Source organism: Aquarana catesbeiana, linkage group LG11 (assembly GCF_042186555.1).
Source record: "Aquarana catesbeiana isolate 2022-GZ linkage group LG11, ASM4218655v1, whole genome shotgun sequence".
Taxonomy (NCBI): Eukaryota; Metazoa; Chordata; class Amphibia; order Anura; family Ranidae; genus Aquarana; species Aquarana catesbeiana.
The window spans coordinates 116,330,849-116,568,042 of NC_133334.1; the positions used below are offsets into that span (position 1 = coordinate 116,330,849).

Genomic DNA, 237,194 nt, shown 5'->3' on the forward strand with positions numbered 1-237,194 from the left:
AAATAGATAGGGTACATTGCACCCTAATGTCAGCACCCCCTAACACAGAAAGGCCAAGAGATATTATTTGCAAGTTACATAAATATTCTACAAAAGTGGCCATTATGAAGGCGGCGCATAGTAAATCTACTATGGATTTTGAGGGGGGTCAGATTTCCCTGCAAATATGGTGAAATTCCTCTCCAAGACACTGGGGATGTTGGAAAAGTTTAGAGAAGGTTTTCTGGTATTGGGAGGGGGGGATTTTTATTTAGTTTTAGATCCTAGGTTGGACACATTTTCAGGTAAAACTTCAATCTCCTTTAGGGCTTTAAAAAACATCAAACAACACCTACGTTCGCTGCATTTGTAGAAAGTTGGAGGGTATTACATACTATGAAGATTACAGTTACTTTTCAAAAGTACATAATTCATACTCTCATCTGTGGATTGATCAATTTTATTTGAGTAATGTTTGCTCGGCTTCTATTGAATCTATTTCTTTTTCAGATCACTCCCCTAAAATAATGACGATTAGCCTATTGCAGCGGGACATAGAGAGCAGATATGGCGAATGAAGGAAGCCCTGTTAGATGATAAGGAGATTTTATTGGCCTCACTACAGTCATCAAAAACATATTTTGAGGAAAATGATACTGGAGATGTGTCTAGTCAGGTAGTATGGGAAGCCCACAAGGCGGTGATTAGACCCAAACAATTGCACATGGCTCCCGTATTAAAAAAGAGAAACAGAGATTGAAGATCTATTAGATAGAATTCATAAACTTGAAGTCAGACATAAGATACACTTCGATCTCGTAGATGCCCAAGAATTGGAGACCCTGCGAATTATGGAGACCCTGCGAATTATGGAGACCCTGCGAATTAAGCTGTCACAGTGTCTAGATCAAAAGACCAAAGATAGGTATAGATATTTTGCCCATTGTTTTTATGAGCAGGGAAATAAGTGTGGTCAGTTGTTGGTAAGACAACTAAAAAAACAACAAAAATCCTGCCACATCCATTCTCTGTTGGTAAATAAAAAACAAGTAGTACATACTCAATTAACCACAGCCCCGGAAGATTTGGCTGCTGAATAACCCGGCCATTTTTAGCGATTCGGCACTGCGTCGCTTTAACTGACAATTGCGCGGCCGTGCAAAGTTGCAACCAAACAAAATTTATGTCCGTTTTTTCCCACAAATAGAGCTTTCTTTTGGTGGTATTTGATCGCCTCAGCGGTTTTTATTTTTTACGCTATAAACAAAAATGGAGCAACAACTTTGAAAAAAACGCAATATTTTATACTTTTTGCTATAATAAATATCCCCATTTCTTTTTAAAAAAAGCTATTTTTTTCTCAGTTTAGGCCAATATGTAGTCTTCTACATATTTTTGGTAAAAAAAATCGCAATAAGCGTTTATTGATTGGTTTACGCAAAAGTTATAGCATCTACAAAATAGGGGATAGATTTATAGCATTATTATTATTATTTTTATTTTTTTACTAGTAATGGCGATGAGCTGCGATTTTTATCGGGACTGCGACATTATAGCGGACACATCCGACACTTTTGACAAATTTTTAGGACCATTGGCACTTATACAGCGTTCAGTGCTATAAAAATGCACTGATTACTGTAAAAATGTCACTGGCAGGGAAGGGGTTAACACTAGGGGGCGATCAAGGAGTTAACTGTGTTCCCTTAGTGTGTTTCTAACTGTAGGGGAGGGGACTGATCTAGAGGAAGTGATGGATCATGGTTCCTAGCTAATAGGAACTCACAAACTGTCACGCCTCTCCTCACAGATCAGAGATTTATGTGTTTACACACACACTTCCCTGTTCTGCCTCTCGTGCCCGCGATCGCTCATGGCCGGCGGTCATTGCGACCGTCGGCCATGAGCATCGGCACCCCTGCTGTGCAGCGGGCGCACACCTGCCATCCCGACCCTGTGAGCTGACGTATAGCTACAAGGGCTCGCGGGATCATGCCGGCCTGCCGCAGTAAAATGACGACGCTGGTCGGCAAGGGGTTAATAGCGGCTGAATTCCACCGTATTTTTACATGTTTATATAGTTTCCTCTCCTCCTTTGAATGCTGCAGGCGGAGAATAGGTAGAGGTGATACGGGCCTATCTTAAGGAGGTTGCAACGCCAGCGTTGCCATCTGAACGGAACTGAATGGAACGTCCAACTGCTACTGAGGTATTGGGTAAAGTAATAGCTACATTATCATTAGGTAAGAGCCCTGGGTCGGATGGCTTCACGAATGTATATTTTAAAAAATTCCTTTCAACTTTGATACATCCTCTTTGCAATTATCTTAACTCTATTACTGCTTCAAACCTTCTGCCTCGGAAGCTGTACAGGCCCATGTTGTGGTCCTTCCGAAATCTGGGAAGGATCCACAACATTGTGCCAACTATGGGCCCATATCCCTTCTTAATTCAGATACTAAAATCTTTTCCAAAATATTGGCCCTTAGATTACAGGAGCATGTGGTGAAATTAATTAATCTGGACCAGACTGGCTTCATGAAGAATTGAGAAGCTAGAGATAACACAATCCAAGCTCTTCAAATTCTTCACTGGGCTCAAAATGGACCTGGACAAACTCCACAAGCGGTAATATCAATGGACTATTTTGGCATATGCAATGCGACTAGACAGGGGTGTCCCCTATCCCTATTGCTGTTTGCCTTGGTGCTGGAGCCCTTTCTTTGTATGGTCGGGGGAAGGGAGGAGATCTCGGACATTTGTATTGGGGCAGTGGAACATAAGGTGTCAGCTTACGCAGATGATTTATTATTTTATCTCTCCAACCCTCGGGTGTTATTAGCCGATTCGATGTCCGAGTTTGATAGGTATGGGCTTATGTCTGACTTCAAGATAAATTTTGAGAAATCTGTGCTCTTGCCAATTCATGTGCCCCCGCATGTGGCAACATCCCTGCAATGTTCCTTTCCCTTTATTTGGCGTCTAGACTATTTATTGTATCTGGGAGTTTATATTACCCCAGATCCAAGACTTTTATACGACCTTAACTATAGTCCTTTGCTGACAGGAATAATGCAGGAATTGCAGGGATGGAAGGGATATAAAATGACATGGTTTGGGAGGGTGAATGCTCTTAAAATGATAATACTACCTAGGTTAATATATATCCTAAATACAATACCGATTGCAATCCCACAAAGCTTTTTTAAACGCATGCGCAGAGCCTTTCAGATTTTTGTATGGAATGACAAACATCTCAGAATGGCTTATGATATACTGCGCAGACCTAAGTGGGAGGGAGGGGTCGGGGTTCCTGATATCGCTCTATACTATAAGGCCATGTCCCTAGTATGTATCCTAAATTGGTGTCATGAAGCAACAAATAAAATATAGGTCTCTTTGGAGAAAACAATGGCAGGTAGGAGAGTGTCAAGGGGTCTTTCAGAATGGACATCTCCCTTAACGTTGACATCCTTGTCGATATGGGATAGAATGAATATAATGGGCAAACTGGCCCCGCAGACATCTCCTTTGGCCCCAGTGGGAGGATATCCTTGGTTCTCCCCAGGGGAAGAACTTAGAACACTGGGAGTATGGGGTACAGATGGGAACATGACATGTGCAAAGTTCGCCCCAAGGGGTAAATTGTCCCCCCTTCTGGAGCAGACATCATACCTTTAGCTTCATGGAGACATGGTCAGATGACAGATTTATTTGATAAATTGAAACCTAGAGTAAAATCTTTAAACTCGTTAACTGCGTTCGAAGTGTTATGTGTTCATATCTCAGAATTTGGATGCCTATTAGCTCAAATCTATAGACTGGTCATTAGTGGGCAATACACCTCAACTCCATATTTTATTAGAGAATGGGAGAGAGAGCTGGGGTGCAATTTCACTTCTTTACAAGTTAAGAGATTGATTAAAGGGACCCACTCCTCCTCTATAAGTTCCCAAATACAGGAGATGTCATATAAATTCTTAACCAGATGGTATCGGACTCCCGCATGCCTAGCACAGATATACTCAACAAGAGATGATCGATGCTGGAGAGGTTGTGGACAACGGGCACGTATATCCATATATGGTGGACGTGCCCCAAGATTAAACCATTTTGGGAATCAGTTGCACAATGGATTAAACAACTGACAATTAGACCCATAGAAGTTACTCCTTTACATCTTCTGTTTCATGGGATGCCGTGTTTTAAAAAGTTCTATACAAAAAGCATTACACCTTATCTGTTGAATGTAGCAAAATCATTAATACCAAGGCTATGGAAGCAGGAGAGAGGCCCCACCTTGATGGAATGGAAAAAGGAGGTTAATGCAATAATGGAGGCGGAACGATGGGTATTTACAGTTAAGGATCAAAAGGATATATATTAAAGATATATGGGCAGGTCGGATGTATTACTCAAGAGAAATATCAGCTGACTAGGGTTACTAGTGACCCCCTTATTTTGGTTAAAGTACATATGGCAGTAGATTTTCCCCTTAGATGCACCTGTTATTAGTTATTAGCTAATGGTTAATTTATTTTAGTATGAGAAACCCCACATAAGAAAGGTGTCACAGTACTACTTACAGTGAGCCCACAGGCAAGCAGGTGACACGGGATCCCCCAGGGCATGGAGTCTAAGGGCCAGCCGGTATTCTGCCAGGGACCCCCTCACAAGGGTTTGGGCTTAGCTGTGTGCTGACCCCAGGTCACGCCCCCCGGGTTTACCCTACTCGCTAGGGAAGTATCAGGAGACACTGTCAGACAAGGATGGGTGGATGAAGCAAAAGGAGAGTCGGATAGCGAGCCAAGGTCTGGGCGGGCTGCAGACAACGTAATCACAACAAGCCGAGTCGGTACACAAGGGATCAGTTCACGGGAGGTCAGGTTTAAGGCAGGTTACACGAAGGGAGCTCGGAAAGAAATGTTGCTCAAGCAACCAGTAGCTGGTTTGAAAGGGATTTAAATAGGGAAGCACATGAGGAGCTGGACAGGAAGTAGCAGGAAGGAATCATATATTAGGCAACAGGTGTGGCCAGCGACACCCATAGCTGCAGAGTGCACAGAGCAGAACACAAGCTAGTGGAACAACAGGTGCCAGCCGGCCTACAGCAGTAAAGGTGAGACACAGATCTGCTCTGCAGCTGATCTGTGACAGTACCCCCTTCTTACGAGGTCCCCCTACATGACTGGGGGCTGGCTTGGAGGGAAATTTTCGATGGAATCTGGTCATCAAACGTGGGGCTGAGACATCGGTGGCAGGAACCCAAGACCTCTCCTCCAGACCATAGCCCTTCCAATCAATGAGATAGCGTAGCCTCCCCCAGGAGTACTTGGAGTCCAATATTTCTTTAATCTCATACTGATCCGAGGTATCAGCTACAGGAGCGTGGTGAGAAGAAGGGCGAGAGAAGCGATTGAGGACCAGTGGCCTGAGCAGGGAGACATGGAAGGAGTTGGGTATCCTGAGATGAGAGGGCAGACGGAGCTTGAGCAATTGGATTGATCTGACGGAGAATGGGAAATGGACCAATGAAGCAAGGGGCAAATTTCATTGAGGGCACCCACAGTCGGATGTGCTTGGTAGAGAGCCAAACTCCATCACCAGGCGGGAACTTAGGAGCCAGACGGCGATGACTATCTGCTGTCGTTTTATGCCTGGAAGCAGCTAGATGAAGAGACTTCTTTTCAGATTGAGTTGAAGGACCTTTGGGTCTCAGCTGCTGCTGGTACAAGAGGAGAAATGGGAACAGGAAAGGGAATAGATGGATGCTGCCCGTAAACAGTGAAGAAGGGAGATTTTCCAGAACTGGCATTGGAGTGATGGTTTAAGGCAAACTCTGCCCAGGGCAAAAAGTCCACCCAGTCATCTTGGTGGGCTGAGATGAAGACACGGAGAAAACATTCTACATTTTGATTGACACGTTCCATTTGCCCATTGGACTGGTGATGAAAGGCAGATGAAAAATTCAATTTAATCCCAAAGGAGCTGGCCAAGGCTCTCCAAAACCGAGCAGTAAATTAAACTCCTCTGTCAGAGACGATATGAGAAGGCATCCCGTGAAGACGAAAAATCTCCTTAATGAAAGTTGTGGCAAGACTGGGAGCAGAAGGTAGATCTGGGAGAGGAATCAAGTGACACATTTTGGAGAACCGATCCACCACTATCCAGATGACTGTAGAATCTGTTGAGGGAGGCAGATCTGAGATAAAAATCCATGTAAATACAACACCAAGGTATATAGGGCACTGGTAAGGGCAACAGCAACCCAGCAGGGGCAGACGTGGAAGATTTGGATAGTACACAAACCGTACAAGCTTGAACGTATTCCTTGACATTATTACGAACAGAAGGCCACCAATAATGACGCTGAAGGAGATCACAAGTACGAGGTATGCCAGGATGTCCAGAGAACTTGGAGTCATATGCCCAAGCAAGGAGTTTGGGACAAAGTGCGGGAACTTCAAAAGTTTTACCTGGAGGAGGCTGCCTTAACTGGAGCTGAGTAGTGGCTAGAATATGATGCGGAGGGATGATGGGACCAGGATCTAAGTGATTCTCAGAATCATTGACATCAAACGACCTGGACAAGGCATCAGCTCGAAGGTTTTTGGCACCTGGACGAAAAGTAATGTTAAAATTGAAGCGGGCGTAAAAGAGGGGCAAGCAAGCTTGACGTGGGTTCAAGCGTTCCGCGGATTGTAAATACTACAGATTTTTATGATCAGTATAGATGGTAATACAATGGGGAGAACCCTCTAGAAGATGTCGCCATTCTTGAAGAGCTAGTTTAATAGCGAGTAGCTCACGGTCCCCAATGGTGTAGTTCTTCTCCGCATCAGAAAACTTCTTGGAAAAGAATCTGCAAGGCTGAGACTTGCCCTTCTGAGCTTGGAGCAGGACGGCACTGAATCCTACTGAAGAGGCATCTACCTCCAAAGAAAAGGGTCTAGTAACGTCCGGATGTAGGAGAATTGGGGCGGAGGGGAAGGTTGCCTTGAGTTTGAGGAAAGCATCAATGGCTTCAGGCGACCAGAGCCGAGCATTGACACCCTTGCGGGTGAGAGATGTAATAGGGGCCACCAAGGTGGAGTAGTTATGAATGAATTGACGATAGTAATTGGTGAAGCCCAAAAAGCGTTGGGTGGCTTTAAGACCAGAGGGCTGGGGCCACTCGGAGATGGCCCGAAGTTTGGCTGGGTCCATGAGGAGACCCTGAGATGAGATTATGTATCCCAGAAATGGAACTTGTGTTTGTTCAAATAGACATTTCTCCAATTTTGCATATAGACAATTGTCCCGTAGATGCTGTAGCACAGCTTTCACATGAAGACGATGGGTAAGTAAGTATGGTGAGAAAATAAGAATATCATCCAGATATACAATAACACAGACATACAGAAGGTCGCTGAAGATCACCATACTCGCTAGGGAAGTACCAGGAGACACTGTCAGACAAGGATGGATGGATGAAGCAAAAGGAGAGCCGGATAGAGAGCCAAGGTCAGGGCGGGCTGCAGACAACGTAATCACAACAAGCCGAGTGGGTACACAAGGGATCAGTTCACGAGAGGTCAGGTTTAAGGCAGGTTACACGAAGGGAGCTCCGAAAGAAATGTTGCTCAAGCAACCAGTAGCTGGTTTGAAAGGGATTTAAATAGGGAAGCACTCTGCATAGCTGCAGAGTGCACAGAGCAGAACACAAGCTAGTGGAACAACAGGTGCCAGCCGGCCTACAGCAGTAAAGGTGAGACACAGATCAGCTCCACAGCTGATCTGTGACAAAAGGTTTCTTTCCAACCAGTTGATGGAACAGATATGAGAGGGGAGGGAGAGTGAAGGGGCAGTTGGTGGGAGGGAGGAGATGAGAGAGGGAGGGGAGGAGGAAAAGGGGAAGGGGGATGGGATGGATGAGGGAAAAAAAAAATATATATATATATATATTTTTTTTAAAGGGGCTGTTAAAGGTAAGGAATGTGCACTAAATATAGATCACTTGAGAGTATAATTTTTTAATTTATATTGTAAATGTTTTTGAAGGCTTATATTATGTTGGTATGAATGGATTATAGTGAATTTTCACTGCACATTTGAGGAATTGTAGATGAACAGTGTTCATCCCTAATTATAACACGTCTTTTTTTTTTTTTTTTTTTTGCACATATGAGGAATTGTAGATGAATAGGGTTCATCACCAATTAAAACACAAGGGTTTGTTTTATTTTTTTTATGCACATATGAAGAATTGTAGATGAACAGGGTTCATCCCTAATTAAAACACAAGGGTTTTTTTCTCTTTTCTCTCCTTTTCACACCCTCTTTCATTGAAGAGAGGCATAATTTAATGCTAGGGGGGTTTCTGTGGGGTTTTTTTTTGTATTTATTTTATTTTTGTGTGTGTAGCGCTGACAACTTTTGTTTTTAGCCATATGTGTGTTATACAGGACATAAGTTGTTATAGTGCCATCTTGTGGACAATTGAAAAGGTACAACACTTTTATGTTTCATGCTTAAGAGAAGTGACATGGAAGTGATTGATTGTTCACTTCTGAACATTAACTATGACCTACCCACAATGCTCCTGGACAAGAGAAGAACTGAACTGCATTGTGGGAGGATATAAAAGGGCTGGGAGCAGCCATCTTAGGTCTCTTGTTCCTGGGACGCGTGGGCTGCCTGCAGAGCTCTGTGGGTGTGTGTGTCCCACAGGGTTGCAGCCTACTTTGTGAGGGAGCGGAGCAGCAGCAGGGATCCTGTCATCGTATCACAGTGTGCTGGAGGAGCAGAAGTGATTGTTCCGGAGACCCGTGGAGGAGGTGACCGAGGACTCCTGGTCGTTACTGAATGGAGCAGTGTGACGGCGTGGCGGTGGTTCCGTACGGACTGAGAACTGTTGAAACAGAGGCATCCATCTGCCCGGATCCTGTGTGGTGAGAGGGTTAACACCCAGAAGTTTGTTTAAATACTACATACACTTAGAACTGTTACAGAGTATCGCTGGGAATGATAGTCCCAGGGAACAAGTTAATTTGGAGAACATTACATCTGCATAGACTTCAGTATTCAAGAATTGATATTAGATGTTTATCTCCTTCATATAAGAACACTTAACCAGTCTTCTGGATTATAACTGCTTTAGTGTATTTTTGTGGATTACAATTACAAATTCATAAGTTAGCGAAAACTGAAGACGTCAAGACTATCTCTTTTACTGCAGAGCCCTGCACTTAGTTACAAAGGATAGTGACTTTACAGTTTAGAGCAGGGGGGGCTCCCTGGTATAAATATAGATATATACATATACTTAAGTATATTTGTGTATGTTACTCAGACTGTTATAACTGTTTACTATACTGTAGCACTACATTGGTGTGATAGTGTAGTCATTGTAATAACCTTTTATATAAATATACTATTTACTCAAAGAAAGAAGTTATTTTTGGTTATTACTGAAGTTTGTGTGCAGTGTTGTTATTTCTCCTGCAGGTGGAGCTACAGACACCCAGGTAGAGGTAAATATAAACATAAGTGTATATTGTGGGTTAAAGTCAATACTCATATCATTACAAGACTACAGTTGTGTCAAGGGGATTGAACAATTTAAGAGGGGTAAAGAGACAAGAGGACAGGCCCGCTTTAAAGCGGTTGTATACCTTTTTTTTTTTTTTACTTTTACCTACAGGTAAGCCTATATTAAGGCTTTCCTGTAGGTAAAGAAAATATCTCCTAAACCTGTACGGTATAGGAGATATTCCCTTCGCAATGAGCCGCTGACTGCAGCGGCGCATGCGCACAGGGGATTCTCGGCTGACAGCCCTGCAAACTCCGGAGCTTGGCGGACAGAAGTCTCCCGCGCGCATGCGCGGGAGTGACGACATTGCGGCTCCGGCCACTCACAGCGCCGGAGCCGCGATACCCGGAAGACGCGCAGAGGGGAAATGTCAGCTCCCTCAGCGTGGACCGGGTGAGATGCCGGCGCCTCGTTCTAAGGCCCCTTTCACACTGGAGCGGTTTTCAGGCGGTATTGCGCTAAAAATACCGCCTGAAAACCGCCCCTAAACAGCCTCCGCTGTTTGTTCAGTGTGAAAGCCCGAGGGCTTTCACACTGAAGCGGTGCGCAGGCAGGGCGGTGAAAAAAGTCCTGCAAACCGCTTTTTTGGAGCGGTGAAGGAGCGGTGTATTCACCGCTCCTTCACCGCTCCTGCCCATTGAAATCAATGGGACAGCGCGGCTATACCGCGGCAATACCGCAGCTATAGCCGCGCTGTACGAGGGATTTTAACCCTTTTTCGGCTGCCAGCGGGGGTTAAAACCGCCCCGCTAGCGGCCGAATACCGCTGCAAGAACGACGGTACAGCAGCGCTAAAAATAGCCCTGTTGTACCGCCGACACCCCCACCGCCCCAGTGTGAAAGGGGCCTAAGGTAAGTATCTCATAATGAGCTAGTATGCGGTGCATACTAGCTCATTATGCCTTTTCCCTTGCAGGTGTAGAAAAAAAAAAAAAAACAGCGGGTATACAACCGCTTTAAACCAGCAGCTCCACCGAGCGTAATTGCTACATGTGAATTGTATATAAATATGAGTAGAAAAAAAACGAGGTATTTATAAACATTAAAATTTGTACAATGTAGAAGTAAAAAAGGAATAAACATTGATATATGTTAATGTTCTCCCAATTGGAGATGTTTTAGTACTTTGATTCAAGAAAGATATTTAAAACAAAAAGACACTAGTATCTTCACAGGATAAAGTCTATAAGAAACAAAAGATAGGGGAGACCTGCTGAACAATAGAGATGGAGATACCGTATGTACAGTATACACACCACAAACAATAAGCACACAAGGAATAATAGGGTAACCCTCTATGTAGACAATAGAAACAATAGTGTTGAGATACTGTGTGTTCAGTAAGCCCACCCAATTCTTTTTAAAAAAAAAACATACAAAAAAACTATACAAAAAATTGAGCTTATCAAATTATTGGTAGGATTTCTCCTAAAAAAAAACTATTTCAAGGTAAAATAAAGTATGCTAAATGCACCTTATTTACACTCTATAATTAATTGTTCTCAGATATTCGCTTCAGTAACCAGACTTCCACAGTTTGGTACTTTAACTTGAGTTGGAAAATTCCAACTTGCTTGGAAATTCCCACAAAAAAACACAAAAAAAAAAAAAACAACCGCCAAAAAAAAGACAATTAAAACTTAATTCCGTTTCAATGTCCTAAACAAATATTATTCCTTTGGTGGACATGCAATTTAAATTATAAACAAAAACCTGTTGAACCTGTTTCAACCCAAACACAAAAGAAAACAAGCACATCAAGTTTTTGTGTCTTAAAAATTAAAAATAAAGCATAAAAACGAAACCAAGAAAAGAGAAAAAAAAACAAATATAAAAGAAAATTGCTAATTATTTCCACAAAACAAGAAGGACCACACTCTTTCAGTGTCTTTCCAATAAAACCTACTCACCATAAAGCAGACTCAATCAATGATTACAGAGAAACCATGCTCAAGAGGCCATCACCAGGCCCATCCTGAAAGCGATTGATGCCAGCAAGGCAGCGGTGAAGGTGAGCATTGATCACTTAACCACTTAGTGCACACTAATCCAGCATGATCTGGATAAGATAAGAGGCAGACTCACAGTAGCTGAGGACAGGATTTCAGAGGTAGAAGATGCTTCCCATTCCCAGGGCACCCAATTATCTGAGTTACAAGACATGGTGAAAATGCTGCAAAATAGAGCTGATGACGCAGAAGACAGGCAGAGAAGGAACAATGTGAGAGCGGTGGGACTGCCACATTTGCTGAACAGTTCTTCAAACAGCTACTGGAATTGGGGGAGCTCCCTCCAACTTATGTGGATGAACAGACACACAGGGTCCCCACAGGCAGACGTCCCCCTGGTGAGTTCCCCTGTACATTCCTAGTCAGATTCCTGAATTACAGGGACAGCGACATGTTTTAAGCAGCATCCAGGAAACACCAGGATCTGAAGTTTGAGAATACCCGGGTGATGTTATTCCCTGATTTCTCTGCAGAAACCCAGAAAAAGAGGCGCTCTTTCAACGATATCCAGAAAAGAATACGTGATAAGAATATCCAATACAGCACATGTTATATCCTAGCAGGTTGCATGTCCAGCACAATGGAGCGGTGAAGTTTTTTGATAACCCACTGGACGCTTGCGAGTCACTGGACAGAAATCCCTGATGATTACCCAGGACCGGATAAGAATATGCCATTTCATTTTATTGCACTTGTTGTGCCTTGACATGGTCCTCTATTTTTCTATATATTTTTAATTTTTTTCCCCTGAAGAGGATGTATTCCTGATCTCTCAGGTTTCATTTCCCCATTACTGAGCCTGACATGTAATGTGTATCAAAGTCGCTAGATGGCACCAGTTATTTATCCAGTCACTTGTCTTTTTCTTTACCATTCAACTGTTGCACTATACTGCTCTTTGCTGTTTTTCTTCTATTAAGTGGAACTTTCTGGAAGTCACAGGAACATTCAATTGATCTGTCGGACATTTGAACCTTTGGTTGAACTTTTGTTGTGGAAATTTTGTGAAGATGTATTTAATATGTATTGTCATAAGCGTCTCCCAGTGTTAGTGCTCCCACAGCCCACTCTAAAGTGCTGACTGGGGCAGACTGATGCTGGTTGAGATCCGTTTGGTAGTGAAAAGCTCCTTGGGGATGTAGAGAAGTGTTTGTGGAGTGGGGACATGTCCGCCAGCTAAGGGCCCCTGTGCGATGCACAGAACGATCGTCTGGTGGGGGTGTGTTTGCTCTGCAAATACATTATCAGTTTAACGAGTGTGCGCTCGTGTCGCCCCTGTATGCCTGATCAACATATTTGTGGCCCATGAGCGTACACCTGCGGATAATCTCTCGTCCACAAAGATAGTAGAATAGTCCGGGTATGCCTTGTTCTCTGAACAAGGCATAATAAGGATTCACAAACAAACAATAAGAATGGGATTTTTTGAATCGTTGTGGTCGGGGGAAGTGTTCATAGTCTCGGGCTTCCTGTGATCAGAGACAGGGGGCTGGAGATTGTACATGCTGCCCCCGCCCATACACGCCCATAAGACTCCCCTAGTCATTGTTGTATTTCCTGTGTTGACATTCACATCCTGTGTTACATCCTTATTTGGTAATTTCCTGTGTTGACATCACATCCTGTTTGTGGCATCCTGTTTGTGTGTGAATAAAAAGCCGAGAGTCGCTCTGCCCAGCAGAGCAGATGAAGGAATGATGGAGCTGAGATGGTGATTATGGCTGTTTACTGGGGAACAGGGGAGACATGGGTTTTTTGGGGATGCATTATACCATTATGGTAAAGGGGTGCGTGTAGGCGCAGGTGAGATTGGTTATGTATAGCCAATCTCTCCATGACGCTTTCAAGTATTTTCTTTTTTTGTTCATGTTTGGGGCTAAAGCTACATACTGGACACTGTTTTTTTGTTCCCTTTTTAAAATTTTTTTAGTTCTGGTACAGTTTTTGTTTTTGTGCTGTTCCATACTCACTTCCCAGCTCTCAAAGTTATGATGACACCCTCTATGAGCGGTGGCGCCCATTTGCTTCCACGCACCATATAGCTTTATCTTTGCTTGGGCATTTGGGCTCCAGCTCTGTAATATTTAAGATATGTGGTTATGGCTAACCCAATTAAAATAGTATCTTGGAATGTGCAGGGTTTAAATAGCAAATTCAAATGGGCCACGATGTTCCAGTATCTTAAGCAAGCTAGGCCACACGTCGTCCTTCTACAGGAGACACACCTGGATGGCAACATAATACTTGCGCTGCGTAGGCCTTGGATACAAAGGGCATTTCACGCCACTTTCTCCACATTTGCTAGGGGAGTATCTATTCTCATCAGCAAAGCTGTTCCCTGTACTCCCCTTAGGGAGTGGGTCGAGGGGCTGGAAATTTTCTCCTGTTGGCTGCAAAATGATCAGGTGTCTTCTCACCTTCTAGATTTGATTACCGCGTACCAGATAGCTAATCTTGAGTCGGCAGATCCTCCGATTGTATGGGATGCTTTCAAGCAGTAGGCGTCTGCTCTTCCTACATTTTAATAACTTGGCGCACACAGAGGCTAGTCATAGAGCTAATTCTCTCTTTTCAGAAGGAGAAAAAAGGTAAATTGTTAGCCATGCTGGTAGCTGACTGTAACCAAAATGCGAATATCCCTGCCATCAAATGTAGAAATGGGGAGCTGGCTAGTGACCCTTCTGCTATTACGGCTGAATTTCAGGATTTTTTTTTCAGCTCTCTACGCACCCATCCCAACATATGATCAGCCGGCCCTGCATGCATTATTGGAGGATCTTGTCCAACTCTTGTCCGGTGGCTTTGGAGGCCAAGATTACAACCAAAGAGGTGATTTCTGCTATTTTTGATTTCCCACCCCATAAAGCTTACAGACCAAATGGCACCCAGACTTACTGCGCTGTTAGATTACTGCTTGCAACAGCAAAGACCACCTGAATCGATGCTTGACGCATATATGATTCTACTGTTAAAACCAGGGAAGGACCCCCTTGGTGGATATCGATCAGACGGGTTTTATGCCTGGCAAGTCTACGGACACTAACTTGCAATGACTATTTACACATCTACAACTTCCTAATTTTGATTCCCCTACAAGAATCATAGTGCCTATTGATATTGAAAAGGCTTTTGATTCAATAGACTGGCACTACATGATCAATGTCCTAGAGAAAATGGGTTTTGGCCTGATCTTTACTAAATGGATCTCACTCCTTTATAGTAATCCTAGGATGGCGATTCCAATAGGCATCAATACTTCCCCCTTCTTTTCAGTAGGTAGGGGCACCAGGCAGGGTTGGCCCTTATCACCCTTCCTGTTTGATCTCATGATGGAACCATTGGCAGTTGCTTTAAGAGCATCAGGAGAGGCTAAGGCAATTAGAGTGGGAACCATTGATGAAGGTCTGGCACTATATGCAAATGACTTGTTGCTATTCCTACGAGACCCAAGAGAGTCGTTGGAGGCTTGAGAGTTAATTGTCATCCATCTTGCCTCTTGACGCAGGTGCCAAGGAGATTGCAGACCCAGACTTACCACTGCGGTGGGTCTCCCAGATCACATACTTGGGTGTCAAGGTCACGTGGATGTAGCTAATTACATGCCCCTTAACCTAACACCCATTTTGACCTTCTTTAAACAGAAAGTCCAGGCATGGCAAAAACTCCCCTTATCACTAATAGGGAGAATTAACCTATTAAAGATGAAAATTCTCCCTGTTATTTTATATTTTTTAAGGAATGCTCCCATATGGATCCCTAAATCCTTCTTCAAAAAGTTAGATGGCATGACCAGCTCGTTTTTATGGTCCCCTAAACCACCCAGGATAGGGCTAAGGGTCCTCCAAGAGCCATGGGGTCAGGGAGGTTTAGCATTGCCTGACTGGAAAAAGTACTATATAGCTAGCCAATTGGTATTTGCTCACCACTGGCTGGTTTCAGACGATGGAGACTCAGCCACGGTTCTAGAGGCAGCTCACCTGGCAGTATACGAATCCCTAGGATTGGCCATTCATAGAGGCACTAAGCTGGTTCTTCCCCTTACGACGTCTATGAAAGCCACCATCAAAGCTTGGGAGGAGGTGGTTAGGCTGGCATGCCCCAGTTATCAGGGCTTTTCACCCTCAACCCCTTTGTGGATGAATACCAAATTACCACACTTTTATTCCTTTGATGATCCCATGGAATTGGTGACTAGGGGAATCAAATTTCTCAAATTGATTGATTGCTCAAAGACATCACAAGAGGTGGGGAATTATTAACTTTTGACCAGCTCAAACACAGACATGACCTTCCCAACTCGCAATATTTTAGGACAAGAGCATTGAGTCCTTTCCTTCTGACTTGGAAAACCTGCTTTTGACTGAGGAACTTCCAAAAACCTTATCTGTCACTTACAAAGAATTGTTTAAAAAAAGGCCGAAGGCAGTGCTCAAATGTAGGGAACGGTGGGAGGCCGAAGTCTCTGACATTCAGGGGGAAGACTGGGATGACATGTGGGATCATCCTTTTCAACACCTCGTTGTGGCAAGGGATAGATTGATCCACTTTAAATTTTTACATAAAATTTATTACACACCTGCTCAGCTGGCAAATATATATCAATCTGATCCGGCAGGTCATATTTTCTGGAGTTGTCCTCAGATCCAGGAATTTTGGACTGCGGTTACCTCCTGCATATCAGAGGTTCTAATGGTCCCCGTCCCTGTGACGATCAGAGTGTGTCTCCTGGTAGGGATGAGCCGAACACCCCCCGGTTCGGTTCGCACCAGAACCTGCAAACGGACCGAAAGTTTGCGCGAACTTTAGAACCCCATTAAAGTCTATGGGACTCGAACGTTCAAAATCAAAAGTGCTAATTTTAAAGGCTAATATGCAAGTTATTGTCCTAAAAAGGGTTTGGGGACCCGGGTCCTGCCCCAGGGGACATGTATCAATGCAAAAAAAAAGTTTTAAAAACGGCCGTATTTTTGGGACCAGTGATTCTAATGATGCTTAAAGTGAAAAAAAAAGTGAAATATTCCTTTAAATATCGTACCTGGGGGGTGTCTATAGTATGCCTGTAAAGTGGCGCGTGTTTTCCATGCTTAGAACAATCCCTGCACAAAATGACATTTTTAAAGGAATAAAAGTCATTTAAAACTGCTTGTGGCTTTAATGTAATGTCGGGTCCCGGCAATATGGATGAAAATCAGTGAGACAAACGGCATGGGTACCCCCCACCCCCCAGTCCATTGCCAGGCCCTTTGGGTCTTGTATGGATATTAAGGGGAACCCAGCACTCAAATTAAAAAAAGGAAAGGTGTGGGGCCCCCAGGCCCTATATACTCTGAACAGCAGTATACAGGTGGTGCAAGCAAGACAGAGACTGTAGGTTTGTTGTTAAGTAGAATCTGTTTGTAATTTTGAACTGGTACATTTTTAAAGTGTAGCTCCAGCCAAAAAATCTGTTTTTAAGCTTTTTGGAAAATGTAGGGAAGGGTTATCACCCCTGTAACATTTGTTTTGCTGTCTGTGCACCTCTTCAGAAGATTTCACCTCACTTTCTGTCTCAATGAAAAATGTTTTTTGTAAATTTGGGGTTTTTAGTGAAACAAGGATTAGTGATAAAGCATCAGTGAAGAGGAGATACGTTTTTTCCCATATTAACTCTTACAGGAGAGAATTTCCTTTCCTAGGGGTAGATTTCATCTCACTTCCTGTTGTCTCCTTCTGTTTGCAAATAGGAGTTGTTTGTAAGTTTGATGTTTGAAAGTAGGGGCCTGCCCTATATACTCTGCAGAAATTGGGGCCTTAGGTGTTGGTGTTGCCACAACACTGTAAGCCCTCACAGTTACTCTTGGTGGGCGCAGGAACGGGCCCTGCTGTGAAATATTAGATCAAGAATTGTAATTACATGCCATTGTTGAACAGTGGTAGAAAAATTGGGCCTTTGGTGGTGGTGGTGGTGCTGGTGCCACAACACTGTAAGTCCTCACAGTTACTCTTGGTGGGCGCTGGAACAGGCCCTGCTGTGAAATATTATATCAAGAATTGTAATTGCATGCACCTGTTGAACAGGGGCAAAAAAATTGGGCCTTTGGTGGTGGTGGTGTTGCCACAACACTGTAAGCCCTCACAGTTACTCTTGGTGGGCGCAGGAATGGGCCCTGCTGTGAAATATTAGATCACAAATTGTAATTACATGTCCCTGTTGAACAGGGGCAGAAAAATTGGGCCTTAGGCACTGGTGCCATAACACTGCAACCCCTCACAGATGCTATAGTTGGAGTGCAGGAATGAGCCCTGCTGCAAAGTATTGCATCAAAAATTGTAATTATACGCCCCTGTTAAACAGGGGCTGAAAATTTGGGCCTTGGGCACTGGTGCTGGTGCCACAACACTGCAACCCCTCACAGGTACTCTAGTTGGAGCGCAGGAATGAGCCCTACTGCAAAGTATTGCATCAAAAATTATAATTACATGCCCCTGATAACAGGGGCAGAAAAATTGGGCCTTGGCCACTGGTGGCGGTGCCCAGAACCAAAAATGTTCTTACAACCTATCAGCATGAAAATTGAGGAGGAATAGGATTGTGACTCAGTCTTGAAGGGATCTCACACTAAAAAATCAATCAGTTAGATCAGCATCAGGTGCTTGGTAGCTGGTGATCAAGGTCAGCCAATCGACCGATTCGATGGGCAGCCACACCCTGTGATATAGCACAGCCTGTTACAAAGCCTCCAACAGCACTGAATGTGCGTTCCGAAAGAACGCTGGATGCAGGACAGGCCAGTAGCTCAATTGCATACTGTGCAAGCTCTGGCCAGTGATCCATCCTCAAGACCCAGTAACCCAGAGGATTTTCGGTGGGAAAGGTGTCCAAGTCTGATTTTGCCCCTAGGTAATCCTGCACCATGTGAATCAGACGCTGGTGATGGTTGCTGGAACCGATCAGACCTTGGGGCTGCGGACTAAAAAATTGTCTGAACGCATCGGTCAGATGGCCACCTTCTCCACCGCTCCTTCTGTGACTGACCGAAGCCTCAGCAACAAGTTGTCCAGGAGGACCAGGAAATTGTAACCTCCCAGGCTCTGGAAACGCGTTGCACAAACCTTTCTTCAAGGCCTCCCGAAGATGTTTAATCCTCTGCTCCCTCTGCGACGGCAAGATAAGGTCCGCAACCTTACCCTTGTAACGTGGATCAAGGAGGGTTGCCAGCCAGTAATCATCCCTCCCCTTGATACCACGAATACGAGGATCCTTCCACAGGCTTTGCAGGATCAGGGAGGCCATGCAGCATAGGTTTGCTGAGGCATTCGATCCAGAGTCCTCTGGGTCACTAAGGACGACATGATCCGCAGCCACGTACAAGTCCATTGGTTTCTTCGGACTGTAAATGATCCCTTGAAGACTGCTGCTGATGCTGAGTGCCAGGCTCCACCTCCATGCTGACACAATCCTCCTCCTCCTCATCCTCTTCCTGTGTGATCGGCGGGCACGCAGGAACACTGTCTGGATAAAGGGGGCCTTGAGAGGTAAGGAAGTCCTCCTCTTCCTCCCTCTGTTCTGCCTCAAGTGCCCTGTCCATTATTCCATGCAGCGTGTGCTCCAACAGGTGGACAAGAGGGACAGTGTCACTGATGCATGCACTGTCACTACTCACCATCCTTGTGGCCTCCTCAAATGGTGACAGGACAGTGCATGCATCCCTAATCATAGCCCACTGGCGTGGGGAAAGAAAACCAAGGTCCCCTGACCCTGTCCTGGTGCCATAGTCGCATAGGTACTCATTGATGGCCCTCTGCTGCGTGTGCAGCCGCTGCAGCATGGCCAATCTTGAGTTCCACCTGCTGGGCATGTCACAGATTAGGCGGTTCTTGGACAGGTTAAATTCCTTTTGGAGGTCAGCCAGCCAAGCACTGGCATTATATGACCTGCGAAAATGCACGCAGACTTTCCTGGCCTGCCTCAGGACATCCTATAAGCCCGGGTACCTGCCCAAGAACCGCTGCACCACCAAGTTAAGGACGTGAGCCAAACAGGGCACATGGGTCAGTTGTCCCTCTCGGAGGGTGGAGAGGAGGTTGGTGCCATTGTCGCAAACCACCATACCTGCCTTAAGCTGGCATGGCGTCAACCACCTCTGAACCTGCCCCTGCAGAGCTGACAGAATCTCTGCCCCAGTGTGGCTCCTGTCCCCCAAGCACATCAGCTCAAGCACCGCATGGAATCTTTTTGCCTGCGTGCTTGCATAGCCCCTTGAACGCCTATGGAGCACCGCTGGTTTCGAGGACAAATCAGCACAGGAAAAGGCCATGGAGGGAGAAGAAGAGGAGGGGGTGGAGGAGAGAGGTGTGGCAGAATCACCACTAGTAGAATTTTGGAGGCGTGGTGGCAGAACAACCTCCAACACTACTGCACCCTGTCCTGCATCCTTCCCAGCTGCCAGAAGTGTCACCCAATGCGCGGTGAAAGATAGGTAACGTCCCTGCCCATGCCTGCTGGACCATGAGTCAGCGGTAATATGCACCTTACTGCTGACCGCCCTGTCCAGCGAGGCCAAGACATTGCCTTCCACATGCCGGTAGAGAGCCAGAATGGCCTTCCGTGAGAAAAAGTGGCATTTGGGAACCTGCCACTGAGGAACCGCACATTCCACAAACCCACGGAAGGGGGCAAAGTCTACCAACTGAAAAGACAGCAGTTGAAGTGCTAACAATTAAGCCACGCTAGCATTCAACCGCTGAGCATGTGGATGGCTGGGAGCGAACTTCTTTCGGCAGTGCAGCAGCTGGGGCTTGGAAATTTGCCTGGTACAATCTGACGTCGGTGTACCGATGGCAGATTGCCCCCAAGTACTTGGCTGTGACACACCTAATTCTACACCTTCATTCCTCTCAGTGCAGGTTTCAGAAAGGACTGAAGGTATAGTGGGGTTGGAGATCCCAGCTGATGAGAAGCAAGGAGAGGTCCGCTTTGTTCTTTGGTGTAGGTCTTTTAGGTACGCTTGCCAACGAACTGCATGGCAGGTCGACATATGTCTGGTCAAGCATGTGGTGCCCAAGCGGGTAATGTTTTGGCCACGTGAGATACGCTTAAGATATATGTTGCAAATAGCAGCGGTGGGATCTGATGCACTCGTCTCAAAAAAGGCCCACACCAAAGAACATTCGGAATAACGCGCAGAGATAGCAGCGCCCTGCACATGCGGAGCTCTGTGGTGTGATGCAGTCAGTGTGCTGCCCTTAAGCTGGCCCCTGGAGGCCATCCTGCCTCGTTGGAGATGTGCCTCCTCCTCTCTCCTATCAGGCACTCACGTGGAGTCAGTGACCTCATCATCCCCTCCCTCCTCATCACTGGAGCAAAGCTGGCAGTATGCTGCAGCTGGGGGAACATGACTGCCAGATTCCTGTCCTTCTTGGGCACCCCCTCTCTCTGGGCTCACGTTACTGCCTTCCTCTAGCTGGGTACCATCATCGGAGTCTACAAAATGCTGGGCATCCTCCTGGAGCATGTACCCAACACTGTGGTCAAACAGTTTGGGGGACTCCTCAGGAGGACATGGTGGGGCTAGGGAAGGAGTAACTGATGCCATTGAGCCGATGGAAGAGGCCGCGTTGGCAGCTGCTTTGCCAGACAAATTACCCTGAGCCTGGGTGAGAGAGGATGAGGAGGATGAGAACGGCTTGGTCATCCACTCTACCAAGTCTTCCGCATGTTGCGGCTCAACACGGCCAGCTGCCGAAAAAAAGAACAAGCGTGCCCAACGGCCATGTGCTGATGAGGATGCACCGTCTCCACGACCAGCACTGTTGCCTCTAGGCACAGAGCCTGCTTGCCCTTTTTTATTGACTTGTGACTGTCTGCCTCTCCTTGTTGGCCTTCCAGACATACTGATGGCCTGCAGTGAGATGTAGCTGCACAAAGCTGGGATGTATATATATACTGATACTGCAGCTAGCAGAATTAACTGCCTGCCTGTGGTACTAATAGGATCAGAAGAACACCACCAATTTTCTTCAGGTAGCTTTAGGTGCACACTGTGCAGAGGATATAGTACATTAACTGTAAATACTGTAGCTGCCTGCCTGTGGTATTAATAGGAGCAGAACAACAGCAATTGTCTTCAGGTAACTTTAGGTGCACACTGTGCAGAGGACGCACTACACTAACTTGTAAATACTGCAGCTGCCTGCAGTACTAATAGGATCAGAAGAACACCACCAATTTTCTTCAGGTAGCTTTAGGTGCACACTGCGCAGAGGAAGCCCTACACTAACTTGTAAATACTACAGCTGCCTGAGGTACTATTAGGATCAGAAGAACACCACCAATTTTCTTCAGGTAGCTTTAGGTGTACACTGTGCAGAGGACGCACTACACTAACTTGTAAATACTATAGCTGCCTGCGGTACTAAAAGAAACAGAGGACGCACTACACTAACTTGTAAATACTACAGCTGCCTGCGGTACTAATAGGATCAGAAGAACACCACCAATTTTCTTCAGGTAGCTTTAGGTGCACACTGTGCAGAGGACGCACTACACTAACTTTAAATACTGTAAGTAATAGGACTAATAGGCTCAGAAGAACACCAGCAATTTTCTTCAGGTAGCTGTAAATACTGTAAAAACACCTGCCTGCCTGTCAGTAGGAAGAGAATAATAGGAACGGATCTAGCTAAACTGAATACAGTGTGTGTATATATATATATATATATATATATATATATATATATATATATATATATATATATATATATATATATACACACAATACCTAGGATGCATATATATACACAATACACTGTAAGTGCAGCTAACTGACTCGCCTGCCTACTCTATCTAACTTAAATCAAATGACACTTTCTTTCTCTCTCTCTCTCTATCTCTCTCTCAACGCCGGAACACACTACACAGGGCTGACGTGCAGGCAGCCTTATATAGTGTGGGGCGTGTACTAAACCCCCTGAGCCATAATTGGCCAAAGCCACCCTGGCTTTGGCCAATTATGGCTCTCTGTACAGACGGCGCTGTGATTGGCCAAGCATGCGGGTCATAGTGCATGCTTGGCCAATCATCAGCCAGCAATGCACTGCGCTGCCGCAGTGAATTATGGGCCGTGGCGCGCCACTTGAATTTGGCATGAACGGCCCATATCGTTCGCAATTCGACGAACGGTCGAACATGCGATGTTCGAGTCGAACATGGGTTCAACTCGAACTCGAAGCTCATTCCTACTCCTGGGCTTGGTGGAGGAGGTAATTCCATTTCGGGCTCATAGAAGCCTACTTAATATCCTTTTGTCCTATGGGAGGAAGGCCATTTTGCTACACTGGAGGAAGCCGGAGGCCCCTAACGTGCAATTCTGGAAAGGGCTAGTTAACTCAATGATGCCATATTATAAAGCGACATACTTGTCTAGAGGATGTGGGAAGAAATTTGAGAAGGTGTGGCAGGCATGGTATAACTCAGATCTAACAGTGGGTTAGAAACGTATGAGGCGATTGACAGCTATGACGAATGCGTCACGTCAACATCTGGGTAGGAGTTAAGAGATACTTGTGGTCAAGAGAATACTGGGGTTGAATATGCTTCAAGGAGTTTTCGTCCCTAATTGAAATTGAATCACCTACTGGAGATAAATGGGCGCTACACCAAAAATCCTTGAGGTATTACACTGCGTTGCAGGTGCACTTTATCCGGAGATACATGTGTAGAAGTGAAGAGTGAGAGAACTGAGTATTGGGTTGTTGGGGGGAGGAAGGTTGTTACCTGAATGTTTGAAAGGTTGTACTTGAATATGTTGGCCACGTTGGCCATGTTGGCCGTATGACTGGCTCAGTGTTGTGCCGAGTCCTTTCTCTAATGTATGTCTCTATTAAAACTTAATAAAAAGAAATTTACAAAAAAAAAATGGTACTTCCAATGTACTTTTTCAACTATAATTACGGGATATTAAAATAAAAAATAAAAAATGTGGTGTAGTCTCTCTCCTTAGAGTTATTCTGATACCCACCCAAAAAAAAAAAAACAAACATTCACCTATATTTTTCCCTAGATAAACTCGCTGTGACCTCCAAACTACCAGAAAAACGGACTCAGTTTAAAATCCAGCCCAATAACCTAAATCTGCATTACACAAATCTTGGTATTATATTAAATACTTTCAGTCCTGGTCCCTTTGTTGCACGCTAATTATGTTACCCCTTTACTATATTTGAGATTTAATATCTCTCAGATATGTTATGGGTTAAATGAGAGGTCTTTGACCATGAGTGAAAGCTTTAACACAATAACAAAAATGTATTGGTATATAGTAAAGAAGCCTAGACTAATACACACAATCTATCTATTTGTACAGGGAAAGGGTAAAAATCATGGATTACATGAAGGAATACAGAGTCTATTCCTTAAAATATTAATCTACAAACAGTAGGACATAAAAGTCATGAGACAAACATATTTAGTTACAAGGTCAAGGCTGACATTTCCTATAGTTACCAGGCTATGACCCACAAAGGTTCCATTCGGGTGACCGCTCTACCAAAGAGTGTGTGTTTCCCTCCCATCTAGTCTGTGTATATATTATTACAGGCTGATGCCTCATTGGTTGGCATGGCGTGGCTCTGATTGGCGGGCCTCTCTAATCCTGGGTAAGGACTGGCTACATCTCCAATCCCTATACTTTGCATAAGTCAGCCCCCTTTAATGCAAATACTTGTCCCTGACTATTTTGAGCAGGAAACTTAACCTTGTAAGTAGATCACATTTTCAGGGAAATGAAGTATTCATGGCAGACTGGCCACGACCCTTAATTGCATAGTTAAACATGGGATCCTTTGAAGTGAATATGTGTAGAACAAAGAGGTTTGGGTTCCATTGTTTAGATACACAGGCCTAGGCACCGACTTATCTGTCTAACAGAGATTTGGGACGCTATGTTACATAGATACAAAGCTAACTGAAATATATTCATAATTACAATATTTTACAGCTATTAACCACTTCAGCTGGGAAGATTTTACCCCCTTCCCAACCAGAGCACTTTTTCCAATTTGGCACTGTGTCTCTTTAATTGACAATTGCGTGGTCATGCAACGCTGCACCCAAACAAAATTTGAGTCCTTTTTTTCCCACAAATAGAGCTTTATTTTGGTGGTATTTGATCACCTCTGTGGTTCTTATTTTTTGCACTATAAACAAAAAAAGAGTGCCAATTTTGAAAAAAACAATATTTTTTACTTTTTGCTATAATGAATATCCCCCAATTTAAAAAAAAAAAAAACACATTTCTTCATCAATTTAGGCCAATATGTATTCTTCTATTTATATTTTTGGTAAAAAAATCACAATAAGCATATATTGATTGGTTTGCGCAAATGTATAGCGTCTACAAACTATGGGGAAGATTTATGGCATTTTTATTTATTTTTATTTTTTTACTAGTAATGGCGGTGATCTGCGATTTTTAGCAGTATTGCGATGGACAGATCGGAGACTTTTGACACATTTTTGGAACCATTGACATTTATAGAGTGATCGGTGCTATAAATATGCACTGATTACTGTATAAATGTCACTGTCAGGGATGGAGTTAACACTAGGGGGCAATCAAGGGGTTAACTGTGTGTTCCCTCACTGTGTTCTAACTGTGTGGGGATGGGACTAACTAGGAGAGGACAGATCGCTGTCCCTACTTTGTAGGAACACACAATCTGTCCTCTCTCCTCTGACAGCACAGGGATTTGTGTGTTTACACACACAAATCCCTGAGCTGGCCCTCGTGCGCATAAACGCGCGTGGCCGGCGGCAATCACGCCAGCCACGTGCATCGGGTCCCCCACTGTGCAACAGGCACGCACTCGTGCCTCCGGCGGTGCTCGTGCACCCTCTGGTGGCTCTCCTGGGCAAAGCTGTATATATACGGGATTTCACCCAGGTGAGCCATTCTGCCGGTTGGGAACTGTTTAATGGAGATTTCACATAAACTCATAAGGCAACACTCCCCAAAAAACAAGCTTAATGTCCCTAGTTTGCTTTGTGGAACACCGAAATGCATGAAACTTCTAGGATAGGTTTGGAAAGTTAAAAACATAGGCTGTGCAAAGTTTCAGGGCAATTGACTGAGGTTTAGGCACTTTATTACACGTTAAGCTACATTAAGCCATTTTCCCATTAAATGTTTTAGTATATCCCCTGGTTTATGCTTTCCCTTTGATCCCTCTCCTTCCACATTTGTTGCACAGGATTTGGAGAGAAGGGGTTCCAGTCATTCTGGTGGCACCAGCCTGGCTCAGAAGGCCCTGGTTTCTGGAGATTGTGAGACTGACGTTGGCCCGATCTACTGTCTCAAGGTCCTATATTCCACCCCAATTTACAGTCTCTAAATTTGACAATATGGCTATGGAAGCCAGGGTGTTGAAGGACCATGGAATCTCAAGACCAGTGGTGTCTACCCTAGTGAATGCTAGAAAAGCTGTCACTAGGAAGATCTATCATAAGGTCTGGAAGACTTATATTGCTTGGTGTGAAGCCAAAAAATGTCATCCTCAGAAATACGTGATTGGGAGAATTCTCACTTTTCTACCGTCAGCTGTAGCAATCAGATTGGCTTTGAGTACAATCAGAGGTCAGTATTCTTCCAAAGGCCTTTAGCCTCCCATTCGCTGGTCCGAACCTTTAACCACTTCAATACCAGGCACTTATACACCTTCCTGCCCAAGCCAATTTTCAGCTTTCAGCGCTGTCGCAATTTGAATGACAATTGCGCGGTCATGCTACACTGTACCCAAAGAAATTTTTTATCATTTTGTTCCCACAAATAGAGCTTTCTTTTGGTGGTATTTGATCACTTTTGCCATTTTTATTTTTTGCGCAACAAATAAAAAGAGACCGAAAATTTTGAAAAAAAAAAGTTTTTCTTTGTTTCTCTTAAATTTTTTTGTAAATAAGTACGTTTTCTTCTTCAATGGTCGGCACTGATATGGCTGCACTGACGGGCACTGATAAGGCGGCACCGATGGGCACTGATGAGGTGGCACCAATGAGATGGCACTGATGAGGTGGCACTGATGGGCACTGATGATGGGCTCTGATAGGTGGCACTGATGGGCACTGATAGGTGGCACTAGTATGCGGCACTGATAGGCACTCATAGGCGGCGCTGATGGGTACTTATGGGTGGTACTGATAGGTGGCATGAATGGGCACTGATGGTCACTGATAGGTGGGCACTGATGGGCACGGATGGGCACTGATAGGTGACACTGAGGGACACTGATGGGTGGCACTGATTACACTGGTGGGTGGCATTGCTGGGCATCACTTATTTTTTATTTCTGTAATGGTGCCAGTCAGTGCCCATTTGTGGGCACTTATTGGCATGTACAGTATAGGGCATGTTTTATATGTGGATGGCCTAGAGGTATATACCTGGCCATCCACATGCTGGGGGCTTCCCTGGTGGGCCTGGCGGCTTCTCTGGTGGTCCAGTGTGGGCATCTGAGGGGGGCTGCGCTGATAAACAATCGGAGCCCCCCTGTCAGGAGAGCCGCCGATTGACTCTCCTCTACTCGCATCTGTCAGACGCGAGTGACGAAAAGCCGATCAACGGCTTTTCCTGTTTGCATTGTGATCAGCCGTGATTGGACATGGCTGATTGCGTGGTAAAAAGCCTCCGTCGGAGGCTCTTTACCAAGATCGGTGTAGCGGTGTGTCAGACTGACACACCGCACCACTGATTGCCGCGATGCTCGCCCCCCACGGGCGCGCGGCGGCTGTTATCCTACAGGGCGTCATGTGATGCCCAGTCAGGATAACTGAACCACCGCCCGGCTGTCATTCTGCTATAGGCCGGGCGGGAAGTGGTTAAGCAGGGGCAACTCATTTGCTTCCCCCCATTAGGTCACCTATGTGTCCTTGGGACTTGAACTTGGTGCTGTCTGTGTTACAGAAACTTCCATTTGAGCCTATCAAGGAAATTCCATTAGACTTTCTGTCACGCAAGCTAGCCTTCCTGATGGCCATCACCTCGGCTAGAAGGGTTTCGGAGTTGTCGGCCCTTTTGTGCAGGGAACCATACTTGATCCTTCACCACAACAGGGTTGTGTTACAACCTGTTCCATCTTTTTTGCCAAAAGTGGTGTCAGCCTTTCATTTAAATCAGGACATTATTTTGACTTCTTTTTTCTCTCTTAGCTCTGCGGAGATCCGAGGATCAGACTCCTTTTTTGTTTTACTAAAAGGACCCAAGAAGGGGCATGCAGCTTCCAAGGCTTCCATTGCCAATTGCAGAGGCGGCTCTAGACTTTGTGAGGCCTTAGGCAAAACTTAGACATGAGGCCCCAATCACACCACAAAGATGCAGGAGATGGTCAGAGACTGTGCGGACAATGATACAGGAGATGGTCAGAGAATGTGCGGACAATGATACAGGAGACGGTCAGAGACTGTGCAGACAATGATACATGAGACGGTTAGAGACTGTGCAGACAATGATACAGGAGACGGTCAGAGACTGTACGGACAATGATACAGGAGACGGTCAGAGACTGTGCGGACAATGATACAGGAGACAGTCAGAGACTGTGCAGACAATGATACAGGGGATGATCAGAGACTGTGCGGACAATGATACAGGAGATGGTCAGAGACTATGTGCGGACAATGGTACAGGAGACGGTCAGAGACTGTGCGGACAATGATACAGGAAACGGTCAAAGACTGTGCGGACAATGATACAGGAGATGATCAGAGACTGTGTGCGGACAATGATACAGGAGATGGTCAGAGACTGTGCAGACAATGATACAGGAGATGATCAGAGACTATGTGCGGACAGGAGAAACAGGAGATCATTTTATTATGGTAATGACAAGCAAACTCTTACCTGGCTAACACGGTATCAAACTCTGGAGCCACAGACAGGGTGCTGACAGACAATCACGCCACAAAGATGCAGGAGACGGTCAGAGACTGTGTGGACAATGATACAGGAGACAATCAGAGACTGTGCGGACAATTATACTGGAGATGGTCAGAGACTATGTGCGGACAATGGTACAGGAGATGGTCAGAGACTGTGCAGACAATGATACAGGAGATGATCAGAGACTGTTTGCGGACAATGATACAGGAGATGGTCAGAGACTGCATGTGGACAATGATACAGGAGATCATTTTATTATGGTAATGACAAGCAAACTCTTACCTGGCTAACACGGTTTTAAACTTTGGAGCCACAGACAGGGTGCTGACAGACCATCACGCCACAAAGATGGAGGATACGGTCAGAGACTGTGCAGACAATGATACAGGAGACGGTCAGAGACTATGCAGACAATGATACAGGAGACGGTCAAAGACTATGTGCGGACAATGATACAGGAAATAGTCAAAGACTGTGCGGACAATGATACAGGAGACGGCCAGAGACTATGTGCAGACAATGATACAGGAGACGGTCAGAGACTGTGCAGACAATGATACAAGAGACGGTCAGAGACTTTGCAGACAATGATACAGGAGACGGTCAGAGACTGTGCGGATGACGATACAGGAGACAGTCAGAGACTGTGCGGACAATGATACAGGAGACGATCAGAGACTGTGCAGACAGTGATACAGGAGACGGTCAGAGTCTGTGCGGATAATGATACAGGAGACAGTCAGAGACTGTGCGGACAATGATACAGGAGACGATCAGAGACTGTGCAGACAATGATACAGGAGATGGTCAGCGACTGTGCGGACAATGATACAGGAGACGGTCAGAGGCTGTGCGGACAATGATACAGAAGACGGTCAGAGACTGTACGGACAATGATACAGGAGACAATCAGAGACTGTGCGGACAATGATACAGGAGACAGTCAGAGACTGTGCGGACAATGATACAGAAGACGGTCAGAAACTGTGCGGACAATGATACAGGAGACGATCAGAGACTGTGCGGAGAATGATACAGGAAACGGTCAAAGACTGTGCGGACAATGATACAGGAGATGATCAGAGACTGTGTGCGGACAATGATACAGGAGATGGTCAGAGACTGTGCAGACAATGATACAGGAGTTGATCAGAGACTATGTGCGGACAGGAGAAACAGGAGATCATTTTATTATGGTAATGACAAGCAAACTCTTACCTGGCTAACATGGTATCAAACTCTGGAGCCACAGACAGGGTGCTGACAGACAATCACGCCACAAAGATGCAGGAGACGGTCAGAGACTGTGTGGACAATGATACAGGAGACAATCAGAGACTGTGCGGACAATTATACTGGAGATGCTCAGAGACTATGTGCAGACAATGGTACAGGAGATGGTCAGAGACTGTGCAGACAATGATACAGGAGATGATCAGAGACTGTTTGCGGACAATGATACAGGAGATGGTCAGAGACTGCATGTGGACAATGATACAGGAGATCATTTTATTATGGTAATGACAAGCAAACTCTTACCTGGCTAACACGGTTTTAAACTTTGGAGCCACAGACAGGGTGCTGACAGACAATCACGCCACAATGATGGAAGATACGGTCAGAGACTGTGCAGACAATGATACAGGAGACGGTCAGAGATTGTGCAGACAATGATACAGGAGACGGTCATAGACTATGCAGACAATGATACAGGAGACGGTCAAAGACTATGTGCGACAATGATACAGGAGATAGTCAAAGACTGTGCGGACAATGATACAGGAGACGGCCAGAGACTATGTGCAGACAATGATACAGGAGACGGTCAGAGACTGTGCAGACAATGATACAAGAGACGGTCAGAGACTATACAGACAATGATACAGGAGACGGTCAGAGACTGTGCAGATGACGATACAGGAGACAGTCAGAGACTGTGCGGACAATGATACAGGAGATGGTCAGAGTCTGTGTGGATAATGATACAGGAGACAGTCAGAGACTGTGCGGACAATGATACAGGAGACGATCAGAGACTGTGCAGACAATGATACAGGAGACGGTCAGCGACTGTGCGGACAATGATACAGGAGACGGTCAGAGGCTGTGCGGACAATGATACAGAAGACGGTCAGAGACTGTACGGACAATGATACAGGAGACAATCAGAGACTGTGCGGACAATGATACAGGAGACAGTCAGAGACTGTGCGGACAATGATACAGAAGACGGTCAGAAACTGTGCGGACAATGATACAGGAGACGATCAGAGACTGTGCGGACAAGGATACAGGAGATGGCCAGAGACTGTGTGTGGACAATGATACAGGAGATGGTGAGAAACTGTGTGCGGACAATGATAAAGGAGATGGTCAGAGACTGCATGTGGACAATGATACAGGAGATGGTCAGAGACTGCATGTGGACAATGATACAGGAGATCGTTTTATTATGGTAATGACAAGCAAACTCTTACCTGGCTAACACGGTATCAAACTTTGGAGCCACAGACAGGGTGCTGACAGACAATCACGCCACAAAGATGCAGGAGACGGTCAGAGACTGTGCGGACGGTGATACAGGAGACGGTCAGAGACTGTGCAGGCAATGATTCAGGAGACGGACAGAGACTGTGCAGACAATGATACAGGAGAAGGTCAGAGACTGTGCAGACAATGATACAGGAGACAGTCAGAGACTGTGCAGACAATGATACAGGAGATGATCAGAGATTGTGCAGACAATGATACAGGAGATGGACAGAGACTGTGCAGACAATGATACGGGAGACGGTCAGAGACTGTGCAATGATACAGGAGATTGTCAGAGACTGTGCAGACAATGATATAGGAGACGGTCAGAGACTGTGCAGACAATGATACAGGAGAGACTGTGCAGACAATGATACGGGAGATGGTCAGAGACTGTGCGGACAATGATACAGAAGACGGTCAGAGACTGTGCAGACAATGATACAGGAGTCGGTCAGAGACTGTGCAGACAATGATACAGGAGATGGTCAGAGACTGTGCAGACAATGATACAGGTGACGGTCAGAGACTGTGCAGACAATGATACAGGTGATGGTCAGAGACTGTGCAGACAATGATACCTTGCTTACCTGGCTAACACGGTATCAAACTCTGGAGCCACAGACAGGGTGCTGACAGACAATCATGCCACAAAGATGCAGGAGACGGTCAGAGACTGTGTGGACAATGATACAGGAGACAATCAGAGACTGTGCGGACAATTATACTGGAGATGGTCAGAGACTATGTGCGGACAATGGTACAGGAGATGGTCAGAGACTGTGCAGACAATGATACAGGAGATGATCAGAGACTGTTTGCGGACAATGATACAGGAGATGGTCAGAGACTGCATGTGGACAATGATAGAGGAGATCATTTTATTATGGTAATGACAAGCAAACTCTTACCTGGCTAACACGGTTTTAAACTTTGGAGCCACAGACAGGGTGCTGACAGACAATCACGCCACAAAGATGGAGGATACGGTCAGAGACTGTGCAGACAATGATACAGGAGACGGTCAGAGATTGTGCAGACAATGATACAGGAGACGGTCAGAGACTATGCAGACAATGATACAGGAGACGGTCAAAGACTATGTGCGGACAATGATACAGGAGATAGTCAAAGACTGTGCAGACAATGATACAGGAGACGGCCAGAGACTATGTGCAGACAATGATACAGGAGACGGTCAGAGACTGTGCAGACAATGATACAAGAGATGGTCAGAGACTATACAGACAATGATACAGGAGACGGTCAGAGACTGTGCGGATGACGATACAGGAGACAGTCAGAGACTGTGCGGACAATGATACAGGAGACGGTCAGAGTCTGTGTGGATAATGATACAGGAGACAGTCAGAGACTGTGCGGACAATGATACAGGAGACGATCAGAGACTGTGCAGACAATGATACAGGAGACGGTCGGAGACTGTGCGGACAATGATACAGGAGACGGTCAGAGGCTGTGCGGACAATGATACAGAAGACGGTCAGAGACTGTACGGACAATGATACAGGAGACAATCAGAGACTGTGCGGACAATGATACAGGAGACAGTCAGAGACTGTGCGGACAATGATACAGAAGACGGTCAGAAACTGTGCGGACAATGATACAGGAGACGATCAGAGACTGTGCGGACAATGATACAGGAGATGGCCAGAGACTGTGTGTGGACAATGATACAGGAGATGGTGAGAAACTGTGTGCGGACAATGATAAAGGAGATGGTCAGAGAGTGCATGTGGACAATGATACAGGAGATGGTCAGAGACTGCATGTGGACAATGATACAGGAGATCGTTTTATTATGGTAATGACAAGCAAACTCTTACCTGGCTAACACGGTATCAAACTTTGGAGCCACAGACAGGGTGCTGACAGACAATCACGCCACAAAGATGCAGGAGACGGTCAGAGACTGTGCGGACGGTGATACAGGAGACGGTCAGAGACTGTGCAGGCAATGATTCAGGAGACGGACAGAGACTGTGCAGACAATGATACAGGAGAAGGTCAGAGACTGTGCAGACAATGATACAGGAGACGGTCAGAGACTGTGCAGACAATGATACAGGAGATGATCAGAGATTGTGCAGACAATGATACAGGAGACGGACAGAGACTGTGCAGACAATGATACGGGAGACGGTCAGAGACTGTGCAATGATACAGGAGATTGTCAGAGACTGTGCAGACAATGATATAGGAGATGGTCAGAGACTGTGCAGACAATGATACAGGAGAGACTGTGCAGACAATGATACAGGAGATGGTCAGAGACTGTGCGGACAATGATAAAGAAGACGGTCAGAGACTGTGCAGACAATGATACAGGAGTCGGTCAGAGACTGTGCAGACAATGATACAGGAGATGGTCAGAGACTGTGCAGACAATGATACAGGTGACGGTCAGAGACTGTGCAGACAATGATACAGGTGACGGTCAGAGACTGTGCAGACAATGATACAGGAGACAGTCAGAGACTGTGCAGACAATGATACAGGAGATGGAAAGAGACTGTGCAGACAATGATACAGGAGACGGTCAGAGACTGTGCAGACAATGATACAGGAGATGGTCAGAGACTGTGCAGACAATGATACAGGAGACGGTCAGAGACTGTGCAGACAAGGATACAGGAGATGGTCAGAGACTGTGCAGACAATGATACAGGAGACGGTCAGAGACTGTGCGGACAATGATACAGGAGAGGATCAGAGACTGTGTGCGGACAATGATACAGAAGACGGTCAGAGACTGTGCGGACAATGATACAGGAGATGGTCAGAGACTGCGCGACCATGATAACAACAGAATGAGCATAATTGATAACTTATTAGTGTAATGCTTCTTCATTATCAGCAGGTTTAGGGAGAAGGTAAATAACACTGCTGTATTACTTAACTGTAATAGAGATGGTGGTGCACCATTTTGGCTGTACTATCTGGCAGAGGAATATGAATCACAAAAATTGCAGCACAGACTTATAAATCTTTTGGTAGATGAAACATTTTACATATGTGTTGTGAATAGCTGTTTGCCTGCCGTTCATTTTGAAAGCTGAACTGCTGCAAGATAAAGAAAAAAAGCCCATTAAAAATAAAATAAGCCCTTCAGTTTGAACGACAGCCAGCCTCATTCAACGGCCTTCCTCGAAGCCCAGACTGGAATGTACATGACCTCAGCCTGCCATTCAACAAGTAAGGAGAAGCGGCACAATGATGATCCCATCCAGTGGTGGCTGGTGCTCAAATTTTTTGGGGAGGCGCAAACAAACTGACAAATTCAGGAAAAGAAACATCAATTGCAGCCTCAGTGTGCCCATCAAACACAGCCACTGTTCCCATTAATTGCAGCCACGGCGCCATCAAATGCAGCCACTGCGCCCATCAAACGCAGCCACTGTGCCCGATCTAATGCAGCCTCACTGTGCCCAATCAAATGCAGCCTCACTGTGCCCAATCAAATGTAGCCTCACTGTGCCCATCAAATTCAGCCTCACTGTGCCCATCAAATACTGCCACTGTGCCCCATCAAATGCAGGCGGCCGTGGTGTCAGTCTGTTTGCAGTGCCAGCCGCCCGCTCACCCCGCCGGCTTGCTTGGGCACACTGACCAATATTTCCTTCCACTCCTGAGGCAAATTAGGTGGCCGCGAGTGCGAGGCCCTTCTGGGGGCGAGGCCTAAGGCGATCGCCTAATTTGCCTAATTAAAGAGCCGTCTCTGGCCAATTGGGTCCGTCAATTGGTCCTTTAGGCCTATGGACTGAAATGTAAAGCTCCTCCCTTTAGGGTGAGAGCTCATTCTACCAGGGGTGTAGGAACCTCCTGTGCTTTTTGCCATCAGGTATCTGTGGCTCAGATTTGTAAGGCTGCCACCTGGTCTTCGGTGCATACGTTCACAAAATTTTATGAAGTGGATGTTCGAGCAGCCGAGGATTCGACTTTCGGCCGCAGTGTACTGCGGGCTGCCATATAAGGTCTGATGGCTATTGTTTGGCAGGGTGTCTCCCTCCCCTCAAGTATATTGCTCTAGGACCTCCCAGTAGATAATAAATATTAGCCTAACTCTGTGTCCCATGTTGTATGAAAAGAAAATCGGATTTTTTCATCATACTTACCTGTAAAATCCTTTTCTATTCAATTTCTAAATTGCTGCATTTGTAAATTTCCAAAGCCAGTATAATACCCCTTTCACACCGAGCCGCTCATAGCGTCGGCGGTAAAACTCATTTTATGGTCGGATTTGCGGAGCATTTCGGCCACTTGTGGGCGCTTTTACCCCCCGCTAGCGGCCGAGAAAGGGTTAAAACCGCCGGCAATACGCCGTAATAGCGGCGTTTTGCCGGCGGTATCCCAGCGTTGCCCCATTGATTTCAATGGGAAACAGCGGTGGAGGAGCGGTAGACACACCGCTCCTTCACCGCTCCAAGGAAGCTGCTGGCAGGACTTTTCCTGACGTCCTGCCAGCGCACCGCTCCAGTGTGAAAGCCCTCAGGCTTTCACACTGGAGACAATGGAGCAGCTGTTTGAGGGCGGATTGCAGGCGCTATTTTTAATGCTATTGTGCCTGCAAAACGCCCTTGGTGTGAAAGGAGTCTAAAGGAATAGTAGTGGTTTAACTAATCATTTTTTTTGTATAATTCTCCTTTAAGCGGGTATGGCAAGGGGTGTGTCCTATGCCTACAGACTTTTGCTAATTGGTGTCCCTCATTCCATTCTCAAAAAGTTAGGGTTATGGCTTACCTATAGCAGTAAATTCTGTATCTGTTGAAATTCTGGACCCCTGTGCCTACTGCACATGCAGCAATTCAGCAATTTACACCCTCAGTGATCCATAACATTGCTGGGGAAGGAGCCGAGCGAGCCACACAAAACATTTAATAATACAAACGTGAAACCGTTGTCACTAAGTACAAAAGTTATTTCTTATAAAAAAGAAGGGGGTAGGAGCTCCCAATAAAGGTCAATATGAAACTCAAGTACAAAAAAGCCTGATTAGCGCTCAACAAACCCCCCAACATTCTACTCATAATACATGAAATATTAAGAATGAAGAAGGGGAGGGAAGAAGGCTGCTGTGGCCATTGAAATATAGTACACAAACTCTTCAAAACACACCATGGTGAAATTAAAAGCCCCCAACTATATCTGCAAGATATGCAAAATTCATAGTATTATAAATACATAGAAATTAAGAAGCAATATAACCTGTACATGCAATATTTTTTTTTTGGCTCGGCTGGGCAAATCGATGTTACCTTACGTCGCATCGCCTTTTGGCCACCAGGGGTGTGTACACGCTACAAGAGGCGCACCGATGCGAGTGCCCGGCGGGTGCGCCGACCGCTGGGCACCCACGATCGCTTGTGACAGAGCGAGAACTGGGATCTGTGTGTGTAAACACACAGATCCTGGTTCTCTCAGGGGAGAGGAGACAGATCGTGTGTTCATACTAAGTATGAACACTGATCTCTTTCTTCCCCTAGTCAGTCCCATCCCCCCTACAGATAGAACACACCTTGGGAACACAGTTAACCCCTTGAGTGCCCCCTAGTGTTAACCCCTTCCCTGCCAGTGACATTTATACAGTAATCAGTGCATTTTTATAGCACCGATCGCTGTATAATTGTCAATGGTCCCAAAAATATGTCAAAAGCGTCCAATTTGTTCGCCGCAATATCACAGTCCCGATAAAAATCGCAGATCGCCAACATTACTAGTGAAAAAAAAAAATAATAACAAAAATGCCATAAATCTATCCCCTATTTTGTAGACGCTATAACTTTTGCGCAAACCAATCAATATAAACTTATTGTGATTTTTTTTTGCAAAAAATATGTAGAAGAATACATATCGGCCTAAACTGAGGAAAAAATTTGTTTTTTTGAAAAAAAAATGTGGGATAATTATTATAGCAAAAAGTAAAAGATATTGTATTTTTTTCAAAATTGTTGCTCTTCTTTTGTTTATATCGCAAAAAATAAAAACCGTAGAGGTGACCAAATACCACCAAAAGAAAGCTCTATTTGTGGGAAAAAAAGTACGTCAATTTTGTTTGGGTATAGCGTCGCACGACCGCGCAATTGTCAGTTAAAACAGAGCAGTGCGGTATTGCAAAAAATGGCCTGATCATTGAGCAGCCAAATCTTCTGGGGCTGAAGTAGTTAAAGAGATATTACTGTTTTTTTTTTAAATTACAAACATGTTATACTTACCTGCTCTGTGCAATAGTTTTTCACAGAGCAGCCCCGATCCTGTTCTTCTTGGCTCCCCCGCCGGCGTTCCTGTCTCCTTCTCCTTGACCAGTGCTCCCAATGGGAAGCCACTTGCTATGGGGGCACTGGGGCAAGCTCAATTCCGAACTCTGCTCTATGCATCCATAAGACACATAGAGCCGTGGCTCAGTCCCACTCTCTCCTCATTGGCTCACTGGCTGTGATTGGTAGCAGTGGGAGCGGGACTATACAGCGTCATTGCATCACTTACGGTTTCGAGCCGTGGAGCGCAGATCGCTGCGGTTTGCTGTTTTTAAACACTGTTTTTGCTTTTAATGATTTTTATTAAATGTGAGTACCCATCAGTATTATTAATACATTTTTGGATATTTGTACGGTATGACACTATGGAGTCTCTTTCCTCTCTACATGTGGGTAACATTTAAGAGGTTATCAGTGAGGAGACCACTTACATCGCAGACAAGGAGGCACTTGGAGAACACGGGACAGGAAGTTTCCCCCCCACTCCACAGGCTGCACAGTGGCTCATACTGTGAAGGTGAAATACCTCCTTGTGGGATGAATAATAGCAGTGAGTGCGTTTCTTATGGGGCACTGTTTTCCACGAAGCACAGAACAATTTGAAGGAGCACATTGTCACTTTATTGGACTTTTTTTATACACCAGGGTTTAAGGACGGTATATGCATATTTCTGAACACAGTTTCACAGCAACAATGTACACCAGTCATATATGTTGGATTTTTTTGCACAGAAATGTCACTTTGAATTGCAGGTTTTGCACATGATTGTGTTTTTTTTATTTTATTTTCGTTTGGACATAACAATATGTATTATATATAAGCGGTTAGGAAGTTTACACAGTAGGATTTTTTTTGTGGATTTTTGTGAATATACAAATATTTATTTTCTGCGCTTTTATTGTCACTTTTTGCACTAAATGCACCCATGACACACACCCCTCAAGTATTTAAAGGTTGTAGGTCACCACTTAATAAGAGCAGCTCCATCCCCTCTTTTTCACATTTCTTCTAGATTTACCTTAGGGTGAATTTATTGATAGAGGCTGCAGGTCCTCATTTTTCATTTTCACCATAAGCGAGGGGTCTAATAATTTTTTCCCGCTGCTGTGTCTTAGTCAATATAAAGAGAGAGACCCGGGACACCCGAAGCTCCCATGCACATTTCTGGGTAGAGAAGGGTGCTCAGGTGAGTATTGAAGGGGGGCGGCAGCACACAGAAGGTTTTTTATCTTCATGTATAGAATGCATGAAGGCAGTGGCAGCCGGCTGCTTCCCCTGCTCGGGGGGCAGCCTCCTGTTCCTCTGCTTTCCACGGGTCATCACAGCGGTGGCCTCCTGTTCCCCTGCTCTCCATGGGTCATCACAACAGCGGCGGCTTCTATTTCCTCCCCCCTCCTCGGCGGCCAATCGGAAAACGGGTTTCACACCCGCTTTTGATTGGCTGGATTGAGGATCAGTGTTTCAACAGCGAATATTCATTTGCTGTTGTAACATCTGGGTGGGCTCATGGTGCAATGCTCTGCGCCACGAGCCCACCCTATTTTGAAGCCTATTGGAGCCTATGGCTCTAATCAGGTGCTTAAAAAAACACCCCTGTCGCTGTAATTTAGGTGCCCGGTCTCCTGAAAGGGGCCGGACACAAGAATAGGGGGTGGCCACGGCAGCTGTGGATATATTCATGCTATATACATATAGGGGGTGGCGAGGATAGAGGGGGCAGCGCCCAGGCGCCCCTAATGGACGGCCGCCACTGCATGAAGGTAAAAAACCTTCAGCCTTTATAACTACTTTAATAAAGTATATATGCTATATTTCAATAGCCACAGCAGCCTCATCCTCCCTTTCTTCATTCTTTATATTCCATGTATTATGAGTAGAATGTTGGGGGGGGTTGTTAAGCTCTAATAAGGCTTTTTTGTAGAGGGGTTACAAAACAATTACCCTATGCCTGTTGGGGAAGGACCTGAGTGTGAACCAAACTTCACAGCTGCTGGGCATCTATACTATGTAACCAGCGGGCACTTCATCTATGCTATGTAACCAGCGGACACTTCATCTATACTATCTAACCAGCAGGCACTTCATCTGTACTATGTAACCAGTGGGCACTTCATCTATACTATTTAACCAGCAGGCACTTCATCTGTACTATGTAACCAGTGGGCACTTCATCTATACTATGTAACCAACAGGCACTTCATCTGTACTATGTAACCAGCGGGCACTTCATCTATACTATGTAACCAGTGGGCACTTAATCTATGCTATGTAACCAGAGGGCACTTCACTACTATGTAACCAGCGTCATTTCATCTACACTATGTAACCAGCGGGCACTTCATCTATACTATGTAACCAGCAAGCAGTTCATCTATACCATGTAACCAGCGGGTACGTTTCATTGACAGCTGTCATCAGGGAGAGGAAGGGATGTTTCATCCTATCCTCTACCCTGCAGCTACTCCCACGCTCAGCCTCTGCTTGTGATGTGGAGGAGATCAAGCGCCTTTCACACCTGAGCGCCGCTAAAACAGCGCCAGCCATTTTTGTCGTGCTTTAGCAGCGTTTTACAGTAGCTACCCTTTTGCGCTGTTTTTCGGGCGCTAGCTGGCTGGATTTTTTAGGTCCCAAAAAAGACCCATTTTGCGGCACTTTTGAAGCGCTGCCCATTAATTTAAATGGGCAGGGGCATTTTGGGAGTGTTATTATTAGTACTCCCAACCCACCCCAAAGATGCTGCTTGTAGGACTTTTTCTAATGTCCCGTGAGCGCACCGCCCCAGTGTGAAAGCACAAACGGCAGTGAATGGGAGGCAGTTTTCTAGTGCTAATACGCCTGAAAACTGCCTCAGTGTGAAAGGGGTCTAATTAAAGTTTTGCCTTTAGTTAAAAAAGTGCATGACTAATAGTGATACCATATAATAACCATAAAAACCGGACAGGGGGCCCTATCTCCTCACCACTCTATCCAAATCTAAAAACAATGGGGTCTAGATATATTGGTGACCTCTAATGATGGTCTTAGAACCATTCACTTATAAAAAGGCTATTACCATGGCAAGGTATGTTTATATGAGGGGGAGAATGTCTGGTTCCTGTTATGTATTGCAGTATGAGGGACATGAGCAGTAATAGAAATGTCTGTGTGTGTTTCAGCTGTTCTCCTGGATGGGGAGGGGGAGAAGGCCCTCATCATACTCTCTGTACGCCTCTGAGAGGGCCAAGGCTTTACTTCATGTACACCTCTGAAAGGCCCTTCATAATACCCCATGTACTTCTCTTAGGGGGCCCTCGTATTACTCTGTGTACTGTTCTGAGAGCCCTAATGTTACTCCATATACTCCACTGAGGGGCCCCTCCTATTACCCTGTGTACTTCACTGAGGGGGCTCTGATATACTCTTCTGAGAGGGCCTACATAATACCTCTGCTGGGTTAGCCCCCCCATATCAAACTTTTTGAAAAATCTTATGCAGTTTGTTAGATCTTTGTTAGATCAGGTTAGATCAACCGTTGTTTGCGTTAGATCTCACACAGAAGAAGCAATATTAACAGTTATTTGCTGAGGGGGCTAACCCATCATCACCCGGTTGGCTCCTTCACCAGAGGCCTCCGAAGTTTCCCTCTGGCTTCTGGCACTGTGCTTCAGGCTTCACTGGGCTTGGACACACCTGTTGATTAATGTCCCACATAATTTCAGCATACCTCGGTATTTCTTCTTCTTTGTGAGATCTAACGCAAACAACGGTTGATCTAACCTGATCTAACAAAGATCTAACAAACTGCATACGATTTTTTCAAAAATTTTGATATGGGGGGGCTAACCCGGCAGAGGTCTACATGATACCCCAAGTACATCTCTGAGGGGGCCCTCATATTATCTTCTGTGCTCCACTGAGGGGGCCCTCATATACTCTTCTGAGAGGGCCTTCATAATACCCCATATACTTTTCTGAGGGGCCTTCATTTTAGTTTATGTACTTCTGTGAGGGAGGGCCCTCTTATTACTCTGTGTACTGTTCTGAGAGAGCCCTCATATTACTTCATGTACCCCTGTCAGAGGGCCCCATATATCCCCATGTACTCCTGTAAGGGGGCCCCATATATCCCCATGTACTCCTGTCAGAGGGCCCCATGTACTCCTGTCAGGGGGTCCCATGTATCCCCATGTACTTCTGTCAGGGAGGCCCCATATATCCTCATGTACTCCTGTCAGGGGGGGCATATACTCCTGTCAAGGGGCCCCATATATCCCCATGTACTCCTGTCAGGGGGCCCCATATATCCCCATGTACCCCTGTCAGGGGGCCCCATATATCCCCATGTACCCCTGCCAGAGGGCCCAATATATCCCAATGTACTCCTGTCAGGGGGTGCCATATATCCCCATGTACTCCTGTCAGGGGGGCCCCATATCTCCCCATGTACCCCTGTCAGAGGGCCCCATATATCCCCATTTACTCCTGTCAGGGGGGGGGGCATATATCCCCATGTACCCCTGTCAGAGGGCCCCATTATATCCCCATGTACCCCTGTCAGGGGGGCCCTATATATTCCCATGTACTCCTGTCAGGGGGAGCATATATCCCCATGTACCCCTGTCAGGGAGGCCCCATATATCCCCATGTACCCCTGCCAGAGGGCCCCATATATCCCAATGTACTCCTGTCAGGGGGCGCCATATATCCCCATGTACTCCTGTCAGGGGGGCCCCATATATCCCCATGTACCCCGTCAGAGGGCCCCATATATCCCCATTTTCTCCTGTCAGGGGGGGCCCATATATCCCCATGTACCCCTGTCAGAGGGCCCCATATATCCCCATGTACCCCTGTCAGAAGGCCCCATATATCCCCATGTACTCCTGTCAGGGGGCCCTATATATCCCCATGTACTCCTGTCAGGGGGGCCCTATATATCCCCATGTACTCCTGTCAGGGGGGCCCTATATATCCCTATGTACTCCTGTCAGGGGGAGCATATATCCCCATGTACCCCTGTCAGGGAGGCCCCATATATCCCCATGTACTCCTGTCAGGGACGCCCCATATATACCCATGTACTCCTGTCAGGGGGTCCCATATATCCCCATGTACTCCTGTCAAGGGGGCCCTATATATCCCCATGTATTCCTGTCAGGGGGCCCCATATATCCCGATGTACTCCTGTCAGGGGGGGCCCCATATAGCCCCATGTACTCCTATCAGGGGGTCCCATATATCCCCATGTACTCCTGTCAGAGGGCCCCATATATCCCCATGTACTCCTGTCAGAGGGCCCCATTTATCCCCATGTACTCCTGTCAGGGGGTCCCATATATCCCCATGTACTCCTGTCGGGGGTCCCATATATCCCTATGTACTCCTGTCAGGGGGGGCCATATAGCCCCATGTACTCCTGTCGGGGGTCCCATATATCCCCATGTACTCCTGTCAGAGGGCCCCATTTATCCCCATGTACTCCTGTCACAGGGCCCCATATATCCCTGTGTACTCCTGTCAGGGGTCCCATATATCCCCGTGTACTCCTGTCAGGGGGTCCCATATATCCCCATGTACTCCTGTCAGAGGGCCCCATATATCCCTATGTACTCCTGTCAGAGGGCCCCATATATCCCCATGTACTCCTGTCAGGGGGGCCCATATATCCCCGTGTACTCCTGTCAGGGGGGCCCATATATCCCCATGTACTCCTGTCAGGGGGTCCCATATATCTCCATGTACTCCTGTCGGGGGGGCATATAACCCCATGTACTCCTGTCAGGAGGCCCCATATATCCCCATGTACTCCTGTCAAGGGGGCCCTATATATCCCCATGTACTCCTGTCAGGGAGGCCCCATATATCCCCATGTACTCCTGTCAGGGGGGCCATATATCCCCATGTACTCCTGTCAAGGAGGCCCTATATATCCCCATGTATTCCTGTCAGGGGGCCCTATATATCCCCAGGTACTCCTGTTAGGGGGGGGCATATATCCCCATGTACTCCTGTCAAGGAGGCCCTATATATCCCCATGTATTCCTGTCAGGGGGCCCTATATATCCCCATGTACTCCTGTCAGGGGGGCCCCATATAGCCCCATGTACTCCTGTCAGAGGGCCCCATATATCCCCATGTACTCCTGTCAGGGGGTCCCATATATCCCCATGTACTCCTGTCAGGGGGGCCATATATCCCCATGTACTCCTGTCAGGGGGTCCCATATAGCCCCATGTACTCCTGTCAGAGGGCCCCATATATCCCCATGTACTCCTGTCAGAGGGACCTATATATCCCCATGTAATCCTGTCAGGGGGTCCCATAGATCCCCGTGTACTCCTGTCAGGGGGGGCCCATATATCCCCGTGTACTCCTGTCAGAGGGCCCCATATATCGCTATGTACTCCTGTCAGAGGGCCCCATATATCCCCATGTACTCCTGTCAGGGGGGCCCCATATAGCCCCATGTACTCCGGTCAGGGGGTCCCATATATCCCCATGTACTCCTGTCAGGGGGTCCCATATATCCTCATGTACTCCTGTCAGGGGGGCCATATATCCCCATGTACTCCTGTCAGGGGGTCAAATATAGCCCCATGTACTCCTGTCAGAGGGCCCCATATATCCCCATGTACTCCTGTCAGAGGGCCCCATATATCCCCATGTACTCCTGTCAGGGGGTCCCATATATCCCCACGTACTCCTGTCACAGAGCCCCATATATCCCTGGGTACTCCTGTCAGGGGTCTTATATATCCCCGTGTACTCCTGTCAGGGGGTCCCATATATCCCCATGTACTCCTGTCAGAGGGCCCCATATATCCCTATGTACTCCTGTCAGAGGGCCCCATATATCCCCATGTACTCCTGTCAGGGGGTCCCATATATCCCCATGTACTCCTGTCAGGGGGAGCCCATATATCCCCATGTACTCCTGTCACAGGGGGCCCATATATCTCCATGTACTCCTGTCAGGGGGTGTACTCCTGTCAGGGGGGCCCATATATCCCCATGTACTCCTGTCAGAGGGCCCCATATATCCCCATGTACTCCTGTCAGGGAGTCCTATATATCCACATGTACTCCTGTCAGAGGGTCCCATATATCCCTATGTACTCCTGTCAGAGGGCCCCATATATCCCCATGTATTCCTGTCAAGGGGAGCCCATATATCCCCATGTACTCCTGTCACGGGGGGTCCATATATCTCAATGTACTCCTGTCAGGTGGTGTACTCCTGTCGGGGGGGCCCATATATCCCCATGTACTCCTGTCAGAGGGCCCCATATATCCCCATGTACTCCTGTCAGAGGGCCCCATATATCCTCATGCACTCCTGTCAGGGGGTCACATATATCCCCGTGTACTCCTGTCAGGGGGGCCCATATATCCCGTGTACTCCTGTCACGGGGCCCCATATATCCCTGTGTACTCCTGTCAGGGGGTCCCATATATCCCCATGTACTCCTGTCAGGGGGTCCCATATATCCCCATGTACTCCTGTCAGGGGGTCCCATATATCCCCGTGTACTCCTGTCAGGGGGGGCCCATATATCCCCGTGTACTCCTGTCAGAGGGCCCCATATATCCCCATGTACTCCTGTCAGAGGCCCCATATATCCCCATGTACTCCTGTCACGGGGGGCCCATATATCTCCATGTACTCCTGTCACGGGGGGCCCATATATCCCCATGTACTCCTGTCACGGGGGGGCCCATATATCTCCATGTACTCCTGTCTGGGGGGGGCCCATATATCCCCATGTACTCCTGTCAGGGGGGCCCATATATCCCCATGTACTCCTGTCAGGGGGTCCCATATATCCCCATGTACTCCTGTCAGGGGGTCCCATATATTCTCATGTACTCCTGTCAGAGGGCCCCATATATCCCCATGTACTCCTGTCAGGGGGGCCCATATATCCCCATGTACTCCTGTCAGGGGGTCCCATATATTCTCATGTACTCCTGTCGGAGGGCCCCATATATCCCCATGTACTCCTGTCAGAGGGCCCCATATACTCCTGTCAGGGGGTCCCATATATTCTTATGTACTCCTGTCAGAGGGCCCCATATATCCCCATGTACTCCTGTCAGAGGGCCCCATATATCCCCATGTACTCCTGTCAGAGGGCCCCATATACTCCTGTCAGGGGGTCCCATATATTCTCATGTACTCCTGTCAGAGGGCCCCATATATCCCCATGTACTCCTGTCAGAGGGCCCCATATATCCCCATGTACTCCTGTCAGAGGGCCCCATATACTCCTGTCAGAGGGCCCCATATATCCCCATGTACTCCTGTCAAGGGGGCCCTATATATCCCCATGTACTCCTGTCAGGGAGGCCCCATATATCCCCATGTACTCCTGTCAGGGGGGCCCCATATAGCCCCATGTACTCCTGTCAGGGGGTCCCATATATCCGTATGTACTCCTGTCAAAGGGCCTCATATATCCCCACATACTCCTGTCAGAGGGCCCCATATAGCCCCATGTACTCCTGTCAGAGGGCCCCATATATCCCAATGTACTCCTGTCAGGGGGGCCCATATATCCCTGTGTACTCCTGTCAGGGGGGCCCCATATATCCCAATGTACTCCTGTCAGGGGGGGCCCATATATCCCTGTGTACTCCTGTCAGGGGGGCCCCATATATCCCTGTGTACTCCTGTCAGGGGGTCCTATATATCCCCATGTACTCCTGTCAGAGGGCCCCATATATCCCCATGTACTCCTGTCAGAGGGCCCCAAATATCCCTATGTATTCCTGTCAGAGGGCCCCATATATCCCCATGTACTCCTGTCAGGGGTCCCATATATCCCCATGTACTCCTGTCAGAGGGCCCCATATATCCCTATGTACTCCTGTCAGAGGGCCCCATATATCCCCATGTACTCCGGTAAGGGGGTCCCATATATCCATATGTACTCCTGTCAGAGGGCCCCATATATCCCCATGTACTCCTGTCAGAGGGCCCCATATATCCCCATGTACTCCTGTCAGGGGGTCCCATATATCCCCATGTACTCCTGTCACAGGGCCCCATATATCCCTGTGTACTCCTGTCAGGGGTCCCATATATCCCCATGTACTCCTGTCAGGGGGTCCCATATATCCCCATGTACTCCTGTCAGAGGGCCCCATATGTCCCTATGTACTCCTGTCAGAGGGCCCCATATATCCCTATGTACTCCTGTCAGAGGGCCCCATATATCCCTATGTACTCCTGTCAGAGGGCCCCATATATCCCCATGTACTCCTGTCAGGGGGAGCTCATATATCCCCATGTACTCCTGTCACGGGGGGGCCCATATATCTCCATGTACTCCTGTCAGGTGGTGTACTCCTGTCGGGGGGGCCCATATATCCCCATGTACTCCTGTCAGGGGGTCCCATATATCCCCGTGTACTCCTGTCAGGGGGGGCCCATATATCCCCATGTACTTGTGTCAGAGGGCCCCATATATCCCCATGTACTCCTGTCAGGGAGTCCTATATATCCACATGTACTCCTGTCAGAGGGTCCCATATATCCCTATGTACTCCTGTCAGAGGGCCCCATATATCCCCATGTATTCCTGTCAAGGGGAGCCCATATATCCCCATGTACTCCTGTCACGGGGGGCCCATATATCTCAATGTACTCCTGTCAGGTGGTGTACTCCTGTCGGGGGGGCCCATATATCCCCATGTACTCCTGTCAGAGGGCCCCATATATCCCCATGTACTCCTGTCAGAGGGCCCCATATATCCTCATGCACTCCTGTCAGGGGGTCACATATATCCCCGTGTACTCCTGTCAGGGGGGCCCATATATCCCCGTGTACTCCTGTCAGGGGGGCCCATATATCCCGTGTACTCCTGTCAGGGGGCCCCATATATCCCTGTGTACTCCTGTCAGGGGGTCCCATATATCCCCATGTACTCCTGTCAGGGGGTCCCATATATCCCCATGTACTCCTGTCAGGGGGTCCCATATATCCCCGTGTACTCCTGTCAGGGGGTCCCATATATCCCCGTGTACTCCTGTCAGGGGGGGCCCATATATCCCCGTGTACTCCTGTCAGAGGGCCCCATATATCCCCATGTACTCCTGTCAGAGGCCCCATATATCCCCATGTACTCCTGTCAGGGTGTCCCATATATCCCCATGTACTCCTGTCACGGGGGGCCCATATATCTCCATGTACTCCTGTCACGGGGGGCCCATATATCCCCATGTACTCCTGTCACGGGGGGCCCATATATCTCCATGTACTCCTGTCTGGGGGGGGGGCCATATATCCCCATGTACTCCTGTCAGGGGGGCCCATATATCCCCATGTACTCCTGTCAGGGGGTCCCATATATCCCCATGTACTCCTGTCAGGGGGTCCCATATATTCTCATGTACTCCTGTCAGAGGGCCCCATATATCCCCATGTACTCCTGTCAGGGGGGCCCATATATCCTCATGTACTCCTGTCAGGGGGTCCCATATATTCTCATGTACTCCTGTCAGAGGGCCCCATATATCCCCATGTACTCCTGTCAGAGGGCCCCATATACTCCTGTCAGGGGGTCCCATATATTCTTATGTACTCCTGTCAGAGGGCCCCATATATCCCCATGTACTCCTGTCAGAGGGCCCCATATACTCCTGTCAGGGGGTCCCATATATTCTCATGTACTCCTGTCAGAGGGCCCCATATATCCCCATGTACTCCTGTCAGAGGGCCCCATATATCCCCATGTACTCCTGTCAGAGGGCCCCATATACTCCTGTCAGAGGGCCCCATATATCCCCATGTACTCCTGTCAAGGGGGCCCTATATATCCCCATGTACTCCTGTCAGGGAGGCCCCATATATCCCCATGTACTCCTGTCAGGGGGGCCCCATATAGCCCCATGTACTCCTGTCAGGGGGTCCCATATATCCGTATGTACTCCTGTCAGAGGGCCTCATATATCCCCACGTACTCCTGTCAGAGGGCCCCATATAGCCCCATGTACTCCTGTCAGAGGGCCCCATATATCCCAATGTACTCCTGTCAGAGGGCCCCATATATCCCAATGTACTCCTGTCAGGGGGGGCCCATATATCCCCGTGTACTCCTGTCAGGGGGGCCCCATATATCCCTGTGTACTCCTGTCAGGGGGTCCCATATATCCCCATGTACTCCTGTCAGAGGGCCCCATATATCCCTATGTACTCCTGTCAGAGGGCCCCATATATCCCCATGTACTCCGGTAAGGGGGTCCCATATATCCATATGTACTCCTGTCAGAGGGCCCCATATATCCCCATGTACTCCTGTCAGAGGGCCCCATATATCCCCATGTACTCCTGTCAGGGGGTCCCATATATCCCCATGTACTAGTGTCACAGGGCCCCATATATCCCTGTGTACTCCTGTCAGGGGTCCCATATATCCCCATGTACTCCTGTCAGGGGGTCCCATATATCCCCATGTACTCCTGTCAGAGGGCCCCATATGTCCCTATGTACTCCTGTCAGAGGGCCCCATATATCCCTATGTACTCCTGTCAGAGGGCCCCATATATCCCTATGTACTCCTGTCAGAGGGCCCCATATATCCCCATGTACTCCTGTCAGGGGGAGCCCATATATCCCCATGTACTCCTGTCACGGGGGGCCCATATATCTCCATGTACTCCTGTCAGGTGGTGTACTCCTGTCGGGGGGGCCCATATATCCCCATGTACTCCTGTCAGAGGGCCCCATATATCCCCATGTACTCCTGTCAGAGGGCCCCATATATCCCCATGTACTCCTGTCAGGGGGTCTCATATATCCCCATGTACTCCTGTCACAGGGCCCCATATATCTCTGTGTACTCCTGTCAGGGGGTCCCATATATCCCCGTGTACTCCTGTCAGGGGGGGCCCATATATCCCCATGTACTCCTGTCAGAGGGCCCCATATATCCCCATGTACTCCTGTCAGGGGGTCTCATATATCCCCATGTACTCCTGTCACAGGGCCCCATATATCTCTGTGTACTCCTGTCAGGGGGTCCCATATATCCCCGTGTACTCCTGTCACGGGGGGCCCATATATCTCCATGTACTCCTGTCACGGGGGGGCCCATATATCCCCATGTACTCCTTTCACGGGGGGCCCATATATCTCCATGTACTCCTGTCGCGGGGGGGGGGGGGGGGGGTCCCATATATCCCCATGTACTCCTGTCAGGGGGTCCCATATATCCCCATGTACTCCTGTCAGGGGGTCCCATATATTCTCATGTACTCCTGTCATTGGGCCCCATATATCCCCATGTACTCCTGTCAGGGGGGCCGATATATCCCCATGTACTCCTGTCAGGGGGTCCCATATATTCTCATGTACTCCTGTCAGAGGGCCCCATATATCCCCATGTACTCCTATCAGAGGGCCCCATATACTCCTGTCAGGGGGTCCCATATATTCTTATGTACTCCTGTCAGAGGGCCCCAATTATCCCCATGTACTCCTGTCAGAGGGCCCCATATATCCCCATGTACTCCTGTCAGAGGGCCCCATATACTCCTGTCAGGGGGTCCCATATATTCTCATGTACTCCTGTCAGAGGGCCCCATATATCCCCATGTACTCCTGTCAGAGGGCCCCATATATCCCCATGTACTCCTGTCAGAGGGCCCCATATACTCCTGTCAGAGGGCCCCATATATCCCCATGTACTCCTGTCAAGGGGGGCCCTATATATCCCCATGTACTCCTGTCAGGGAGGCCCTATATATCCCCATGTACTCCTGTCAGGGGGGCCCCATATAGCCCCATGTACTCCTGTCAGGGGGTCCCATATATCCGTATGTACTTCTGTCAGAGGGCCTCATATATCCCCACGTACTCCTGTCAGAGGGCCCCATATATCCCTATGTACTCCTGTCAGGGGGTCCCATATATCCCCATGTACTCCTGTCAGGGGGGCCATATAGCCCCATGTACTCCTGTCAGGAGGTCCCATATAGCCCCATGTACTCATGTCAGAGGGCCCCATATATCCCCATGTACTCCTGTCAGAGGGCCCCATATATCCCAATGTACTCCTGTCAGGGGGGGCCCATATATCCCCGTGTATTCCTGTCAGGGGGGCCCCATATATCCCTGTGTACTCCTGTCAGGGGGTCCTATATATCCCCATGTACTCCTGTCAGAGGGCCCCATATATCCCCATGTACTCCTGTCAGAGGGCCCCAAATATCCCTATGTATTCCTGTCAGAGGGCCCCATATATCCCCATGTACTCCTGTCAGGGGGTCCCATATATCCCCATGTACTCCTGTCAGAGGGCCCCATATATCCCTATGTACTCCTGTCAGAGGGCCCCATATATCCCCATGTACTCTGGTAAGGGGGTCCCATATATCCATATGTACACCTGTCAGAGGGCCCCATATATCCCCATGTACTCCTGTCAGAGGGCCCCATATATCCCCATGTACTCCTGTCAGGGGGTCCCATATATCCCCATGTACTCCTGTCACAGGGCCCCATATATCCCTGTGTACTCCTGTCAGGGGTCCCATATATCCCCGTGTACTCCTGTCAGGGGGTCCCATATATCCCCATGTACTCCTGTCAGAGGGCCCCATATATCCCTATGTACTCCTGTCAGAGGGCCCCATATATCCCTATGTACTCCTGTCAGAGGGCCCCATATATCCCCATGTACTCCTGTCAGGGGGAGCCCATATATCCCTATGTACTCCTGTCGGGGGGGCCCATATATCCCCATGTACTCCTGTCAGGGGGGCCCCATATATCCCTGTGTACTCCTGTCAGGGGGTCCTATATATCCCCATGTACTCCTGTCAGAGGGCCCCATATATCCCCATGTACTCCTGTCAGAGGGCCCCAAATATCCCTATGTATTCCTGTCAGAGGGCCCCATATATCCCCATGTACTCCTGTCAGGGGGTCCCATATATCCCCATGTACTCCTGTCAGAGGGCCCCATATATCCCTATGTACTCCTGTCAGAGGGCCCCATATATCCCCATGTACTCTGGTAAGGGGGTCCCATATATCCATATGTACTCCTGTCAGAGGGCCCCATATATCCCCATGTACTCCTGTCAGAGGGCCCGATATATCCCTATGTACTCCTGTCAGAGGGCCCCATATATCCCCATGTACTCCTGTCAGGGGGAGCCCATATATCCCTATGTACTCCTGTCGGGGGGGCCCATATATCCCCATGTACTCCTGTCAGGGGGGCCCCATATATCCCCATGTACTCCTGTCAGAGGGCCCCATATATCCCCATGTACTCCTGTCAGGGGGTCTCATATATCCCCATGTACTCCTGTCACAGGGCCCCATATATCTCTGTGTACTCCTGTCAGGGGGTCCCATATATCCCCGTGTACTCCTGTCAGGGGGGGCCCATATATCCCCATGTACTCCTGTCAGAGGGCCCCATATATCCCCATGTACTCCTGTCAGGGGGTCCCATATATTCTCATGTACTCCTGTCAGGGGGGCCCATATATGCCCATGTACTCCTGTCAGAGGGCCCCATATATCCCCATGTACTCCTGTCAGGGGGTCCCATATATTCTCATGTACTCCTGTCAGAGGGCCCCATATATCCCCATGTACTCCTGTCAGAGGGCCCCATATACTCCTGTCAGGGGGTCCCATATATTCTCATGTACTCCTGTCAGAGGGCCCCATATATCCCCATGTACTCCTGTCAGAGGGCCCCATATATCCCCATGTACTCCTGTCAGAGGGCCCCATATACTCCTGTCAGGGGGTCCCATATATTCTCATGTACTCCTGTCAGAGGGCCCCATATATCCCCATGTACTCCTGTCAGAGGGCCCCATATACTCCTGTCAGAGGGCCCCATATATCCCCATGTACTCCTGTCAAGGGGGCCCTATATATCCCCATTTACTCCTGTCAGGGAGGCCCCATATATCCCCATGTACTCCTGTCAGGGGGGCCCCATATAGCCCCATGTACTCCTGTCAGGGGGTCCCATATATCCGTATGTACTCCTGTCAGAGGGCCTCATATATCCCCACGTACTCCTGTCAGAGGGCCCCATATATCCCTATGTACTCCTGTCAGGGGGTCCCATATATCCCCATGTACTCCTGTCAGGGGGGCCATATAGCCCCATGTACTCCTGTCAGGAGGTCCCATATAGCCCCATGTACTCCTGTCAGTGGGCCCCATATATCCCCATGTACTCCTGTCAGAGGGCCCCATATATCCCAATGTACTCCTGTCAGGGGGGGCCCATATATCCCCGTGTACTCCTGTCAGGGGGGCCCCATATATCCCCGTGTACTCCTGTCAGGGGGTCCCATATATCCCCATGTACTCCTGTCAGAGGGCCCCATATATCCCCATGTACTCCTGTCAGAGGGCCCCAAATATCCCTATGTACTCCTGTCAGAGGGCCCCATATATCCCCATGTACTCCTGTCAGGGGGTCCCATATATCCCCATGTACTCCTGTCAGAGGGCCCCATATACCCCTATGTACTCCTGTCAGAGGGCCCCATATATCCCCATGTACTCCGTTAAGGGGGTCCCATATATCCATATGTACTCCTGTCAGAGGGCCCCATATATCCCCATGTACTCCTGTCAGAGGGCCCCATATATCTCCATGTACTCCTGTCAGGGGGTCCCATATATCCCCATGTACTCCTGTCACAGGGCCCCATATATCCCTGTGTACTCCTGTCAGGGGTCCCATATATCCCCGTGTACTCCTGTCAGGGGGTCCCATATATCCCCATGTACTCCTGTCAGAGGGCCCCATATATCCCTATGTATTCCTGTCAGAGGGCCCCATATATCCCTATGTACTCCTGTCAGAGGGCCCCATATATCCCTATGTACTCCTGTCAGAGCGCCCCATATATCCCCATGTACTCCTGTCAGGGGGAGCCCATATATCCCCATGTACTCCTGTCACGGGGGGCCCATATATCCCCATGTACTCCTGTCGGGAGGGCCCATATATCCCCATGTACTCCTGTCAGAGGGCCCCATATATCCCCATGTACTCCTGTCAGAGGGCCCTATATATCCCCATGTACTCCTGTCAGGGGGCCCCATATATCCCCATGTACTCCTGTCAGGGGGTCTCATATATCCCCACGTACTCCTGTCAGAGGGCCCCATATATCCCTATGTACTCCTGTCAGGGGGTCCCATATATCCCCATGTACTCCTGTCAGGGGGGCCATATAGCCCCATGTACTCCTGTCAGGAGGTCCCATATAGCCCCATGTACTCCTGTAAGTGAGCCCCATATATCCCCATGTACTCCTGTCAGAGGGCCCCATATATCCCAATGTACTCCTGTCAGGGGGGGCCCATATATCCCCGTGTACTCCTGTCAGGGGGGGCCCATATATCCCCGTGTACTCCTGTCAGGGGGGCCCCATATATCCCCATGTACTCCTGTCAGGGGGTCCCATATATCCCCATGTACTCTTGTCAGAGGGCCCCATATATCCCCATGTACTCCTGTCAGAGGGCCCCATATATCCCCATGTACTCCTGTCAGAGGGCCCCATATATCCCCATGTACTCCGGTAAGGGGGTCCCATATATCCATATGTACTCCTGTCAGAGGGCCCCATATATCCCCATGTACTCCTGTCAGAGGGCCCCATATATCCCCATGTACTCCTGTCAGGGGGTCCCATATATCCCCATGTACTCCTGTCACAGGGCCCCATATATCCCTGTGTACTCCTGTCAGGGGTCCCATATATCCCCGTGTACTCCTGTCAGGGGTCCCATATATCCCCATGTACTCCTGTCAGAGGGCCCCATATATCCCTATGTACTCCTGTCAGAGGGCCCCATATATCCCTATGTACTCCTGTCAGAGGGCCCCATATATCCCTATGTACTCCTGTCAGAGCGCCCCATATATCCCCATGTACTCCTGTCAGGGGGAGCCCATATATCCCCATGTACTCCTGTCACGGGGGGCCCATATATCTCCATGTACTCCTGTCAGGTGGTGTACTCCTGTCGGGAGGGCCCATATATCCCCATGTACTCCTGTCAGAGGGCCCCATATATCCCCATGTACTCCTGTCAGAGGGCCCCATATACTCATGTCAGAGGGCCCCATATACTCATGTCAGAGGGCCCCATATACTCCTGTCAGAGGGCTCCATATACTCCTGTCAGGGGGTCCCATATATTCTCATGTATTCCTGTCAGAGGGCCCCCTATATCCCCATGTACTCCTGTCAGAGGGCCCCATATATCCCTGTGTACTCCTGTCAGGGGGTCCCATATATTCTCATGTACTCCTGTCAGAGGGCCCCATATATCCCCATGTACTCCTGTTAGAGGGCCCCATATATCCGCATGTACTCCTGTCAGGGGGTCCCATATATTCTCATGTACTCCTGTCAGAGGGCCCCATATACTCCTGTCAGGGGGTCCCATATATTCTCATGTACTCCTGTCAGAGGGCCCCATATATCCCCATGTACTCCTGTCAGAGGGCCCCATATACTCCTATCAGGGGGTCCCATATATTCTCATGTACTCCTGTCAGGGGGTCCCATATATTCTCATGTACTCCTGTCAGAGGGCCCCATATATCCCCGTGTACTCCTGTCAGGGGGTCATATATTTTCCTGTGTACTCCTGTCAGGGGGGGCCCATATATCCCTGTGTACTCCTGTCAGAGGGCCCCATATATCCCCATGTACTCCTGTCAGGGTGTCCCATATATCCCCATGTACTCCTGTCAGGGGGAGCCCATATATCCCCATGTACTCCTGTCACGGGGGCCCCATATATCCCCATGTACTCCTGTCATGGGGGGCCCATATATCTCCATGTACTCCTGTCAGGGGGGCCCATATATCCCCATGTACTCCTGTCAGGGGGTTCCATATATCCCCATGTACTCCTGTCAGGGGGTCCCATATATTCTCATGTACTCCTGTCAGAGGGCCCCATATATCCCTATGTACTCCTGTCAGAGGGCCCCATATATCCCCATGTACTCCTGTCAGGGGGGCCCCATATATCCCCATGTACTCCTGTCAGGGGGTCCCATATATTCTCATGTACTCCTGTCAGAGGGCCCCTTATACTCCTGTCAGAGGGCCCCATATACTCCTGTCAGAGGGCTCCATATACTCCTGTCAGGGGGTCCCATATATTCTCATGTATTCCTGTCAGAGGGCCCCCTATATCCCCATGTACTTCTGTCAGAGGGCCCCATATATCCCTGTGTACTCCTGTCAGGGGGTCCCATATATTCTCATGTACTCCTGTCAGAGGGCCCCATATATCCCCATGTACTCCTGTTAGAGGGCCCCATATATCCCCATGTACTCCTGTCAGGGGGTTCCATATATTCTCATGTACTCCTGTCAGAGGGCCCCATATACTCCTGTCAGGGGGTCCCATATATTCTCATGTACTCCTGTCAGAGGGCCCCATATACTCCTGTCAGAGGGCCCCATATATCCCCATGTACTCCTGTCAAGGGGGCCCTATATATCCCCATTTACTCCTGTCAGGGAGGCCCCATATATCCCCATGTACTCCTGTCAGGGGGGCCTCATATAGCCCCATGTACTCCTGTCAGGGGGTCCCATATATCCGTATGTACTCCTGTCAGAGGGCCTCATATATCCCCACGTACTCCTGTCAGAGGGCCCCATATATCCCTATGTACTCCTGTCAGGGGGTCCCATATATCCCCATGTACTCCTGTCAGGGGGGCCATATAGCCCCATGTACTCCTGTCAGGAGGTCCCATATAGCCCCATGTACTCCTGTCAGTGGGCCCCATATATCCCCATGTACTCCTGTCAGAGGGCCCCATATATCCCAAAGGAACTCCTGTCAGGGGGGGCCCATATATCCCCGTGTACTCCTGTCAGGGGGGCCCCATATATCCCCGTGTACTCCTGTCAGGGGGTCCCATATATCCCCATGTACTCCTGTCAGAGGGCCCCATATATCCCCATGTACTCCTGTCAGAGGGCCCCAAATATCCCTATGTACTCCTGTCAGAGGGCCCCATATATCCCCATGTACTCCTGTCAGGGGGTCCCATATATCCCCATGTACTCCTGTCAGAGGGCCCCATATACCCCTATGTACTCCTGTCAGAGGGCCCCATATATCCCCATGTACTCCGTTAAGGGGGTCCCATATATCCATATGTACTCCTGTCAGAGGGCCCCATATATCCCCATGTACTCCTGTCAGAGGGCCCCATATATCTCCATGTACTCCTGTCAGGGGGTCCCATATATCCCCATGTACTCCTGTCACAGGGCCCCATATATCCCTGTGTACTCCTGTCAGGGGTCCCATATATCCCCGTGTACTCCTGTCAGGGGGTCCCATAGATCCCCATGTACTCCTGTCAGAGGGCCCCATATATCCCTATGTATTCCTGTCAGAGGGCCCCATATATCCCTATGTACTCCTGTCAGAGGGCCCCATATATCCCTATGTACTCCTGTCAGAGCGCCCCATATATCCCCATGTACTCCTGTCAGGGGGAGCCCATATATCCCCATGTACTCCTGTCACGGGGGGCCCATATATCCCCATGTACTCCTGTCGGGAGGGCCCATATATCCCCATGTACTCCTGTCAGAGGGCCCCATATATCCCCATGTACTCCTGTCAGAGGGCCCTATATATCCCCATGTACTCCTGTCAGGGGGCCCCATATATCCCCATGTACTCCTGTCAGGGGGTCTCATATATCCCCACGTACTCCTGTCAGAGGGCCCCATATATCCCTATGTACTCCTGTCAGGGGGTCCCATATATCCCCATGTACTCCTGTCAGGGGGGCCATATAGCCCCATGTACTCCTGTCAGGAGGTCCCATATAGCCCCATGTACTCCTGTAAGTGAGCCCCATATATCCCCATGTACTCCTGTCAGAGGGCCCCATATATCCCAATGTACTCCTGTCAGGGGGGGCCCATATATCCCCGTGTACTCCTGTCAGGGGGGGCCCATATATCCCCGTGTACTCCTGTCAGGGGGGCCCCATATATCCCCATGTACTCCTGTCAGGGGGTCCCATATATCCCCATGTACTCTTGTCAGAGGGCCCCATATATCCCCATGTACTCCTGTCAGAGGGCCCCATATATCCCCATGTACTCCTGTCAGAGGGCCCCATATATCCCCATGTACTCCGGTAAGGGGGTCCCATATATCCATATGTACTCCTGTCAGAGGGCCCCATATATCCCCATGTACTCCTGTCAGAGGGCCCCATATATCCCCATGTACTCCTGTCAGGGGGTCCCATATATCCCCATGTACTCCTGTCACAGGGCCCCATATATCCCTGTGTACTCCTGTCAGGGGTCCCATATATCCCCGTGTACTCCTGTCAGGGGTCCCATATATCCCCATGTACTCCTGTCAGAGGGCCCCATATATCCCTATGTACTCCTGTCAGAGGGCCCCATATATCCCTATGTACTCCTGTCAGAGGGCCCCATATATCCCTATGTACTCCTGTCAGAGCGCCCCATATATCCCCATGTACTCCTGTCAGGGGGAGCCCATATATCCCCATGTACTCCTGTCACGGGGGGCCCATATATCTCCATGTACTCCTGTCAGGTGGTGTACTCCTGTCGGGAGGGCCCATATATCCCCATGTACTCCTGTCAGAGGGCCCCATATATCCCCATGTACTCCTGTCAGAGGGCCCCATATACTCATGTCAGAGGGCCCCATATACTCATGTCAGAGGGCCCCATATACTCCTGTCAGAGGGCTCCATATACTCCTGTCAGGGGGTCCCATATATTCTCATGTATTCCTGTCAGAGGGCCCCCTATATCCACATGTACTCCTGTCAGAGGGCCCCATATATCCCTGTGTACTCCTGTCAGGGGGTCCCATATATTCTCATGTACTCCTGTCAGAGGGCCCCATATATCCCCATGTACTCCTGTTAGAGGGCCCCATATATCCGCATGTACTCCTGTCAGGGGGTCCCATATATTCTCATGTACTCCTGTCAGAGGGCCCCATATACTCCTGTCAGGGGGTCCCATATATTCTCATGTACTCCTGTCAGAGGGCCCCATATATCCCCATGTACTCCTGTCAGAGGGCCCCATATACTCCTATCAGGGGGTCCCATATATTCTCATGTACTCCTGTCAGGGGGTCCCATATATTCTCATGTACTCCTGTCAGAGGGCCCCATATATCCCCGTGTACTCCTGTCAGGGGGTCATATATTTTCCTGTGTACTCCTGTCAGGGGGGGCCCATATATCCCTGTGTACTCCTGTCAGAGGGCCCCATATATCCCCATGTACTCCTGTCAGGGTGTCCCATATATCCCCATGTACTCCTGTCAGGGGGAGCCCATATATCCCCATGTACTCCTGTCACGGGGGCCCCATATATCCCCATGTACTCCTGTCATGGGGGGCCCATATATCTCCATGTACTCCTGTCAGGGGGGCCCATATATCCCCATGTACTCCTGTCAGGGGGTTCCATATATCCCCATGTACTCCTGTCAGGGGGTCCCATATATTCTCATGTACTCCTGTCAGAGGGCCCCATATATCCCTATGTACTCCTGTCAGAGGGCCCCATATATCCCCATGTACTCCTGTCAGGGGGGCCCCATATATCCCCATGTACTCCTGTCAGGGGGTCCCATATATTCTCATGTACTCCTGTCAGAGGGCCCCTTATACTCCTGTCAGAGGGCCCCATATACTCCTGTCAGAGGGCTCCATATACTCCTGTCAGGGGGTCCCATATATTCTCATGTATTCCTGTCAGAGGGCCCCCTATATCCCCATGTACTTCTGTCAGAGGGCCCCATATATCCCTGTGTACTCCTGTCAGGGGGTCCCATATATTCTCATGTACTCCTGTCAGAGGGCCCCATATATCCCCATGTACTCCTGTTAGAGGGCCCCATATATCCCCATGTACTCCTGTCAGGGGGTTCCATATATTCTCATGTACTCCTGTCAGAGGGCCCCATATACTCCTGTCAGGGGGTCCCATATATTCTCATGTACTCCTGTCAGAGGGCCCATATACTCCTGTCAGGGGGTCCCATATATTCTCATGTACTCCTGTCAGAGGGCCCCATATATCCCCGTGTACTCCTGTCAGGGGGTCATATATTTTCCTGTGTACTCCTGTCAGGGGGGGCCCATATATCCCCGTGTACTCCTGTCAGAGGGCCCCATATATCCCCATGTACTCCTGTCAGGGTGTCCCATATATCCCCATGTACTCCTGTCAGGGGGAGCCCATATATATACTCCTGTCAGAGGGCCCCATATATCCCTATGTATTCCTGTCAGAGGGCCCCATATATCCCTATGTACTCCTGTCAGAGGGCCCCATATATCCCTATGTACTCCTGTCAGAGCGCCCCATATATCCCCATGTACTCCTGTCAGGGGGAGCCCATATATCCCCATGTACTCCTGTCACGGGGGGCCCATATATCCCCATGTACTCCTGTCGGGAGGGCCCATATATCCCCATGTACTCCTGTCAGAGGGCCCCATATATCCCTATGTACTCCTGTCAGAGGGCCCCATATATCCCCATGTACTCCTGTCAGGGGGTCTCATATATTTTCCTGTGTACTCCTGTCAGGGGGGGCCCATATATCCCCGTGTACTCCTGTCAGAGGGCCCCATATATCCCCATGTACTCCTGTCACGGGGGGCCCATATATCCCCATGTACTCCTGTCAGGGGGAGCCCATATATCCCCATGTACTCCTGTCACGGGGGCCCCATATATCCCCATGTACTCCTGTCACGGGGGGCCCATATATCTCCATGTACTCCTGACGGGGGGGGGGCCCCGATATCCCTATGTACTCCTGTGAAGGGGTCCCATAAATCCCCATGTACTCCTGTCAGGGGGTCCCATATATTCTCATGTACTCCTGTCAGAGGGCCCCATATATCCCTATGTACTCCTGTCAGAGGGCCCCATATATCCCCATGTACTCCTGTCAGGGGGGGGCCATATATCCCCATGTACTCCTGTCAGGGGGTCCCATATATTCTCATGTACTCCTGTCAGAGGGCCCCATATACTCCTGTCAGAGGGTCCCATATACTCCTGTCAGAGGGCTCCATATACTCCTGTCAGGGGGTCCCATATATTCTCATGTATTCCTGTCAGAGGGCCCCCTATATCCCCATGTACTCCTGTCAGAGGGCCCCATATATCCCTGTGTACTCCTGTCAGGGGGTCCCATATATTCTCATGTACTCCTGTCAGAGGGCCCCATATATCCCCATGTACTCCTGTTAGAGGGCCCCATATATCCCCATGTACTCCTGTCAGGGGGTCCCATATATTCTCATGTACTCCTGTCAGAGGGCCCCATATACTCCTGTCAGGGGGTCCCATATATTCTCATGTACTCCTGTCAGAGGGCCCCATATACTCCTGTCAGGGGGTCCCATATATTCTCATGTACTCCTGTCAGAGGGCCCCATATATCCCCGTGTACTCCTGTCAGGGGGTCCCATATATCCCTGTGTACTCCTGTCAGGGGGGGCCCATATATCCCCGTGTACTCCTGTCAGAGGGCCCCATATATCCCCATGTACTCCTGTCAGGGTGTCCCATATATCCCCATGTACTCCTGTCAGGGGGAGCCCATATATCCCCATGTACTCCTGTCACAGGGGCCCCATATATCCCCATGTACTCCTGTCATGGGGGGCCCATATATCTCCATGTACTCCTGTCGGGGGGGGGGGCCATATATCCCCATGTACTCCTGTCAGGGGGTCCCATATATCCCCATGTACTCCTGTCAGGGGGTCCCATATATTCTCATGCACTCCTGTCAGAGGGCCCCATATATCCCTATGTACTCCTGTCAGAGGGCCCCATATATCCCCATGTACTCCTGTCAGGGGGGCCCCATATATCCCCATGTACTCCTGTCAGAGGGCCCCATATACTCCTGTCAGAGGGCTCCATATACTCCTGTCAGGGGGTCCCATATATTCTCATGTGTTCCTGTCAGAGGGCCCCCTATATCCCCATGTACTCCTGTCAGGGGGTCCCATATATTCTCATGTACTCCTGTCAGAGGGCCCCATATATCCCCATGTACTCCTGTCAGGGGGTCCCATATATTCTCATGTACTCCTGTCAGAGGGCCCCATATACTCCTGTCGGGGGGTCCCATATATTGTCATGTACTCCTGTCAGGGGGTCCCATATATTCTCATGTACTCCTGTCAGGGGGTCCCATATATTCTCATGTACTCCTGTCAGAGGGCCCCATATACTCCTGTCAGGGGGTCCCATATATTCTCATGTACTCCTGTCAGAGGCCCCCATATACTCCTGTCAGGGGGTCCCATATATTCTCATGTACTCCTGTCAGAGGGCCCCATATACTCCTGTCAGGGGGTCCCATATATTCTCATGTACTCCTGTCAGAGGGCCCCATGTACCCGGTGTGATCTCTCCTCAGGCTGGATTTTAGCTCGGAGTCTCTGTTCAGGACGAGGCGTCACCCTACACAACCTTACGCAGAATGACTGACAACTCTTTGTGAGGAATGGAAGCCCCCGTGTGATAGACATCGTGTATTGTATGCGGACAGACATAAAGGGCCGGGGTGGAGAACATAGAAGAGATATGAAGACGATGGTAGGGAGTGAACCGCTCCCACACACAGCCGGGGAGGAGATGGGGGACATAGAAGAGATATGAAGACGATGGTAGGGAGTGAACCGCTCCCACACACAGCCGGGGAGGGGGCGCCCAGCCAGGGAGTGTCTGCTACAGAGACAACCCCAGGCAGGGAGTGACCGGCACAGAGGGAGAGCAGGGAGGAGACTGCAGACAACTAGAGGGGAAGAAGGAAGGCGAGAGAGAGCACAGACATCACAGGTAGGCGCTATGTACCCCGTCCATGGTGATAAGGGGGAGGTTGGGGGAAGTATATGGACGGTGATAGGACGGGGCAGAGCCGGGGAAAGTTCTGTTCATGTGACCGGACCGTTCGAGGTTCTCAATATGTGTGTATGGAGCTATCGTACGTTCACAGCACAGGGAATCATCATTCCCTGTGCTGTGATTCTCACTCCCTGTGCCGTGATCATATGATCGCTCCATACTTACATACCTGGGACCTAGGAATGACCATTTTGTACTACATATAGTATCTATCTCCTCTTGCCCTGCTTTTCCTTCTCTGCCTCTCTTATCTCTATCATTGGTACCCAGGAGTGAGTATTGTGCATTACATACAGATCTGGGAGCACTTCTTATAGAAGGTAGGTATTGTAGTAAGTGTATCACAAGCTACACAGACAAAAAGGAAACACTACTTGCCACAAAGAGTCCAATATTTAGAGACAAGCCCACCACAGCCTTTTACTTTTTTCACCTTGATTTAAATTATTTGTAAACATCATGAAAAAACCCCACCTTTGTCTATAAACATTGGAGGAGAGTTACTAAAACAAATGCACACATAATCTGGACAGAATAACCAATCAGCATTCAGGTTTTAGCCCCCCATTCACATTGGGACGATTTGGCATGCATTCTGACATGTGATTTGACAAATCGCATGCCAAATCGGTGTCTATTGCTGGCAATAGTACCGTCCGAATTGGTGCAGTGCCGCACCGATTCCCAAAAGTAGTTCCAGTACTACTTTTGGCGACTTTGGGGGCGATTTGAATAGACCTCTGTGCATGAACCCGCACAGATGTCTGTCCAATCGCTCCCCGAAGTCGGACTGAATTGCCGGTTTGAAATCGGCTGAACTTGCACGATTTCTAATCCACATTCAGTGGTAACCTGGGCTAAATGTCAAAGCTTGAAGAGGAAGTAAACCCCGATGGGTTTTACTTCCTCTTTTGTTCCCTGCAAAGTTAACAGTGTAATGGTCTATACTAACCCATTATGTGCCACTTACCTGCAAACAAAGCCCGCGATGCCCCCCATCCATCTTCACTGCTCTTCCTTCCTGGGGCCATGGACTCCGTCTCTGTGACTGGCTGGAGTCGCGTGACGTCACTCCCATACATGCGCGCAAGAGCCACCGGTCATGGCATGGGCCCTTTAGAAATGGCATTGTGCCTTTTCTTCAGTACGCATGTGCCGATGACGGTGCAAAAAGTATATGGTAAATATCGCCTAAAGCGTGCAGATTTAGGAGATATTTCCAGTACCTACAGGCAAGCCTTATTATAGGCTTATCTATAGGTAAAAGTGGTGTAACTAGGTTTAATTGTACAAGCAGATGTTAGAAGATGATTGGTTACTATGCACATCTGCACCAGATTCTCCCCCATAATGTTTTTTTTTTTTTTTTGCTAACTCATCATCATGAATGTTCTTAGCAGGTCATGCTGGGTTTTGTAGTTTCATAGTGGTTGAAGAGCTAATAAATATTACCATAGAATGGACAGGTTAGAAAACCCCATCCAAGGTAAGGTGATGCTGTTCTTGTAGCTGTTCTATTCCCTACACGGTAGAGTTGGCCATATATTTAGTGAATTATATCCAGTTCTTGATGTAAAAAACAAAATTTGAGCCATGGGTGGCCCTGTTGGGACTCTTCTGCTCAATATCCTTCAATCTGAAAAGTGTCCAATCAGATAGAGCCACTGGAGCCTGCTGTCAGAGCACAGTAATCAGCAGAGGAGATTCAGCCATCCACAGTTTAGCCTGCAGGGCTGAATGAGAAAAATCTTAGGGCCCTTTCACACTGGAGCGGTTTGCAGGCGCAATTGTGCTAATAGTAGCGCCTGCAAACCGACCCGAAAGTGCCGCTGCCCTCGGGGCTTTCACACTGGAGGAGTGCGCTAGCAGGACGGGAAAAAAAGTCCTGCTAGAAGCATCTTTGGAGCGGTGAAGGAGCGGAGTGTATACCGCTCCTTCACCGCTCCTGCCCATTGAAATCAATGGGACAGCACGGCTATACCGCCGGCAAAGCGCCTCTGCAGAGGCGCTTTGCTGTGGTTTTTAACCCTTTCTCGGCCACTAGCGGGGGGTAAAACCGCCCCGCTAGCGGCCGAATACCGACGGGAAAGCGCCGCTTACAATAGTGGCGCTTTACCCCGGACGCCGCCCCCGCCCCAGTGTGAAAGGGCCCTTAGTGTATGGACAGCTTCAGACTTGGAGAGTCAGAGGAAATAGTCAGGCAAAATGCTCCATGAGACAGTTGGGTCATCAAGTATCCTGAAAATAAAATTATGTTTTTTCCCTGGTTAAAGTGGTTCTAAAGGCAGAAGATTTTTTTTTTTTTTTTTTACCGTAGGCCTCTTTCACATGGAGCGGATCCGTTTGACGGACTCCACTTGCTCAGCAGGGATCGCTCCGCTGGTCCCCATTGAGCAGGCAGATTCCACTCACTGTGCAGAGACAGAGTCTCACTTCTACGGGGAGACCCGATGAAAACGCACCGCCTGTCCATTTTCATCCGATCCGCCAGACGGATGGAAAATAGGACTACCATCCCCTGGATTTGCCGGACAGCATCAGATCAGAATGCAGCAGACATGTCTGCTGACATCTGCCGCTCCAGCAAGCTATGGGGGTACCCGAGCCCAGCCACAGCTCCGTGTGTCCATTCAGACACTGAGCTGTGCCCTGGCCCCACCCCCTCCTCTCTCTCCTCATTGGCTCACTGGCTTTGATTGACAGCAGTGGTATCCAATGGCGCTTTGCCTTCTGTCTCAGCCAATCAGGAGGGAGAGTCCCGGACAACCAAATCTCTTGTGCAACATCGCTGGATAGAGATGGGCTCAGTTAAGTATTAAAGAGGCTGAGGAGGGCTGCTGGATATAACGCGTTAAGATAAAACAACTTTTGCCTTTACAACCACTTTAATGCATTCTATACATTAACTTAAAAAACCTTCTGGGTGCAGCCCCTCCCCCCCCCACCCTGTGACCATTTTCTCCATTACAAAAGTAATTGGAATTCCAAAATGTTGTTTCTCAATCTGAACTGACAGGTGTGTATCAGTTCAGCCCATACAATGCAATGACAGGCTGATGATGGCCCTCGGCTATTTTTGACTGTTCACAAAACCAGTAATAATTACCTGCGATCTTCGCCCACACCGGTCTTAACCAGTCCTTACTCTATCCAAAACTAAAATGTTTTGGATTCACATATACTTTGAGCCTGGCTTATAACATAGTGACCAGCTTTGCTTTTTCTTTTCCAGAAAGTATGGTTGTGAAAAGAGATTTCGGCTCTAAATAAAGAGGACCCCTGTTTCAGAGATTACCCTGTGCTCACATGTAATCATACATAGCCATAGGCAGAATTTAAGTTTCATGTTATGTGGTATTATGTGTAATTTCAATGTGTGTCTGTAAAGGTTCTCATTTATCTAGAGCCTGGTCTAGCTAGTAGTAATTTGCCCCGTTCAACCTGACGTGTTCTGCAATGTTTAAGATGCTTTGTAGCTCATCCAAGCCGCTTATTCAGTTCAAATGAATGTCATAAAGATACCTCAGCCTCCATCCCTGAAAAGGGTGAGTGAATTCGACGCCATGGGGGTTATTTACTAAAACTAAAGAGTGCTAAATCGGGTGCAACTCAGCATAGAAAACAATCAGCTTCCAGGTTTTATTGTCAAAGCTTACCCTGTTCCCGTCTGTGCTATAGCTGAATGACGGCTACAGCGCGGACCTACATTGCCGGGAGGCCGTTAATAGACGTCCTCCCCTTTGCACGCTCCACGTGACGTCCTTGCTGTGATCACCGAGTCAGTGAGACTCAGGTGATTACAGATCGGAGTAAGGGGCTGATCCCGGCCCCTTACCACGTGATCAGCTGTCAGCCAATGACAGCCGATCACGTGATGTGAACAGAAGATCGGTTACCATTTTTTTTTCTCCTCACGCTGACAGCGTGAGGAGAAAAAAAAGCTGACCACTGGCTTCTGTGTAAGGAAGAAGCAAAGATGAGGAAGAGGTGCAGTCGCCTCATCTGTGCCCACCATTGCCGCCTGTCAGTTCCATTTGCCAGTGCTCACACAGTGCATATCAGTGCCCACCAGTGTATATTAGTTCCACCAATCAGTGCCAACTATCAATGCCCACGAGTGCCACCTAACAATGCCCACCATTGGTGCCAATCAATACCTCATCACTGCCACCTACCAGTACCCATCACTGCCACCTATCAGTGCCACCTATTAGTGCCCTTCAGTGCCACCTATCAATGCCCTTCAGTGCCCACCAGTGCTGTGCTACCTGTCAGTGCCACCTGCCAGTGCTCACACAGTGCATATCAGTGCCCACCAGTGTATATTAGTGCCACCGATCAGTGTCAACTATCAATGCCCACGAGTGCCACCTATCAATGCCCACCAGTGGTGCCAATCAATGCCTCATCAGTGCCACCTAGCAGTGCTGCCTATCAGTGTCACCTACCAGTGCCCATCACTGCCACCCATCAGTGCCCATCACTGCCACCTATTAGTGCCCTTCAGTGCCACCTATAAATGACCTTCAGTGCCACCTGTCAGTGCCACCTGCCACTTCTCACACAGTGCATATCAGTGCCCACCAGTGTATATTAGTGCCACCAATCAGTGCCAACTATCAATGCCCATGAGTGCCACCTATCAATGCCCACCAGTGGTGCCAATCAATGCCTCATCAGTACCACCTAGTAGTGCTGCCTATCAGTGTCACCTACCAGTGCCTATAACTGCCCATCACTGCCACCTATCATTGCCAGCTATCAGTGCCACCTATAAATGCCCTTCAGTGCCAGCGCCCACCAGTGCCACCTCTCAGCGCCCACCAGTGCCACCTCTCAGCGCCCACCAGTGCCACCTCTCAGCGCCCACCAGTGCCACCTCTCAGCGCCCACCAGTGCCACCTCTCAGCGCCCACCAGTGCCACCTCTCAGCGCCCACCAGTGATGCCTATTAGTGCCCACCAGTGATGCCTTATTAGTACCCATCAGTGCAGCCTATCGGTGCCCATCAGTGCAGCCTATTAGTGCAGCCTCATCAGCGTACATCAATGAAGGAGAAAAATTACCTGTTTGCAAAATTTTATAACAAAACATTTAACTGTTTTGTACTTTTATTGAAATTTGCTGGTATTTTTTCATTTTTTAACAATAAATAAAAACCCCAGAGGTGATCAAATACCACCAAAAGAAAGCTCTATTTGTGGGGAAAAAATGATAAAAATTTAATTTGGGTACAGTGTAGCATGACCGTGCAATTGTCATTTAAAGTGAAGTGTGACAGTGCTGAAAGCTGAAAATTGGTCTAGGCAGGAGGGGGGTTTAGGTACCCAGTAAGTAAGTGGTTAATTGAACAAGCTGAAGTTAGAAGCTGATTGGCTCTAATTGGATTAAAAAAGGTTGGGCTCAGGGCACAGAGCATTGCACCCTGAGCCCACCCACTTGTGACATTAGCAAATCAACATTCGCTATTGTCTTCCTGCTTCTCCTACTGGCCAATCAGGAAGTGGGTCTTAAGACCGGATTGGCGGGGAGGAGAAGCCGCCAAAATGGGGGAACAAGCGCGGGGGGGGTTGCCGCCTCCCCCAAAAAATAGAGCACCAGCTGCCACTGCTCATTAGACCTGAGGAAGTGGCTTGGATAAGCTACCAGATGTCTTTAAAACCTAACTCCTGTAAAATGAAAACTCTTCCCTTTGCAATGGTGCTGCACCCGCACTGCAAGGGTTAACTGCTTGTTTGGATTTAGGGGATGGAAAAGCACTTTTACTTACACGATCTTCTGCTCCCCCATGCTCAGGCGGTGGACTATTCCTCTTGTCGTTCTTGTGTTCAGTGCAGGGCTAATCATATGATCATAAAGTGTTCAATAAGGATGTAAATTGATTTAATCTTCTTTCTTTTTTTTTACTCTAATTGACAAGTTCAGATCTAGTTCAAAAGTCCTCAGTTGACACTCCCTACCTCCCTAACCTCTACTGTAAGCTAAGCCCTATACCCCCCGTCCCCACCCCCACCCCACCCCCACCCCTGTGCCCACTTGACTCTTTTCAACAGCCACAGCCTCCTACAGACACCTCCATAAAACACCTCGGCATTGCCCAGAAGGTGTACACATACTCCGTAAAACACATTTCATGGTGCTGCCCATACCTGCGTGGTAAATTTCCATAGACTTGAATGTTTCATACTTGTAAAGCCCCCATTCAAGTTTGTTAGAACTATGGGAGATTACTTTGCACGTATGGACAGCACAAATATGATATCTGAATGCAGGATATAAACACTGCGGGAGGCTGCCGCTGTCTTTAAAAGGTTAGCAGTCACTAGGTTCTGGGGTTTTAACTTTGAGTAAATAAGAGTGGGGTGCTGAGGACTTTATAAGGCCTGATTCACACTTGTGCAGGTTGCAGTTTGCATATTGCAGGTGTATTTTGCATTTTTCAATACACATCTTTAAACCATCGAAGTCTATGGAACCAAAAACCAGAAAAAAAAACCCTGGCTCTTTCAGATGTGAACTACATCCATAGGAAACCATGTTAAATGGACTGTAGTGTGTTTTATGCAAAACTGAAAATGCATAGGTGTGAACCAGGCCTAAAAGCTGATTGTGTCCTTTAAACAGCCGATTTGAATTTTGTATTTCTAAGTTCTAACACATGTTTTCCGGAAATTAATTCAGGTCTTTGGGGAAGCCAAGATGACTGAGGAAGTGATTGTTCCCGTATACGCTACAGGGATCTCTGCCCAACTACAGAAACAACGAGACCAAGAGCTGGGTATAGGAAAACACGAAAATGCTGTGAAGTTTCTGGGGCAGGATTTTGAGCGGATTCAGCAAGAGTGCTTAGCAAATGGAACTCTGTTTAAAGATGAAACTTTTCCTCCAAGTGCTTTTTCATTGGGCTTTAAAGAGCTTGGCCCAAATTCCTCCAAGACCTACGGAGTTAAATGGGTCCGGCCCACGGTAAGGGATATTCATTATTTGTGTTATTTGTCTCTGTTTCTGGTTGCAGTCTATCCCTCGTACAGTAAATAGATCTGACATGACTACAGACAGGCAGAGCATTCACAGAGATATCACCATGCTGGAAGAGAGATGTTTTCATTATAATAACATTCCCACATTTGTGATGATTAACAAGTAAAACAGACGCAATGCAACAATACCTCTACAGAATGTTCCTTGATAGTCCAGGGGGGCAAAGATAAATATATATGAAAATATATATGTAGATGGGTCTGTCAGGACTGCCACCGATGGGACCAGAAGCAAGGTCCAAAAAAAGGCTGAGAAGAAACAAGGAAAGGGGCGCCTCTGAATATGTATCAATATATCATTTATTATAAAAAACAGTATCCACTCACATGGAAGACTGCACATCTGCGTTCAAGCATGTCTCTGGATGGGAAGAGAGGAGGGGGACTGCAAACCTCAGCAAGTCCATAAACGGCTGGCAACACATCAAATCCAATGAGGATGGTGTGAGGTGGTGGGGTACAGCGGTTTCTCCTTAACCTCATAAAGGTGACACACAGAGCAGAGATGAGGTGACTGATGCGATCATCTGGCCAGGTGTGGGTTCCGGGAGAAGGGGAAAAAGGATGCCGGGTCCTGTCACAAGCTGTGCCGTGATATACGTTCGTCCCGTCTGGTATCCAAGATGTGGAGATGACACGGCGGTGAGAGGGGAGCCAGAACGAGGCTTGGCAAACACAGCCAAGCGTGGCGTGAGCTGTGATGTCACAAATGTGTGACACGTTTCCGAGTATTCACGCTATGGATGGTAAACATAGCAGCACTCCTTTGTTAAGCATGGGGTGTATGGATCCAAGGCACAATCTTTATAGTCTCAGCAGGGGGAGGGGCCAGATATATATAAGGTTTTAAACTATGTATGTATTTATCTGGCCCCTCCCCCTGCTGAGACTATAAAGATTGTGCCTTGGATCCATACACCCCATGCTTGACAAAGGAGTGCTGCAATGTTTACTCGGAAACGAGTCGCACATTTGTGACGTCACGGCTCCGCGCCACACTTTGCTGTGCTTGCCAAGCCTCGTTCTGGCTCCCCTCTCACGGCCGTGTCATCTCCACATCTTGGATACCAGACGGGACGAACGTATATCACGGCACAGCTTGTGACAGGACCCGGCATCCTTTTTCCCCTTCTCCCGGAACCCACACCTGGCCAGATGATCGCATCAGTCACCTCATCTCTGCTCTGTGTGTCACCTTTATGAGGTTAAGGAGAAACCGCTGTACCCCACCACCTCACACCATCCTCATTGGATTTGATGTGTTGCCAGTCGTTTATGGACTTGCTGAGGCTTGCAGCCCCCCTCCTCTCTTCCCATCCAGAGACATGCTTGAACGCAGATGTGCAGTCTTCCATGTGAGTGGATATTATTTTTTATAATAAATGCTATATTGATACATATTCAGAGGCGCCCCTTTCCTTGTTTCTACACATTTGTGATGCAACACAGAGGAAATTATGAGGCATTGATCTGCATGACTTGGAACAAGAAGTTCCCTATTCCTTTAACACATCGGGACAAGCGAAGTAAATGAATACATGGATACAGGGGTATCGATCAGCCATGAGACTACAAACTGCAGCCCCAACATGTGATAGTTGCCAACATTGTCAAAAAATGTATAGGGACACTTTTTTGTCTGTAGGCGGAGCCTTCTTATAATTAGGGGCGGGTATTCCTTTGTAGGCGTTACGTAGCAGCGGAAGAAAATGCGGCGAAGCACACCGTGGCGAAAAATGAAAAAAACTAACTATTGGACGTGGCTTAAATGGGGCTTGGCTCAAAGGGGGTGTGGTTTGAGTCTGAGATGAAAGAGGCATAGAGGGGGAGAGAGAGGAAGAAATAGGGAGGGAAGGAGAGAGAAGGAAAGCCGGGCGTCACTCCAGCTCTGGCCCTTTTGGACTCTGAGTGAAGTGCCCTATATCAGACTTGGCAATCCACATGATGTTCAGTGTAAATTAAGTAGAAATCCTCCCATGAAACCCTTCACCTCCATCGTGTGATTTGTTACATGACCGCAAGATACACAGCTTAGAGACAGTACGGGAATACCTGTGCACCATGCTGGTTGGGAGGGTGATGGTGGCTACCCTCTATACAGCAATTGAGCCATCTTTAACACGGGGCAAATGGGGCAGCTGCCCTGGGCCCTGTCTTTGCTGTGGGGCCCAAAGCAGCTGCCACTTGAGCCCGTGCTACCCGCAAATTGGGGCCACAATGATGCCACTACAGAGTTCACCGGGGACACGGGAGGCAGCGCTGTAATTCCAAGCCAGCAGAGAATGGGTGGGACTGGGAGCTCCACTTATGCTCTGATCCTGGCCCATGTATCCTCTATGCTCGGGAGGGAACGTCTGTAGTAGGAGAAGAGCTTGGAGTAGGAGCCCCAACCCCGAACTTCTGAAAGTGCATGGTGAACCCGGCTGGCCAGGTATCCCCCCCCCCTCCCCCCATAGACTCCCTGACTGCTATTCTAAACCCTGAGCTGTTGTTCAGCTTTAAAGCTGTGAATTGCTGAAAGGTCTCTGACCGTCTCCTGTAGTATGTGCGCAGTCTCTGGCCGTCTCCTGAAGTTTGTGCGCAGTCTCTGGCCGTCTCCTGTAGTATGTGCGCAGTCTCTGACCGTCTCCTGCAGTATGTGCGCAGTCTCTGGCCGTCTCCTGCAGTATGTGCGCAGTCTCTGGCCGTCTCCTGCAGTATGTGCGCAGTCTCTGGCCGTCTCCTGTAGTATGTGCGCAGTCTCTGGCCGTCTCCTGTAGTATGTGCGCAGTCTCTGGCCGTCTCCTGTAGTATGTGCGCAGTCTCTGGCCGTCTCCTGTAGTATGTGCGCAGTCTCTGGCCGTCTCCTGTAGTATGTGCGCAGTCTCTGACCGTCTCCTGTAGTATGTGCGCAGTCTCTGACCGTCTCCTGCAGTATGTGCGCAGTCTCTGACCGTCTCCTGCAGTATGTGCGCAGTCTCTGGCCGTCTCCTGCAGTATGTGCGCAGTCTCTGGCCGTCTCCTGTAGTATGTGCGCAGTCTCTGGCCGTCTCCTGTAGTATGTGCGCAGTCTCTGGCCGTCTCCTGTAGTATGTGCGCAGTCTCTGGCCGTCTCCTGTAGTATGTGCGCAGTCTCTGGCCGTCTCCTGTAGTATGTGCGCAGTCTCTGGCCGTCTCCTGTAGTATGTGCGCAGTCTCTGGCCGTCTCCTGTAGTATGTGCGCAGTCTCTGACCGTCTCCTGTAGTATGTGCGCAGTCTCTGACCGTCTCCTGCAGTATGTGCGCAGTCTCTGACCGTCTCCTGCAGTATGTGCGCAGTCTCTGACCGTCTCCTGCAGTATGTGCGCAGTCTCTGGCCGTCTCCTGTAGTATGTGCGCAGTCTCTGGCCGTCTCCTGTAGTATGTGCGCAGTCTCTGGCCGTCTCCTGCAGTATGTGCGCAGTCTCTGGCCGTCTCCTGCAGTATGTGCGCAGTCTCTGGCCGTCTCCTGTAGTATGTGCGCAGTCTCTGGCCGTCTCCTGTAGTATGTGCGCAGTCTCTGGCCGTCTCCTGTAGTATGTGCGCAGTCTCTGGCCGTCTCCTGTAGTATGTGCGCAGTCTCTGGCCGTCTCCTGTAGTATGTGCGCAGTCTCTGGCCGTCTCCTGTAGTATGTGCGCAGTCTCTGGCCGTCTCCTGTAGTATGTGCGCAGTCTCTGGCCGTCTCCTGTAGTATGTGCGCAGTCTCTGGCCGTCTCCTGTAGTATGTGCGCAGTCTCTGGCCGTCTCCTGTAGTATGTGCGCAGGGTCCAATCAATATTAAATATGGCCCTGACAGCAATATTATATACTATGGGGCTCTGTAGACCCAAGGCCCCCTGTATTGAGACATGTTTCCCAGATACCTGGTCCTACAGATGCCACTTATCTGTTCCACAAACACATTTATAAGGATAATATAGTTTCCAGTCCAAGCCACTTAGTTGAATGGTGAATATTGAGTGCTGTAGTGGTTTCTGTAGGAAAGCAAATTAAAATGCTGCCTGGGCTTCCTTATCTATAAGCTGCTGCATTTTTGTAGCCTTGCCAGCTCTGTTATTAAGCAAAATATGAAATAATTTTGTAGCATGGATTTTGTTGTTTAGATCAACAATTTGGTAATCTGGAAAGGTAATTTGATGCGTCTTCTTTGCAGGAAAATGTATTTCTGATCTTTTGTTACTCCTAAACCCAAGTCTTTTACAGGACCCTACACTGTTTTAGACACATCTGTAGGCCCAATAATGATGCAGAGAAAAAAACATAAGTAGTAAGGAACAAGTGGCATGAGATACTGTAGTTACCCATATGTATTTTGCCACTAAAAGCTGTTAAATGACACCAGAATTTTTGAATGTTTAAGTTGACGTCTATAAATGTTATTGATAGCCTTTTAAGGGTATGTTTAACCACTTCAGCTCCAGGAGGTTTACCCCTCCTCGTGACCAGGCCATTTTTTGCAATACGGCACCGCGTTACTTTAACTGACAATTGCACAGTCGTGCAACGCTGTACCCAAATAAAATGTTTGTCCTTTTTTTTTCCCCACAAATAACACTTTCCCCAGACCCGAAAGTATCAAATCACGTACTAGGTACGTGATCTGGCATAGAGTGGCCGCTCCTGCTGCAGTATATGTGTGTGAGGCGGTCCACAGGTGATGAAACTGTATCTATAGCAAAAACTTTTTTGTCAGTTTTAGACCTTTTCAGGAAATTTCCTTTCACTTCCTATCTCATGAATGCATCAGGAAGAAATCTACCAATGTGATGGGGACTTTCCTTCTTGGACAGTTGTGCCCAGAACAGGTATCCACATTAGAAGATTTCCCCTTTCATGTTTTTTTGTTCTGGGCCAACTCTAAAATGTTGATTTTTTTTTTTTTCCCCTCACATTTTTTCTCTGTGACAAAAGTAGCAAGTAAAAATTGAGGAGTGAATCTTCCCAATGAGGACACAGACGGCAATAAAAACTTGAAATAAAATCTAACTTTGCCACTGTATCCAAAATTAAAAAAAGGTTGTGCTTAGAGATATGCTTTCTGTTCCAGCTACGTATACCTCACATCAGGTTGTCATTACAGGGAAAGGGTTTTTTTTTGGCTGTACAAAGTAGACTTCCTGTTGAGTAATTCTGCTGAAAGGCAGTAGATACCATCAGGCAATATTACTTTGGAATTTCTGCTCAATTACCTCTTTTAGTCTGTTCCCCGATTTCAAAGAGCGTTTTTTCAGGTTGTGTAAAATTTTATACAGTATGAATAAAAAGCTGGAACAATAACTACTTAAGCATTTTTAATTCAGAGTCCAGCAGAGGCAACTGAGCAAAGAAGCAATATTACAATAAGGTAACATTTCCTGAAAGCTGCTTCCTGCCTTTCTTATGAGTACTGATGATAAAATCCTAACACCTCAACTGGATAATCCATACATTTCAGGAACAAAACTGGACTGGAGGAATTAGGGACGGCAGAGTTTCATAAAACATTGTTTCCTGTAAAGCTAAGAAAAACTGGGCATGTTATTGGGAGATAACACGGGCAGATCTCTCACAAGATGCATTTTGAAAGCCAGTGAGCTGCCTAAGCAACCTGTGACTTCAAGGTGCAACAAATTCAAATTGTATGTATATCTTCACAATATGAGATTCGTTTTGCACAGTCTGTTGCTTGTTTTGTTTCAAGCAGACAGAGTAACAGGTTCATTTTACTATAAGGACCCTAAGCAGTATTTACTTACATTTTGCCTGCTGCCCTGCTTTTCAAATCTACTACTAAACTGCCCAATATATTTTGTTTTGACTTGCCAAACAAGCCTAAACATACTGAACATTTTGAATGCTCTCCCACGTGAACGGCTGCTCAAGAACCAAGTGATCTTTTCAGTTCACATGCTTCACTGTGATCTTTTAGTGCTGCAGTTATATCTCAGGAATTACATTTTTAATCATTACGTTACCCATAGAATCTTCGTACCACCATCTGCAGTGAAAAAACATAAAGTGGTTGTAAAGCCTTACAAATATCCAGTGAAGTAATCAGCTTCAGGTGATACACAGAGATTAAACAAATCCTCCTAAGTTGTACCTGCTTATCTGCTGCACACATTTTTACAGCATCTCTCAGCTCTAAAAAGCAGGGGGTGGGCATCTGAAGTTTCACACTGCAGAGCCCTGATTTGAAAAAAGGGACATACACCCCCCTCCTCACTGTACACGGGAACATGCACAGCTGTGGCTGTCAGTCATAGGCTGTGTGCTGGAGCTCTCCACCCCATAGCTAATTATCTTGTGGAATCATGAAAAGCTGTCAGAAGGGACTCCTGCAGATACCAGATAAAAAAGGCAGCAAAGTGAAATCACACTCAGTGTTTATAGAGACAAGTACACAGTATAGAAGGATGTGCTTTGTTTATATTGCATATCTAAGATTTACAATCACTTTAAAGAATGCATTTAAGATCAGAATCTATTGCAGAATGAGGGCAAAGGATCCTACATTCCGTATCCTTTAAACTTTGTTTCTTCTTTAGATTAGTCCATAAAAATCGAAAAGCTTTTGCTTAAGACCTGTGCCCAAGTCATATCTATGTAGTAATGATTTATACCCAGTGCAAGACTATTTGGGGTCAGCAAGCAATTAGAGCTGTTTGCTAATAGAGTATAATGCTTACACTGATAGGAAATGAGGGTAAACAATGCAGAGAGAATCCATATTGGTTCAGCAGCTATATTCTCCATTAGTTTTTTTAAAGGTGTTGATTTTTAGGAGATTTAAAGGAGAATTTCAGGTTCTGTTTTTTTGTTTTTTCAAAATTATACTTGGCTAGGTGGATGCAGCTTCGGTCCTCCACCAGATCTAAGAATGAGAGACAGCTGATCTCTTGGTTCTGAGAGCTCCGTGAGCAGAGTCCATCACTGGCTCTCTGCCCTGCCCCGCCTCGCTCACTGGAGCGCTGGGCTGTGGACGGGGTAGGAGCGGATGGCTCAGGCTCTCAGAGGCTCACTGAGAGGCTGAGCCAGGTGCTGGTCCAGGGTTGTGGCAGATCCTGACTTTATTGTCGCGTTCTTGCCCCAACCTGGACCGGCTCTGTGACGTCAGCCATCAGCAGGCTTCAGCTCGCTGTCTGCTAAAAATGGGTCACAGGAGTGCAAAATGAAATGCACTCCTGTGATTCATGGGAAAAGTACAGCTAAACAAGCTTTGGCTGTACTTCTCATTTAAAGTAGAGGTTTAGGCTATAACATATCCTACCTTTTTAAAAGCTGCCTCACCTTTCATACAGCACAATTTGCCAAGATTTTTTTCTTTGTTTTTCTTATGTGGTCCTGTGTTCTGTGCAGATGTGAATTCCATAGAACAGTAAAGTCACCCACCAATGTTCACTGCTATATGCATTGCTGGAGGGGGGGAGAGTTCCCTCCCACCAGTCACACATTACACAGAGGGGACAAAGCCTGTGCGACCACACAGAAAAACAATTTAAAGATATTTGAAATGTGATTTATACCATGAATATATGCAGCTTATTGAGGAGGCAGCATTTAAAAGGTGGGTTATGATATAGTCTAAACTTCTTCTTTAGGGCGCCTAAAGTACTGGTGTCGGTTCAGCATCCACTGCCCAATAATCATAACAATAAAGTGAAATTGTATTACAAACACAAATGCTCTGTTCACACTATTCCTTTTCTTAACACCACTCCTCCCTTACCTACCCAGTGAAATCAGAAATGGGTATGACATAATTTAATGTTTTATATTCTAATTATAGAAACAGAATTTGGCTGCTCCAACCAAGGGTATTATATTGTTTCACATTTGCCATTTTGTATTTGGGTAAAGCCTTCATTATCAGCTACATACTGGAACTGAAGGATATCTTCAGTTTAAGAATATAGCTTTCCTTCATTAAAAAAAAAAAAAAATCAGACAAAACTTACCGTACATCACAGGTTGATCGTGAAATGTACTGTAAGTCCTCAGCAATTTCCAGTAGCAGAACATTGACGGTTTAAGGAACTGTAAATCCCAGGTTCTTGATTAGGAAGGTGTATGCTAGGTGTATAATATTATACTCTCAAACAATAAATATATATCTGAAGACCAGACCAAAATAAGGTAAACTGGTTATCAGCATCACTGCTATATTTTGGCCACTTGACACAGTAAGCCCATTTTCCACAAACAATCCAATGTATAGTATAGATGAATAAATTTAATTTGCATTAGTTTGTCGTTTGTCAGCTATACTAATACAATCATGGAACCAGACTTGCTCCACCTGCATTAGACATCTTTATTAGCAAGGGGATACATTTTTAACATTTCTCCCAAAGAGATTTTAAAAAGTTGAGAAACTGCATAGATGACGGGGACATAGACATTGGTAAATGGTTAAGGTTGCATTGAGCCCCAAAGTAGGCTCTTTGACATTTATAGTTTTTATTTCACTCTTCAGCAAAGCACATGGTACAATACAAAAGAAAGTAGTCTGCGAATCAGACGAAACAATCAGTCCTATGGTCCACAACAATAAGAATAATGAAAAATTCAATGCACATCATGAACAGTGTCATCTTATACATCTCATAGAACATTAGAGATCCGACCACATGGAAACCATCAGTGCAAAGCAAGGTCCCTGGAACACATTATTCCTAACCACATAGCACTAGTATGTAAGCGGGGGTCTGACCAATGAAGGCTTCAGCCAAGAGAGCATTTTTTAATCTGGGAATTAGGGATGATGCCCAGAGAAATGAGCAATAAAAAAGGGAAGAGGTAGGTGGGTAAAAAAAAGGGAGGGGGGTGGGGTAGGGGGGACAGGGATTGGTGCCTGCCAAGAAAGCCAAAGGTGCAGAATAGCTGATCGTTACTGGGTTGGAGCCTGCCAAGAAAGCCAAGAAAGCCAAAGGTGCAGAATAGCTGATCGTTACTGGGATGGAGCCTGTATGATCTGAGAAGACAGATACAAAGCATAGTCCCACAAATATTATCAGCTGAAATAGGCGCTTAAGAGGGCTGATTTGCATTATCTCAGTAATAAAGCCAAAAAAAAACAAAGAAATGTGAAATATATTTATCTTCCTTCAAGACTCAACAGAATGTATTGGGGTGATTATAGATGTGAGTTGAACCACAACCGTGATTCCCCATTATGTTAGTCATGACTGCATATATTGTACCCTGAAAACTGTGAAATGATTATTTATACAGACTAACAATGTCAGCTAATCAACTATAGAGATGACTTGCTCAGTAACCATGAATTGCTGTATTATATGTAGGTCTCTTCACCCTGCCACTAGTTTCACTTGTCAAAACAACAAAACAAATTTGTTTGTTTTTAGCCCTTCCCTGCTATCCCCTACTAATACTGTATATCCTCTAGAAGGACAATTTTTTTTCTAATCTTTTTTGCAAAAACAAGTGAAAAATGTATTACTTCTACAAATTGATTCAAACTATTTGGAGTATAAATTAGATTACTTTTGTTGTGAAGAAGGAGCCAAGTGACTCTAAAATAAGATACACTTTGCATAATATAGGGGGGATTTACTAAAACTGGTGCACACAGAATCTGTTGCAGCTGTGCATAGAAACCAATCAGCTTCCAGGTTTCATTGGCAAAGCTTAAGGCTAGGTTCACACACATGCGAATTGGATGTGTTTTCACACATATGTGATATGCTATGGGATCACTTGAGCCGATGCTCTGTTTCTATTCTCTCTGTTCTCTATCCTCATTGGCTCACTGATTTTGACAGCAGTGGGCGCCCACTGCTTTGCCTCAGCCATTTAGGAGGGAGAGTCCAGGGCAGCCGAGGCTCTCATGCAACATTGCTGGATCAAGATGGGGCTCAGGTAAGTATTAGGGGTGCTGGGGAGGCTGCTGCACACTGAAGGTTTTTTTATCTTAATGCATAATAAACCTTCTGCCGTTAGAACCACTTTAATCATTGATATTAAAGAGGAAGTAAAGGCAGGGAAAAGAAAAAAAGACACACCATTATGAATAACTTACCTGAGATGGAAGCCCCCGAAGCGACCCTCGTTCTTCTCCTTCATCGCCGTCATCTATCCCGAAGTGACTTCCAGGTATCGCAGCTCTGGCGCTGTGACTGGCCGGAGCCGCGATAACGTCACTCCAGCGCATGCGTGAGGGAGCCGCCACTAACGGCATGATCGCCGCTAGCAGCGGCATGCTCAGTGCACCTGCGCGCCGGTGTCTACGGCGCATGCGCCCTAGACATCGGGGCCAGTCTTTTGCAAATATCTCCTAAACCGTGTAGGTTTAGGAGATATATGTTGCACCTACAGGTAAGCCTTAATCTAGACTTACCTGTAGGTAAAAGTGGTCCCAGAGGGTTTACAACCACTTTAAGCATGCTTGCAGTTTTATATCCAGCCTGATATGTTTGGCTATCCTCAAAATCCCTTCACCAACATAGGTAGTACATATCCTCCTTAAGGTAATCCTACCCTATTTCAGATTAACCATGTGATTAAAAAATGGATATCAGAGGTTAAGTTCAATTAGAATTGCATATACATATAATTGGGAGATATAGGTGGCTGAATTTATATGCAAATATCAACTTCCCCTCTGCTGAGACACTTTCAGACCCCCCCTACTAGTCACTGATGCCACCTGTCAGATTAAATGCGCCCTCTGTTTTGCCTCTTTAATAGTGTGGTTAGTTTGAATGAATTGGGATTTGTGAAAACTGTTAATGCAATTTGCATGTTAGTTTGGTTCAGTCAAACCACCATGTTCTCGAAGGCTTGTCATACTAAACTCAAGGCTGATGAGAAAAGTTGAACCATTGTTCTAAACATCGGAGCCAGTTGTGGGGTTATTGTTCAAAGCAGAATGCTGAAGCTCATGCCTGTATTGTGCTTTGCTTATTCAGTCTGATTCCTGACCAACAAGGTCAGCATTTATAAAAGAGGCCCCTTATCACACTTTGAAGCTGGCTATAGATGGTCAGAAATCTTCCCAAGAACATTGAGCGGGGCAATATCTGACAACCTTTGTATAGTATATAGAATCGCACAGACCTGCTGCAGTCCTTACCTGATGGAGACAGCAGCCACTTGTTACGTGATTGATCTTTCCCTTGTCTATATAAAAGAATAAAGAATTGGGACCAACTTGCAGTGAGAAATTCAAACAACTTGAAAACCCCATGGGATCAGTTCATTAAAGTTTACTACATGTGATAATGTGGTCACATGACTGATTTGCATAAATGATTGCATGCGGTAAATTAAGTCCAATTCATTAAAAAAAAGATGATTATGGTATTTACCACAAAATGAAAATGTGTCGGTAAATATCGTTTAAAAAGCTCTTAAATCCAATTCACAAACGGACCAGAGAGTAAAAAAGCATGTGATATTTACCACCAGGGTTTTTCTGACAGTATCGCAGGCGGTATTTGTCAAGTCTTTTGCTAAGGAGTGGGCTTGGAAGCCTTCTGCCACGTCCTTAACAACGCATGACTCATCAGCTGTCAGCGGGGTCCCTGCTGACAGCTGAATGTAAAAAAAAAATGCAGACAATTAAAAATGCTGAAAAAAAAAAAAAACAGTGTGGGGTCCCCCCCAATGCATACCAAGCCCTTTGGGCCTGGTATGGATTTTAAGGGGAAACCCACACCAATTTTTTTTTTTTAAAACTGCGTGGGCCCCCCCCAAAAACAAATCCATTCCAGACCCTTATCCAAGCATGCAGGTCAGGAAAAGGGGGGGGGGGGGTGAGCGAGCAGGCCCCCCCTCCTGAACCATACCAGGCCACATGCCCTCGAAATGGCGTGTTTTTTTTTTTTTTTATCAGCTGAGTCATTCATTGTTAAGGACATGGCGACAGTCTTCCAGGCTTGCTCCTCAGAAACCAGCTCAATGCGGTAAATTACCACATTAAATAATGCAGTATTTACCACTTAATCGAACAAGTACCGCATTCTGTATTTAACGCAAAATTCTTAGTGAGTTGAACTTTCACAACTGAATTACTGCATGCGTTATTTTACCGCATTTTATTTTCCATTGTTTAACTTTTAGTGAATTGACCCTCATGTGGTAACAAGCGTGACTGACTGTATAAGGCATTTGTTTTCACCCTTTTCGGGTCCATAGCAGGACTGATATTGCAATCGGTCCTCATAATGGAGAGCATGCCTGCTTTTATGAAGTTTCCTATGACTAGCTTATCTAATGTAGCTCAAACTGTATTTCAGCCACATAAACTCAACAGACTAAATACAATATATGCTAAGATACAGCAAGTGATGATTACAAATATATTTTAGGAGAAAAAACAAATGAGTGGGCTGGCACTAGACCCCTTCAATTCCCCTATTTCCCCCTATAGCTCATTTTATTAAAAGGGTTTTATGTCAAACTGTGGCTGTAAATAATACTGGATTAGAAAAACAAGTACGTATAAAATTTCACCTTTGAACTCTTTAGAACAGGGGTAGTCATTGTATTGAGCACAGTGCGTTTTCAAAGAAATTAAGCATGCCGTTTTTATAACAAAAAATGTCAGCTTCACACTCTCAATCACAAAAAGGATTTTTTTATAAAGTAAATGCTGTAAACTACTTTAGTAGTGAGAAATTAACATCCTGCACTCACGCCTCAGATCAGCCCCAATTCCTGCAACTCCACACCTCAGATCAGCTCCAATTCATGCATCTTCACACCTCAGATCACTGTCCCTCCTGCTCATCTGCCCCACCACTGTACCACCTGCTCATCTGGCCCAAAACGGAACCCCCCTGCTCATCTGGCCCAAAACGGAACCCCCCTGCTCATCTGGCCCAACACTGAACCCCCCCTGCTCATCTGGCCCAACACTGAACCCCCCCTGCTCATCTGGCCCAACACTGAACCCCCCCTGCTCATCTGGCCCAACACTGAATCCCCCCCCTGCTCATCTGGCCCAGAACGGTACCCCCCTGCTCATCTGGCCCAAAACGGAACCCCCCTGCTCATCTGGCCCAAAACGGAACCCCCCTGCTCATCTGGCCCAACACGGAACCCCCCCTGCTCATCTGGCCCAACACGGAACCCCCCCTGCTCATCTGGCCCAACACGGAACCCCCCCTGCTCATCTGGCCCAACACGGAACCCCCCCTGCTCATCTGGCCCAACACGGAACCCCCCCTGCTCATCTGGCCCAACACGGAACCCCCCCTGCTCATCTGGCCCAACACGGAACCCCCCCCTGCTCATCTGGCCCAACACGGAACCCCCCCTGCTCATCTGGCCCAACACGGAACCCCCCCTGCTCATCTGGCCCAACACGGAACCCCCCCTGCTCATCTGGCCCAACACGGAACCCCCCCTGCTCATCTGGCCCAACACGGAACCCCCCCTGCTCATCTGGCCCAACACGGAACCCCCCCTGCTCATCTGGCCCAACACGGAACCCCCCCTGCTCATCTGGCCCAACACGGAACCCCCCCTGCTCATCTGGCCCAACACGGAACCCCCCCTGCTCATCTGGCCCAACACGGAACCCCCCCTGCTCATCTGGCCCAACACGGAACCCCCCCTGCTCATCTGGCCCAACACGGAACCCCCCCTGCTCATCTGGCCCAACACGGAACCCCCCCTGCTCATCTGGCCCAACACGGAACCCCCCCTGCTCATCTGGCCCAACACGGAACCCCCCCTGCTCATCTGGCCCAACACGGAACCCCCCCTGCTCATCTGGCCCAACACTGTACCCCCCTGCTCATCTGCCCCACTGCTTAACCCCCTTCTGATCTCTTCCACCACTGTACCCCCCTGCATATCTGCCCCACCGCTTTACCCTCCTGCTCATCTGTCACACCTCCGAACCCCTCCTGCTCATTTTCCCCACCGCTGTACCCTCCTGCTCATCTGCTCCACCGCAGTACCCTCGTCTCATCTATGATATGTGTGATATGCAGAGTGGTGAAAGGAAGCAGAGATGAGACACATCTACCTGTCCTGGCACACTCATCCTGCTGATCCACCTCTCGCATCCAGCCCATGTGCTTGTATGAGATGTATGTGATATTACATACAAGCATCTGGAATGGATGCGCAATGATGAGCTCGGGTCAGGGGCATTTTCTGAAAGCAGTGGGCCTGTATGCAGGATCATAATTTTGGCCCCTGCAGCTTAAAAAAAGTGCGGCCTCCGCGCCACAGGAAAAGTTGGGTGTGATTTCCATTGAGCTGAATACTGGCTCTGGCTTAAAGGAACACAGAGTGCAGAGGGGTTCAGTAGTAAGTGACGCAAAGATTTAGGAATCATTTCAACAAAGTTCCCAGAAGCTCAACAGTAATTCCACAAACTGTCACCTGATTTGTGTTTTTCTCAATCACAGTGAAATCCCTTCTTTCTGAGATTGGTAGTGGAAACCAAGCGAGTCATCTTTATCCAGATGGTGGGGGGGGGGGCTAGCAAGACTGTGATTGGCTTTAGCAGTGACCAATGACAATCCTCCTCCTCCTGGAAACAGGGACTGCCTCTCCCAGCAGAAGTGCACCCAATCTCTTCCCCACCACTAAAGCTGATGATCGCAGCTACAGCAAAGTTAGAGAACCAAACAACGTTTCCCATCTTTTACAATGTGTGGGGGCACAGTGCCCCCCCCCCCCCCCCTCAGTGCAGGTGCAGTGTGGGGAACTCAGAAATTGGAATGCATTAGTGTCTCACTGACACTTCCCTGCGCTGCTCTGCTGATGGGGAGGGAGTCGAGTGCCGGCAAAAGAGGCTTCACATGCCGCTTGTGGCACCAGTGTCGGGGGTTGCCTACCCCTGCTTTAGAACATACCAAAATGACAGAACAGATGCCAAAGCTTTATTCACAAAATGTTTGACAGTAATACACAATGAGCTGAGATTGTCTATCCGAGCAAGACCGAGCAAGCAGAAGAAAAACAGGATCAGTCACATTCTGCCTTTTTAATAGTGAACCTTTTGAGCCATGTCTATATCTATGAACAGATCTTGTTACAACTATTATAGTGATGGCACATCTATGTAAATATTACAATAGTGCTGCTGTTTGTTTTATTATAGATCAGATTTGTTTCACCTATTGATCATAGTTTGATCAAGGTTGTGGCATTGGAGTTGATTTACTAAAGGCAAATAGACTGTGAGCTTAGCACATGAGGTGAAGCTTCACTTTGCAGAGAATACCCAATAAAATGCAAGGAAATTTTTTTTTTACTAAAGCCGGCCATAGACTGTTCGACTTTTGGCTGGTTCAGCATGTATTGGCAGGTGGCTTGTACCCAAGTTGATCAATCGATCTACTTGGGTACAACCAGCCTGTCAGATTTTTCGGCAATTATTGCCAGTGGCTATGGCTGCTAGCAATAGTGTGTTCTTCTGGCCGGGATGGCTTCCCCTGCCAGGAGAACACAGTGGCTCTGCGGGGGGGGGGGGGGGGGGGGGGGGGGGGGTCCTGTGACCCATAGTTGCAGGAAAGAACATCACTCCATCTATGGAGTGCAACTTCACTTGCAAAGCACACAGTCTATTTGCCTTTAGTAAATCAACCCCATTGTCTGTCGGCGAATTGACCATGCAAGTATATAAACCTTTCTGTAATATAGTGGATTAGACTGTGAAATGCAGAAATTTTATTTCCAAATTTTTATTGTCAGTTCAGCTTCAACTAGAACACATATTACATTGCTGTTGATTTGTACTAGCGGTAAGGCGTTCTTATGAAAATAGAAAACTATGAATTGAAGGTATATCAATTGTTTGAGACTCCCACCCTTGGGATGTTTTGTATTTGGTCATTGCAACTTGTTTTTAATTGTCTTTTTGTATCTTTAAGGTTAGGTTCACACTGGTGCGATGTGGGAACCACAGCGATTCCTGTGTGGGTTCCCGCATCGCATCTGAATGGCAGGCAGTTCACACTGTGCTCTGCGAACCGCTGCAGGTGTCAATATAAAGGTAATGACACCCCCAATTGGTTCGCAGAATGCAGTGCGAACTGTGGCGTCGGATAGAATTGGATCGCATTGGTCTGAACACCCATGCAATCTGATTCCAATGCGGACCAATAAAAGTTCCTGCGCCATTTTGATGCGATTTCAGCCATACAAACTATATGGCTGAATTTACATCGCCCAGACATCCCATGGGTTGTGCACAGGAATGCGGTGCAAATCACATGCAATGTCTGTAATGTAATGATGTCTGTGTGAACCCAGCCTAAATGCATTTAATGCATTTTGGATTTTATATATTGCTTGCTTTTTCTCAGGGTACAGGCAGTCCCCGAGTTATGAACGGGTTAGGGACTGCCGGTTTGTCCTTAAGTCGAAGAACGGCAGAGACGTGGTTTTCCGATGTTCTGTCAAGTAGCCGCGCATGTGCGGACGTCATTTTCCAATGTTCTCCGATGTGCCCGCCATTGAAAAGTGGCTGCGCGTGCGCAGAACGGCAGAGTGTCACGCCGCCTCCCGTTCCTAAGTAGGAGTCGTTTGCAAATCGGATGTTCGTAACTTGGGGACTGCCTGTACTTTGCACCTCAAGCACTTGCTACTCAGGGTAAACCCTCGTTTAAAAATTAAATAAAAATAACAAACATGTCATACTTACCTCCACTGTGCAGTTTGTTTTGCACAGAGTGGCCCCGATCATCCTCTTCTAGGGTCCCCCGGCGGAACTGGTAGCTCCTCCCCGCAACAGGTGTTCACGTTGGAGAAGCGCTCTCCTTGGTGGACACCCATGCGGGTGTGCTCCCGAGTCCTGCTTCTGCATGTATTCACACAGAAAGTGGGACTCGGGGGGGCCCCCCCCCTCCACGTCATTGGATTTGATTGACAGAAGCGGAAGCCAATGGCTGCGCTGCTATCAATCTATCCAATCAAGAGCTGAGACAATGGGCAAAGAGGAAGAGCGCATCTCCGCCGAGGGAACGTAAAATGGGGGGGCTGGACAGTGTCAGAAGTTTTTTCACCTTAATGCATAGGATGCATTAAGGTGAAAAAACACGGAGGTTTACAACCCCTTTAATGATACAAAATAGAGGACCACCCTCCTCAGGCTCTTAAAGTATAATTAAAGGCAACATTTTTTTTTTTTTCAGTTTTGGATAGAGTGGAGAGTGATTAGAACGCCTGTAAAGTTTTATTGCTGTCTGTGCCCCCATTAAGGAGACTCACCCTCTCTATTTGTCCTGTTTACCATTATCATTGAAAGAAAATCCCAAATTTTGGGTTGTGCCCAGAAAAGTAACAGAGAGGAAATCTTCAAATGGGGACACTAGTTCTGATCGCCTGGGGACATGATACAAGAGATGGCTAGAGACTGAGGACATGATACAAGAGATGGTCAGAGACTGAGGACAGGATACAAGAGATGGTCAGAGACTGAGGACAGGATACAAGAGATGGTCAGAGACTGAGGACAGGATACAAGAGATGGTCAGAGACTGTGGACAGGATACAAGAGATGGTCAGAGACTGTGGACAGGATACAAGAGATGGTCAGAGACTGAGGACAGGATACAAGAGATGGTCAGAGACTGAGGACAGGATACAAGAGATGGTCAGAGACTGAGGACAGGATACAAGAGATGGTCAGAGACTGAGGACAGGATACAAGAGATGGTCAGAGACTGAGGACAGGATACAAGAGATGGTCAGAGACTGAGGACAGGATACAAGAGATGGTCAGAGACTGAGGACAGGATACAAGAGATGGTCAGAGACTGAGGACAGGATACAAGAGATGGCTAGAGACTGAGGACAGGATACAAGAGATGGCTAGAGACTGAGGACATGATACAAGAGATGGCTAGAGACTGAGGACATGATACAAGAGATGGCTAGAGACTGAGGACATGATACAAGAGATGGCTAGAGACTGAGGACATGATACAAGAGATGGCTAGAGACTGAGGACATGATACAAGAGATGGCTAGAGACTGAGGACATGATACAAGAGATGGCTAGAGACTGAGGACAGGATACAAGAGATGGCTAGAGACTGAGGACAGGATACAAGAGATGGCTAGAGACTGAGGACAGGATACAAGAGATGGCTAGAGACTGAGGACAGGATACAAGAGATGGTCAGAGGTTTTGGACATGATACAAGAGATGTTCAGAGGCTGCAAGCATGATAGTGTAGGTGTCAAAGGCTGCAGGCATGGTACAGGAGATGGTTAGAGACTGAGGACATCATACTAAAGATAGTCAGACACTGCAGACATGGTACAAGAGATGGCCAGAGACTGTAGACATGGTACAAGAGATCAATGCACGCTCATCAGTGCCCATCAAATGCAGCTTTACAGTGCCCACCATTGCAGCTTCTGTGTGCCCATTACAGCCTATGTGTGCCCACCAATTGCAGCCTCTTTGATCCCACCAATGCAGCCTCTCTGTGCCACCCAATTGCAGCCTCTGTGTCCACCATTACAGCCTCTGTGTGCCAGCCATTGCTGCCTCTGTGTGCCAGCCATTGCTGCCTCTGTGTGCCAGCCATTGCTGCCTCTGTGTGCCAGCCATTGCTGCCTCTGTGTGCCAGCCATTGCTGCCTCTGTGTGCCCACCATTTCAGCCTCTGTGTGCCCGCCATTTCAGCCTCTGTGTGCCAGCCATTGCAGCCTCTGTGTGCCAGCCATTGCAGCCTCTGTGTGCCAGCCATTGCAGCCTCTGTGTGCCCGCCATTGCAGCCTCTGTGTGCCCGCCATTGCAGCCTCTGTGTGCCCGCCATTGCAGCCTCTTTGTGCCCGCCATTGCAGCCTCTTTGTGCCCACCATTGCAACCTCTGTGTGCCCACCATTGCAGCCTCTGTGCCTACCAATTGCAGCCTCACCATTTCCTAGATCACACACAGCAGCCGATGTATGGCATGGAGCTGGGTCTGTGTGTGTAAGGCAGCGCTTTAACAAGGTCCAGCCTCCCTAGACCGGCTTGTGTGATAGGCGGAACACTGATTCAATCAGTGTTCCATCTAGAAGACTATTGCACAAGCCGGTCTAGGGGGGCGGGACCTTGTTACAGCGCCGCCTTACACACACAGACCCAGCTCCATGCCATACAAGAGGAGGAGCCGGAGGACAGAGGGAGGGAGGGGAGCACTGCAGCCGCCGCTCAAAGCATCCCCAGGGGAGCCGGCCTACCGGGAAATTTCCCGGTATCCCGGTAGGCCAGTCCGACCCTGCTGTAGTCTATTAACTTTTGGCACCCAAAGTAGCTAGGTTTGCCTTCTTTATTCAAAATAGACTCCATGATAGGCGGAACACTCAGTTTCCCAGCAGTCATTGTTCAATGTTTCGCCTATCACGGATGTCCTCTCATCCTCGTCTGTGGGATGAGGACGAGAGGACGTCTGTGATAGGCAGAACACTGAACTCTGACTCACTGCTGGGAAACTCAGTGTTCCTCTATCACGGACGAGGAGGAGGAGGAGGCGCGGCTTTTGTACACTGGAATGGCTGCCATCTGACTGCATGACACGCTGATCAGGTAGGCAGACGGCAGTGACTCAAGTATAAGCCGAAGGGGGCACTTTCAGCACAAAAAAATGTGCTGAAAAACTCGGCTTATACTTGAGTATATACGGTAAAATACATTTATGTTTTTGGTTGTAACATAACAAAATGTGGAAAATTTCAAGGGGGTATGAATACTTTTTGAATACACTGTATACAAGCTGAAGCCCGTGTGAAACAGGCCTTAAGGTGTTTTCACAAATTCGGGCCATATGTCATTCCCCTTTTTCCTTCCATTCTTTATAACAAATTTGTGTCTCTTTTCTGTTCTGAATACTTGTAGAATAGAGAAACCTATATTAACACATTTTCAGGTCAACATTTATCTAGAATGTCAAATGTCCAATGAGAAATAGAAAAAAATATATACGGTAATGTCAAAAATAGGAATTCAAAAATAATGTAAGTTTGGAAAATCACTATTCTACTGAATTCTAAGATATAGAATATATTTATGATTTAACATTGCATAAGGCTGTATTTACACCTGAGCATTTCAAAGTCAAATGTTTTACTGCGATTTTTGCCGCGATTTTTACCACGATTTTGTACAGGTCACCAATGTAAAAAGCAGAAAAACGCCTGTAATCTGCCCCAAAGAAGCTCATGTTCTTTTTTGAGCTTAAGGCTTTTTTCAGACGTTTTGCTTCAGGTGACAAAACGCTCAGATGTGAACAGGTGCCATTAAATTAAATGGGATTTTGCTTGTTGGGTGTTATTGGGGCATTTTACGAGCATTTTATGAGCTGAAAACGTTCAGGTGTGAATGCAGCCTAAACCCTTACAATTAAAACAGTCTTATTGTATTACTTTGTTTCCAATATAAAATTACCCAACAGACTATTGTGGAAAAACAGCCACATACTGTATTACAGGTGTTACATGCTTTTGGCCCATCTTGTATAAAGCAGTGTGCGGACTGAGTGAAGAGCCTTCAGGGGGAGAATTTACACAATTGCTGGGCCTGTTGTGACCGGTTTAACATGTCTTGCCCTCCTGTGCCATAAATACTTTGACATTCCATCCAGAGCAACCTTTATGTTCCTCTCTGAGGACAACATAACTTTTTCCCTGGTGGGCAGTTTGTTGTTCTACCCCTTTTTATTGCAGCGTGATGTAGAGAAGTGGAGGATGAGGAGGATTGGGCATATTATTCAGTATATGTAATACTACAGAAGACTGTCAGACTGCCGATTACTATAGGAGTTGGTTAGAGACTGTGGACATGCTGCATGTGTGGTGAATAAGGGAAAGGTTACTGCTAGAGATCATTGTCATTACAGCACATTTACAAATCAGTGTTTCTATTCCCGCAGATGACTGTGGGGGTCTGCACAGCAAGTATCAAAGGGCCATAACTTGGGCACCAATGACCTAGATATTTACAATATCAGGCTATTGTACAGTGACAAAAATCCAAGATAGTCACTGTAATATTGCTATTGTTTGTGTCATTGATCTTTATTCACTTGTGCTATATTTTCAAGGGGACAGTACAATCATCTAAAGTACGTAAACTCCCTTTAAGTTGACACATCAGATCCCATACCCTCTCCAAAGATGCATACTTCCTTCGATTTAACAACTGCATTCTCTGGGGATTGTTTACATCCTATGTTGTAAGTCCGCTGTGTCCTGACTGCACCTGCACAGTAGAGCCCCATAGAAACCAATGGGTACCATCTACTTCTGGCCAGAAGGTGATCCCCATAGACTCCTAAAATGCAGAGGATGTAAATCTGTCTGCCATGCAGATAAGGACTTTGTTCTGACTTTCCTCATACTGGTACTGGCTCAAATACTCAAAAAACACTAAATCCAGACAGATAGCCCTTTCAGAAGGAGGTCTGTAGTTGCACGACAGGTTTACTTTTAAATGTATCCCTTGAGGAAGATTTCCTCAAGCATACACAGGCAACAAAAGGGGTTTTAGTCCTCCCTCACTCTATTCAAAAATAAAAAAATGCTACACATGCAATTTTAGCTCAGATTTGTGAATGCAAAAGTTGGTAATAAGAAAATAACCACCTTGCTGATGATTACTTTTGTTCGCACATTTCTCTAAGTGCCCCACCCGAGTTTTTTTTCCATTTCATGTATTCTTATATGTTTCATACACTGGGAGAAAACATATCATTTTTTTTTTTTTTTTTTTTTTTGGAGAGTTAAACCACCCAATTTTTGTATTCAAATTGGGAGCCCTGTTGTGTGTTTTGATGTTTTGGGATTTATCTTTTTGGCTGATTATAATTCAGTGTTTGTCCCAAGTATGTTTAAATTCATTTACTGTTGGGTAAATTTATTTTTGGGTGAACTGAGAATCTGCCAACTTGGTAATCACACGTTTTCCATGATTCAGTTTTTCCCCCTTAAATGGTTCTTACCACTTTAATGAGGTCCTTATCAATGGCTACATTTTTTTTACTTCATGTTTTATTTATCCACATTTAAATGGAACTCCAGGCATTTTTTTTATCTGCAGTGTAAAAAAAAGTTAAGTTTCATGAGAGGTATGCTACTTTAAAGCGGTTGTAAACTGCGGCTGTTGTAAAAAAACAAAAACAAAAAAACCTGCAAGGCAATAGCATAATGTGCTAGTATGTATTGCAAACTAGCACATTATGAAATGCTCACCTTGGAACGTAGCCCTCCAGCTATGTACTGTCACCACCGAGAGGGCTGACATCTTCCCCGGTCTTTCTTCCGGGTTTACGCTCTCCGGCTATGTGATTGATTGGAGCCGCGATGACGGCACTCCCGCGCATGCGCGCATGAGCCCTTGTTTCCGGCACAAAGCTCTAAAGTTCTGGCAAGGTATGCCGGAAATTCAGAGTGCATGCGCCAGTGACGTAACTGGCTGCACCCATGGTGAATATCTCCTAAACAGTGCACGTTTTGAAGATATTCATTTTATCTACAGGTAAGCCTTATTATAGGCTTACCTGTAGGTAAAAATCACTAATTGGGGGTTTTCTACCGCTTTAACTATCACTGTACTTTCTTTATTTACACTTTTATTGAGGCTTGATATTCCAGCTCTCACTGTTCTTCTGGCCTGCTGCAGCTTTGGGAGCTTCAGAAAGTTGACATCTGCTGCCATTCAACTTGATTTTCGTTAGTGGTATAAAATATTGCAGGATCACTTGTATTTATCAGATACTGTGGCCTTAAAACTGACTGTGGTAGGGCTTCTGTACATGGGTGAATAAAGGCATGCTTTCTGGTGCATTTAGTTAGCATTGAAGATCTGTTTGACACTTCTTGGTTCCTTCATAGATGCCTCGGACATCAAGCCCTTTTCAAGTCACATTTTCATTTTCATTGACCTTTATTAGAAAAAAGCAGCTCTAACCAGAACAAATGTCCATTTACACAAGTCCTGAAGCAGAACTTCACACTTAAATCCGCTATTGCTTTGATTGCTGGATTATCCTCAAAACACATCCTCGCATGTTTAGTGAATCTACTGCTCCACCGTCGCCTGTACTTTTACTAATTCTAGGCCTCTGTCCTATTAATGGACAAACATTGGTAAAAAAAGTAACAATATTTGTCTGTGTTGTGATAAGTCCAAACATGTTATACACAAGATCTAGATATAGCCTGCAGCTCCAATGATGTGCGTAAGCCACATTGTGGTTTTGGGTGGTATCTCAACCGTTTTCTGCATGTAGTATCAGTGTTTTAACACAAGCTAACTTTAACATCTCTGAAGACAACTATTTTTCTTTTAATTTGAAAGCCCAAGGTTTGGTATACAAAAACAGGAACACAAGAGAAATGGGTGCCCATAAGAGTCAAATCAAATAAATATAAATATGTTCCTTTTGCTATCATGTAAAGCAGCCACCACACTTTGGTTCCTTATGTAAATAAAGTCCGAGGAAGAGGAGACTTTCCTGCTACGTTTATACATTTACAAGCAACCGTATGAGCAGAGAAGACAGAGCAGAGGCGTTGGAATATGTAGTACATGCATACTGCCAACTCTGTTTTCGCATCAGAGAGTTGTAAATTAACTAGAACTGTCATTCTATGTAAAGCAGCATCCTAACTACTATTGCATAAGTGTGTTTATAATATATGAGAAGATTCATTTCCCAGAAGGAAGACGCTGCACAGCTAAGGAAGTGATTGCACTTGTGGTGTTCAAGATTTGTGAGTCAGTTGTCCTAATAGATGAAAGCAGTAAAATAATCATTAATATTTTAGCACACATGGGCATGCTCAATCTAAATAAAAACTCTCAAGACTAAAAGAACATATTGTTTCCCTCCTTTCTCCTGACCAATCACACCCTTTCGCTCTCTGTGACAAACCACTCAATCCAGGCACTCTGGTGGATAAACTGTGCCTATGGAGAAGGCAAATTCAACAGGGAACTCTTAATCCGAAAATCTACCTTACCTCCCCCTCTACTTTTCTTTGTCTGTCCCACACTCCCCATACCCCCTTGGCCTCCCTGCATCTCCAATCCTCTCACCCCCACTCTTATTTCCTACTTTCCCTTGACCTATTTAACCTCCAATATTGGCCATCATACAGCACCCTCTTCCTCCCTAAGTCCCTACCCATTCTCACATCCGCACTCTGCACCCATCTTTCATATGGACATCGCCAAGGCACACAAACTACCATGAGCCCTTTCTTCAATCTGTATCATTGTTGAGATACATTTTTATTTATTTTTTTATTACAATCTTTATACTGTGAATTGTGGACACTATTGGAAAGTCTGTCAAATGTCCTTCATTTTTAAAAAATATAAAAATGAAGGAACACTAGTGTCATTTAAATGCTACAAAGAATTTAACAGAATATGTAAAAAGGAAATCAAGGGTGCAAAAATTCAAAATGAACGAGAGATCGCAAAAAATAGTAGGACAAACCCCAAAAAATTCTTCAAATATATTAATAGTAAAAAGGTCAGGTCTGAGCATGTAGGCCCTTTACAAAATAATCTAGAGTGGGTGACTGGGGACAAGGAGAAGGCTAATTTATTAAATACTTTCTTCAGCTCTGTATATACAAAAGAGCATGGGGAAGCTCATGTCCATAAGGGGGGTGGTATTGACACAGCCCCCAATGATCCACAATGGCTCAAAAGGGATATGGTCCAGAAATATTTAGACAGAATAAAGGTGGATAAAGCACCTGGACCTGATGGCATCCACCCACGGATCCTAAAAGAATTGAGCTCTGTAATTTCAAAGCCATTGTATCTAATTTTTAGGGACTCATTAATGACGGGAATAGTACCGCTGGATTGGCGCAGGGCAAACGTGGTGCCTATATTTAAAAAGGGATCAAAGTCTTTACCAAGTAACTATAGACCTGTTAGTTTAACTTCTATAGTCGGGAAGATACTGGAGCGTTTAATAAAAGACCACATAGACGAGTTCTTGCTGGAAAAAAACATTTTAAGCAACAGACAGCATGGGTTCATGAAAGACAGAAGTTGTCAGACAAACCTGATTTCTTTTTATGAAGAGGTAAGTAAAACCTTGGACAGAGGGGTGGCTGTGGACGTGGTTTATTTGGATTTTGCAAAAGCGTTTGATACAGTTCCGCACACACGGCTCATGTGTAAGTTAAAGTCTACAGGCTTGGAAATATCAGTTTGTAAATGGATAGAAAACTGGCTAAAAGACAGAATTCAGAGAGTTGTGGTTAATGATTCTTACTCTGAATGGTCTAAGGTTATCAGTGGTGTACCCCAAGGTTCAGTGCTGGGACCCTTACTCTTTAATATCTTTATAAATGATATTGGATCTGGGATCAAAAGTAACATTTCTGTCTTTGCAGATGACACCAAGCTATGCAGTGGAATAACGTCCTTACAGGATGTCTCCAATTTACAAGATGACCTCAATGCTCTGTCTAATTGGGCGACTATGTGGCAGATGAGGTTTAATGTTGAGAAATGTAAAGTTATGCACTTGGGGGCTAAGAATATGCATGCATCATACATGCTAGGGGAGTACAACTGGGGGAATCTGTAGTGGAGAAGGATCTGGGGGTTTTGGTAGATCATAAGCTCAATAATAGCATGCAATGCCAAGCTGCGGTTTCCAAAGCGAGCAAAGTTCTTTCTTGTATTAAGAGAGGTATGGACTCCAGAGAGAGAGATATCATTTTGCCCCTGTTCAAATCATTAGTAAGACCTCATCTGGAATATGCAGTTCAGTTTTGGACACCAGTTCTCAAAAAGGATATCGGGGAACTGGAGAAAGTGCAGAGAAGGGCAACCAAACTGATAAGAGGCATGGGGGAGCTCAGCTATGAGGAAAGATTAGAGGAACTGAATTTGTTCACTCTTGAGAAGAGGAGAATAAGGGGGGATATGATCAACATGTTTAAATATATAAGGGGTCCATATAGTGAACTTGGTGTTGAGTTATTCACTTTACGGTCAACACAGAGGACAAGGGGGCACTCTTTACGACTGGAGGAAAAGAGATTTCATCTCCAAATACGGAAAGGTTTCTTCACAGTAAGAGCTGTGAAAATGTGGAATAGACTCCCTCCAGAGGTGGTTCTGGCCAGCTCAGTAGATTGCTTTAAGAAAGGCCTGGATACTTTCCTAAATGTACATAATATAACTGGGTACTGACATTTATAGGTAAAGTTGATCCAGGGAAAATCCGATTGCCTCTCTGGGATCAGGAAGGAATTTTTTCCCCTGCTGTAGCAAATTGGAGCATGCTCTGCTGGGGTTTTTTGCCTTCCTCTGGATCAACTGTGGGTATAGTATTGGGTATATTGGATTGTACGTTTTTTTTTTTTTTTTTTTTTTTTTTTTTTTTTTATGGTTGGACTGGATGGACTTGTGTCTTTTTTCAACCTGACTAACTATGTAACTAACTATGTAACTATATTTGCACATACTTATCTTATTAATAAAAAGGTTATGGTGATCCATGTTGAATCCGTAGATCATGTAAATGTCCTATTTATATATTTCATATAGTCGATTACCTGTATAACAGGAAAAAGGTAAACAAAAAGAGAATTGGTAAAGTAAACTTTACTTAGCTTGAAAAAAAGTCCATTCTGTTCAAAGTATATTTCATATATTCATTGACTTCTATAACAGAAAAAACATTAAGCAAAAAAGAGATTTGTTAACATAAAAGTAAGTACTGTAGTTACATAATCAGGTTGAAAAAAAAAATCCATCGTGTTCAAACAAAAGACTAATTACCATATGTTTCCAAAGATAGCTTTACATATAAGGGCCCATTGAGAGCCATACATTGTGGAAAAGCAGGCCTATTTCTTTGCCTGGGATTTAGATGTTTGCATTCAGCCGTCTGGACAAATCAATGATAGTAGGCTATACGCACCTGGACATAGACACTTTCGTACAGAGCCGTTCATCTGTCCCTGTATGCAAATAAACACTTGGATGTGCAGTTACCAGTATATAGTCACAGCCTGTCATTGATTTGTACAGACAGCTGTATGCAGACCGTGACTGCCAGTGCAGAAATACTCTTGTTTTTCATGGTGCATGGCTCTCTGCACCCATGTGGTTGAGACCTTAATGCAGGCAAAGTTCAATGCATGGTATGAATGTTGAACATATGGCATAGCAGGTGATTTCATGTATAGTATTTGCTTTACAGTCTAATTTACATTGCCTGGTAAATCGCAGCTGGAATATGCACATACATGCAATCATATTTTAAGTTATATTCATTTTATTCTCATTCATTTTTTTTTTTTTCATTTTTTTTTTTATTACAGCAACTTATGTCTAATCCGCAGTTCATAGTGGATGGTGCTACAAGGACAGACATCTGCCAAGGGGCTCTTGGTAAGGAGCAAACCAAACAATTTTTTTTTTAATGGTCGGAAATATCAACATTTAGGAATCAGATCTACTGTGTGTATAGCTAAGAGGAAGGCTGCTACAGCCGAAATGCGTTAGCCTGATACAGTTGTGTTTTATATGCAGCCAATAAAGATCAGCATTTCTATGAATGACATCGAGTGACAGGCTTAAGTTTACTACAGGTGTGTAAAGTGCAGATTACTTATTACAAATGATTTATTGTAAAAAATGTATACCACACACACAGAAAGCATTAGTAAGACCCAAAAGCAAAAGATCAATAGATTCACAATTCATGGAATAAATTTAGAGGAAAGTATAGGGAATTTATTTAAACACATATTTTGAGTTTATTAAGGTGGTAATAAACCCACATTTTAAAAAGTGTCTGATAGGGTCTCTTCTGTCATTAAAACTCTGCCTATCAGTCTTTTCTGTCTTTAAAGAGAAGTATGGGGTTCTAAACCTACATACTCATCTGTGCTGAGAGGCTGAGCCTGTTGCTGGTCCAGCCATTTGGGTGTATCCCAACATTAACCTCCCTGGCGGTTTTCCCAAGTGTGGCTCGGGGTTCAATTTCAGCACCATTAGCGGTAACCCCGAGCCACACTCGGGATTACATTGCAGGATCCTGGCGTGGTATACTTACCTTGTCCCCAGGATTCTGCGATGTGCCCCGCTGTGTCTGTGGGTTGTGTCTTCCGCCCGATGCCTCTGTGTGCCATGCTCCGTTCCCTGCGAGCATCGCGACCCACAGGGGTGGAGCCCGGTGGCAAATTAAAAAAAGTGAAAAATCATAATACATACAGTACATTGTAATCTTACAGATTACATTACTGTATGAAATTATTTCACAACCCTTTTGTCCCTAGTGCTTTGTCCAATGCCCTGCATGCAGTTTTATATTATACAGTGGGGACAGAAAGTTTTCAGACCCCCTTAAATTTTTCACTCTTTGTTATATTGCAGCCATTTGCTAAAATCATTTAAGTTCATTTTTTTCCTCATTAATGTACACACAGCATCCCATATTGATAGAAAAACACAGAATTGTTGACATTTTTGCAGATTTATTAAAAAAGAAAAACTGAAATATCACATGGTCCTAGGTATTCAGACCCTTTGCTGTGACACGCATATATTTAACTCAGGTGCTGTCCATTTCTTCTGATCATCCTTGAGATGGTTCTACACCTTCATTTGAGTCCAGCTGTGTTTGATTATACTGATTGGACTTGATTAGGAAAGCCACACACCTGTCTATATAAGACCTTACAGCTCACAGTGCATGTCAGAGCAAATGAGAATCATGAGGTCAAAGGAACTGCCTGAAGAGCTCAGAGACAGAATTGTGGCAAGGCACAGACCTGGCCAAGGTTCCAAAAAAATTTCTGCTGCACTTAAGGTTCCTAAGAGCACAGTGGCCTTCATAATCCTTAAATGGAAGACGTTTGGGACGACCAGAACCCTTCCTAGAGCTGGCCATCTGGCCAAACTGAGCTATCGGGGGAGAAGAGCCTTGGTGAGAGAAGTAAAGAAGAACCCAAAGATCACTGTGGCTGAGCTCCAGAGATGCAGTCGGGAGATGGGAGAAAGTTGTAGAAAGTCAACCTTCACTGCAGCCCTCCACCAGTCGGGGCTTTATGGCAGAGTGGCAAGCTTCTCCTCAGTGCAAGACACATGAAAGCCCGCATGGAGTTTGCTAAAAAACACCTGAAGGACTCCAAGATGGTGAGAAATAAGATTCTCTGGTCTTATGAGACGAAGATTGAACTTTTTGGCCTTAATTCTAAGCGGTATGTGTGGAGAAAACCAGGCACTGCTCATCACCTGTCCAATACAGTCCCAACAGTGAAGCATGGTGATGGCAGCATCATGCTGTGGGGGTGTTTTTCAACTGCAGGGACAGGACGACTAGTTGCAATCTAGGGAAAGATGAATGCGGCCAAGTACAGGGATATCCTGGACGAAAGCCTTCTCCAGAATGCTCATGACCTCAGACTGGGCCGAAGGTTTACCTTTCAACAAGGCAATGACCCTAAGCACATGGCTAAAATAACGAAGGAGTGGCTTCACAACAACTCCGTGACTGTTCTTGAATGGCCCAGCCAGGGCCCTGACTTAAACCCAATTGAGCATCTCTAGAGAGACCTAAAAATGGCTGTCCACCAACGTTTACCATCCAACCTGACAGAACTGGAGAGGATCTGCAAGGAGGAATGGCAGAGGATCCCCAAATCCAGGTGTGAAAAACTTGTTGCATCTCTCCCAAAAAGACTCATGGCTGTATTAGATAAAAAGGGTGCTTCTACTAAATACTGAGCAAAGGGTCTGAATACTTAGGACCATGTGATATTTCATTTTTTCTTTTTTAATAAATCTGCAAAAATGTCAACAATTCAGTGTTTTTCTGTCAATATGGGGTGCTGTGTGTACATTAATGAGGAAAAAAAATTAACTTAAATGATTTTAGCAAATGGCTGCAATATAAAAAAGAGTGAAAAATTTAAGGGGGTCTGAATACTTTCTGTCCCCACTGTATATACTGTTCTTTCTGCCTGGAAACTTGATGTGTCCATAGCAACCAAAAAGTGTCCCTTTACGTCAAAAGTCGTTTTAGACCAGTTAGAAAACAACGAACAGCAGAATTGAGCGATAGTGAATCGTGGAGAAATTAATTTTATTATTATTATATTATTATTTTTTATAATTATTTATTATATTATAATTTATGATTTTGTGTTTCAAACTTCATCATACCCGGGATATCTACTAGACTTTTGGTGGACAGATTTAAGTGTGTTATTGCTTAGAATTACAGGCCTACATAATAAAATGCCAAATTTCTATGCAAAATAATTGTACCGCTTTGAGACGCAAAAATCTGACATAATCATACTGCCAGGCAGGCTACAGTTGGGATCTCTCCAGTGCCTGGACCAGCTAAGTGATGTCAACCAACAGATGACTTTAACCTGCTGTTGGCTAAATCTGGGTCACAGGAGTGCTGAACTAAGTACTGTACTGTGTACTCCGCACAGTTGCACCTACAGTATAGCTACCTGCAGCCAGATGCTTGTGTAGGCTCTTTGAAGTATTTCCAGTTACTGTACTGTGTACCCCGCACAGTTGCACCTACAGTATAGCTACCTGCAGCCAGGTGCTTGTGTAGGCTCTTTGAAGTATTTCCAGTTACTGTACTGTGTACCCTGCACAGTTGCACCTACAGTATAGCTACCTGAAGACAAGTGCAGGTGTTCTCATACTAATAATACTACAGGCAGGCAGTTGATTCTGCTAGCTGCAGTATAATCGGTATATATATATGTATATATATATATAAACATCCCAGTTTTGTGCAGCTCAATGCAGGCCAATAGTATGTATGGAAGGCCAACAAGGAGGGGCAGACAGTCACAAACCAATAAAAGAGGGCAAGCAGGCTCTGTGTCTAGAGGCAACAGTGCTGGTTGTGGACACGGTGCATCCTCATCAGCATGTGGCCGTGGGACACGCTTGGCCTTTTTTTCGGCAGCTGGCTGTGTTGAGCCATAACATGCGGAAGACTTGGTTGAGTGGATGACCAAGCCGTCCTCATCGTCCTCATCCTCTCTCACCCAGACTCAGGGTACTTTGTCTGGCAAAACAGCTGCCAACACGGCCTCTTCCCTCGGCTCAATGGCATCAGTGACTCCTTCCCTAGCCCCTCCATGTCCTCCTGAGGAGTCCCTCGAACTGTTTGACCACAGTGTTGGGTACATGCTCCAGGAGGATGCCCAGCGTTTTGAAGGCTCCAATGATGGTACTCAGCTAGAGGAAGGCAGTAACGTGAGCCCAGACAGAGGGGGTGCCCAAGAAAGACAGCAATCTGGCAGTCATGTTCCCCCTCCTGCAGCATACTGCCAGGTTTGCTCCAGTGATGAGGAGGGAGGGGATAATGAGGTCACTGATTCCACGTGGGTGCCTGATAGGAGAGAGGAGGAGGAGGCACATCACCAACGAGGCAGCACACTGACTGCATCACACCGCAGAGCTCCGCATGTGCAGGGCGCTGCTGTCTCTGCGCGTTATTCCAAAAGTTCTTTGGTGTGGGCCTTTTTTGAGACGAGTACATCATATCCCACCGCTGCTATTTGCAACATATGTCTCAAGCGTATCTCGCGTGGCCAAAACATCTCCCGCTTGGGCACCACATGCTTGACCAGACATATGTTGACCTGCCATGCAGTTCGTTGGCAAGCATACCTAAAAGACCCACACCAAAGAACAAAGAGGACCTCTCCTTGCTCCTCATCAGCTGGGATCTCCAACCCCCACTATACCTTCAGTCCTCTCTGAGACCTGCACTGAGAGGAATGAAGGTGTAGAATTAGGTGTGTCACAGCCAAGTACTTGCGGGCAATCTACTATCGGTACACCGATGTCAGATTGTTCCAGGCAAATTTCTCTGCCCCAGCTGCTGCACCGCAGAAAGAAGTTCGCTCCCAGCCATCCACATGCCCAGCGGTTGAATGCTAGCTTGGCAAAATTGCTAGCACTTCAACTTCTACCTTTTCAGTTGGTAGACTCTGCCCCCTTCCATGAGTTTGTGGAATGTGCGGTTCCTCAGTGGCAGGTTAGCAAATGCCACTTTTTCTCACGGAAGGCGATTCCGGCTCTCTACCGGCATGTGGAAGGCAATGTCTTGGCCTCGCTGGACAGGGCGGTCAGCGGTAAGGTGCATATTACCGCTGACTCATGGTCCAGCAGGCATGGACAGGGACATTACCTAAGTTTCACGGCGCATTGGGTGACTCTGCTGGCAGCTGGGAAGGATGCAGTACAAGGTGCAGTAGTGTTGGAGGTTGTTTCCCGCCACCACGCCTCCAAAATGCCAGTACTGGTGATTCTGACACACTTCTCTTCTCCACCCCCTCCTCTTCTTCCTCCATGGCCTCTATCTGTGCTTTGTCCTCGGAACCAGCGGTGCTCCGTAGGCATTTAAGGGGCTACGCAAGTACGCAGGCCAAAAGATGCCATGCGGTGCTTGAGCTGGTGTGCTTGGGGGACAGGAGCCACACTGGGGCAGAGATTCTGCCAGCTCTGCAGGGGCAGGTTCAGAGGTGGTTGATGCCATACCAACTTAAGGCAGGAATGGTGGTTTGCAACAATGGCACCAACCTCCTCTCCGCCCTCCGACAGGGACAACTGACCCATGTGCCCTGTTTGGTGCACGTCCTTAACTTGGTGGTGCAGCGGTTCTTGGGCAGGTACCCGGGCTTACAGGATGTCCTGAGGCAGGCCAGGAAAATCTGTGTGCATTTTCGCCAGTCATATAATGCCAGTGCTCAGCTGGCAGACCTCCAAAAGGAATTTAACCTGCCCAAGAACCGCCTAATCTGTGACATGCCCACCAGGTGGAACTCAACGTTGGCCATGCTGCAGCGGCTGCACACGCAGCAGAGGGCCATCAATGAGTACCTGTGCGACTATAGCACCAGGACAGGGTCAGGGGAGCTTGTTTTTTTTTCCCCACGCCAGTGGGCCATGATCAGGGATGCATGCACTGTCCTGTCACCATTTGAGGAGGCCACGAGGATGGTGAGCAGTGACAGTGCATGCATCAGTGACACTGTCCCCCTTGTTCACCTGTTGGAGCACACGCTGCGTGGAATAATGGACAGGGCACTTGAGGCAGAACAGAGGCAAGAAGAGGAGGACTTCCTTAGCTCTCAAGGCCCCCTTTATCCAGACAGTGTTCCTGCGTGCCTGCCGATCACACAGGAAGAGGAGGAGGAAGAGGAGGATTGTGTCAGCATGGAGGTGGAGCCCGGCACTCAGCATCAGCAGCAGTCTTTAAGGGATCATTTACAGTCCCAAGAAAGCCATGGACTGGGTGGGTGGGAGGAGGTGGCTGCGGATCATGTCATCCTTAGTGACCCAGAGGACTCCGGACCGAATTCCTCAGCAAACCTACGCTGCATGGCCTCCCTGATCCTGCAAAGCCTGCAGAAGGATCCTCGTATTCGTGGTATCAAGGAGAGGGATCAATACTGGCTGGCAACCCTCCTTGATCCACGTTACAAGGGTAAGGTTGCGGACCTTATCTTGCGGTCACAGAGGGAGCAGAGGATGAAACATCTTCGGGAGGCCTTGCAGAAAGGTCTGTGCAACGCGTTCCCAGAGACTGGGAGGTTACAAACTCCTGTTCCTGGACAACGTGTTGCTGAGGCTTCGGTCAGTCAAAGAAGGAGCGGTGGAGAAGGTAGCCGTCTGACTGATGCGTTCAGACAATTTTTTAGTCCGCAACCCCAAGGTATGATCGGTTCCAGCAACCATCGCCAACGTCTGTTTTACATGGTGCAGGAATACCGAGGGGCAAGATCTGACTTGGACACCTTTCCCACCGAAAATCCTCTGGGTTACTGGGTCTTGAGGATGGATCACTGGCCAGAGCTTGCACAGTATGCAATTGAGCTACTGGCCTGTCCTGCATCCAGCGTTCTTTCGGAATGCACATTGTGCTGCATCTGTCCACCGACTCGGTCAATCGACTGACCTTCATAAAAAGAATCAGTCTTGGATCACCACTAGCTACCAAGCACCTGATGCTGATGTAACCGAATAATTTTTTTTGAAATGTCAGATCCCTTCACGAATGCCTATGCTGATGCTGAGTGACTATCCTGTTATGCTGAGTGGTTATCCTCTTCCTCCTCAATGATCATGCTGATAGCTTGTAAGAACATTTTTGGTTCTGGGCACCGCCACCAGTGGCTAAGGCCCAATTTTTCAGCCCCTGTTTAACAGGGGCGTGTAATTACAATTTTTGATGCAATACTTTGCAGCAGGGCTCGTTCCTGCGCTCCAACTAGAGTATCTGTGAGGGGTTGCAGTGTTGTGGCACAAACACCAGTGCCTAAGGCCCAATTTTTCAGCCCCTGTTCAACAGGTGCATGTAATTACAATTCTTGATCTAATATTTCACAGCAGGGCCCGTTCCAGCGCCCACCAAGAGTAACTGTGAGGACTTACAGTGTTGTGGCACCAGCACTACCACCATCACCAAAGGCCCAATTTTTCTGCCCCTGTTCAACAGGGGCATGTAATTACAATTCTTGATCTAATACTTCACAGCAGGGCCCTGTGAGGGCTTACAGTGTTGTGGCAACACCAACATCCAAGGCCACAATTTCTGCAGAGTATATAGGGCAGGCCCCTACTTTCAAACATCCAACTTACAAACAACTCCTACTTGCAAACGGAAGGAGACAACAGGAAGTGAGATGAAATCTACACCTAGGAAGGGAAATTCTCTCCTGTAAGAGTTAATATGGGAAAAACATTTCTCCTTTACACTGATGCTTTATCACCAATCCTTGTTTCACTAAAAACCCCACATCTAAAAACATTTGTCATTGGGACAGAAAGTGAGGTGAAATCTTCTGAAGAGGAGCACAGACAGCAAAACAAATGTCACAGGGGTGATAACCCTTCCCTATGTTTTCCAAAAAGCTTAAAATAGATTTTTTGGCTGGAGCTAAACACGTTAAAAATGTACCCGTTCAAAATTACAAACAGATTCTACTTAACAACAAACCTACAGTCCCTGTCTTGTTTGCACCGCCTGTGTACTGCTGTTCAGAGTATATAGGGCCTGGTGGCCCCACGCCTTTCCTTTTTTTAATTTGGGTGCGGGGTTCCCCTTAATATCCATACAAGACCCAAAGGGCCTGGTAATGGACTGGGGGGTACCCATGCCATTTGTCTCACTGATTTTCATCCATATTGCCAGGACCCGACATTACATTAAAGCCGCAAGCAGTTTTAAATGACTTTTATTCCTTTAAAAATGTCATTTTGTGCAGGGACTGTTCTAAGCACGGGAAACACGCACCACTTTACAGGCATACTATAGACACCCCCCCCCCCCCCAGATACTTAAAGGAATATTTCACTTTTTTTTTACTTTAAGCATTATTAAAATCACTGCTCCCGAAAAAATGGCCGTTTTTTTTAAACTTTTTTTTGCATTGATACATGTCCCCTGGGGCAGGACCCGGGTCCCCAAACCCTTTTTAGGACAATACCATGCAAATTAGCATTTAAAATGAGCACTTTTGATTTTGAACGTCCGAGTCCCATAGACGTCAATGGGGTTCTAACGTTCGTGCAAATTTTCGGTCCTTCGCAGGTTGTGGTGTGAACCGAACCGGGGGGTGTTCGGCTCATCCCTACCAGGCAAAGATGGAAGTGCCTGGGATCAGCAAGAATGGTGATAGTGCAGTGCTGGAGGGATTCTATTGACAGGCAAGTCTGTATCTGTCATAATGTGCTAAAATGCTGTGCATACTACCACGTTTAGTCATAAACCTGCAGGGGGTCTGGTTAAGGTTTTTTTTTTTAAGGTTTTTTCAAAAGAGTTTAATAACGCTTTTATGCGGTGTTGGCCTAAAAGTAATTTTTTTTTATATGGCTTTTACTTTTTTTTTAAATTGACAATTTTTATCATATCGATACAAAAATATAGGACACAAATAAAGAGAGTAAAAAGAAGAAAGGAAAACCAGCAAATATCAAATATGAGGCATAGCCTATTAACAAAAGAGGCTGTGATACACCTCTGCAAAAGGTGAAAACATAATGCTGAAGTAATAAAAATAGGAGAACCTCAGTCAAACATACTACCCTGTTTCCCCGAAAATAAGACCTAGCGTGATTGTTAGTGATGGCTGCAATATAAGCCCTACCCCCCAAATAAGCCCTACCCTGTTTCCCCGAAAGTAAGCCCTAATCTGAAAATAAGACCTACAAGGACTTTAACTAGGGCTTATTTGGGAGGTAGGGCTTATATTGCAGCCATCACAGACAATCACACTAGGTCTTATTTTCGGGGAAACAGGGTATCAGCATTATCAGTAACTTTTAATTGCATGGCCTGCATATCCAGGGATAGAAGAAAACCACTCGTCCCTCCTGGGCTCTAGACAAGTTTGCATCACAAGGCAGGGGGAAACTCATGCAATCAAGGGGGATCTATCCGTAGATACCAGCACTCCCATATTGCCGTATGTCGAGCCACCCGATCACCCAAATGACCATTATGACTCCATAACTTCCACATCCTTTGTTATAAAGGATTCCATAAAGATCTGATAGTGTTGGGGGATGTCACTTTTTCCAGTGAAGGGCCACTAAACACCTCGTCGCTGTTAGTATATGTGTGGCCAATTTTTTGGCTATCCTAGGGAGTTTAGGAGGGAGGAGACCCAATAGAAAAAGCCTAGGGGAAAAGGGAATATCCACTTCAAACAGTCGATGGAGAAGTCCCTGGACTGAGCGCAAATAAGGCTGAAACATAGGCATGCGCAGGGGGGGTGCCGGGTGTGCCTGGGCACACCCTAATTCCCGGACATACTTGTCTACACCTGAATGAGAGGGGCAGCAAGTGGCATATAGAACAATCGATGCTCTGCATTTTCTGCCCTACAGCCGTTAAATGCCTTCGGGAGAAAGAGGAGGAGAAGCGAGCATTCAGGGGCTGCATGGAGGAAAATGCAGATCATCGGTTGTTCTATATGCTGCCCCGCTGCTCCTCTCATCCAGCCTGGTGCTCTATGTTTCTATCGGCTACTGTACTAGAACTGCTGGCTCCGCCTCCCAGCTCCCCCTGACTCCTTCGTTCTAAGAAACTGCTGCAGGACCGCTCACCCAGCTTCTCTGCGGCTCCGCCCATTGAATTTACAGCAGCAAGCAGATGGGGGCATGGCGTCCGGGGGACTGCAATAGCCAGCTGATCCAGTAGGAAGAGCGGAGGAGGTCTCCACTGTGTGAGGAGACACGTGAAGCCTGGAGGGAGCCGGAGACACAGCAAGCATGGAGTCCACACTGAGAGCAAGTGAGTGCCACCGATCCCATCCATCCCCCCAACCAGCACTGCCACCAATCCCATCCCCCCACCACACTGCTGCCATACCCCCCAGCACTGCCATTCATCCTACACTTCCAAGTGTAGGGAAAATTTTCAGAAAGATGATGAACTTCCAAGGGAGGGATATTGATTGGCAGGGCTTCCGATTTAGCAGCGTTTACTTTATATCCCGATAGGGACCCAAATTCCTCCAAGAGCTAGTTGAGATTGGGAAGGGTCACGCGTGGTCACGTTAGGGTCAGGAGTATGTCATCTGCAAATAATGAAAGGTCCCCTAACCATAATTCCACTAATGTTGGGATCCTGTCTGATCTGGGCCGCCAGGGGTTCGATACACAGGGAAAAAAGCAACGGAGAGACATCCTTGCCTAGTCCCATTCGAGACACCACAAAAGGTTTTTTGAAGCACATGGAGTAACATATAAATCTCTAATCGCCCTGAGGAATGGCCCCCCGGAAGCCCAGATATTTAAGAGTTAAAAATAAAAGGCCAGCTGAGCCTATCAAAGGCCTTCTCTGAGCAGCAGCACTTTGGTATTTTGTCTATTAATGATATCTATTAAATTGATGACTCTCCTGTTGTTATCTCCCGCCTGACATCCTGGGACAAAGCCCACCTGATCTCTATGGATCAAGGAGGGAAGGACTAAATTCAAACAGGGGGAAAGCAGTTTCGTAAAAATTTTCAAATCTGAATTCAACAGAGCTATAGGGCCATAATTGACACACAGTGGGGTTGATTTACTAAAGGCAAATAGACTGTGCACTTTGGACTCTGGAAGAGCAGTTGCTCCAGAGCTTAGTAAATGAGGTGAGGCTTCACTTTGCAAAGAGTACCCAATCACATGCAAGAAATATAAAAAAAATTGTATTTTTGCTTGCACATGATTGGATGATGGAAGTCAGCAGAGCTTCTGCTCATTTACTAAGCTCTGCAGCAACTGCTCTTCCAGAGTGCAACTGCACTTTGCAAAGAGCACAGCCTTTTTGCCTTTAGTAAATCAACCCCAATGTGTGGTCTTTATCAGGCATGGGTATTAGCGTCAAATGAGAGGTCTGCATGTCCCTTGGAGTGTCGTCCCTACACAAAAATCCGTTAAACAAGCGAGTCATATGTGGAAGTAGGCTGGGCAAAAAAGTATTGTAGTATCCATAAGGAAGACCATCAGGTCCTGGAGCCTTGCTATTTGACAGAGTCTCGGAAATCTCCTCTTCCGTTATCGGAGAGTTGAGAGACTGTAGAGCCTTCGCTGGCAGGGTGGTCACTCCACTGCTCGTCAGATAAGCTCGCACACGATGTGTGAAATTTTCTTGAGATTGTAAGTGCGGTATGGTGAGGTTATTATACAGATTTGAGAAGTAGTCGCAGAATAATAGGGCAGTACAGTCAGGGTGGGAATGAAGGGTACCAGTAGGGCCTGAGGGGCCGAAGCATGAGTTTGCTCTCGGAGTTTACTTGCCAGAAGGGTGTAGGCTTTGTTGCCCTTATCATAATAAAGCTGGCACAATTTTTGAAGGGCTTTTTCGACCTTGCCTATGTCTATTTTCTCGAGGACCGCCCATAGGCATATCATTTCTCTTAGGAGACAGATGTAAGTCTAGATTCTAAGTCCCGAAGTCTGTCTGCTGTCTCACTTGCCTGGTGTTCCTCTTCCAGGCAGTCGAGACAGCTATACAGTGTCCACGTATTACCGCCTTGTGTGCTTCCCATAGAGTTCCTGGGAGATCTCTGGGGCACTATTCTCCACAAAGTATAGTTTCAAAGCAAATTCTAACTTCATCCTAGTTGCAACGGCTTTCAGAAGAAAATCATTAAGCTGCTAGTGGCAGCGTTTAACCCTAGAGGTGTCTAGTTTGAGCTTCAAAAGTATCGAGACATGGTTCGACCACAACATAGGAAGAATGTCTACTTTAGCAAGTGCCCGCAGGAAGGGGGCGTTTATAAAAAAAATAGTCTAAACGTGCATGCGTACGAAATGGATGGGAGTAATGGGAATATTGACGCTCTGTCAGGTGAACTACTCGCCATGCATCAAACAGAGCGAACTTGCGAGTGACTCCACAAAACTGTTAAGATTGTCTGGAAAGGCGTGGAGGGGCGTTTTCTTTTTCTGTGAGAGATGTCCTATCCGATGTCGGGGAAAACGGGAGGTTGAATTCCCCTCCCACGACTAAGAAGGAGTGAGTAGTTGTAAATAAGCGGTTGTACGCCTTAGTTACAAAGGACATCTGATTCGCATTCGGAGCATAAATGTTACAAAAAGTTGTCAGATTGTTGCCATTTGCCACTAAGGATCATAAACCGACCCTGGGGATCAGAATAGGAGGATGTGGGTGTGAATGGGGAGCCCTTTTTAATCAAAATAGCTACCCCTGCTTTCTTTTTAGTACTGGAGGCTAAGAACCCTGTAGAGAAGGATCTAGAAGGAAAAGCCAAAGTGCCTGGCTTTTACTTTTTATACAATACCTCTTGAATAAGTTTGTTTTTGGTGATATTTAGAGATTAACCACTAGTGGGACCTCTTAGTGGCTTTACGGGAACCGTTATTAACAACTTTTGAAATAAGCGCTGGCTTACACGGGGGATCAAATGACCAGAACAGACTGAAAATATGTAGGTATACAGATCTTTCTTCCACAGGTTAGTTAGGTTTTTAGGAAGGAGGAGGGAGCAGTTTCAGGATTAGTTGGAAATATCCTGCAATTCTACTTTGCTTGTATCTAGGTTCACGTTAAGAAGTATGACTAAGCCCCGTTCACTCTGGTGCAAATTCTCATGAAATTTGAAAGTTCCAAATCGCAAGTAGCACGAATTTAGAGCCGCACCAGTGTGAACTGGGGCTTATGCCATTTTACACACAGTAATTTTCTGTGTGTTGAAATATATAAAGTAAACTACTAAAAAATGAGCACTTGCATAGCAGAGAGACCAATAAGTAATAGTTTCACTGTTCTTAAAGTAAAACCCCAAAATATGGGGTTACAAAGCAAGCTGAACATAAACATACTGTATGCTCAATATAAGATCATTTAGATTTTTATTGCTAGTTTGCTGATTGTCTGGATTTGGTATATTGCAGCAGAAATGGGATTTGAAGCAGATCAGTAGAACATAACCTGTTATATTATGGCCTGAGATCAAATGTCCAAACAATTCAGTTAAGAATTCACACCAAGATCAGTGCCAGGACCCCTCCACTGCCTGGTTTATTAGGTATAAATTCAAGACCGGAAAATAATTTAAAATAATTAATAAATAAAAGTGAAGTGCGTGAATACAGATGAAAAAAAAAATCCATACTCCCGTAGATGGCTGCAGCACTGATCCCAACTGCAACTGTCCCCCCACTGGCTCTACCCGAAGAACTGAGATACCTCAAATACTGCTGATTACTCAGTTTTCCCCCTCAGCTCTGAGCAGAGAGCGGTGACTGTCAGTCATTGACTCTCTGCTCTGCCCCTCCAGCGCTTACTGCGCTGGGCTGCGGAGGGATTGGGAGCTGTTGGCTCAGGCTCTCAGCGAATCGTTGAGAGGCTGAATCAGCTGCCAGTCCAGGCAACTGGGCGGATCCCAACTGTAAAGTCGGGATCTTTCCAGAGCCTGGACTGACTGAGTGTCACAGGAGTTCAGAACAAAGTGCACTCCTGCCAGAGGAGAAGCATAGTCATACTTGTCTTCTAATAGCACGCTAAAATTACCTACCCCTGTCACTGTGTGCCTGTTTATGTGAACTGACGTTCTGCGAGTCCCCAGGTGTAAATTTGTGAAAATATCATGTGGGCTAAGCCTAGGAGCAATGGGCTGTTTCCGCTTTTATAACATTCTTCCCCCCCTCCCTCTCTCTCTCCCTCTCTCTCTTTTTTTTTTTTTTTATCATGCTGCAGTGGAAAACCATGGATAATGTACTGATTTTATAGGAGTTGCAAAACAATTGCATGAGTACAAAGATCTGTAGTTCTAGGTGGAGGACTGAGAATGTAGGGACTTATGGAGAGTTCCTTGTGTACGGTAGCGTGATTCTGTAGGTGACCTGCTTCTGTTTACACAGAGATTACTGACACATATTCAAAGTTACCATTCAGGTTTGGTGTTCTGCATGAACAATAGTTTAGACTGTAGGGGCTTTACTGGGCGTAGTGTGTGCGGGTGTTGGAAGGCATGCTCTGTGAGGATTTATTTTGGGTGTGTGACACAGGGATTCCCTCAGGCGTCACTCCCTCCTCCTGTCTCACATTTCTCTTTTCTGAGTCACTGCTCTGGAGCTGAGGCGTGTCAGTGTTTCTTGCAGTGTGAGCAGCTTAAATGTGTATGTGGGGTGCATGCATGTACACTAAGCTTAATATGTGCAGAAATTTGGGATAGAGTCTAGGTGATACCCTTTATTGGCTAACTTAAATTGGAGCTAAAAGTCCAAAACATAAAATCGCAACAAACTTACTTTCCTGTTCACTTTCTTGTTTAGAATGTGCAGCTCATGTTACATTCTTGATACGGTGCTTGTGTGCCAGGATAAATGATCTCCTGTGCGTGTGTTATGTTATCCTTTGCCAGCCAATCATAAAGGTTGAAGACCTGGCACCTCAAAGAAGCTGGGCAGAAGATGCCAGCAAGGGAAATTTCAGATTTAGGAGCAATGGTGGGGAGGTGATTATTTGTATCCTGGCAAATTCAGAGTTGTCTGGTCTAATCCATTGCTTTGCCGCCGCACTCCTGGTCACTAGGGATGGGCCGTACACCCCCCTGTTCGGTTCGCATCCAGACCATGCGTACAGGCAAAAAATTTGTTCGAACACGCGAACACCGTTAAAGTCTATGGGACACGAACATGAAAAATCAAAAGTGATAATTTTAAAGGTTAATATGCAAGTTATTGTCATAAAAAGTGTTTGGGGACCTGGGTCCTGCCCCAGGGGACATGTATCAATGCAAAAAAAGTTTTAAAAATGGCCATTTTTTCGGGAGCAGTGATTTTAATAATGCTTAAAGTGAAACAATAAAAGTGAAATATTCCTTTAAATTTCGTACCTGGGGGTTGTCTATAGTATGCCTGTAAAGTAGTGCAAGTTTCCCGTGTTTATAACAGTCTCTGCACAAAATGACATTTCTAAAGGGAAAAAAAGTCATTGAAAACTACTCGCGGCTGTAATGAATTGTCGGGTCTAGCAATACAGATAAAAGTCATTGAAAAATAAAATAATAAAATGCGTGGGGGTCCCTCAAAATTCCATAATGAATGAATGAATGAATGATTTATAAAGCGCTGCAAATGCGAACTGAATCGCCTCAAGGCGCTGGATGCATTCTCTGATGTCAGCTTCTCAGAAAAAGGAAGGTCTTTAGTTTTTTTCTGAAGGCCTGGTAGTTTTCTTCCATGCGGATGTTGGTAGGAAGAGTGTTCCATAGTCGAGGTCCTTGGACTGCGAATCTTCGTTCTCCCTTTGCTTTGTAGCGGTATTTGGGAATGGTAAGGAGGTTTTGGTTAGCTGATCGAAGACTGCGATTCGGTGTGTAGTGTTTTATTTTCTCGCGGAGATATGGTGGGGCGTTTCCTTGTACGCATTTGTGGGTGAGGCAGAGGGTCTTGAATGTGATCCGTTTCTTCACGGTTAGCCAGTGTAGGCTCTTTAGGGAGGGGGAGATGGATTCCCAGGGTTTTTTTCCTGTTAACAGTCTTGCCGCCGTGTTTTGGATGAGTTGTAAGCGCGCAAGCTGATATTGGGGTAGTCCTACGTAGAGCGAATTTGCGTAGTCGAGTCGGGAATTGATGATTGTTCCCACAACTGCCGCTTTGTCCTCTTCTGGGATGAAGGGGATGAGTCTACGTAGTTGGCGGAGGAGATGGTGGGATCCGCTCACCACTGATCCTATTTGTGCATCCATTGTCATTCCTGAGTTAAAAATGACTCCGAGACTCTTGGCTTTGGTGCTTGGGGAGATGGTCTGTCCAAGGATGGTGGGAGGTGTCCATGTAGTCTTTATTTTGGAATTTTTGTTAGCTTGTAGGAGAAGAAGTTCTGTTTTTGATCCGTTGAGTTTGAGGGAGCTAGTGGTCATCCAGTCGTCTATTAAGGAGAGGCATTTCTGTAATTGCTGATGAAGGTCTTTTTGTCCGTTGATACGAAGGTAGAGTTGGGTGTCGTCAGCGTATGAATGGAAGCAAAGATCGGTTTTCCTGATGATATTGAGAAGTGGGCGGATGTATATGTTGAATAGTACTGGTGACAAGGGTGATCCTTGAGGGACTCCGCAGGAGACTGCCCGGGTTTCCGAGGTGAATGTTCCTAGTTTCACTGTCTGGGAGCGATTCTCTAGGAAGGATGTAAACCATTTTAGAGCAGAACCTGTAGCTCCTGCTACTTCAGCGAGGCGGACAAGTAAAGTATTGTGGTTCACTGTGTCGAATGCTGCGCTGAGGTCTAACAGTACCAGGAGACTCTGTTCTCCGTCATCTGCTGCTTCAAGAGCGTCGTCCCATATTTTGAGAAGTGCTGTTTCTGTGCCATGACCTGGGCGGAAGCCTGATTGCAGAGGGTCCAGGAGGAGGTGTGTGTCCAGGTGGCGTTGTAGCTGTTGTACTACCGCTTTCTCCATAATCTTGGAGATGGCGTTGAAGCTAGTTATTGGTCTGCGGCAGTTAGGGTCCTTAGGGTCGAGATTGGCTTTCTTTAGCAGAGGTTTGACGATGCCTTGCTTGAGGGAGGTTGGCACAGTCCCTTCTTTGAATGATTGATTTATGAGCTGTGTTAGGATAGGGGCCAAGATGTCGGAACATTCTTTAAGCAGTTTAGTGGGGATGATGTCGTTCGGTGATGTGCTGTCTCGAAGGCTTCTGATGATGTTTTTGGTTGTGTCTATGGTGATTGGGGACAAAAAGAAATTCGGTGGTTGAGTGATGTCTGTGTCGATATCCTCTTTTTGCTTTGGTTCAGTGAGGGTGATCGTTGTTTTCTGATGGATTGATTTCCGAATGTTGTCGATTTTGTCGATGAAGAAATCTGATAACTCATTGCAGAATTCTTGAGTATCGTTTCCTGGAGGCTCTAAGCAGGTCGGGTTCATGGACTGAGCCACTATTTTGAAAAGTTCCCGCGGACGGTTTAAGGCGGATGAGATGGTGTCTGAGAAATGTTCTTTTTTGGCTTTGAAGATTGCCTTGTGGTATTTCCCCGTGAGTGCTTTGTAGTTAGCATGGTTTTCCTTGGTAGGATTTCTTCTCCATGCTCTTTCAGCTCTTCTACGTTCTTGCTTGAGTAGGGTGAGAGTACCATTGAACCAGCTTGAGTTTTTTTTGCGGATGAGTGTTCTACGTTTTGGCGCCACGAAGTCTGCTGTTTGTAGTAATACATTGTTTAGGGAGTTGAGCGTTTGTTCTGTTGAGAGGTTTGAGTTTAGCAAAAGAATTTTGCTCGATAATGTAGTTTTGAAGAGATCAGAGTGAAGTTTCTTCTGAGATCTATTCCAGTGTGTTGCTGTTACGTGTTTCTGTTTTTGGAGGATGGTGTTAGTGGTGATTTTAAATTTGATAGCATGGTGGTCCGTCCATGGTAGTGGAGTGTTGTCAAATACGTTGATGTCCATATTCTGTTTGAAGATGAGATCTAGAGTGTGTCCTGAACCATGCGTGGGAGAGTTTATCAGTTGTTGAAGGCCAAGTTCTTCCATTTGGTTGACGCAGGCGATTGCGGTGGGGTCTTAGGGAGAGTTTGCCCACAGGTTAAAATCCCCAAGTACCAGCAGGTTTTTGGTTTTCAAGGTGTGCATCGAGAAGAATTCAGTGAGCGGCGTGAGGAGATTGGTCTTTGGTCCTGGTGGTCTGTAGCATAGTAGTATGTGAATGGTGTCTTGAGGTGTTGTTTGGAGGTGCAGCGAGAGTGTTTCCATGAAAGGCACTGAGTTCTGTACGTTTGGTTTGGTGAACCCAAGATGAGATTTGAAGATCACTGCTAGGCCTCCTCCTTTTTTTTCGATTCTATGCTCGGTTAGGATACTGTAGTTCTCGGGCACCAGTTCAGTTAGGATGGTGTTGCAGTCAGGTGTTAGCCAGCTTTCTGTAATGAAGAGGCAATCTAAGTTGTTTTCGATGACGAAATCGTGGATTTCCAGCCTGTGCTTGACTGCAGATCTGGTGTTGGTCAGGGCGCATGCTAGTTGTTGCGGTTGGATCAGTGTCTCCTTGCATTTCCTGGTTGATTGTGGGTTGGTTCTTAGTAATTGTTCTTTTTTTAGTCTTTTTTGAGTGGCGATCGGTAAAGTTGCGGCGGTGTTTCTTAGCCTGTGGATGGTGTCTGCTGTGTATTTAAAGTTGCACATGATGAGGAGGATGTTGTTGCTAGTAGGAAAGGTGTTCTGATGGTGGTACTGATGTGGTGATGATCCACTTGCGGGGAGATGGATGGGTCTGATGGCTACCCGCTGCTTCTGGAGTGGTGTGGCGATGGACTGGTGTGGGTGCGGAGGTACTAGAGGAGGTACGGCTGCCTACCCCCCTGTCGTTGATCCAGAGGAAGGCGAAAAACCCCTAGCTGCGAGGGCCAATAATGCAGCAGAGGAAAAAATTCCTTCCTGACCCCCCGAGGGGCGATCGGACTGGCCCCTGGATCAACTGATGAAGTACCCCTGGTGGCTTACCCGTAGGATGGTCCGGCGGACGACGGTAGGTGGTGCGGTGGCTGCGTCTAGGATGATTGAGTTGGAGTAGCCTCTGGTGAGATACCGGAGCCCTTGCGATGATGTTCAGTGATGGCGGGAGGGGTGATTCAGGTGTGGAGGGGTGCGGGCTCTGTTGGACAAAAAGGGGGGGGGGATGAGTGGCTGGCTGCAGGAAACTAAGCCGCAGCCATGGTCTGTCCCACAGAATCTAGCAGCTAGCCTATGGTGATTAGACTGCGGCTGCGGTGGTGACCCGGGGGGGGGGGGGGGGTGCCAGGAGGAGGGATCAGGGATGGTGGGTCCAACCGGGGGGGGGTACCCTGCTGGGGGCTGGTGGCCTCGGATGCTGCACCGGGGGGCTTCAGTTGCTGCACTGACGGCCTGGGTGTGCCAATATGGCCGCCGGCTAGGCCTGAGCTGCGGCTGGGCGGCGGTGGGTGTACCAAGATGGCCGCCGGCCAGGCCCGAGCCGCGGACTTTCCTTCGGTGTTCCCGGAAGTCCAGCGGAGGTGTGCGGTATAATCCGGTGGTGAGGTAAGCAAGGAGGTGGGGGAGCGCCCGCCGGGCGGGCAGACCGGTCGATGAAGGGGGGCAGTGAATTGCTGCCTGTTAGCAGCTGAGCTAGGCCGGAGCCTCGGAGTATCCTGTGCGGCCGGCCGGCTGGCTGAGGGCGGCGTCAGGGAGGGAGGTGTGGGAGGGGGGTACGGTGGTAGTGCGAGGGGGGCTAAGCCGGACCACGGAGCTGCCTGGCGGCCGGCCGGTTGGCTAGACGGGGCGGGGGTCCGAATGGAGGACCGACAAGAGCGGGGGGGGGGTCCCGGATGCAGCTACAAGGGGAGCCGCTCGGACCCGCAGAGAGCCCCGAGCGGCCGGCCTGCTGCTATGTGGCGTGGGGATGAGAAGGTGACAGATGGAGGGGAGGGGAGCAGGTGAGCTAGGGAGCGAGTGGCCGGAGCTGCTACGAGCCGCTGCAGCAGGCTACAGCAGAGGTCTGCTCTCTACAGTGTCAGCACTCAGACTGACCCTTCAGATCTGGTATGGATATTAAGGGAAACTCCGCACCAAATTTAAAAAGAAATGGCGTGGGGTCCCCCCTCAAAAATCCATACCAGACCTGAAAGGGGAACTCTGCTCCAAAATTTCAAAAAAAATGGCGTGGGGTTCCCCCCAAAAATCCACACCAGACCCTTATCCGAGCACGCAACCTGGCAGGCCGCAGGAAAAGAGGGGGGGGAGAGAGTTCCCCTCCCCCCTCCTGAACCGTACCAGGCCACATGCCCTCAACATGGGGAGGATGTCCCCATGTTGATGGGGACAAGGGCCTCATCACCACAACTAGGGTTGTCCCGATACCGATACTAGTATCGGTATCGGTACCGATACCGAGCATTTGCCCAAGTACTTGTACTTGGGCAAATGCTCCCGATGCTTCCCCCGATACTATGACAGTCAGCGGTGATCAGCGCGTGGGGGAGTTACAAGCTTCTCCCCCCGCGGCTTTAATGACATACAGCGGTGATCGGTGCTTGTAACTCCCCCACACCCGATCACCGCTGACTGTCACCTCATCCTCCTCCATGCCCCCTCCGTTCCTCTGTCCCCCTATGCTGTTCCCCTCTGTTGCTCTGTCCCCCTCCATTCCGGCGTTCCGCTGTCACCCTCCGTTGTTCTGTCCCCCTCCGTTACACTGTCCTCCTCCTCTGTTGTTCTGTCCTCCTCCGCTGTCCTCCTCCGTTGTTCTGTCCCCCTCCGTTACACTGTCCTCCTCCTCTGTCCCCCTCTGTTGTTCTGTCCCCCTCCGTTGCTCTGTCCTCCTCCGCTGTTCCCCTCTCCGCTGTGTGAATGGACAGAGTCAGCTGACTCTGTCCATTCACATAACTGAAACATTGTAATCTCCTGTGATTACTATGTGTCAGTTTATGAATGGAGAGGAGCCGCTGTCTTCTCTCCATTCATTCTCAGTGCAGCTGAGGCTGCAGAGAAAGGGACTGGGGTATCTCTATCCTCTGTCTCTTTCTCTGTCTCAAAGGGGAGATATCAGAGGTCTGTTAAGACCCCTGATATCTCGCCAAAGCCCCCCAACAGGGCTGAAAAAATAAAAAAAAAAAACACACAGAAACCATTACCCCCTACCCCCCCCCCCCCCTACAAAAAAAAAAACACTGTCATGTGACATTAAAAAAAGTATCGGTAATCGGTATCGGCGAGTACTTGAAAAAAAGTATCGGTACTTGTACTCGGTCCTAAAAAAGTGGTATCGGGACAACCCTAACCACAACCCTTGCCCGGTGGTTGTGGGGGTCTGCGGGCGGGGGGCTTATCGGAATTTGGAAGCCTCCTTTTAACAAAGGGGACACCCAGATCCTGGCCCCCCCTATGTGAATTGGTAAGGGGTACAATGTACCCCTACCATTTCACAAAAAGAAAGTGTCAAAATGTTAAAAACCACAGGAGACGGCTTGGGACAAGTCTTTTATTAAGTATAAAAAAGAGATTCCAGTGATGTAATCCTATAAATCCATGCTCCTACTTCAGCGATGTAATCCAATTCTCGATCTCCAGCGACTCCAGCGAGGAACACGCACAGGATCCTGCCTCCACCGGAGGCACCCAGCCAATAACGCGGCGCTAGCTTGACAGCTCTTATGTAGCTGAGGGCGGGGCCACCCGTCACGTGACCCCATCCCCCTCTGACAAGGGGAAACGCTGGGGTTTCCCAGTGACATGTACAGGTGACCCCGCCCCCCCCGATGCAACGAGAAAGCTGCGTTACATGGGGATTTTTGGGGGAACCCCACGCCATTTTTTAAAAAAAATTGGCGCAGATTTTTTGGGGAGAACCCCACGTCATTTTTTTTTTTTTTTTTTTTTTTTTGGTGCGGCGTTCCCCTTAATATCCATACCAGACCTGAAGGGCCTGGTAATGACATTTTGGGGGACACCCACACATTTTTAATTTTTTTTATTTTTCAATGACTTTTATAAGTATTGCCGGATCCTACAATTCTTTACAGCCGCCAGTAGTTTTAAATTACTTTTTTTCCTTTAGAAATTTTATTTTGTGCAGGGACTGTTATAAACACGGGAAACATGCGCTACTTTACAGGCATACTATAGACACCCTCCAGGTACGAAATTTAAAGGAATATTTCACTTTTATTGTTTCACTGTAGCCTCCCTGGCGGTTTTCCCGAGTGTGGCTCGGGGTTAAAATTCAGTACCATTAGCGGTAACCCCGAGCCACACTCGGGATCGCATTGCAGGATCCTGGGGCGGCATTACTTACCTTGTCCCCGGGATCCTGCGATGTCACCCGCAGTGTCCGAGGGCTCCGTCCTCCTCCGAAGCCTCTCCTTGCCAGGCTCCGTTCCCTGCGAGCGGCGCGACGCACGGGGGCGGAGCCTGGTGGCAAATTAAAAAAAAAGTAAAAATCATAACACATACAGTACTGTAATCTTACAGATTACAGTACTGTATGAAATGATTTCATATCCCTTTTGTCCCCAGTGCTTTGTCCTATGCCCTGCATGCAGTTTTATGTGATATACACTGTTCTTTCTGCCTGGAAACTGGAGATTGTCCATAGCAACCAAAAAGTGTCCCTTTACGTCAAAAGTGGCTTTAGACCAGCTAGAAAACAGCGATATTAAATTAGAACACTTGCAGAATTGAGCGATAGTGAATTGTGGGGAAATTTATTTTATTACTATTTTTTTTTATTTTTTTTTATTATTTATTTTTATTTATTATATTATAATTTATGTTTTTGTGTTTCAAACTTTATCATACCCGGGATATCTACTAGACTCTGGTTTGGACAGATTTAAGTGTGTTATTGTTAAGATTTACAGACCTACAATATAAAACGCCAAATTTCCATGCAAAATAATTGTACCGCTTTCAGCACCTAAAATCCGAAATAATCATACCGCCAGGGAGGTTAAGCATTATTAAATCACTGCTCCCGAAAAAACTGCAGTTTTTAAAACTTTTTTTGCATTGATACATGTCCCCTGGGGCAGGACCCAGGTCTCCAAACACTTTTTATGAAATAACTTGCATATTAACCTTTAAAATTAGCACTTTAGATTTCTCCCATAGACTTTTAAAGGGTGTTCTGTGGCTTTTCAATTTTGCCGCGAACACCCCAAATTGTTTGCTGTTCGGCGAACATGAACAGCCAATGTTCGAGTCGAACTTATGTTCGACTCGAACAGATAGATAGCCCATCCCTACTGGTCACGCATCACCATCTACTTTTCTTATGCCATCAGGGAGCTGGCTGACTCTTCACGATTCTTGTAGACACCCCACCTCAAATTCCATACTTTCTGCATTAATTGATGGCTAACCTGGCACAATACTTAATTACCACTAATCTGTTTGTGGAATGCTGCAGGCAATGCTTAATGTTATATTTTTATTGTTTTATGGTATATAGGTGTATTATAAACATTACTGCTCTGACTCAGGAAACCCTATTACTTATCACTACTCTTCATCTTTTCCTGCACTATGTTCCAGGCATGTACACGCAAGGATTTCTCCTATATCGCAGGGGCCATGCAGTGAACCATAACCTCAGTTGAATATATATATATATAAAGATATTTATGGACAGAATCTAGAGACAGAGTATTGCATCCACATCCCTGGTATAGAGTAAATAAAAGAGATTTAAAGGGAACAGATGAAAAACCTGTCCCTTAATACTAAGTGGGACTTTTAAAGATGCATATGTCTGTCATAAGGCAAGCACAACCATAAGGGATAATAGAAAAATTTAATTTATTACAAAATATACAATTTAAAACAATTTTAGTCATAAAACAAGTGTCCAAGATTAATACTCATTTTCAAAAAGCTTGAACAGATGCTTGTGTGTACTGGGCAGCCAGTTGTCTAATTTATGTATTATAAGCGCTTGTTCACACAGGCGTACTACAGGGTACACCCATGTAAGGGATGCGTTTACCCACACAGGGATACACAAGTTTTCAATGCATCCCTATATCCCTGTGCAAGCAGTCCAATTCATGTCAATTGAGGACAAACATAGTCCTCAAAATGCAAAATAAACACAATTATACAATAGGGAACAAACACAAGATTTAGGGCATATACGGAATGTTTTGTGTTTTATTCACTAAGAAATATACTCACATTTTTTAATATTAAATTTCCGCTCTCGTTGAAAATTGTTAAATAGAGAAAAGTAGAGACACGCACAGATTCATTAACATATAATGTACTGACAATAGTTTACACTTGTTACGGGTTGTGTACAATGATGCACGCAGCATTACCACAGATATCTGAGAGCTACATGCTATTTGCATGTATTTTTCTCAGCCTCAAATGGTGTGCCTGGCATTCAGAATTAATGCATATTGTGTGGTCACCACGTAGACTTAGGCCTCATTCACACTGGCATTCTATAGGGTACACCCATGCAAGGGTCTTGTTTATCCGCACAGGGACGCACAGGTGTTCCATGCATCCCTGTGCAGGCAGTCCTATTCATGTCAGTTGGGACACAGCGGCTGCATGGACACAGATTTTGCTCCACTCACTGGCACGGATGTAAATTGGGAGCAGCGACTATGCATCCCAATTAAAATGAATAGGACTACCTGCAAGTGGATGCATGGACATCTGTGCATCCCTATGCAGGTAGACATGGTCCTTGCACGGGTGTACGCTGTAATATGAATGTGTGAATGAGGCCTAAGTCTGCTTGGTGACCACACAATATGCATTAATTCTAAAATGACAGGCACGCTATTTGAAAAAATACATGCAAATCATTGTGATCACCTCATAAAATTAGCATGCAACTCTCAGACATCTGTGGTACTGCTGCATGATCATTGAATTGGGTACACAACCCATAACAGGTTCAGTGTAAACCATTATCAATACATTCTATATTCATGAATCTGTGAGTGTCTTGCTTTTCGTGATTTCATAATTTTTATTGAGAGTTTGTTACTCATATTTTTAATAATAAAGTTTATGTTTCTTAGGGAATGAAACACAAAATATACAGTATCTGCCCTAAATCTTGTGTTAATTCTCAACTGTGTAATTGTGTTTTATTTTGCAATTTTTCCTTTGAAAACTATGTTTATAGCATCAACAGATACATCAAGCTGTAATATACTATGGGGGTTATTTAGGAATTTAGCAAATCCACGTTGTACTGCACGTGCACTTGGAAGTGCAGTCGCTCTAAATCTAAGGGATAGATCTGAAATGAGGGGACACTCTGCTGATTTTATCATCCAATCAAGTGCAAGCTAAAATGCTGTTTTTTATTCTCCTTGCATGTCACCCTCGGATCTACAGCGACTTTACTTCCAAGTGCATTGCAGTGCAAAGTGGATTTTCCTTTAGTACATAACCCCCTTTATGTTGTATGTTGAGCTATATTTTTATTGCTTGATTCAGCAGAGAGAAAAGTCTTCTGCATTAACACACAGATGGCTTTCCTTGCAATTTTAACCCTCTAAGGGATTGATTTACTAAAGGCAAATATATATGCTGTTCACTTTGCAAGGGCAGTTGCACTTTTCTTTCACAATATTTTCATCGGAAAAATTTAAGGCAAGAAAAATATTTGACAAATAGATCATCGATGGAAAACAGTAATGAGCATAACCAACAATGCCACAGTCAAATATCCATTGATCTAACAGAAAGCTGCTATCTGTAACAGAATTAAGGTACCAATACGACAATTCACTCAGCCTGAGAGGTAAAAGATGCAGCCCATGACAATCAAGATGCTGAAGGAGTGTGTGCTACAGGAGCCTATCTATAGGGCTAGATGAAAAATGCATCCATAGGAGCACTGGAGGTTAAGATGTATTCATGTCTCAGGCTGGGTGTCTAAGCTAGATCTAAAAAAGGACTACAAGGGGGTCCACCATGTTCAGTAACCGGCTCATACCTTCCTGAGCAGGAAACATAAAGTTGTATAAAGAATTTGGCCTTAGGGAGACTGGGGAATAATGTATTGGCCCGATAAAGAGCAGCAGATGGCACAAAGGAAAGTAAAGCAGAGTGAAAAAGGAAGAGGAGAGGGAGGGAAAGGGGTAGGGTGGGGGGATGTAGACCCCCTGGGGCCCATGGTTCGCGTAACTGGGCGGGTTCCACACTCTGTAATTCTAGAAAGCATGTAGGCAGGTGCATCGACGGGAACAGATCCAACCAAGGTTGCCAGATACGTGTGAATTTATCATGCATATTGGCGAGTATTACTTGAACTCTTCATTTGCTAGCGTGCCATCTATATGCCTATCGAAATAGAGGGGTGAAGTTTTTCACGCTTTCACAATTGTCTGTTTCATGGCCATAATGATATGAGTCACAAGTACACGTTCCCGTTTTACTATTCCCAGTAGTTGTAGTTCATTGATTCACAGGGATCTTTTTTTTGTTTTTTTTTGTTTTTTTATTGTGTCAGCAGGTACAGGGAAAAGATCCCAGGTCTGCTGTCACAGGGACGGGGGGATTGGGGCAAGAGCAGGCAGATGCTGAACATGTTACATGTTACACCCATATTTAGGGTGTAACATGTAACGTGTTCAGAAGAGTGAACTTATCCTTTAACTTTAGGGTACATCAACCATATGTGTTTCATTTCGCCCATGTCTGAGCACCCCTGAAAACATAGAGCAGGATAGGTGGCGAGATATTTTGCAATTCTCGCCGGGGTATAATATGATCCAGATGTTACCTTGAACAAATTTTCTAGGGCCACCACGTTATGTGAGGAAATAAAGCTTCCCACATTCTGTTCCATTCTTCAGGGGATTGTGAGGTCTTGTTCCCATTGTGTGCAATAGGAGGGCGCCTAGGCATTACAGGCATCCAAAAAAGAGGAATATAATAGAGATATTAGGCCTTGGGTTGTCAGGCAAGTTCGGCACCTAGTTTCAAAAGCCGTCATGGGCGTAAAACAGTCATGGTTCCGAGTTAAGGAGGAAGTTGCACTTTTTCAAGGAATTTGCCCCAGAGCTTAGTGAATGCAGTGAAGTTTCACTTTGCAAAGAATACACAGTCAAGTGTATCTTTACACATGACAGGGTGATGGAAGTCAGCAGAGTTTTGCCTCATACACCACGTTTTGGGACAGATTCCATTGCAAAATGCAATTACCTTTGTAAAGTTAAAGTGGAACTCTGTGGGGTTGATTTACTAAAGGCAAATCCACTTTGCACTACAAGTGCACTGCAAATCCACTTGGAAGTGCAGTCGCTTTAGATCTGAGGGGAAGCTCTGCTAATTTTTAATCCAATCATGTACAAGCAAAAATGCTGTTTTTTATTTTCCTTGCATGTCCCCCTCAGCTCTACAGTGACTGCAGTTCCAAGTGCACTTGCAGTGCAAAGTGGATTTGCCTTTAGTAAATCAACCCCTATGTAACAAATATAAATTGGTGCACAGACAGGATTTTCTTAATGCAGAAGAGACATGCTTTGTCTCTTCTGCATTAAAGTTACCTACCTGCCTGTCCACTCCTGTACAGTGAGCTCTGGACGTGCAGCTCGCTCTAGAAATTTAGTAATTCCAAAACTACCTGAACACTCGCACATGTGCAAGAGTGAAGTCACATTGGCCCAGCCAAGGAAAGCTGCCAGCGATCAATACCCAGAAACTGGCCACTCAAAGATCTCAGCAACCGGCGGGGACCCTTGGACACTGCATAACTGGACTGATAGTTCTGCTTTAACAGTCTATTTGCGTTAAGTAAAGCAACACTAATGCCCTGTACACACGATCGGACTTTCCGACAACAAAACCATGGATTTTTTTCCTAAGGATGTTGGCTCAAACTTGTCTTGCATACACACGGTCACACAATTGTTGGCCCAAAATTCCGAACGTGAGAACGCGTGACGTACAACACGTGTGACAAGCCGAGAAAAAGGAAGTTCAATAGCCAGTGCGGCTCCTTCTGCTTGATTCAGAGAATGCGTGAAGTTTTGTGCGACGGACTTGTGTACACACGATCAGACTTTGAGAACCTGCTCCCAACATTTCTTGGCGGAAAGTCCGACAGAAAATGTTCTATGGAGCATACAAACGGTCGGACTTTCCGACAACAAGCTCACATCCAACATTTGTTGTCGGAAAGTCTGATCGTGTGTACGCGGCATTATTAGTGCTGTCCAATCAACCCCCAAGGATTGATTGGACTATCAAAGAGTTGATAAATGGCTGAGGATCAGTAATATCTAGGGGTCAGTAGGTGGTCCATAAACGATGGAAAATCATCTGGGCACAATCAATCTTTTGAGGTCTCTGTAGAGCTTTACACCAGTACCTAGTTCTAAAGGTGAGGTTGCTAGTAGCGAGACAGTGCTACCCAAGCAGAAATGGCCTTGAGTTGTCTGTCAGCTGTGTGTTATTTCTGTCCTCATTGTATGTAACCTTCCACCCTTCCTTTTCTAGTAGGGATATTTGTATGTACACACATCCAGCACAGAGCATATTTCCCCACCTCAAACTATATTAAAGAGCTAGTGTATACACCCACCTCAAACTCTGTTGAAGAACCAGTAAGTATACCCATAGCGATAGGGGTGATGCAAAAGGACTGAATGCTGTGCATTTACTAAACATTCTACATTGTAACTACCATATTGTCAGTTGTTCATACCAAGAGGAAGTGTCAACGACAGTCACAAGAAAACTATTATGTATTATGATTATTATTCAAAGTATTATTATTTAAATTACGGTAGTATTTCATGTGTGGGGCTTGATGAACACTCTTCGCCTATTACAGTGTTTTTTTACTATAATACATTGTATGCTTTAAAAGGGAAGTAAAAGTTGTTTTTTCTTAGGAATCATACTTACCACGGTGGATGCAGCATCGGTCTGATGCACTGCACTGAGAACCGAGCAATCCAACACTGCCGATTGCTTGGTTTTCAGAGCTCCCCAAACAGAGAGTTGTAGACTGTCAGTCACATCTCTCTGCTCTGCTCCCTCCTCGCTCCTGGGCTGTGGAGGGGGCAGCCGGCTCAGGCTCTCAGTGGCTAGATGAGAGCCTGAGACGGGTGTCAGTCCAGGCACCTAGGGGATCCAGACTTTATTGTCACGATGATGCGGTGCCTGGACTGACTTCTGTGACGTCAGCAGAGAGCAGACTTTAGCCCGCTCTCCGCTGAAAACAGGTTACAGGAGTGCAAAACGAACTGCACTCCTGTGATCCATAGGAGAAGTACAGCCAAACGAGCTTTGGTTGGACTTCTCCGTTAAGGTAAAAAAAAAGAGAGAGGGGGGTGGGGCCAAGTGGCACTGTGTGTGTGTGTGTCTGTGGTCTCCTGAGCAAGCCTGCATGAGTACCCCCATTGCAAGTGGCTTGTTATGAGGGCGCTCGGCAGGGGGGAGGGGCAAGGAATGCTGGCTGGGGACCAGAGAAGAGGAGGATCTGGGCTGCTCTGTGCAAAAATATTGTTAGTTATTTTAAAATATATATATTTCCCTGATCTTTTCTCATATCTACAGTTCCCCTCTGGGGGAATGAGCAGTAAGACAGGCTAGGAAACCTGCTCCAGTCACTGTTATTACCTCCTAATAGGCCAGTTTCACACCTTTCATATCTTAAGAAACCTTTAGGCTAAGTGGGCATATATCAGAAGTCATCCACCTGAGAATGCTAAGAAAGATTTACTGCAGTGCAGTTGACTGCTAGAGGCAATATTTAAAAAGCTGTATACAAAATAATCCAACATGACATGGCAAAAATACATCATATAGACTTTTTAGTAAATGTTAAATGATGAATGAGAATATATACCCACAACAAGTACACTATATACCCACAACAAGTACACTATTAGCAGACCAAGCACTTTGTGTAGAGCCCAGAAGCACACCATGCTTAGTACATTTTGTTTGTCAAATAATGTAATTTTCCAAATAATTTGAATTAAAATAGAAATCTATATTTATTGACAAATCTTCCTGAATGATGTGTAAGAAATTGGTAAGGTGTCGATGGTAGTATTGTAACTTTTCCTAAGTTGTAAATATGATTTACAAGACATGCAATACTAGAAAAAGTACTACTAGAGGGTTCTATGGATCCTTTCACATGGGCATGACGGATGAAAAACGGACAAGCGGATGTCCATTCAGGAAGCCGATTTAAATGGATGTAAACAGACAAACGGTCTGATTTTGTATTGGTTGTTAGGAGCCAGCTTCCTAACAACGATGAGTTATGCCTGCTGCAGAATGTAAACAAAAAAGCTAAAAATAAAAAAAAAATGGTATGAGGTTCATTAAAGGTGGTATTAAAGGAAGACCATGAGGAAGTGTGCATAACATTACTCAGAATTGGATAACTATTTTAAGAAGCATTAGTACAAATGAAAAGGAAAACCACCATATGCGGATGGTCTCCCCACTGCATCATTAGACAGTTAGAAGTAGTGCTTCAAACCACAAACATCACACATCCACTGAATAGATTTAAACGCACTACACACATGCATTTTTTTTTTTATCATATTCAGGCATTTTTTGCCCCATAGACATCAATGTGAAGGCCTGTAAATGTGCAATAAATGCATTTTTCGTACACATTTTTAAGCATAAAGAACTCCTCCCCTCCAAAAGAAACTGTTCTCCTCCCCTTGCCCAGTCTAGGAAGCAAACGGCTGAAGCTTGACAAGTGTAAAAATGCCTATAGAACAACTGAAAAAAAAATGGTGCAGTAACACCAGGAATATGCTCTACTCGCTCTGTGAATATAGGGTTACAGTATTAATCATATTATTGTGGATTGTTTTATATTTTCCTTGTTCTTCTGCCTAGGTGACTGTTGGCTCCTTGCTGCTATAGCCTCTCTTACATTGAATGATACTCTTCTCCATCGAGTGGTTCCTCATGGTCAGAGCTTCCAGCAGAACTATGCAGGAGTGTTCCATTTCCAGGTACTGGGTGATGACCTTCCAATTTAATATTTGTGAAGTGTGATGTGACAGTCAGTGTTTTGTTTCACTAGAAGTGTTCTTGTTGGTTTCCGCATAAGGCACCCTATAGTTCAGGGGAGGTTGATTTACTAACGTTAAATATACTGTGCACTGCAAGTGCAGTTGCTCCAGATCTGAGGGGAAGCTCTCAAATGAGAGGAAGCTCTGCTAATTTCTATTTTTCAATCATGTGCAAGCAAAAATGCTGTTTTTTATTTTCCTTGCATCTGATTGAGTATTCTTTGCAAACTGAAGCTTTATCTTGTTTACTAAGCTCTGGAGCAAGTACACTTGCGTGACAGTATATTTGCCTTTAGTAAATCAGCCCCAATGTGTTTTAGGTTAAAGGGGTTGTAAACCTTCGTGTTTTTTCACCCTAATGCATCCTATCCCGCTGCTGTCAGTCAAATCCAATGATACGAGCGCTGGGGGGTGGGGCGCCGAATGCTGGACTCAAGAGCACGCCCGCAAGGTAACCCCCTCAGGGAAGCGCTTCTCCGAGGGGGTTATCAGATATGGGGAGGAACCCCAGAAGAGCAGGTTCGGGGCCACTCTGTGCAAAACGAGCTGCACAGTGAAGGTAAGTATGATATGTTTGTTATTAAAAAAAAAAAAATACCTTTACAATCACTTTAAAGGTTATGTAATGTTAGTTTTTTTTTTTCTTTCATTGGTCTGTTGACCACTGCTCTGCTGAAAAAATTGTTAGACCCCCGCGTTTATGGTGAAAATGAAAAATGAGGAGCTGCAGCCTCTATCATTAAATTCACCCTAAGGTAAATCTCTAGAAGAAATGTGAAAAAGAGGGGATAGGTATGGTGCTGCTCTTATTAAGAGGTGACCTACAACCTCTAAATACTTTAGGGGTGTGTGTCACAGGTGCATTTAGTGCAAAAAGTGACAATAAAAATGCAGAAAATAAATATTTGTATATTCACAAAAATCCACAAAAAAATGTAAACTTCCTAACCGCTTATATATAATATATATTGTTATGTTCAAACGAAAATAAAATAAGCACAATCCTGTGCAAAACCTGCAATTCAAAGTAACATTTCTGTGCAAAAATCCAACATATATGACTGGTGTATGTTGTTGCTGTGAAACCGGGTTTAGAAATATGCATATATTTAGAGGTTGTAGGTCACCTCTTAATCAGAGCAGCGCCATACCTATCCCCTCTTTTTCACACTGTTCTGCTGCTTTTGTGTGTCCCAACACTTAAATTGAGTAAAAATAATCCTAATAAACCGGCTGATAAAGCGTTTAGAATACCTTGGGTACATAATAAAAAAAATATTTCTATAGAATGAAAATATTCAGGTATCCTGAGGCCATTCACATTGTATTCTGGTAAAGAAACAGCAATACACCAGCATGTCTTGTGCCTTTCCTGCCAGGGTGTTTGATCTCTAGTCATAGTTGACTATTTGTATTTTATATCCAGTTGTGAAGATTCAGCAAAAATGCACAACATGTAAATGACCTCGGTCACCACAGAATGGGTGGCCAGTTACATGGACCAATATAATTGTTTTTTGGAACATCATTTGTATGTTTTTGGCTTCCAGAATGCCACACCCAATGCAGTTTAGACAGCTATATGGTCAAGTCGGCCATTATACAGTAAAACCTTGGTTTGAGAGTAACTTGGCTTGAGAATGTTTTGCAAGACAAGCTAAATTTTTTCATAAATTTTGACTTGATATACAAGCGATGTCTTGATCTACAAGTAGCGTAATGTCACAACTGTGTATAAAAGAGAAGAGAGGCACCTCTAAGTGTGGCAATATGGTTATATTTAATGAAGCTACAACATTTAGCAACTCACATCCTCCCAGCTCATCATCCTTCGCACCGCCATCGGTGTCATAGCTTCCACGCTGCGCTCCACAAGCTCTTCAAGCCTCGCTTTCAGATCTCTCTACTGCAGGGTAGTCTTTGCGTCATGATTGCAGAATGACAGCGGTGATAGCCAGCTGTGCGGAGGTTGGTCTATGTGGACATCTTGACCCCAGATGCCTGCATACTTAGATGTGCCAGTTTTAATCATCAACCATGTGAGTTGCTAAACGTTGTACCTTTATTAAATGTAACCATATTGCTACACTTAAAGGTGCCTTTCTTCTCTTTTATACTCTGTAGCTCCTGCTAGATTTTGCTTCTAATCCCCTTGTGAAGGCTGCCATTTGTGGATGGACATTTTATGGTTACACATTGCTATCATCTTTTTTTATATGGACTATAAACTGAAGGACCTATGAATAAATGGTTGTGGAACGAATCATCTGAGTTTCCATTATTTCTTATGGGGAAATTTGCTTTGATATACAAGTGCTTTGGATTCCAAGCATGTTTCCGGAACGAATTATACTCGCAATCCAAGGTTTTACTGTATTATCAATTCTCTTTAGTGGACTTGCTCTCTGTTGTACATTTACACTGTTTAGGGTGTATGTATTGGTGGGGATACTTTGCAGGTCAGTCTGCACTGTGACCATGCCACCAAAGAAGATGCAAATGTACCCTTATTGCTTAGTGTTTTCATGGAAAATACATAAAGCATACATAATAAAGAGAAATCTAACTCAAGGGCCAGAATGATGGTGGGGGGGTAGAAAACATAAGAAACCATGAGAAAATTTAAGAAATATCCCCATTAAAAAAAGCAGGTGGTATTCTTGAGGAGGTGGGGCAGAGGGAGGCGGTGTAAGTAAATTTACAGAGTATTTTTTTTGCTTTAAAGCAAAAGTATACAATTCTGATATTTAGTACGGCACCGCCCTTCCTCCTGACCTGCAGCTGTAGGTGTGCGGTGCATTAGAGGTCAGTATAGCTTTACTGTTGGGATTATGTTTTGGCAACAGAATTATCTAGGTGAAGATGTCACGTATTTGCATTCAGGACCCAACCTTTATCTACCTATGTTTAACTAACTACTCTGGGAAATTGGGCCTGGGAGTAATGGCAGTTTATGGTTACCCCGCCCAGTCATTGTTAATGCACACAAGAAAGTGCTGTATGTGGGAACCCAGAGGTAGAAGTACTAAGTGCTGTGGAAGTGATGGGTAATTGTCGGAGATTTCAGTACATAAACTATTTATACAGATTCCCTGCTCTATTATGGAGAGTCACATGATGGAATGAAAGCAGTGATGAATCAGTCTTTTGGGTTGGAACTGCTTGGCTCAAAATGAGAACTGCCAGAGGGTAAAAAAAACCCTCACCAGATCCTCCACAACTCAATTTTCTCTACATCTGACCCAAATGGTCTTTTTTTTATACTTGAGATAGATATAGATACAGTGTGTGTGTATGTATGTATGTATATATATATATATATATATATATATATATATATATATATATATATATATATATATATATATATATATATATAGATATATATCTCTATCTAGATAGAGATATATATCTATATATATAGATATATATCTATCTATCTATCTATCTACATACACAGTGGGGATGGAAAGTATTCAGACCCCCTTAGATTTTTCACTCTTTGTTATATTGCAGCCATTTGCTAAAATCATTTAAGTTCATTTTTTTCCTCATTAATGTACACACAGCACCCCATATTGACAGAAAAACACAGAATTGTTGACATTTTTGCAGATTTATTAAAGAAAAACTGAAATATCACATGGTCCTAAGTATTCAGACCCTTTGCTCAGTATTTAGTAGAAGTACCCTTTTGATCTAATACAGTCATGAGTCTTTTTGGGAAAAATGCAACAAATTTTTCACACCTGGATTTGGGGATCCTCTGCCATTCCTCCTTGCAGATCCTCTCCAGTTCTGTCAGGTTGGATGGTAAATGTTGGTGGACAGCCATTTTTAGGTCTCTCCAGAGATGCTCAATTGGGTTTAAGTCAGGGCTCTGGCTGGGCCATTCAAGAACAGTCACAGAGTTGTTGTGAAGCCACTCCTTCGTTATTTTAGCTGTGTGCTTAGGGTCATTGTCTTGTTGGAAGGTAAACCTTCGGCCCAGTCTGATGTCCTGAGCACTCTGGAGAAGGTTTTCGTCCAGGATATCCCTGTTTTTGGCCGCATTCATCTTTCCCTCGATTGCAACCAGTCGTCCTGTCACTGCTGCTGAAAAACACCCTCACAGCATGATGCTGCCACCACCATGCTTCACTATTGGACAGGTAATGAGCAGTGCCTGGTTTTCTCCACACATACCGCTTAGAATTAAGGCCAAAACATTCTATCTTGGTCTCATCAGACCAGAGAATCCTATTTCTCACTATCGTGGAGTCCTTCAGGTGTTTTTTAGCAAACTCCATGTGGGCTTTCATGTGTCTTGCACTGAGGAGAGGCTTCCGTCAGGCCACTCTGCCATAAACCCCCGACTGGTGGAGGGCTGCAGTGATGGTTGACTTTCTACAACTTTCTCCCATCTCCCGACTGCATCTCTGGAGCTCAGCCACAGTGATCTTTGGGTTCTTCTTTACTTCTCTCACCAAGGCTCTTCTCCCCAGATAGCTCAGTTTGGCCGGACGGCCAGCTCTAGGAAGGGTTCTGGTCGTCCCAAAAGTCTTCTATTTAAGAATTATGGAGGCCACTGTGCTCTTAGGAACCTTAAGTGCAGCAGACATTTTTTCGTAACCTTGGCTAGATCTGTGCCTTGCCACAATTCTGTTTCTAAGCTCTTCAGGCAGTTCCTTTGACCTCATGATTCTCATTTGCTCTGACATGCACTGTAAGCTGTAAGGTCTTATATAGACAGGTGTGTGGCTTTCCTAATCAAGTCCAATCAGTATAATCAAACACAGCTGGACTCAAATGAAGGCGTAGAACCATCTCAAGGATGATCAGAAGAAATGGACAGCACCTGAGTTAAATATATGAGTGTCACAGCAAAGGGTCTGAATACTTAGGACCATGTGATATTTCAGTTTTTCTTTTTTATTAAATCTGCAAAAATGTTAACAATTCTGTCTTTTTCTGTCAATATGCTGTGTGTACATTAATGAGGAAAAAAAATGAACGTAAATGATTTTAGCAAATGGCTGCAATATAACAGAGTGAAAAATGTAAGGGGGTCTGAATACTTTCCGTCCCACTATAATATATATATATATATATATATATATATATATATATATATATATATATATATATATATATATATATATATATGTATGTGTATATATATATGTATGTGTATATATATATATATATATATATATATATATATATATATATATATATATATACACAGTATCTCACAAAAGTGAGTACACCCCTAACATTTTTGTAAATATTTTATTACATCTTTTCATGTGAAAACACTGAAGAAATGACACTTTGCTACATTGTAAAGTAGTGAGTGTACAGCTTGTAGAACAGTATAAATTTGCTGTCCCCTCAAAATAACTCAACACACAGCCATTTACTGTCTAAACCGCTCACAACAAAAGTGAGTACACCCCTAAGTGAAAATGTCCAAATTGGGCCCAGAGTGTTAATATTTTCTGTGGCCACCATAATTTTCCAGCTTTAATGCTTTTGGGCATGGAGTTCACCAGAGCTTCACAGGTTGCGACTGGAGTCCTCTTCCACTCCTCCATGACAACATCACAGAGCTGGTGGATGTTAGAGACCTTGCTCTCCTCCACCTTCCGTTTGAGGATGCCCCACAGATCAATAGCTTTTAGGTCAGGAGACATGCTTGGTCAGTTCATCACCTTTACCTTCGGCTTCTTTAGCGAGGCATTTGTCATCTTGGAGGTGTGTTTGGGGTCATGATCATGTTGGAATACTGCCCTGCGGCCCAGTCTCCGAAGGGAGGGGATCATGCTCGGCTTCAGTATGTCACAGTACATGTTGGCATTCATGGTTCCCTCATTGAACTGTAGCACCCCAGTGCCGGCAGCACTCATGCAGCCCCAGACCATGACACTCCCACCACCATGCTTGACTGTAGGCAAGACACACTTGTCTTTGTACTCCTCATCTGGTTGCCGCCACACACGCTTGACACCATCTGAACCAAATAAGTTTATCTTGGCCTCATCAGACCACAAGACATGGTTCCAGTAATCCATGTCCTTAGTCTGCTTGTCTTCAGCAAACTGTTTGCGGGCTTTCTTGTGCATCATCTTTTATTAGTGGCTTCCTTCTGGGACGACAGCCATGCAGACCAATTTGATGCAGTGTGCGACATATGGTCTGAGCCCTGACAGGCTGACCCTCCCACCCGTTCATCCTCTGCAACAATGCTGCCACACTCAAACATCTATTTCCCAAAGACAACCTCTGGATACGACGCTAAGCACGTGCACTCAGCTGCTTTGGTCGATCATGGCGAGGCCTGTTCTGAGTGCAACCTGTCCTGTTAAACCGCTGTATGGTCTTGGCCACCGTGCTGCAGCTTAGTTTCAGGGTCTTGCCAATCTTCTTATAGCCTAGGCCATCTCTATGTAGAGCAACAATTCTTTTTTTTCAGATCCTCAGAAAGTTCTTTGCCATGAGGTGCCATGTTGAACTTCCAGTGACCAGTATGAGAGAGTGAGAGCCATAACAACAAATTTAACACACCTGCTCCCCATTCACACCTGAGACCTTGTAAGACTAGCGAGTCACATGACACCAGGGATGGAAAATGGCTAATTGGGCCCAATTTGGACATTTTCTCTTAGGGGTGTACTCACTTTTGTTGTTAGCAGCTTAGACATTAAATGGCTGTGTGTTGAATTATTTTGAGGGGACAGCAAATTTACACTGTTGTACAAGATGTACACTCACTACTTTACAATGTAGTAAAGTGTAATTTCTTCAGTGTTGTCACATGAAAAGATATAAAATATTTTAAAAAATGAGAGGGGTGTACTCACTTTTGTGAGATACTGTATGTATGTATGTATATATTATACATGATACTGTCAAAAGTATTGGGGCACCTGCCTTTACATGAACTTTACTTTAAAGGCATCCCAGTTTTAGTCCGTAGGGTTCAATATTACGTTGGCCCAACCTTTGCAGCTTTAACAGCTTCAACTCTATAGACAAGGTTTAGGAGTGCATTTGTTAGGTCAGGCACTGATGTGGATGAGAAGGCCTGGCTCACAGTCTCCACTCTAATTCATCCCAAAGGTGTTCTATTGGATTGAGGTCAGGACTCTGTCCAGGCCAGTGAAGTTCCTTCACCCCAAACTTGCTCATCCATGTCTTTATGGACCTTGCTTTGTGCACAGGTCCAAATCATTTGGTGGAGGGGGGGGGTTATGGTGTGGGGTTGTTTTTCAGGGGTTGGGCTTGGCTCCTAAGTTCCAGTGAAGGGAACTCTTAAGGCGTCGGCATACCAAGACATTTTGGACAATCTCATGTACCCAACTCTGTCAGAACAGTTTGGGGATGGCCCCTTCCTGTTCCAACATGACTGCGCTTCAGTGCACAAAGCAAGGTCCATAAAGACATGGATAAGCGAGTTTGGGGTGGAGGAACTTGACTGGCCTACACAGAGTCCTGACCTCAACCCAATAGAACACCTTTGGAATGAATTGGAGCGGGGATTGCGAGCCAGGCCTTCTTGTTCACATCAGTGCCTGAACTCACAATTGCGCTTTTGGAAGAATGGTCGCACATTCCCATAGACACACTCTTAAACCTCATGGACAGCCTTCCCAGAAGAGTTGAAGCTGTTATAGCTGCAAAGGGTGGGCCAACTCAATATTGAACCCTACAGACTAAAGCTGTATACACACTATACAATCTTCTTTAGATTTTTTCCTTTAGATTTACCAAAACCACATAATATGAGGTCAAACCCAAACACTTTCAAATTGTATGCAGTCAGGTAGGCCCTTGCACTACATACTTGAAGGTAAATCTAAAGGAAATCTAACAACAAAAGTTGTATAGTGTGTATCCAGCTTTAAAGTTCCTGTGCGTGTAAAGGCAGGCGTCACAATAGTTTTGACAATATGGTGTATACATGTGTGTGTATATATTTAATATATATATAATCTGCTTGTTTACATTTACATAGTATGTTATCTTTATTTGCTTTATCAGTTATTCATCAAGTGTTGTTTGAACAAATATGTTTCACCAATTTTTGTGACTACAGGTTCTACTTACCATGCAACAGCTAATTATTTGCATAAAGAAATATTTATTCTAAGAAAGCACCAAAAGCCAGTTAGAAAGTGAATGGAGGAAATTCCTTATACAAAGTCAAGAAACAAACAGTATGCAAAAAGGAATGGTGCATAATAGTATAGGGCACCGAGTAGCAGATCGTATCAAACAAGTTATGAATGTGCATAAGGTACTTCTGTTCATGGCGATGACTTCCATAAGGTAGAAATTAGCACTGGTATTTTTGTCATGGGTTACATGTGTCTTCTTTTAGTGCATATACTTTCAAGTAAACTTAAGAGTATTTGGTTATAGTAAAAATATAACTGGGGGAAAAGAAGGGAGTAGCAGCTGTATATTGCACAGGTTCATCCTACCTATACCAATAGTTCACAGACATTTTAATTCCCAACACTATCACCAATATGCAGGTCTCTCTGCTCCCAAGTGCCATCAGCTCCACAAAAAAAGGCATCCTACAACACTCCCTTAAGGCTGGCCATACATGGTCGAATTTTGAACAAATTTTCTTTTCAAAATCAGAAAGTTCGTTTTTTGTGATCCAATGATGCCACCATTGATTTTCGAAATTCGGCCGACCAAGCCTTCAATTTCACCTCCTGTTGCTACAGAAAAGAATTTTCGTGGCCGGGAATCTTCTTTTCTCTCCGTAAATTTTCTATTCTTATTACATTTCTCGCACGATTCTCCCATCATTGATGAGAAAATTGTTCTTTTTTCTAAAAATTTCCAACATGTCCGATTCATCAAATTTGATTGCCGCGCGAAAATCGCCCATTGCTGCAGCCCACTAATGGTGCAAAATTCGTACGCAAATTCTTAGATACGATTTTCGAAAGAAAATTCTTTTGAAATTCGAACCGTGTATGGCCGGCTTAAAGCAGCCAGATTACTAATCCCTTGACACTGGAGATCCCAATCAGCTCCCACCATTGCTGAATAGGTCACACAACTAGTCCATATAATGCAGATGGAACAGTTCAGTTGGCCATAGATGGATTGAGATTCACCTGGTTCAGTTTGGACTGGCCAAATTTCGATCAATCTGTGGCCGTTTCCATTCGAGAGAAGTTTAACTCAAATTTGACTATTGGAATTTTAATGTTGAATCAGCTCCTGCAGCCAGTCAGCTATAGCACTGATCAGTGCATTCTGACAGCAGAGGAGTCCCTGTTGTCAGAGTTCTCTAACAAAGCAAAGATGATCCCTTCATCCACCTCGCTTGTGTGGATGGGCATATTTGTTTGTTTTTATTTTATTTTCAGCCCGCTGGCTGATTGGAAAAAAAAAAGATCCATGTATGGCCAACTTTAGTGATGGAAGACAATGACCGCACAGAACTGTTCCTCCATACATGGGATAGATAGCATTTACACAATCAGTACAACATCTGAAATATCTCTCATGTGACCTTAATCCAGTCTCTAGAGCCATAGCAGGAGCTCAGCCCCCCCCCCCCCCCCCATATAACTCTCTCTCTATACCCTTACTGCCTCTTCATCCTACTCATCCCCTATCCACCTGACCTACACCAATCAGCCATCCATGTGACTCCAAAACTATCATTTCGCCTTTTCCCCCTTTACTTAACCTCATATTGAGCACAACCAGTTATTCTGAGGACATCTAAATGTTTCAATGTACTACAACTTTGCCCTTTAAACTAAACCTCGTTGGGGGACCCTGTAGATACTGTAATTCAAAATGGGAATCTTTCTCTTCTTTATACTTTTTTTTTTTTTTCTATAACTGTGGAATTTAAGCATACAGGTATATCTGCTATGTTTCTGATTTGCTTTCTTTAAAAACAAAATTAAATAAACTTTTTTTTTTTTTTTAAAGCTATCTAGGCCCTGTTTACAAAATCATTGTTTAGGCTGACAGAGACACCACATGGTCTTTCTCATTATTACAGCTGCATATGAAATGCCCTTAGGGAAGGTAGGATATAAAGTTTGCTTCGTTATATTCACAATGCAATCTGTTTGTTTTTAAAGCTCTGGCAGTATGGCGAGTGGGTGGATGTCGTAATTGACGATTACCTTCCAGTTAAAGATGGGAAACTGGTCTTTGTACATTCAGCCTCTGGGGATGAATTCTGGAGTGCGCTGCTGGAGAAAGCCTATGCTAAGTATGAGCCACCTTTATTTTTCATACTAGATTTTCACCCCTATAAAAATTTTAATATTAAAGAGATTCTGGCATAGACGTCTTTTGCTGACCTATCTTTTCCTGTTCATCTCTGTAGAGCTAATGGAAGTTATGAGGCTCTCTCAGGAGGGAGCACCTCTGAGGGCTTTGAAGACTTTACTGGAGGAGTAACTGAGTGGTATGAGCTGAAAAAACCACCAGCTGACTTGTTTACGATCATCACAAAGGCTTTGGAGAGAGGATCCCTCATGGGCTGCTCCATTGATGTGAGTGAATCATTAGGATCTTTCCCATAGATTTCAACAGTGTCATCACAAAGCCTTGGTTTCTATAGCGGCTTCCTCATTATATACTTTGCTTTCCTGTTTAATCAACAGTTTATAAGGCAATTCTGCAGTAAACTATAGTAACCATCCTTTATTATTCTGATGGCTCAAAACATATCTGAGATTAAATCTGCGTGGTTCCTTTGGTTTCCTGCATGGTTAAATTTTTCCATCCACGTGGAATTGACACTGACGGCTATTGTATTAAAGTAGCCAAAGCAAACAGCTGCTAGAATACCTGGACAGGCACTGTTTGGATGCAGTAACTGCTCAGCTCCTTGAATTTTTTAGTCGCCACCATCTTTTGCTACATTTGCATTTATGATAATTTTCTTTAGCAGCTTTGTTCTACTCCTCTTAATTTTCTTGGTTTTCTTTCTTAGATCTCTGGTGTAGCAGATATGGAAGCTGTAACCTTCAAAAAGCTGGTCAAAGGTCATGCATACTCACTCACTGGAGCCAAAGAGGTATATCCAGCACTAAAATATATAGCACAAAATCGGCGATTCAGTTTAATGTACTTATTGTTACTAGAAACAACTCAAGTCCTCCATTTTTTCATTTTTGTGCATTCAAAATACTCCCTATTGTAGTTTGGCTCTGGGTAAACAAATGTATAGGTTGAAGAGCATCTGTCAGGCAAGAGAAATATATAGGCTGCTTTGGTGGCCTTTTTATGAGTTGTCTGGCACTTTGGCTTCAAGATGTCTAAGTCAAAGACCCCGCACAAGCATGCACAAAAGTTCCTTATTTTCTGGGATAGTGGCTCCGCAAGCATTGAAAGTAAAGCATCTGCATGACAGCCAGGCAACAAGCATTTTTAAAAGGAGATGTAAAAATGGTAGCCTTCTTACTGCAGTACTTTATACTGGCAGGGCTGAGAACCAGCCACACCCCTAAGCACAAGTGTCCTTGCTTGCAATGCATGGAGGGGTGGGTTCTGACTATGTCTGCAATAGTATACTATGCTAGTGACGTACCTTTTGGGGCTTTTGCCCAGTTTTATTCAAAAGCATAGTTCAAAACTCACAGAGAAGGTTGCCTTCACAGGGGTCTTCATAACAACAAATGCAAATTTTCCAGCCTCTGCTAAGCTACTACAGAGTAGTCCCTGAGCCTGTCTCTTCACAGACTCACCACGTCCAGTCATTCAATCTTGTGACAAGACAAACAGCCCAGCTTGAGCTGCACAGGCTCTTGCCTAAGGACATGCAGTCTCCTAATACTTCTCTCAGGCAATGGCTTGGTCAGATCAAATGGCCTCTTTGTGAGGCCAGACGGGACACTCTAGACAATAGACAACCCCTTGACTAAAAAGGCTATGCCCACCTGCACAATCAGGATGCTGGTTTACAGTAAAATGTGGATGCAGGCTTAGAGGTTTCATCCCTCCCAAGTCTCTACAAAACCTCTGGACTCCAGAACATAATCCAGAAGTTACCAATCCTGGAGAAAACTGCAAAACCCAACTTAGTTTGCATAATTGAGAACCCTGGGTGATAACCAGCTCTTTTGGCACCATGACATGGCACAGTATGTCACAGCATCAAAGGGAATGATGGCGCCTAGTACAGATTTTCAAAAGTTTTACTCTGTATGTTATGGCACTTCGTTTTATAGAATGCTTTTTGTTTTGTTAATAACAATGTGAAAGTATGCAACAGGCATTTGTGAAGATATAAAACCCTAGATATTTTGTGTATTGGGATTTGAATGTTTTTGTTTGGTTATGTCAAATGATGTAAAGGTTTGGGGACAGGTATTTTCTTTTCTTGACACTTAGGCCTCATGCACACTGGCTGTTTTGCCATCTCTCCTAGACGCCTTTCATCCTGGCAGCAGCGTTTTGTCAGAAAAAACACTTGACGTTTGTAAACGCCTGTAACACCTTTAGGTGCGTCAAGCACTTACGTCTTAATTCATTTCATTGGCCAGACAAAAATGTATTCTGGCCACTGAAATGAATTACCGCTCAAGTGCTTAAAGTGCCTAGTGTTAACGTGCGATTAGAAGCGTTTACATGCATCAAGTGTTTTTCTGCCAAAATGTCACTGCTCCTGGATGGGCTGGCAGTGGAGGGTTTTTTTTCTGTCTCTAAACACCTCTAAGGGCATAGACACATAGGATAACATGCAGGGGGGTTTAGAGGCAGAAAAAAAATAACCAGATGCGCCTAACAGCCACGTTAAAAAAATCTAGTGTGAATGAGGCCTTAGAATGGTCATGAATGACACAAACTATGCTACGCTGATCAGATGGGAAAGGACTTGCCAATGGGGAAATAAAGTATTTCTGGCTATAAGTAAGTACTCATTATTGAACACAGATTGCACAAAATCCATGCAACATTGATCCTTCCATTATTTTTGTAGAACAGGCTTGTTATCACATGTGCAACTTTAACCACCATCAAGACAGGGAGAACACACTGTGGTGACACTATCAAAGGTTGACAGATGTCTCACCACCCATTGAACCAGATGAGATATCTGCCCATTAATGGGCAGCCTTAAATGTGCATGACTGGTGAGTTAAAATTATCTGATATTAGTAGGACTCCTCAGAGCAGCAGTGGTAAGCCCAGGTGTTGGAATTCACATCCATAGGTGGGGTTTGGGGCTTATTTATACGACAACAGTCCAATAATAGCCATAGAGTGCATGGTAGCAGGGATGTGATGAGAGTTAACCTGAAATGAGCCAGGATTGGCAGTAGGAGTCCAAAACAAAGTAAAAGATATTAAAACATAAAAAGCTTGGTCATAAACAGACTATAGTGAACAGTAGTCTAGCTGTGAGGTAGAGGAACAGCAGGTAAATCAAAGATCAAAATCACAAACAGATGGGCAAGCAAGAGCAGAGGAACAAAAACGCAGGGTTTAGGTGTTGTGTAACACAAATCAGAATTCCTATGCTCAGAATGAGGCTGGTAAAGTCAGATTACACTGATCAGTGGCTGCAGGTGATTAGCTGCAGCCACTAATCATCTGCAATTTTCCAACATGACCCTTCTAAAGAAGTTGAGTAAATAATCGACTTCTGTAGAGCAGTGGAGGCCACACACTGATTGAAATTCAGCCAGTCCTCTCATTTTTCATCTTTAATGAATCACTCAGGCCCATTTTTCCAAATGAAGTTGGATTTCCTGGCTGTGCTATGCTGATATTGTGTTACCATTGTTTGACTTATGGAAACATATTGCAACATTTCATCCTTGGCAAATAAATCTTAAAGCCTGATTGCAATTTTGTGTTTGTTTTTTTTTATTTAATTTATATTTAGGTTAATTACAGAGGCCAAAGTACTAAATTAGTTCGCATGAGGAACCCCTGGGGTGAGGTTGAGTGGATCGGTGCCTGGAGTGATAGGTACGTGTCAAAGACTTTGCATCTGTCATGCTGTTCATGACTACTATTGTATTGATATATTGAGTTTACCTCAAAGGTATAAGCTAATTAGCTTAAATGCAAATTTGTATATTTCTAGTTCAAATGAATGGAATTATGTGGATCAATCAGAGAGAGATCTCAGACTAAAAATGGAAGATGGTGAATTTTGGTGAGTGTTCCTATAGTAAAGTTTTTTGTAAAATGATGTTGGAATAAACAGTGGTTACAGATATTTCTGATTCACAGTACATTGAGAATTGCAGATGATGCTTTTGATTTATCCATTTTCATTTCTCCCTCAACAAATCACTGTTAAGACAAAGCTGAAATAGTTCTGCCATAGGTGGCGAATGTGTATACATTTGTAAAGTAGCTACAGTAAGAATTGAAATGTTCACCTAATTCAATTCTGACTTGTAATTGTTGTCATCCAAAGTTACTAACCTTAAAAAGTATTAATATACCAAAAGAAGTGTAATGGAGGCATGGAACCGACTTCCGGTAGAGATAGTGGGTCAATCAACAGTACGTGAATTTAAACAAACTTGGGATAAACATAGGTTTACAAGCAAGCAAAAAAAACAAAAAACACAAAAGAAAATATAATGTTAAAAAAGACAGGGCAGATGCTATGGAACACTTGGTCTTTTTCCGCTGTCACTCTTTCAAAGAATGGGGGTTATACAAAATATGCTGCTCTGTGGATAGCGGTACTAGGTGCCATCTGAAGATAAAATGATTGTCAGGCCACCACTGGTGCAGACTAACCAGACAAATTACTGTAGCAGGGTAAAGTGTAACAAGCCAAAACTTTTTTGGGGATAATTTTTGGTAGAGTGGAGAAGAATCAGAACCTTGCTTTATTGGGAAGATTTAGTCTCAAATACTGTTTCTGTGTACAGGAAATCTCTTGTAGGGACACAACAATAAATATTAGACAAAGGTTCTAACCCTTCCTCACTCTATTCAAAAAAAGCTTGTGGCTGCATGTTAAAGGAAACCCACCACTGAGAAATGTGTGAGTTGTTTACCTTGGACAAAAAGCTAGTTACTTGGTTTTCTCTAACTTTAATACTTTCTGAGCCACTGAACCTGAATCATGCATGCAGCAAGTATGCAAAGTGAAGTCAGATCTTATCTGCATACTTCTTCCAAATCTGTGACTTAGAAAGCGTAAAAAGCAAAGGGTCAACAGGCAAACCAGACAGCTAGCAATTTGAAAAGGTGATCTGAGGTGGCAGCCTTTGTATTCCCCTCATGAAAGGTTATGATTTCAGTACAGATTATAGAATTTACAAATCAAAACCTAATTTTCTGCAAACCTTTTCACTGGTATATTCTTTTGTGTGATTTTCTTTCTGTTAGGATGTCATTTCAAGAGTTTCTCCGGGAATTTTCCCGTCTAGAAATTTGCAATCTCACACCAGATGCCTTGAAAGCCCGCAAAATTCGCAAATGGAATACGACATTTTATCATGGAAATTGGAGAAAAGGGAGCACAGCTGGTGGCTGTAGAAACTTTCCAGGTAATTATATTGCATTAGTTTCTGATTCTTAGAACTTAGAAAATGTGTCTATTTTATTGGAAGCCTTCTGTGTAGTAAAATGCAAAATCCAGCTATCTTCATTGTGTGATCTCCAAAAGAGCCAGTACATACTGTACATAAACACTGCTGCCTCGTGTAATTCTATGGGAAAACTGTACTGTATAGTGACTTCTGAAACTTTATACTGCCTTAAGGAGTAATGCTATGCAGCTTTGGGCAGGTCCATATTGAAGATTGCTAGATCAGTAGGTGGTGGGATCCACCGCATGTTAATGCTGTTGACAGACTGCAGATATGTCACTTTTAGGCCTCCTTCTCACCATGATGCGGAGATGTAATTTTTTCTGCGCGAATTCTGCAAGGGCACAAAGAAAAAAAAAAAACAATTGTTCTCTATGTGCCCTGTTTACACCACAACACAAGTATCACATGCAGAATTTTTCTGTGCAAGAATCTGCAACATGTATGCAGTTTTCTGCACAGGGAAAAAACTGACATGACATGACATCAACATTGGCATGAACAGGGCGCAGAACTGATGCACATGAAAACTGATGTCAATGTGCATAAAAACTCACTGAAATGCGCATGAAAACTGATGTAAAACTGATTGATGTCTCTGCAAGTAAAATCTGCTTGTTTTTCTCATCAGTTTTCATGCACATATGGTGTGAACGAGCCCTGAATCTTGCCCAGAGTTCCATTTTAAAGCAGTACTAAACAAGAAAGCTGCCGTTTGATCTGCAGGTGCCATGGTGTTGTTTACCTGATCAGGTATGACACCAGCCATTTGACAGCTTGGCAGTTAGGGAAGATTACAAACAACTGTGTTTTTTGCTTTGCCTGAAAAAAAGCAATTCACATGCTCCAATCTAGTTACCCAGAAAGGGGGAGTTTGTATGCAGAAGAGAGGTAAACAGTTGGTTTGCTTGTAAAAGGAAGAGAACACACTTGGTCATGTGTAATTTGAACCATGTAGTGGCCATTAGAGCTATCTACTTCCAGAGACCCTGACTGATGTTAATGTGGTACTAAACCCATTAAACAGTTACATTCAAGGCATGCCGTGAATGATAAGTGTTACAATTGCTGGTGTGTTTATGCCACCTCTCAAGTGGATTGTCAGGCGATCGAAAGACTGGTGTCTTAGCGGATCACATGTGCACCATTGCAACTGCAGATCATACAGGCCAAAATGGCAGCTTGGCTGTAAAGTATAGGAGGGTTTAGTTCTGCCTTAAAGTGGTGTTCCACCCTAAAAAAAAAGTCATGATTGTGCCTAAAAAAAAATTAAAAAAAACATTTGGATATTTTTTTTTTTTATACTTACCTCTAAATGCCTGTTGCTAGGGGGTCCCTCGTAGTCTGCCTCTTCCAGTGCCTGGGCTGGTGACATCACTTCCCCCTCGGCACAGGAAGGGTCCCAGGTCCCAGGTGACTGAGCGGCCAATCACGGCGCACGGCGCCGCTCGCGCATGCTCAGTGGGTGCCAGGCTGTGAAGCCACAGCCCGGCGCCCACAGTTGCAATGCCGGCGCCACTGAACGGAGGGGGAGACGAGCGGGGCTTCGATCCCCCGCATCGCTGGACCCTGGGACAGGTAAGTGTCCAATTAAAAGTCAGCAGCTGCAGTATTTGTAGCTCCTGACTTTTAATTTTTTTTTTTTTTTTTTTTGACTGGCCCTCCTCTTTAAAGAAGACGTAAACTCCCCTGTTTGTTTGTACCTATAGGTAAGCCTATATTAAGGCTTACCTATAGGTACTGTAAAGGTACTGTACTCACTACTTACCTCTGCCTCACTCACCACTGACCTCTGACCTCTGCCTTACTCACCACTGACCTCCTGAACTTTTGTTTTTCACTTTTTTACATATATACTTATTTTTACAGTACAGAGACTTTGGGGAAATATCTGAGGTCTAAACAGACCCCTGATATTTTACTTTTCATTTGGAGGAAGAGCTGCCCGTTTCCCTCTCCCCTGCAGACCTGCAATGTATCAAACACAGGTATACAGATAGGACTGTGTTCATTCACAAAACAGACACCGTAAACACGAGTTTGATGTTACCATTCCCCCCCCTTTTGAATGAACATAGTTCTGTGTAGAGAGTATACCTGTGTTCACTCAGAGGATCCCTGAGCAAAAGTTCACTGATACTCACACCCCTATCCCCCACCCCCATCATCCTGACAACTGGATCTCCCCTCGCAGCGACTGGAGGAGAATCCGACACAGGCATTGAATGCTGCAGATCGATGGAAAGGGAGGGGGGAGTCAGAGGACACAGGGGACACTGTCAAAGCCCACAGAGAGCTGCAGAGGAGAGAGAAAAGGTGCCATTTTCACACCACAGCGTGCATCTGTAACGTGTATGCAGTCTTCTGCACAGGAAAAAAACTAACATGACATCAACATTGGTGTGAATAGGGCACATAACTGACGCGCATGAAAACTGATGTCAACATGCATAAAAACGGATGTCCACGTGCATAAAAACCGAGGTAAACTGATGTGTCTGCAAGTGAAATCTGTGCGGTTTTCCCATCAGTTCCCATTAGGTTTCATGCATGTATGGTTTAAACTACCCCTTAAAGGGGTTGTAAAGGCACAAGGTTTTTTTATCTTAATGCATTCTATGCATTAAGATGAAAAGCCTTCTGTGTGCACCAACCCTCCTCAGCCCCCCTAATACTTACCTGAGCTCCATCTGATCCAGCGATGTTGCAGGAGTATCTCAACCATCTGGGACTCTCCCTCTTGATTGGCTGAGACACAGCAGTCAATCAAAGTCAGTTGGCCAATGAAGAGAGATAGGGGGCGGGACCAAACCGCGGCACAGTATCTACATAGATACACAGAGCTGCGGCTTGGGTGCCTCCATAGCAAGCTACTTGCTGTGGGGGGCACTTAACAGGAGGGAGGGACCCGAGAAGAGGAGGATCTGGGCTGCTCTGTGCAAAAGCACTGCACAGAGGAAGCAAGTATAACATGCTTGTTATTTTTATAGAAAAAGAAAAACGAGACTTTACAATCACTTTAACCACTTCAATACCAGGCACTCCGCCCCCCCCTCCTGCCCAAGCCAATTTTCAGCTTTCAGCACTGTCACTTTTTAAATGACAATTGCGCAGTCATACTACACTTTACCCAAGCAAAATTTTTATCATTTTCTTCCCACAAACAGAGCTTTCTTTTGGTGGTATTTGATCACTTCTGCGGTTTTTTATTTATTTATTTTTGCGAAATAAATAGAAAAAGAAAAAGTTTCTTTGTTTCTGTTATAAAAGTTTGTAAATAGGTATGTTTTCTCCTTCACTGACGGGCCCTGATGAGGCTGCACCGATGAGGTGGCACTGATAGGCAGCATTGATGGGCACTGATAGTCAGCACTAATATGCAGCACTGATGGGCATTCATAGGCGGCACTGAGCACTCATAGGTGGCACTGTTGGGCACTGATAGACAACACTGATGGGCACTGAAAGGCTGCACTTATGGGCGGCACTGATAGGTGGCACTGATAGATGGCACCGATGGATGGCACTGATAGGCATCACTGATGGTACTGGCAGGCATTGCTGATGGGCACTGATTGGCATCTGGGCACTGATTGGCATCTGTTTGGGCACTGACTGTCATCCCTGGACCACATGACATACCTGGTGGCCATCCATTGTCGGCATCCCTGATGGTCCACTGTGGGCATCCGTGGGGGGGCTGCGCTGATAATCAATCAGTGCAGACCGCCCCCTGTCAGGAGAGCCGCCGATCGACTCTCCTTTACTCATGTCTGTCAGACACGAGTGAGGAAAAGCCGATACGCGGCTTTTCCTGTTACATAGCTACATAGTTACATAGTAGGTGAGGTTGAAAAAAGACACAAGTGCATCAATTCCAACCTATGTGTGTGATTATATGTCAGTATTACATTGTATATCCCTGTATGTTGCGGTCGTTCAGGTGCTTATATAATAGTTTCTTGAAACTATCGATGCCCCCTGCTGAGACCATAGCCTGTGGAAGGGAATTCCACACCCTTGCCGCTCTTACAGTAAAGAACCCTCTACATAGTTTAAGGTTAAACCTCTTTCTTCTAATTTTAATGAGTGGCCACGAGTCTTGTTAAACTCCGTTCTGCAAAAAAGTTTTATCCCTATTGTGGGGTCATCAGTGTAGTATTTGTATATTGTTTACACTGTGATCAGCCGTGATTGGACATGGCTGATCACGTGGGCTCTTTACCGAGATTGGTGTTGCGGCGTGTCAGACTGAGATGGACGCGCCGGCTGTTATCCTGAAAGACGTCATTCTGCTATAGGCCGGGTGGGAAGTGGTTAATGTTGTACCCTAATTTGACAAAAGGTCAAAAAGTGCTTGAGAGTATACAGTTATTCAACTTAACCACTTGCCGACCGCCTAACGACGATATACGTCGGCAGAATGGCACGGGCAGGCAGAATCATGTACCCATACGTGATCTGCCTCCCGCGGGCGGGGGGGTCCGATCGGACCCCCCCCCGGTGCCAGCAGCGGTCGGCATTTGTCTGGGAGCGTTGAGAGGCGAGGGGGAGGCCATCCGATCGTGGCCCCCCCCTCGCGATCGCTCCCAGCCAATGGGAATCCTCCCCTGCCTGTGTGTAGTACACACAGGCAGAGGATGTGATGTCATCTCTCCTCGGCTCGGCAGTTTCCGTACCGGCGCCGAGGAGAGAAGATTTCACTGTGAGTTACACAACACATACACCTTCAGTAGAACATGCCAGGCATACATTACACCCCTGATCCCCCCCGATCGCCCCCCGATCCCCCCCAATCACCCCTCCCCCCTCCCTGTCACACTGACACCAAGCAGTATTTATTTATTTTTTTTTTCTGATTACTGCATGGTGTCAGTTTGTGACAGTTAGAAGTGGTAGGGCAGTGAGTGTTAGCCCCCTGTAGGTCTAGGATACCCCCTAATAAAGTTTTAACCCCTTGATCACCCCCTGTCGCCAGTGTCGCTAAGCGATCATTTTTCTGATCGCTGTATTAGTGTCACTGGTGATGCTAGTTAGGGACGTAAATATTTAGGTTCGCCGTCAGCGTTTTATAGCGTCAGGGACCCCCATATACTACCTAAAAAGGTTTTAACCCCTTGATTGCCCCCTAGTTAACCCTTTCACCACTGATCACCGTATAACCGTTACGGTTGATGCTGGTTAGTTCGTTTATTTTTTATAGTGTCAGGGCACCCGCAGTTTATTACCGAATAAAGGTTTAGCCCCCTGATCGCCCGGCGGTGATATGCGTCGCCCCAGGCAGCGTCAGATTAGCGCCAGTACCGCTAACACCCACGCACGCAGCATACGCCTCCCTTAGTGGTATAGTATCTGAACGGATCAATATCTGATCTGATCAGATCTATACTAGCGTCCCCAGCAGTTTAGGGTTCCCAAAAACGCAGTGTTAGCGGGATCAGCCCAGATACCTGCTAGCACCTGCGTTTTGCCCCTCCGCCCGGCCCAGCCCAGCCCACCCAAGTGCAGTATCGATCGATCACTGTCACTTACAAAACACTAAACGCATAACTGCAGCGTTCGCAGAGTCAGGCCTGATCCCTGCGATCGCTAACAGTTTTTTTGGTAGCGTTTTGGTGAACTGGCAAGCACCAGCGGCCTAGTACACCCCGGTCGTAGTCAAACCAGCACTGCAGTAACACTTGGTGACGTGGCGAGTCCCATAAGTGCAGTTCAAGCTGGTGAGGTGGCAAGCACAAGTAGTGTCCCGCTGCCACCAAAAAGACAAACACAGGCCCGTCGTGCCCATAATGCCCTTCCTGCTGCATTTGACAATCCTAATTGGGAACCCACCGCTTCTGCAGCGCCCGTACTTCCCCCATTCACATCCCCAACCAAATGCAGTCGGCTGCATGAGAGGCATTTTTTTTATGTCCTCCCGAGTACCCCTACCCAACGAACCCCCCCAAAAAAGATGTCGTGTCTGCAGCAAGCGCGGATATAGGCGTGACACCCGCTATTATTGTCCCTTCTGTCCTGACAATTCTGGTCTTTGCATTGGTGAATGTTTTGAACGCTACCATACACTAGTTGAGTATTAGCGTAGGGTACAGCATTGCACAGACTAGGCACACTTTCACAGGGTCTCCCAAGATGCCATCGCATTTTGAGAGACCCGAACCTGGAACCGGTTACAGTTATAAAAGTTACAGTTACAAAAAAGTGTAAAAAAAAAAAAGAACACATACAAAAATATAAAATAAAAAAAAATAGTTGTCGTTTTATTGTTCTCTCTCTCTCTATTCTCTCTCTATTGTTCTGCTCTTTTTTTTACTGTATTCTATTCTGCAATGTTTTATTGTTATAATGTTTTATCATGTTTGCTTTTCAGGTATGCAATTTTTTATACTTTACCGTTTACTGTGCTTTATTGTTAACCATTTTTTTGTCTTCGGTACGCAATTCATGACTTTGAATGGTTATACAAGAATGATGCCTGCAGGTTTAGGTATCATCTTGGTATCATTCTTTTCAGCCAGTGGTCGGCTTTCATGTAAAAGCAATCCTAGCTGCTAATTAGCCTCTAGACTGCTTTTACAAGCAGTGGGAGGGAATGCCCCCCACCGTCTTCTGTGTTTTTCTCTGGCTCTCCTGTCTCAACAGGGAACCTGAGAATGCAGCCGGTGATTCAGCCAGCTGACCATAGAGCTGATCAGAGACCAGAGTGGCTCCAAACATCTCTATGGCCTAAGAAACCGGAAGCTACGAGCATTTTATGACTTAGATTTCGCCGGATGTAAACAGCGCCATTGGGAAATTGGGAAAGCATTTTATCACACCGATCTTGGTGTGGTCAGATGCTTTGAGGGCAGAGGAGAAATCTAGGGTCTAATAGACCCCAATTTTTTCAAAAAAGAGTACCTGTCACTACCTATTGCTATGATAGGGGATATTTACATTCCCTGAGATAACAATAAAAATGATTTAAAAAAAAAAAATGAAAGGATCAGTTTAAAAATAAGATAAAAAAGCAAAAAAAATAATAAAGAAAAAAAAAAAAGCACCCCTGTCCCCCCTGCTCTCGCGCTAAGGCGAACGCAAGCGTTGGTCTGGCGTCAAATGTAAACAGCAATTGCACCATGCATGTGAGGTATCACCGCGAAGGTCAGATCGAGGGCAGTAATTTTAGCAGTAGACCTCCTCTGTAAATCTAAAGTGGTAACCTGTAAAGGCTTTTAAAAATGTATTTAGTTTGTCGCCACTGCACGTTTGTGCGCAATTTTAAAGCATGTCATGTTTGGTATCCATGTACTCGGCCTAAGATCATCTTTTTTATTTCATCAAACATTTGGGCAATATAGTGTGTTTTAGTTCATTAAAATTTTAAAAAGTGTGTTTTTTCCCCAAAAAATGCGTTTGAAAAATCGCTGCGCAAATACTGTGTGAAAAAAAAAAAATGAAACACCCACCATTTTAATCTGTAGGGCATTTGCTTTAAAAAAAATATATAATGTTTGGGGGTTCAAAGTAATTTTCTTGCAAAAAAAAATAATTTTTTCATGTAATCAAAAAGTGGCAGAAACGGCTTTGTCTTCAAGTGGTTAGAAGAGTGGGTGATGTGTGACATAAGCTTCTAAATGTTGTGCATAAAATGCCAGGACAGTTCAAAACCCCCCCAAATGACCCTATTTTGGAAAGTAGACACCCCAAGCTATTTGCTGAGAGTCGTGTCGAGTCCATGGAATATTTTATATTGTGACACAAGTTGCGGGAAAGAGACAATTTTTTTTTTTTTTTTTTGCACAAAGTTGTCACTAAATGATATATTGCTCAAACATGCCATGGGAATATGTGAAATTACACCCCAAAATACATTCTGTTGCTTCTCCTGAGTACGGGGATACCACATGTGTGAGACTTTTTGGGAGCCTAGCCGCGTACGGGACCCTGAAAACCAAGCACCGCCTTCAGGCTTTCTAAGGGTGTAAATTTTTGATTTCACTCTTCACTGCCTATCACAGTTTCGGGGGCCATGGCATGCCCAGGTGGCACAAACCCCCCCCCCAAATGACCCCATTTTGGAAAGTAGACATCCCAAACTATTTGCTGAGAAGTATAGTGAGTATTTTGCAGACCTCACTTTTTGTCACAAAGTTTTGAAAATTGAAAAAATAAAAAAATAAATGTTTTTCTTGTGTTTCTTTATTTTCAAAAACAAATGAGAGCTGTAAAATACTCACCATGCCTCTCAGAAAATAGCTTGGGGTGTCTACTTTCCAAAATAGGGTCATTTGGGGGGGGGGGGGGGTTGTTGCCACCTGGGCATTCCATGGCCTCCGAAACTGTGATAGGCAGTGAAGAGTGAAATCAAAAATTTACACCCTTAGAAATCCTGAAGGCGGTGATTGGTTTTCGGGGCCCCGTACATGGCTAGGCTCCCAAAAAGTTCCACACATGTGGTATCCCCGTACTCAGGAGAAGCAGCTATATGTATTTTGGGGTGCAATTCCACATATGCCCATGGCCTGTGTGAGCAATATATCATTTAGTGACAACTTTTTGCAAAAAAAAAAAAAAAAATTTGTCACTTTCCCGCAACTTGTGTCAAAATATAAAACATTCCATGGACTCAACATGCCTCAAAGCAAATAGCTTGGGGTGTCTACTTTCCAAAATGGGGTCATTTGGGGGGGGGGGGTTTATGCCATCTGGGCATTTTATGGCCTTCAAAACTGTGATAGGTAGTGAAGAGTAAAATAAAAAATGTACGCCCTTAGAAATCCTGAAGGCGGTGATTGGTTTTCGGGGCCCCGTACGCTCCCAAAAAGTCCCACACATGTGGTATCCCCATACTCAGGAGAAGCAGCTGAATGTATTTTGGGGTGCAATTCCACATATGCCCATGGCCTGTGTGAGCAATATATCATTTAGTGACAACTTTTTGTAATTTTTCATTTTTTTTTTTTTGTCATTATTCAATCACTTGGGACAAAAAAAATGAATATTCAATGGGCTCAACATGCCTCTCAGCAATTTCCTTGGGGTGTCTACTTTCCAAAATGGGGTCATTTGTGGGGGTTTTTGTACTGCCCTGCCATTTTAGCACCTCAAAAAACGACATAGGCAGTCATAAATTAAAGGCTGTGTAAATTCCAGAAAATGTACCCTAGTTTGTAGGCGCTATAACTTTTGCGCAAACCAATAAATATACACTTATTGACATTTTTTTTACCAAAGACATGTGGCCCAATACATTTTGGCCTAAATGTATGACTAAAATTGAGTTTATTGGATTTTTTTTAGAACAAAAAGTAGAAAATATCATTTTTTTTCAAAATTTTCGGTCTTTTTCCGTGTATAGCGCAAAAAATAAAAACGGCAGAGGTGATCAAATACCATCAAAAGAAAGCTCTATTTGTGGGAAGAAAAGGACCCAAATTTCGTTTGGGTACAGCATTGCATGACCGCGCAATTAGCAGTTAAAGCGACGCAGTGCCAAATTGTAAAAAGTGCTCTGGTCAGGAAGGGGATAAATCCTTCCGGGGCTGAAGTGGTTAATAGTTCCTTTCCATCCATATCGCCTCCATCAGCAACAGATGTAATAAAAATGGAATCTATAGTGTAATACTATTTTTGTAAACTTTATTACCATAAGATAAACCTGCAAGTAGCAAAGTTTATTCACTATAGGGCTGTTGCACACAGTATTTGGGCTATTATAAGGGTTCGTTATCCCCTCAATCTTGCTAAACTTCACAAACTGGATGTGGTCAACTTTACACACTACATCACTCTGGGCTTCATCAGGGGCTTGAAGCTAGGTAATCATGGCAGCATATAAATATTTGCAATGTTCACAGTATTCATTGTAAAGGAAACCAGAACTCTGCTACATAGTCTATTACCAAGCCTGCTTATACATCAAGGAACAAAGGGAAAAAATGCAAATAGTGAGGCAATAGATAATAGAATTAACAATAATAAACACTAATGATGAGACAATATTAAATAACCAAAATACTTTAATAATCTATACATAAATAATACCCCAAGGAATCCTTAGATACAAACAACATATAAATTTACCCTAATAACCTCCTCTAAGCATTATATAAATAACCATGTACAACTCAATAATGTAATCCTCCGGAAGCAAAGTCTGTGTCATAGATATCCACTGGTGTCCTGCTTTTCTAATTTCCTCTTCAGATTAGTCCTTCTCCAGTGTTTGTTACCTTTTCCACACCTCAAAAAAGCAAAACTACTATGGACTTTTTTTTATGACGCTTGAAACATTGATACCTCCTTCCCCCTTTAAAAAACATCAGATCACTTGATTGTACAGTGGTTACAAGGTCTAGGAAATTGTTGCCAAGCTGTTGACAAGTCAGTAGCAGTTGAGCTGAAATTTTTACTGATTAGCAGCTGCCTTATACGTGACTCTAGCTAAATTACTCCCCTCCTTCTTATCATGATTCTTTTCATTCATAGCTACGTTCTGGATTAACCCGCAGTTCAAAATAAAGCTGGACTTTGAGGATGAAGATGATGACTATGGCAATGAAAAAGGCTGCACCTTCCTCCTTGCCCTTATGCAGAAAAACCGAAGAAAAGAGAGAAGATTTGGGAAGGACATGGAGACAATCGGTTTTGCCGTCTATGAGGTATGGTAGCTGACAGTGCTTAGTTTTAGGGTAGTATTTAGGATACTTGGTGTGGCATATTTATATACAAAAATAGGATGAATTCACCCATAAAAGACACGCAAGAGAACATATAGATCAGAGGTAGGCAATGTTTTGAGCATAATGTGCCGAAAAAGGTTTTAAAATAAATTGAGAGTGCCAGCTAAATAAAAAAAAAAAAAAAAGGCCAACTTCACACACTGAGTAACGAGAAGGAGTTTTTCTAAAGTAAATGCTGTAAAAGACTTGAATAATAGTAAGAAATTAATATTGAGCTTTGCACCATCGCACCTCAGATCACCACAATTCCTACAACTTCATGCCTCAGATCACCCCAATTCCTGCAACTTCATGCCTCAGATCACCCCAATTCCTGCAACTTCACCCCTCAGATCAGTCCCAATTTCTGCATCTTCATGCCTTAGATCAGTCCCAATTCCTGCAACTTCACACCTAAGATCAGTCCCAATTCATGCACCTCTAAATTAATAGTTCCCAATAGCTGGTTAATTGTCAGTTTAAAATGAGAGCAGGCAGCTTGGGGCATCTAACTCAACAACGGGACCAGTTCTAGCCTGTCTGGTGTGTGTGTGTAGAAGGTGGGAGGAGGGGTGAGTGGGCAGTAAAAGATGTCAAGGGGGCAGAGGATGGGGTCAGCAGGGCAGAGGATGAGGTCAGCTGGACATAGGATGGGGTCAACAGGACAGAGGGACAGGGGTCAGCAGGAAAGAGAATAGGATCAGCATGGCATTGGATGGGTTCCGCAGGGCAGAGGACATGGGTCAGCAGGGTATATGATGGGGTCAGAGGATAGGGTAGCAGGACATAGAACAGGGATCAGTGGGACAGAGGCTGGGGTCAGCAAGGCAGAAAATTTGTCACTGCTGGCAGAGAACGCAGCAGATTTGCTCCTCCCCACACTTTAAATAGCAGAGGTTGGATTCTTTTACAGACTCAACCTCGGTCTGCACAGTGAGAAGCAGACTGATGCCACTGTTCTGCCTTTCCAATCTGAGGGTTTCACAGGTGAGAACTGCAACAGCCATCTACACACTGTGCAGATCAAGGTTGTGTCTGTAAAAGAATTCAATCTCAGATGTGTGCATTGTTGGTAGTAACAGCTCTGCTGCCTATCCTGTGTCTGGCTGAGTGCAGTTTGTGCATAGGAGGAGCTTACCGACCCAGGCACAGCATCCATGGTGGGGGAGGGAAGCTCACCACCCCCTAGATTTGGCCATCCTCAACACAGCTTCCAAGTTGGCTTCAGACAAGCCGAGTGAGGTGGGCACGAACGGTGGCAGGCAGGAAAATAAGTAATAAAGAACCAGCCGTGCGCTCTCCTGTGTAGCCAGCTGCAGCGACCAGCCAGCCTTGCTGATATGTGGGAGGTGGGTGTCTCAGACTTCCCTGGCGAACCATGTCTGGCATGCATGCCGGGGGTTGCCGACCCCTAATATTGTTCTGAACTTTTTAAAATGCTATAAATGTGTAATTGTTTAGACCATATGTTCAGAACAATTGTTGCAAACAAAAGGGATACACTTAGCAAAACATTCTTTCCTTATAGAAACCTGTACTGAAAGACATATATTAGCTGCCATTTTTGGTCTCCTGAAAATGTTAGACGGCCATACATTATACAATTTTCTAGTACAATTTTCCTGTAAATTTACCTAATCCATAGAATAAAAGATCCAACCTTAACACTTTCAATTTAAATGCAGTTTAAGCAGGCCCCTTGCACTAAATATTTTAAGGTATATCTAATGTAATTTGTATAATGGATGGCCAGTTTTAGTCGCCTGGCTCCAATACTTTGAGTCAGTCACCAGGAAAAAAATTTGCAGATCAGGAGTTCCGACTTCATGTAAAGCATGCTTGTTCTGGTCTATGCCTTAAATTGTATTTTTTAATATTATACCAAGTTTATTTTGTGATAACAGTTTGAACAGAACTTTACCAAATAAGGGACACTAAAGTTACAATACAATTCAAGAGGTTTATGAGGGCCTGGCTTGTGACAACATGCAATCTAAAGATTATTAGGCCACAGGCAGCCACTAACTAGCATTCTGAGAAGGAGATCAGTAATGGCATCCTTTTATATTTCTTTCAAGTCTCTCTTTTTGAAAACTAATTAGAGATGACAGGGTTGCGCTAAATTTAGAGACAAACAGTTGTTGTTTTTCCCAATATTTCACCTGTAGAGCAGTATCTCTGAAAGGCCCCTTTAAAACTGTTGTAGCTTTAAAATAATAAATAACAGATAATCTTATTCATAATTTGCATATTTGTTTTCTTTCCCCAGGTCCCCAGAGAGGTATGCAATCTTATGTACATGCAACTGACGCAAAAGATAAGTTGTATTTATATTGGATCAACTGAGCATCCAATAATTCACTTGTTGTGGGGACGTATTAAACTGCATATTGGGATGATGGGATGATTGGATTATTGGCTGCAATACTGAGAACCCCTTACTAGATGTCAGTGTACCTTATACAACTATATATGGTAATAACTCTGTTGTTTCTCAAAATATGTTATTCTTTCCTGCCGCGCTTGATACAATGTTGCAAGAAGCAGTTGCTAATGTTTAACTGTTTACTTGCTACTGTAAAAATTACATTTGACCTGTTTTGTTGGGAATATGGGTTTAGTATGTCCCCTTGTTCTGTCCTGTGTTCTAATATTGCTGGTCTACCACTCTTCTGGCTAATCACACTCTCCTTACTTTTCATGTTTACTATACCTTTTTCAGTTACAATTTTTTTTACTTTTGGACAGAGTGAGGAAAGCATAGAAAGTTGTCAGCGATGACTAATCTCCTCATTTCTTGTCATAGGCTGTCAAAGACACAGAAAATTAGGCTTCTGTTGAAAAAATCTTTAAGTGAAATTACACTTTTGTCGAGAGAAACAAATCTTCATTTTTTTTTTATAAGTTGCAAGGAGTTTAGTGAGCTTAGTTGCAGATTCTTAACTGCTTCTTTTTTTAAAGATAATAAGTCAGGTTTTGCAGTAACTTTCTCAAACGGAGTAAAAAAGCGAGAGTGTCTGTCTGCTTTATTACATGATTAGTGCAATTGTAGTAAAGAGAAAAGCACTGCATCCTCATCTCCCCTTGTAGTCATATGGCCAGTATATCCCCAAAAAAGACGACCACCTTTCTGCAGTAAAGCTAGGGACAGTAGTGGGCATACCAAATAGTCTACCTCAAGCACTGTGTGGGCTTTTGATAGTACTTTGATACTTTGATAGAGGCAATCATATGTACAAGTAATGAGTTTTCTGCGGTGTCCTGTTCCTTTGTTGCAATTAAGTAAAATTGTAATGTTTTGGCAGGATTTAAACTCTTATGCCGTTTACACACGATCGGAATTTCCGTCAGAGAAAACTTGGTTGGATGGTTTTTCCGACGGAATTCTGCTCAAGCTTGCCTTGCATACACACGGTCACACAAAAGTTCTCTGAACTTTCGACCTTCAAAAACGCAGTGACGTACAACACTACGACAAGCCGAGAAAATTAAGTTCACTGCTTTCGAGCATGCATCAAATTGTTTCCGAGCATGCGTGACTTTTTGCTCGTCGGAATTGCATACAGATGAACGCATTTTCGGATAGGAACTTTTCCTGACCGAAAAATAGAGAACATGCTCTCAATCTTTTGCTGGCTGGAATTCCGCCAGCAAAAGACCGATGGAGCATACACACGGTCGCATTTCCGATCATGTGTATGCGGCATTAGCTTGCTAGTGATTTAAGTGGAAAATCATTTTTTCAATCATTTAGTTTTTATATATTGTAATTTTATATAGAATACCGCCTTAACAACTTCCCGCCCAGCCTATAACAGAATGACGACCAGGCGGTGGTTCAGTTATCCTGACTGGGCGTCATATGACGTCCTGCATGATAACAGCTGCTGCGCGCCTGTGGGGGCACGCATCGCGGTGATCAGTGGTGTGGTGTGTCAGTCTGACACACCACTACACCGATCTCGGTAAAGAGCCTCCGGCGAAGGCTCTTTACCTCATGATCAGCTGTGTCCAATCACGGCTGATCACGATGTAAACAGGAAGAGCCGGCTTTTCCTCACTCGTGTCTGACAGACACGAGTAGAGGAGAGCCGATCGGCGGCTCTCCTGACGGGGCGGGGGGGGTCTGCTCTGATTGTTTATCAGTGCAGCCCCCCCTCGGATGCCCACACTGGACCACCAGGAAAGCCGCCAGGACCACCAGGGAAGCACCTAACATGTGGATGGCCAGGTACATCCCCCATGGCCATCCACATGTGAAAATTGATGCCCAAAATATGCCAATCAGTGCCCACAAATGGGCACTGACTGGCACCTCTGTGGCACAATAAAAAACAGTGATGCCCAGCAATGCCACTCATCAGTGCCACCTATCAGTGCCCATCCCTGCCCATCAGTGCCCACCTATCAGTGCCGCCTATGAGTGCTCATCAGTGCTGCCTATGAGTGCCCATCAGTGCTGCCTATGAGTGCCCATCAGTGCCGCCTATGAGTGCCCATCAGTGCCACATACCAGTACCACCTATCAGTGCCACCTCATTGGTGCCCATCAGTGCCACCTGATCAGTGCCCATCATTGAAGATGAAAACATACTTATTTACAAAAAATTTTAACAGAAACAAAGAAAAACTTTTTTTTTTTCAAAATTTTCGGTCTTTTTTTAAATGTTGTGCAAAAAAATCGCAGAGGTGATCAAATATCACTAAAAGAAAACTCTATTTGTAGGAACAAAATGATAAAAAAATTTGTTTGGGTACAGTGTAGCATGACCGCGCAATTGTCATTCAATTTGCGACAGCACTGAAAGCTGAAAATTGGCTTGGGCAGGAAGGTGTATAAGTGCCTGGTAATGGAGTGGTTTAACCACTTCCAGCCCAAGTATGTCATATGACGTCCTTGACTTTCAGTGGGGATTTCTGAATGATGCCAGCTTCCTGTCCCGTCACGTCTAGGCCGCAGATGTGAACAAAGCGGTGATCTCGGCTGGAAAGCATCAGATCTGTCATTTTTTTTTCGATCTGATGCTTTCCAGCCTGGAGAAGAGATGTGGGGTCTTATAGACCCCATATCTCTCCATAAAGAGGAACTGTCGCACACCATTCCTATTACAAGGGATGTTTACATTCCTTGTAATAGGAATAAAAGTGATCAAAAAAAATGTAAAAAGAAAGTGTAAAAATAATTATTACATTAAATTATTTAAATTATACATTAAATTATACATTTAAAATAAATTACAATAAAATAATTAAAAAAAAAAAACATTTTTAAAGTGCCCCCTCCCCGTGTTCTCACGCACACGCAAGTCCCGCCCACATATGTAAACGCTGTTCAGGCCACACATGTGAGGTATCGCCGTGTGCGTTAGAGCAAGAGCAACAATTCTAGCACTAGACCTCCTCTGTAACTCTAAACATGTAACCTGTAAAAAATTTAAAGCGTCGCCTATGGAGATTTTTAGGTACCGAAGTTTTGCGCCATTCCATGAGTGTGCACAATTTTAAAGCGTGACAAGTTGGGTATCTATTTACTCGGCATAACATAGTTTTTCACATTATACAAAAAGAATTTGGCTAACTTTTCTGTTTTGTTATTTTTTCATTCATGAAACATTTAAAAAAAAAAAAAAAACGGGTTTGAAAAATTGTTGCGCAAATACTGTGTGACATAAAAAGTTGCAATGACTGCCATTTATTCCCTAGGGTGTCTGCTAAAAAAAAACATACATAATGTTTGGGGGTTCTGAGTAATTTTCTAGCAAGAAAAAATTATGATATTTACATGTAGATGAGTGTCAGAAAATGCCCGGTATGGAAGTGGTTCATGCCTGTTTTCAGTTTTATAAAGAAGAAAGGGTGTAAAGGTGTGGGCACACCACGATTAGTGTAATTTCTATACATTTAATGCTGTATATAGGGGAAGAGCTTGGAATCAGAGGGAGGGAATATCAAAATGGAAGGAGGATTATTTCAGGGGAACATTAATCTACGTATGCGCATTGGGAGGTAGCTAGGCATTTTTCTTTTTTCTTTTGTTTATGAAATGTGCTTCATAGTAGCTACGAAATATTACCTGGAAGATTAATAGTTTTGCCCTTGGGGGATGTCATTTGTGGAATGTATACCCACATATAGCATTTGCCAAAAGTTTGCCATATTTATTGCCCAACTCATACCTGTGATGGCGCTTAGAGAAAACTTATCCTTCCCTAAGTCTGCTTATTGCAGAGCTTATTGCTTGTGTAAGTTTAGCGGTGATGTCTTTATCTTGGGTCTGTTTTTGTGACTTCTCTTATGATTTGTGAACTGCCCAGACCAAACTGGGCTCATATTAGGCCCAGAGTTAATCTCAAACTAGCTCTTTTTATATGTGTAGATAGGCCTTGATACACTGTGGGATCTTTTAATAGACTTTCATTAAGACACCACTGCTTTGTTTGGGATGGGGTACCAGGGATATGGAGGCTGATAGTGATTGGAGCACGGTCAGAAAATGTGATTTTGCCAATAGAGGTCTCTGCAACTAAAGGCAAGTCTTTGACTAAGAAGCAACTTATATGCCTTGTGTACCACTAAGTATAATGTAGTCTTTTGTTGATGCATGTTGAATGCACCATGTACTGCAGTCGGTGTGAGTGGAGTACATTCCTTAGCTTTTGCAAAACTAAAAAAGAGAGAGAAGTGCTCTGTGTAGTATTTAACTGGTTCTGGTGCATAGTTGAAGATCCTCCCCCAATTCTGTAAGACCTTCCGCGAAGACCTGTAATTTGTGTATTGCCCATTTCAAAAAGGGATATTTGGTTAGAATTTGAGAGGTAGCTTGTAGCTAAAGTTTCTTTGTTAAAAGAGTTTGCCTTTTATTAATAGTGAACCTTCCTCTCCATCCCATACTTCAGATAACTGCCATGGTATACGTTTAGAAAGTAAAATACTCATGCCTCTGGATTTGGCATCTGCAGATGCCCCTTGGTATGCTGTTAGAAAGTACTTGTTTGTTAGTTTTGGAAACTTATCTCTTCTGAAGTGGGTCTCTTAGAGAAAAGCGATATGACTGTTTATTCTTTGCATCTCTCAAAGTAGCATGGAGCGTTTCTCTGGGATGTTAGACATTGCAAGACCAGGCAGATGTACATGGTAGGACAGGGATAAGGTAAGTTTGTGGGAAGAGGATAAGGAGAAGTGAGAGGGTACAGGGAAAGAGGAAAGATGCGGCCTGTGTTAAAGATAACAAGGATAGGGTACAGAAAGGGAATGTAGTTTTGGATGGAGACTTGGGTCAAGTAAGAGATAAAGTTTTTTTGTAGGGAGCTATATGTACAACCTCCTCCAAATCTTAATGTGAGTGCATAAATCCCCTGATTTGGAAATATCAATCTTCAGCTAGCATTACACTAGCCATTACATATTTTTTTTGTTCAACCAGTGGGTTGAACGACAGAATATGACTGTATTCCTCCATTTACACTCAATGTGGATGGGGGATCCCTCTTGCTGAGGAGTTTTCATCCCCTGAACAGTAGACTTGTGCACAACGGAAAATTTTGTTTAGTTTCGTTGTCATTCGTAAAATACATACCGTAATTTTGTTCTGTTATATTCGTTATGTTCCGTTAATTCGTTTTCGGATAATTCGTTATTTCTGTAGAGTGTCGATATTCATTATACTGAATCTCGAATCATGTTGAATTCATTTGTTATATCTGCTATAATTTCTTTCATATTAGTTGAAATTCGGTATTTATGTATGTATATATATTCTTGATAATGATTTGTAGTTTGGAAAGTCGTTTGTTTATTGAATCTATTAACACACACAATGACAATATCTCTTCTCCTTTGCTCAAATACAATACATCGCCCTTCTCACTCAGTTCTCAGGAATGCACTTTGCCAGTAATCCAACCTCCAGCACAAAAATAATCAGCTGATTGGACTGTAAGATTTACTTTGAGTTGACCTTTTGTTTCATTAGATCTCTAACGAATTACCGAATCATGTCAGATTCATTCGTTATTTCTGCTATAATTTCTTTCGTATTAGTTGAAATTCGTTATCTTTTTATTCGGAAATTCGGCCAAATTTCGATTCGTTACGAAACGAATTGCACATGTCTACTGAACAGTAAGATTTCCCCGATCTATACAAGATCGTCTGACAGCTTAATTCCTGGAGTGGACTACAAAAAAAAATGTCAGACACCTCTGCACTCTTCAAAAGAATGGATGAAATTTGAAGATGACGTTCTACCTGATCTTCAAGGTTCAAGGCACCATCTTTGTTGAAATCTTTTTTATTTCCAAATCCTAGATGGATTCGGCCGCTCTGTTTACCTGTGCATGTTCAATTCTTCTGCCATAATTTGCACACTTAGTCTTTGAACTGAATGTTTGAGGGTCCGCACTCTGTCCACATTGGCATCCCTCCTTTTGCGTTTTTGGCTGCCCACTTCTTGCGCCCTCATGGACCTCTTCCTGCCCCTCCTTAAACCGCCTATGCCAGTCAAAAACACTTGATTTCTTCATGGAATGTTCATTATAAGCCAGTTGTAACAGAGCTTAAGCTTTACTGGCACTTTTGCCAATTCACGCAAAATTTGATGTTAATCCACTGCTCCAGATTCCTGTAACTCATTTTCTAACAGAGCAACACCCACTTGTGCTATTTCTTCTGCTACTGGTCAACTGGTCTGTGACCCAGGCAAATGCAAGTTAAAACATGTCAGAACACGCTCGAGTGTGAATGGCTGTGTCACTCACCATCATAGTGCTATACCGCAGGCATGCCGGGAATTATATTGTCACATCTTGTACATTACAGCAGTTACAATTTTTTAACAGCCTCCAATTGTAAATATGCATTTAGAAGTTTCCGTGCCTGTGCAGCCTGTGTTGCCTCCAGTGCTTTAACTCTGGCCTCCAAAGCTGCAGTGGAGGACTCCTGTGCCGAAAGCCTGGTGTGCAACATTAGATCTCAGCAAGCTCTTCATGAACTGCGCCCTCAATATGATCCGTAACGGTCTCTAGATTGGCTTTGAGCTCTGCTTTGGTAGATAATAAGCATATTAGTGCTCTAAGATCAGTCTCTGGTATTTTGTCGGAACCGTGTGAGATTTCTGAATTTCCCAGCTGGGAGAGCTGGTGGTGTTGTGATCTGGCAGGCCTGGCGCCACCATTCTGCCTGTGTTTGCAGCTGGGATCATTGGATATCTTTGTATCGTCGAAAATTTGGAGGATGTTCCCAGTGTCTTCTGCAGCTTAATGGTTGGCATAACTTGTTTCTCGGTGCTGTTAATCATTGACTGAAAGGGCAGAGCACAATGTCGGGTTTCTCATCGTCAGCCACGGTATATATTTATACACTTAGCCTTTCCACATAACCCTTTACCCATGAGCCTGAAAGTGTACAAACAGTCAAACCCTTTTTGTTTTGGACAGGGTAGTAATGGATTAAAGCCCTTCTCAGTTTCTTTTTGCTGTCTGTGTCCTATTTGTAAGAATTTCCTTCACTTCCTGTACCAGAGACACGACAGGTATCGGGAGGTAAGTGAGGGAAATGCATAGATTGAAATAGCAGGCAACACTGAAGGCTCCCTGCTGGCAGAATACAATAGCACAGCGGGAGGGATTCCCCCATCCACCTCAAATGTGTGGATTGGGGAATCAGATATTTATTTTTTCATTCAACCCGCTGGTTGAACGAAAAAAAAAGATTAAATGTATGGCCAACCTTAGACAGTTGTCACAGGAATACAGGTCATCATTGGATGAGAACCCTGACTTTTTGTTCTGGTAACAATTTTGGTTTTCCCACCACTTTCTGTCTTGGTAACAGGGGTCCCTAGGATATATACAACTGTGAAAATCGCTCTATTCCCCTATCAACACAGTCAGTGTTGATGGGGGAAATCCCTCCTGCAGAGCTATTGTGTCCCTGCCGGGAGAGCACACTGATTTACTTTTAGCGGCTGGCAATAATCGCATGCTATAAATCTGACATGCTGCTGGTTGTGACTGCCTGCCCATAGATGGATAGAATCTCGGCTTGTCCCTGCTGAGCTGACCAAGATTCGATCCATCTATGGCTGGCTTCAGTTGAGAGTTTTACTCTGGCTGGTTAGGACACTTTGGTTCAAGAGAGTGTGTTTTTAAAATGGGGGATCACACGACTTCTGAGGACTTTTTACGGATTGGCAATTAATTAGGATCAATTAAAGAAGAAAAGTTACAGATTGAATAATCCTTTTTCATTGTTGCATTTTACCATACACAGTGCAACATGCTAAAAGGTGTATGTCCAACTTCCCCATAATAAAACTAGTGTTTGTTCCCATATCAGTACTGCATTGCAGTGCATTCTGAACAATACAATATGTAAATTTTTTTGTGCATTGGAAGGCCCATAGAAGTCAATGAAAGCACATCAAAATGCATAAAACGTGCACTTTGATGCATTGACAACAGGTATTAACAATAATGCATGTCAATGCAAGAAGGAACCGTTGAAGCATGAAAACCTAGATGCCGAACCATGCAAAAAAATGCACCTCTACGCACAGGCTTAGATCATTTATGGCCTGGATTTGTTTTGCACTATTTCAATTCACGTGCTTTAAACATTATTTTGATTATTGTTTTTTTATTCTATTATAGTATAGGATATTTTATTGTAGCGCTGCAGATTTAAATTTTTGTTATATTTCACACGGATTCACTGTAGAAGGTTATTTTAGAATTATTTTGTTCAGGTAAGCAAAACAGAAACAATTGTAAGTTTTAGCCACATTAGGAAAGATTTTACCCCACTTCCTGTCCCAGTGATAGTTGTCCCCATGATCAGAAGCAAGTAGTCATCTCTAGTAAGGACGCAGAGTGGAATAAGGTCCCTGTTTGGGAGATTGTCTATCAGTTTCTCTATCAGGGTCAATGGTCACCTGGACAAGAAATGAGAAGAAAATTTCAATTAGGACACAGCCAGGACCAAAGACCTCTACTATTCAAAACGAAATATTTTAAGCTGCCGTTTCACCTAAAATGCTTGCTTCTTAAAAGACCCTTTTGCGGCTTTCATGCTTTTTGTCTATTGTAGCTATTGCTAGCCAGTTTTGTTATGTTTAAATACTTAAACCAGCCATAGATGGATTGAAATTTGGCCAATTCAGCAGGAACCGGCTGAATTTCAATCCAACTATGGGCTGGCTGGTTGTACTGAAGTCAATTTATCAATCAACTTCAGTACAACCAGCCTGTCTGTTTTTTTTTTCCCCGTGTGATCACTGCCGGTAGTGATCATTGTATTTTGCCAGCGGGGAAAGCTCCTTGTGCTCCCCACCGGAAGGATACATTAGCGCTGCGGGAGGGATTACCCCATCAAAACGGACTGTGTTGATGGGGTAAGCAAGCAATTTTCTTTCCTTCAACCCATGGTTGAAAGAAAGAAAATGGCATAATGTATGGCTAGCCTTATTCTTTCTTCATTTATTGTCATTTCTGTATTGTTTACTATGTGAAATATATCCATTTGTCATCCAACTTAAACTTTTACTGAACGATATATTTTTTTCTAACTGTCCTTAGCCATCCTCAAAGTAACATAATATTTTTCATTAGTTCATAGGACAGTCAGCTGTGCATCTCAAGCGTGACTTCTTCCTAAGCAACGCATCCCGTGCACGTTCTGAACAATTCATTAACCTGCGAGAAGTCAGCACCCGACACAAGCTTCCCCCTGGGGAATACATAGTAGTGCCTTCCACCTTTGAACCTAATGTTGAGGGAGACTTTGTCCTGAGAGTCTTTTCAGAAAATCGACATGGGACTGTGTAAGTGACAATCACAACTAAAGAAAAGACCATGAGCAATGTAATTGAACAAGTGTGATTTAGTCCCAGAGTGGGCCTTTAACGTTGTGGTAACAAAAATTTTTTTATACCGGGAAACTAAAATACCTTTTAACGTATCCAAAGTTCATATTCATATTTTAATCCTTGATTATTGCCTTTTAAAAGCACTAAAAATTATTGTATATAATTCAAAGCATTTTTTATGCGATATGCTTGAGATGTGTAGGGAAGGGGGCAGTGGGATGTTATATATTCCCCCATATCCAGAAGTGCTGGGTTTATGTTGGCTTTCTGGTAGCGTTTTGGGATAGTGGGGGGAACGAGATGCCAATTAAAGTGAAGTTCCACCCATTTCTGTGTTTATTAAAAGTCAGCAGCTACAAAAAGTGTAGCTGCTGACTTTTAATAAACACACACTCACCTGTCGCACGGTCCAGTGATGTGGCCGTCCGAAGCCTCGGTTCTCTCCCCATCTGTCCACGGCGCCAGCATCACTACTGTGGGCACCCGGCTGTGACAGCTTGCTTCTTCACAACCAGGTATGCATTAGTCGCGCTGCGTGTCCTGAATGGCCGGGCAATCTTCTGGGACCTGTGACGTGTTCTAGAAGATTGCAGGGAGAGAGGGGCCGCCTAGATGGCCCGTGCGAAAGTGGGAGCTGGGTACCTGTCAAAACTATGTACCCGCCCCCCCCCCCCCCCCCCAAAAAATTACATGTCAAATGTGGCATGTCAGGGGGTCTAGAGTCCTTAACTTTAAAGTAGATCTTAACCCAATTACTTAACTCTTTCAGTAAACTCTAAGCTCTAACATGATAATGTGATTAAAAGTCTTTTTAAATCTGCAGTTAAAAATACTTGGTAATCCTGACATGAAGAACTTTGTTCTAGCTCTGCCTATTATGAGGTGACAACTGTCTCCCCATTGTGCTTTTGTGTTGTCACCCTGCTACTTGCACTACTGTTAGAGACTGCAAGCAGAGTCATTGCTTCAGAAAAGTAAACATTTAGAACAGGATGCTGAGCATTTATTAAATCACACTAAAAGATTATCTGTCCTGCGGGTGAAAAAATAAAACAGCTTTTTTGTAAGTATAAAAAACTTATGCTTTACATTGTATATAACATTATTGGGTACCTGAGCTTTGAGCTCATATTGTTTTGCTTATATGACAAGTTAAAAAAATGATTTAGAAAATATATAGTTACCATGAAGCAGAAAGATTTTTTTTTTTTTTTTTTTATTTCAGTGAAATGGATGATCCAATATCTGCCCAACTACCCACTGAGGTGAGTAGCCAAACAGAATTTGGCACATTACTGTATGGCCCGTTTGCTTTTTACCTTTATTGATATACTTTTACTTAGGAATACTGTAGTGTCCTTCTATTGTGTGTCCTCATCACATGAGTGTTATCAGAAAATGTAGTTTAGAAGAATCTATGTGTAGCTCTCGAGTTCTAATAAGCTGCTACTCAAAGTGATCATATAGTAAACTTGGTGCAAAATTATTCACTTTAAGAGCCAGTTCGCACCATGAATTGCGCAGGAACGGGTTGTACGTTCCTGTGCAATTCTCATAGGATCTGGGAGCAGTTTGATTTCAGCCCATTCATTTGAATATGCTGAAATCCTGCCAGAATGCACCAAGATTAGTGCATGCACTACTATAACAAAACACACAGCAACCAGATAGCATGGTACCTTTGTACCATGTGATCCGGTTCAGGCAACGCAGTGCATTTGTAACCTGCATTTGGGGTGTTGTAAAGGTAACACTAGTACCCGCTGCAGATCGCAAGTGTAGTGCATTTTGAACGCAGTGCAAGAAACGTGTACCGAACATGGGTTTCCCACACCTCGTTCTCGTCTGAACTGGTCTGAAGGTCATTGCACATGACAAGGCGGCACTCCTTGCGTCTGGAGAAAAGGGGGTTTTTCTACTACATACAGAGAAACTTCTTCACAGTAAGGCCCCTTTCACACTGGGGCAGTGGGGGCGTCGGCGGTACAACAGCGCTATTTTTAGCGATGCTGTACCGTCGTTCTTGCAGCGGTATTCGGCCGATAGCGGGGCGGTTTTAACCCCCGCTGGCGGCCGAAAAAGGGTTAAAATCCCTCGTACAGCGCGGCTATATTGATTTCAATGGGCAGGAGCGGTGAAGGAGCGGTGAATACACCGCTCCTTCACCGCTCCAAAAAAGCGGTTTGCAGGACTTTTTTCACCGCCCTGCCTGCGCACCGCTTCAGTGTGAAAGCCCTCGGGCTTTCACACTGAACAAACAGCGGAGGCTGTTTAGGGGCGGTTTTCAGGCGGTATTTTTAGCGCAATACCGCCTGAAAACCGCTCCAGTGTGAAAGGGGCCTAAGGGTACTTGCACATGGTACGGATGTTTGCACATCAGATATTCCTGGCAAAAAAGAACGCAAGGTTAGACTGTATAGCACTTTCACGTATTCACGTGTATGCATACACACACATAAAAAGTGTGCCATATACGCACATAAAAATACCAACCAGCAACTGATACTGATCTATAGGCCTTTTAAACACAGGCCTATTAAAAACAACGGGCTGCATTATCATACGTAAAAGAAAATGCCTGAATGCCTAAAAATGGGGCATGTTTAGGCTTCTGTGTGCTAGTTCTAGCCAGCTGATGTAGACTGTTTAAAATAAATATCTGGATATGTTTCTAAATGCACAAAATAGAACTGGCTATTAATATTTGTAATAACACCGCAGATTGTTGATTCAGGAATATCCAATTGCCTTATGGGATCAGGAAGCATCCCATAGGATCATTGGATATTTTTCTCTCTTTGAGCAAATTTAATATTGCTTCATAATGGTTTTCATCTTCCTCTTAATCAGTTGTGGGGATCGGGTTCTGTGGGTGCAAGATGTTGATTTATTTGTTTATTCATGTTTCTATTGGTTAAACTATGTCCTTTTCATCTTGCCATGTAACAATAGGAGGAAATGATTGCTTTTATTAAAGGGGTTGTAAACCGTCGTGTTTTTTCACCCCCCCCCCCCCCCCCCCCCCGTTTTACTCACCTGAGCCCTTCGTTCCCTTGGCGGAGACACGCTGATGATCAGGGCCACACTGTGCAAAACGAACTGCACAGTGGAGGTAAGTATGACATGTTTGTTATTAAAAAACTAAACAAAAAAAACCCCGAAGGTTTACAACCACTTTAAATATGTAACGCACCTACAATTGAAAAAGTGGACTGTACAGAGTTGTCATCAAACTCCATTCTGCCAGTTATTTCTATTCTGTTGTTTCAACCCTTGTCCAGCAGATGGTAGACATTCTACACCTTAGATTTTGTAACATTTATACAAATGCAGTTATACAAATGACTGCCCAGTGAATGACATAGTAGAATTAAACACTGATGGGAAATTCATGCTAAATGTCCCTAGATGTGCCCCCATTTTGCCCTCGATCCTATGCCAAGATCATTTAATGTGTTAAAATGACATATGGAAGCTTTATGCCTTTTTAATACTTTGGCATTTCTATGTATTTCCAGGAAGCTGTAACTGAAGCAGACCTTGATGAAGGATTTAAAAAACTTTTCAGTCAACTTGCTGGTGCAGTATGTGTATTATAAGAATTTATATTCCTAAGCAGTATGTTTTTGTTGGAGTATACACCAATCAGCCATAACATCATGATGACCTACCTTATATTGAGTAGGTCCCACTAGACCTCTGAAGGTATGCTGTAGTATCTTGCACCAAGCTGTCAGTAGCAGATTTTTTTAAACTCCTGTAAGTTGTGACATGGGACCTCCATGGATCGAACCTGTTTTTACAGCACATCCAACAGATGCTTGATGGATTGAGATCTGGAGAATTTGTAGGTCAAGTCAATACCTCAAACTTGTTGTGTTCCTCAAACCATTCTTGAACCATGTTTGCAGTGTGGCAGGGCGCCTTATCCTGCTGCAAGAGGCCACTTCCATCATACCATTTCCATGAAGGGGTGCATTTGGTTAGCGACAATACTTAGGTAGGTGGTACGTGTCAAAGTAACATCCACATGAATGGCTGGACCCAAGGTTTCCTAGGGGAACATTGCAAAAAAACACACTGCCTCCAGTGGCTTGTTTTCTTCCCATAGTACATCCTGGTGTCATCTCTTTCCCAGGTAACCGATGCACGCACCTGGCCTTCCACATGATGTAAAAGGAAATGTGATTCATCGGACCAGGCCACCTTCTTTCATTGCTCTGTGGTCCAGCTCTGATATTTAATATGCCCATTTTAGGTGCTTTTGGCTGAGGACACAGGTCAGCATGGTCATCCTGACCGGTCTGCGGCCATGCAGTCTCATACACAACAAAGTTCGAAGCCCATTTCTTCTGCTTTCATAACATCAACTTCAGGAACAACATATGCCCGGTTATATTTCTTGTGGCACTGAGGTGAAAGCATCTCCCTACAGTATGTCCCAGAGCATGAGGTACAATACAAAACAATACAATGAGCTCTAATACCAATCCAGAGGGCTGGTAAATGTAAAGAGGAAAGGATAGCTTCTACTCCCAACCAGCCCAGGTAAATAAACTTTAGTCATAGATAGCCCTGATGGGCAGAGCAAAATGCATCAGGGTATGTGGTTTGGTGGAGACATGTAGGCTGAGGTCACTCCTTATTGTTTATTCACCTGGGCTGGTTGGGAGAAGTAGTGATCCTATCCTCTTTACATTTACTAACTCTCAGGGACAACATGTTCACTTCCTGCTTAATATTGTATATCCTGCCTACTTTCAGATGCCATTGTAGCGCAATAATCAATGTTCTTCACTTTACCTGTCAATGATCTTGGAGTATATGTAAACTCTCACCTTGTAAAATAACCCATTCAGTTTAAAATAGAAATGAAAGACAAAACATTTGCTGCATAAGAGCTAGGAGAGGCAAAACAGCAGCACACTGAATTTCCCAGTGAATGGCTGTGTGGGGGTGTGTATCAGGACAAGTGTGATCATTGGAGAGCTAGAGAACTGACCACACCGTGCTTTCCTGTTTAGTGTGGTCAGTTTTTAATAGGAAAGCAGAGGGCCGGGCGGGATCATCAGGTATTTCACATAAAGGAAGCAATACAAAGAGTACATGATACTCTTTCATACAAGTACATGGTACAGCAGATTCACAGTGCTTCACTTTTTCCACATTTTGCTATGTTACAGCCTTATTCCAAAATTGATTAAATTACGTATTTTTCTCAAAATTCTACAAACAATACCCCATAATGACAACATGAAAGAAGTTTGTTTAAAATCTTTGCATATTTATTAAAAATAATAAAAACAATAAAATCCCATGTACATAAGTATTCACAGCCTTTGCTCCATACTTTGTTGAGTATGATTCTACAAGCTTGGCACACCTATTTTTGGGCAGTTTCTCCCATTCTACTTTGCAGGACCTCTCTAGCTCCATCAGTTTCGATAGGGAGCGTCAGTGCACAGCCATTTTTCAGATCTCTCCAGAGATGTTCAATCGGTTTCAAGTCTGAGCTTTGGCTGGGCCACTCAAGGACATTCACAGAGTTGTCCCATAGGGTTGTTGTCCTGTTGAAAGATGAACCTTCGCCCAGTCTGAGGTCCAGAGCGCTCTGGAGCATGTTTTCATTAAGGAAGTCTCTGTACATTGCTGCATTCATCTTTCTGTCAATCCTGACTAGTTCTCCAGTTCCTGCCACTGACAAACATCTCCACAGCATGATGCTGCCACCACAAACATGCTTCACTGTAGGGATGGTATTGGCTAGGTTATGAGCGGTGCCTGGTTTCCTCCAGACATGACACTTGCTATTCAGGCCAAAGAGTTCAATCTTTGTTTCATCAGACCAGAGAATTTTGTTTCCCATGGTCTGAGAGTCCTTCAGGTGCCTTTTGGCAAACTCCAGGTGGGCTGTCATGTGCCTTTTACTGAGGAGTGGCTTCCATCTGGCCACTCTACCATACAGGCCTGATTGGTGAATTGCTGCAGAGATGGTTGTTCTTCTGGAAGTTTCTCCTCACTCCACAGAAAAACGCTGGAGCTCTGTCAGAGTGACCATCGGGCTCTAGGTCACCTCCCTGACTAAGGTCTTTCTCCCCTGATCACTCAGTTTAGCCCGATGGCCCACTCTAGAAAGAGTCCTGGTCATTCCAAATTTCTTCCATTTACGGATGAAGGAGGCCACTGTGCTCATTGGGAGCTTCAATGCCGCAGGAATGTTTTTGTACCCTTCCCCACATCTGTGCTTTGATACAATCCTGTCTCGGAGGGCTACAGACAGTTCCTTGGACTTCGTGGCTTGCTTTGTGCTTTGACATGCACTGTTAACGGTGGGACCTTATATAGACAGGTGTGTGCCTTTCCAAATCATGTCCAATTAACTGAATTTACCACAGGTGGACTCCAATTAAGGTATAGAAATATCTCAAGAATGATCAGTGGAAACAGGATGCACCTGAGCTTAACCACTTCAATACAGGGCACTTATACACCTTCCTGCCCAGACCAATTTTCAGCTTTCAGTACTGTCGCAGTTTGAATGACAATTGCGCGGTCATGCTACACTGTACCCAAACTAAATTTTTATCATTTTGTTCCCACAAATAGAGCTTTCTTTTGGTGGTATTTGATCACCTCTGCGGTTTTTATTTTTTGCGAAACAAATAAAAAAAGACCGAAAATTTTGAAAAAAATAAAAGTTTTGCTTTTGTTTCTGTTTAAAAATGTTGTAAATAAGTAAGTTTTCTCTTTCACTGATGGGCACTGATAAGGCAGCACTGACAGGCACTGATAAGGCAGCAGGGATGAGGTGGCACCAATGAGCGGGCACTGACGATGGGCACTGATATGCGGCACTGATGGGCACTGATGGGCACTGGTAGGTGGCACTGATGGGTGGCACTGATATGCAGCACTGATGGGCATTGATAGGCGGCACTGATGGGCACTCATGGTGGGCACTGATAGGCGACACTGATGGGCACTGAAAGGCTGCAAAGATGGGTTCTTATGGGTGGCACTGCTGCGTGCTGACAGGTGGCACTGATGGGCACTGATACGTGGCACTGATGGGCACTGATACGCCGCACTGATATGCCGCACTGATAGGCATCCCTGGTGGTAGGCATTTGGAGTGGGCACTGATTGGCAGCTGCCTGGGCATTGATTGGCAGCTGCCTTTGCACTGATTAGTATGTCCCTGGGGGTCTAGGGGGCATACCTGGTGGTCCAGTGTGACTGGTTTCCCTGGTGGTCCTGGGCGGCTTCCCTGGTGGTCCTGGGTAGGATCCAAGGGGGGGCTGTGCTGATAAACAATCAGCACAGACCCCCCCCCATCAGGAGAGCAGCCTGTCAGACGTGAGTGAGGAAAAGCCGATCACGGCTCTTCCTATTTACATCGTGATCAGCCGTGATTGGACACGGCTGATCACGTAGTAAAGAGTCTCCGTCAGAGACTCTTTACCTAGATCGGTGCTGCGGGGTGTCAGACTGACACCCCGCAACAACGATCGCCACGATGCGCGCCCCCGGGGGCGCGCAGCGGCTCAATATCCTGCGGACGTCATATGACATCCAGTCAGGATTTTGAAACCACTTTGCCGCCGTCATTCTGCTATATGGCGGGCGGCAAGTGGTTAATTTTAAGTGTCATGGCAAAGGCTGTGAATACTTATGTGCATGTGATTTTTTTTCATTTTTTTATTTTAATAAATTTTAATAAATTTGCAAAGATTTCAAACTTCTTTTAGGTCATTATGGGGTATTGTTTGTAGAATTTTGAGAAAATAATGAATTTAATCAATTTTGGAATAAGGCTGTAATATAACAAAATGTGGAAAAAGTGAAGTGCTGTGAATACTTTCCGGATGCAATGTATCAGGAATATGAAATATTGGGTTTACATACTCTTTAATGTTATGGCTGATCAGTGTATATTTATTGAAGATATAAGATGGCTTGTAACAGTGAGTTTTAGGAAGACCCATCATAACTTATTAATAACTGTAACTTAAAGTGGATTTCTGGTCAAGAACTAACTATGCTAAAAATGGCTCCTGCCCCGATCTAATTTCTATTTGAGTTACCCTGTTAAAGGAAGATGCTTATACTCACCTATACTTGCCTATACTTACCTAGAGCACTCTAGTCCAGTCATGTGATCGGCTCACAGCAACAGGCTTCAGGTAGCTGCAGGGATAGCTGACAATTAATGCTCCACAGTAGGCCTATGGGTGGCATCAATGCCAAGGCATTCCACCCATTGTCGGCACGCTCTCCTGTCCCCTGAAGCCGGCCTCCTGGGAGATCCAGTTACATGATTCCTTTTACATGGTAGTTAGTATAGAAGTTGGAAAGTGGGTGGGAGTCATTTTAAGCATAGTTTGTGCTAGCCTGGACTTCTACTTTTATGTATAACTTAGGACCAATTCACGCTTTTTACCGCATGGACACACGGGAAACAGTTGTTTCCTATGTGTCCCATTCATACTGCAACACAGCCTAGTGCAGCTCTAAAATTCAGACATGCTGCATTTTATTGCAGTGCACCAGGCCAAATCGCACTGCAGTGTCGGGCAGCGCATCGCGCTGCCTGACATTGCAGTCAATGAAGTGTACGTTTTGTACAATTCAAAGCAAGCTAGTACAAAACCCCCCCCAAAAAAAGGAGCCGCGTAATGCACTGAATCGCGCACCACACAGCCCCCTAGCACAGCCAGCAACGCTGAACGACCTGAGTGGTGAATTGCTTCGGCTGCTCTGTGTTGTGGTGTAAATTCATACGAACTGTATTTATAATTGTGCAAATGACAACCTGTGTGCAGCGATGGACTCAGAAGCTTTGCAAATATTTTAAACAAAGCTATTAACCAAGAAGTGTTGACTGTCCCATTTAGCTTTTAAGTTGGCAATTGTTTAACAGGGTAAGGTTTAACCATTGTCAAGTCTTTTTCTTTATCATACATCATGGGACACAGAGCCATAGTTATTTAACTTAATGGGTATATAGGCACCTTCGGGTGATGGACACTGGTATACCCAATACAGGAAGTTCATTCCCCTATTTAACCCCTCCTCCTTCCAGGAGTACCTCAGTTTTTTCACCAGTGTCTAAGGTGTTGGTCACAAGATTTAAGATGTGCTCTGAAGAGCTCCAAGCTGGAGGGATCCCATGCTGGATTTAAACAGCCTCCATAGACCAGATCCATCCAAAGTGCCACTAAGGCCAAGGTGGACGGTACCCGGGCCTCGCATAAGAAGAACGAGGTTTTGCCTGTAACGCCTCTTTGTAGGGCTGGATCCCAGGACCCAGGACTTTTTTGGTCATGCTACATTACGTAAAGTTTTCCTGAGGGGTGCCATACAGGTCCAAGGCAGTGGACCCCTTTTAATAAGGACCCGGGCCTTGAAGGTTTGCTAACGCAGCCTGCCGTGATGGGTGAAGTTTGGATCTGTCTGTTACAGCAGTATCCTGCAGCGAGGAAAAGCTAAGGAAAGAAGCCTAGGAACTGTAAAAAGTTCACCTATGCTTTTTTCTTACATAATTAAAAATGTTGTGCGGGGGGTGCAGTGGCGGCAGCAGCGGGTTTCCATTTAGAGTTTATTCTTCTATTCCCCACAGAAAGCTTTTAAACTTTCCACCTCCCAGCCCTCCCTTGCCTCCCCTCTCGCTCAAGGAGCATATCAATGCCGTCCGCACGTGCGCAGACTGGGGCTAATTTAAACAGGGGGGGGGGGCGTTGATTGAAGGGAGGGGGGCGTGGCCAAGGCGAGGCACCGTGTGTGAGATGTAAGTACATGAGCACACAGTGCAGGCGCTGGGGACAGAGACAGATGCTCACAGCTGCAACGGACACACAGGACACGAGCGCTGGGGGCACGTAAGGGATGCAGGCATTTCCTTACAGGAAATAACATTGATAATAACTAAAGCTGAACTTTATTAGCATTGTCTTTTGCTAAACTAATTTGCTCAGCGAGTTGAGCATTTACTTAGTGCCTCTGTTTTTTTGTGCTCAGCACTATGGCTCCCAAAAAAAACACCCCTAAGGTACCAAAAATTCCACCCCCAGGCACTGGGAACTCCAGTCATGTCTCCACACTGTCATCCTCACCTGAGATACCAGATATGGCAAGCCAGGGTGAGTCATTGGGACCAATTGGTGGTGCAACTGCCTCTCACATTTCAGCCCCTGTATACGTGACTGAAGATGCGTTTTCCTCCGCCCTGCAGGGCCTAGAAGGAAGATTAGCGACTTTAATCGCATCCGCTATCCAAAAGGATAGGAAGCGTGTTAGATCCCCCTCCCCCACCTCAGACCCCTTACCAAGGGAACAGTGGGTAGAGGATGAGGGGTTACCCCCAGGTGATCAGGAAGAAGGGCAAAACGATTACTCCTCTGCGGAGGAAACAACGGTAGATGAACCTTTTTCAGCCTCGCAGTCTGAGAAATTGCTGATACCGTTCGTGCCTCTTTCAAGTTACCTCTAGCAGAGTCAGCTGATAGTTCAGTTTCTTCTTTAGGTTCCTTAAAACCTTCACAGCCTTTTCATGCGTTTCCTGTACATGACTTATTAGAAAAGCTTATTTATACTGAATGGGATCACCCAGATAAGCATTTTCTCCCTCCAAAGAGATTCGCAGCACTCTATCCCATGGAGGAGAAATTCACCAAAAGATGGAAGCTACCAGCAGTTGACGCTGTGATTTCCAGTGTGAATAATAGTCTAACTTGTCCAGTAGACAATGCACAAATGCTTAAAGATCCAACTGATAAAGGATAGGAATTTCTGTTAAAATCCTCTTTTTCTTTGGCAGGTGCGGTTACTCAGCCTGCAGTTGCGACAATAGGCATCTGTCAGTCCCTAAGGGACCAGTTTAGACAGGCCCTTAAAGGGGTCCATGCACAACAGGCCCGCGATTTCGCTGAACTACCAAAGGCGCTATGCTTTGCCATAGCCATGAAAGATTCTATTCACCAGGCGTCCCGCCTTGCGTTTGTGCTAGTACACATGCATAGGACCCTGTGGTTAAAAAATTGGTCAGACTCTAGAGGAAAACCTTAGGGTCAGGCCCAGGCACAGAAGAAGACCTGGGGCTGTAATCTGCAAAGCAGAATACTAAAGCCTCATTCTGAAGAGGCGCCCCCCCCTCGCCAGAGTGGAGGAAAGACGTCTGGAATACTCAGAAGTCTGGCAAGAGGAAATTCAGGACAGATGGGTCATCTCCACGGTGTCTCTAGGATAAAAACTAGAATTTCGGGAGTTTCCACCGTCTCGTTTTCTGAGATCAAACATTCCCAAAGATCCAGGGAAAAGGCAATCTCTGTTTCAGGCATTAGACCGATTACTAGCTCAGGGGGTGATCATACAGATCCCCACAGGAGAGCAAGCTTTGGGGTTTTATTCAAATCTCTTTACGGTACCAAAACCGAATGGAGATGTCAGACCCATTCTAGATCTAAAGAATCTAAATCAGTTCCTAAAGAGCCACTCCTTTCTCATGGAGTCGATCAGGTCAGTAGTTTCTATCCTACAAGGAGGAGAACTTCTTTCGTCTATCAACATCAGGGATACATATCTGTATGTCCCTATATTTCGAGCTCCCCAAAGGTTTCTGCGGTTCGAAGTAGAACAGCAGCACTTTCAGTTTGTGTCCTTGCCCTTCGGGCTAGCCACAGCAGCCCGGGTGTTCACAAAAGTACTTAAATAGTATGTAAAACAAAACCCTGCGCTGGCAACTCACCATGCAAATAATAATAAAATATGAAAAACAAATAATATATGTACAATTGATGTGTGCTATGTGAGATTGCACAAAAAAACACTACCGGGCTAGGTGACTAATAAACAATAATACACTAACTGTGTATTTTTACTTGAAATGCACAAATAGTGTGGTCTGTGTGGAATTACCCAAAAAAACCACTTGGACGCTATGCGACTACAGGGCGATAAGATATCGCTATACTAGTGCAAAAAATATATATATAAAAGTATATAAATTAACATTCGTGATCCACAAACAACAGTAGGTGAATCTCTGTAAAGAGATAAACGCCAAATTATAAGTGAAACAAAAAATCAAAAATAGCTGGTGGCAGAGAGTCTATTATATCAAGGTGTTTCTCCACAAGAAACAATCAGCAGACTTCAAGCTTTTCCTCCATATGATAGGTCTGGACAAGAAGGTAGGCTGATGCTGGTGATGGTTATGAGGAGACTTATGGGACCGCAAAACTCACGTTCCACCAAAAGAAAGGAGAAAACATATAGTATAAAACCTATAACACCGTGAGATCACCTGCGCATATAAGCGCTACTCACGGAACCGATGTGCAGAGCAGGCATTCAGATATTGGTCGGTGTTCGCTGCTGAACGGCGTGCGTTCCACCAACTCCAGGAAGTGATGTCACTGGTTCTCGGGTTTACAGGCGTAAGCAGGATGTTGCGTCGACGCGTTTCGCCCCTCCCCCAGGGCGTTATCAAAGACTTGAAGTCTTTGATAACGCCCTGGGGGAGGGGCAAAATGCGTCGACGCAACATCCTGCTTACGCCTGTAAACCCGAGAACCAGTGACATCACTTCCTGGAGTTGGTGGAACGCACGCCGTTCAGCAGCGAACACCGACCAATATGTGAATGCCTGTTCTGCACATCGGTTCCGTGAGTAGCGCTTATATGCGCAGGTGATCTCACGGTGTTATAGGTTTTATACTATATGTTTTCTCCTTTCTTTTGGTGGAACGTGAGTTTTGCGGTCCCATAAGTCTCCTCATAACCATCACCAGCATCAGCCTACCTTCTTGTCCAGACGTATCATATGGAGGAAAAGCTTGAAGTCTGCTGATTGTTTCTTGTGGAGAAACACCTTGATATAATAGACTCTCTGCCACCAGCTATTTTTGATTTTTTGTTTCACTTATAATTTGGCGTAAATCTCTTTACAGAGATTCACCTACTGTTGTTTGTGGATCATGAATGTTAATTTATATGCTTTTATATATATATTTTTTGCACTAGTATAGCGATATCTTATCGCCCTGTAGTCGCATAGCGTCCAAGTGGTTTTTTTGGGTAATTCCACACAGACCACACTATTTGTGCGTTTCAAGTAAAAATACACAGTGTATTATTGTTTATTAGTCACCTAGCCCGGTAGTGTTTTTTTGTGAAATCTCACATAGCATACATCAATTGTGCATATATTATTTGCATGGTGAGTTGCCAGCGCAGGGTTTTGTTTTACATACTATTAAAGTCTTAGCACTTTCATCCAGCAGCTGCAACGCGATAGGTAGATCTGTTTATCATTTAATTTTAATTTATTTGCGAGCGCTCTTTTTTATTTATTTATGTTTCACAAAAGTACTGGCCCTACCTCTAGCCAGGTTATGGGCAGAGGGCATAACAGTCTTGGCGTACCTAGACAATCTATTGCTAATAGACCAATCGGTGGCTCGTTTGGAGCAAAGTGTGCGCATTACAACCAATTACCTGAAAAGTCTGGGTTGGATTCTCAACCTAGAGAAGTCTTCCTTAAAACCACTAAAAAAGCTAGAGTATTTGGGTCTGATCATAGATACAGCCCAGAAAAAGGTGTTCTTGCCTCAGGCAAAAATCAACTACATAAGAGAGTTGGTACAGATGGTCAGGTCGAAAGGAGATCCCTCCGTGCGCCTTTGCATGAGGTTGTTAGGAAAGATGGTGGCTTCATTCGAAGAAGTTCCCTATGCCCAGTTCCATTTGAGACTGTTGCAAAACAGTATTCTATCTGCTTGGAACAAAATGATCCAAGCTTTAGACTTGCCAATGCGGCTGTCCCCAAGGGTGTCCCAAAGCCTCAATTGGTGGTTACTAACCCGGAAACTACTGAAAGGAAAATCCTTCAGACCAGTTATCTGGAAAGTGGTAACTACAGACACCAGCCTTTCAGGTTGGGGAGCAGTACTAGAGAAGACAACTGTCCAGGGACAGTGATCAAGACTTGAAAGAGCCTTGCCCATCAATATCCTAGTGATTCGGGCAGTGCCTGGACTTCCAGGTTACGGGATTGTCTTGTCAGGATCCAATCCGACAATACCACAGCAGTGGCCTATATCAATCACCAAGGGGGTACCAAGAGTCTTGCAGCGCAGACAGAGGTGAACCGAATTCTAACTTGGGCAGAAAGGAATGTTCCGTGCCTGTCTGCAGTTTTCATTCCGGGAGTAGAGAATTGGCAGGCGGACTACCTGAGTCGCCAGCAGTTATTCCCAGGGGAATGGTCTCTTCAGCCCGATATTTTTCGTGCTGTTTGCCAAAGATGGGGGACTCCGGACGTAGATCTTCTAGCGTCCAGATTCAATATGAAGTTAGTCAACTTTGTGTCCAGGGCAAGGGATCCACTCGCATGGGGAACAGATGCATTGGTGACCCCGTGGGATCAGTTCTCACTGATCTATGCATTTACCCCTATTCAGTTGCTGCCTCGACTTATTTGCAGGATCAAGCTGGAAAGAAAGCCAGTAATTCTGGTAGCACCAGCATGGCCCAGAAGGTCATGGTATGCAGAAATCATAAAGATGGCGGTGGGGGATCAATAGTCCCTTCTACTACGGCCAGACCTACTCTCACAGGGGCCGATATTCCATCCTACCTTACGAACGCTAAATTTAACGGCTTGGCTATTGAAACCCAAATTCTGAAGAAACGTGTTCTTTCCGGATCAGTTATCTCTACTTTAATTAATGAAAGGAAGCCAGCTTCCAGAACCATATATTATAGAGTCTGGAGGGCTTATGTTTCCTGGTGTGAATCCAAGGGTTGGTACCCTCGAACATTTTTCATAGGCAGAATTCTTGCTTTTCTACAATTAGGGGTAGAGATGAAGTTGGCCTTGAGTACTATTAAAGGCCAAGTCTTAGCTTTATCGGTCTTATTTCAAAGACCGCTTGCTACATATTCTTTAGTCCGGGGTTTTATGTAAGGGGTGATGCGGATTAATCCGCCAGTTAGATCACCTTTGAACCCTTGGAACTTGAACTTAGTTTTGTCAGTGTTACAAAAACAGCCATTTGAACCAATACAGCATATTCCCTTAGTCCTGACAACGAAGCTGGTGTTCTTGGTTGCTATATCCTCAGCAAGGAGGGTTTCGGAATTGGCTGCTCTTTCTTGTAAAGAGCCATACTTGATTATTCATGAGGACAGAGAGGTGTTACGCCCTCGTCCAGGTTTTTTGTCAAAAGTGGTCTCAGGTTTTCACATGAACCAAGATATTGTCCTGCCATCATTTTTTCCAAAACCATGTTCCAGGGAAGAAAAGTCACTACATTGTCTTGATGTAGTGAGAGCGGTCAAAGTCTATTTAAAGACAACTGCTCAGATTCGGAAGTCTGATGTCTTATTTATTCTGCCAGAGGGTCCTAAGAAAGGACAGGCAGCGTCGAAATCCACTGTCACTAAGTGGATTCGGCAAGTTATAATTCAGACTTATGATTTAAGGGATAAGATACCCCCTTTTCAAGTCAAGGCGCACTCTACCAGGTCAATTAGTGCTTCTTGGGCAGTGCGTCACCAGGCCTCCATGGCTCAGATCTGTAAGGCCGCAACTTGGTCTTTAGTACATACATTCACCAAATTTTATCAGGTGGATGTAAGGAGGCATGAGGATATCGCCTTCAGGCACAGTGTGCTGCAGGCAGCAGTATAAGCCCTCAAGTCTGGGGGTACCCTGAGGGTTGTCTTTCCCTCCCCTCAAATAGCATTGCAATGGGACATCCCATTAAGTTAATAACTATGGCTCTGTGTCCCATGATGTACAATAAAGAAAATAGGATTTTAATAACAGCTTATCTGTAAAATCTTTTTCTTGGAGTACATCATGGGACACAGAGGTCCCTCCCCTCTTGGGGTTTAGATATATTGCTTTGCTACAAAACCTGAGGTACTCCTGGAAGGAGGAGGGGTTATATTGGGGAGTGAACTTCCTGTATTGGGTATACCAGTGTCCATCACCTGAAGGTGCCTATATACCTATTAAGTTAATAACTATGGCTCTGTTTCCCATGATGTACTCCAAGAAAATGATTTTACAGGTAAGCTGTTATAAAAATCCTATTTTGATCTATTTGTATAAGCATACTGAATACTCAAATAGTTGGACTATGTGAATCTATAGATTAGGGAGTGTCAAAGAAAGAGACTGGACTGATAAATGTGATGGAGAAGCATTGCTTTATTCTATAACAGGTTGTAATGTAAGCTTACAGCTGGTAAGAAGTAGTCAAGATGGTAAGCTGACCTTCAGTACTGAGAATCCGCCACCAGGTACTTTTCAGAGGCGGGCTTTTAAAGGTGAAATCAAATAGAATCGCAAAGGGACCCTTCCACCTGAAATACTAACTAAATTATACTGATCCTTTGAGGGATCCTTACACTTAAGGGACTCTGTCATGAGAGATTAAAGTAGTTGTGAACATACAATGTTGTAGATGCTTTCTAATGCATTTATAACTGTGCAGACACCATAACTGATTTTGCTTAGTTTCAGAATTTATCTTTCTCATCTTTTTTCTCGAAGTTCAAAAGATCTATAATGTAACCATGCATCTCTTCTTCCTGATAGTGGGGGATGGGTCTACAGGGTACTATGCAGACACACAGCGTGCCTGTATTCCATAGTCTGTCCAGCCTGAGGCAAGATGCAGGCTGTGATTGAGAGGGGGTGTGTGCCAGAGGCAGGCTGTGATTGGGAGAAGGGTGTGGTGGCTGAACAAACCTCTCAATACAGGCATGTTGTGTGTCTACACAGTGCCCAGTACCTCCGAATGGCCAGCCAAAGGATGAAAACTGACCACGCAAGAACAGATCAGCTTCTGTACTTTGTCCGGTCAGTTTAGAACAAGGAAAAAAAGGCAAATGGCAAGTTCAACTAGGTGCTTCAGATGGAAGAAGTACATGAAATCGATAGAGACTTTGATATATAAAATACATGTATGTGAACACACACATAGGAATTAAATAAATATTTAGGTTTACACTTTAAAAAAAGGAGACTTCAGGAATGGCAGCTGCTATTATATGTTCTGTCAATCTTGTGCTTTGACTTTTATGCTCTCACAGCCAGGTGTCTAGCATTCTCAGAAGAAGGCCTGCAATGGTTGCCCATAGTTCTCTCATGACAGAGTCACTGCAACCTTCCCCTCACCCCCTCCTGTAAATTAAATCCTAATCTTTACATCAAGGGTAGACAAGCATTGAGAAGTAGAGATCTACCTGAACAACATAGAGGGGATCAAAGATCACCAGGGTGTGACCCCCCCCCTTTTCTTTAAATTTATATACGTTAAAATAGCAAAACCACAACAAGAAAAAAATAATTAAACAAATGTCACTGTAAAAAATATAAACGTAGCCCACTTTAAAAGTTAGCTTTAGTGGGTAATTTGGTAATTTGGCATTCACTTTCATTTTACTTTTTTTCATGTCTGTAGAGTAATTGATAACCCCAGGTCTCATGAAGACAGAACAACTAGTACTGCAGGCTAATTTGTTTGGCAGAGCAACAGGGTCAGTAATATGTAGGGCAGAGTACTGAGTCAGTAGTTTGTAGGGCAGAGTACGGGGGTCAGTAGTTTGTAGGGCAGAGTACGGGGGTCAGTAGTTTGTAGGGCAGAGTACGGGGGTCAGTAGTTTGTAGGGCAGAGTACGGGGGTCAGTAGTTTGTAGGGCAGAGTACGGGGGTCAGTAGTTTGTAGGGCAGAGTACGGGGGTCAGTAGTTTGTAGGGCAGAGTACGGGGGTCAGTAGTTTGTAGGGCAGAGTACGGGGGGTCAGTAGTTTGTAGGGCAGAGTACGGGGGGTCAGTAGTTTGTAGGGCAGAGTAGGGGGGTCAGTAGTTTGTAGGGCAGAGTACGGGGGTCAGTAGTTTGTAGGGCAGAGTACGGGGGTCAGTAGTTTGTAGGGCAGAGTACGGGGTCAGTAGTTTGTAGGGCAGAGTACGGGGGGTCAGTAGTTTGTAGGGCAGAGTAGGGGGGTCAGTAGTTTGTAGGGCAGAGTAGGGGGGTCAGTAGTTTGTAGGGCAGAGTAGGGGGGTCAGTAGTTTGTAGGGCAGAGTAGGGGGGTCAGTAGTTTGTAGGGCAGAGTAGGGGGGTCAGTAGTTTGTAGGGCAGAGTACGGGGGTCAGTAGTTTGTAGGGCAGAGTACAGCGGCCAGTAGTTTGTAGGGCAAAGTACAGGGTCAGGAGAATGTAGGGCAGAGTACAGCGGTCAGTAGTTTGTAGAGAAGAGTGTGATCCCCCCATATACACAGCAGCACAGAGAAACAGAGGTGAGGCATAGTTACTTGTTCTGCTGCGCTTATCCCCATTGGCCCTCCACTCTCATACACCCTAGGCATTCGTATATGATGTCACATACAAGCTCTTAGAATGGAGTAGCGAGGAAGGCTGGCGGAAAACAGAGCAGGACATGTAGCTATGTCAATTCCCTGGGCTGCTTCACATATTGGGAAAGACCACTTTAAATGAAGGGTTGGTATAGTGGGGAGACTATCTACCTGTCACTTGCCCGCGATCAATGAACAAACCCCTTCTAATCCATACTTAACCTCTCATTGTTAGAAATATTTAGCATTTTAACACATGATCACTGACAGCGTCAAATCCCTGCCTCATGGTTAAGAGCTCTGACATCTGCACCCCTTGTAGTCACACCTTAGTCTGTATAGTCTGCTATATGCATGTAGTTGTTGCCTCCTATTGACAGCTTTGTTCCTTTGTTCTTATCACACAGGATTTGGAGGTTAGCGTTTTGGAGCTACAGACAATATTAAACAAAATTATATCCAAGCGTAAGTATCTACATAGAATTTCCACACAAATCTTAGCATTTGGCAAATCAATATATCAGTGATACCTTTGAAAAAAACACCCTGTAAATTCTAATGAATCACCAGGCTGTGCAGTACAGTAATCGGAGTGAGTTTTCATTTTGGTAACCATGAAGCACTATCATAGCCACCAGTGTTTAAAGGGTATGGAGCAGTGGCGGGCCGTTCATTAGGGGCGAACGTGCGTCGCCCCAACCCCCCCCCCCCCCCCCCCCCCCATCCATGCGTCCTGCCCCCTAATCTAATGCAGGACGCCGGACACATGGAATCCAATTGGGTTTTTTTTTTTTTTTTTAAGTACGTGATTAGAGCTAGAGGCTCGAATAGGCTTCAAAAAAGGGTGAGCTTGGGGTGCAGAGAACTGCACCTGAAGCCCACCCAGTTGTGTAACACTGATTCTCCTCCTGGCCAATCAGGAAGCGGGTCATGAGACCCGTCATCCGATTGGCCAAAAGGAGATCGGATTGGCCGCCAGGAGGAGGGGGAGGGAGGAGATGCGGGGGAACCGAGATAGCAGTGACCGGTAGCGCTGCCCGCGAGATGGGGTAAGTGCGGGGCTGACTGATGTTTTTAACCACTTGCTGTCAGGGGCAATTTTAATGTTAAACTAAATATATACAGGATGCTGGCCATTGCAATTTTTTATGTTGCATGATATTTGTGCAGTTTATCAAACGCAAATTTTCTGAAAAAAAATACACTAAAATAACTTTTAGTGCACACATGATTTACTAAATCTGGAGTGCGCAAAATCTGGTGCATGCATGGTAGCCAATCAGCCTCTAACTTCAGCTTGTTTAATTGTTTTGACAAAAAAAAAAAACTAGAAGGTTTCTATGTAGAGCTGCACCAGATTGTGCACTCTCAAGTTTTAGTAAATCAACCCCAACGCAGCAGTGGAGTAGTTGTTGACTGTTTTGGTCTGATCTGGGTCTCACAGGTGGCTGGTTTGATTGCTTCTCCCTGCCTTCTGGAAGGTTCCAAAACATAGGAGTGGAGTAAGTCAAATGAGCAGTCTGACTATTTATGGAGCCTCAGCCAATCCCTGGGGAAACGTGTCCAGTAGGTGGTTAAAGAGCACATAAATAGTTTTGTGTCTGGAGCAGTGGTGCCTTGTCCAGGAGGAGGAATCTACAGCTTAAGGCTGGGTTCACACTGTTGCGAATTGGATGCGGGTTTCCTCGCATCCAATAATTCGCATAGCAGGAGATTGTGACTGGCTCTCTATGGAGCCGGTTCACACATCTCCGCAGCAGCTCCGGTGCGAATTGCACAGGAGTCCTGTGCGTCTTTTGGTCCATTTCAGGTCCGAATTCAGACAAAAATTTGGGCTGAAATCGGGCCTGAAAAGGTGAATGGGGACACACCGGACTCCTCCTGCTTTTGGGGGTGAGTGCTATAAATGTAATTTTTGGTAAAATATAAAAGATGGAGTTGTGTTGAGTAAATGGGTACCAAACATGTCAAGACTTAAAATAAGGTGTGTGAAATTGTGATAAACTATTATACCTAAAATTTTGCATAGGTGATGCTTTAAAAGCCTTTACAGATCATCAGTTTAAAGTTACCCATGAATTATTGCCTATAGAATTATTGCTCTCACTCTGACATCCTAATGTTTTAATTTTTATTTATTTTTTTATTCTATTTTTTTTGCACTTTATTTTTACATTTTTTTTTATTTAAATGTAATGCTACCATAAGGATGCTAATAAGCCCCCTATGTGATAGAATAGACAGGTATCTTCATGGGGTCATTGGGGGTCTATTAGATGCCTCCCCTGCTCTCCATTGTAACTAATCAAGCATACTGTAGATTGTGCTTGATTAGCTGTATCCTTGGCTATAGTAACCTAGGGATGACTGCTCTAAATCCAGACGTGACAAAATGATCTCTTCTGGATTTATTAGTTGCAGAGGAGATCAGGGGATGAATGTTCTCCTCTTTATTTAACAATTCCAGCCAATTACCGTGGTCCCAGGCTCCTCGCATGAATGAGAGAGCCTGGGAACCATGGCAGACGGGGCTGTCTCTTCTCTTCTCACTACCGTAAAAGTAATTGGGCAGCTGTAGAGAAGCCCTAATCACTTTTCCTGAACAGCCAATCGCCCAGTTGTAAAAAATTCTACCAAACTTATAGCTGCAGTTGCAGCCATGAGCTTATATTAACCACTTAAATTCCAGGATGCTTTAAGTACGTGAAGTGGTTAACTTCCATAATATGATCGGTATATTAAAACAAAACAAAAAACGTGCGCTCATAATCAGTGTAGGGTTAAAACTCGTATTGAAGCAATCTCAATCTGTTCTGTGCAAATAATTCAAAGAGATAAGTGTGCAGAACGGATCATAATAAAACAATCCAAATCCATATAGTTCAAATAAAATACTTGAAACAAACATGAACAGTGCTGTCAGTGGATAATATATGGTGAAATATGTGCTGATGTGCTTAAAACTTATATCAATACACTACTTGAAGCTTCACACACTAGATAAGTTGTTAAATGAAACAGTCCTCAAGTTTAAAAAACTTTTCAGCCATAAAAGGAAAGAAAGTAGTCCATGGAATGGATGACAGAAGGAAAAGTCCCATAGGTAAATGGCCGCTTCAAAAAGCAGAGGGAGACATCCACGATCCGTCAGGTCAGACACCACACAAATAAATGGAGAAGGAGGGAGTGTGTAGACAAAAACTCTCATAGAATCCAACAGTGTTAAAAGGTGGACCCTTACCCTTAATGGTGGACCTCCCTTCTGGCGAGGTCTTCCGTGCAGGCAGACTTAGCCCTCTGCGGGGACTGTAGGTAGATGGTATCCGAATCCGCTGGTGTACCGTGCGTCTCCAATCTGGCATGAACCATCTCGTCCACCTGAGGAGGGGTGATAAGCCCACTTAACCCAGAGGGAGATGGGTAGTCCATTTATTTGTGTGGCGTCTGACCTGACGGATCGTGGATGTCTCCCTCTGCTTTTTGAAGCGGCCATTTACCTATGGGACTTTTCCTTCTGTCATCCATTCCATGGACTACTTTCTTTCCTTTTATGGCTGAAAAGTTTTTTAAACTTGAGGACTGTTTCATTTAACAACTTATCTAGTGTGTGAAGCTTCAAGTAGTGTATTGATATAAGTTTTAAGCACATCAGCACATATTTCACCATATATTATCCACTGACAGCACTGGTTCATGTTTGTTTCAAGTATTTTATTTGAACTATATGGATTTGGATTGTTTTATTATGATCCGTTCTGCACACTTATCTCTTTGCATTATTTGCACAGATTTAGATTGCTTCAATACGAGTTTTATCCCTACACTGATTATGAGCGCACGTTTTTTGTTTTGTTTTGATTTATTTTACACAGATATTGCTGTTCTATTCGTGCAGCTTTAAGTTTTGAATGTAATTGTTTCTTTAGCGCGGTTTTTCTTTTTCTTTTTATGTCTTATGATCGGTATATTACCTTGAAAAATACATTTGTTTTCTGAAATACATTTATTTTTACAAAAATCCTGCCTCCCTCTTCCTTATACTATCAAGTTGCAGAGAAACTGGGACTGCATTGTGGCAGATTGATAGTAAAAGGAAGAGAAAATCAATTTTTTATGACATAGCAGTGCTTTTGCAACACTGCTTTGTCAAGTAGATGTGAGTTAATTTAATAGCCTCTCAGGACCTTTTGCGTGACTATGACTCCAAGTAACATGTGCTTAGTGAGTTTACCTGTGTGCTTTAAATAGATGGCCATAGATGCATACCATGGTTTTTGTACTATGCTGCCAAATACAACAGATTCTTCTTTTATTTTTTAAATATTTTTGAATATAGGAAAGGGTTGGAATTCCTGTCAACTTTTTATTGCTGTCTGTGTTCATATCTGATTAGTGTCAGACACAACAAAAGCAAAGGCTCTTTGGATATTTTAGTTATAATATCCTTGGTCTTATGTCTTCGATATTTCAACAGTGAAATCTCCCTGACAGAGTTCTTCACATACACGTTATTGCACATTATGTTGTTAGTGGTTCTAAAGCCTTAAGTTTTTTTTTTTGGTTTTTTTTTTGTTTTTGTTTTTTTATCTTAATTCATTCTATTCAGGAGCGAGGCCACATCAAGCAGCTTTCTATGGTGACATTTGTCAGGGTGGAGGAGCTTAGAAAAGGAGGATTGGGGCGGAGGTGTTACTAAACCCAGTAATATGGAAATAGTTCACCCCCCCCCAGTGCACACAGATTATAAATTTTCTTTTTACATTAAAATACTGCCACATATTTTGGATGATCTGTATACCACGGTTACATCATAAACTGCACAGTTTCTTCAGTGCTGAGAGTTCAGGAAGGTGGAGATTTTCACTGCAGGCTGAATACACGCCTACATGTATGATGTCAATATCATGTGACCTGGCTATCGCTGAGAACAAGAAACTTCTCTCCAGCATAAAAAGACACAACTCAGCGTGTGCAGGTTGGCTACCCTGCCCGTGCTAGCCGGCCTTCCCCAGATAGACAGTGCATGGGGGGGGGGGGGGGGGGGGGGATCTGTGCATACAGGATAAAACAACTTTTTTACACAATGCAGAGGATTAACTCCTTAAGTTCCACAGTGAGTATAACAAGCATGCTATGCTGCATATACAGACTGATTTTACTGTTGTGAGTTTAGTAACACTTTAAGAATAAGATATTTGTACTTTTAATTAAAAAAACAATTAAGCTTTATTATCACTTTAAGGTGCGATGAGCTAAGACAGCCTATTCACTTAAATGGGCTTCCTAACACTATTTTTATAATGCAGTACACCAAATTGCATGACCATGTATTGCATGTGTTGTAATATAGTAAAAATAATCTAAAAAAATAGATGCAAAACCGTTGCCCCATACACAAAGGCGTGCATAGGCTGCACAGGTATACCTAAACATATATTGTGCCAAGCATGTGAGATGTCACTGCAAATACTGAAGTGAGAGCAATAATTCTAGGGCTATAATTCATGGTTAACTCTAAACTGATAACCTGTAAGGTCTTTTAAAGTGTCAGCAATGTCAGAGGAAAAGATCCATAAGCTGCACATCATGAAGCAGACCCATGTGCATGAAGTGAGATGAATAGCAAGCTCAGCCCAGGCTGCAGCCAGGCCACGCCCCCAACGTGTTTCGCTTTACCCGTTGGTGCTTAATCATGGGGAAGCTCCAAAGAACGGAGTGAAACATGGGGGCCTATCCCAGCTGTAGTCCGGGCTGAGCTTGCCATTCATCTCACTTCATGCACATGGGTCTGCTTCATGATCTGCGGCTTATGATTTTTTCTGTTGACATTGCTGCAGGTTGGAGCTAGGACGAGCTCCCTGTCCCTGCCTGCACTCACAGCCGTCTAGTTAGACTTTACCTCTCTGCCTGAGCGGCACCTAAATTTTGTCCTTTTGGGTCCCTTTTGAAGTGTTACCTATGGAAAATTTTGGCTACTATAGCCATTTGCAATTTTACAGGTGCCCGTGTCAATCCTTATTGGTATCTATTTACTCAACTCAATCATATCTTTAATATTTTAACCAAAAATGCTGTATTTTATTGTGTTTGTTTGCACTAAAATTTATTTTAGTGTATTTTTTTCACAAAAATATGTGCTTGACAAACTGTTGCACAAATATCTTGCGACACCTGCTTTTAGAACATATATAATTGTTTAGGGGTTTAAAGTAATTTTGTACCAAAAAATGCTGATTTAACGTGTCTGGAAAATGAAACAATTGTCCTGGTAGAAAAGTGATTAAGGAATGTTTTATGATACTGGAGAAAGGAGGATATACTGCAGTAAATGGGACTGCAAAGTACTGTGCTTGCTGGAAATGTTAATTAAGGTTGGCTGTTTAATTTAATTTTGGCTCAGTAACAGAGCAGTATTGATTGTAACCTGATTTTTTTATTCAATGCAGATAAAGACCTTCGCACTAAAGGATTTAGTTTGGAGTCTTGTCGCAGTATGGTGAATCTAATGGATGTATCCTTTCATGTACAGGTTGAATGAAATGTCCTTTAGCTATCATATACTATATGTCAGTGGTATATACACTTTATAACAATTTGGCTCCAAAAGTCATCTAGTCAAATTTTAATGTGTGCCTACTGTATATTGGCACTACATATCAAAAAGCTGTGATGAAAAGTTGAACAGTGGTTTGTAGGAATGCACAAAGGAAGCAAAGTGCAGGAGGAAAGATTACTTAGATGTGTGCGGCATCATGTATCACAGAGAAATGCCTTTCCAGTATTCATTTCCTTGAGGAGAATTTCCCCCCAACACACACAGATTACTCCCCAGTATCCATGCCTCTAATGAGATCTGCACTCCAGCACACACTTCACTTCCCAGTATCTGTGACACCAGTGAGATCTGCACTCCAGCACACACCTCACCTCCCTGTATCTGACACCAGTGAGATCTGCACTCCAGCACACACCTCACTCCCCAGTATCTGACACCAGTGAGATCTCCACTGCAGCACACACATCACTTCCCATTATCTGTGACACCAGTGAGATCTGCACTCCAGCACACACCTCACTCCCCAGTATCTGTGACACCAGTGAGATCTGCCCTTCAGCACACACACACTTCACTTCCCAGTATCTGTGACACCAGTGAGATCTGCACTCCAGCACACACCTCACTCCCCAGTATCTGTGACACCAGTGAGATCTGCACTCCAGCACACACCTCACTCCCCAGTATCTGTGACACCAGTGAGATCTGCACTCCAGCACACACCTCACTCCCCAGTATCTGTGACACCAGTGAGATCTGCCCTCCAGCACACACACACTTCACTTCCCAGTATCTGTGACACCAGTGAGATCTGCACTCCAGCACACACCTCACTCCCCAGTATCTGTGACACCAGTGAGATCTGCACTCCAGCACACACCTCACTCCCCAGTATCTGTGACACCAGTGAGATCTGCACTCCAGCACACACCTCACTCCCCAGTATCTGTGACACCAGTGAGATCTGCACTCCAGCACACACCTCACTCCCCAGTATCTGTGACACCAGTGAGATCTGCGCTCCAGCACACACCTCACTCCCCAGTATCTCTGACACCAGTGAGATCTGCACTCCAGCACACACCTCACTCCCCAGTATCTGTGACACCAGTGAGATCTGCCCTCCAGCACACACACACTTCACTTCCCAGTATCTGTGACACCAGTGAGATCTGCACTCCAGCACACACCTCACTCCCCAGTATCTGTGACACCAGTGAGATCTGCACTCCAGCACACACCTCACTCCCCAGTATCTGTGACACCAGTGAGATCTGCACTCCAGCACACACCTCACTCCCCAGTATCTGTGACACCAGTGAGATCTGCCCTCCAGCACACACACACTTCACTTCCCAGTATCTGTGACACCAGTGAGATCTGCACTCCAGCACACACCTCACTCCCCAGTATCTGTGACACCAGTGAGATCTGCACTCCAGCACACACCTCACTCCCCAGTATCTGTGACACCAGTGAGATCTGCACTCCAGCACACACCTCACTCCCCAGTATCTGTGACACCAGTGAGATCTGCACTCCAGCACACACCTCACTCCCCAGTATCTGTGACACCAGTGAGATCTGCACTCCAGCACACACCTCACTCCCCAGTATCTCTGACACCAGTGAGATCTGCACTCCAGCACACACCTCACTCCCCAGTATCTGTGACACCAGTGAGATCTGCCCTCCAGCACACACACACTTCACTTCCCAGTATCTGTGACACCAGTGAGATCTGCACTCCAGCACACACCTCACCTCACTGATCAAGTCGCATCTTTGTAAGTGCAATTTATATTTACTTTGTTGATTTAAAGGATGTTTTATCTGCAATATCCAGTGGCTCTTTGGCTATACATGGAGCTTGCAAGGAAGAGTAGTCTGCCTTGGTTCCAATAAAACATTTTACATCTAAAGATGACACCTTATACCTCTCTATTAACTATAACAATACAGGGCACTTTTTCACCCCCTAACTGCTCAGGCCAATTTTCAGCTTTCAGCGCTGTCACACTTTGAATAACAATTGCGCGGTCATGCAACACTGTACCCAAATTAAATTTTTAACATTTTTTTCACACAAATAGAGTTTTCTTTTGGTGGTATTTAATCACCGCTGGGCTTTTTATTTTGTGCTAAAAAAAAAAAGACCGAAAAAAAATAAATAAAAATAAATACATTTTAGTTTCTATTGGTAAATTTTTTAAATGGGTAATTTTTCTCCTTCACTGATGTGCAGTGATGAGGGGACACTGAAGGGCACTGATTAGGTGACACTGATGAGGAAGCACTAATATGCCACACTGATTTGTGGCACTGATCGACGGCACTCATGGGCAATGATTGGCGGTACTGATGAGCAGGCACTAATGGACACTGAAAGGCAGCACTGATTAGTGTCACTGATGGGCACTGCGGGGGCTGCCCTGATTATCTGTACAGTCTCCCCTGCGAGGAGATGCTGCTGATCGGCTCTCCTCGTCTCACACTCTGTCAGATCTGATAAACGGCACTTCCTCATTTACAGTTGTGCTCATAAGTTTACATACCATGGCAGAATTTATGATTTCTTGGTCTTTTTTCAGAGAAAATTTATGATAACACAAAAACATTTTTTTTACTCATGGTTAGTGTTTGGCTGAAGCCATTTATTATCAATCAACTGTGTTTACCCTTTTTAAATCATAATGGCAACAGAAACTACCCAAATGACCCTGCTCAAAAGTTTACATACCATGGTGATTTTAACCTGACAACATGCACACAAGTTGACCCAAGGGATTTGAATGGCTATTAAAGATAACCATCCTTACTTGTGATCTGTTTGCTTGTAATTAGTGTGTGTGTCTAAAAGGTCAATGCGTTTCTGGTCTCCTGACAGACCCTTGCATCTTTCATCCAGTGCTGCACTGACGTTTCTGAATTCTGAGTCATGGGGAAAGCAAAAGAATTGTCAAAGGATTTGCAGGAAAAGGTTGGTGAACTGTATAAAACAGGAAAGGAATATAAAAAGATATCCAAGTAATTGAGAATGCCAATCAGCAGTGTTCAAACTGTAATCAAGAAGTGGAAAATGAGGAGTTCTGTTGAAACCAAACCAAGGTCAGGTAGACCAACTAAAATTTCAGCCACAACTGACAGGAAACTGTGAAAGAAAAACCCACAAATAACTTCAGGTGAAATACAAAACTCTCTGAAAACATGTGATGTGGCTGTTTCAAGATGCACAATAAGGAGGCACATGAAGAAAGATGGGCTGCATGGTTGAGTCGCCAGAAGAAAGCCATTACTATGCAAATGCCACAAAGTATGCCGCTTACAATACACCAAACAGCACAGAGACAAACCTCAAACCTTCTGGCACAAAGTCATTTGGAGTGATGAGACCAAAATTTAGCTTTTTGGCCACAACCATAAATGCTACATTTGGAGAGGAGTTAACAAAATGCCAATGATGAAAGGTACAGAGGTGGATCGCTGATGTTTTGGGGATGTGTGAGCTACAAAGGCTCAGGAAATTTGGTCAAAATTGATGGCAAGGTGAATGCAGTATGTTATCAAAAAAAACTGGAGGAACATTTGCATTCATCAGCCAGGAAGCTGCGCATGGGACATACTTGGACATTCCAACATGACAATGATCCAAAACACAAGGCCAAGTCGACCTGTCATTGGCTACAGCAGAATAAAGTGAAGTTTCTGGAGTGGCCATCTCAGTCTCCTGACCTCGATATCATTGTGCCACTCTGGGGAGATCTCAAAACCTGCAGTTCATGTAAGACAGCCCAAGAATTTACAGGAACTGGAGGCTTTTTGCCAAGAGGAATGGGCCATCTGAGAAGATAAAGAGCCTCAACCACAAAAGACTTCAAGCTGTCATTGATGTTAAAGGGGGCAATACACAGTATTAAGAACTGGGATATGTAAACTTTTGATCAGGGTCATTTGGGTAGTTTCTGTTGCCATTATGATTTAAAAAGAGTAAACACAGTTGATTGATAATAAATGGCTTCAGCCAAACACTAACCATGAGTGAAAGAAAAGTTTTTGTGTTATCATTCATATTCTCTGAAAAATGGCCAAGAAATTGAAAATTCTGGGTATGTAAACTTATGAGCACAACTGTACGTGTGATCGGCTGTGATTGGACACAGCGATCGCATGGGTAAAAAAACTGCATCATGCTGCAAAACCTGTATATTTTGCTGCATGAAGATGCATTACAAGTAGAAATCCCATTCATTCTAAGGGAATTGTTCACATCTACTGTATATGCTGAAGTTTAGTGTGAAAGGAAAATTAAAACTACTATGTGGGCCTATTCACACCTCCATATGTGTGTTGCCATGCATGTAGAAACATATGATGTATGAATCCACCTCAAAGCAAATTTGATTACAATGATTGTCACATTTGTGGCTAGTTCCTAAATTTGCTTCAAGCTTAATAAAACCTTACAACTTACCTAATAATTGTTTAACATTTTCATTCACTTTTTAGGAATATATTCAATCCAGATTGAGCCAACACACATTAAAAATTTCTCCATCATCCTGAAATTGTATAGTCCAATTTTGGCTGCTTTCCCACTGGGGCGTTGGGGACGTCGGCGGTAAAGCTCCGCTATTGTTAGCGGCACTTTACCGTCGTTTTAGCGGCGCTATTCGGCTGCTACCGGGGCACTTTTAAGCCCCGCTAGTGGCCAAAAAAAAGGGTTAAAATCGCCTGCAAAGCACCGCTGTAGTGGCGCTTTGGTGGCACTGCCCATTGATTTCAATGGGCAGGGGCGCTTTAGGAGCAGTGTGTACCCCGCTCCTACAGCGCTGCAAAGATGCTGCTTGCAGGACTTTTTTTACCGTCCTTCAAGCGCACCACTCCAGTGTGAAAGCACTCAGGCTTTCATACTGGAGTGAGAGGAGAGGCTGTTTACAGGCGCTATTGCGCCTGTAAAGCGCCTTGGTGTGAAAGCAGCCTTTGAATCATCATCTGTATATTTATTGTTACTCTGATTAGTATTATTAGTATTAGACCCCTTTCACACTGGGGCGTTTTTCAGGCGCTTTTGGGCTAAAAATAGCAATTGTAAAGCGCCAGAAAAACGCCTCCCCTGCAGCCCCAGTGTGAGAGCCCGAGTGTTTTCACACTAGGGCGGTGCGCATGCAGGACATTAGAAAAAGTCTTGCAATCAGCATCTTTGGGGCGGTTGTGGAGCAGTGTATACACCGCTCCTTCACCGCCCTTGCCCATTGAAATAAATGGGCAGGGCTGCCAAATCGCTGCTTTTCGGTCGCTATTAAACCTTTCTTTGGCATATAGTGGGGGTTGAAACCACTGCTAAAACTAGCGGCGCTTTACTGCTAGCGCGGCCCGCTGTCAGTGTGAAAGAGGTCTTAGGCATTGATAATTTTAAGGCATGTAATCATTTGTGCTCTTATATATTTATAAGCCTCCAGTATCCTCTGTAGATCAAGATTATTTAATGCAATTGCAGACTTATTTTATAATCAGTACAAATGTCATCCAGGATGTACAGAGGGTGGACCCCCATAGCAACCAATCAAATTTTAGTTTACTGGAGCCAGCTTAGCGGTTTCTGTTTGCAATGGGTTACTGCATTTTCATCATCTCTTTTGCTCTGCTCTTTGGTTCCTCTGTAAGGAATATTATTAACCATGCACCATTTTCTATGATCAAATAACTGATAGCATTGCCATGGTGTGGGCCGTCAAAGTTTTTAATAACCGCTTTAGATGGCAAAGAAAAATTGCCACTGGGCAGAATTCTCTGAACTTAGATGTCTCAGATGTGGAGTGTTGTCCTTAACTTGTACCACAGAAAGATGGGAATGGAAAACTTGGGATGTTGGAGTTTAATATCCTGTGGAATAAAATAAAAAATTACCTGGTAGGTCTAGAGGAAACTAATATTTCATTTTTGGGTATTTACTGAGAAGTCATTTCATACTGTCTATTTGGAGACTGCAGAAGGAGTGGGCAGAGATGCAGGGTTTTCTAGCTACTGGAGTATGCTAGAGATATAAGCTGATGGGATGAAATTGCTCTTCATACTGTACCTTTTGGAGACTCCAGTGGTAAGATCTCCCTGCTATAATTCCAGTCTTTGTTTCCACCCACCTTGGAGTTTTGGCTGTTTTTGTCAACCTTTTTGTACTTCCACTCGCATTCTATCTTCTACAACAGTGGTCTCCAAACTGTGGACCGGGGGCTGGATGCGGCCCTTTGCTTGCTTTTATCTAGCTCTTGGGGCACTATTCCATTCACTGACACCAACAAAGGGGCACAGTTCCTCCCACTGACACCAAGAATGGGGCCCACGAACACCAATGATGTTAACAATGGGGCACAATGACATCAATGATGGGGCATAATTCCTCCCAATGACACCAATGATGGGGCATTGTTTACTGCCAGGAATTTTTTACTCCCAATGGCCACGGTCTGGCCCCCCAAAATCTGAAGGGCAGTAAACTGGCCCTTTTGTATAGGAAGTTTGGAGACCACTGTTCTACAATATAAAATGAAGAAAACATTCTACAGATATTGGCAGTTGGGCAGCTCTATGAACTCAAAAGAAGCATCTCTGCCAGAGCACCTGAGATGTATACAATTATTTTTAGTGTGACTCTCCTGCATCCATCAAAAATATAAGCATGCATTTTGGATGGACTAATGTGTTTAGTTTAGTGTGTCCAGAGAAAACGTATTTGGGGAGCAGAAAAGGCTTAGGATCCCCATGAGGTTATTGTTGCTTCAACCCCATTGTGTATAACTTTCCATAGGGAGGACTGATAATCTTTGTTTTTGTTTTTTTATGAATGTCAGTGTCTGCTTGCTGTCTTTGTCATCTTGTCCCAAGGATACAGGTCAATAGGTGAGAGTGATGGGAAATTGCCATAATGAGGACCCAGACAGCATTCAAAATTTAACAGAGACTGTGTATCTTCCCTGCTTTATCTAAAACGATTTAAAAAATAACTATACCATCACTAAGAGAGTCCATTTTAGTCAACAGTTTAATAGCCAGTAATACGCTGAATACTTTTATTTGTTTTATAGACTGTTTTCAGAAAGTTTGACATGGACAAATCAGGAAGCATGAATGCCTATGAAATGCGCTTGGCAGTGGAGTCTGCAGGTCGGTTGCTCAGTATATTTCTATGTTAGTTGTTATGCTTGATATAAAATGTATGTACGTAAATTTATTTTACCTACTGTTTTCCCCAGGTTTCAAACTGAGCAACACCCTGCATCAGCTGATTATCACCAGATATTCTGAGCCAGATCTGTCTGTGAATTTCGATAACTTTGTGTGTTGTCTGATCAGACTGGAGACCATGTTCAGTAAGTGGAATTTTTATTTCAGGCATTTTCCATTTTAATGTAATACATTATTTACTTCTCCAGTACCCAGATACCTATTCTAAGATTTATATGCTGTATTCACTTTAAAATTATTTTTTTTAAATTTTTGTTCTAAGCACATAAATATGTAAATGCATAAGTTCATAAAAAAAAAATATTGAGTAGATTATGTTAAACAGAAAAAAGTTAGGATTAAGAAAATCTATAGAAGTACATGAGGCACAATTGTATGCCAATACATATATAAAGTACTGTATACCGATACAATCTGTAAAAATTGTATATAAACATTAATATATTTCAGGCTTGGACATATAAAATAATACACATGTAAGATTTATAAAATAATAGACATCAGTACAGTGAGGAAACAGACATGGTTGTATGTAATGTAATAGTGGATTTGTTAAATAGTAAGTTACAAGTTGATGCCAATGTAATGGTCAATTGATATAGAAAATAAAATATTAAGTATTAATAAAGAAATGTAAAAACATCATGATGTGACTGTTGATTTCTAGTCATGATTGTATTTTTATTCATCCATTATTTCATATATTATACATTTTACATACCCATTAACTTAAAATATATGTTTTATAGACCATTTTTACAAATCCAATAGTTATACGTTATTTTATGTACTTATTGGCGTATGTTTTTTCATTCAGTGGACTTGTATCAATTGTGCAGATTAATGACCTTTTTTTGCTTGTGCTCTTTTTATTTAATTTTTTTTATTTTTTTTTTTATAATTTTAATGGAATGTATGCATTTATACATGTGACCAACAGAACTGCCAACTACCCTGTTTTTCATTATACTTAAGACCCAGTGAAATAGAACTGATGTATAACCCCCAAAACATGTTGACTGTCACTTCTTGATACAATCTCTTATTGAGAAAAAAAAAAAAATATATATATATATATACCTGGGTGGATCCTTATGGGTTGTCGCTTCTATTCTTTCACTTTACATGTACAAGAATGAAATGACTGTTATTCTTTAGAAAGTATTATTGACGGATGTGACTCCTTAAAAGAGAAGTATGGTAATTTTATGGTAATTTTTTTTTCCCCCATAATCACACTTACCTAGGTGGATGCAGCATCGGTCCCCCGCCACCTCTGCACTGAGAACCGAGCCATCTAACATCGCTGATGGCTCGGTTCTCTCGGCTCCCTGAGCAAAGAGCTGCTGCCTATCAATCAGCAGCTCTCCTGCTCTGCTCCTCCTCGCTCACTGGAGCGCTAAGCTTTGGGGGGAGCGGCCGTCTCAGTGGCTCGCTGAGAGGCTGAGACGGCCATCAGTCCAGGCACCTGGCGGATCCAGGCTCCTAGAGTTGGGATGACACAGTGCCTGGACTGATCTGTGTGACGTCAGCAGAGAGCGAACTTCAGACCGCTCTTTGCTGAAAATAGGTCACAGGAGTGCAAAACGAATTGCACTCCTGTGATCCATATGAGAAGCCCAGCCAGACAAGCTCAGGCTGGACTTCTCCTTTTAAAGAAATAAACCTTATAGGTATTTGTGCAATTTAAAGTGTCTGGATTCTAAATACTCCATTCTCTAAAGATGCCTGAATCCTGAATGACTTTTATATTAGAACAACAATATGCTTTCCTTTCTCAGGATTCTTCCAAAACATGGATACAGACAAAGATGGTGTCATCAACTTCACCCTTTTCACTGTAAGTTCTTTAATTATACAAAACATTTTCATTCATATTTATTTCAAGCCATTTTATGCTCTTCTTCATTCGTATCATTTTTCTTTACCTTCTTATTATTGGGTCATTGTAACGCTATTTTAACTACTTGCCTACTGGGCACTTTTACCCCCTTCCTGCCCAGACCAATTTTCAGCTTTCAGCGCTGTTGCATTTTGAATGACAATCGCACAGTCTTGCAACACTGTACCCAAACAAGATAGATAGAGCTTTGTTTTGGTGGTATTTAATCACCACTGGGTTTTTTATTTTTTGCTAAAAAAAAAGACCAAAAATTTTGAAAAAATGTTTTTCTTAGTTTCTGTTATAGTTTTATATTTTGTAACCATTGCTAAATTCAGAATGTTAGGAGTTTAAGTGATATCTTTGTATTAGCTATTTATGAAAATACAACAGCCTCTTAAACCTTCCTGTTATTGCCAAATATCAAACAGGCTCTGACAGGCAACCTCTTGACACCTCTGGGTAGTTTTGGAGTTTGCAATTGGGCCCCCCCTTTTCCTGTTGGCTCATCACTATGATGGACAGCTTCACTGGCTAATAAAAAAATGTGCACGTTTTAAAACTATCAGGAACTGCCCACGATTTGCCTGTTAGAAATGCCCACTGTAAAGGAAGATTGTTTTCAATTACTTTTTAGACATATATGTAGTAGAATCACCTTGATGTAAATAATCTTATCAATGTGTTACTCTTTTAACCACTTCAACTCCGGAACACTTACCCACTGTGTTAATTTAATTGACAATTGCGTAGTCGTGTGACACTGTATCCAGAAAAAAATTGTGTCCTTTTTTTCCCCACAAATAGAGCTTTCTTTTGGTGGTATTTGATCACCTCTGCAGTTTTTATTTTTTGTTCTAAAAACAAAACTGACAATTTTGAAAAAAAAAAACAATCTTTTTTACATTCTTCTAAAAACATATGAAATAAAAAAAAATGTAAAAAATTTAATTTCTTCATAAATTTAGACCAATATGTGTTCTGCTACATATTTTTGGTAAAAAAAATCCCAATAAGCGTATATTGATATATTAATGGCGGTGATCAGCGACCTATAGTGGGACTGCGATATTGCGGCGGACAATACCAACACCAACTGACACTTTTTTGGGAACCAGTGACACTAATACAGTGATCAGTGCTAAAAATATGCACTGTCACTGTACTAATGACACTGGCTGGGAAGGTGTTCACATCGGGGGGCGATCAAAGGGTTAAATGTGTGCCTAAAATGTGCTTGGTTACTGTGCAGGAGGTGCTTGTACTATGGGAAGGCAGAGATCCGTGTTCCTGCTTTGCAGAAACACAGAATCACTACCTTCCCTACTGACAGAACGGCAGTCTGCTTCTGTCCCGAACAATCGGTGGGTCCCGGCGGACATGTGTACAATCACAGCAGGAGTGGGTTGCTGGTGGTGCGCGCCCCAGACCCGGAAGTGCCGGATCACATACAAGGTACGTGATCCAGCACAGAAGAGCCACCTTGTCACCGTATGTATACAGTTGGCAAGTGATTAAAAGACACTTTGTTCCTATGTTTAGTCAGTAAATATATACAGTATATGTACATGGTTTTGCCATATTTTCTCATAGTATATGCAGACCCTGCATTTAATGTGTGTTCCATATGCGGTGCCTTGAAAAAGTATTCATACCCCTTTAAATTTTCCACATTTTATCATGTTACAACCAAAAACGTAAATGTATTTTATTGGGGATTTTATGTGATAGACCAACACAAAGTGGCAAATAATTGTGACCTGGATGGAAACTGATAAATGGTTTTTCAATTTTTTTACAAATAAATATCTAAAAAGTGTGGGATACATTTGTATTCAGCCCTGATACTCTGATATCCCTAACTAATATCTATTGAAACCAACTGCCTTTAGAAGTCACCTAATGAGTAAATAGAGTCCCCCTGTCTGTAATTTATTCTCAGTATAAATACAGCTGTTCTGTGAAGCCCTCAGAGGTTTGTTAGAGAACCTTCGTTAATAAACAGCATCATGAAGGCCAAGAAACACACCAGACAGGTCAGGAATAAAGTTGTGGAGAAGTTTAAAGCAGGGTTAGATTCTAAAAAAAATATCACACTAAACACTATGTGTGGCGGAAAACTAACACTGCACATCACCCCAAACACACCATTCCCACCGCGAAACATGGTGGCAGCATCATGTTGTGGGGATGTTTTTCTTCAGCAGGGACTGTGAAGCTGGTCAGAGTTGACGGGAAGATGGATGGAGCCAAATACAGGGCAATCTTAGAAGAAAACCTGTTAGAGTCTGCAAAAGACTTGAGACTGGGGCAGAGGTTCACCTTCCAGCAGGGCAATGGCCCTAAACATACAGCCAGAGCTACAATGGAATGGTTTAGATCAAAGCATATTCATGTGTTAGAATGGTCCAGTCAAAGTCCAGACCTAAATCCAATTGAGAATCTGTGGCAAGACTTGAAAATTGCTGTTCGCAGACGCTCTCCATCCAATCTGACAGAGCTTGAGCTATTTTTCAAAGAAGAATGGGCAAAAATGTCACTCTCTAGATGTGCAAAGCTGGTAGAGACATACCCAAAAAGACTTGCAGCTGTAATTGCAGCGAAAGGTGGTTCTACAAAGTATTGACTCAGGGGGGCTGAATAAAAATGCACACCACACATTTAAAATCCCAATAAAATACATTTTACATTTTTGGTTGTAACATGACAAAATGTGCAACATTTCAAGGGGTGTGAATACTCTTTCAAGGCACTGTAGAGGGTTGATTTACTAAAACTGGAGATTACAGAATTTGGTGCAGGTCTGCATAGAAACCAATCAGCTTCCAGTTTTTTTTTTTTGGGTCCGAGCTTAATTGAACCAGCTGAAGTTAGAAGCTGATTGGCTACCATGCACAGCAGCATGCACAACTGCACCAGATTTTGCACACTCCAGTCTTAGTAAATCAACCCTACAGTGTTCTTTACTGTACCTTCCCACAATGCAAATATGTGAGGTTGATTTATCAAAAGAACAGAGACTGTACCTTTACCTAAGAGAGTAAGAAAAAGGTCTGTTCTAGTTATGTGAAAAAAAAATCCTGTTTTTTTTTTTTTGTTTTTTTTGTTTTTATGACTGGAAAGTCACAGGAAACAGAGGTTCACTTTTTTACCATGATCTGCCTCTACTCTATTGTAAATCAACTTCTATGTTTTAGCAGACTCATTAAAAACAATGAACTCCCAGTGTGGCTGATTTCATTGGCTATTAAGCTGGCAGGCATTGAGGTAGATATTATACCCACTGTCTAGTGCAGTGATGGCGAACCTTGGCACTTCCAGATGTTTTGGAACTAAATTTTCCCATGATGCTCATGCACTCTGCAGTGTAGTTGAGCATCATGGGAAATGTAGTTCCAAAACATCCGGGGTGCCAAGGTTCTCCATCACTGGTCTAGTGGCTAATCTACAAATTGCATGAAAAGAGAAATCTGGTAAAAGATACTGCAAATGCTGCAATGATGAATCAAAATATATGCTAATTAAATATATACTATACTTCCTATTAAAATATAATGTTTAGATTGCAGAAACAATACCTAATATAATTCAGACACCTACTAATATGCATAATGCTCCTGTTTAAATTACCCTCAATGGTTGTCTCTTTTTTTCATTTACAGTGGCTCCAGATGACTATGTTTGCATAGTGAAAAACCTTTGCTCTGCATGGGCTGGATCCCTAAAAGCTCCTATAACCGACTGCAAGTGCCTTCTCACTCGCTGCCCCTGTGCCAAAGCAATACAAGGAGGACCTGTCTCTTGGAGGACCCTCTCCTGCATCTGCTCTTGTGTGACCTTCCCTGTGTATAGCATCCATTCTATGTTTATCAACCTTCCTTTGTTTTCTGCTTGTCTTAATCTCAACATCCTTCCAGTTCTCCAACATGTAATAAAGAAATCATGCCATTAGTCAGAGTGATGCCAATATACAGCTGACCCTCAGATACTGTGGCCAGTTATAATATATTACAAAAGTCATTCTTTTTGGTTTAGTACTGAATTTTAAATGCCAAAATAAAGAGCATTCTGTTACGAAAATGGCTTTAGACATGAGCAATACTTGTAAACTGTATATAAAGTGTTACTAAGTGCTGCATTGCTTTATCAATACAGAATTTTCTATTATTAAATAAAGCCTCTCTTTCTTTAATGAATATCAAGCTATCATTACAATGTCCGGTTCCCACTTGATTATTAGAATTCACAAAAGCCAGATTGTCATTGATGGATGAGTATGTGAGCTCTTTATAAGTGTATATTAAGGTTACATTGACAACAAAGTCAATGTACTGAACAATAGTACTTAAGGAATTTTGTGTTCTGGGTTTTATGAATAGTGCCTTTCATTGTGGCAGTGAATCATGCCAAGCTAGAATAAGATTTAGTAGAATAGACACGAATGAACATACAAGTGTATGAATCCAGTGATGAGTAAGAGTACAAGCTGTGCCCAGTTTTTTTTTTTTTTATTGTAGACATTGCTGCCACAATAATCACATTACAGAAACCAGCTTTATCCAGGCAAGGACGGCATAGTGTGGCCTAACCACAACTTATGATCTCAGTGAAATAGGGCAAACTGATTGTGCAAAACCAAACATTAGCAAGTGAGGCAAAAAATGATGTGAATTATTTGATTTTAAAAGGAACTCATCAGGTTAGACATATGGAAACTGCTTTTGGTTATCTTTTCAAGGGCATATGGCATTGGGGCTATCTCCCTTATCCTACTTACTTGAAACAATCATGTGTAGATCTGGTGCCCTGATATCTTTAAGAGCCCTTGCACACTGGGGCGGGGGGCGGCGTTTTACCGCTGACGCCGCCCCCTCCCCCAAGGCACCAACCCCCCCATGTTGAGGGCATGCGGCCTGGTACGGTTCAGGAGGGGGGGGGCGCTCGCTCGTCCCCACCCCCATTCCTGTCCGGCCGGGCTGCGTGCTCGGATAAGGGTCTGGTATGGATTGGGGGGGACCCCCACGCCGTTTTTATCGGCGTAGGGGGTTCCCCTTAAGGTCCATACCAGACCCAAGGGCCTGGTATGCTCCTGGAGGGGGAACCCATGCCGGTTTTTTATTTAAAATTTGGCGCGGAGTTCCCCCTAAAGATTCATACCAAACACAGTGCCGGGCATTGGCGGGGATCCAAGTCGGATCCCCGTTCATTGAAAATCGGACACATGCCGGCTTCATGTCGCAGGGCAAAGTCGGATCCAAAGTAGGACGGCTGTCGTGTCGCACCAGTGTGAACCCAGCCTAAAGCATATTCCTCTCCACATACTGGCCATTGTTACAGCCTTCACATTTCTGCACACATGCCCATGCAGGATGCTTCTCCTACACAAACTACCCTCTATCCCTACACATGACCATTGTATAACAGATAATCCATACTTCCCCATACCTGCCCAACCAACCCCTACTCCAATCCCCCTTTACCATTAACCCAATTAATGAAGGCCGCACCAAGTTGGAGTAAATATTGGCTGTAGTAGCCTCTTTATTAACCTCCCTGGCTGTTTTGCCGAGTGTGGCTCAGGGTTAAATTTCAGCACCATTAGCGGTAACCCCGAGCCACACTCGGGATTGCATTGCAGGATCCTGGTGCAGGTTACTTACCTTGTCCCCAGAATCCTGTGATGTCCCCCCGCTGTGTCTGCGGGCTCTGTGCTCCGCCCGATGCCTCTGTGTGCGAGGTTCCATTCCCTGCGACGCACGGGGGCGCAGCCTGGCGGCAAATTCAAAAAATTTAAAATACATAACATACAGTACACTGTAATCTAACAGATTACATTAGTGTATGAAATCATTTAACATCCCTTTTTGTCCCTAGTGCTTTGTCCAATGCCTTGCATGCAGTTTTATATTATATATACTGTTCTTTCTGCCTGGTAACTGGAGATTGTCCATAGCAACCAAAAAGTGTCCCTTTACGTCAAAAGTGTTTTAAGACCAGCTAGAAAACAGCGATAGTAAATTAGAAAAATTGCAGAATTGAGCGATAGTGAATCGTGGGAAAATTAATTTTATTATTATTTTTACAATTATTTATTATATTATAATTTATGATTATGTGTTTCAAACTTTATCATACCCAGGATATCTTCTAGACTCTTGTTTGGACAGATTTAAGTGTGTTATTGCTAAGAATTACAGGCCTACAATATAAAATACCAAATTTCTATGGAAAACAATTGTACCACTTTGAGGTGCAAAAATTGGACATAATCATACCGCCAGGGAGGCTACCCAACTCAACTTAAATTAACCTAACTGCATAAAAAACATCTGTTAAACCAAAAAACCTATCAGTCAATACTCGCGTTGGTCTTTGCAGGAAACCCCAAATTACCATATGATTTTAATAATGCACTACGGTACCTTTTATCCTAAATAGGCCTCCAACTGACATACTAGCTTGGAGACAAAACCATTGAACGCAGTGCACCCAAATTCCAGCTAAACCACCCTTAGCTGGAATACCACCAGCGGGACCCATGCCACCGATGGGTCCCGAACTCTTCCTTATCCGATGTTTCTTCCTTCACCCCCAAAGACCAACACCCGCCACAGCACCCAAGGGGAAAACCTTACCCTTGTGTGCTCCTCCACGCTCTCTGGATACCGTCCTGTAACCCTAAAGCCCACATGTCAATTCCCACCGCATTGAGGTGTACCTCATCACCCCGAAGGTATCGCCAGGTATCCACTTCCAGCTCCAAATGTCTGATAACCAGCCCCCCGTTCCTAACCACAAATCTGCTAACGTCCCTGTTAACCTTTTTCCAGGCCTTATTAATCTGCTCCACCGATCTAGCCAATCGCCAAGTCGTCCGAGCAATGATGTCGGACCATACAATCAGCATCTCCGGGAATGGCCATGCGAAGCCACAGGAAATCAAATTTGATATCCCGCATGATGTCCAACGTGGACCTTAAGCCCAAATCATTACCGTCCACATGTAATACCAATGCCTATCCAGACGTGCAAAGCAATGCACTTCTGGAACTGTCGTGCCCCAGAGCATAACTGGTATGCCCAACCACCGGACACAGGCTTCCTGTCTAGAAATGCCCAATTGTCTCCCATCAGGCCTCACATCTGCTCTTTTTGCCCCCCAAAAAACATAGGAGTGGCCCAATATCCAGACCAGGCCCTGCACACCACCTGAAAGAGAAGAAAAGCAACCAACATAACAACCAATATGCACCCATAAACATGCATACCCATACCAACATGCCCAATGAGCTCCCCTACTCCGTTACTCTGACAACAGGTGAGGACAAACATATAACTTGAACTGACGCGATTCCCACCTACCCATGCGCTTAACCGCCTCCTCATCTAACTCCCATCTGGCAGCCTCCGTAGCGCCCAAATTAGAAAGGACTGCAAGGAAAATTCCCCAAACCCAATGCCTGTAAGCATTTCCGGAAAACAGAAATGAATTGAAATCTTGTCAACAGGGTACCGTCAGCATACACCAAAAAGGACCCTGCCAAATCCGGGCGTACTGCGAGGAATCTCTTTGCTGCCTCCACCGGACATAAGGGCAAACCCAGTAGAGACCTCATAGGCCGAAGAACACATAAAAACCAACTGGGCTAAAACCCTCCCCAAAAGCTTAAACGAAACAGGATGCCTGGAGTCCCTGCGCTTCTGCGAGCCCCGATACCCCTTCTTCGCTTGTCGTACCCAAAAATCTTTTGTGAAGTCCTGGCAACCCTGCAACTTGAACAAAAATGCCAACCCCGCCAATTTTTTCTCCAACCCCGACACTGACACCTCCTCTTCCAGGTTCCGTAAGACAAAATAAAGAACCACCAACCGCAATTCCTGTCTCTCCTTCTCACTCTCGACCTGTTGCAAAAAAGACAACCATTCGCACCATACCCTGCTATATGCAGCCCACGTCACGGCACTTACAGACCGTCTGATCCATTCGGAGACGATCCCAAGGCAATCTTCCACAGCCATTCAGGACAAGGAACCTCGCGTCGCTCCGCTGCCGGCGCCAACTCCTGGAACCTGTCCAACTGAAAGCGAGACAAAGCGTCAGCAATGACGTTCTCAACTCCCGGAGGTTCACATCATAAATAAAAACATTCACCTGTAGACAGCGCAACACTAATGCCACATACACATGATCGCACATTCCGACAACAAAATCCATGTTTTTTTCCGACGGATATTGGCTCAAACTTGTCTTGCATACACACGATCGCACAAATGTTGTCGGAAATTCCGAACGTCAAGAATGCGGTGACGTACAACACGTTCGACGGCACTATAAAAGGGAAGTTCAATACCAAGTGTGCCACCCTTTGGGCTTCTTCTGCTAATCTTGTGTTTGAGAGACGATTTGCACTTTTCAGCCTCGTGCTTTTCAGATCGTTACTGCACTTCAGTTTGTGCTTGTGGGTTTGTATCTGGTTTTCAGTGCATGTAGTCAGTTCGCATTTGTTTTTCTGTGCGTCTTTTATAGTATGTATTTGATCTTCAGTGCGTTCTTGTCCGCTCGTTTCTGATTTTCAGCTCGCTCTTCTCGGGCCTTTCTGTTTTTCAGTGCTTTCTGTTAGTTCGTTCTAAACAGGCGACCGTTTTGAAGCCACGAGGACCCTCACCCCGGAGCAGAGGGTTTTTAACTACTGGCTGGCCAGAGACAGAAGAGTGGTGGAGAACGCTTTCGGGATAATGGCCAGCCGGTTCCGCCTATACCTTACGGTAATCAACATGACGGAATATAAACCTAACCATATAATCCTTGCATGCTGCATTCTCCACTATTTAAGGAGAAATTCAATGAACTATGTGGCCTCAGTTGGGCCTGAGCCCGTCCTGGCTTGCCACCCCAAAGCGCCCGCGAATTAAGACAGAAGTATGTTGAGTACTTTGCGGGTAGGGGGGCCATTGATATGCCAGAAAATGTTTAAGAAACATTTTACAAATATTTTTTTTAGTTAAACTGAAATAAGATTTCCTTTGATTTACTGCTTGTGTTTCTTTTAGCCATCTCCTAGGTTATCCAATGGGCTTTTCTTTTTGGCCATTTTCTTCAATAGTGCAAATGTAATGTATTTGATACATGAGGTGACAATCTCTTCTTCAGTGAAATATTATGTTGTGGGTCTGCTACACACACACCTTGTTTTTGTTGTTAATGTATGTAATGCATTACTGATAAAAATATTCATCATTTTCAGCACCATGAATTAATTTTTGGGAGTCACGAAAATGGCCTGATTGTTGCAAATTATAAAGCGCAGTGGGAGTTATTTGCTAAAGGAAAATCCACTTTGCAATCCAAGTGCACTTGTAGTGCAAAGTGGATTTGCCTTTAGTAAATAACCCCCATTGTCACTGTAAACACCAACTTAGTCCAAAAACTGCTATTGAGCATTAAAAGAAGAAGCCACACATTGTTGAGTAGAAAACCTTTTTCTTGTGTGCACATTCACATGTGCAAAAGGGTTTTTGAACAAATCAACATATTTTTGTAATAACATTTTTGTTTTTGACAGTATAAATAGGCTTTTTTGTGTTAAACAGTCATGCTTAAAACCATAAAACAATACACAACTCAGGAACTTACAAAGTTCAACTTTGATAATTTGAAGGCAATATCAGACATTAATATGTCCAAACTGTGTTGATCTTGCCTTCATCAGATGGGGTGATGTCCCCCCTGTGAAAGCCAAATTTTGAAGATGCACACAAATTGAGAGTCAAAATGTGGATTTCCCTCCTGATCCCATGCCTAATGTCAACATGTGCTAGCTCCCATCATGGGGGATCAATGGACGTGTTTCGGAGGTACAACCCCTTCCTCTCAGCTACTTGAGTTGCAAGGAAGGGGTTGCACCCACAAAACGCGTACATTGATATCTTGTGTGGCAGATAGCACATGTTGACACACTGGGTGCATCTTCAAAATTTGGCTTTCAATATACTTCAAAAAAGATTTAAAAATTTTAAAAATATCAACAAATGGAAGAATTTAGGTGTGTTTTAGATTCTGCCTAAAACATCAATGATGTTTTTGAGTCTTTTTTCAACATCATTCATGTCTTCCTTGATCTTCTGTAAATCACGATTGAACACCATGATCTCCCCGATGAGGACGTGTGCACTTGCACTTGTGAAATGAGTTTCTTCTTCCACAACATCCATATCACTTAAAATAAAAAAACACACCATGTATTATAAATATGCAGGCATACATCTATTACCTGATGGTCTCAGACACTCACCTGTTGTGGTCACTATTTCGCCCACTTCATAAACCTCTCCTTCCTCCACATCCATTGGTTGTGGTGTTGGTATTTCCCCTTCTTTATGAGGTTGGGGGTCCCTGGTGTCCTCTGATGTCCTGAGTCTTTTCCCCCCTATGTGAATAAAAAAAAGGTATACTTAGCACACAGATATTTGAGGGCAGAAATAGGAATCTGAAACATTGCTTGGAAGTGTCGTACAATTGTCTTTTTGGGCAGAGTTCCAAGCTGAAGACATTTTTTTCCCCTTTCTAAAGCTGGAATACTTACCTTTTTTGTACAATTTTCACACATGGAGACAACCCTAGTATCCACTGGAGCACCTGTAAGGGACACCCTAAAAAGTTTGTTCTGGTGTCCCACACTAGTGCTCCTGCGTCCAGATGTGTAAACAGCTGCTGAGTGTCCTCTCCTTACACTGAATCAAGTTTACATTTCATTCTAGTTACAAACACATCTAGACAATAATGTACTAAACTTCTTTTAATACAAATAGGCCTGAACAAATGTAGTTAACCTGGATCTGCCAAAAACATCTTATTAGTGAGCGAACAATGTTTACTACGAACGATTACTGTGCCCACGAACCTGAAAGTTGCCATTTTAAACTGTACAACAGTAAAAAAAAAAACACACAGAGCAGCACGAACATAATAATAATAATAGAAACACAGGACAAACGCTTTTTAGAAGCAGTTTCCTAATCTTTCTGTACTGATCCTTCTCCCTCAATTTCAGGTCTGACCATCGTTTCCTCAGTTAATCCTTGGATCGTCGTACCCCAAAATTCCTGTGCAGACTTTTCACAACTTTAGCCATGATCTTGGCCTTTCTCACATTTGGGTTTGGGTAAGGTCCATGCTTCCCATCATAGTCGGCCTTCTTCAAGATGTCCACCATCTCTACAAAGGACATATTTGAGGCCTTAAATCTCCTCTGGGATCGGAAAGTTCGTGGCTCCGGGCTTTTGTCGTTGCTGCTGCTGTCTGCATGCACTTGCTCTTTCTCTGCCACATGCTCTCCCACTGCGCTAAAAGAGAAGGGGCGGGGAATATACTAGATAGAAGGTCGGGGCGGGCGGAGTTTCACGCATGCGCAGTGTATATAAAGTGCAACACGCGTGCGTCGTATGTACGATCTGTGAGTGGCGGAAGGAGTAGCGGAAGCGCCGATCGTGATAACGAAGGTACAATTTGAAATTGGTGCATCAGTGGCCTATACTGCTTATAGATTGAGGCCTATATTGGGACAAGATTAGGAGAGTTTAGCCTGACATTAGGGTTGTCTTGTGTTGTGCAGAGAAAATGCATGGCTTCAATGATCACAACCCCCCCCCATATTCATAGACAAGTACAGGGAGCTGCCCTGTCTGTGGCAGGTGAAACACCCGCATTATAAACATAAACAAAAGAGGCAGGCAGCTCTGGAGAAACTGCTGGAGTTGGTGAAGCCGCAGATCCCCACGGCAACCATCCCCTATTTGAAGGCCAAAATTGGTGGCCTGAGGAGCACTTATAATAGGGAGCGCAATAAGGTCCAGGATTCCCAGAGATCAGGAGCAGCAGCAGATGACATTTATGTACCCAGCCTCTGGTACTATGAGAGACTTCGTTTTCTGTCAGACCAGACTGAAGTCAGGCAATCACTAGACATGTGTAGGATGAAAAAATTTGTTTAGTTTAGTTTAGTTTCGATTCGTTATTTAACTAAATTCGTTTAGTTAACCTGTCCAACTGAAAGCGAGACAAAGCGTCAGCAATGACGTTCTCAACTCCCGGAGGTTCACATCATAAATAAAAACATTCACCTGTAGACAGCGCAACACTAATGCCACATACACATGATCGCACATTCCGACAACAAAATCCATGTTTTTTTCCGACGGATATTGGCTCAAACTTGTCTTGCATACACACGATCGCACAAATGTTGTCGGAAATTCCGAACGTCAAGAATGCGGTGACGTACAACACGTACGACGGCACTATAAAAGGGAAGTTCAATACCAAGTGCGCCACCCTTTGGGCTTCTTCTGCTAATCTTGTGTTTGAGAGACGATTTGCACTTTTCAGCCTCGTGCTTTTCAGATCGTTACTGCACTTCAGTTTGTGCTTGTGGGTTTGTATCTGGTTTTCAGTGCATGTAGTCAGTTCGCATTTGTTTTTCTGTGCGTCTTTTATAGTATGTATTTGATCTTCAGTGCGTTCTTGTCCGCTCGTTTCTGATTTTCAGCTCGCTCTTCTCGGGCCTTTCTGTTTTTCAGTGCTTTCTGTTAGTTCGTTCTAAACAGGCGACCGTTTTGAAGCCACGAGGACCCTCACCCCAGAGCAGAGGGTTTTTAACTACTGGCTGGCCAGAGACAGAAGAGTGGTGGAGAACGCTTTCGGGATAATGGCCAGCCGGTAATGGCCAGCCATTTACTGCTTGTGTTTCTTTTAGCCATCTCCTAGGTTATCCAATGGGCTTTTCTTTTTGGCCATTTTCTTCAATAGTGCAAATGTAATGTATTCATAGACAAGTACAGGGAGCTGCCCTGTCTGTGGCAGGTGAAACACCCGCATTATAAACATAAACAAAAGAGGCAGGCAGCTCTGGAGAAACTGCTGGAGTTGGTGAAGCCGCAGATCCCCACGGCAACCATCCCCTATTTGAAGGCCAAAATTGGTGGCCTGAGGAGCACTTATAATAGGGAGCGCAATAAGGTCCAGGATTCCCAGAGATCAGGAGCAGCAGCAGATGACATTTATGTACCCAGGCTCTGGTACTATGAGAGACTTCGTTTTCTGTCAGACCAGACTGAAGTCAGGCAATCACTAGACATGTGTAGGATGAAAAAATTCGTTTAGTTTAGTTTCGATTCGTTATTTAACTAAATTCGTTTAGTTAAATTCGTTGCATTCATTACATTCGTTTTCGGAATTAGTTTCGTTTCGAATTCGAATTCGAAAAAATTTGACCGCATTCGAAAAAATTTGACCGTATTCGAAAAAAAACTATCAAATTAGAAAAAATTCTAACACATTCGAAAAAAGCTGTCAAATTCGAAAAAATTCTACCACATTCGAAAAAACTATCAAATTCGAAAAAATTCTACCACATTCGAAAAAAACTATCAATTTCGAAAAAATTTTACCACATTCGAAAAAAACTGTCAAATTCGAAAAAATTCTACCACATTCGAAAAAAACCTATCAAATTTGAAAAAAATTCTATATATAACCATTTTGCGAAATTTGAAATTCGTATAGAATGAAATCGAATTCCAATAGAAAAGATTAGGATAGAATAGAAAGTATAAAAGAATAGCATAGAAAAACAATAGAACAGAATAAAAAAAATATAATATATTGTATTCTAATCTTTTCTATTTGAATTCGAATTCATTCTGTACCAAATTCCAATTTTGGAAGATGGTTAAATATATATATTATATTTTTTTTCTATTCTGTTCCATTGTTTTTCTATGCTATTCTTTTCTATTCTATTCTAAACTTTTCTATTCGAATTTGAATTAATTCTATGCGAAATTCGAATTTCGGAAGATGGCTTCTAAAATTAGAATTTCATATAGAATGAATTCGAATTTGAATAGAAAAGATTAGAATAGAAAATAATAGAAATAGAATAGACTAGACAAACAATAGAACAGAAGAGAATAAAATATAATATATATATATTAGATTTTTTTCTATTCTGTTTCATTGTTTTTCTATGCTATTCTTTTTTATTCTATTCTAAACTTTTCTATTCGAATTTGAATTCATTCTAAATGAAATTCGAATTTCGGAAGATGGCTTCTGAAATTCGAATTTCGTATAGAATGAATTTGAATTTGAATAGAAAAGAATAGACTAGAAAAACAATAGAACAGAACAGAATAAAATATAATATATATATTATATCTTATTCTATTCTGTTCTATTGTTTTTCTAGTCTATTCTTTCTACTCTATTTTAATCTTTTCTATTCAAATTCATTTTATACGAAATTTGAATTTTGGAAGATGGTTTTATATATATATATATATATATATATATATATATATATATACATATATATATATATATATATACTATTTTTTCTATTCTGTTCTATTGTTTTTCTATTATTTTCTATTATATTCTGATCTTTTCTATTTGAATTCAAATTCATTCTATACAAAATTCGAATTTCGGAAAATAGTTATATAGAAATAGAATGAAATCAAATTCTAATAGAAAAGAATAGAATAGAAAAACAATAGAACAGTAGAACAGAATAGAAAGAAATATTATATATATATATATAGATATATATATATACACATATATATATATCTATATATATATATATAGATATATATATATATTTATATGTGTATATATATATATATATATATATATATGTGTATATATATCTATCTATATATATATATATAGATAGATATATATAGATATATATATCTATCTATATATATATAAATAAATAAATTAAAAAAATGGAATTTGGTACAGAATTAATTTGAATAGAAAAGATTAGAATAGAATATTTTATATTTTTTTCTATTCTGTTCTGTTGTTTTTCTATGCTATTCTTTTATATTATTCAAATTTCGTATAGAATGATTTCACATTCACATAGAAAAGATTAGAATAAAATAGAACAGAATAGAAAAGAATAGAAAAACAATAGACCAGCATAGAAAAAAATAAAATAAAATAAAATAAATATATATATATATATATATATATATATATATATATATATATATATATATATATACCGTATTTATCGGCGTATAACAAGCACTTTTTTCCCCTTAAAATCAGGGGAAAATCACGGGTGCGTGTTATTGCGATCCTGAGCTCGGCTCTTCTCGGCCACTTTCGGCTTCACTCGTGCGCCGCCCGAACCTAGCTGAGTGTACTCGGCTAGGTTCGGATAGCTCCGCTCACAGTCACGCCCATCCCGGACGGGACTACGAGTGGAGCCGAAAGTGAACGAGAGCCGCCGAGAAGAGCCGAGGACCGGCTCTGTGTATTTTGGCTCCGGCGGCACCATTTTCAAATCGCTGTTGGCGATTTTGAAGCTCAGATCGCAGGGAATCACAGGATTTTGCGAGCTGCAAGGCTGCATTGGGGCAAGGCTGCACTGGGATAAGGCTGCAATGGACACTGGGGAAGGCTGCACTGACAAGGCTGCACTGACAAGGCTGCACTGGGGCAAGGCTGCACTGAGAAGGCTGCAATGATGGGCATTTAAATGTAAGTTTTTTCCCTTAAACTTCCCTCCTAAAAGTTTTTTTTTCCTTAAAATTCCCTCCTAAACTTGGGGTGCGTGTTATACGCCGGTGCGTGTTATACGCCGATAAATACGGTAATTTTTTTCGTTTTATTCTCTTCTATTGTTTTTTTATGCTTTTCTTTTCTATTATTTTATATTCTATAATAGTCTTTTCAATTCCAATTCATTCTATACGAAATTCGAATTTCGGTACATGGCTTCTGAAGTTTGAATTTCGTATAGAATGAATTCGAATTTGAATAGAAAAGATAGAAAACAGAATAGAAGAAAATATAATATATATATATAACCATCTTCCGAAATTTGAATTTCTTATAAAATGAATTTGAATTTGAATAGGAAAGATTAGAATAGAGTAGAAGAGAAAAGACTAGAAAAACAATAGAACAGAATAGAATAGATTATATATATTATATTTTATTCTGTTCTGTTCTATTGTTTGTCTAGTCTATTATTTTCTATTCTAATCTTTTCTATTCAAATTCGAATTCATTCTATACGAAATTCCACTTTCAGAAGCCATCTTCCGAAATTCGAATTTCGTATAGAATGAATTTAAATTAGAATAGAAAAGTTTAGAATAGAATAGGAAAGAATAGCATAGAAAAACAATGAAACAGAATAGAAAATTATATATATATATATATATATATATATATAAAACATCTTCCAAAATTCGAATTTCATATAGACCGAAATCAAATTTGAATATAAAAGATTAGAATAGAATAGAAAATAATAGAAAAGAATAGACTAGAAAAACAATAGAACAGAATAGAAGAAAATATAATATATATATTATATTTTCTTCTATTCTGTTCTATTGTTTTTCTAGTCTATTCTTTTCTATTATTTTCTGTTCTAATCTTTTCTATTCCAATTCGAATTCATTCTATACGAAATTCAAACTTCAGAAGCCATGTACCGAAATTCGAATTTCATATAGAATGGATTTGAATTTGAATTGAAAAGACTATTATAAAATATAAAATAATAGAAAAGAAAAGCATAAAAAAACAATAGAAGAGAATAATAAAAAAAAAAAATTATATATATATATATATATATATATATATATATATATATATATATATATATATATATATATATATGTATATATTTATATATATATATTCTATTGCTTTATTATTTTATATTCTATCTTATTGTTTTTTTTAGAAAAACGTTTTCTATTTTTTTCGAATTCGATTATGTTTTCTAATTCGATTCGAATATGTTTTCGAATATGTTTTCGAATTCGATTCGAATATGTTTTCGAATTCAATTCGAATATGTTTTCGAATATGTTTTCGAATTCGATTCGAATATGTTTTCGAATTCGATTCGAATATGTTTTCGAATTTGTTTGTTTTTTTTCGGATTCGTTTAAATTCTTTACTTTTGTAATTCGGAAATTCGGATGCATCCGAATTTCCGAATAATGAAAAATTCGTCCGAATTTCGATTCGGAACGAAACGAAATGCACATGCTTAGCAATCACTCTCAACCCTACCTTCCACTCTTCCTTCCATGCTTCCTTGCACCCCAGCTGAGGCTTTCGAAGTCCAACCTGGGCCTTCCAGCCAGGAAAAGGTGGAGGAGCCCAGCTTGAGCCAGGTATAGCATTGTTTTACATATTTCTTGACGTAAAATTTATGATGGTAACTAGATGTTATTATTGATCACCAATTGCTGATTTAATAAAGTGTTTTACATATCAATAGACAGTAGTGGCCAAAAATGTTTGGGACAAGAATGAAAAATGCTGTTAACATTCAATTTGCAACAGTCATGAGCTGAAAATTGTGTGTGATTGATGAACAAAAAACTAAAACTATGCCCCTTTATCATACACAGGAAAGCCTCAGCCAGGAGGAGGGCGTGGAATGTGGCAGCCAGGAGGAGGCAGTGGAATGTGGCAGCCAGGAGGTGGCACGACCCAACAGCCTGACCGAATCCCAGGTCCCTCCCCTCCGCCTTCCAACCAAAAGGCCCAGGAAGGGGAGGAATGTGGAGGAGGCAGCGCTTGGGCTGGTTCGGAAGGCTAATGCTGCCCTCAGAACTACCCCCACTATTCAAGAGGCCTTTGCCTCCATGGCTGCATGCAAATGGAGGAGGGCCAACGCCTCATCTGTGAGGAAATTATGTATCTGACCCTAAATAAGGGTTTGAGGGGCCAACTCACAACCAAAACCCACCTGTGTGAGTTTGACCATCCTCCTCCTCTTCCTCCTCCACCTCCTGCCACAACTCCAACACCACAGCTACTGCCAGGAAGAAAAGAGTGTGATGGCCTGGGTTTAGTCTGGTCTGACAAAAGACGCAGGCTGTTGTATGACCACAGCCTGGAAACACATATGTCATCTGTTGCTGTTCCTGATCTCTTGAAGTCCTGGACCGGATTATGCTCACTATTATATGGACTCCTCAGGCTCCCAATTTTGCCTGTAAAATAGTTGGTGTGTGCCCTGGGGTACAAAGACTTTGCCAATTTCACCAGTTTCCCCAGCGTTGCCTTCCTCTTTATTTTCTTTTGACCCATAATAAATGGCTATTTTTGATTCACAAATACTTGCCTACGTGTTTTACTTCAAAAAGGACAGTTTGTTTGTGAGTAGGCAGGTACATTTCCTAAATACAATGTCAAATTAACAAGGGACACCAACCAACCTCCTTGAGGTTAAAAAATACAAGATAATAATGGTGTTGTGGTAACTTGACACACAAAACGAAAAAAAAAATATTATGGAGATCATTAGAAAAAAAACAGGAGATCTTGATAAAAAAAAACAACAAAAAATAAAATCACTATAAAAATAAATAAAAAACATTATTATGGAGATCTGACGAAAAAAGAACTAATATTATTCAGGAGATCACGAGAAATAATAAAGAAATCAGTTTGTCAGAACTCTGTGTGAATATCAGCAGCAAATTCTAGCTTATTCTAGCATTATAAAGAAGAAGAGAATGCGGTGCATTAAAAGATTTTAAAATTCGCAGTGTGACGAATGTGCTATCTCCATTACAAACGCTAGTTTTACCAGAACGAGCGCTTCTGTCTCGTACTTGATTCAGAGCATGCGTGGAATGTTGTGTGTTGGAATTGTCTACACATGCTCGGAATTTACGACAACGGATTTTGTTGTCAGAAAATTTGAGATCCAGATCTCAAATTTTATTTGGGGGAAATTCCGACGGAAAATGTCCGATGGAGCCTACACACGGTTGGAATTTCCGACAACAAGCTCCCATTGAACATTTGTTGTCAGAAATTCCAAGCGTGTGTACGCGGCATAAGTGTTGGAGCAGCCGTACCACGGACGGAGACCGATACCTTGTTGATGACTTGTACCACCCCCAGATTATCCCCATGAAATCGCACTTTCAGGTCCCTGAAAGACTCTCCCCACAGCTCCACAGCCAGCACCACAATTCCAGCAATACGGAGAAAACCTGCTTCTTTTTACGAATCCGGTCAAGGCCCTACACTACACTTTCCTTGAAAAAAAGGCCCCAAAACCAGTTGAGCCGGCCACATCCGTGTAAAGTTCCAGGTCAAAGTTACTAACCGGCCCTGACATCCACAATGCCTTCCCGTTAAAAGAGTCCAGGAACCATGGCCACATTCGCAAATCCTCCCTGTGCTCCCATACCAGGCACACAAAATGAGTGGGAGACTTGACCCCTGCCATACTTGCCGACAGCCGTCGGCAAAATACCCTCCCCATTGGTAGGATGCGACACGCAAAGTTCAACTTACCCAACAGCAACTGTAATTTCCGAAGTTGCACCTTGTGTAATCCCAAGAGCCCCCGAATCTCTTCCTTAAGCGCCACTAGCTTATCTTCCTGCAGGCGACACTCCACAGTGTCTGAGTCCAAGACAATGCCCAGGAAACTAATCACGCAACATCTCGAACTACCCACTCCACGAAGGAACTGAACTTCACAAACAGTGCACATAAAATAGAACAGCCCATGGGCAGGCAGCGATCCATGTAGAATTCCTCCTGCCAATGACAACCTAGCAAACGGAAACTATCCGGATGAAAGGGAAGCAATCTGAATGCAGACTCAATATCGAATTTGGCCATCATAGCCCATTGCCCGTAACGTCGTACCCAGAAAACAGCCACATCAAAGGAAGTGTACGATACAGCGCACATCTCTGAGTCAATTGCGTCATTGACCGACCCTCCCTTCGGGAAGGAAAGGTGGTGAATTAGCCTAACTTTATTCTTCGGCACGACCCCCAAAGGCGAGATAACCAAATCCGCTAAAGGCAATGAAGGGAAAGGGCCACCCATGCGGCCTAATGCAACTTTCTTCCGCAGATTCTCAGAAAACACTTCTGCATGTTGCGAGGCCAAGCGCAAGTTCCGGGACACCGGCAGCACTTTTGCCAGTCTAGAAGGTATACGAAATCCCTCCACCCTGTCCAGGTACCTACTGAGGAAAGGCTGCATTCTTTCCATCTTTACTGGTGTCAACCCTTTTGCTAACAGACTCGCAGCATGACCTTTTCCCTGCTTGAAGCAACAGGACAAGGTATGGGCACCTCCGCAGCCGCAGCATTCGTGCTTGTGTCGGCAAGACCCCCCAAACTTGCAGGAACGCTCAGTATACTGCCAACAGACCTCCTTATTCCTTGCGGCTGATTATCCGGGGGTGGATGAGCCACCACCCCCCCATTGAAAAACTGGCTTGGGGCCCGCGCCGATGTCATCAGTCGCATTCCACAGGATAGTATCCTTGTGGTTCCACCTCAAAGGATGGGCGGATCGCCCTCCACTAACGGAACTGTTCGTCATATCTTAACCATACAGTTCCCCTGTAGACTCTGTACGCCTCCCCAATGGCGTCCAGATAGCAGAAGAGCGCCGAACAGTGTTCCAGGTTCTTCTCACCAATCACTAGCCATAATGGCTAAAGCCTGCAGCCAGTTGGGGAAAGTCCATGGGATGAGTCTGTATCGTCGCTTCTCCTCATCCTCCTTCTTGTGCTCCTCTGGCTTGACCCTATCCCGACTGAATTTCTCCAACGGTAGCAGCGAGAATATCTCCACATACTCACCTTTCCAAACTTTTTCCCGAACCTCTGGTTTAAGGTGCGCTCCCAGGGGCCCCTCAAAACACAAATAGACTTCACAATTTGCCGAGTCAGCCAGCCTAACGGCATCCTGTTTTTTAGCGGCCTCCCCCGCTGTCTCCCCCTTATCCCCCACCTCCTCCTTACTAGGCACAGCCTGACCCGCCGCCGCAGTGTACACCAATACGGGAGCCACCGCCGCAGTAGGGGGTGTGGATGCAACCCCGGACCCGGGATCCCCCGACCAAGCCACCCCCCTCGAAGGTGGCTTGCCTGCTCGTCCTAACTTCAAACCACTGGACCATTTCCTTCAAACCCGCCAGGAACCCCTGCAACCCCATATCTGCCAGGGCGTGGTCGCAGACCGAAGTGGCCGGGGGAGACTCCGCGGGCAACTCTGCCGGCGTGTATGGCAACTTCCTACTGGACCTAGGCCCACCCCCCGCAGCCACCCCCTCAGCTCTAATGGCACTAAAAGAATTAAGATTGGACTTACCAGGCTGCCTAGGACGGGTCCCACCAGCCAAAGTTCCCGTCTCCCTCGCTGCAGGTCGTCCGCAAGGCTCCTCCTCTTTCGACAAGGAAAGCTCGCCCTCCGATCGTTCGACCGCAACTTCTTCCTCTCTCACTGACAGCCCTCCAGGGGATCTGTCCATGGATAGCGAGGATCCGCGCTGTTGCAGGCCCCGCCTCCTCGCACCAGGTCCGCCCACAGATTTCCTGGTTGCCTTCCCTGGGCCTGTTCCGCACTCCCCTCTCTGCCGTCCTGTATCACCACTACTTCTGACCTTAGCTGTTGCCATTTGGATACCGGATAGCTGCCAGCTGCTGCTTGGGAAGGCCCGGCGGCCGCTGTTGTGCGATTCCCATGCCGAAGCCCCGCTCCCACTGACTCATCCCCATGGTCGGCGCCCACACGGTCCTGCTCCTGCTGTGTGGCGAGCTTAGGGGGGGCTGCGGTACTTCTATCTGCACTTCTCTCGTGCACATACTGCTCACTGCCATTCTTTCATGCACATACTGTGTGTCATACTGTTCTCTCTTGCATGTATAATACCTGCTGTCACATGAACATCGGAGAAAGATGACGGGTTTGTGTTTCTGACATCCCAGTAAACTCTAGCCAAAGCTTGGAGAAGCCAGTCGATAAACTTTGCTGAGGTTAGGCAAAGACTTATGGGCACCACGATACATGAAAAGCTAACCTCCATACTCACTGATACTCATGCACAATATCTGAATATTTGGAGCCCATGGCTAGACTATAATGGGCACTTACACCTAGATATCTCCCTCCTCTCACTATAATTAACAGAGCTAGATGGACATTGCTATAGGCTGGGCCTCACAGAATCTCCTATACCCTCCCACAGCCCTCTCCCAAGCCTTTTACATGTACACTATTAAGCCCACTATACTGTAAACATTATTTGTCTTTGCATTTGCCCTTTTTCCGATAATATGGCTAAAGGGATTTGTACCTTGCAATTTTTTATGTTACCTTTACAATCTTTAAACATTACAGTACATGTGGCAGTTCGTTGTGCTCTGCTCAAAAAATCTTTTGTGAAATATCTGCTGTGTTAGTGTGGGTGTGAGCTGTCTTCCACACTCCTCTCCTACACATAATGGCCACCATCATACCTCCACACTCCTTTTCAGCACAGACTGACCTCTGTCATACTGTCTGCAGTTTCTTCCTGCTCATATTCCCTACCATCTTAACCTTCACTGTTTTCTCCTGCACATGTTGTCTGCCATCATGTCCTCTGTGCTTCTCTCTTGCACACACTGGTCACCTTCATACCATCTGCACTCTGCTCCTGTGCACATTGCCCACCATCATATCCTCTGAAATCATCTCCTGCCTGCCTTCATATTTTTTGCCTTTTTCCCCTTGCATGCACTGCCTGCCATCATACTCTCTGCAGCACTTCCTGCACATACTGCCAGCTGCCACATCCTTTGACTCTTGCACACACTGAATGGTGTCATATGCTTCTCACTCTCCTGCACATGCTGTGTGCTGTTATACCCTTAAATGCCTCTTCTGTGCTTGCTGCCAGCCATTGTGTCCTCTGCACTCATTTTCTACACAAATTAACTGCTGTCATACCCTTCCCACTCCTCTACCACACACACTGCCTGTCATCATACCCTCTGCACTCCTCTCCTGTACATACTGCTCATGATCAAAACTTTGGACACACTTCTCCTAAACATATTCTGCACTTCTCTGCTGTGCATATACTGCCTACTAAAACTACTACTGTTATGGAGAGAACACTTTTTGCTAGTGTATGTAAAAACAAATTACACAATGTAATGCCACGTACACACGAGCTGACTTTTCGACGGACTAGGTCTGGCAGACCTGACTCCGTCGGACAATTCAACCGTGTGTAGGCTCCAGCTGACTTTTTTTTCCCAAAAGTCCAACAGTCCTAGAGATAAAACATGTTTCAAATCTTTCCAACGGACACGAGTCCGGTCGGAAAGTCCGCTCGTCTGTATGCTAGTCCGACGGACAAAAACCGACGCTAGGGCAGCTATTGGCTACTAGCTATGAACTTCCTTATTTTAGTCCGGTCGTACGTCATCACGTACGAATCCGTCAGACTTTGGTTGATCGTGTGTAGGCAAGTCCGTCATTCGAAAGTCCGTCGGAAAGTCAGTCGAAAAGTCTGCCCTTGTGTAGGCGGCTTAAGAGATACGTGAGCCCTGCATTATTCCAGCTTACACTCTAACAGAAAAGAGGACTTCATTTAAAAGTTAATGACATCAGTAGTGGTAAAGAATCCACTCTGGTGCTGTATTCTATGTGATAAATTCATTCTTTAATCAGCTGTAATGGCTGGCAGATTCTTTTGGCTGAAAACAAAAGTGCAGAAGAAATGTCATATTTAAAGAGCAACTGTCAATTCGCCCATCCGGGACAGTGAAAGATTGTCTTGTATGTGCAACCCCCCCCCCCACCACCACCCATGGATACTTACCATTATTAGAGTATTAGATAGTCTTATGCCGCGTACATACGAGCGGACTTTCCGGCGGACTAGGTCCGACGGGATTAGTCCGGCAGACAATTCGATCGTGTGTGGGCTCCAGCTGGCTTATTTCTCCCCAAAAGTCCGACGGGCCTATTAATAAAACATGTTTCAAATCTTTCTGACGGACTCGAGTCCGGTCGAAAAGTCGGCTCGTCTGTATGCTAGTCCGACAGACAAAAAATGACGCTAGGGCAGCTATTGGCTACTGGCTATGAACTTTTTTATTTTAGTCCGGTCGTACATCATCACGTACGAATCCGTCGGACTTTGGTTGATCGTGTCCATTCATTGGAAAGTCCGTCGGAAAGTCCGTCGAAAAGTCCACTGGACCTAGTCCGTCGAAAAGTCCGCCCGTGTGTACGCGGCATTGCAATCATTTTTACAATTAAGAATAAAAACCTGCCTCATCCCACCCTCTTACATTGCTGCCTAATCAAGGTGTTTGCACACTATCCAGTAGGGATGAGCCGAACACCCCCCGGTTCAGTTCGCACCAGAACCTGCGAACGGACCGAAAATTCGCACGAACTTTAGAACCCCATTGATGTCTATGGGACTCGAATGTTCAAAATCAAAAGTGCTCATTTTAAAGGCTAATTTGCATGGTATTGTCCTAAAAAGGGTTTGGGGACCCGGGTCCTGCCCCAGGGGACATGTATCAATGCAAAAAAAAACTTTTAAAAACGGCCGTTTTTTCGGGAGCAGTGATTTTAATGATGCTTAAAGTAAAAAAAAAAAAAAAAGTGAAATATTCCTTTAAATATCGTACCTGGGGGGTGTCTATAGTATGCCTGTAAAGTGGCGCATGTTTCCCGTGCTTAGAACAGTCCCTGCACAAAATGTCATTTTTAAAGAAAAAAAAGTCATTTAAAACTGCTTGCGGCTTTAATGTAATGTCAGGTCCTGGCAATATGGATGAAAATCAGTGAGACAAACGGCATGGGTACCCCCCAGTCCATTACCAGGCCCTTTGGGTCTTCTATGGATATTAAGGGGAACCCCTCACCCAGTGTTAAGTAGAATCTGTTTGTAATTTTGAACTGGTACATTTTTAACGTGTTTAGCTCCAGCCAAAAAATCTATTTTAAGCTTTTTGGAAAACATAGGGAAGGGTTATCACCCCTGTGACATTTGTTTTGCTGTCTGTGCTCCTCTTCAGAAGATTTCACCTCACTTTTTGTCCCAATGACAAATGTTTTTTGAAAATTTGGGTTTTTTTGTGAAACAAGGATTGGTGATAAAGCATCAGTGGAAAGGAGAAATGTTTTTCCCATATTAACTCTTATGTCCTGTACACACGGTCGGACATTGATCGGACATTCCGACAACAAAATCCTAGGATTTTTTCCCGACGGATGGTGGCTCAAACTTGTCTTGCATACACACGGTCACACAAAGTTGTTGGAAAATCCGATCATTCTGAACGCGGTGACGTAAAACACGTACGTTGGGACTATAAACGGGGCAGTAGCCAATAGCTTTCATCTCTTTATTTATTCTGAGCATGCATGGCACTTTGTGCGTCGGATTTGTGTACACACGATCGGAAATTCCGACAACGGATTTTGTTGTCGGAAAATTTTATAGCCTGCTCTCAAACTTTGTGTGTCGGAAAATCCGAAGGAAAATGTGTGATGAAGCCTACACACGGTCGGAATTTCCGACAACAAGGTCCTATCACACATTTTCCGTCGGAAAATCCGACCGTGTGTACGGGGCATTACAGAAGAGAATTTCCCTTCCTAGGGGTAGATTTCATCTCACTTCCTGTTGTCTCCTTCCGTTTGCAAGTAGGAGTCATTTGTAAATTGGATGTATGAAAGTAGGGGCCTGCCCTATATATGGGCCTTAGGTGTTGTTGTGGCCACAACACTGTAAGCCCTCACAGGGCCCTGCTGAGAAATATTAGATCAAGAATTGTAATTACATACCCCTGTTGAACAGGGGCAGAAAAATTGGGCCTTTGGTGGTGGTGGTGGTGGTGGTGCTAGTGCCACAACACTGTAAGTCCTCACTCACTCTTGGTGGGCGCAGAAACGGGCCCTGCTGTGAAATATTAGATCAAGAATTGTAATTACATGCCCCTGTTGAACAGGGGCTGAAAAATTGGGCCTTAGGCACTGGTGCTGGTGCCACAACACTGCAACCCCTCACAGATACTCTAGTTGGAACGCAGAAATGAGCCCTGCTGCAAAGTATTGCATCAAAAATTGTAATTACACGCCCCTGTTAAACAGGGGCAGAAAAATTGGGCTATAGGCACTGGTACTGGTGCCACAACACTGCAACCCCTCACAGATACTCTAGTTGGAACGCAGAAATGAGCCCTGCTGCAAAGTATTGCATCAAAAATTGTAATTACACGCCCCTGTTAAACAGGGGCTGAAAAATTGGGCCTTAGGCACTGGTGCTGGTGCCACAACACTGCAACCCCTCACAGATACTCTAGTTGGAACACAGGAACGAGCCCTGCTGCAAAGTATTGCATCAAAAATTGTAATTACACGCCCCTGTTAAACAGGGGCTGAAAAATTGGGCCTTAGGCACTGGTGGCGGTGCCCAGAACCAAAAATTCTTACAAGCTATCAGCGTGATCATTGAGGAGGAAGAGGATAATTACTCAGGATAGTCACTGAGCATCAGCACAGGCAGTCTTTGAAGGGATCTGAGATTTTTAAAAAAATTATCAGCATCAGGTGCTTGGTAGCTGTTGGTGATCCAAGACTGATTCATTTTTATGAAGGTCAGTTGATCGACCTAATCGGTGGACAGGCGCACCCTGTGATCGGTTACAAAGCCTCCAGCAGCACTGAATGTGTGTTCCGAAAGAATGCTGGATGCAGGACAGGCCAGTAGCTCAATTGCATACTGTGCAAGCTCTGGCCAGTGATCCATCCTCAAGACCCAGTAACCCAGAGGATTTTCGGTGGGAAAGGTGTCCAAGTCAGATCTTGCCCCTAGGTATTCCTGCACCATGTAAAACAAACGCTGGCGATGGTTACTGGAACCGATCATACCTTGGGGCTGTGGGCTAAAAAATTGTCTGAACGCATCAGTCAGACGGCCACCTTCTCCACCGCTCCTTCCTTGACTGACCGAAGCCTCAGCAACACGTTGTCCAGAAACAGGAGTTTGTAACCTCCCAGTCTCTGGGAACACGTTGCACAGACCTTTCTGCAAGGCCTCCCGAAGATGTTTCATCCTCTGCTCCCTCTGCGATGGCAAGATAAGGTCGGCAACCTTACCCTTGTAACGTGGATCAAGGAGGGTTGCCAGCCAGTATTGGTCCTGCTCCTTGATACCACGAATACGAGGATCCTTATGCAGGCTTTGCAGGATCAGGGAGGCCATGCAGCGTAGGTTTGCTGAGGCATTCGTTCCGGAGTCCTCTGGGTCACTAAGGACGACATGGTCCGCAGCCACCTCCTCCCAGCCACGTACAAGTCCATGTGTTTCTTGGGACTGATCCCTTAAAGACTGCTGCTGATGCTAAGTGCCAGGCTCCACCTCCATACTGACACAATCCTCCTCCTCCTCTTCCTCCTCGTCCTCTTCCTGTGCGATCGGCGGGCACGCAGGAACACTGTCTGGATAAAGAGGGCATTGAGAGCTAAGGAAGTCCTCCTCTTCCTGCCTCTGTTCTGCCTCAAGTGCCCTGTCCATTATTCCACGCAGCGTGTGCTCCAACAGGTGGACAAGGGGGACAGTGTCACTGATGCATGCACTGTCACTGCTCACCATCCTCGTGGCCTCCTCAAATGGTAACAGGACAGTGCATGCATCCCTGATCATGGCCCACTGGCGTGGGGAAAAAAAACAAGCTCCCCTGACCCTGTCTTGGTGCCATAGTCGCACAGGTACTCATTGATGGCCCTCTGCTGCGTGTGCAGCCGCTGCAGCATGGCCAACGTTGAGTTCCACCTGGTGGGTATGTCACAGATTAGGCGGTTCTTTTGGAGGTCTGCCAGTAAGGACTGGCATTATATGACCGGCGGAAATGCACAAAGACTTTCCTGGCCTGCCTCAGGACATCCTGTAAGCCCGGGTACCTGCCCAAGAACCGCTGCACCACCAAGTTAAGGACATGAGTCAAACAGGGCACATGGGTCATTTGTCCCTGTCGGAGGGCAGAGAGGAGGTTGGTGCCATTGTCGCAAACCACCATTCCTGCCTTAAGTAGGCGTGGCATCAACCACCTCTGAACCTGCCCCTGCAGAGCTGACAGAACCTCTGCCCCAGTGTGGCTCCTGTCCCCCAAGCACACCAGCTCAAGCACCGCATGACATCTTTTGGCCTGCATACTTGTGTAGCCCCTTGAACGGCTACTGAGCACCGCTGGTTCTGAGGACAAAGCACAGGAAGAGGCCATGGAGGAAGAAGAGGAGGGGTTGGAGGAGAGACGTGTGTCACAATCATTAGTAGTGGCAATTTGGAGGCGTGGTGGCAGAACAACCTCCAACACTACTGCACCTTGTCCTGCATCCTTCCCAGCTGCCAGCAGAGTCACCCAATGAGCGGTGAAACTTAGGTAACGTCCCTGTCCATGCCTGCTGGACCATGAGTCAGCTGTAATATGCACCTTACCGCTGACCGCCCTGTCCAGCGAGACCAAGACATTGCCTTCCACATGCCGGTAGAGAGCCGGAATCGCCTTCCGTGAGAAAAAGTGGCATTTGGGTACCTGCCACTGAGGAACCACACATTCCACAAACTCACGGAAATGGGCAGAGTCTACCAACTGAAAAGGCAGCAGTTAAAGTACTAGCAATTTTGCCAAGCTAGCATTCAACCGCTGAGCATGTGGATGGCTGGGAGCGAACTTCTTTCGGTGGTGCAGCAGCTGGGGCAGGGAAATTTGCCTGGTACAATCTGACGTCGGTGTACCGAAAGGAGATTGCCCCCAAGTACTTGGCTGTGACACACCTAATTCTACACCTTCATTCCTCTCAGTGCAGGTCTCAGAGAGGACTGAAGGTATAGTGGGGTTGGAGATCTCAGCTGATGAGGAACAAGGAGAGGTCTTCTTTGTTCTTTGGTGTAGGTCTTTTAGATACGCTTGCGTATCGAACTGCATGGCAGGTCAACATATGTCTGGTCAAGCATGCGGTGCCCAAGCGGGAGATGCTTTGGCCACGCGAGATACACTTGAGACATATGTTGCAAATAGCAGCGGTGCGATCTGATGCACTCGTCTCAAAAAAGGCCCACATCAAAGAACTTTTGGAATAACGCGCAGAGACAGCAGCGCCCTGCACATGCAGAGCTTTGGGGTGTGATGCAGTCAGTGTGCTGCCCTTAGGCTGGCCCCTGGAGGGCATCCTGCCTCATTGGTGATGTGCCTCCTCCTCCTCCTCTCTCCTATCAGGCACCCACGTTAAGTCAGTGACCTCATCATCCCCTCCCTCCTCATCACTGGAGCAAACCTGGCAGTATGCTGCAGCAGGGGGAGCATGACTGCCAGATTGCTGTCCTTCTTGGGCACCCCCTCTGTCTGTGCTCACATTACTGCCTTCATCTAGCTCAGTATGATCATCAGAGCCTTCTAAACGCTGGGCATCCTCCTGGAGCATGTACTCAACACTGTGGTCAAACAGTTCGAGGGACTCCTCAGGAGGACATGGTGGGGCTAGGGAAGGAGTCACTGATGCCATTGAGCCGAGGGAAGAGGCCGCGTTGGCAGCTGCTTAGCCAGACAAAGTACCCTGAGCATGGGTGAGAGAGGATGAGGAGGATGAGGACGGCTTGGTCATCCACTCGACCAAGTCTTCCGCATGTTGCGGCTCAACACGGCCAGCTGCCGAAAAAAAGGCCAAGCATGTCCCACAGCCACGTGTTGATGAGGATGCACCGTCTCCATGACCAGCACTGTTGCCTCTAGACACAGAGCCTGCTTGCCCTCTTTTATTGGCTTGTGACTGTCTGCCTCTCCTTGTTGTCCTTCCAGACATACTAATGGCCTGCAGCTGCACTAAGCTGGGACATATATATATATATATATATATATATATATATATATATATATATATATATATACTGATACTGCAGCTAGCAAAATCAACTGCCTGCCTGTAGTATGAGAACACCACCAACCTTCTACAGGTAGCTTTAGCTGAACACTGTGCAGAGCTTGCAAAAAACTAACTTGTAGCTTATTTAGCTGCCTGCGGTAGTGATAGGATCAGGAAAACACCACCAACCTTCTACAGGTAGCTTTAGCTGAACACTGTGCAGAGCTCGCACTACACTAACTTGTAGTTTTAGCTGAACACTGTGCAGAGCTCGCAAAAAACTAACTTGTAGCTTATTTAGCTGCCTGCGGTAGTGATAGGATCAGGAAAACACCACCAACCTTCTACAGGTAGCTTTAGGTGAACACTGTGCAGAGCTCGCAAAAAAATAACTTGTAGCTTATTTAGCTGCCTGCGGTAGTGATAGGATCAGGAAAACACCACCAACCTTCTACAGGTAGCTTTGGCTGAACACTGTGCAGAGCTCGCACTACACTAACTTGTAGTTTTAGCTGAACACTGTGCAGGGCTCGCAAAAAACTAACTTGTAGCTTATTTAGCTGCCTGCGGTAGTGATAGGATCAGGAAAACACCACCAACCTTCTACAGGTAGCTTTAGGTGAACACTGTGCAGAGCTCGCAAAAAACTAACTTGTAGCTTATTTAGCTGCCTGCGGTAGTGATAGGATCAGGAAAACACCACCAACCTTCTACAGGTAGATTTAGGTGAACACTGTGCAGAGCTCGCAAAAAACTAACTTGTAGCTTATTTAGCTGCCTGCGGTAGTGATAGGATCAGGAAAACACCACCAACCTTCTACAAGTAGCTTTAGGTGAACACTGTGCAGAGCTCGCAAAAAAATAACTTGTAGCTTATTTAGCTGCCTGCGGTAGTGATAGGATCAGGAAAACACCACCAACCTTCTACAGGTAGCTTTAGCTGAACACTGTGCAGAGCTCGCACTACACTAACTTGTAGTTTTAGCTGAACGCTGTGCAGAGCTCGCAAAAAAACTAACTTGTAGCTTATTTAGCTGCCTGCGGTAGTGATAGGATCAGGAAAACACCACCAACCTTCTACAGGTAGCTTTAGGTGAACACTGTGCAGAGCTCGCAAAAAACTAACGGGTAGCTTATTTAGCTGCCTGCGGTAGTGATAGGATCAGGAAAACACCACCAACCTTCTACAGGTAGTTTTATGTGAACACTGTGCAGAGCTCACAAAAAAACTAACTTGTAGCTTATTTAGCTGCCTGCGGTAGTGATAGGATCAGGAAAACACCACCAACCTTCTACAGGTAGCTTTAGGTGAACACTGTGCAGAGCTCGCAAAAAACTAACCTGTAGCTTATTTAGCTGCCTGTGGTAGTGATAGGATCAGGAAAACACCACCAACCTTCTACAGGTAGCTTTAGGTGAACACTGTGCAGAGCTCGCAAAAAACTAACTTGTAGCTTATTTAGCTGCCTGCGGTAGTGATAGGATCAGGAAAACACCACCAACCTTCTACAGGTAGCTTTAGCTGAACACTGTGCAGAGCTCGCAAAAAACTAACTTGTAGTTTTAGCTGAACACTGTGAGGAGAATGCACTACACTAACTTGTAGCTTTAGCTGAACACTGTTCAGAGGACGCACTACACTAACATGCAGCTTTAGCTGAACACTGTGCAGAGGTCGCACTACACTAACTTGTAGTTTTAGCTGAACACTGTGAGGAGGACACACTACACTAACTTGTAGCTTTAGCTGAACACTGTGAGGAGGACGCACTGCACTAACGTGTAGCTTTAGCTGAACACTGTGCAGAGGTTGCACTATACTAACTTGTAGTTTTAGCTGAACACTGTGAGGAGGACGCACTACACTAACTTGTAGCTTTAGCTGAACACTGTGCAGAGGTCGCACTACACTAACTTGTAGTTTTAGCTGAACACTGTTCAGAGGACGCACTACACTAACTTGTAGCTTTAGCTGAACACTGTGCAGAGGTCGCACTACACTAACTTGTAGCTTTAGCTGAACACTGTGAGGAGGACGCACTACACTAACTTGTAGTTTTAGCTGAACACTGTGCAGAGGTCACACTAAACTAACTTGTACCTTTAACTTAACACTTTGAGGAGGATGCACTACACTAACTGTAAATAGTCTAGCTGCCTGACTGTGGTACTAATAGGATCAAAAGAACACCAGCAATTTTCTTCAGGTAGCTGTAAATACTGTAACAAGACAAGCCTGCCTGTCAGTAGGAAGATAACAGGAATGGATCTAGCTAAACTGATGCCATTGAGCCGAGGGAAGAGGCCGCGTTGGCAGCTGCTTAGCCAGACAAAGTACCCTGAGCATGGGTGAGAGAGGATGAGGAGGATGAGGACGGCTTGGTCATCCACTCGACCAAGTCTTCCGCATGTTGCGGCTCAACACGGCCAGCTGCCGAAAAAAAGGCCAAGCATGTCCCACGGCCACGTGTTGATGAGGATGCACTGTCTCCACGACCAGCACTGTTGCCTCTAGACACAGAGCCTGCTTGCCCTCTTTTATTGGCTTGTGACTGTCTGCCTCTCCTTGTTGGCCTTCCAGACATACTAATGGCCTTTAGCTGCACTAAGCTGGGACATATATATATATATATATATATATATATATACTGATACTGCAGCTAGCAAAATCAACTGCCTGCCTGTAGTATGAAAATGCCACCAACCTTCTACAGGTAGCTTTAGCTGAACACTGTGCAGAGCTCGCACTACACTAACTTGTAGTTTTAGCTGAACACTGTGCAGAGCTCGCAAAAAACTAACTTGTAGCTTATTTAGCTGCCTGCGGTAGTGATAGGATCAGGAAAACACCACCAACCTTCTACAGGTAGCTTTAGGTGAACACTGTGCCGAGCTCGCAAAAAACTAACTTGTAGCTTATTTAGCTGCCTGTGGTAGTGATAGGATCAGGAAAACACCACCAACCTTCTACAGGTAGCTTTAGGTGAACACTGTGCAGAGCTCGCAAAAAAATAACTTGTAGCTTATTTAGCTGCCTGCGGTAGTGATAGGATCAGGAAAACACCACCAACCTTCTACAGGTAGCTTTGGCTAAACACTGTGCAGAGCTCGCACTACACTAACTTGTAGTTTTAGCTGAACACTGTGCAGAGCTCGCAAAAAACTAACTTGTAGCTTATTTAGCTGCCTGCGGTAGTGATAGGATCAGGAAAACACCACTAACCTTCTACAGGTAGCTTTAGCTGAACACTGTGCAGAGCTCGCAAAAAAATAACTTGTAGTTTTAGCTGAACACTGTGCAGAGCTCGCAAAAAACTAACTTGTAGCTTATTTAGCTGCCTGCGGTAGTGATAGGATCAGGAAAACACCACCAACCTTCTACAGGTAGCTTTAGCTGAACACTGTGCAGAGCTCGCAAAAAACTAACTTGTAGCTTATTTAGCTGCCTGTGGTAGTGATAGGATCAGGAAAACACCACCAACCTTCTACAGGTAGCTTTAGGTGAACACTGTGCAGAGCTTGCAAAAAACTAACTTGTTGCTTATTTAGCTGCCTGCGGTAGTGATAGGATCAGGAAAACACCACCAACCTTCTACAGGTAGCTTTAGCTGAACACTGTGCAGAGCTCGAAAAAAAATGAACTTGTAGCTTATTTAGCTGCCTGCGGTAGTGATAGGATCAGGAAAACACCACCAACCTTCTACAGGTAGCTTTAGCTGAACACTGTGCAGAGCTCGCACTACACTAATATGTAGTTTTAGCTGAACACTGTGCAGAGTTCGCAAAAAACTAACTTGTAGCTTATTTAGCTGCCTGCGGTAGTGATAGGATCAGGAAAACACCACCAACCTTCTACAGGTAGCTTTAGCTGAACACTGTGCAGAGCTCGCAAAAAACTAACTTGTAGTTTTAGCTGAACACTGTGAAGAGGATGCACTACACTAACTTGTAGCTTTAGCTGAACACTGTTCAGAGAACGCACTACACTAACATGCAGCTTTAGCTGAACACTGTGCAGAGGTCGCACTACACTAACTTGTAGTTTTAGCTGAACACTGTGAGGAGGACACACTACACTAACTTGTAGCTTTAGCTGAACACTGTGCAGAGGTCACACTAAACTAACTTGTAGCTTTAGCTGAACACTGTGAGGAGGACGCACTGCACTAACGTGTAGCTTTAGCTGAACACTGTGCAGAGGTTGCACTATACTAATTTGTAGTTTTAGCTGAACACTGTGAGGAGGACGCACTACACTAACTTGTAGCTTTAGCTGAACACTGTGCAGAGGTCGCACTACACTAACTTGTAGTTTTAGCTGGACACTGTTCAGAGGACGCACTACACTAACTTGTAGCTTTAGCTGAACACTGTGCAGAGGTCGCACTACACTAACTTGTAGTTTTAGCTGAACACTGTTCAGAGGACGCACTGCACTAACTTGTAGCTTTAGCTGAACACTGTGAGGAGGACGCACTACCCTAAATTGTAGCTTTAGCTGAACACTGTGCAGAGGTCACACTAAACTAACTTGTAGCTTTAGCTGAACACTGTTCAGAGGACGCACTACACTAACTTGTAGCTTTAGCTGAACACTGTGCAGAGGTCGCACTACACTAACTTGTAGTTTTAGCTGAACACTGTTCAGAGGACGCACTGCACTAACTTGTAGCTTTAGCTGAACACTGTGCAGAGGTCACACTAAACTAACTTGTAGCTTTAGCTGAACACTGTGAGGAGGACGCACTACACTAACTTGTAGTTTTAGCTGAACACTGTGCAGAGGTCACACTAAACTAACTTGTAGCTTTAACTGAACACTTTGAGGAGGACGCACTACACTAACTGTAAATAGTCTAGCTGTCTGACTGTGGTACTAATAGGATCAAAAGAACACCAGCAATTTTCTTCAGGTAGCTGTAAATACTGTAACAAGACAAGCCTGCCTGTCAGTAGGAAGATAACAGGAACGGATCTAGCTAAACTGAATACAGTATATATATATATATATATATATATATATATATATATATATATACAACACCTGGGATGCATATATATACACAATACACTGTAAGTGCAGCTAACTCACTGACTGTCCTGCCTAATCTAGCTAACTCAAATGAAATGACACTGTCTCTCTCTCTCTCTAAGCACGCCGGAACACACTACACAGGGCCACCGTGCAGGCGGCCTTATATAGTGTGGGGCGTGTTCTAAACCCCCTGAGCCATAATTGGCGAAAGCCACCCTGGTTTTGGCCAATTACAGCTCTCTCTACTGACGGCGCTGTGATTGGCCAAGCATGCGGGTCATAGTGCATGCTTGGCCAATCATCAGCCAGCAATGCACTGCGATGCAGTGAAACAGTGAATTATGGGCCGTGACGCGCCACACGAATTTGGCGCGAACGGCCCATATTATTCTCAATTCAGCGAACGATCGAACAGACGATGTTCGAGTCGAACATGGGTTCGACTCAAACGCGAAGCTCATCCCTACTATCCAGTCACTGTATAATATGTGTAGGTATTGTCTCTGAAATTATATGCTCTAATTTCTCAAATCGCCTTTCAGGACAACCTTGGAGAGAGCACAGCTCCGCCCATTTTCTAGGAAACACATGCAGCCTTTAAATCCCTCCTCTTCCACCATGGCTTCAGGTATTGTGTTTCCTTCGCCATGGTGGAAGCGCATGCTGGAACTAGGGAGCTGCGCTCTCTCCAAGGTGGATGGAGAAGGCTTACCTTTGTTTGTGCAGTGACCCTCCCAGTACCCGCCCAGTATGAGCAGGGGTTGTTCCGGAGTCCCGGTCTCTCCGGCTCAGGGGATGCAAGGGCCTGCAGTCAGCATCGTGCACCCGGGGTCCGCAGGCATGGCCCTGGTGGCCTGGCGGGTGTCGCTGCGGGTCAGTGGCGTGTCCCGCATTATGGTTCCGGGTCCCGGCCGGCGGGTGACGTCATGTCCAGTGATGCGGCTTCCTGCGGGGGGTTGTGGCGCAAGTGGTTCCAAACGCCTGGAACGCAGACACTAGGGGGAGGGTCCGTTGACCGGCACTTCCAGTTCTGGCCCCCGTTTATGTCGCCGGGACCGGGTAACTTAAAAACCAGATGGGTTTTCTCAGTACCCCGCTACGCTCTCTGTTAGGATGGAGGAGAGACTGACAGCTACGGCGGAAGCAGGCGCCCCAGGCACTGGTCAGGCCCAGGTAAGAGGGGTACAGTGGTTCCTTTATTCTTCTCCGTATGGGCCTATGTTTGTGGTTGTTTTTTTGATCCTCCCTGCAGGGAGCCTGTGGCTGCACGGTCAGAGGTTACACCGCCTTGACCCTACAGTTTGGACTGGGTGGTTGCTGGGAGGATTGCACTGCTCGAGACACTGTTTCCTTCTGTCTGGTGGTGGTCTAGTTGTGCACTAAGGGTTGGTAAGTTGTGTCAGGGGCCGTGAGTTTCATTTTATCTCATTGCAGGAAAAAGCTTTAGGAAAATCCAAGCATTCAAACCCATTAAGTCAGAAGAAATGTCCTTCCTGCAAAAACCTCCATAGAAATTCATGGCAGAAGGCAATGTGCAGGTCCTGTATTAAGGACTTGGTTGAAGAGGAAACATCCCAGCAATACAAGGACTTGTTTTCTTCATTACGGGAACTTATGAACTCACTGAGTTCGGTCAAGTCCATGCTGGTACAGAGCCCTGCAGGCCAGGTTGAGCCCTAGCATCCACCATCCAGTCTGAGAGCATCCACCTCTAGAGCAGTAGAGGTTGTGGACTCAGGGGATGAGGGGGCAAGTACTTTTCCCTCCCTCAGGGATTCAGACAAGGAGGAAGAGGAAGATGATAGAAAAGCCTCAAGGTACAAACTATCTTTGGAGGAAGTGGACGACCTTCTGAGAGCGATCTACACTACCCTCAAGATCCAGGAGGAAAAGGTGCAACTGTCGGTTCACGATAAAATGTACCAAGGACTAGATGACACTAAACATAGAGTGTTCCCAGTCCATAGAATCCTCTCAGACATGGTAAAGAAAGAATGGAAGGACCCTGAGAGAGGGCCTCTCTTTTCCAAGACCCTTAGGAGAAGGCTTCCCTTCCAAGATAAGGAGTCAGAGGTATGGAATAAGAAACCCCGGGTAGATGCTGCATTCTCGCAGGTTTCTCAACGCACAGACCTAGCATTCGAGGACATGAGGATGCTGAAGGATGCGATGGATAAAAGAGCGTGGAATTCCACATTGGCCAGCCTCAAACCCCTATGGCTTTCACAGTTTTCGCAAGGAACCTAGAATGCTGGGTAGAGAAGCTGAAGAGCCACGTAGGCGGGAAAGATCTTCTGGAGTCCTTCCCATTGATACTGAAGGCAGTAAAGTACATGGCTGATGCATCAGCTGAATCAGTTAAGATGTCAGCAAGGTTGTCAGCGCTGGTGAATTCAGCCAGATGTGCTGTCTGGCTAAAAACTTGGTATGGTTACACAGCTTCCAAGATTAAGCTATGTGGCCTACCTTTTTCGGGTGATCTTCTTTTTGGTCCAGACCTTGAAACAGATAGGACAGCCGACAAGAAAATGGCTTTCCCTTCCAAAAAGAAACAACCGATCAAAAAGAATTTTCGTGCTGTTCAACAGCCCCACAAAAATAGAGATCAAGACCACAAGAACCGCTGGGTCTCCCAAAGGGGTAAGGGAAGAGGAGGAGTTCTCTTCAGATCTCACCCAGACCAGCCCCCTAAAAACAAATGACAATCTTACCCAAGTAGGGGAAAGATTGTCTGCCTTTCACCTACAGTGGGACAAAACAACTACAAGGCCGTTCATGAAAAACGTCATCTCCCAGGGATACAGTCTGGAGTTTTCAGAGCCCCCCCCCGTGCAGATTTTATGGTACAGCTCTTCCAAAGGATCAAGAAAAAGCTTCCGCAATGATGTGCCTGCTACAGGATCTGATTAAAGAGGAAGTGATTATCCAGGTCCCAAAGCATCAGGAAGGCCGAGGCTTTTATTCCCACATCTTCTTGGTGAAAAAGCCTTCGGGGAAGTATCGGTTGATTCTGAACTTAAAGATCCTAAACAGATTGATCCATTA

The 237,194-nt window shown here is 44.8% G+C and overlaps 1 protein-coding gene across 1 annotated transcript; it reads left to right on the plus strand.

Annotated features, from left to right (window-relative positions):
• Positions 1 to 61,979: 61,979 nt before the first annotated feature.
• On the plus strand, positions 61,980 to 203,565 carry CAPN1 (calpain 1). The gene is made up of 22 exons (XM_073604934.1): positions 61,980 to 62,184; positions 68,932 to 69,216; positions 96,552 to 96,621; positions 127,038 to 127,156; positions 137,323 to 137,456; positions 137,574 to 137,742; positions 138,186 to 138,269; positions 141,084 to 141,169; positions 141,288 to 141,359; positions 142,556 to 142,716; positions 153,229 to 153,401; positions 155,731 to 155,742; positions 165,068 to 165,279; positions 166,550 to 166,589; positions 168,843 to 168,908; positions 184,097 to 184,154; positions 190,136 to 190,200; positions 196,087 to 196,155; positions 197,328 to 197,406; positions 197,496 to 197,612; positions 199,269 to 199,327; positions 203,032 to 203,565. Exons 2-22 carry the CDS (start codon positions 68,950 to 68,952, stop codon positions 203,056 to 203,058), a joined length of 2,139 nt encoding a protein of 712 aa, XP_073461035.1. The 5' UTR covers positions 61,980 to 62,184; positions 68,932 to 68,949; the 3' UTR covers positions 203,059 to 203,565.
• The last annotated feature ends 33,629 nt before the right edge of the window (positions 203,566 to 237,194 follow it).

Excerpts from the sequence above, each read along its gene's own strand:
- CAPN1 (XM_073604934.1), top strand. The coding sequence starts at position 68,950 with ATGACTGAGGAAGTGATTGTTCCCGTATACGCTACAGGGATCTCTGCC. Across the intron at positions 137,743-138,185 it reads TCATGGGCTGCTCCATTGAT|ATCTCTGGTGTAGCAGATAT; the intron begins GTGAGTGAATCA and ends TTTCTTTCTTAG. Across the intron at positions 168,909-184,096 it reads TCAGTCAACTTGCTGGTGCA|GATTTGGAGGTTAGCGTTTT; the intron begins GTATGTGTATTA and ends CTTATCACACAG.